Here is a 288,358-nt window from a genome sequence, read left to right as displayed (position 1 = left end):
TGAATTCACCTCCTGAACCCCAGAATGGAGTCTTCTTGTCCTTTCCAGTAACCTCCAGTGCCAACCCCCCTCTTTGTAGGGTGAGCTCCTGTTTCCTCCCCCTCAGTGCCCTTGACAGCTGTTCCACCTCCAAACCACAGCTCAAGTTCTCAGAACCCTCTTCTCCACCCCCACCCAGGTTGGGCAGGGAGGCGGCTCTAGCAGGGGGGTCAGGAGGGATTCTGGCAGCAGTGAAGTGGGTTGCGGGGAGGTTGAGATCTTGCCCCAAGTCATCCCAGACACTAATGCTAAGCCACAGGATGGCAGCATCTAGTGTCAGTGGAGTCCAAGCACTATTTCAACCCCACAGTTTTGGATGAACTTCCCACAAGGGGAGGTGAAGAGCACCCCCAGCAACACACACACACACACACAGACACACACACACACACACACACACACACACACACCAACCACTCCTGGTGGTGGGAGGGGAACAGGAGAAAGGACAAAAGAAGTAAGAGATGAAGAGAAAGGAAGGAGGGATGGAGGAAAAGGTAAAACGAAAAGGACAAACCCTAATGTCCCCAGTGATTCTACGGGACAAAATCCCAGGGAGGGAATAAAATTCTGCCACCTTAAACTAGTGTTTTCCATGCCTAGAATTCAGCTGGCACCAGGTGGATCAGACTGAACAGGTTACAAACCTCTCCGAGGCTCTTACCTTCTCAACAGGGACGTCTGTTTTCTAGTAAAATCAGTAAAAGGAAAGGAGAAAACTCGAAAGAGGTTCCTCCTCGCACTCACCTACGTGAACCCTAATACTCTCTAAGTCCTCAAAGGGAGACCTCGAGAAGGAGACTTGCTGAAGCTAAGCCACACGGGTCTCTGAGGTTTCCCTGGCCCTGCGCCCCTGTCCTGCCTGGCTGATGTCAGCATCTCTCTGTGAGGTCACCACCTCCCTAACACCTTTGACCAATAGGCTGAGGTCGTGCAAAAGGCCTTTGTGATGTCACTGCCACACCCACCCATCCCCTGAAGTGCTAATGTCCTGCTGCTGGCCTGACACTTTGAAGGTTTGAGCTACTCTCTGTGGATCACCCCACTCAATGCCTTTTCATTCTAGGAAGCAAGCCGGCTAGACAGTACAACATCAGAGGCTGCTCCCAATGCTACACTCAGTGTTTCCAAAATTAGTAGACTTTATGGCCAGAAGAGACCTTTAGAGCATCTCATCTAACCCCCTGCATATCATAGGCTTCCTGTATAGTACAATAGTTACTTTTTGGGCACACACATTCCAGAAAGGCATCTAGTCTTCATTCAATGACATCAAGAGATGGAGAATCCACCACTTTCCCTTTTAGTGAGTGCCAGGGGGCTCCATTTCCCCTTCCACTAGCTCCCCATTTACAGTGAGCCGGAGCAGTACCTGCAGCAGGGAGCGGGAGTTGCTGATGGCCTCAGAGGCACAGCCCCTGCAGTGTCTCAGGCACCTGGCGCAAGTGCCGGATGATGCTGAGCTGGTGCATCACTTTGGCCGTGACGTCCTCCTGCTGCAAGGGAACGAGAACCTGTCAGAAACTCAAACGCCCCGAGGAATCAGGGGGAATTAAGGGCACCTGGAACCAGCAGTATTTCCACCCAGCACCTGCCCACCACTGAGGGATGAATTCACCTCCTGAACCCCAGAATGGAGTCTTCTTGTCGTTTCTAGTAACCTCCAGTGCCAAACCCGCTCCTTGTAGGGTGAGCTCCTGCTACCTCCCCCTCAGTGCCCTTGACAGCTGTTCCACCTCCAAACCACAGCTCAAGTTCTCAGAACCCTCTTCTTCACCCCCACCCAGGTTGGGCAGGGAGGCGGCTCTAGCAGGGGGGGCAGGAGGGATTCTGGCAGCAGTGAAGTGGGTTGCGCGGAGGTTGAGATCTTGCCCCAAGCCATCCCAGACACTAATGCTAAGCCACAAGATGGCAGCATCTAGTGTCAGTGGAGTCCAAGCACTATTTCAACCCCACAGTTTTGGATGAACTTCCCACAAGGGGAGGTGAAGAGCACCCCCACCAACACACACACACACACACACACACACACACCACTCCTGGTGGTGTGAGGGGAACAGGAGAAAGGACAAAAGAAGTAAGAGATGAAGAGAAAGGAAGGAGGGATGGAGGAAAAGGTAAAACGAAAAGGACAAACCCTAATGTCCCCAGTGATTCCACGGGACAAAATCCCAGGTGGGCTATAAAATTCTGCCACCTTGAACTAGTGTTTTCCATGCCTAGAATTCAGCTGGCACCAGGTGGATCAGACTGAACAGGTTACAAACCTCTCCGAGGCTCTTACCTTCTCAACAGGGACGTCTGTTTTCTAGTAAAATCAGTAAAAGGAAAGGAGAAAACTCGAAAGAGGTTCCTCCTCGCACTCACCTACGTGAACCCTAATACTCTCTCAAAGAGAGACCTCGAGAAGGAGAATTGCTGAAGCTAAGCCACAGGGCTCTACGACGTTTTCCTGGCTCTGCGCCCCTATCCTGCCTGGCTCATGTCAGCATCTCTCTCTGAGGTCACCACCTCCCCACCACCTTTGACCAATAGGCTGAGGTCCTGCAAAAGGCCTTTGTGATGTCACTGCCACACACACCCATCCCCTGAAGTGCTAATGTCCTGCTGCTGGCCTGACACTTTGAAGGTTTGAGCTACTCTCTGTGGATCACCCCACTCAATGCCTGTTCATTCTAGGAAGCAAGCCGGCTAGACAGTACAACATCAGAGGCTGCTCCCAATGCTACACTCAGTGTTTCCAAAATTAGTAGACTTTATGGCCAGAAGAGACCTTTAGAGCATCTCATCTAACCCCCTGCATATCATAGGCTTCCTGTATAGTACAATAGTTACTTTTTGGGCACACACATTCCAGAAAGGCATCTAGTCTTCATTCAATGACATCAAGAGATGGAGAATCCACCACTTTCCCTTTTAGTGAGTGCCAGGGGGCTCCATTTCCCCTTCCACTAGCTCCCCATTTACAGTGAGCCAGAGCAGTACCTGCAGCAGGGAGCGGGAGTTGCTGATGGCCTCAGAGGCACAGCCCCGGCAGTGTCTCAGGCACCTAGCGCAAGTGCCGGATGATGCGGAGCTGGTGCATCACTTTGGCCGTGACGTCTTCCTGCTGCAAGGGAACGAAAACCTGTCAGAGACTCAAACGCCCCGAGGAATCAGGGGGAATTAAGGGCACCTAGAACCAGCAGTATTTCCACCCAGGACCTGCCCACCACTGAGGGATGAATTCACCTCCTGAACCCCAGAATGGAGTCTTCTTGTCCTTTCCAGTAACCTCCAGTGCCAATCCCCCTCCTTGTAGGGTGAGTTCCTGCTACCACCACCTCAGTGCCCTTGAAAGCTGTTCCACCACCAAACCAGAGCTCAAGTTCTCAGAACCCTCTTCTCCACCCCCACCCAGGTTGGGCAGGGAGGCGGCTCTAGCAGGGGGGGCAGGAGGGATTCTGGCAGCAGTGAAGTGGGTTGCGCGGAGGTTGAGATCTTGCCCCAAGTCATCCCAGACACTAATGCTAAGCCACAGGATGGCAGCATCTAGTGTCAGTGGAGTCCAAGCACTATTTCAACCCCACAGTTTTGGATGAACTTCCCACAAGGGGAGGTGAAGAGCACCCCCAGCAACACACACACACACACACACACACCACTCCTGGTGGTGGGAGGGCAACAGGAGAAAGGACAAAAGAAGTAAGAGATGAAGAGAAAGGAAGGAGGGATGGAGGAAAAGGTAAAACGAAAAGGACAAACCCTAATGTCCCCAGTGATTCCACGGGACAAAATCCCAGGTGGGCTATAAAATTCTGCCACCTTGAACTAGTGTTTTCCATGCCTAGAATTCAGCTGGCACCAGGTAGATCAGACTGAACAGGTTACAAACCTCTCCTAGGCTCTTATCTTCTCAACAGGGACATCTGTTTTCTAGTAAAATCAGTAAAAGGAAAGGAGAAAACTCGAAAGAGGCTCCTGCTCGCACTCACCTACGTGAACCCTAATACTCTCTCAGTCCTCAAAGAGAGACCTCGAGAAGGAGACTTGCTGAAGCAAAGCCACAGGGGTCTCTGAGGTTTCCCTGGCCCTGCGCCCCTGTCCTGCCTGGCTGATGTCAGCATCTCTCTGTGAGGTCACCACCTCCCTAACACCTTTGACCAATAGGCTGAGGTCCTGCAAAAGGCCTTTGTGATGTCACTGCCACACCCACCCATCCCCTGAAGTGCTAATGTCCTGCTGCTGGCCTGACACTTTGAAGGTTTGAGCTACTCTCTGTGGATCACCCCACTCAATGCCTGTTCATTCTAGGAAGCAAGCCGGCTAGACAGTACAACATCAGAGGCTGCTCCCAATGCTACACTCAGTGTTTCCAAAATTAGTAGACTTTATGGCCAGAAGAGACCTTTAGAGCATCTCATCTAACCTCCTGCATATCATAGGCTTCCTGTATAGTACAATAGTTACTTTTTGGGCACACACATTCCAGAAAGGCATCTAGTCTTCATTCAATGACATCAAGAGATGGAGAATCCATCACTTTCCCTTTTAGTGAGTGCCAGGGGGCTCCATTTCCCCTTCCACTAGCTCCCCATTTACAGTGAGCCGGAGCAGTACCTGCAGCAGGGAGCGGGAGTTGCTGATGGCCTCAGAGGCACAGCCCCTGCAGTGTCTCAGGCACCTGGCGCAAGTGCCGGATGATGCGGAGCTGGTGCATCACTTTGGCCGTGACGTCCTCCTGCTGCAAGGGAATGAGAACCTGTCAGAGACTCAAACGCCCCGAGGAATCAGGGGGAATTAAGGGCACCTGGAAACAGCAGTATTTCCACCCAGCACCTGCCCACCACTGAGGGATGAATTCACCTCCTGAACCCCAGAATGGAGTCTTCTTGTCCTTTCTAGTAACCTCCAGTGCCAACCCCCCTCTTTGTAGGGTGAGCTCCTGCTACCTCCCCCTCAGTGCCCTTGACAGCTGTTCCACCTCCAAACCACAGCTCAAGTTCTCAGAACCCTCTTCTCCACCCCCACCCAGGTTGGGCAGGGAGGCGGCTCTAGCAGGGGGGGCAGGAGGGATTCTGGCAGCAGTGAAGTGGGTTGCGCGGAGGTTGAGATCTTGCCCCAAGTCATCCCAGACACTAATGCTAAGCCACAGGATGGCAGCATCTAGTGTCAGTGGAGTCCAAGCACTATTTCAACCCCACAGTTTTGGATTAACTTCCCACAAGGGGAGGTGAAGAGCACCCCCAGCAAGACACACACACACACACACACACACACACACACACACACACACACACACACACACACACACACACACACACCACTCCCGGTGGTGGGCGGGGAACAGGAGAAAGGACAAAAGAAGTAAGAGATGAAGAGAAAGGAAGGAGGGATGGAGGAAAAGGTAAAACGAAAAGGACAAACCCTAATGTCCCCAGTGATTCCACGGGACAAAGTCCCAGGTGGGCTATAAAATTCTGCCACCTTGAACTAGTGTTTTCCATGCCTAGAATTCAGCTGGCACCAGGTGGATCACACTGAACAGGTTACAAACCTCTCCGAGGCTCTTACCTTCTCAACAGGGACGTCTGTTTTCTAGTAAAATCAGTAAAAGGAAAGGAGAAAACTCGAAAGAGGTTCCTCCTCGCACTCACCTACGTGAACCCTAATACTCTCTCAGTCCTCAAAGAGAGACCTCGAGAAGGAGAATTGCTGAAGCTAAGCCACAGGGGTCTACGAGGTTTTCCTGGCTCTGCGCCCCTATCCTGCCTGGCTCATGTCAGCATCTCTCTGTGAGGTCACCACCTCCCTAACACCTTTGACCAATAGGCTGAGGTCCTGCAAAAGGCCTTTGTGATGTCACTGCCACACCCACCCATCCCCTGAAGTGCTAATGTCCTGCTGCTGGCCTGACACTTTGAAGGTTTGAGCTACTCTCTGTGGATCACCCCACTCAATGCCTGTTCATTCTAGGAAGCAAGCCGGCTAGACAGTACAACATCAGAGGCTGCTCCCAATGCTACACTCAGTGTTTCCAAAATTAGAAGACTTTATGGCCAGAAGAGACCTTTAGAGCATCTCATCTAACCCCCTGCATATCATAGGCTTCCTGTATAGTACAATAGTTACTTTTTGGGCACACACATTCCAGAAAGGCATCTAGTCTTCATTCAATGACATCAAGAGATGGAGAATCCACCACTTTCCCTTTTAGTGAGTGCCAGGGGGCTCCATTTCCCCTTCCACTAGCTCCCCATTTACAGTGAGCCGGAGCAGTACCTGCAGCAGGGAGCGGGAGTTGCTGATGGCCTCAGAGGCACAGCCCCGGCAGTGTCTCAGGCACCTGGCGCAAGTGCCGGATGATGCGGAGCTGGTGCATCACTTTGGCCGTGACGTCCTCCTGCTGCAAGGGAACGAGAACCTGTCAGAGACTCAAACGCCCCGAGGAATCAGGGGGAATTAAGGACACCTGGAACCAGCAGTATTTTCACCCAGGACCTGCCCACCACTGAGGGATGAATTCACCTCCTGAACCCCAGAATGGAGTCTTCTTTTCCTTTCTAGTAACCTCCAGTGCCAACCCCCCTCCTTGTAGGGTGAGCGCCTGCTACCTCCCCCTCAGTGCCCTTGACAGCTGTTCCACCTCCAAACCACAGCTCAAGTTCTCAGAATTCTCTTCTCCATCCCCACCCAGGTTGGGCAGGGAGGCGGCTCTAGCAGGGGGGGCAGGAGGGATTCTGGCAGCAGTGAAGTGGGTTGCGGGGAGGTTGAGATCTTGCCCCAAGTCATCCCAGACACTAATGCTAAGCCACAGGATGGCAGCATCTAGTGTCAGTGGAATCCAAGCACTATTTCAACCCCACAGTTTTGGATGAACTTCCCACAAGGGGAGGTGAAGAGCACCCCAAGCAACACACACACACACACACACACACACACACACACACACACACACACACACACACACACACACACACACACCACTCCTGGTGGTGGGAGGGGAATAGGAGAAAGGGCAAAAGAAGTAAGAGATGAAGAGAAAGGAAGGAGGGATGGAGGAAAAGGTAAAACGAAAAGGACAAACCCTAATGCCCCCAGTGATTCCACGGGACAAAATCCCAGGTGGGCTATAAAATTCTGCCACCTTGAACTAGTGTTTTCCATGCCTAGAATTCAGCTGGCACCAGGTGGATCAGACTGAACAGGTTACAAACCTCTCCGAGGCTCTTACCTTCTCAACAGGGACGTCTGTTTTCTAGTAAAATCAGTAAAAGGAAAGGAGAAAACTCGAAAGAGGTTCCTCCTCGCACTCACCTACGTGAACCCTAACACTCTCTCAAAGAGAGACCTCGAGAAGGAGACTTGCTGAAGCTAAGCCACAGGGGTCTACGAGGTTTTCCTGGCTCTGCGCCCCTATCCTGCCTGGCTGATGTCAGCATCTCTCTGTGAGGTCACCACCTCCCTAACACCTTTGACCAATAGGCTGAGGTCCTGCAAAAGGCCTTTGTGATGTCACTGCCACACACACCCATCCCCTGAAGTGCTAATGTCCTGCTGCTGGCCTGACACTTTGACGGTTTGAGCTACTCTCTGTGGATCACCCCACTCAATGCCTGTTCATTCTAGGAAGCAAGCCAGCTAGACAGTACAACATCAGAGGCTGCTCCCAATGCTACACTCAGTGTTTCCAAAATTAGTAGACTTTATGGCCAGAAGAGACCTTTAGAGCATCTCATCTAACCCCCTGCATATCATAGGCTTCCTGTATAGTACAATAGTTACTTTTGGGGCACACACATTCCAGAAAGGCATCTAGTCTTCATTCAATGACATCAAGAGATGGAGAATCCACCACTTTCCCTTTTAGTGAGTGCCAGGGGGCTCCATTTCCCCTTCCACTAGCTCCCCATTTACAGTGAGCCAGAGCAGTACCTGCAGCAGGGAGCGGTAGTTGCTGATGGCCTCAGAGGCACAGCCCCTGCAATGTCTCAGGCACCTGGCGCAAGTGCCGGATGATGCGGAGCTGGTGCATCACTTTGGCCGTGACGTCCTCCTGCTGCAAGGGAACGAGAACCTGTCAGAGACTCAAATGCCCCGAGGAATCAGGGGGAATTAAGGGCACCTGGAACCAGCAGTATTTCCACCCAGCACCTGCCCACAACTGAGGGATGAATTCACCTCCTGAACCCCAGAATGGAGTCTTCTTTTCCTTTCTAGTAACCTCCAGTGCCAACCCCGCTCCTTGTAGGGTGAGCTCCTCCTACCTCCCCCTCAGTGCCCTTGACAGCTGTTCCACCTCCAAACCACAGCTCAAGTTCTCAGAACCCTCTTCTCCACCCCCACCCAGGTTGGGCAGGGAGGCGGCTCTAGCAGGGGGGGCAGGAGGGATTCTGGCAGCAGTGAAGTGGGTTGCGCGGAGGTTGAGATCTTGCCCCAAGTCATCCCAGACACTAATGCTAAGCCACAGGATGGCAGCATCTAGTGTCAGTGGAGTCCAAGCACTATTTCAACCCCACAGTTTTGGATGAACTTCCCACAAGGGGAGGTGAAGAGCACCCCCAGCAACACACACACACACACACACACACCACTCCTGGTGGTGGGAGGGGAATAGGAGAAAGGGCAAAAGAAGTAAGAGATGAAGAGAAAGGAAGGAGGGATGGAGGAAAAGATCAAACGAAAAGGACAAACCCTAATGCCCCCAGTGATTCCACGGGACAAAATCCCAGGTGGGCTATAAAATTCTGCCACCTTGAACTAGTGTTTTCCATGCCTAGAATTCAGCTGGCACCAGGTGGATCAGACTGAACAGGTTACAAACCTCTCCGAGGCTCTTACCTTCTCAACAGGGACGTCTGTTTTCTAGTAAAATCAGTAAAAGGAAAGGAGAAAACTCGAAAGAGGTTCCTCCTCGCACTCACCTACGTGAACCCTAATACTCTCTCAAAGAGAGACCTCGAGAAGGAGACTTGCTGAAGCTAAGCCACAGGGGTCTACGAGGTTTTCCTGGCTCTGCGCCCCTATCATGCCTGGCTCATGTCAGCATCTCTCTGTGAGGTCACCACCTCCCTAATACCTTTGACGAATAGGCTGAGGTCCTGCAAAAGGCCTTTGTGATGTCACTGCCACACACACCCATCCCCTGAAGTGCTAATGTCCTGCTGCTGGCCTGACACTTTGACGGTTTGAGCTACTCTCTGTGGATCACCCCACTCAATGCCTGTTCATTCTAGGAAGCAAGCCGGCTAGACAGTACAACATCAGAGGCTGCTCCCAATGCTACACTCAGTGTTTCCAAAATTAGTAGACTTTATGGCCAGAAGAGACCTTTAGACCATCTCATCTAACCCCCTGCATATCATAGGCTTCCTGTATAGTACAATAGTTACTTTTTGGAAAACACATTGCAGAAAGGCATCTAGTCTTCATTCAATGACATCAAGAGATGGAGAATCCACCACTTTCCCTTTTAGTGAGTGCCAGGGGGCTCCATTTCCCCTTCCACTAGCTCCCCATTTACAGTGAGCCGGAGCAGTACCTGCAGCAGGGAGCGGGAGTTGCTGATGGCCTCAGAGGCACAGCCCCTGCAGTGTCTCAGGCACCTGGCGCAAGTGCCGGATGATGCGGAGCTGGTGCATCACTTTGGCCGTGACGTCCTCCTGCTGCAAGGGAACGAGGACCTGTCAGAGACTCAAACGCCCTGAGGAATCAGGGGGAATTAAGGGCACCTGGAACCAGCAGTATTTCCACCCAGCACCTGCCCACCACTGAGGGATGAATTCACCTCCTGAACCCCAGAATGGAGTCTTCTTGTCCTTTCCAGTAACCTCCAGTGCCAACCCCCCTCCTTGGAGGGTGAGCTCCTGCTACCTCCCCCTCAGTGCCCTTGACAGCTGTTCCACCTCCAAACCACAGCTCAAGTTCTCAGAACCCTCTTCTCCACCCCCACCCAGGTTGGGCAGGGAGGCGGCTCTAGCAGGGGGGGCAGGAGGGATTCTGGCAGCAGTGAAGTGGGTTGCGGGGAGGTTGAGATCTTGCCCCACGTCATCCCAGACACTAATGCTAAGCCACAGGATGGCAGCATCTAGTGTCAGTGGAATCCAAGCACTATTTCAACCCCACAGTTTTGGATGAACTTCCCACAAGGGGAGGTGAAGAGCACCCCAAACAACACACACACACACACACACACACACACACACACCACTCCTGGTGGTGGGAGGGGAATAGGAGAAAGGACAAAAGAAGTAAGAGATGAAGAGAAAGGAAGGAGGGATGGAGGAAAAGGTAATACGAAAAGGACAAACCCTAATGTCCCCAGTGATTCCACGGGACAAAATCCCAGGTGGGCTATAAAATTCTGCCACCTTGAACTAGTGTTTTCCATGCCTAGAATTCAGCTGGCACCAGGTGGATCAGACTGAACAGGTTACAAACCTCTCCGAGGCTCTTACCTTCTCAACAGGGACGTCTGTTTTCTAGTAAAATCAGTAAAAGGAAAGGAGAAAACTCGAAAGAGGTTCCTCCTCGCACTCACCTACGTGAACCCTAATACTCTCTCAGTCCTCAAACAGAGACCTCGAGAAGGAGAATTGCTGAAGCTAAGCCACAGGGGTCTACGAGGTTTTCCTGGCTCTGCGCCCCTATCCTACCTGGCTCATGTCAGCATCTCTCTCTGAGGTCACCACCTCCCGACCACCTTTGACCAATAGGCTGAGGTCCTGCAAAAGGCCTTTGTGATGTCACTGCCACACACACACATCCCCTGAAGTGCTAATGTCCTGCTGCTGGCCTGACACTTTGAAGGTTTGAGCTACTCTCTGTGGATCACCCCACTCAATGCCTGTTCATTCTAGGAAGCAAGCCGCCTAGACAGTAAAACATCAGAGGCTGCTCCCAATGCTACACTCAGTGTTTCCAAAATTAGTAGACTTTATGGCCAGAAGAGACCTTTAGGGCATCTCATATAACCCCCTGCATATCATAGGCTTCCTGTATAGTACAATAGTTACTTTTTGGAAAACACATTGCAGAAAGGCATCTAGTCTTCATTCAATGACATCAAGAGATGGAGAATCCACCACTTTCCCTTTTAGTGAGTGCCAGGGGGCTCCATTTCCCCTTCCACTAGCTCCCCATTTACAGTGAGCCAGAGCAGTACCTGCAGCAGGGAGCGGGAGTTGCTGATGGCCTCAGAGGCACAGCCCCTGCAGTGTCTCAGGCACCTGGCGCAAGTGCCGGATGATGCGGTGCTGGTGCATCACTTTGGCCGTGACGTCCTCCTGCTGCAAGGGAACGAGAACCTGTCAGAGACTCAAACGCCCCGAGGAATCAGGGGGAATTAAGGGCACCTGGAACCAGCAGTATTTCCACCCAGCACCTGCCCACCACTGAGGGATGAATTCACCTCCTGAACCCCAGAATGGAGTCTTCTTGTCCTTTCTAGTAACCTCCAGTGCCAACCCCCCTCCTTGTAGGGTGAGCTCCTGCTACCTCCCCCTCAGTGCCCTTGACAGCTGTTCCACCTCCAAACCACAGCTCAAGTTCTCAGAACCCTCTTCTCCACCCCCACCCAGGTTGGGCAGGGAGGCGGCTCTAGCAGGGGGGGCAGGAGGGATTCTGGCAGCAGTGAAGTGGGTTGCGGGGAGGTTGAGATCTTGCCCCAAGTCATCCCAGACACTAATGCTAAGCCACAGGATGGCAGCATCTAGTGTCAGTGGAGTCCAAGCACTATTTCAACCCCACAGTTTTGGATGAACTTCCCACAAGGGGAGGTGAAGAGCACCCCCAGCAACACACACACACACACACACACACACACACACACACACACACACACACCACTCCTGGTGGTGGGAGGGGAATAGGAGAAAGGACAAAAGAAGTAAGAGATGAAGAGAAAGGAAGGAGGGATGGAGGAAAAGGTAAAACGAAAAGGACAAACCCTAATGTCCCCAGTGATTCCACGGGACAAAATCCCAGGTGGGCTATAAAATTCTGCCACCTTGAACTAGTGTTTTCCATGCCTAGAATTCAGCTGGCACCAGGTGGATCAGACTGAACAGGTTACAAACCTCTCCGAGGCTCTTACCTTCTCAACAGGGACGTCTGTTTTCTAGTAAAATCAGTAAAAGGAAAGGAGAAAACTCGAAAGAGGTTCCTCCTCGCACTCACCTACGTGAACCCTAATAGTCTCTCAGTCCTCAAAGAGAGACCTCGAGAAGGAGACTTGCTGAAGCTAAGCCACAGGGGTCTACGAGGTTTTCCTGGCTCTGCGCCCCTATCCTGCCTGGCTGATGTCAGCATCTCTCTGTGAGGTCACCACCTCCCTAACACCTTTGACCAATAGGCTGAGGTCCTGCAAAAGGCCTTTGTGATGTCACTGCCACACACACCCATCCCCTGAAGTGCTAATGTCCTGCTGCTGGCCTGACACTTTGACGGTTTGAGCTACTCTCTGTGGATCACCCCACTCAATGCCTGTTCATTCTAGGAAGCAAGCCGGCTAGACAGTACAACATCAGAGGCTGCTCCCAATGCTACACTCAGTGTTTCCAAAATTAGTAGACTTTATGGCCAGAAGAGACCTTTAGAGCATCTCATCTAACCCCCTGCATATCATAGGCTTCCTGTATAGTACAATAGTTACTTTTTGGGCACACACATTCCAGAAAGGCATCTAGTCTTCATTCAATGACATCAAGAGATGGAGAATCCACCACTTTCCCTTTTAGTGAGTGCCAGGGGGCTCCATTTCCCCTTCCACTAGCTCCCCATTTACAGTGAGCCAGAGCAGTACCTGCAGCAGGGAGCGGGAGTTGCTGATGGCCTCAGAGGCACAGCCCCTGCAGTGTCTCAGGCACCTGGCGCAAGTGCCGGATGATGCGGAGCTGGTGCATCACTTTGGCCGTGACGTCCTCCTGCTGCAAGGGAACGAGAACCTGTCAGAGACTCAAACGCCCCGAGGAATCAGGGGGAATTAAGGGCACCTGGAACCAGCAGTATTTCCACCCAGCACCTGCCCACCACTGAGGGATGAATTCACCTCCTGAACCCCAGAATGGAGTCTTCTTTTCCTTTCTAGTAACCTCCAGTGCCAACCCCCCTCCTTGGAGGGTGAGCTCCTGCTACCTCCCCCTCAGTGCCCTTGACAGCTGTTCCACCTCCAAACCACAGCTCAAGTTCTCAGAACCCTCTTCTCCACCCCCACCCAGGTTGGGCAGGGAGGCGGCTCTAGCAGGGGGGGCAGGAGGGATTCTGGCAGCAGTGAAGTGGGTTCCGCGGAGGTTGAGATCTTGCCCCAAGTCATCCCAGACACTAATGCTAAGCCACAGGATGGCAGCATCTAGTGTCAGTGGAGTCCAAGCACTATTTCAACCCCACAGTTTTGGATGAACTTCCCACAAGGGGAGGTGAAGAGCACCCCCAGCAACACACACACACACACATACACCACTCCTGGTGGTGGGAGGGGAATAGGAGAAAGGGCAAAAGAAGTAAGAGATGAAGAGAAAGGAAGGAGGGATGGAGGAAAAGATAAAACGAAAAGGACAAACCCTAATGCCCCCAGTGATTCCACGGGACAAAATCCCAGGTGGGCTATAAAATTCTGCCACCTTGAACTAGTGTTTTCCATGCCTAGAATTCAGCTGGCACCAGGTGGATCAGACTGAACAGGTTACAAACCTCTCCGAGGCTCTTACCTTCTCAACAGGGACATCTGTTTTCTAGTAAAATCAGTAAAAGGAAAGGAGAAAACTCGAAAGAGGTTCCTCCTCGCACTCACCTACGTGAACCCTAATACTCTCTCAGTCCTCAAACAGAGACCTCGAGAAGGAGAATTGCTGAAGCTAAGCCACAGGGGTCTACGAGGTTTCCCTGGCCCTGCGCCCCTGTCCTGCCTGGCTGATGTCAGCATCTCTCTGTGAGGTCACCACCTCCCTAATACCTTTGACCAATAGGCTGAGGTCCTGCAAAAGGCCTTTGTGATGTCACTGCCACACACACCCATCCCCTGAAGTGCTAATGTCCTGCTGCTGGCCTGACACTTTGACGGTTTGAGCTACTCTCTGTGGATCACCCCACTCAATGCCTGTTCATTCTAGGAAGCAAGCCGGCTAGACAGTACAACATCAGAGGCTGCTCCCAATGCTACACTCAGTGTTTCCAAAATTAGTAGACTTTATGGCCAGAAGAGACCTTTAGAGCATCTCATCTAACCCCCTGCATATCATAGGCTTCCTGTATAGTACAATAGTTACTTTTTGGGCACACACATTCCAGAAAGGCATCTAGTCTTCATTCAATGACATCAAGAGATGGAGAATCCACCACTTTCCCTTTTAGTGAGTGCCAGGGGGCTCCATTTCCCCTTCCACTAGCTCCCCATTTACAGTGAGCCGGAGCAGTACCTGCAGCAGGGAGCGGGAGTTGCTGATGGCCTCAGAGGCACAGCCCCTGCAGTGTCTCAGGCACCTGGCGCAAGTGCCGGATGATGCGGAGCTGGTGCATCACTTTGGCCGTGACGTCCTCCTGCTGCAAGGGAACGAGGACCTGTCAGAGACTCAAACGCCCTGAGGAATCAGGGGGAATTAAGGGCACCTGGAACCAGCAGTATTTCCACCCAGCACCTGCCCACCACTGAGGGATGAATTCACCTCCTGAACCCCAGAATGGAGTCTTCTTGTCCTTTCCAGTAACCTCCAGTGCCAACCCCCCTCCTTGGAGGGTGAGCTCCTGCTACCTCCCCCTCAGTGCCCTTGACAGCTGTTCCACCTCCAAACCACAGCTCAAGTTCTCAGAACCCTCTTCTCCACCCCCACCCAGGTTGGGCAGGGAGGCGGCTCTAGAAGGGGGGGCAGGAGGGATTCTGGCAGCAGTGAAGTGGGTTGCGGGGAGGTTGAGATCTTGCCCCAAGTCATCCCAGACACTAATGCTAAGCCACAGGTTGGCAGCATCTAGTGTCAGTGGAATCCAAGCACTATTTCAACCCCACAGTTTTGGTTGAACTTCCCACAAGGGGAGGTGAAGAGCACCCCAAGCAACACACACACACACACACACACACACACACACACACACACCACTCCTGGTGGTGGGAGGGGAATAGGAGAAAGGACAAAAGAAGTAAGAGATGAAGAGAAAGGAAGGAGGGATGGAGGAAAAGGTAATACGAAAAGGACAAACCCTAATGTCCCCAGTGATTCCACGGGACAAAATCCCAGGTGGGCTATAAAATTCTGCCACCTTGAACTAGTGTTTTCCATGCCTAGAATTCAGCTGTCACCAGGTGGATCAGACTGAACAGGTTACAAACCTCTCCGAGGCTCTTACCTTCTCAACAGGGACGTCTGTTTTCTAGTAAAATCAGTAAAAGGAAAGGAGAAAACTCGAAAGAGGTTCCTCCTCGCACTCACCTACGTGAACCCTAATACTCTCTCAGTCCTCAAACAGAGACCTCGAGAAGGAGAATTGCTGAAGCTAAGCCACAGGGGTCTACGAGGTTTTCCTGGCTCTGCGCCCCTATCCTGCCTGGCTCATGTCAGCATCTCTCTCTGAGGTCACCACCTCCCGACCACCTTTGACCAATAGGCTGAGGTCCTGCAAAAGGCCTTTGTGATGTCACTGCCACACACACACATCCCCTGAAGTGCTAATGTCCTGCTGCTGGCCTGACACTTTGAAGGTTTGAGCTACTCTCTGTGGATCACCCCACTCAATGCCTGTTCATTCTAGGAAGCAAGCCGGCTAGACAGTACAACATCAGAGGCTGCTCCCAATGCTACACTCAGTGTTTCCAAAATTAGTAGACTTTATGGCCAGAAGAGACCTTTAGAGCATCTCATCTAACCCCCTGCATATCATAGGCTTCCTGTATAGTACAATAGTTACTTTTTGGAAAACACATTGCAGAAAGGCATCTAGTCTTCATTCAATGACATCAAGAGATGGAGAATCCACCACTTTCCCTTTTAGTGAGTGCCAGGGGGCTCCATTTCCCCTTCCACTAGCTCCCCATTTACAGTGAGCCAGAGCAGTACCTGCAGCAGGGAGCGGGAGTTGCTGATGGCCTCAGAGGCACAGCCCCTGCAGTGTCTCAGGCACCTGGCGCAAGTGCCGGATGATGCGGAGCTGGTGCATCACTTTGGCCGTGACGTCCTCCTGCTGCAAGGGAACGAGAACCTGTCAGAGACTCAAACGCCCCGAGGAATCAGGGGGAATTAAGGGCACCTGGAACCAGCAGTATTTCCACCCAGCACCTGCCCACCACTGAGGGATGAATTCACCTCCTGAACCCCAGAATGGAGTCTTCTTGTCCTTTCTAGTAACCTCCAGTGCCAACCCCCCTCCTTGTAGGGTGAGCTCCTGCTACCTCCCCCTCAGTGCCCTTGACAGCTGTTCGACCTCCAAACCACAGCTCAAGTTCTCAGAACCCTCTTCTCCACCCCCACCCAGGTTGGGCAGGGAGGCGGCTCTAGCAGGGGGGGCAGGAGGGATTCTGGCAGCAGTGAAGTGGGTTGCGGGGAGGTTGAGATCTTGCCCCAAGTCATCCCAGACACTAATGCTAAGCCACAGGATGGCAGCATCTAGTGTCAGTGGAGTCCAAGCACTATTTCAACCCCACAGTTTTGGATGAACTTCCCACAAGGGGAGGTGAAGAGCACCCCCAGCAACACACACACACACACACACACACACACACACACACACACACACCACTCCTGGTGGTGGGAGGGGAATAGGAGAAAGGGCAAAAGAAGTAAGAGATGAAGAGAAAGGAAGGAGGGATGGAGGAAAAGGTAAAACGAAAAGGACAAACCCTAATGCCCCCAGTGATTCCACGGGACAAAATCCCAGGTGGGCTATAAAATTCTGCCACCTTGAACTAGTGTTTTCCATGCCTAGAATTCAGCTGGCACCAGGTGGATCAGACTGAACAGGTTACAAACCTCTCCGAGGCTCTTACCTTCTCAACAGGGACGTCTGTTTTCTAGTAAAATCAGTAAAAGGAAAGGAGAAAACTCGAAAGAGGTTCCTCCTCGCACTCACCTACGTGAACCCTAATACTCTCTCAAAGAGAGACCTCGAGAAGGAGACTTACTGAAGCTAAGCCACAGGGGTCTACGAGGTTTTCCTGGCTCTGCGCCCCTATCCTGCCTGGCTCATGTCAGCATCTCTCTGTGAGGTCACCAGCTCCCTAACACCTTTGACCAATAGGCTGAGGTCCTGCAAAAGGCCTTTGTGATGTCACTGCCACACACACCCATCCCCTGAAGTGCTAATGTCCTGCTGCTGGCCTGACACTTTGACGGTTTGAGCTACTCTCTGTGGATCACCCCACTCAATGCCTGTTCATTCTAGGAAGCAAGCCGGCTAGACAGTACAACATCAGAGGCTGCTCTCAATGCTACACTCAGTGTTTCCAAAAGTAGTAGACTTTATGGCCAGAAGAGACCTTTAGAGCATCTCATCTAACCCCCTGCATATCATAGGCTTCCTGTATAGTACAATAGTTACTTTTTGGGCACACACATTCCAGAAAGGCATCTAGTCTTCATTCAATGACATCAAGAGATGGAGAATCCACCACTTTCCCTTTTAGTGAGTGCCAGGGGGCTCCATTTCCCCTTCCACTAGCTCCCCATTTACAGTGAGCCGGAGCAGTACCTGCAGCAGGGAGCGGGAGTTGCTGATGGCCTCAGAGGCACAGCCCCTGCAGTGTCTCAGGCACCTGGCGCAAGTGCCGGATGATGCGGAGCTGGTGCATCACTTTGGCCGTGACGTCCTCCTGCTGCAAGGGAACGAGGACCTGTCAGAGACTCAATCGCCCTGAGGAATCAGGGGGAATTAAGGGCACCTGGAACCAGCAGTATTTCCACCCAGCACCTGCCCACCACTGAGGGATGAATTCACCTCCTGAACCCCAGAATGGAGTCTTCTTGTCCTTTCCAGTAACCTCCAGTGCCAACCCCCCTCCTTGGAGGGTGAGCTCCTGCTACCTCCCCCTCAGTGCCCTTGACAGCTGTTCCACCTCCAAACCACAGCTCAAGTTCTCAGAACCCTCTTCTCCACCCCCAACCAGGTTGGGCAGGGAGGCGGCTCTAGCAGCGGGGGCAGGAGGGATTCTGGCAGCAGTGAAGTGGGTTGCGGGGAGGTTGAGATCTTGCCCCAAGTCATCCCAGACACTAATGCTAAGCCAGAGGATGGCAGCATCTAGTGTCAGTGGAATCCAAGCACTATTTCAACCCCACAGTTTTGGATGAACTTCCCACAAGGGGAGGTGAAGAGCACCCCCAGCAACACACACACACACACACACACACACCACTCCTGGTGGTGGGAGGGGAATAGGAGAAAGGACAAAAGAAGTAAGAGATGAAGAGAAAGGAAGGAGGGATGGAGGAAAAGGTAAAACGAAAAGGACAAACCCTAATGCCCCCAGTGATTCCACGGGACAAAATCCCAGGTGGGCTATAAAATTCTGCCACCTTGAACTAGTGTTTTCCATGCCTAGAATTCAGCTGGCACCAGGTGGATCAGACTGAACAGGTTACAAACCTCTCCGAGGCTCTTACCTTCTCAACAGGGACGTCTGTTTTCTAGTAAAATCAGTAAAAGGAAAGGAGAAAACTCGAAAGAGGTTCCTCCTCGCACTCAACTACGTGAACCCTAATACTCTCTCAGTCCTCAAACAGAGACGTCGAGAAGGAGAATTGCTGAAGCTAAGCCACAGGGGTCTACGAGTTTTTCCTGGCTCTGCGCCCCTATCCTGCCTGGCTCATGTCAGCATCTCTCTCTGAGGTCACCACCTCCCCACCACCTTTGACCAATAGGCTGAGGTCCTGCAAAAGGCCTTTGTGATGTCACTGCCACACACACACATCCCCTGAAGTGCTAATGTCCTGCTGCTGGCCTGACACTTTGAAGGTTTGAGCTACTCTCTGTTGATCACCCCACTCAATGCCTGTTCATTCTAGGAAGCAAGCCGGCTAGACAGTAAAACATCAGAGGCTGCTCCCAATGCTACACTCAGTGTTTCCAAAATTAGTAGACTTTATGGCCAGAAGAGACCTTTAGACCATCTCATCTAACCCCCTGCATATCATAGGCTTCCTGTATAGTACAATAGTTACTTTTTGGGCACACACATTCCAGAAAGGCATCTAGTCTTCATTCAATGACATCAAGAGATGGAGAATCCACCACTTTCCCTTTTAGTGAGTGCCAGGGGGCTCCATTTCCCCTTCCACTAGCTCCCCATTTACAGTGAGCCAGAGCAGTACCTGCAGCAGGGAGCGGGAGTTGCTGATGGCCTCAGAGGCACAGCCCCTGCAGTGTCTCAGGCACCTGGCGCAAGTGCCGGATGATGCGGAGCTGGTGCATCACTTTGGCCATGACGTCCTCCTGCTGAAAGGGAACGAGAACCTGTCAGAGACTCAAACGCCCCGAGGAATCAGGGGGAATTAAGGGCACCTGGAACCAGCAGTATTTCCACCCAGCACCTGCCCACCACTGAGGGATGAATTCACCTCCTGAACCCCAGAATGGAGTCTTCTTGTCCTTTCCAGTAACCTCCAGTGCCAACCCCCCTCTTTGGAGGGTGAGCTCCTGCTACCTGCCCCTCAGTGCCCTTGACAGCTGTTCCACCTCCAAACCACAGCTCAAGTTCTCAGAACCCTCTTCTCCACCCCCACCCAGGTTGGGCAGGGAGGCGGCTCTAGCAGGGGGGGCAGGAGGGATTCTGGCAGCAGTGAAGTGGGTTGCGGGGAGGTTGAGATCTTGCCCCAAGTCATCCCAGACACTGATGCTAAGCCACAGGATGGCAGCATCTAGTGTCAGTGGAATCCAAGCACTATTTCAACCCCACAGTTTTGGATGAACTTCCCACAAGGGGAGGTGAAGAGCACCCCCAGCAACACACACACACACACACACCACTCCTGGTGGTGGGAGGGGAATAGGAGAAAGGGCAAAAGAAGTAAGAGATGAAGAGAAAGGAAGGAGGGATGGAGGAAAAGGTAAAACGAAAAGGACAAACCCTAATGCCCCCAGTGATTCCACGGGACAAAATCCCAGGTGGGCTATAAAATTCTGCCACCTTGAACTAGTGTTTTCCATGCCTAGAATTCAGCTGGCACCAGGTGGATCAGACTGAACAGGTTACAAACCTCTCCGAGGCTCTTACCTTCTCAACAGGGACGTCTGTTTTCTAGTAAAATCAGTAAAAGGAAAGGAGAAAACTCGAAAGAGGTTCCTCCTCGCACTCACCTACGTGAACCCTAATACTCTCTCAGTCCTCAAACAGAGACGTCGAGAAGGAGAATTGCTGAAGCTAAGCCACAGGGGTCTACGAGGTTTTCCTGGCTCTGCGCCCCTATCCTGCCTGGCTCATGTCAGCATCTCTCTCTGAGGTCACCACCTCCCCACCACCTTTGACCAATAGGCTGAGGTCCTGCAAAAGGCCTTTGTGATGTCACTGCCACACACACACATCCCCTGAAGTGCTAATGTCCTGCTGCTGGCCTGACACTTTGAAGGTTTGAGCTACTCTCTGTGGATCACCCCACTCAATGCCTGTTCATTCTAGGAAGCAAGCCGGCTAGACAGTACAACATCAGAGGCTGCTCCCAATGCTACACTCAGTGTTTCCAAAATTAGTAGACTTTATGGCCAGAAGAGACCTTTAGACCATCTCATCTAACCCCCTGCATATCATAGGCTTCCTGTATAGTACAATAGTTACTTTTTGGGCACACACATTCCAGAAAGGCATCTAGTCTTCATTCAATGACATCAAGAGATGGAGAATCCACCACTTTCCCTTTTAGTGAGTGCCAGGGGGCTCCATTTCCCCTTCCACTAGCTCCCCATTTACAGTGAGCCAGAGCAGTACCTGCAGCAGGGAGCGGGAGTTGCTGATGGCCTCAGAGGCACAGCCCCTGCAGTGTCTCAGGCACCTGGCGCAAGTGCCGGATGATGCGGAGCTGGTGCATCACTTTGGCCATGACGTCCTCCTGCTGCAAGGGAACGAGAACCTGTCAGAGACTCAAACGCCCCGAGGAATCAGGGGGAATTAAGGGCACCTGGAACCAGCAGTATTTCCACCCAGCACCTGCCCACCACTGAGGGATGAATTCACCTCCTGAACCCCAGAATGGAGTCTTCTTGTCCTTTCCAGTAACCTCCAGTGCCAACCCCCCTCTTTGGAGGGTGAGCTCCTGCTACCTGCCCCTCAGTGCCCTTGACAGCTGTTCCACCTCCAAACCACAGCTCAAGTTCTCAGAACCCTCTTCTCCACCCCCACCCAGGTTGGGCAGGGAGGCGGCTCTAGCAGGGGGGGCAGGAGGGATTCTGGCAGCAGTGAAGTGGGTTGCGGGGAGGTTGAGATCTTGCCCCAAGTCATCCCAGACACTGATGCTAAGCCACAGGATGGCAGCATCTAGTGTCAGTGGAATCCAAGCACTATTTCAACCCCACAGTTTTGGATGAACTTCCCACAAGGGGAGGTGAAGAGCACCCCCAGCAACACACACACACACACACACCACTCCTGGTGGTGGGAGGGGAATAGGAGAAAGGGCAAAAGAAGTAAGAGATGAAGAGAAAGGAAGGAGGGATGGAGGAAAAGGTAAAACGAAAAGGACAAACCCTAATGCCCCCAGTGATTCCACGGGACAAAATCCCAGGTGGGCTATAAAATTCTGCCACCTTGAACTAGTGTTTTCCATGCCTAGAATTCAGCTGGCACCAGGTGGATCAGACTGAACAGGTTACAAACCTCTCCGAGGCTCTTACCTTCTCAACAGGGACGTCTGTTTTCTAGTAAAATCAGTAAAAGGAAAGGAGAAAACTCGAAAGAGGTTCCTCCTCGCACTCACCTACGTGAACCCTAATACTCTCTCAGTCCTCAAACAGAGACGTCGAGAAGGAGAATTGCTGAAGCTAAGCCACAGGGGTCTACGAGGTTTTCCTGGCTCTGCGCCCCTATCCTGCCTGGCTCATGTCAGCATCTCTCTCTGAGGTCACCACCTCCCCACCACCTTTGACCAATAGGCTGAGGTCCTGCAAAAGGCCTTTGTGATGTCACTGCCACACACACACATCCCCTGAAGTGCTAATGTCCTGCTGCTGGCCTGACACTTTGAAGGTTTGAGCTACTCTCTGTGGATCACCCCACTCAATGCCTGTTCATTCTAGGAAGCAAGCCGGCTAGACAGTACAACATCAGAGGCTGCTCCCAATGCTACACTCAGTGTTTCCAAAATTAGTAGACTTTATGGCCAGAAGAGACCTTTAGACCATCTCATCTAACCCCCTGCATATCATAGGCTTCCTGTATAGTACAATAGTTACTTTTTGGGCACACACATTCCAGAAAGGCATCTAGTCTTCATTCAATGACATCAAGAGATGGAGAATCCACCACTTTCCCTTTTAGTGAGTGCCAGGGGGCTCCATTTCCCCTTCCACTAGCTCCCCATTTACAGTGAGCCAGAGCAGTACCTGCAGCAGGGAGCGGGAGTTGCTGATGGCCTCAGAGGCACAGCCCCTGCAGTGTCTCAGGCACCTGGCGCAAGTGCCGGATGATGCGGAGCTGGTGCATCACTTTGGCCATGACGTCCTCCTGCTGCAAGGGAACGAGAACCTGTCAGAGACTCAAACGCCCCGAGGAATCAGGGGGAATTAAGGGCACCTGGAACCAGCAGTATTTCCACCCAGCACCTGCCCACCACTGAGGGATGAATTCACCTCCTGAACCCCAGAATGGAGTTTTCTTGTCCTTTCCAGTAACCTCCAGTGCCAACCCCCCTCTTTGGAGGGTGAGCTCCTGCTACCTGCCCCTCAGTGCCCTTGACAGCTGTTCCACCTCCAAACCACAGCTCAAGTTCTCAGAACCCTCTTCTCCACCCCCACCCAGGTTGGGCAGGGAGGCGGCTCTAGCAGGGGGGGCAGGAGGGATTCTGGCAGCAGTGAAGTGGGTTGCGGGGAGGTTGAGATCTTGCCCCAAGTCATCCCAGACACTGATGCTAAGCCACAGGATGGCAGCATCTAGTGTCAGTGGAGTCCAAGCACTATTTCAACCCCACAGTTTTGGATGAACTTCCCACAAGGGGAGGTGAAGAGCACCCCCAGCAACACACACACACACACACACACACACACGCACACACACACACACACACACCACTCCTGGTGGTGGGAGGGGAATAGGAGAAAGGACAAAAGAAGTAAGAGATGAAGAGAAAGGAAGGAGGGATGGAGGAAAAGGTAAAACGAAAAGGACAAACCCTAATGCCCCCAGTGATTCCACGGGACAAAATCCCAGGTGGGCTATAAAATTCTGCCACCTTGAACTAGTGTTTTCCATGCCTAGAATTCAGCTGGCACCAGGTGGATCAGACTGAACAGGTTACAAACCTCTCCGAGGCTCTTACCTTCTCAACAGGGACGTCTGTTTTCTAGTAAAATCAGTAAAAGGAAAGGAGAAAACTCGAAAGAGGTTCCTCCTCGCACTCAACTACGTGAACCCTAATACTCTCTCAGTCCTCAAACAGAGACGTCGAGAAGGAGAATTGCTGAAGCTAAGCCACAGGGGTCTACGAGGTTTTCCTGGCTCTGCGCCCCTATCCTGCCTGGCTCATGTCAGCATCTCTCTCTGAGGTCACCACCTCCCCACCACCTTTGACCAATAGGCTGAGGTCCTGCAAAAGGCCTTTGTGATGTCACTGCCACACACACACATCCCCTGAAGTGCTAATGTCCTGCTGCTGGCCTGACACTTTGAAGGTTTGAGCTACTCTCTGTTGATCACCCCACTCAATGCCTGTTCATTCTAGGAAGCAAGCCGGCTAGACAGTAAAACATCAGAGGCTGCTCCCAATGCTACACTCAGTGTTTCCAAAATTAGTAGACTTTATGGCCAGAAGAGACCTTTAGACCATCTCATCTAACCCCCTGCATATCATAGGCTTCCTGTATAGTACAATAGTTACTTTTTGGGCACACACATTCCAGAAAGGCATCTAGTCTTCATTCAATGACATCAAGAGATGGAGAATCCACCACTTTCCCTTTTAGTGAGTGCCAGGGGGCTCCATTTCCCCTTCCACTAGCTCCCCATTTACAGTGAGCCAGAGCAGTACCTGCAGCAGGGAGCGGGAGTTGCTGATGGCCTCAGAGGCACAGCCCCTGCAGTGTCTCAGGCACCTGGCGCAAGTGCCGGATGATGCGGAGCTGGTGCATCACTTTGGCCGTGACGTCCTCCTGCTGCAAGGGAACGAGGACCTGTCAGAGACTCAAACGCCCTGAGGAATCAGGGGGAATTAAGGGCACCTGGAACCAGCAGTATTTCCACCCAGCACCTGCCCACCACTGAGGGATGAATTCACCTCCTGAACCCCAGAATGGAGTCTTCTTGTCCTTTCCAGTAACCTCCAGTGCCAACCCCCCTCCTTGGAGGGTGAGCTCCTGCTACCTCCCTCTCAGTGCCCTTGACAGCTGTTCCACCTCCAAACCACAGCTCAAGTTCTCAGAACCCTCTTCTCCACCCCCACCCAGGTTGGGCAGGGAGGCGGCTCTAGCAGGGGGGGCAGGAGGGATTCTGGCAGCAGTGAAGTGGGTTCCGCGGAGGTTGAGATCTTGCCCCAAGTCATCCCAGACACTGATGCTAAGCCACAGGATGGCAGCATCTAGTGTCAGTGGAATCCAAGCACTATTTCAACCCCACAGTTTTGGATGAACTTCCCACAAGGGGAGGTGAAGAGCACCCCCAGCAACACACACACACACACACACCACTCCTGGTGGTGGGAGGGGAATAGGAGAAAGGGCAAAAGAAGTAAGAGATGAAGAGAAAGGAAGGAGGGATGGAGGAAAAGGTAAAACGAAAAGGACAAACCCTAATGCCCCCAGTGATTCCACGGGACAAAATCCCAGGTGGGCTATAAAATTCTGCCACCTTGAACTAGTGTTTTCCATGCCTAGAATTCAGCTGGCACCAGGTGGATCAGACTGAACAGGTTACAAACCTCTCCGAGGCTCTTACCTTCTCAACAGGGACGTCTGTTTTCTAGTAAAATCAGTAAAAGGAAAGGAGAAAACTCGAAAGAGGTTCCTCCTCGCACTCACCTACGTGAACCCTAATACTCTCTCAGTCCTCAAACAGAGACGTCGAGAAGGAGAATTGCTGAAGCTAAGCCACAGGGGTCTACGAGGTTTTCCTGGCTCTGCGCCCCTATCCTGCCTGGCTCATGTCAGCATCTCTCTCTGAGGTCACCACCTCCCCACCACCTTTGACCAATAGGCTGAGGTCCTGCAAAAGGCCTTTGTGATGTCACTGCCACACACACACATCCCCTGAAGTGCTAATGTCCTGCTGCTGGCCTGACACTTTGAAGGTTTGAGCTACTCTCTGTGGATCACCCCACTCAATGCCTGTTCATTCTAGGAAGCAAGCCGGCTAGACAGTACAACATCAGAGGCTGCTCCCAATGCTACACTCAGTGTTTCCAAAATTAGTAGACTTTATGGCCAGAAGAGACCTTTAGACCATCTCATCTAACCCCCTGCATATCATAGGCTTCCTGTATAGTACAATAGTTACTTTTTGGAAAACACATTCCAGAAAGGCATCTAGTCTTCATTCAATGACATCAAGAGATGGAGAATCCACCACTTTCCCTTTTAGTGAGTGCCAGGGGGCTCCATTTCCCCTTCCACTAGCTCCCCATTTACAGTGAGCCGGAGCAGTACCTGCAGCAGGGAGCGGGAGTTGCTGATGGCCTCAGAGGCACAGCCCCTGCAGTGTCTCAGGCACCTGGCGCAAGTGCCGGATGATGCGGAGCTGGTGCATCACTTTGGCCGTGACGTCCTCCTGCTGCAAGGGAACGAGAACCTGTCAGAAACTCAAACGCCCTGAGGAATCGGGGAATTAAGGGCACCTGGAACCAGCAGTATTTCCACCCAGCACCTGCCCACCACTGAGGGATGAATTCACCTCCTGAACCCCAGAATGGAGTCTTCTTGTCCTTTCCAGTAATCTCCAGTGCCAACCCCCCTCCTTGGAGGGTGAGCTCCTGCTACCTCCCCCTCAGTGCCCTTGACAGCTGTTCCACCTCCAAACCACAGCTCAAGTTCTCAGAACCCTCTTCTCCACCCCCACCCAGGTTGGGCAGGGAGGCGGCTCTAGCAGGGGGGGCAGGAGGGATTCTGGCAGCAGTGAAGTGGGTTGCGGGGAGGTTGAGATCTTGCCCCAAGTCATCCCAGACACTAATGCTAAGCCACAGGATGGCAGCATCTAGTGTCAGTGGAGTCCAAGCACTATTTCAACCCCACAGTTTTGGATGAACTTCCCACAAGGGGAGGTGAAGAGCACCCCCAGCAACACACACACACACACACACACACACACGCACACACACACACACACACACCACTCCTGGTGGTGGGAGGGGAATAGGAGAAAGGACAAAAGAAGTAAGAGATGAAGAGAAAGGAAGGAGGGATGGAGGAAAAGGTAAAACGAAAAGGACAAACCCTAATGTCCCCAGTGATTCCACGGGACAAAATCCCAGGTGGGCTATAAAATTCTGCCACCTTGAACTAGTGTTTTCCATGCCTAGAATTCAGCTGGCACCAGGTGGATCAGACTGAACAGGTTACAAACCTCTCCGAGGCTCTTACCTTCTCAACAGGGACGTCTGTTATCTAGTAAAATCAGTAAAAGGAAAGGAGAAAACTCGAAAGAGGTTCCTCCTCGCACTCACCTACGTGAACCCTAATACTCTCTCAGTCCTCAAACAGAGACGTCGAGAAGGAGAATTGCTGAAGCTAAGCCACAGGGGTCTACGAGGTTTTCCTGGCTCTGCGCCCCTATCCTGCCTGGCTCATGTCAGCATCTCTCTCTGAGGTCACCACCTCCCCACCACCTTTGACCAATAGGCTGAGGTCCTGCAAAAGGCCTTTGTGATGTCACTGCCACACACACACATCCCCTGAAGTGCAAATGTCCTGCTGCTGGCCTGACACTTTGAAGGTTTGAGCTACTCTCTGTGGATCACCCCACTCAATGCCTGTTCATTCTAGGAAGCAAGCCGGCTAGACAGTAAAACATCAGAGGCTGCTCCCAATGCTACACTCAGTGTTTCCAAAATTAGTAGACTTTATGGCCAGAAGAGACCTTTAGACCATCTCATCTAACCCCCTGCATATCATAGGCTTCCTGTATAGTACAATAGTTACTTTTTGGAAAACACATTCCAGAAAGGCATCTAGTCTTCATTCAATGACATCAAGAGATGGAGAATCCACCACTTTCCCTTTTAGTGAGTGCCAGGGGGCTCCATTTCCCCTTCCACTAGCTCCCCATTTACAGTGAGCCGGAGCAGTACCTGCAGCAGGGAGCGGGAGTTGCTGATGGCCTCAGAGGCACAGCCCCTGCAGTGTCTCAGGCACCTGGCGCAAGTGCCGGATGATGCGGAGCTGGTGCATCACTTTGGCCGTGACGTCCTCCTGCTGCAAGGGAACGAGAACCTGTCAGAGACTCAAACGCCCTGAGGAATCAGGGGGAATTAAGGGCACCTGGAACCAGCAGTATTTCCACCCAGCACCTGCCCACCACTGAGGGATGAATTCACCTCCTGAACCCCAGAATGGAGTCTTCTTGTCCTTTCCAGTAACCTCCAGTGCCAACCCCCCTCCTTGGAGGGTGAGCTCCTGCTACCTCCCCCTCAGTGCCCTTGACAGCTGTTCCACCTCCAAACCACAGCTCAAGTTCTCAGAACCCTCTTCTCCACCCCTACCCAGGTTGGGCAGGGAGGCGGCTCTAGCAGGGGGGGCAGGAGGGATTCTGGCAGCAGTGAAGTGGGTTGCGGGGAGGTTGAGATCTTGCCCCAAGTCATCCCAGACACTAATGCTAAGCCACAGGATGGCAGCATCTAGTGTCAGTGGAGTCCAAGCACTATTTCAACCCCACAGTTTTGGATGAACTTCCCACAAGGGGAGGTGAAGAGCACCCCCAGCAACACACACACACACACACACACACACACACACCACTCCTGGTGGTGGGAGGGGAATAGGAGAAAGGACAAAAGAAGTAAGAGATGAAGAGAAAGGAAGGAGGGATGGAGGAAAAGGTAAAACGAAAAGGACAAACCCTAATGCCCCCAGTGATTCCACGGGACAAAATCCCAGGTGGGCTATAAAATTCTGCCACCTTGAACTAGTGTTTTCCATGACTAGAATTCAGCTGGCACCAGGTGGATCAGACTGAACAGGTTACAAACCTCTCCGAGGCTCTTACCTTCTCAACAGGGACGTCTGTTTTCTAGTAAAATCAGTAAAAGGAAAGGAGAAAACTCGAAAGAGGTTCCTCCTCGCACTCACCTACGTGAACCCTAATACTCTCTCAGTCCTCAAACAGAGACGTCGAGAAGGAGAATTGCTGAAGCTAAGCCACAGGGGTCTACGAGGTTTTCCTGGCTCTGCGCCCCTATCCTGCCTGGCTCATGTCAGCATCTCTCTCTGAGGTCACCACCTCCCCACCACCTTTGACCAATAGGCTGAGGTCCTGCAAAAGGCCTTTGTGATGTCACTGCCACACACACACATCCCCTGAAGTGCTAATGTCCTGCTGCTGGCCTGACACTTTGAAGGTTTGAGCTACTCTCTGTGGATCACCCCACTCAATGCCTGTTCATTCTAGGAAGCAAGCCGGCTAGACAGTAAAACATCAGAGGCTGCTCCCAATGCTACACTCAGTGTTTCCAAAATTAGTAGACTTTATGGCCAGAAGAGACCTTTAGACCATCTCATCTAACCCCCTGCATATCATAGGCTTCCTGTATAGTACAATAGTTACTTTTTGGAAAACACATTCCAGAAAGGCATCTAGTCTTCATTCAATGACATCAAGAGATGGAGAATCCACCACTTTCCCTTTTAGTGAGTGCCAGGGGGCTCCATTTCCCCTTCCACTAGCTCCCCATTTACAGTGAGCCGGAGCAGTACCTGCAGCAGGGAGCGGGAGTTGCTGATGGCCTCAGAGGCACAGCCCCTGCAGTGTCTCAGGCACCTGGCGCAAGTGCCGGATGATGCGGAGCTGGTGCATCACTTTGGCCGTGACGTCCTCCTGCTGCAAGGGAACGAGAACCTGTCAGAGACTCAAACGCCCTGAGGAATCAGGGGGAATTAAGGGCACCTGGAACCAGCAGTATTTCCACCCAGCACCTGCCCACCACTGAGGGATGAATTCACCTCCTGAACCCCAGAATGGAGTCTTCTTGTCCTTTCCAGTAACCTCCAGTGCCAACCCCCCTCCTTGGAGGGTGAGCTCCTGCTACCTCCCCCTCAGTGCCCTTGACAGCTGTTCCACCTCCAAACCACAGCTCAAGTTCTCAGAACCCTCTTCTCCACCCCCACCCAGGTTGGGCAGGGAGGCGGCTCTAGCAGGGGGGGCAGGAGGGATTCTGGCAGCAGTGAAGTGGGTTGCGGGGAGGTTGAGATCTTGCCCCAAGTCATCCCAGACACTAATGCTAAGCCACAGGATGGCAGCATCTAGTGTCAGTGGAGTCCAAGCACTATTTCAACCCCACGGTTTTGGATGAACTTCCCACAAGGGGAGGTGAAGAGCACCCCCAGCAACACACACACACACACACACACACACACACACCACTCCTGGTGGTGGGAGGGGAACAGGAGAAAGGACAAAAGAAGTAAGAGATGAAGAGAAAGGAAGGAGGGATGGAGGAAAAGGTAAAACGAAAAGGACAAACCCTAATGTCCCCAGTGATTCCACGGGACAAAATCCCAGGTGGGCTCTAAAATTCTGCCACCTTGAACTAGTGTTTTCCATGCCTAGAATTCAGCTGGCACCAGGTGGATCAGACTGAACAGGTTACAAACCTCTCCGAGGCTCTTACCTTCTCAACAGGGACGTCTGTTTTCTAGTAAAATCAGTAAAAGGAAAGGAGAAACCTCGAAAGAGGCTCCTGCTCGCACTCACCTATGTGAACCCTAATACTCTCTCAGTCCTCAAAGAGAGACGTTGAGAAGGAGACTTGCTGAGCAAAGCCACAGGGGTCTCTGAGTTTTCCCTGGCTCTGCGCCCCTGTCCTGCCGGGCTGATGTCAGCATCTCTCTGTGAGGTCACCACTTCCCTAACACCTTTGACCAATAGGCTGAGGTCCTGCAAAAGGCCTTTGTGATGTCACTGCCACACCCACCCATCCCCTGAAGTGCTAATGTCCTGCTGCTGGCCTGACACTTTGAAGGTTTGAGCTACTCTCTGTGGATCACCCCACTCAATGCCTGTTCATTCTAGGAAGCAAGCCTGCTAGACAGTACAACATCAGAGGCTGCTCCCAATGCTACACTCAGTGTTTCCAAAATTAGTAGACTTTATGGCCAGAAGAGACCTTTAGACCATCTCATCTAACCCCCTGCATATCATAGGCTTCCTGTATAGTACAATAGTTACTTTTTGGGCACACACATTCCAGAAAGGCATCTAGTCTTCATTCAATGACATCAAGAGATGGAGAATCCACCACTTTCCCTTTTAGTGAGTGCCAGGGGGCTCCATTTCCCCTTCCACTAGCTCCCCATTTACAGTGAGCCGGAGCAGTACCTGCAGCAGGGAGCGGGAGTTGCTGATGGCCTCAGAGGCACAGCCCCTGCAGTGTCTCAGGCACCTGGCGCAAGTGCCGGATGATGCGGAGCTGGTGCATCACTTTGGCCGTGACGGCCTCCTGCTGCAAGGGAACGAGAACCTGTCAGAGACTCAGGCTTTGTCTACACTACGAGAGTACTTCGATTTTAGTTAATTCGACTATGTGGAATCGATATTACTAAGTCGAACGTGTGTGTCCACACTAAGGACAGTAATTCGACTTTGTGAGACTTTGTGAGTCCACACTAACGGGGCAAGCGTCGACATTGGAAGCGGTGCACTGTGGGCAGCTATCCCACAGTTCCCGCAGTCCCCCCTGCCCATTGGAATTCTGGGTCGAGCCCCAAATGCCTTCTGGGTAAAAAAATGTGTCGAGGGTGCTTTTGGGCGCCTGTCGTCATCCGTCCGTCACTCAAGCCCTCCCTCCCTCCCTCCCTCCCTGAAAGCGCCGGCGGGAAATCAGTTCGCGCGCTTTTCTGATTACTGACAGCGCGGACGCCACAGCAGTGCGAGCATGGATCCCTCTGCGACCATCGCTGCAGTTGTGGCAGTTCTCAACGCCTCGCATCTTCTCCTCCACCTGTACCAGAGGCAGCTGCAGATCAATCATGAGAGGAGGCTACGGCACTACCGTGACGGCATGAAGTCGGACACTAGCTCCGACCTCTCTGAGAACATGAGACCCAGCGCCCAGGACATCTCGCTGTCACTGGGTCTTGTTGATACTGTTGAACGGCGATTCTGGGCCCGTGAAACCAGCACGGAATGGTGGGACCGCATAGTGCTGTAGGTCTGGGATGAATCCCAGTGGCTGCGCAACTTTCGCATGCGGAAGGGGACTTTCCTCGAACTGTGTGAGTTGCTGTCCCCTTCCCTGAAGCGAAAGGACACCCGGATGCGGGCAGCCCTGACTGTCCAGAAGCGAGTGGCCATAGCCCTCTGGAAGCTCGCAACGCCAGACAGCTACCGGTCCGTCGCTAACCAGTTTGGCGTGGGCAAGTCTACCGTGGGGGTTGCTGTTATGCAAGTAGCCAGGGCAATCGTCAAGCTACTGCTATCTAAGGTAGTGACCCTGGGAAACGTGGAGCTCATCAGAGATGGCTTTGCCGAGATGGGATTCCCAAACTGCGGTGGGGCTATAGATGGGACTCACATCCCTATCCTGGCACCGGACCACCAGGCTAGCCAGTACATCAACCGGAAGGGCTACTTTTCCATGGTGCTGCAAGCACTGGTGGACCATCGGGGACGTTTTACCAATATCTACGTTGGATGGCCTGGCAAGGTTCATGACGCTAGGGTGTTCAGGAACTCTGGTCTGTGTAGACGGCTGCAGGACGGTCTTTACTTCCCGGACCACAAAGTAACTGTTGGGGATGTGGAGATGCCTACAGTCATCCTCGGGGACCCCGCATACCCGCTAATGCCCTGGCTCATGAAGCCCTACACTGGCGCACTGGACTCAGGGAAAGAACTATTCAACTACCGGCTCAGCAAGTGCAGAATGGTGGTGGAGTGTGCTTTTGGCCGTCTCAAGGGGAGATGGAGAAGCCTACTCACTCGCTGTGATCTCAGCGAGACCAATATCCCCATTGTGATAGCTGCTTGCTGTGTGCTCCACAATTTGTGTGAGAGCAAGGGGGAGACCTATATGTCAGGGTGGGAGGTTGAGGCAAATAGCCTGGCTTCTGATTACGTCCAGCCAGACAGCAGGGCGATTAGAAGATCACAGCGGGACGCGCTGTGCATCAGGGAGGCTTTGAAAGCCAGGTTCCTGACTGAACAGGGTCTCCAGTGACTTTTTACTTTGTGGACACAGATGCTGAACCTGCCCCCGTTTCTTTACCCAGTTACTGTTGACTATCCTTCCAAGTTACATACCCCCTTCCCCACCTTCCCAACAAATAAAATCTTTTCTGTTCCGTTAATGCACAAGGTTCTCTTTTTTACTGTTTTCGCGGGAATGTTTTAAACCGGGGACGCAGACTGTGGCGGGGGGGCGGGCTTAGTGTTTTGATGCAAATGATGCTTCTAAAGTCCGGGAATGACAGGCTCCGCAGTGCTGGACTGGTTGTTTCAACGCAGCCTGCCAGCAGTCCTGGGCGGGACTGGATCTATGTGTCGGCCAAGTGACTTTCTGGCAGGGGGCGGAGGGTAACAGATCCCCTGCTGCGTGGCTCTGTGATCCAGGATAAGGACCGCGGCATAGGATCTCTAACTGCCCTCCCCCGACACAAAGTCACAGATCAACCCCCTCGCACCCCAGAACAAGAAAACCGCCTCCCAGACTGACCAGGGTAACTGGTGACTGTGCTGTGTATGTGTCCTGATGCTGGACCTGCCCCCGCCTCTGTAGCCTGCTACAGGTGACTGTCCTGTCCAAGTAACAAACCCCTTCCCCCCCTTCAGACAGAATCCCCTCCAAAAGACACTCTCGGAAACAGTACTTAACAGAAACAGATGTTTTATTGTGAACCGCACATGAAAAGGGGGGGGGGGGGAGGAAACTTGGACATGGGCTAGTGTGAGATGGGTAGGAAAGGACTTTTCAAACTTTGGAACGAGAGCCTTCCATTGCTGCAGCAGTGTGCAGTGGCCGACTGACAGTTTTAACGGACCTTGCCGCCCCTCCTTCTTTGTACTTTTGGTGAGGGGGGTGTGGGACTTGGTGGCGGGGGAGGGCGGTTAGAGATAGACAGCAGCAGTGCTCTGTCCTCCTGCCTCCGGTCTTGCAGAACATCCACTAGGCGCCGGAGCGTCTCCGTTTGATCCCTCATTAGTCCAAGCAGGGTTTGAGTAGCCTGCTGGTCCTCCTGGCGCCACCTCTCCTCCCGTTCCATGACTGCTCTGTGCATTTGTGACAAGTTCTCCCTCCACTGTGTCGTCTGGGCTGCCTGCTCTCGTGAGCACTCCATAAGTTCATAAAACATGTCTTCACGCGTTTTTCTCTTCCTTCTTCTAATCTGCGCTAGCCTCTGGGAGTGTGATGCCAGGCTGGGTTGGGAGACAGTCGCAGATGTGTCTGTGGGAATGGGAAAAAGGGAGTAAATTCCTGAGACAGATACATGAAGTTGCTAACAAAGAGCATAGTCTTTCTCTGTGAACAACACCATGCACTGCACCTTTCACATGCGCACTCAGGACAAGGTCGAATTTTCGGCCCTCGCCTTATGTGTCTGGGGTCCTGCAGTTGCGATCAGAGAAGCGTTGCAGGACACCTCTACTTCTGCTGCAGGAAAACATGGTAAGCCGTAGACTTGTGGCAGCTTAAACATGTAATAGTAGCACTGGGCTCCTTTCGCACTGAATGCAAGGCCACTCTCTGCTGGCAGCAATCAGGGAAGCATGAGCTCTGCCCCTGTCCCACCACCTCGCGGCTGTCCCCGGGAAAGATCCCTGTATGCTGCCCCTCTGCCGCCTCCACAGCGTGGCTGTAAAGCAGTCCCAATACTAACATTCCCCTTCCTAATTTAAAGCAGGGCGTCATGTGTGACATAACCCTCATGAGGATCTCGGAGACCGAGAGGGGAAGGATGCTGCGTGAAAGCATGCAGAGGCCTGGGCCGTATGCCGCCATGCTGTGCCGCGCACTGATCCCCGACTACCTGATGGACTCATGGCGTGGGAACGTGTGTTACCACGGGGGACCAAAGAAGATCGCCCTGCCATTGAACCTCGTGCGCATGCTGGAGCGGTACCTGCAGGAGAGCTATGCCGAGCTATCCCAGGAGGACTGTCTGTCCATTCCCGGGCACATTGACCGCCTTTTCCTTTAAGTTCAGCATAACGGACTACAGAGTGGAGCGTCCTGTGGTGGACTAATCATGAATATCCGGACAGTACTTGATTTTCTATATATAGTTAGTAGTAAATAGTTCACTAAGCCAACCAAATCATGAACAACAAATTACTAATATAGTTAATATTCCTGTTTTGTTATAAATAAAAGTTTCTATGTTTAAATGAGTGACTGAAAAGCCCATTCTTCACAATATAAATATTCCACTTATGTTAAAATGAAATGTTTAGATGTTTAAAGTACTCACTGCTTGATCCTTCCCCTGATTCGGTGTCCGGGGTAAGGTCTGTGGACGGTTGGTAGGGGATCTCAGTAAGGGTGATGAAGAGCTCCTGGCTGTCGTTGAAATCAGCGGTGCAAGCGCTGTCGACTGCCTCGTCCTCCTCATCTCCTTCCTCATCTTCCCCGTCACCTAACATTTCCGAGGAGGAACCGGCCGTGGACAATATCCCATCCTCGGAGTCCACGGTCAGTGGTGGGGTAGTGGTGGCGGCCGCACCTAGGATGGAATGCAGTGCCTCGTAGAAACGTGATGTGTGGGGCTGTGATCCGGAGCGTCGGTTTGCCTCTTTGGTTTTTTGGTAGCCTTGTCTCAGCTCCTTGATTTTCACGCGGCACTGCGTTGCATCCCGGCTGTATCCTCTCTCTGCCGTGGCTTTCGAGATCTTCTCGTAGATCTTTGCATTCCTTCTTTTGGAGCGCAGCTCTGAAAGCACGGACTCATCGCCCCACACAGCGATGAGATCCAAGACTACCCGATCAGTCCATGCTGGGGCCCTCTTTCTATTAGATTGCACTTCCAACTCTGCTGGAGAGCTCTGCATCGTTGCCAGTGCTGCTGAGCTCTCCACGCTGTCCAAACAGAAAATGAGATTCAAACTGGCCAGACAGGAAAAGGAATTCAAATTTTCCCGGGGCTTTTCCTGTGTGGCTGGTCAGAGCATCCGAGCTCGAAGTGCTGTCCAGAGCGTCAACAGAGTGGTGCACTGTGGGATAGCTCCCGGAGCTATTACCGTCGATTTCCATCCACACCTAGCCTAATTCGATATTGCCATTTCGAATTTAGCGCTACTCCTCTCGTTTTCGAGGATTACAGAAGTCGAATTTAAAAGAGCTCTATTTCGAACTAAGTAGCTTCCTGGTGTGGACGGGTGCAGGGTTAATTCGATGTAACGGCGCTAAATTCGATATAAGCTCCTAGTGTAGACCAGGCCTTAAACGCACCGAGGAATCAGGGGGAATTAAGGGCACCTGGAACCAGCAGTATTTCCACCCAGCACCTGCCCACCACTGAGGGATGAATTCACCTCCTGAACCCCAGAATGGAGTCTTCTTCTCCTTTCTAGTAACCTCCAGTGCCAACCCCCCTCCTTGTAGGGTGAGCGCCTGCTACCTCCCCCTCAGTGCCCTTGACAGCTGTTCCACCTCCAAACCACAGCTCAAGTTCTCAGAACCCTCTTCTCCACCCCCACCCAGGTTGGGCAGGGAGGCGGCTCTAGCAGGGGGGGCAGGAGGGATTCTGGCAGCAGTGAAGTGGGTTGCGGGGAGGTTGAGATCTTGCCCCAAGTCATCCCAGACACTAATGCTAAGCCACAGGATGGCAGCATCTAGTGTCAGTGGAGTCCAAGCACTATTTCAACCCCACGGTTTTGTATGAACTTCGACAAGGGGAGGTGAAGAGCACCCCCAGCAACACACACACACACACACACACACACACACACACACACACACACACACACCACTCCTGGTGGTGGGAGGGGAACAGGAGAAAGGACAAAAGAAGTAAGAGATGAAGAGAAAGGAAGGAGGGACGGAGGAAAAGGAAAAACGGAAAGGACAAACCTTAATGTCCCCAGTGATTCTACGGGACAAAATCCCAGGGAGGGAATAAAATTCTGCCACCTTAAACTAGTGTTTTCCATGCACCGAATTCAGCTGGCACCAGATGAATCAGACTGAGCAGGTTCCAAAACGTCTTGGAGGCTCTTACCTTCTAAACAGGGACGTCTGTTTACTAGTAAAATCAGTAAAAGGAAAGGAGAAAACTCGAAAGAGGTTCCTCCTCGCACTCACCTACGTGCACCCTAATATTCTCTCAAAGAGAGACCTCGAGAAGGAGAATTGCTGAAGCTAAGCCACAGGGGTCTACGAGGTTTTCCTGGCTCTGCGCCCCTATCATGCCTGGCTCATGTCAGCATCTCTCTGTGAGATGGATGAACTTTTGACCACCACCTTTGACCAATAGGCTGAGGTCCTGCAAAAGGCCTTTCTGATGTCACTGCCACACCCACCCATCCCCTGAAGTGCTAATGTCCTGCTGCTGGCCTGACACTTTGAAGGTTTGAGCTACTCCCTGTGGATCACCCCACTCAATGCCTGTTCATTCTAGGAAGCAAGCCGGCTAGACAGTACAACATCAGAGGCTGCTCCCAATGCTACACTCAGTGTTTCCAAAATTAGTAGACTTTATGGCCAGAAGAGACCTTTAAAGCATCTCATCTAACCCCCTGCATATCATAGGCTTCCTGTATAGTACAATAGTTACTTTTTGGGCACACACATTCCAGAAAGGCATCTAGTCTTCATTCAATGACATCAAGAGATGGAGAATCCACCACTTTCCCTTTTAGTGAGTGCCAGGGGGCTCCATTTCCCCTTCCACTAGCTCCCCATTTACAGTGAGCCGGAGCAGTACCTGCAGCAGGGAGCGGGAGTTGCTGATGGCCTCAGAGGCACAGCCCCTGCAGTGTCTCAGGCACCTTTCTCAAGTGCCAGATGATGCGGAGCTGCTGCATCACTTTGACTGTGACGTCCTCCTGCTGCAAGGGAACGAGAACATGTCAGAGACTCAAACGCCCCGAGGAATCAGGGGGAATTAAGGGCACCTGGAACCAGCAGTATTTCCACCCAGCACCTGCCCACCACTGAGGGATGAATTCACCTCCTGAACCCCAGAATGGAGTCTTCTTGTCCTTTCTAGTAACCTCCAGTGCCAACCCCACCCTTTGTAGGGTGAGCTCCTGCTACCTCCCCCTCAGTGCCCTTGACAGCTGTTCCACCTCCAAACCACAGCTCAAGTTCTCAGAACCCTCTTCTCCACCCCCACCCAGGTTGGGCAGGGAGGCGGCTCTAGCAGGGGGGGCAGGAGGGATTCTGGCAGCAGTGAAGTGGGTTCTGCGGAGGTTGAGATCTTGCCCCAAGTCATCCCAGACACTAATGCTAAGCCACAGGATGGCAGCATCTAGTGTCAGTGGAGTCCAAGCACTATTTCAACCCCACAGTTTTGGATGAACTTCCCACAAGGGGAGGTGAAGAGCACCCCCAGCAACACACACACACACACACACACAAACCACTCCTGGTGGTGGGAGGGGAAAAGGAGAAAGGACAAAAGAAGTAAGAGATGAAGAGAAAGGAAGGAGGGATGGAGGAAAAGGTAAAATGAAAAGGACAAACCTTAATGTCCCCAGTGATTCTACGGGACAAAATCCCAGGGAGAGAATAAAATTCTGCCACCTTAAACTAGTGTTTTCCATGCCTAGAATTCAGCTGGCACCAGATGGATCAGACTGAGCAGGTTCCAAAACCTCTTGGAGGCTCTTACCTTCTCAACAGGGACGTCTGTTTTCTAGTAAAATCAGTAAAAGGAAAGAAGAAAACTAGAAAGAGGCTCCTGCTCGCACTCACATAAGTGAACCCTAATACTCTCTCAGTCCTCAAAGAGAGACCTCGAGAAGGAGACTTGCTGAAGCAAACCCACAGGGGTCTCTGAGGTTTCCCTGGCCCTGCGCCCCTGTCCTGCCTGGCTGATGTCAGCATCTCTCTGTGAGGTCACTACCTCCCTAACTCCTTTGACCAATAGGCTGAGGTCCTGCAAAAGGCCTTTGTGATGTCACTGCCACACACACACATCCCCTGAAGTGCTAATGTCCTGCTGCTGGCCTGACACTTTGAAGGTTTGAGCTACTCTCTGTGGATCACCCCACTCAATGCCTGTTCATTCTAGGAAGCAAGCCGGCTAGACAGTAAAACATCAGAGGCTGCTCCCAATGCTACACTCAGTGTTTCCAAAATTAGTAGACTTTATGGCCAGAAGAGACCTTTAGACCATCTCATCTAACCCCCTGCATATCATAGGCTTCCTGTATAGTACAATAGTTACTTTTTGGGCACACACATTCCAGAAAGGCATCTAGTCTTCATTCAATGACATCAAGAGATGGAGAATCCACCACTTTCCCTTTTAGTGAGTGCCAGGGGGCTCCATTTCCCCTTCCACTAGCTCCCCATTTACAGTGAGCCGGAGCAGTACCTGCAGCAGGGAGCGGGAGTTGCTGATGGCCTCAGAGGCACAGCCCCTGCAGTGTCTCAGGCACCTGGCGCAAGTCCCGGATGATGCGGAGCTGGTGCATCACTTTGGCCGTGACGTCCTCCTGCTGCAAGGGAACGAGAACCTGTCAGAGACTCAAACGCACCGAGGAATCAGGGGGAATTAAGGGCACCTGGAACCAGCAGTATTTCCACCCAGCACCTGCCCACCACTGAGGGATGAATTCACCTCCTGAACCCCAGAATGGAGTCTTCTTGTCCTTTCTAGTAACCTCCAGTGCCAACCCCGCTCCTGGTAGAGTAAGCTCTTGCTACCTGCCCGTCAGTGCCCTTGACAGCTGTTCCACCTCCAAACCACAGCTCAAGTTCTCAGAACCCTCTTCTCCACCCCCACCCAGGTTGGGCAGGGAGGCGGCTCTAGCAGGGGGAGCAGGAGGGATTCTGGCACCAGTGAAGTGGGTTGCGGGGAGGTTGAGAACTTGCCCCAAGTCATCCAAGACACTAATGCTAAGCCACAGGATGGCAGCATCTAGTGTCAGTGGAGTCCAAGCACTATTTCAACCCCACAGTTTTGGATGAACTTCCCACAAGGGGAGGTGAAGAGCACCCCCAGCAACACACACCACTCCTGGTGTTGGGAGGGGAATAGGAGAAAGGACAAAAGAAGTAAGAGATGAAGAGAAAGGAAGGAGGGATGGAGGAAAAGGTAAAACGAAAAGGACAAACCCTAATGTCCCCAGTGATTCCACGGGACAAAATCCCAGGTGGGCTATAAAATTCTGCCACCTTAAACAAGTGTTTTCCATGCCTAGAATTCATCTGGCACCAGGTGGATCAGACTGAACAGGTTACAAACCTCTCCGAGGCTCTTACCTTCTCAACAGGGACATCTGTTTTCTAGTAAAATCAGTAAAAAGAAAGGAGAAAACTCGAAAGAGGTTCCTCCTTGCACTCACCTATGTGAACCCTAATACTCTCTCAGTCCTCAAAGGGAGACCTCGAGAGGGAAACTTGCTGAAGCTAAGCCACACGGGTCTCTGAGGTTTCCGTGGCCCTGCGCCCCTGTCCTGCCTGGCTGATGTCAGCATCTCTCTGTGAGGTCACCACCTCCCTAACACCTTTGACCAATAGGCTGAGGTCCTGCAAAAGGGCTTTCTGATGTCACTGCCACACCCACCCATCCCCTGAAGTGCTAATGTCCTGCTGCTGGCCTGACACTTTGAAGGTTTGAGCTACTCTCTGTGGATCACCCCACTCAATGCCTGTTCATTCTAGGAAGCAAGCCGGCTAGACAGTACAACATCAGAGGCTGCTCCCAATGCTACACTCAGTGTTTCCAAAATTAGTAGACTTTATGGCCAGAAGAGACCTTTAGAGCATCTCATCTAACCCCCTGCATATCATAGGCTTCCTGTATAGTACAATAGTTACTTTTTGGGCACACACATTCCAGAAAGGCATCTAGTCTTCATTCAATGACATCAAGAGATGGAGAATCCACCACTTTCCCTTTTAGTGAGTGCCAGGGGGCTCCATTTCCCCTTCCACTAGCTCCCCATTAACAGTGCGCCGGAGCAGTACCTGCAGCAGGGAGCGGGAGTTGCTGATGGCCTCAGAGGCACAGCCCCTGCAGTGTCTCAGGCACCTGGCGCAAGTGCCGGATGATGCGGAGCTGGTGCATCACTTTGGCCGTGACGTCCTCCTGCTGCAAGGGAACGAGAACCTGTCAGAGACTCAAACGCCCCGAGGAATCAGGGGGAATTAAGGACACCTGGAACCAGCAGTATTTCCACCCAGGACCTGCCCACCACTGAGGGATGAATTCACCTCCTGAACCCCAGAATGGAGTCTTCTTGTCCTTTCCAGTAACCTCCAGTGCCAACCCCCCTCCTTGGAGGGTGAGCGCCTGCTACCTCCCCCTCAGTGCCCTTGACAGCTGTTCCACCTCCAAACCACAGCTCAAGTTCTCAGAATTCTCTTCTCCACCCCCACCCAGGTTGGGCAGGGAGGCGGCTCTAGCAGGGGGGGGGCAGGAGGGATTCTGGCAGCAGTGAAGTGGGTTGCGGGGAGGTTGAGATCTTGCCCCAAGTCATCCCAGACACTAATGCTAAGCCACAGGATGGCAGCATCTAGTGTCAGTGGAGTCCAAGCACTATTTCAACCCCACAGTTTTGGATGAACTTCCCACAAGGGGAGGTGAAGAGCACCCCCAGCAACACACACACACACACACACACCACTCCTGGTGGTGGGAGGGGAACAGGAGAAAGGACAAAAGAAGTAAGAGATGAAGAGAAAGGAAGGAGGGATGGAGGAAAAGGTAAAACAAAAAGGACAAACCCTAATGTCCCCAGTGATTCCACGGGACAAAATCCCAGGTGGGCTATAAAATTCTGCCACCTTGAACTAGTGTTTTCCATGCCTAGAATTCAGCTGGCATCAGGTGGATCAGACTGAACAGGTTACAAACCTCTCCGAGGCTCTTACCTTCTCAACAGGGACGTCTGTTTTCTAGTAAAATCAGTAAAAGGAAAGGAGAAAACTCGAAAGAGGCTCCTGCTCGCACTCACCTACGTGAACCCTAATACTCTCTCAAAGAGAGACCTCGAGAAGGAGACTTGCTGAAGCAAAGCCACAGGGGTCTCTGAGGTTTCCCTGGCCCTGCGCCCCTGTCCTGCGTGGCTGATGTCAGCATCTCTCTGTGAGGTCACCACCTCCCTAACACCTTTGACCAATATGTAAGGGGACTGTTGCCCCCTTACTAACATTCAGTGGGGGTGTTTTGATTGGCTTGCTCCCAGTACTAAAAGGGGAAGGGTCGATGGCAAATCAGGAGCCTGAGACTGACAGTCCCCAGGAACAATGGGGAAAGGCCAATGCTCCAGATCAGCCTAATTGACAGGGCGGGCAGGCTAATCAGAGGGTCAGGAGGCCAGGGAGGTCCCGTCCTCCGTGTGAGCTGGAATTGCCTGGATCAGACTGAGTGGGGCCGAGCTAAGGAGAAAGCAGGGGCCCAAGCTGAGCTGGAGAGCAGAACCGTGCCAGATCCAGAGGGGCCAGAGCCGCAGCCACAGAGCCAGAGACGCGGCCCAGGGAGAGCAGATCCTGTGCTGGGAGCAGAGACGCAGCCACAGAGCCAGAGACGCAGCCCAGGGAGAGCAGATCGTGTGCTGGGAGCAGAGCCGCAGCCACAGAGCCAGAGATGCAGCCCAGGGAGAGCAGATCCTGTGCTGGGAGCAGAGCTGCAGCCACAGAGCCAGGTGTGGTAAGCAAGTGGGGCCAGCCAAGAGGGGACCTTGGGCAAAGGGCCCAGCACAGAAAGACACCCCCAGACAAGGGCCCTTGCAGGCCAGACCGGGAGGGGGACCTTAACCTGACAATGTGGCTGACGCTGGGAAGAAGGGTCCCACCACTCAAAGCCCGGAGGTGTGTGGCCACCACCATTGCAAGTGTCCAACCCGCAGCATACCTGCAGCACAGCCGGGGCCTGAGACGGAAATCTGGGACCTACAAGGAACAGACTGTGAAGTGCCCTGATGTCCAGAGACACTGTTTGTGATGTTCCCTGCCACAGAGCGGGGTGATGTGTTTTCCTTTAACCTTTCCCATTTTCCCTTATTCTTTTCTTTAAATTAATTGTTAATTAAACAACTTGTATTTGTTTTAAATTGTATGAAATAATCAGTGGGTCAGGGAGGTGGCCAGTGCAAAGAGAGTACTCCGGAGTGGGGACACTCTAGCCCCTGTCCTAGGTGACCACAGCAGGGTTGGGGGTTGAGCCCCCCAGGAATCCTGGGCCCAGCCTTGTTGGGGTTACAAGGACTCTGCCAGACAGGAGAGTGGAAGGGGAGCCCTCAAGGGCAGGGAGGCCTCTGGGTAAAGGGAGTGGGAGCGAGGACTCAGATCCTTTCGCTAGCCCACTTCACCGGGGTAGTGCAGAAGCCAGGAAAGTTCCCCACAATAGCGGGACCATTCCCCCGCTTACATAATTGGCGTCACGAACAGGATCCTATCCACAGGGTCCACCCCATTGGTTTACTGGTTGAATTCTAGTTGCACGGTCCAGGCCTGATTGAGCATCCTACCATGGCTGGAATTGAAGAACTACGGGCCCAGTTTGCTGAACTGCAGCGCAGATTATCAGACCAAGCTGAGGCATTACAGCAAGCTAGAACAGAACAGAGAGAAGCCTTATCACTGGCTAAGGCAGTGATAGACCAACAGGCAGCAGAAGCTAAGAAACCCCCTACTATTTATGTCCCACGGGAGCGGAAGGTCACAGAGTTTGGTGGCTTCCCGACAAGACCAGGAGACATTACGGTAGAGGAGTGGGTCAAGTCTGTGAAGGCAGCTCTGCGTGTGCTAAGAGTACCTGAAGAAGATCATGTAGACTTCATAGAGGAACACCTCAAGGGCCAGGCCAAGGCCACAGTAAAGTTCATGGCAGGGGCGGACAAAAAAAATGTGGAAAAGGTATTTGAACTCCTCCTAGAAGTGTATGGGGACAAGGTACCTATTGGAACCCGACTAAAGGAGTTCTTTGAGAGAAAGCAGGAGCCCGGTGAAACTATCCGGGCATATGCATATGACCTCCAGGAGAAAATGAGCAGAGTGGAGCGGCGAGACCCTCAGCGAGTTCCAGACCCAGATATGGTTCTGAAAGAGCAGTTAGTGCTGGGGCTCCAGGATGATTCCCTCCGCCGTGAAATGAAAAGGAGGTTTAAGGAAGAGCCCAGTAAGAAGTTCCATGAACTCATGCAGGCTGCTATTATGTGGTCAGAAGAAGAGGAAGTTCCTGTGGCAGAGACAGCCAAGCCTAACCCCCATACACGAAGTGGGGGCCTAGTGAATGCAGCTGCTGGGGAAAAGGCCCTGCCCCAAACAGAGCTAACATTGGAAAGCTTAAGTGAAGCTGTCCAAAAACTGGCAGTCCAACAGGGGGAGATACTGAAAGTAATGACCGAGTTGATGAAAGAAAAAAATCCCATTAGTATGCCAAAGTATCCAAGGGCACCGGGATCCCGAAGAGCCCCACTGAAGGACGATCTGGGAAGATACATTTGTTACACTTGTGAAAGGCCAGGACATACTAGCCGAGAATGTCCACTGAGAAGGAGAACAGAGTCCCAGGCACTCGAAACCAATGGGGCACCAGAAGCAAGTGGTCCATCTACAGTAGAAGGCCAAGCAGTGGCAGAAGGATTCCTAGGCCTGTCCTTCATAGAAAATCCCTCTGCATACAGTGTTGAGAGGAACGTGGGCAGTGCCAGCATATCTAGCGACTTCTGTAAGCGAGCATTTGGAGACTGTCTAACTGCTGAAGTATGTATAGCAGGGGTGAAGACCAGATATTTGTTAGATACTGGCTCAGAAGTCACCACCATTACTGAGTCGCATTTTCAAAAATATCTGAAGGACAAGGACCTGACCATGCACAGCACACGGTTTGTACGTCTAACAGCTGTTAATGGACTGGCAATCCCAGTGGTGGGGTGCCTTGAAGCAGACATAGAGTATATGGGCCAGACACTGCCAGGAAAATGCATCTTCATCCTGAAAGACAAAGCCTCAAAAGGGAGCCATATAGGAGAAGGAGTCCCAGGGATTCTAGGGATGAACATCATTAGTGAGCTGAAGGAGCTACTCTTACCAGGAAAAGGGACCAGGAGGATAAACTGTCACGAGCACTCTACGAAGAATGCTGTGCTGAGTAAAGTACTGGCTCGAGCGGAGAGGCAGAGTCTTTCCCTGGGCCCCACAAGGCATATGGGAAATGTTAAAGTGGGCAGAAAACGGAAGACCATTATTCCTCCTTGGAGAGGGAAGATCCTTGATGAACACAGCTGTGTACCAGGAAATGAGCTGCAGGTGACGAGGGAGAAGGGAGGACGAGTTACCTTTCTTCAAGAAAGATGTGATGGGAGACTGCCAGTTCCAGTTCAAGCAGCACGCCAAGGGCTGATTCCTGCACATGTGGCTAACATAAGGGCGTTGCCAGAAAAGCATCAAGAAGTCTTTTCTAAGGATGAGGTGACCAATTATGATGACCAGGTCAAAGGTCACCATGACAGGCTGAAGACAGCCTGGGAAGTTGCTCTCAGTACAACTAAAGACATAGCCCAAAGTAGGAAAAGGACATATGATAGCAAGTCCAGTGGGGCTCTCATCAGACCTGGTGACTGTGTACCAGTTTGTAGCCATAGACGCCGGAGATGTAATAAAATACAGGACAAATGGAAGCCAAATCCCCACACTGTGGTCACCCACAACAATCCCGAACTGCCAGTGTACGCTAACCAGCCTGAACGAGGAGGTCCTGAGAGAGTAGTACATAGGGACCAGTTGAAACATTGCACTCTTAGTCCAGACAGGGACCATAGGAGGCGTAGATCAGTACACCCCGAGGAGGCTGAAACCAATTGGGAAATGGTTCTAGTCCCACAAACCGAATACAGAGGAGGACAGAGTGGGGCAAACCCAAACCCTAACGAGAATGGCCAGATCCTTCAAAATGACCCAGTATTACCTGAGGATAGGGAAATAGAAAATATGGGTAACGAACCACCAGTCTTAAAAAGGTCGCAGAGGGCTAATAAGGGTGTACTTCCTGTTAGACTTAAAGATAATTATGTTATTGGTTCTATGTAGTGTTTTAATAAATATTGTTACGTATGGTATTAAGAAGCAGATGTGGAATGTTAAATATGTTAAATGTTCTTTTGATAATTGTTAAAGGGTTGTTGATATAAAATGATGTGGGTATATGTTGTTACTATGGGGCCCGGATGTACCGGTGTGAATATTGTGGATGTGGCAGTATTTTAGCAAGGGGGAATGTAAGGGGACTGTTGCCCCCTTACTAACATTCAGTGGGGGTGTTTTGATGGGCTTGCTCCCAGTACTAAAAGGGGAAGGGTCGATGGCAAATCAGGAGCCTGAGACTGACAGTCCCCAGGAACAATGGGGAGAGGCCAATGCTCCAGATCAGCCTGATTGACAGGGCAGGCAGGCTAATCAGAGGGTCAGGAGGCCAGGGAGGTCCCGTCCTCCGTGTGAGCTGGAATTGCCTGGATCAGACTGAGTGGGGCCGAGCTAAGGAGAAAGCAGGGGCCCAAGCTGAGCTGGAGAGCAGAACCGTGCCAGATCCAGAGGGGCCAGAGCCGCAGCCACAGAGCCAGAGACGCGGCCCAGGGAGAGCAGATCCTGTGCTGGGAGCAGAGACGCAGCCACAGAGCCAGAGATGCAGCCCAGGGAGAGCAGATCCTGTGCTGGGAGCAGAGCTGCAGCCACAGAGCCAGGTGTGGTGAGCAAGTGGGGCCAGCCAAGAGGGGACCTTGGGCAAAGGGCCCAGCACAGAAAGACACCCCCAGACAAGGGCCCTTGCAGGCCAGACCGGGAGGGGGACCTTAACCTGACGGGGGGCTGACGCTGGGAAGAAGGGTCCCACCACTCAAAGCCCGGAGGTGTGTGGCCACCACCATTGCAAGTGTCCAACCCGCAGCATACCTGCAGCACAGCCAGGGCCTGAGACGGAAATCTGGGACCTACAAGGAACAGACTGTGAAGTGCCCTGATGTCCAGAGACACTGTTTGTGATGTTCCCTGCCACAAAGCAGGGTGATGTGTTTTCCTTTAACCTTTCCCATTTTCCCTTATTCTTTTCTTTAAATTAATTGTTAATTAAACAACTTGTATTTGTTTTAAATTGTATGAAATAATCAGTGGGTCAGGGAGGTGGCCAGTGCAAAGAGAGTACTCCGGAGTGGGGACACCCTAGCCCCTGTCCTAGGTGACCACAGCAGGGTGGGGGGTTGAGCCCCCCAGGAATCCTGGGCCCAGCCTTGTTGGGGTTACAAGGACTCTGCCAGACAGGAGAGTGGAAGGGGAGCCCTCAAGGGCAGGGAGGCCTCTGGGTAAAGGGAGTGGGAGCGAGGACTCAGATCCTTTCGCTAGCCCACTTCACCGGGGTAGTGCAGAAGCCAGGAAAGTTCCCCACAATAGCGGGACCATTCCCCCGCTTACAAATAGGCTGAGGTCCTGCAAAAGGCCTTTGTGATGTCACTGCCACACCCACCCATCCCCTGAAGTGCTAATGTCCTGCTGCTGGCCTGACACTTTGCAGGTTTGAGCTACTCTCTGTGGATCACCCCACTCAATGCCTGTTCATTCTAGGAAGCAAGCCGGCTAGACAGTAAAACATCAGAGGCTGCTCCCAATGCTACACTCAGTGTTTCCAAAATTAGTAGACTTTATGGGCAGAAGAGACCTTTAGAGCATCTCATCTAACCCCCTGCATATCATAGGCTTCCTGTATAGTACAATAGTTACTTTTTGGGCACACACATTCCAGAAAGGCATCTAGTCTTCATTCAATGACATCAAGAGATGGGGAATCCACCACTTTCCCTTTTAGTGAGTGCCAGGGGGCTCCATTTCCCCTTCCACTAGCTCCCCATTTACAGTGAGCCGGAGCAGTACCTGCAGCAGGGAGCGGGAGTTGCTGATGGCCTCAGAGGCACAGCCCCTGCAGTGTCTCAGGCACCTGGCGCAAGTGCCGGATGATGCGGAGCTGGTGCATCACTTTGGCCGTGACGTCCTCCTGCTGCAAGGGAACGAGAACCTGTCAGAGACTCAAACGCACCGAGGAATCGGGGGAATTAAGGGCACCTGGAACCAGCAGTATTTCCACCCAGCACCTGCCCACCACTGAGGGATGAATTCACCTCCTGAACCCCAGAATGGAGTCTTCTTGTCCTTTCTAGTAACCTCCAGTGCCAACCCCGCTCCTGGTAGAGTAAGCTCTTGCTACCTGCCCGTCAGTGCCCTTGACAGCTGTTCCACCTCCAAACCACAGCTCAAGTTCTCAGAACCCTCTTCTCCACCCCCACCCAGGTTGGGCAGGGAGGCGGCTCTAGCAGGGGGAGCAGGAGGGATTCTGGCACCAGTGAAGTGGGTTGCGGGGAGGTTGAGAACTTGCCCCAAGTCATCCAAGACACTAATGCTAAGCCACAGGATGGCAGCATCTAGTGTCAGTGGAGTCCAAGCACTATTTCAACCCCACAGTTTTGGATGAACTTCCCACAAGGGGAGGTGAAGAGCACCCCCAGCAACACACACCACTCCTGGTGTTGGGAGGGGAATAGGAGAAAGGACAAAAGAAGTAAGAGATGAAGAGAAAGGAAGGAGGGATGGAGGAAAAGGTAAAACGAAAAAGACAAACCCTAATGTCCCCAGTGATTCCACGGGACAAAATCCCAGGTGGGCTATAAAATTCTGCCACCTTGAACAAGTGTTTTCCATGCCTAGAATTCATCTGGCACCAGGTGGATCAGACTGAACAGGTTACAAACCTCTCCGAGGCTCTTACCTTCTCAACAGGGACATCTGTTTTCTAGTAAAATCAGTAAAAGGAAAGGAGAAAACTCGAAAGAGGTTCCTCCTTGCACTCACCTATGTGAACCCTAATACTCTCTCAGTCCTCAAAGGGAGACCTCGAGAGGGAAACTTGCTGAAGCTAAGCCACACGGGTCTCTGAGGTTTCCGTGGCCCTGCGCCCCTGTCCTGCCTGGCTGATGTCAGCATCTCTCTGTGAGGTCACCACCTCCCTAACACCTTTGACCAATAAATAGGCTGAGGTCCTGCAAAAGGCCTTTGTGATGTCACTGCCACACCCACCCATCCCCTGAAGTGCTAATGTCCTGCTGCTGGCCTGACACTTTGAAGGTTTGAGCTACTCTCCGTGGATCACCCCACTCAATGCCTGTTCATTCTAGGAAGCAAGCCGGCTAGACAGTACAACATCAGAGGCTGCTCCCAATGCTACACTCAGTTTTAACAAAATGAGTAAACTTTATGGCCAGAAGAGACCTTTAGAGCATCTCATCTAACCCCCTGCATATCATAGGCTTCCTGTATAGTACAATAGTTACTTTTTGGGCACACACTTTCCAGAAAGGCATCTAGTCTTCATTCAATGACATCAAGAGATGGAGAATCCACCACTTTCCCTTTTAGTGAGTGCCAGGGGGCTCCATTTCCCCTTCCACTAGCTCCCCATTTACAGTGAGCCGGAGCAGTACCTGCAGCAGGGAGCGGGAGTTGCTGATGGCCTCAGAGGCACAGCCCCTGCAGTGTCTCAGGCACCTGGCGCAAGTGCCGGATGATGCGGAGCTGGTGCATCACTTTGGCCGTGACGTCCTCCTGCTGCAAGGGAACGAGAACCTGTCAGAGACTCAAACGCCCTGAGGAATCAGGGGGAATTAAGGGCACCTGGAACCAGCAGTATTTCCACCCAGCACCTGCCCACCACTGAGGGATGAATTCACCTCCTGAACCCCAGAATGGAGTCTTCTTGTCCTTTCTAGTAACCTCCAGTGCCAACCCCGCTCCTTGTAGGGTGAGCTCCTGCTACCTCCCCCTCAGTGCCCTTGACAGCTGTTCCACCTCCAAACCACAGCTCAAGTTCTCAGAACCCTCTTCTCCACCCCCACCCAGGTTGGGCAGGGAGGCGTCTCTAGCAGGGGGGGCAGGAGGGATTCTGGCAGCAGTGAAGTGGGTTGCGGCGAGATTGAGATCTTGCCCCAAGTCATCCCAGACACTAATGCTAAGCCACAGGATGGCAGCATCTAGTGTCAGTGGAGTCCAAGCACTATTTCAACCCCACAGTTTTGGATGAACTTCCCACAAGGGGAGGTGAAGAGCACCCCCAGCAACACACACACACACACACACACACACACACACACACACACACGCACACACACACCACTCCTGGTGGTGGGAGGGGAACAGGAGAAAGGACAAAAGAAGTAAGAGATGAAGAGAAAGGAAGGAGGGATGGAGGAAAAGGTAAAACAAAAAGGACAAACTCTAATGTCCCCAGTGATTCCACGGGACAAAATCCCAGGTGGGCTATAAAATTCTGCCACCTTAAACTAGTGTTTTCCATGCCTAGAATTCAGCTGGCACCAGATGAATCAGACTGAGCAGGTTCCAAAACCTCTTGGAGGCTCTTACCTTCTAAACAGGGATGTCTGTTTACTAGTAAAATCAGTAAAAGGAAAGGAGAAATCTTGAAAGAGGTTCCTCCTCGCACTCACCTACGTGAACCCTAATACTCTCTCAAAGAGAGACCTCGAGAAGGATAATTGCTGAAGCTAAGCCACAGGGGTCTACGAGGTTTTCCTGGCTCTGCGCCCCTATCCTGCCTGGCTCATGTCAGCATCTCTCTGTGAGGTCACCACCTCCCCACCACCTTTGACCAACAGGCTGAGGTCCTGCAAAAGGCCTTTGTGATGTCACTGCCACACCCACCCATCCCCTGAAGTGCTAATGTCCTGCTGCTGGCCTGACACTTTGAAGGTTTGAGCTACTCTCCGTGGATCACCCCACTCAATGCCTGTTCATTCTAGGAAGCAAGCCGGCTAGACAGTAAAACATCAGAGGCTGCTCCCAACGCTACACTCAGTTTTAACAAAATGAGTAGACTTTATGGCCAGAAGAGACCTTTAGAGCATCTCATCTAACCCCCTGCATATCATGGGCTTCCTGTATAGCACAACAGTTACTTTTTTGGAAAACACATTCCAGAAAGGCATCTAGTCTTCATTCAATGACATCAAGAGATGGAGAATCCACCACTTTCCCTTTTAGTGAGTGCCAGGGGGCTCCATTTCCCCTTCCACTAGCTCCCCATTTACAGTGAGCCAGAGCAGTACCTGCAGCAGGGAGCGGGAGTTGCTGATGGCCTCAGAGGCACAGCCCCGGCAGTGTCTCAGGCACCTGGCGCAAGTGCCGGATGATGCGGAGCTGGTGCATCACTTTGGCCGTGACGTCCTCCTGCTGCAAGGGAACGAGAACCTGTCAGAGACTCAAACACCCCGAGGAATCAGGGGGAATTAAGGGCACCTGGAACCAGCAGTATTTCCACCCAGCACCTGCCCACCACTGAGGGATGAATTCACCTCCTGAACCCCAGAATGGAGTCTTCTTGTCCTTTCTAGTAACCTCCAGTGCCAACCCCCCTCCTTGTAGGGTGAGCTCCTGCTACCACCCCCTCAGTGCCCTTGACAGCTGTTCCACCTCCAAACCACAGCTCAAGTTCTCAGAACCCTCTTCTCCACCCCCACCCAGGTTGGGCAGGGAGGCGGCTCTAGCAGGGGGGCCAGGAGGGATTCTGGCAGCAGTGAAGTGGGTTGCGCGGAGGTTGAGATCTTGCCCCAAGTCATCCCAGACACTAATGCTAAGCCACAGGATGGCAGCATCTAGTGTCAGTGGAGTCGAAACACTATTTCAACCCCACAGTTTTGGATGAACGTCCCACAAGGGGAGGTGAAGAGTACCCCCAGCAACACACACACACACACACACACACACACACACACACACACACACACACACACACACACACACACACACACACACACACACACACACCACTCCTGGTGGTGGGAGGGCAACAGGAGAAAGGACAAAAGAAGTAAGAGATGAAGAGAAAGGAAGGAGGGATGGAGGAAAAGGTAAAACGAAAAGGACAAACCCTAATGTCCCCAGTGATTCCACGGGACAAAATCCCAGGTGGGCTATAAAATTCTGCCACCTTGAACTAGTGTTTTCCATGCCTAGAATTCAGCTGGCACCAGGTGGATCAGACTGAACAGGTTACAAACCTCTCCGAGGCTCTTACCTTCTCAACAGGGACGTCTGTTTTCTAGTGAAATCAGTAAAAGGAAAGGAGAAAACTCGAAAGAGGCTCCTGCTCGCACTCACCTACGTGAACCCTAATACTCTCTCAGTCTTCAAAGAGAGACCTCGAGAAGGAGACTTGCTGAAGCAAAGCCACAGGGGTCTCTGAGGTTTCCCTGGCCCTGCGCCCCTGTCCTGCCTGGCTGTTGTCAGCATTTCTCTGTGAGGTCACCACCTCCCTAACACCTTTGACCAATAGGCTGAGGTCCTGCAAAAGGCCTTTGTGATGTCACTGCCACACACACACATCCCCTGAAGTGCTAATGTCCTGCTGCTGGCCTGACACTTTGAAGGTTTGAGCTACTCTCTGTGGATCACCCCACTCAATGCCTGTTCATTCCAGGAAGCAAGCCGGCTAGACAGTACAACATCAGAGGCTGCTCCCAATGCTACACTCAGTGTTTCCAAAATTAGTAGACTTTATGGCCAGAAGAGACCTTTAGAGCATCTCATCTAACCCCCTGCATATCATAGGCTTCCTGTATAGTACAATAGTTACTTTTTGGGCACACACATTCCAGAAAGGCATCTAGTCTTCATTCAATGACATCAAGAGATGGAGAATCCACCACTTTCCCTTTTAGTGAGTGCCAGGGGGCTCCATTTCCCCTTCCACTAGCTCCCCATTTACAGTGAGCCGGAGCAGTACCTGCAGCAGGGAGCGGGAGTTGCTGATGGCCTCAGAGGCACAGCCCCTGCAGTGTCTCAGGCACCTGGCGCAAGTGCCGGATGATGCGGAGCTGGTGCATCACTTTGGCCGTGACGTCCTCCTGCTGCAAGGGAACGAGAACCTGTCAGAGACTCAAACGCCCCGAGGAATCAGGGGGAATTAAGGGCACCTGGAACCAGCAGTCTTTCCACCCAGCACCTGCCCACCACTGAGGGATGAATTCACCTCCTGAACCCCAGAATGAAGTCTTCTTGTCCTTTCTAGTAACCTCCAGTGCCAGCCCCGCTCCTTGTAGGGTGAGCTCCTGCTACCTCCCCCTCAGTGCCCTTGACAGCTGTTCCACCTCCAAACCACAGCTCAAGTTCTCAGAACCCTCTTCTCCACCCCCACCCAAGTTGGGCAGGGAGGCGGCTCTAGCAGGGGGGGCAGGAGGGATTCTGGCAGCAGTGAAGTGGGTTGCGGGGAGGTTGAGATCTTGCCCCAAGTCATCCCAGACACTAATGCTAAGCCACAGGATGGCAGCATCTAGTGTCAGTGGAGTCCAAGCACTATTTCAACCCCACAGTTTTGGATGAACTTCCCACAAGGGGAGGTGAAGAGCACCCCCAGCAACACACACACACACACACACACACACACACCACTCCTGGTGGTGGGAGGGGAATAGGAGAAAGGACAAAATAAGTAAGAGTTGAAGAGAAAGGAAGGAGGGATGGAGGAAAAGGTAAAACAAAAAGGACAAACTCTAATGTCCCCAGTGATTCCACGGGACAAAATCCCAGGTGGGTTATAAAATTCTGCCACCTTGAACTAGTGCTTTCCATGCCTAGAATTCAGCTGGCACCAGGTGGATCAGACTGAACAGGTTACAAACCTCTCCGAGGCTCTTACCTTCTCAACAGGGACGTCTGTTTTCTAGTAAAATCAGTAAAAGGAAAGGAGAAAACTCGAAAGAGGTTCCTCCTCGCACTCACCTACGTGAACCCTAATACTCTCTCAGTCCTCAAACAGAGACCTCGAGAAGGAGAATTGCTGAAGCTAAGCCACAGGGGTCTACGAGGTTTTCCTGGCTCTGCGCCCCTATCCTGCCTGGCTCATGTCAGCATCTCTCTCTGAGGTCACCACCTCCCCACCACCTTTGACCAATAGGCTGAGGTCCTGCAAAAGGCCTTTGTGATGTCACTGCCACACACACACATCCCCTGAAGTGCTAATGTCCTGCTGCTGGCCTGACACTTTGAAGGTTTGAGCTACTCTCCGTGGATCACCCCACTCAATGCCTGTTCATTCTAGGAAGCAAGCCGGCTAGACAGTACAACATCAGAGGCTGCTCCCAATGCTACACTCAGTGTTTCCAAAATTAGTAGACTTTATGGCCAGAAGAGACCTTTAGAGCATCTCATCTAACCCCCTGCATATCATAGGCTTCCTGTATAGTACAATAGTTACTTTTTGGGCACACACATTCCAGAAAGGCATCTAGTCTTCATTCAATGACATCAAGAGATGGAGAATCCACCACTTTCCCTTTTAGTGAGTGCCAGGGGGCTCCATTTCCCCTTCCACTAGCTCCCCATTTACAGTGAGCCAGAGCAGTACCTGCAGCAGGGAGCGGGAGTTGCTGATGGCCTCAGAGGCACAGCCCCGGCAGTGTCTCAGGCACCTGGCGCAAGTGCCGGATGATGCGGAGCTGGTGCATCACTTTGGCCGTGACGTCTTCCTGCTGCAAGGGAACGAAAACCTGTCAGAGACTCAAACGCCCCGAGGAATCAGGGGGAATTAAGGGCACCTGGAACCAGCAGTATTTCCACCCAGCACCTGCCCACCACTGAGGGATGAATTCACCTCCTGAACCCCAGAATGGAGTCTTCTTGTCCTTTCCAGTAACCTCCAGTGCCAACCCCCCTCCTTGTAGGGTGAGTTCCTGCTACCACCCCCTCAGTGCCCTTGACAGCTGTTCCACCACCAAACCAGAGCTCAAGTTCTCAGAACCCTCTTCTCCACCCCCACCCAGGTTGGGCAGGGAGGCGGCTCTAGCAGGGGGGCCAGGAGGGATTCTGGCAGCAGTGAAGTGGGTTGCGCGGAGGTTGAGATCTTGCCCCAAGTCATCCCAGACACTAATGCTAAGCCACAAGATGGCAGCATCTAGTGTCAGTGGAGTCGAAACACTATTTCAACCCCACAGTTTTGGATGAACTTCCCACAAGGGGAGGTGAAGAGCACCCCCAGCAACACACACACACACACACACACACACACACACACACACACACACACACACACACACACACACACACACACACACACACACACACACACACACACCACTCCTGGTGGTGGGAGGGCAACAGGAGAAAGGACAAAAGAAGTAAGAGATGAAGAGAAAGGAAGGAGGGATGGAGGAAAAGGTAAAACGAAAAGGACAAACCCTAATGTCCCCAGTGATTCCACGGGACAAAATCCCAGGTGGGCTATAAAATTCTGCCACCTTGAACTAGTGTTTTCCATGCCTAGAATTCAGCTGGCACCAGGTGGATCAGACTGAACAGGTTACAAACCTCTCCGAGGCTCTTACCTTCTCAACAGGGACGTCTGTTTTCTAGTAAAATCAGTAAAAGGAAAGGAGAAAACTCGAAAGAGGCTCCTGCTCGCACTCACCTACGTAAACCCTAATACTCTCTCAGTCTTCAAAGAGAGACCTCGAGAAGGAGACTTGCTGAAGCAAAGCCACAGGGGTCTCTGAGGTTTCCCTGGCCCTGCGCCCCTGTCCTGCCTGGCTGTTGTCAGCATCTCTCTGTGAGGTCACCACCTCCCTAACACCTTTGACCAATAGGCTGAGGTCCTGCAAAAGGCCTTTGTGATGTCACTGCCACACACACACATCCCCTGAAGTGCTAATGTCCTGCTGCTGGCCTGACACTTTGAAGGTTTGAGCTACTCTCTGTGGATCACCCCACTCAATGCCTGTTCATTCCAGGAAGCAAGCCGGCTAGACAGTACAACATCAGAGGCTGCTCCCAATGCTACACTCAGTGTTTCCAAAATTAGTAGACTTTATGGCCAGAAGAGACCTTTAGAGCATCTCATCTAACCCCCTGCATATCATAGGCTTCCTGTATAGTACAATAGTTACTTTTTGGGCACACACATTCCAGAAAGGCATCTAGTCTTCATTCAATGACATCAAGAGATGGAGAATCCACCACTTTCCCTTTTAGTGAGTGCCAGGGGGCTCCATTTCCCCTTCCACTAGCTCCCCATTTACAGTGAGCCGGAGCAGTACCTGCAGCAGGGAGCGGGAATTGCTGATGGCCTCAGAGGCACAGCCCCTGCAGTGTCTCAGGCACCTGGCGCAAGTGCCGGATGATGCGGAGCTGGTGCATCACTTTGGCCGTGACGTCCTCCTGCTGCAAGGGAACAAGAACCTGTCAGAGACTCAAACGCCCCGAGGAATCAGGGGGAATTAAGGGCACCTGGAACCAGCAGTATTTCCACCCAGCACCTGCCCACCACTGAGGGATGAATTCACCTCCTGAACCCCAGAATGAAGTCTTCTTGTCCTTTCTAGTAACCTCCAGTGCCAGCCCCGCTCCTTGTAGGGTGAGCTCCTGCTACCTCCCCCTCAGTGCCCTTGACAGCTGTTCCACCTCCAAACCACAGCTCAAGTTCTCAGAACCCTCTTCTCCACCCCCACCCAGGTTGGGCAGGGAGGCGGCTCTAGCAGGGGGGGCAGGAGGGATTCTGGCAGCAGTGAAGTGGGTTGCGGGGAGGTTGAGATCTTGCCCCAAGTCATCCCAGACACTAATGCTAAGCCACAGGATGGCAGCATCTAGTGTCAGTGGAGTCCAAGCACTATTTCAACCCCACAGTTTTGGATGAACTTCCCACAAGGGGAGGTGAAGAGCACCCCCAGCAACACACACACACACACACCACTCCTGGTGGTGGGAGGGGAATAGGAGAAAGGACAAAAGAAGTAAGAGATGAAGAGAAAGGAAGGAGGGATGGAGGAAAAGGTAAAACAAAAAGGACAAACTCTAAGGTCCCCAGTGATTCCACGGGACAAAATCCCAGGTGGGCTATAAAATTCTGCCACCTTGAACTAGTGTTTTCCATGCCTAGAATTCAGCTGGCACCAGGTGGATCAGACTGAACAGGTTACAAACCTCTCCGAGGCTCTTACCTTCTCAACAGGGACGTCTGTTTTCTAGTAAAATCAGTAAAAGGAAAGGAGAAAACTCGAAAGAGGTTCCTCCTCGCACTCACCTACGTGAACCCTAATACTCTCTCAGTCCTCAAACAGAGACCTCGAGAAGGAGAATTGCTGAAGCTAAGCCACAGGGGTCTACGAGGTTTTCCTGGCTCTGCGCCCCTATCCTGCCTGGCTCATGTCAGCATCTCTCTCTGAGGTCACCACCTCCCCACCACCTTTGACCAATAGGCTGAGGTCCTGCAAAAGGCCTTTGTGATGTCACTGCCACACACACACATCCCCTGAAGTGCTAATGTCCTGCTGCTGGCCTGACACTTTGAAGGTTTGAGCTACTCTCCGTGGATCACCCCACTCAATGCCTGTTCATTCTAGGAAGCAAGCCGGCTAGACAGTACAACATCAGAGGCTGCTCCCAATGCTACACTCAGTGTTTCCAAAATTAGTAGACTTTATGGCCAGAAGAGACCTTTAGAGCATCTCATCTAACCCCCTGCATATCATAGGCTTCCTGTATAGTACAATAGTTACTTTTTGGGCACACACATTCCAGAAAGGCATCTAGTCTTCAATCAATGACATCAAGAGATGGAGAATCCACCAATTTCCCTTTTAGTGAGTGCCAGGGGGCTCCATTTCCCCTTCCACTAGCTCCCCATTTACAGTGAGCCAGAGCAGTACCTGCAGCAGGGAGCGGGAGTTGCTGATGGCCTCAGAGGCACAGCCCCGGCAGTGTCTCAGGCACCTGGCGCAAGTGCCGGATGATGCGGAGCTGGTGCATCACTTTGGCCGTGACGTCTTCCTGCTGCAAGGGAACGAAAACCTGTCAGAGACTCAAACGCCCCGAGGAATCCGGGGGAATTAAGGGCACCTGGAACCAGCAGTATTTCCACCCAGCACCTGCCCACCACTGAGGGATGAATTCACCTCCTGAACCCCAGAATGGAGTCTTCTTGTCCTTTCCAGTAACCTCCAGTGCCAACCCCCCTCCTTGTAGGGTGAGTTCCTGCTACCACCCCCTCAGTGCCCTTGACAGCTGTTCCACCACCAAACCAGAGCTCAAGTTCTCAGAACCCTCTTCTCCACCCCCACCCAGGTTGGGCAGGGAGGCGGCTCTAGCAGGGGGGCCAGGAGGGATTCTGGCAGCAGTGAAGTGGGTTGCGCGGAGGTTGAGATCTTGCCCCAAGTCATCCCAGACACTAATGCTAAGCCACAGGATGGCAGCATCTAGTGTCAGTGGAGTCGAAACACTATTTCAACCCCACAGTTTTGGATGAACTTCCCACAAGGGGAGGTGAAGAGCACCCCCAGCAACACACACACACACACACACACACACACACACACACACACACACACACACACACACACACACACACACACCCCACTCCTGGTGGTGGGAGGGCAACAGGAGAAAGGACAAAAGAAGTAAGAGATGAAGAGAAAGGAAGGAGGGATGGAGGAAAAGGTAAAACGAAAAGGACAAACCCTAATGTCCCCAGTGATTCCACGGGACAAAATCCCAGGTGGGCTATAAAATTCTGCCACCTTGAACTAGTGTTTTCCATGCCTAGAATTCAGCTGGCACCAGGTGGATCAGACTGAACAGGTTACAAACCTCTCCGAGGCTCTTACCTTCTCAACAGGGACGTCTGTTTTCTAGTAAAATCAGTAAAAGGAAAGGAGAAAACTCGAAAGAGGCTCCTGCTCGCACTCACCTACGTGAACCCTAATACTCTCTCAGTCTTCAAAGAGAGACCTCGAGAAGGAGACTTGCTGAAGCAAAGCCACAGGGGTCTCTGAGGTTTCCCTGGCCCTGCGCCCCTGTCCTGCCTGGCTGTTGTCAGCATCTCTCTGTGAGGTCACCACCTCCCTAACACCTTTGACCAATAGGCTGAGGTCCTGCAAAAGGCCTTTGTGATGTCACTGCCACACACACACATCCCCTGAAGTGCTAATGTCCTGCTGCTGGCCTGACACTTTTAAGGTTTGAGCTACTCTCTGTGGATCACCCCACTCAATGCCTGTTCATTCCAGGAAGCAAGCCGGCTAGACAGTACAACATCAGAGGCTGCTCCCAATGCTACACTCAGTGTTTCCAAAATTAGTAGACTTTATGGCCAGAAGAGACCTTTAGAGCATCTCATCTAACCCCCTGCATATCATAGGCTTCCTGTATAGTACAATAGTTACTTTTTGGGCACACACATTCCAGAAAGGCATCTAGTCTTCATTCAATGACATCAAGAGATGGAGAATCCACCACTTTCCCTTTTAGTGAGTGCCAGGGGGCTCCATTTCCCCTTCCACTAGCTCCCCATTTACAGTGAGCCGGAGCAGTACCTGCAGCAGGGAGCGGGAGTTGCTGATGGCCTCAGAGGCACAGCCCCTGCAGTGTCTCAGGCACCTGGCGCAAGTGCCGGATGATGCGGAGCTGGTGCATCACTTTGGCCGTGACGTCCTCCTGCTGCAAGGGAACAAGAACCTGTCAGAGACTCAAACGCCCCGAGGAATCAGGGGGAATTAAGGGCACCTGGAACCAGCAGTCTTTCCACCCAGCACCTGCCCACCACTGAGGGATGAATTCACCTCCTTAAGCCCAGAATGAAGTCTTCTTGTCCTTTCTAGTAACCTCCAGTGCCAGCCCCGCTCCTTGTAGGGTGTGCTCCTGCTACCTCCCCCTCAGTGCCCTTGACAGCTGTTCCACCTCCAAACCACAGCTCAAGTTCTCAGAACCCTCTTCTCCACCCCCACCCAAGTTGGGCAGGGAGGCGGCTCTAGCAGGGGGGGCAGGAGGGATTCTGGCAGCAGTGAAGTGGGTTGCGGGGAGGTTGAGATCTTGCCCCAAGTCATCCCAGACACTAATGCTAAGCCACAGGATGGCAGCATCTAGTGTCAGTGGAGTCCAAGCACTATTTCAACCCCACAGTTTTGCATGAACTTCCCACAAGGGGAGGTGAAGAGCACCCCCAGCAACACACACACACACACACACACACACCACTCCTTTTGGTGGGAGGGGAATAGGAGAAAGGACAAAAGAAGTAAGAGATGAAGAGAAAGGAAGGAGGGATGGAGGAAAAGGTAAAACAAAAAGGACAAACTCTAATGTCCCCAGTGATTCCACGGGACAAAATCCCAGGTGGGCTATAAAATTCTGCCACCTTGAACTAGTGTTTTCCATGCCTAGAATTCAGCTGGCACCAGGTGGATCAGACTGAACAGGTTACAAACCTCTCCGAGGCTCTTACCTTCTCAACAGGGACGTCTGTTTTCTAGTAAAATCAGTAAAAGGAAAGGAGAAAACTCGAAAGAGGTTCCTCCTCGCACTCACCTACGTGAACCCTAATACTCTCTCAGTCCTCAAACAGAGACCTCGAGAAGGAGAATTGCTGAAGCTAAGCCACAGGGGTCTACGAGGTTTTCCTGGCTCTGCGCCCCTATCCTGCCTGGCTCATGTCAGCATCTCTCTCTGAGGTCACCACCTCCCCACCACCTTTGACCAATAGGCTGAGGTCCTGCAAAAGGCCTTTGTGATGTCACTGCCACACACACACATCCCCTGAAGTGCTAATGTCCTGCTGCTGGCCTGACACTTTGAAGGTTTGAGCTACTCTCCGTGGATCACCCCACTCAATGCCTGTTCATTCTAGGAAGCAAGCCGGCTAGACAGTACAACATCAGAGGCTGCTCCCAATGCTACACTCAGTGTTTCCAAAATTAGTAGACTTTATGGCCAGAAGAGACCTTTAGAGCATCTCATCTAACCCCCTGCATATCATAGGCTTCCTGTATAGTACAATAGTTACTTTTTGGGCACACACATTCCAGAAAGGCATCTAGTCTTCATTCAATGACATCAAGAGATGGAGAATCCACCACTTTCCCTTTTAGTGAGTGCCAGGGGGCTCCATTTCCCCTTCCACTAGCTCCCCATTTACAGTGAGCCAGAGCAGTACCTGCAGCAGGGAGCGGGAGTTGCTGATGGCCTCAGAGGCACAGCCCCGGCAGTGTCTCAGGCACCTGGCGCAAGTGCCGGATGATGCGGAGCTGGTGCATCACTTTGGCCGTGACGTCTTCCTGCTGCAAGGGAACGAAAACCTGTCAGAGACTCAAACGCCCCGAGGAATCAGGGGGAATTAAGGGCACCTGGAACCAGCAGTATTTCCACCCAGCACCTGCCCACCACTGAGGGATGAATTCACCTCCTGAACCCCAGAATGCAGTCTTCTTGTCCTTTCCAGTAACCTCCAGTGCCAACCCCGCTCCTTGTAGGGTGAGTTCCTGCTACCACCCCCTCAGTGCCCTTGACAGCTGTTCCACCACCAAACCAGAGCTCAAGTTCTCAGAACCCTCTTCTCCACCCCCACCCAGGTTGGGCAGGGAGGCGGCTCTAGCAGGGGGGCCAGGAGGGATTCTGGCAGCAGTGAAGTGGGTTGCGCGGAGGTTGAGATCTTGCCCCAAGTCATCCCAGACACTAATGCTAAGCCACAGGATGGCAGCATCTAGTGTCAGTGGAGTCGAAACACTATTTCAACCCCACAGTTTTGGATGAACTTCCCACAAGGGGAGGTGAAGAGCACCCCCAGCAACACACGCACACACACACACACACACACACACACACCACTCCTGGTGGTGGGAGGGCAACAGGAGAAAGGACAAAAGAAGTAAGAGATGAAGAGAAAGGAAGGAGGGATGGAGGAAAAGGTAAAACGAAAAGGACAAACCCTAATGTCCCCAGTGATTCCGCGGGACAAAATCCCAGGTGGGCTATAAAATTCTGCCACCTTGAACTAGTGTTTTCCATGCCTAGAATTCAGCTGGCACCAGGTGGATCAGACTGAACAGGTTACAAACCTCTCCGAGGCTCTTACCTTCTCAACAGGGACGTCTGTTTTCTAGTAAAATCAGTAAAAGGAAAGGAGAAAACTCGAAAGAGGCTCCTGCTCGCACTCACCTACGTGAACCCTAATACTCTCTCAGTCTTCAAAGAGAGACCTCGAGAAGGAGACTTGCTGAAGCAAAGCCACAGGGGTCTCTGAGGTTTCCCTGGCCCTGCGCCCCTGTCCTGCCTGGCTGTTGTCAGCATCTCTCTGTGAGGTCACCACCTCCCTAACACCTTTGACCAATAGGCTGAGGTCCTGCAAAAGGCCTTTGTGATGTCACTGCCACACACACACATCCCCTGAAGTGCTAATGTCCTGCTGCTGGCCTGACACTTTGAAGGTTTGAGCTACTCTCTGTGGATCACCCCACTCAATGCCTGTTCATTCCAGGAAGCAAGCCGGCTAGACAGTACAACATCAGAGGCTGCTCCCAATGCTACACTCAGTGTTTCCAAAATTAGTAGACTTTATGGCCAGAAGAGACCTTTAGAGCATCTCATCTAACCCCCTGCATATCATAGGCTTCCTGTATAGTACAATAGTTACTTTTTGGGCACACACATTCCAGAAAGGCATCTAGTCTTCATTCAATGACATCAAGAGATGGAGAATCCACCACTTTCCCTTTTAGTGAGTGCCAGGGGGCTCCATTTCCCCTTCCACTAGCTCCCCATTTACAGTGAGCCGGAGCAGTACCTGCAGCAGGGAGCGGGAGTTGCTGATGGCCTCAGAGGCACAGCCCCTGCAGTGTCTCAGGCACCTGGCGCAAGTGCCGGATGATGCGGAGCTGGTGCATCACTTTGGCCGTGACGTCCTCCTGCTGCAAGGGAACAAGAACCTGTCAGAGACTCAAACGCCCCGAGGAATCAGGGGGAATTAAGGGCACCTGGAACCAGCAGTATTTCCACCCAGCACCTGCCCACCACTGAGGGATGAATTCACCTCCTGAACCCCAGAATGAAGTCTTCTTGTCCTTTCTAGTAACCTCCAGTGCCAGCCCCGCTCCTTGTAGGGTGAGCTCCTGCTACCTCCCCCTCAGTGCCCTTGACAGCTGTTCCACCTCCAAACCACAGCTCAAGTTCTCAGAACCCTCTTCTCCACCCCCACCCAAGTTGGGCAGGGAGGCGGCTCTAGCAGGGGGGGCAGGAGGGATTCTGGCAGCAGTGAAGTGGGTTGCGGGGAGGTTGAGATCTTGCCCCAAGTCATCCCAGACACTAATGCTAAGCCACAGGATGGCAGCATCTAGTGTCAGTGGAGTCCAAGCACTATTTCAACCCCACAGTTTTGGATGAACTTCCCACAAGGGGAGGTGAAGAGCACCCCCAGCAACACACACACACACACACACACACACACACCACTCCTGGTGGTGGGAGGGGAATAGGAGAAAGGACAAAAGAAGTAAGAGATGAAGAGAAAGGAAGGAGGGATGGAGGAAAAGGTAAAACAAAAAGGACAAACTCTAATGTCCCCAGTGATTCCACGGGACAAAATCCCAGGTGGGCTATAAAATTCTGCCACCTTGAACTAGTGTTTTCCATGCCTAGAATTCAGCTGGCACCAGGTGGATCAGACTGAACAGGTTACAAACCTCTCCGAGGCTCTTACCTTCTCAACAGGGACGTCTGTTTTCTAGTAAAATCAGTAAAAGGAAAGGAGAAAACTCGAAAGAGGTTCCTCCTCGCACTCACCTACGTGAACCCTAATACTCTCTCAGTCCTCAAACAGAGACCTCGAGAAGGAGAATTGCTGAAGCTAAGCCACAGGGGTCTACGAGGTTTTCCTGGCTCTGCGCCCCTATCCTGCCTGGCTCATGTCAGCATCTCTCTCTGAGGTCACCACCTCCCCACCACCTTTGACCAATAGGCTGAGGTCCTGCAAAAGGCCTTTGTGATGTCACTGCCACACACACACATCCCCTGAAGTGCTAATGTCCTGCTGCTGGCCTGACACTTTGAAGGTTTGAGCTACTCTCCGTGGATCACCCCACTCAATGCCTGTTCATTCTAGGAAGCAAGCCGGCTAGACAGTACAACATCAGAGGCTGCTCCCAATGCTACACTCAGTGTTTCCAAAATTAGTAGACTTTATGGCCAGAAGAGACCTTTAGAGCATCTCATCTAACCCCCTGCATATCATAGGCTTCCTGTATAGTACAATAGTTACTTTTTGGGCACACACATTCCAGAAAGGCATCTAGTCTTCAATCAATGACATCAAGAGATGGAGAATCCACCACTTTCCCTTTTAGTGAGTGCCAGGGGGCTCCATTTCCCCTTCCACTAGCTCCCCATTTACAGTGAGCCAGAGCAGTACCTGCAGCAGGGAGCGGGAGTTGCTGATGGCCTCAGAGGCACAGCCCCGGCAGTGTCTCAGGCACCTGGCGCAAGTGCCGGATGATGCGGAGCTGGTGCATCACTTTGGCCGTGACGTCTTCCTGCTGCAAGGGAACGAAAACCTGTCAGAGACTCAAACGCCCCGAGGAATCAGGGGGAATTAAGGGCACCTGGAACCAGCAGTATTTCCACCCAGCACCTGCCCACCACTGAGGGATGAATTCACCTCCTGAACCCCAGAATGGAGTCTTCTTGTCCTTTCCAGTAACCTCCAGTGCCAACCCCCCTCCTTGTAGGGTGAGTTCCTGCTACCACCCCCTCAGTGCCCTTGACAGCTGTTCCACCACCAAACCAGAGCTCAAGTTCTCAGAACCCTCTTCTCCACCCCCACCCAGGTTGGGCAGGGAGGCGGCTCTAGCAGGGGGGCCAGGAGGGATTCTGGCAGCAGTGAAGTGGGTTGCGCGGAGGTTGAGATCTTGCCCCAAGTCATCCCAGACACTAATGCTAAGCCACAGGATGGCAGCATCTAGTGTCAGTGGAGTCGAAACACTATTTCAACCCCACAGTTTTGGATGAACTTCCCACAAGGGGAGGTGAAGAGCACCCCCAGCAACACACGCACACACACACACACACACACACACACACACACACACACACACACACACACACACCACTCCTGGTGGTGGGAGGGCAACAGGAGAAAGGACAAAAGAAGTAAGAGATGAAGAGAAAGGAAGGAGGGATGGAGGAAAAGGTAAAATGAAAAGGACAAACCCTAATGTCCCCAGTGATTCCACGGGACAAAATCCCAGGTGGGCTATAAAATTCTGCCACCTTGAACTAGTGTTTTCCATGCCTAGAATTCAGCTGGCACCAGGTGGATCAGACTGAACAGGTTACAAACCTCTCCGAGGCTCTTACCTTCTCAACAGGGACGTCTGTTTTCTAGTAAAATCAGTAAAAGGAAAGGAGAAAACTCGAAAGAGGCTCCTGCTCGCACTCACCTACGTGAACCCTAATACTCTCTCAGTCTTCAAAGAGAGACCTCGAGAAGGAGACTTGCTGAAGCAAAGCCACAGGGGTCTCTGAGGTTTCCCTGGCCCTGCGCCCCTGTCCTGCCTGGCTGTTGTCAGCATCTCTCTGTGAGGTCACCACCTCCCTAACACCTTTGACCAATAGGCTGAGGTCCTGCAAAAGGCCTTTGTGATGTCACTGCCACACACACACATCCCCTGAAGTGCTAATGTCCTGCTGCTGGACTGACACTTTGAAGGTTTGAGCTACTCTCTGTGGATCACCCCACTCAATGCCTGTTCATTCCAGGAAGCAAGCTGGCTAGACAGTACAACATCAGAGGCTGCTCCCAATGCTACACTCAGTGTTTCCAAAATTAGTAGACTTTATGGCCAGAAGAGACCTTTAGAGCATCTCATCTAACCCCCTGCATATCATAGGCTTCCTGTATAGTACAATAGTTACTTTTTGGGCACACACATTCCAGAAAGGCATCTAGTCTTCGTTCAATGACATCAAGAGATGGAGAATCCACCACTTTCCCTTTTAGTGAGTGCCAGGGGGCTCCATTTCCCCTTCCACTAGCTCCCCATTTACAGTGAGCCGGAGCAGTACCTGCAGCAGGGAGCGGGAGTTGCTGATGGCCTCAGAGGCACAGCCCCTGCAGTGTCTCAGGCACCTGGCGCAAGTGCCGGATGATGCGGAGCTGGTGCATCACTTTGGCCGTGACGTCCTCCTGCTGCAAGGGAACAAGAACCTGTCAGAGACTCAAACGCCCCGAGGAATCAGGGGGAATTAAGGGCACCTGGAACCAGCAGTATTTCCACCCAGCACCTGCCCACCACTGAGGGATGAATTCACCTCCTGAACCCCAGAATGAAGTCTTCTTGTCCTTTCTAGTAACCTCCAGTGCCAGCCCCGCTCCTTGTAGGGTGAGCTCCTGCTACCTCCCCCTCAGTGCCCTTGACAGCTGTTCCACCTCCAAACCACAGCTCAAGTTCTCAGAACCCTCTTCTCCACCCCCACCCAAGTTGGGCAGGGAGGCGGCTCTAGCAGGGGGGGCAGGAGGGATTCTGGCAGCAGTGAAGTGGGTTGCGGGGAGGTTGAGATCTTGCCCCAAGTCATCCCAGACACTAATGCTAAGCCACAGGATGGCAGCATCTAGTGTCAGTGGAGTCCAAGCACTATTTCAACCCCACAGTTTTGGATGAACTTCCCACAAGGGGAGGTGAAGAGCACCCCCAGCAACACACACACACACACACACACACCACTCCTGGTGGTGGGAGGGGAATAGGAGAAAGGACAAAAGAAGTAAGAGATGAAGAGAAAGGAAGGAGGGATGGAGGAAAAGGTAAAACAAAAAGGACAAACTCTAAGGTCCCCAGTGATTCCACGGGAGAAAATCCCAGGTGGGTTATAAAATTCTGCCACCTTGAACTAGTGTTTTCCATGCCTAGAATTCAGCTGGCACCAGGTGGATCAGACTGAACAGGTTACAAACCTCTCCGAGGCTCTTACCTTCTCAACAGGGACGTCTGTTTTCTAGTAAAATCAGTAAAAGGAAAGGAGAAAACTCGAAAGAGGTTCCTCCTCGCACTCACCTACGTGAACCCTAATACTCTCTCAGTCCTCAAACAGAGACCTCGAGAAGGAGAATTGCTGAAGCTAAGCCACAGGGGTCTACGAGGTTTTCCTGGCTCTGCGCCCCTATCCTGCCTGGCTCATGTCAGCATCTCTCTCTGAGGTCACCACCTCCCCACCACCTTTGACCAATAGGCTGAGGTCCTGCAAAAGGCCTTTGTGATGTCACTGCCACACACACACATCCCCTGAAGTGCTAATGTCCTGCTGCTGGCCTGACACTTTGAAGGTTTGAGCTACTCTCCGTGGATCACCCCACTCAATGCCTGTTCATTCTAGGAAGCAAGCCGGCTAGACAGTACAACATCAGAGGCTGCTCCCAATGCTACACTCAGTGTTTCCAAAATTAGTAGACTTTATGGCCAGAAGAGACCTTTAGAGCATCTCATCTAACCCCCTGCATATCATAGGCTTCCTGTATAGTACAATAGTTACTTTTTGGGCACACACATTCCAGAAAGGCATCTAGTCTTCATTCAATGACATCAAGAGATGGAGAATCCACCACTTTCCCTTTTAGTGAGTGCCAGGGGGCTCCATTTCCCCTTCCACTAGCTCCCCATTTACAGTGAGCCAGAGCAGTACCTGCAGCAGGGAGCGGGAGTTGCTGATGGCCTCAGAGGCACAGCCCCGGCAGTGTCTCAGGCACCTGGCGCAAGTGCCGGATGATGCGGAGCTGGTGCATCACTTTGGCCGTGATGTCTTCCTGCTGCAAGGGAACGAAAACCTGTCAGAGACTCAAACGCCCCGAGGAATCAGGGGGAATTAAGGGCACCTGGAACCAGCAGTATTTCCACCCAGCACCTGCCCACCACTGAGGGATGAATTCACCTCCTGAACCCCAGAATGGAGTCTTCTTGTCCTTTCTAGTAACCTCCAGTGCCAACCCCCCTCCTTGTAGGGTGAGTTCCTGCTACCACACCCTCAGTGCCCTTGACAGCTGTTCCACCACCAAACCAGAGCTCAAGTTCTCAGAACCCTCTTCTCCACCCCCACCCAGGTTGGGCAGGGAGGCGGCTCTAGCAGGGGGGCCAGGAGGGATTCTGGCAGCAGTGAAGTGGGTTGCGGGGAGGTTGAGATCTTGCCCCAAGTCATCCCAGACACTAATGCTAAGCCACAGGATGGCAGCATCTAGTGTCAGTGGAGTCGAAACACTATTTCAACCCCACAGTTTTGGATGAACTTCCCACAAGGGGAGGTGAAGAGCACCCCCAGCAACACACACACACACACACACACACACACACACACACACACACACACACACACACACACACACACACACACACACACACACACACACACACCACTCCTGGTGGTGGGAGGGCAACAGGAGAAAGGACAAAAGAAGTAAGAGATGAAGAGAAAGGAAGGAGGGATGGAGGAAAAGGTAAAATGAAAAGGACAAACCCTAATGTCCCCAGTGATTCCACGGGACAAAATCCCAGGTGGGCTATAAAATTCTGCCACCTTGAACTAGTGTTTTCCATGCCTAGAATTCAGCTGGCACCAGGTGGATCAGACTGAACAGGTTACAAACCTCTCCGAGGCTCTTACCTTCTCAACAGGGACGTCTGTTTTCTAGTAAAATCAGTAAAAGGAAAGGAGAAAACTCGAAAGAGGCTCCTGCTCGCACTCACCTACGTGAACCCTAATACTCTCTCAGTCTTCAAAGAGAGACCTCGAGAAGGAGACTTGCTGAAGCAAAGCCACAGGGGTCTCTGAGGTTTCCCTGGCCCTGCGCCCCTGTCCTGCCTGGCTGTTGTCAGCATCTCTCTGTGAGGTCACCACCTCCCTAACACCTTTGACCAATAGGCTGAGGTCCTGCAAAAGGCCTTTGTGATGTCACTGCCACACACACACATCCCCTGAAGTGCTAATGTCCTGCTGCTGGCCTGACACTTTGAAGGTTTGAGCTACTCTCTGTGGATCACCCCACTCAATGCCTGTTCATTCCAGGAAGCAAGCCGGCTAGACAGTACAACATCAGAGGCTGCTCCCAATGCTACACTCAGTGTTTCCAAAATTAGTAGACTTTATGGCCAGAAGAGACCTTTAGAGCATCTCATCTAACCCCCTGCATATCATAGGCTTCCTGTATAGTACAATAGTTACTTTTTGGGCACACACATTCCAGAAAGGCATCTAGTCTTCATTCAATGACATCAAGAGATGGAGAATCCACCACTTTCCCTTTTAGTGAGTGCCAGGGGGCTCCATTTCCCCTTCCACTAGCTCCCCATTTACAGTGAGCCGGAGCAGTACCTGCAGCAGGGAGCGGGAGTTGCTGATGGCCTCAGAGGCACAGCCCCTGCAGTGTCTCAGGCACCTGGCGCAAGTGCCGGATGATGCGGAGCTGGTGCATCACTTTGGCCGTGACGTCCTCCTGCTGCAAGGGAACAAGAACCTGTCAGAGACTCAAACGCCCCGAGGAATCAGGGGGAATTAAGGGCACCTGGAACCAGCAGTATTTCCACCCAGCACCTGCCCACCACTGAGGGATGAATTCACCTCCTGAACCCCAGAATGAAGTCTTCTTGTCCTTTCTAGTAACCTCCAGTGCCAGCCCCGCTCCTTGTAGGGTGAGCTCCTGCTACCTCCCCCTCAGTGCCCTTGACAGCTGTTCCACCTCCAAACCACAGCTCAAGTTCTCAGAACCCTCTTCTCCACCCCCACCCAAGTTGGGCAGGGAGGCGGCTCTAGCAGGGGGGGCAGGAGGGATTCTGGCAGCAGTGAAGTGGGTTGCGGGGAGGTTGAGATCTTGCCCCAAGTCATCCCAGACACTAATGCTAAGCCACAGGATGGCAGCATCTAGTGTCAGTGGAGTCCAAGCACTATTTCAACCCCACAGTTTTGGATGAACTTCCCACAAGGGGAGGTGAAGAGCACCCCCAGCAACACACACACACACACATACCACTCCTGGTGGTGGGAGGGGAATAGGAGAAAGGACAAAAGAAGTAAGAGATGAAGAGAAAGGAAGGAGGGATGGAGGAAAAGGTAAAACAAAAAGGACAAACTCTAATGTCCCCAGTGATTCCACGGGACAAAATCCCAGGTGGGCTATAAAATTCTGCCACCTTGAACTAGTGTTTTCCATGCCTAGAATTCAGCTGGCACCAGGTGGATCAGACTGAACAGGTTACAAACCTCTCCGAGGCTCTTACCTTCTCAACAGGGACGTCTGTTTTCTAGTAAAATCAGTAAAAGGAAAGGAGAAAACTCGAAAGAGGTTCCTCCTCGCACTCACCTACGTGAACCCTAATACTCTCTCAGTCCTCAAACAGAGACCTCGAGAAGGAGAATTGCTGAAGCTAAGCCACAGGGGTCTACGAGGTTTTCCTGGCTCTGCGCCCCTATCCTGCCTGGCTCATGTCAGCATCTCTCTCTGAGGTCACCACCTCCCCACCACCTTTGACCAATAGGCTGAGGTCCTGCAAAAGGCCTTTGTGATGTCACTGCCACACACACACATCCCCTGAAGTGCTAATGTCCTGCTGCTGGCCTGACACTTTGAAGGTTTGAGCTACTCTCCGTGGATCACCCCACTCAATGCCTGTTCATTCTAGGAAGCAAGCCGGCTAGACAGTACAACATCAGAGGCTGCTCCCAATGCTACACTCAGTGTTTCCAAAATTAGTAGACTTTATGGCCAGAAGAGACCTTTAGAGCATCTCATCTAACCCCCTGCATATCATAGGCTTCCTGTATAGTACAATAGTTACTTTTTGGGCACACACATTCCAGAAAGGCATCTAGTCTTCATTCAATGACATCAAGAGATGGAGAATCCACCACTTTCCCTTTTAGTGAGTGCCAGGGGGCTCCATTTCCCCTTCCACTAGCTCCCCATTTACAGTGAGCCAGAGCAGTACCTGCAGCAGGGAGCGGGAGTTGCTGATGGCCTCAGAGGCACAGCCCCGGCAGTGTCTCAGGCACCTGGCGCAAGTGCCGGATGATGCGGAGCTGGTGCATCACTTTGGCCGTGACGTCTTCCTGCTGCAAGGGAACGAAAACCTGTCAGAGACTCAAACGCCCCAAGGAATCAGGGGGAATTAAGGGCACCTGGAACCAGCAGTATTTCCACCCAGCACCTGCCCACCACTGAGGGATGAATTCACCTCCTGAACCCCAGAATGCAGTCTTCTTGTCCTTTCCAGTAACCTCCAGTGCCAACCCCGCTCCTTGTAGGGTGAGTTCCTGCTACCACCCCCTCAGTGCCCTTGACAGCTGTTCCACCACCAAACCAGAGCTCAAGTTCTCAGAACCCTCTTCTCCACCCCCACCCAGGTTGGGCAGGGAGGCGGCTCTAGCAGGGGGGCCAGGAGGGATTCTGGCAGCAGTGAAGTGGGTTGCGCGGAGGTTGAGATCTTGCCCCAAGTCATCCCAGACACTAATGCTAAGCCACAGGATGGCAGCATCTAGTGTCAGTGGAGTCGAAACACTATTTCAACCCCACAGTTTTGGATGAACTTCCCACAAGGGGAGGTGAAGAGCACCCCCAGCAACACACGCACACACACACACACACACACACACACACACACACACACACACACACACACACACACACACACACACACACACACCACTCCTGGCGGTGGGAGGGGAATAGGAGAAAGGACAAAAGAAGTAAGAGATGAAGAGAAAGGAAGGAGGGATGGAGGAAAAGGTAAAACAAAAAGGACAAACCCTAATGTCCCCAGTGATTCCACGGGACAAAATCCCAGGTGGGCTATAAAATTCTGCCACCTTGAACTAGTGTTTTCCATGCCTAGAATTCAGCTGGCACCAGGTGGATCAGACTGAACAGGTTACAAACCTCTCCGAGGCTCTTACCTTCTCAACAGGGACGTCTGTTTTCTAGTAAAATCAGTAAAAGGAAAGGAGAAAACTCGAAAGAGGCTCCTGCTCGCACTCACCTACGTGAACCCTAATACTCTCTCAGTCTTCAAAGAGAGACCTCGAGAAGGAGACTTGCTGAAGCAAAGCCACAGGGGTCTCTGAGGTTTCCCTGGCCCTGCGCCCCTGTCCTGCCTGGCTGTTGTCAGCATCTCTCTGTGAGGTCACCACCTCCCTAACACCTTTGACCAATAGGCTGAGGTCCTGCAAAAGGCCTTTGTGATGTCACTGCCACACACACACATCCCCTGAAGTGCTAATGTCCTGCTGCTGGCCTGACACTTTGAAGGTTTGAGCTACTCTCTGTGGATCACCCCACTCAATGCCTGTTCATTCCAGGAAGCAAGCCGGCTAGACAGTACAACATCAGAGGCTGCTCCCAATGCTACACTCAGTGTTTCCAAAATTAGTAGACTTTATGGCCAGAAGAGACCTTTAGAGCATCTCATCTAACCCCCTGCATATCATAGGCTTCCTGTATAGTACAATAGTTACTTTTTGGGCACACACATTCCAGAAAGGCATCTAGTCTTCATTCAATGACATCAAGAGATGGAGAATCCACCACTTTCCCTTTTAGTGAGTGCCAGGGGGCTCCATTTCCCCTTCCACTAGCTCCCCATTTACAGTGAGCCGGAGCAGTACCTGCAGCAGGGAGCGGGAGTTGCTGATGGCCTCAGAGGCACAGCCCCTGCAGTGTCTCAGGCACCTGGCGCAAGTGCCGGATGATGCGGAGCTGGTGCATCACTTTGGCCGTGACGTCCTCCTGCTGCAAGGGAACAAGAACCTGTCAGAGACTCAAACGCCCCGAGGAATCAGGGGGAATTAAGGGCACCTGGAACCAGCAGTATTTCCACCCAGCACCTGCCCACCACTGAGGGATGAATTCACCTCCTGAACCCCAGAATGAAGTCTTCTTGTCCTTTCTAGTAACCTCCAGTGCCAGCCCCGCTCCTTGTAGGGTGAGCTCCTGCTACCTCCCCCTCAGTGCCCTTGACAGCTGTTCCACCTCCAAACCACAGCTCAAGTTCTCAGAACCCTCTTCTCCACCCCCACCCAAGTTGGGCAGGGAGGCGGCTCTAGCAGGGGGGGCAGGAGGGATTCTGGCAGCAGTGAAGTGGGTTGCGGGGAGGTTGAGATCTTGCCCCAAGTCATCCCAGACACTAATGCTAAGCCACAGGATGGCAGCATCTAGTGTCAGTGGAGTCCAAGCACTATTTCAACCCCACAGTTTTGGATGAACTTCCCACAAGGGGAGGTGAAGAGCACCCCCAGCAACACACACACACACACACACACACCACTCCTGGTGGTGGGAGGGGAATAGGAGAAAGGACAAAAGAAGTAAGAGATGAAGAGAAAGGAAGGAGGGATGGAGGAAAAGGTAAAACAAAAAGGACAAACTCTAAGGTCCCCAGTGATTCCACGGGAGAAAATCCCAGGTGGGCTATAAAATTCTGCCACCTTGAACTAGTGTTTTCCATGCCTAGAATTCAGCTGGCACCAGGTGGATCAGACTGAACAGGTTACAAACCTCTCCGAGGCTCTTACCTTCTCAACAGGGACGTCTGTTTTCTAGTAAAATCAGTAAAAGGAAAGGAGAAAACTCGAAAGAGGTTCCTCCTCGCACTCACCTACGTGAACCCTAATACTCTCTCAGTCCTCAAACAGAGACCTCGAGAAGGAGAATTGCTGAAGCTAAGCCACAGGGGTCTACGAGGTTTTCCTGGCTCTGCGCCCCTATCCTGCCTGGCTCATGTCAGCATCTCTCTCTGAGGTCACCACCTCCCCACCACCTTTGACCAATAGGCTGAGGTCCTGCAAAAGGCCTTTGTGATGTCACTGCCACACACACACATCCCCTGAAGTGCTAATGTCCTGCTGCTGGCCTGACACTTTGAAGGTTTGAGCTACTCTCCGTGGATCACCCCACTCAATGCCTGTTCATTCTAGGAAGCAAGCCGGCTAGACAGTACAACATCAGAGGCTGCTCCCAATGCTACACTCAGTGTTTCCAAAATTAGTAGACTTTATGGCCAGAAGAGACCTTTAGAGCATCTCATCTAACCCCCTGCATATCATAGGCTTCCTGTATAGTACAATAGTTACTTTTTGGGCACACACATTCCAGAAAGGCATCTAGTCTTCATTCAATGACATCAAGAGATGGAGAATCCACCACTTTCCCTTTTAGTGAGTGCCAGGGGGCTCCATTTCCCCTTCCACTAGCTCCCCATTTACAGTGAGCCAGAGCAGTACCTGCAGCAGGGAGCGGGAGTTGCTGATGGCCTCAGAGGCACAGCCCCGGCAGTGTCTCAGGCACCTGGCGCAAGTGCCGGATGATGCGGAGCTGGTGCATCACTTTGGCCGTGATGTCTTCCTGCTGCAAGGGAACGAAAACCTGTCAGAGACTCAAACGCCCCGAGGAATCAGGGGGAATTAAGGGCACCTGGAACCAGCAGTATTTCCACCCAGCACCTGCCCACCACTGAGGGATGAATTCACCTCCTGAACCCCAGAATGGAGTCTTCTTGTCCTTTCCAGTAACCTCCAGTGCCAACCCCCCTCCTTGTAGGGTGAGTTCCTGCTACCACACCCTCAGTGCCCTTGACAGCTGTTCCACCACCAAACCAGAGCTCAAGTTCTCAGAACCCTCTTCTCCACCCCCACCCAGGTTGGGCAGGGAGGCGGCTCTAGCAGGGGGGCCAGGAGGGATTCTGGCAGCAGTGAAGTGGGTTGCGGGGAGGTTGAGATCTTGCCCCAAGTCATCCCAGACACTAATGCTAAGCCACAGGATGGCAGCATCTAGTGTCAGTGGAGTCGAAACACTATTTCAACCCCACAGTTTTGGATGAACTTCCCACAAGGGGAGGTGAAGAGCACCCCCAGCAACACACACACACACACACACACACACACACACACACACACACACACACACACACACACACACACACCACTCCTGGTGGTGGGAGGGCAACAGGAGAAAGGACAAAAGAAGTAAGAGATGAAGAGAAAGGAAGGAGGGATGGAGGAAAAGGTAAAATGAAAAGGACAAACCCTAATGTCCCCAGTGATTCCACGGGACAAAATCCCAGGTGGGCTATAAAATTCTGCCACCTTGAACTAGTGTTTTCCATGCCTAGAATTCAGCTGGCACCAGGTGGATCAGACTGAACAGGTTACAAACCTCTCCGAGGCTCTTACCTTCTCAACAGGGACGTCTGTTTTCTAGTAAAATCAGTAAAAGGAAAGGAGAAAACTCGAAAGAGGCTCCTGCTCGCACTCACCTACGTGAACCCTAATACTCTCTCAGTCTTCAAAGAGAGACCTCGAGAAGGAGACTTGCTGAAGCAAAGCCACAGGGGTCTCTGAGGTTTCCCTGGCCCTGCGCCCCTGTCCTGCCTGGCTGTTGTCAGCATCTCTCTGTGAGGTCACCACCTCCCTAACACCTTTGACCAATAGGCTGAGGTCCTGCAAAAGGCCTTTGTGATGTCACTGCCACACACACACATCCCCTGAAGTGCTAATGTCCTGCTGCTGGCCTGACACTTTGAAGGTTTGAGCTACTCTCTGTGGATCACCCCACTCAATGCCTGTTCATTCCAGGAAGCAAGCCGGCTAGACAGTACAACATCAGAGGCTGCTCCCAATGCTACACTCAGTGTTTCCAAAATTAGTAGACTTTATGGCCAGAAGAGACCTTTAGAGCATCTCATCTAACCCCCTGCATATCATAGGCTTCCTGTATAGTACAATAGTTACTTTTTGGGCACACACATTCCAGAAAGGCATCTAGTCTTCATTCAATGACATCAAGAGATGGAGAATCCACCACTTTCCCTTTTAGTGAGTGCCAGGGGGCTCCATTTCCCCTTCCACTAGCTCCCCATTTACAGTGAGCCGGAGCAGTACCTGCAGCAGGGAGCGGGAGTTGCTGATGGCCTCAGAGGCACAGCCCCTGCAGTGTCTCAGGCACCTGGCGCAAGTGCCGGATGATGCGGAGCTGGTGCATCACTTTGGCCGTGACGTCCTCCTGCTGCAAGGGAACAAGAACCTGTCAGAGACTCAAACGCCCCGAGGAATCAGGGGGAATTAAGGGCACCTGGAACCAGCAGTATTTCCACCCAGCACCTGCCCACCACTGAGGGATGAATTCACCTCCTGAACCCCAGAATGAAGTCTTCTTGTCCTTTCTAGTAACCTCCAGTGCCAGCCCCGCTCCTTGTAGGGTGAGCTCCTGCTACCTCCCCCTCAGTGCCCTTGACAGCTGTTCCACCTCCAAACCACAGCTCAAGTTCTCAGAACCCTCTTCTCCACCCCCACCCAAGTTGGGCAGGGAGGCGGCTCTAGCAGGGGGGGCAGGAGGGATTCTGGCAGCAGTGAAGTGGGTTGCGGGGAGGTTGAGATCTTGCCCCAAGTCATCCCAGACACTAATGCTAAGCCACAGGATGGCAGCATCTAGTGTCAGTGGAGTCCAAGCACTATTTCAACCCCACAGTTTTGGATGAACTTCCCACAAGGGGAGGTGAAGAGCACCCCCAGCAACACACACAAACACACACACACACACACACACACACACACACACACACACACACACACACACACACAAACCACTCCTGGTGGTGGGAGGGGAAAAGGAGAAAGGACAAAAGAAGTAAGAGATGAAGAGAAAGGAAGGAGGGATGGAGGAAAAGGTAAAATGAAAAGGACAAACCTTAATGTCCCCAGTGATTCTACGGGACAAAATCCCAGGGAGAGAATAAAATTCTGCCACCTTAAACTAGTGTTTTCCATGCCTAGAATTCAGCTGGCACCAGGTGGATCAGACTGAACAGGTTCCAAAACCTCTTCGAGGCTCTTACCTTCTCAACAGGGACGTCTGTTTTCTAGTAAAATCAGTAAAAGGAAAGGAGAAAACTCGAAAGAGGCTCCTGCTCGCACTCACCTACGTGAACCCTAATACTCTCTCAAAGAGAGACCTCGAGAAGGAGACTTGCTGAAGCAAAGCCACAGGGGTCTCTGAGGTTTCCCTGGCCCTGCGCCCCTGTCCTGCCTGGCTGATGTCAGCATCTCTCTGTGAGGTCACCACCTCCCTAACACCTTTGACCAATATGTAAGGGGACTGTTGCCCCCTTACTAACATTCAGTGGGGGTGTTCTGATTGGCTTGCTCCCAGTACTAAAAAGGGAAGGGTCGATTGCAAATCAGGAGCCTGAGACTGACAGTCCCCAGGAACAATGGGGAAAGGCCAATGCTCCAGATCAGCCTAATTGACAGGGCGGGCAGGCTAATCAGAGGGTCAGGAGGCCAGGGAGGTCCCGTCCTCCGTGTGAGCTGGAATTGCCTGGATCAGACTGAGTGGGGCCGAGCTAAGGAGAAAGCAGGGGCCCAAGCTGAGCTGGAGAGCAGAACCGTGCCAGATCCAGAGGGGCCAGAGCCGCAGCCACAGAGCCAGAGACGCGGCCCAGGGAGAGCAGATCCTGTGCTGGGAGCAGAGACGCAGCCACAGAGCCAGAGACGCAGCCCAGGGAGAGCAGATCGTGTGATGGGAGCAGAGCCGCAGCCACAGAGCCAGAGATGCAGCCCAGGGAGAGCAGATCCTGTGCTGGGAGCAGAGCTGCAGCCACAGAGCCAGGTGTGGTAAGCAAGTGGGGCCAGCCAAGAGGGGACCTTGGGCAAAGGGCCCAGCACAGAAAGACACCCCCAGACAAGGGCCCTTGCAGGCCAGACCGGGAGGGGGACCTTAACCTGACAATGTGGCTGACGCTGGGAAGAAGGGTCCCACCACTCAAAGCCCGGAGGTGTGTGGCCACCACCATTGCAAGTGTCCAACCCGCAGCATACCTGCAGCACAGCCGGGGCCTGAGACGGAAATCTGGGACCTACAAGGAACAGACTGTGAAGTGCCCTGATGTCCAGAGACACTGTTTGTGATGTTCCCTGCCACAGAGCGGGGTGATGTGTTTTCCTTTAACCTTTCCCATTTTCCCTTATTCTTTTCTTTAAATTAATTGTTAATTAAACAACTTGTATTTGTTTTAAATTGTATGAAATAATCAGTGGGTCAGGGAGGTGGCCAGTGCAAAGAGAGTACTCCGGAGTGGGGACACTCTAGCCCCTGTCCTAGGTGACCACAGCAGGGTTGGGGGTTGAGCCCCCCAGGAATCCTGGGCCCAGCCTTGTTGGGGTTACAAGGACTCTGCCAGACAGGAGAGTGGAAGGGGAGCCCTCAAGGGCAGGGAGGCCTCTGGGTAAAGGGAGTGGGAGCGAGGACTCAGATCCTTTCGCTAGCCCACTTCACCGGGGTAGTGCAGAAGCCAGGAAAGTTCCCCACAATAGCGGGACCATTCCCCCGCTTACATAATTGGCGTCACGAACAGGATCCTATCCACAGGGTCCACCCCATTGGTTTACTGGTTGAATTCTAGTTGCACGGTCCAGGCCTGATTGAGCATCCTACCATGGCTGGAATTGAAGAACTACGGGCCCAGTTTGCTGAACTTCAGCGCAGATTATCAGACCAAGCTGAGGCATTACAGCAAGCTAGAACAGAACAGAGAGAAGCCTTATCACTGGCTAAGGCAGTGATAGACCAACAGGCAGCAGAAGCTAAGAAACCCCCTACTATTTATGTCCCACGGGAGCGGAAGGTCACAGAGTTTGGTGGCTTCCCGACAAGACCAGGAGACATTACGGTAGAGGAGTGGGTCAAGTCTGTGAAGGCAGCTCTGCGTGTGCTAAGAGTACCTGAAGAAGATCATGTAGACTTCATAGAGGAACACCTCAAGGGCCAGGCCAAGGCCACAGTAAAGTTCATGGCAGGGGCGGACAAAAAAAATGTGGAAAAGGTATTTGAACTCCTCCTAGAAGTGTATGGGGACAAGGTACCTATTGGAACCCGACTAAAGGAGTTCTTTGAGAGAAAGCAGGAGCCCGGTGAAACTATCCGGGCATATGCATATGACCTCCAGGAGAAAATGAGCAGAGTGGAGCGGCGAGACCCTCAGCGAGTTCAAGACCCAGATATGGTTCTGAAAGAGCAGTTAGTGCTGGGGCTCCAGGATGATTCCCTCCGCCGTGAAATGAAAAGGAGGTTTAAGGAAGAGCCCAGTAAGAAGTTCCATGAACTCATGCAGGCTGCTATTATGTGGTCAGAAGAAGAGGAAGTTCCTGTGGCAGAGACAGCCAAGCCTAACCCCCATACACGAAGTGGGGGCCTAGTGAATGCAGCTGCTGGGGAAAAGGCCCTGCCCCAAACAGAGCTAACATTGGAAAGCTTAAGTGAAGCTGTCCAAAAACTGGCGGTCCAACAGGGGGAGATACTGAAAGTAATGACCGAGTTGATGAAAGAAAAAAATCCCATTAGTATGCCAAAGTATCCAAGGGCACCGGGATCCCGAAGAGCCCCACTGAAGGACGAGCTGGGAAGATACATTTGTTACACTTGTGAAAGGCCAGGACATACTAGCCGAGAATGTCCACTGAGACGGAGAACAGAGTCCCAGGCACTCGAAACCAATGGGGCACCAGAAGCAAGTGGTCCATCTACAGTAGAAGGCCAAGCAGTGGCAGAAGGATTCCTAGGCCTGTCCTTCATAGAAAATCCCTCTGCATACAGTGTTGAGAGGAACGTGGGCAGTGCCAGCATATCTAGCGACTTCTGTAAGCGAGCATTTGGAGACTGTCTAACTGCTGAAGTATGTATAGCAGGGGTGAAGACCAGATATTTGTTAGATACTGGCTCAGAAGTCACCACCATTACTGAGTCGCATTTTCAAAAATATCTGAAGGACAAGGACCTGACCATGCACAGCACACGGTTTGTACGTCTAACAGCTGTTAATGGACTGGCAATCCCAGTGGTGGGGTGCCTTGAAGCAGACATAGAGTATATGGGCCAGACACTGCCAGGAAAATGCATCTTCATCCTGAAAGACAAAGCCTCAAAAGGGAGCCATATAGGAGAAGGAGTCCCAGGGATTCTAGGGATGAACATCATTAGTGAGCTGAAGGAGCTACTCTTACCAGGAAAAGGGACCAGGAGGATAAACTGTCACGAGCACTCTACGAAGAATGCTGTGCTGAGTAAAGTACTGGCTCGAGCGGAGAGGCAGAGTCTTTCCCTGGGCCCCACAAGGCATATGGGAAATGTTAAAGTGGGCAGAAAACGGAAGACCATTATTCCTCCTTGGAGAGGGAAGATCCTTGATGAACACAGCTGTGTACCAGGAAATGAGCTGCAGGTGACGAGGGAGAAGGGAGGACGAGTTACCTTTCTTCAAGAAAGATGTGATGGGAGACTGCCAGTTCCAGTTCAAGCAGCACGCCAAGGGCTGATTCCTGCACATGTGGCTAACATAAGGGCGTTGCCAGAAAAGCATCAAGAAGTCTTTTCTAAGGATGAGGTGACCAATTATGATGACCAGGTCAAAGGTCACCATGACAGGCTGAAGACAGCCTGGGAAGTTGCTCTCAGTACAACTAAAGACATAGCCCAAAGTAGGAAAAGGACTTATGATAGCAAGTCCAGTGGGGCTCTCATCAGACCTGGTGACTGTGTACCAGTTTGTAGCCATAGACGCCGGAGATGTAATAAAATACAGGACAAATGGAAGCCAAATCCCCACACTGTGGTCACCCACAACAATCCCGAACTGCCAGTGTACGCTAACCAGCCTGAACGAGGAGGTCCTGAGAGAGTAGTACATAGGGACCAGTTGAAACATTGCACTCTTAGTCCAGACAGGGACCATAGGAGGCGTAGATCAGTACACCCCGAGGAGGCTGAAACCAATTGGGAAATGGTTCTAGTCCCACAAACCGAATACTGAGGGGGACAGAGTGGGGCAAACCCAAACCCTAACGAGAATGGCCAGATCCTTCAAAATGACCCAGTATTACCTGAGGATAGGGAAATAGAAAATATGGGTAACGAACCACCAGTCTTAAAAAGGTCGCAGAGGGCTAATAAGGGTGTACTTCCTGTTAGACTTAAAGATAATTATGTTATTGGTTCTATGTAGTGTTTTAATAAATATTGTTATGTATGGTATTAAGAAGTAGATGTGGAATGTTAAATATGATAAATGTTCCTTTGATAATTGTTAATGGGTTGTTGATATAAAATGATGTGGGTATATGTTGTTACTATGGGGCCCGGATGTACCGGTGTGAATATTGTGGATGTGGCAGTATTTTAGCAAGGGGGAATGTAAGGGGACTGTTGCCCCCTTACTAACATTCAGTGGGGGTGTTTTGATGGGCTTGCTCCCAGTACTAAAAGGGGAAGGGTCGATGGCAAATCAGGAGCCTGAGACTGACAGTCCCCAGGAACAATGGGGAGAGGCCAATGCTCCAGATCAGCCTGATTGACAGGGCAGGCAGGCTAATCAGAGGGTCAGGAGGCCAGGGAGGTCCCGTCCTCCGTGTGAGCTGGAATTGCCTGGATCAGACTGAGTGGGGCCGAGCTAAGGAGAAAGCAGGGGCCCAAGCTGAGCTGGAGAGCAGAACCGTGCCAGATCCAGAGGGGCCAGAGCCGCAGCCACAGAGCCAGAGACACGGCCCAGGGAGAGCAGATCCTGTGCTGGGAGCAGAGACGCAGCCACAGAGCCAGAGATGCAGCCCAGGGAGAGCAAATCCTGTGCTGGGAGCAGAGCTGCAGCCACAGAGCCAGGTGTGGTGAGCAAGTGGGGCCAGCCAAGAGGGGACCTTGGGCAAAGGGCCCAGCACAGAAAGACACCCCCAGACAAGGGCCCTTGCAGGCCAGCCCGGGAGGGGGACCTTAACCTGACGGGGGGCTGACGCTGGGAAGAAGGGTCCCACCACTCAAAGCCCGGAGGTGTGTGGCCACCACCATTGCAAGTGTCCAACCCGCAGCATACCTGCAGCACAGCCAGGGCCTGAGACGGAAATCTGGGACCTACAAGGAACAGACTGTGAAGTGCCCTGATGTCCAGAGACACTGTTTGTGATGTTCCCTGCCACAAAGCAGGGTGATGTGTTTTCCTTTAACCTTTCCCATTTTCCCTTATTCTTTTCTTTAAATTAATTGTTAATTAAACAACTTGTATTTGTTTTAAATTGTATGAAATAATCAGTGGGTCAGGGAGGTGGCCAGTGCAAAGAGAGTACTCCGGAGTGGGGACACCCTAGCCCCTGTCCTAGGTGACCACAGCAGGGTGGGGGGTTGAGCCCCCCAGGAATCCTGGGCCCAGCCTTGTTGGGGTTACAAGGACTCTGCCAGACAGGAGAGTGGAAGGGGAGCCCTCAAGGGCAGGGAGGCCTCTGGGTAAAGGGAGTGGGAGCGAGGACTCAGATCCTTTCGCTAGCCCACTTCACCGGGGTAGTGCAGAAGCCAGGAAAGTTCCCCAAAATAGCGGGACCATTCCCCCGCTTACAAATAGGCTGAGGTCCTGCAAAAGGGCTTTGTGATGTCACTGCCACACCCACCCATCCCCTGAAGTGCTAATGTCCTGCTGCTGGCCTGACACTTTGAAGGTTTGAGCTACTCTCTGTGGATCACCCCACTCAATGCCTGTTCATTCTAGGAAGCAAGCCGGCTAGACAGTACAACATCAGAGGCTGCTCCCAATGCTACACTCAGTGTTTCCAAAATTAGTAGACTTTATGGCCAGAAGAGACCTTTAGAGCATCTCATCTAACCCCCTGCATATCATAGGCTTCCTGTATAGTACAATAGTTACTTTTTGGGCACACACATTCCAGAAAGGCATCTAGTCTTCATTCAATGACATCAAGAGATGGAGAATCCACCACTTTCCCTTTTAGTGAGTGCCAGGGGGCTCCATTTCCCCTTCCACTAGCTCCCCATTTACAGTGAGCCAGAGCAGTACCTGCAGCAGGGAGCGGGAGTTGCTGATGGCCTCAGAGGCACAGCCCCTGCAGTGTCTCAGGCACCTGGCGCAAGTGCCGGATGATGCGGAGCTGGTGCATCACTTTGGCCGTGACGTCCTCCTGCTGCAAGGGAACGAGAACCTGTCAGAGACTCAAACGCCCCGAGGAATCAGGGGGAATTAAGGGCACCTGGAACCAGCAGTATTTCCACCCAGCACCTGCCCACCACTGAGGGATGAATTCACCTCCTGAACCCCAGAATGGAGTCTTCTTCTCCTTTCTAGTAACCTCCAGTGCCAACCCCCCTCCTTGTAGGGTGAGCGCCTGCTACCTCCCCCTCAGTGCCCTTGACAGCTGTTCCACCTCCAAACCACAGCTCAAGTTCTCAGAACCCTCTTCTCCACCCCCACCCAGGTTGGGCAGGGAGGCGGCTCTAGCAGGGGGGGCAGGAGGGATTCTGGTAGCAGTGAAGTGGGTTGCGGGGAGGTTGAGAACTTGCCCCAAGTCATCCAAGACACTAATGCTAAGCCACAGGATGGCAGCATCTAGTGTCAGTGGAGTCCAAGCACTATTTCAACCCCACAGTTTTGGATGAACTTCCCACAAGGGGAGGTGAAGAGCACCCCCAGCAACACACACACACACACACACTCACACCACTCCTGGTGGTGGGAGGGGAATAGGAGAAAGGACAAAAGAAGTAAGAGATGAAGAGAAAGGAAGGAGGGATGGAGGAAAAGGTAAAACGAAAAGGACAAACCCTAATGTCCCCAGTGATTCCACGGGACAAAATCCCAGGTGGGCTATAAAATTCTGCCACCTTGAACAAGTGTTTTCCATGCCTAGAATTCAGCTGGCACCAGGTGGATCAGACTGAACAGGTTACAAACCTCTCCGAGGCTCTTACCTTCTCAACAGGGACGGCTGTTTTCTAGTAAAATCAGTAAAAAGAAAGGAGAAAACTCGAAAGAGGTTCCTCCTTGCACTCACCTATGTGAACCCTAATACTCTCTCAGTCCTCAAAGGGAGACCTCGAGAGGGAGACTTGCTGAAGCTAAGCCACACGGATCTCTGAGGTTTCCGTGGCCCTGCGCCCCTGTCCTGCCTGGCTGATGTCAGCATCTCTCTGTGAGGTCACCACCTCCCTAACACCTTTGACCAATAGGCTGAGGTCCTGCAAAAGGCCTTTGTGATGTCACTGCCACACCCACCCATCCCCTGAAGTGCTAATGTCCTGCTGCTGGCCTGACACTTTGAAGGTTTGAGCTACTCTCTGTGGATCACCCCACTCAATGCCTGTTCATTCTAGGAAGCAAGCCGGCTAGACAGTACAACATCAGAGGCTGCTCCCAATGCTACACTCAGTGTTTCCAAAATTAGTAGACTTTATGGCCAGAAGAGACCTTTAGAGCATCTCATCTAACCCCCTGCATATCATAGGCTTCCTGTATAGTACAATAGTTACTTTTTGGGCACACACATTCCAGAAAGGCATCTAGTCTTCATTCAATGACATCAAGAGATGGAGAATCCACCACTTTCCCTTTTAGTGAGTGCCAGGGGGCTCCATTTCCCCTTCCACTAGCTCCCCATTTACAGTGAGCCGGAGCAGTACCTGCAGCAGGGAGCGGGAGTTGCTGATGGCCTCAGAGGCACAGCTCCTGCAGTGTCTCAGGCACCTTTTGCAAGTGCCAGATGATGCGGAGCTGCTGCATCACTTTGACTGTGACGTCCTCCTGCTGCAAGGGAACGAGAACATGTCAGAGACTCAAACGCCCCGAGGAATCAGGGGGAATTAAGGGCACCTGGAACCAGCAGTATTTCCACCCAGCACCTGCCGACCACTGAGGGATGAATTCACCTCCTGAACCCCAGAATGGAGTCTTCTTGTCCTTTCTAGTAACCTCCAGTGCCAACCCCACTCTTTGTAGGGTGAGCTCCTGCTACCTCCCCCTCAGTGCCCTTGACAGCTGTTCCACCTCCAAACCACAGCTCAAGTTCTCAGAACCCTCTTCTCCACCCCCACCCAGGTTGGGCAGGGAGGCGGCTCTAGCAGGGGGGGCAGGAGGGATTCTGGCAGCAGTGAAGTGGGTTCCGCGGAGGTTGAGATCTTGCCCCAAATCATCCCAGACACTAATGCTAAGCCACAGGATGGCAGCATCTAGTGTCAGTGGAGTCCAAGCACTATTTCAAGCCCACAGTTTTGGATGAACTTCCCACAAGGGGAGGTGAAGAGCACCCCCAGCAACACACACACACAAACCACTCCTGGTGGTGGGAGGGGAATAGGAGAAAGGACAAAAGAAGTAAGAGATGAAGAGAAAGGAAGGAGGGATGGAGGAAAAGCTAAAACGAAAAGGACAAACCCTAATGTCCCCAGTGATTCCACGGGACAAAATCCCAGGTGGGCTATAAAATTCTGCCACCTTGAACTAGTGTTTTCCATGCCTAGAATTCAGCTGGCACCAGATGGATCAGACTGAGCAGGTTCCAAAACCTCTTGGAGGCTCTTACCTTCTAAACAGGGAAGTCTGTTTTCTAGTAAAATCAGTAAAAGGAAAGGAGAAAACTCAAAAGAGGCTCCTACTCGCACTCACCTACGTGAACCCTAATACTCTCTCAGTCCTCAAAGAGAGACCTCGAGAAGGAGACTTGCTGAAGCAAAGCCACAGGGGTCTCTGAGGTTTCCCTGGCCCTGCGCCCCTGTCCTGCCTGGCTCATGTCAGCATCTCTCTGTGAGGTCAGAGAGATGCTGACATGACACCTTTGACCAATAGGCTGAGGTCCTGCAAAAGGCCTTTGTGATGTCACTGCCACACCCACCCATCCCCTGAAGTGCTAATGTCCTGCTGCTGGCCTGACACTTTGAAGGTTTGAGCTACTCTCTGTGGATCACCCCACTCAATGCCTGTTCATTCCAGGAAGCAAGCCGGCTAGACAGTACAACATCAGAGGCTGCTCCCAATGCTACACTCAGTGTTTCCAAAATTAGTAGACTTTATGGCTAGAAGAGACCTTTAGAGCATCTCATCTAACCCCCTGCATATCATAGGCTTCCTGTATAGTACAATAGTTACTTTTTGGGCACACACATTCCAGAAAGGCATCTAGTCTTCATTCAATGACATCAAGAGATGGAGAATCCACCACTTTTCCTTTTAGTGAGTGCCAGGGGGCTCCATTTCCCCTTCCACTAGCTCCCCATTTACAGTGAGCCAGAGCAGTACCTGCAGCAGGGAGCGGGAGTTGCTGATGGCCTCAGAGGCACAGCCCCTGCAGTGTCACAGGCACCTGGCGCAAGTGCCGGATGATGCGGAGCTGGTGCATCACTTTGGCCGTGACGTCCTCCTGCTGCAAGGGAACGAGAACCTGTCAGAGACTCAAACGCCCCGAGGAATCAGGGGGAATTAAGGACACCTGGAACCAGCAGTATTTCCACCCAGGACCTGCCCACCACTGAGGGATGAATTCACCTCCTGAACCCCAGAATGGAGTCCTCTTGTCCTTTCTAGTAACCTCCAGTGCCAACCCCGCTCCTTGTAGGGTAAGCTCCTGCTACCTGCCCGTCAGTGCCCTTGACAGCTGTTCCACCTCCAAACCACAGCTCAAGTTCTCAGAATTCTCTTCTCCACCCCCACCCAGGTTGGGCAGGGAGGCGGCTCTAGCAGGGGGGGGCAGGAGGGATTCTGGCAGCAGTGAAGTGGGTTGCGGGGAGGTTGAGATCTTGCCCCAAGTCATCCCAGACACTAATGCTAAGCCACAGGATGGCAGCATCTAGTGTCAGTGGAGTCCAAGCACTATTTCAACCCCACAGTTTTGGATGAACTTCCCACAAGGGGAGGTGAAGAGCACCCCCAGCAACACACACACACACACACACCACTCCTGGTGGTGGGAGGGGAACAGGAGAAAGGACAAAAGAAGTAAGAGATGAAGAGAAAGGAAGGAGGGATGGAGGAAAAGGTAAAACAAAAAGGACAAACCCTAATGTCCCCAGTGATTCCACGGGACAAAATCCCAGGTGGGCTATAAAATTCTGCCACCTTGAACTAGTGTTTTCCATGCCTAGAATTCAGCTGGCATCAGGTGGATCAGACTGAACAGGTTACAAACCTCTCCGAAGCTCTTACCTTCTCAACAGGGACATCTGTTTTCTAGTAAAATCAATAAAAGGAAAGGAGAAAACTCGAAAGAGGCTCCTGCTCGCACTCACATACGTGCACCCTAATACTCTCTCAGTCCTCAAAGAGAGACCTCGAGAAGGAGACTTGCTGAAGCAAAGCCACAGGGGTCTCTGAGGTTTCCCTGGCCCTGCGCCCCTGTCCTGCCTGGCTGATGTCAGCATTTCTCTGTGAGGTCACCACCTCCCTAACACCTTTGACCAATAGGCTGAGGTCCTGCAAAAGGCCTTTGTGATGTCACTGCCACACCCACCCATCCCCTGAAGTGCTAATGTCCTGCTGCTGGCCTGACACTTTGAAGGTTTGAGCTACTCTCTGTGGATCACCCCACTCAATGCCTGTTCATTCTAGGAAGCAAGCCGGCTAAACAGTACAACATCAGAGGCTGCTCCCAATGCTACACTCAGTGTTTCCAAAATTAGTAGACTTTATGGCCAGAAGAGACCTTTAGAGCATCTCATCTAACCCCCTGCATATCATAGGCTTCCAGTATAGTACAATAGTTACTTTTTGGGCACACACATTCCAGAAAGGCATCTAGTCTTCATTCAATGACATCAAGAGATGGAGAATCCACCACTTTCCCTTTTAGTGAGTGCCAGGGGGCTCCATTTCCCCTTCCACTAGCTCCCCATTTACAGTGAGCCAGAGCAGTACCTGCAGCAGGGAGCGGGAGTTGCTGATGGCCTCAGAGGCACAGCCCCTGCAGTGCCTCAGGCACCTGGCGCAAGTGCCGGATGATGCGGAGCTGGTGCATCACTTTGGCCGTGACGTCCTCCTGCTGCAAGGGAACGAGAACCTGTCAGAGACTCAAACGCCCCGAGGAATCAGGGGGAATTAAGGGCACCTGGAACCAGCAGTATTTCCACCCAGCACCTGCCCACCACTGAGGGATGAATTCACCTCCTGAACCCCAGAATGGAGTCTTCTTGTCCTTTCCAGTAACCTCCAGTGCCAACCCCACTCCTTGTAGGGTGAGTTCCTGCTACCACCCCGTCAGTGCCCTTGACAGCTGTTCCACCTCCAAACCAGAGCTCAAGTTCTCAGAACCCTCTTCTCCACCCCCACCCAGGTTGGGCAGGGAGGCGGCTCTAGCAGGGGGGGCAGGAGGGATTCTGGCAGCAGTGAAGTGGGTTGCGGGGAGGTTGAGATCTTGCCCCAAGTCATCCCAGACACTAATGCTAAGCCACAGGATGGCAGCATCTAGTGTCAGTGGAGTCCAAGCACTATTTCAACCCCACAGTTTTGGATGAACTTCCCACAAGGGGAGGTGAAGAGCACCCCCACCAACACACACACACATACCACTCCTGGTGGTGGGAGGGGAACAGGAGAAAGGACAAAAGAAGTAAGAGATGAAGAGAAAGGAAGGAGGGATGGAGGAAAAGGTAAAAGGGAAAGGACAAACCCTAATGCCCCCAGTGATTCTACGGGACAAAAACCCATGGAGGGAATAAAATTCTGCCACCTTAAACTAGTGTTTTCCATGCCTAGAATTCAGCTGGCACCAGGTGGATCAGACTGTACAGGTTACAAACCTCTCCGAGGCTCTTACCTTCTCAACAGGGACGTCTGTTTTCTAGTAAAATCAGTAAAAGGAAAGGAGAAAACTCGAAAGAGGCTCCTGCTCGCACTCACCTACGTGAACCCTAATACTCTCTCAGTCCTCAAAGAGAGACCTCGAGAAGGAGACTTGCTGAAGCAAAGCCACAGGGGTCTCTGAGGTTTCCCTGGCCCTGCGCCCCTGTCCTGCCTGGCTGTTGTCAGCATCTCTCTGTGAGGTCACCACCTCCCTAACACCTTTGACCAATAGGCTGAGGTCCTGCAAAAGGCCTTTGTGATGTCACTGCCACACCCACCCATCCCCTGAAGTGCTAATGTCCTGCTGCTGGCCTGACACTTTGAAGGTTTGAGCTACTCTCTGTGGATCACCCCACTCAATGCCTGTTCATTCCAGGAAGCAAGCCGGCTAGACAGTACAACATCAGAGGCTGCTCCCAATGCTACACTCAGTGTTTCCAAAATTAGTAGACTTTATGGCCAGAAGAGACCTTTAGAGCATCTCATCTAACCCCCTGCATATCATAGGCTTCCTGTATAGTACAATAGTTACTTTTTGGGCACACACATTCCAGAAAGGCATCTAGTCTTCATTCAATGACATCAAGAGATGGAGAATCCACCACTTTCCCTTTTAGTGAGTGCCAGGGGGCTCCATTTCCCCTTCCACTAGCTCCCCATTTACAGTGAGCCAGAGCAGTACCTGCAGCAGGGAGCGGGAGTTGCTGATGGCCTCAGAGGCACAGCCCCGGCAGTGTCTCAGGCACCTGGCGCAAGTGCCGGATGATGCGGAGCTGGTGCATCACTTTGGCCGTGACGTCTTCCTGCTGCAAGGGAACGAAAACCTGTCAGAGACTCAAATGCCCCGAGGAATCAGGGGGAATTAAGGGCACCTGGAACCAGCAGTATTTCCACCCAGCACCTGCCCACCACTGAGGGATGAATTCACCTCCTGAACCCCAGAATGGAGTCTTCTTGTCCTTTCCAGTAACCTCCAGTGCCAACCCCCCTCCTTGTAGGGTGAGTTCCTGCTACCACCCCCTCAGTGCCCTTGACAGCTGTTCCACCACCAAACCAGAGCTCAAGTTCTCAGAACCCTCTTCTCCACCCCCACCCAGGTTGGGCAGGGAGGCGGCTCTAGCAGGGGGAGCAGGAGGGATTCTGGCAGCAGTGAAGTGGGTTGCGGGGAGGTTGAGATCTTGCCCCAAGTCATCCCAGACACTAATGCTAAGCCACAGGATGGCAGCATCTAGTGTCAGTGGAGTCCAAGCACTATTTCAACCCCACAGTTTTGGATGAACTTCCCACAAGGGGAGGTGAAGAGCACCCCCAGCAACACACACACACACACACACACACACACACACACACACACACACACACACACACACACACACACACACACACCACTCCTGGTGGTGGGAGGGGAACAGGAGAAAGGACAAAAGAAGTAAGAGATGAAGAGAAAGGAAGGAGGGATGGAGGAAAAGGTAAAACGAAAAGGACAAACCCTAATGTCCCCAGTGATTCTACGGGACAAAATCCCAGGGAGGGAATAAAATTCTGCCACCTTAAACTAGTGTTTTCCATGCACAGAATTCAGCTGGCACCAGATGAATCAGACTGAGCAGGTTCCAAAACCTCTTGGAGGCTCTTACCTTCTAAACAGGGACGTCTGTTTACTAGTAAAATCAGTAAAAGGAAAGGAGAAAACTCGAAAGAGGTTCCTCCTCGCACTCACCTACGTGCACCCTAATATTCTCTCAAAGAGAGACCTCGAGAAGGAGAATTGCTGAAGCTAAGCCACAGGGGTCTACGAGGTTTTCCTGGCTCTGCGCCCCTATCATGCCTGGCTCATGTCAGCATCTCTCTGTGAGGTCACCACCTCCCCACCACCTTTGACCAATAGGCTGAGGTCCTGCAAAAGGCCTTTGTGATGTCACTGCCACACCCACCCATCCCCTGAAGTGCTAATGTCCTGCTGCTGGCCTGACACTTTGAAGGTTTGAGCTACTCCCTGTGGATCACCCCACTCAATGCCTGTTCATTCTAGGAAGCAAGCCGGCTAGACAGTACAACATCAGAGGCTGCTCCCAATGCTACACTCAGTGTTTCCAAAATTAGTAGACTTTATGGCCAGAAGAGACCTTTAGAGCATCTCATCTAACCCCCTGCATATCATAGGCTTCCTGTACAGTACAATAGTTACTTTTTGGGCACACACATTCCAGAAAGGCATCTAGTCTTCATTCAATGACATCAAGAGATGGAGAATCCACCACTTTCCCTTTTAGTGAGTGCCAGGGGGCTCCATTTCCCCTTCCACTAGCTCTCCATTTACAGTGAGCCGGAGCAGTACCTGCAGCAGGGAGCGGGAGTTGCTGATGGCCTCAGAGGCACAGCCCCTGCAGTGTCTCAGGCACCTTTCGCAAGTGCCAGATGATGCGGAGCTGCTGCATCACTTTGACTGTGACGTCCTCCTGCTGCAAGGGAACGAGAACATGTCAGAGACTCAAACGCCCCGAGGAATCAGGGGGAATTAAGGGCACCTGGAACCAGCAGTATTTCCACCCAGCACCTGCCGACCACTAAGGGATGAATTCACCTCCTGAACCCCAGAATGGAGTCTTCTTGTCCTTTCTAGTAACCTCCAGTGCCAACCCCACTCTTTGTAGGGTGAGCTCCTGCTACCTCCCCCTCAGTGCCCTTGACAGCTGTTCCACCTCCAAACCACAGCTCAAGTTCTCAGAACCCTCTTCTCCACCCCCACCCAGGTTGGGCAGGGAGGCGGCTCTAGCAGGGGGGGCAGGAGGGATTCTGGCAGCAGTGAAGTGGGTTCCGCGGAGGTTGAGATCTTGCCCCAAGTCATCCCAGACACTAATGCTAAGCCACAGGATGGCAGCATCTAGTGTCAGTGGAGTCCAAGCACTATTTCAACCCCACAGTTTTGGATGAACTTCCCACAAGGGGAGGTGAAGAGCACCCCCAGCAACACACACACACACACACACACACACACACACAAACCACTCCTGGTGGTGGGAGGGGAATAGGAGAAAGGACAAAAGAAGTAAGAGATGAAGAGAAAGGAAGGAGGGATGGAGGAAAAGGTAAAACGAAAAGGACAAACCCTAATGTCCCCAGTGATTCCACGGGACAAAATCCCAGGTGGGCTATAAAATTCTGCCACCTTGAACTAGTGTTTTCCATGCCTAGAATTCAGCTGGCACCAGGTGGATCAGACTGAACAGGTTACAAACCCCTCCGAGGCTCTTACCTTCTCAACAGGGACGTCTGTTTTCTAGTAAAATCAGTAAAAGGAAAGGAGAAAACTCGAAAGAGGCTCCTGCTCGCACTCTCCTACGTGAACCCTAATACTCTCTCAGTCCTCAAACAGAGACCTTGAGAAGGAGACTTGCTGAGCAAAGCCACAGGGGTCTCTGAGGTTTCCCTGGCTCTGCGCCCCTGTCCTGCCGGGCTGATGTCAGCATCTCTCTGTGAGGTCACCACTTCCCTAACACCTTTGACCAATAGGCTGAGGTCCTGCAAAAGGCCTTTGTGATGTCACTGCCACACCCACCCATCCCCTGAAGTGCTAATGTCCTGCTGCTGGCCTGACACTTTGAAGGTTTGAGCTACTCTCTGTGGATCACCCCACTCAATGCCTGTTCATTCTAGGAAGCAAGCCGGCTAGACAGTACAACATCAGAGGCTGCTCCCAATGCTACACTCAGTGTTTCCAAAATTAGTAGACTTTATGGCCAGAAGAGACCTTTAGAGCATCTCATCTAACCCCCTGCATATCATAGGCTTCCTGTATAGTACAATAGTTACTTTTTGGGCACACCCATTCCAGAAAGGCATCTAGTCTTCATTCAATGACATCAAGAGATGGAGAATCCACCACTTTCCCTTTTAGTGAGTGCCAGGGGGCTCCATTTCCCCTTCCACTAGCTCCCCATTTACAGTGAGCCAGAGCAGTACCTGCAGCAGGGAGCGGGAGTTGCTGATGGCCTCAGAGGCACAGCCCCTGCAGTGTCTCAGGCACCTGGCGCAAGTGCCGGATGATGCGGAGCTGGTGCATCACTTTGGCCGTGACGTCCTCCTGCTGCAAGGGAACGAGAACCTGTCAGAGACTCAAACGCCCCGAGGAATCAGGGGGAATTAAGGACACCTGGAACCAGCAGTATTTCCACCCAGGACCTGCCCACCACTGAGGGATGAATTCACCTCCTGAACCCCAGAATGGAGTCTTCTTTTCCTTTCTAGTAACCTCCAGTGCCAACCCCCCTCCTTGTAGGGTGAGCGCCTGCTACCTCCCCCTCAGTGCCCTTGACAGCTGTTCCACCTCCAAACCACAGCTCAAGTTCTCAGAACCCTCTTCTCCACCCCCACCCAGGTTGGGCAGGGAGGCGGCTCTAGCAGGGGGGGCAGGAGGGATTCTGGCAGCAGTGAAGTGGGTTCTGCGGAGGTTGAGATCTTGCCCCAAGTCATCCCAGACACTAATGCTAAGCCACAGGATGGCAGCATCTAGTGTCAGTGGAGTCCAAGCACTATTTCAACCCCACAGTTTTGGATGAACTTCCCACAAGGGGAGGTGAAGAGCACCCCCAGCAACACACACACACACACACACACACACACACACACACACACACACACACACACACACACACACACACACACACACACACACACACACACACACACACACACCACTCCTGGTGGTGGGAGGGGAACAGGAGAAAGGACAAAAGAAGTAAGAGATGAAGAGAAAGGAAGGAGGGATGGAGGAAAAGGTAAAACGAAAAGGACAAACCCTAATGTCCCCAGTGATTCTACGGGACAAAATCCCAGGGAGGGAATAAAATTCTGCCACCTTAAACTAGTGTTTTCCATGCACAGAATTCAGCTGGCACCAGATGAATCAGACTGAGCAGGTTCCAAAACCTCTTGGAGGCTCTTACCTTCTAAACAGGGACGTCTGTTTACTAGTAAAATCAGTAAAAGGAAAGGAGAAAACTCGAAAGAGGTTCCTCCTCGCACTCACCTACGTGCACCCTAATATTCTCTCAAAGAGAGACCTCGAGAAGGAGAATTGCTGAAGCTAAGCCACAGGGGTCTACGAGGTTTTCCTGGCTCTGCGCCCCTATCATGCCTGGCTCATGTCAGCATCTCTCTGTGAGGTCACCACCTCCCCACCACCTTTGACCAATAGGCTGAGGTCCTGCAAAAGGCCTTTGTGATGTCACTGCCACACCCACCCATCCCCTGAAGTGCTAATGTCCTGCTGCTGGCCTGACACTTTGAAGGTTTGAGCTACTCCCTGTGGATCACCCCACTCAATGCCTGTTCATTCTAGGAAGCAAGCCGGCTAGACAGTACAACATCAGAGGCTGCTCCCAATGCTACACTCAGTGTTTCCAAAATTAGTAGACTTTATGGCCAGAAGAGACCTTTAGAGCATCTCATCTAACCCCCTGCATATCATAGGCTTCCTGTATAGTACAATAGTTACTTTTTGGGCACACACATTCCAGAAAGGCATCTAGTCTTCATTCAATGACATCAAGAGATGGAGAATCCACCACTTTCCCTTTTAGTGAGTGCCAGGGGGCTCCATTTCCCCTTCCACTAGCTCCCCATTTACAGTGAGCCGGAGCAGTACCTGCAGCAGGGAGCGGGAGTTGCTGATGGCCTCAGAGGCACAGCCCCTGCAGTGTCTCAGGCACCTTTCGCAAGTGCCAGATGATGCGGAGCTGCTGCATCACTTTGACTGTGACGTCCTCCTGCTGCAAGGGAACGAGAACATGTCAGAGACTCAAACGCCCCGAGGAATCAGGGGGAATTAAGGGCACCTGGAACCAGCAGTATTTCCACCCAGCACCTGCCCACCACTGAGGGATGAATTCACCTCCTGAACCCCAGAATGGAGTCTTCTTGTCCTTTCTAGTAACGTCCAGTGCCAACCCCACTCTTTGTAGGGTGAGCTCCTGCTACCTCCCCCTCAGTGCCCTTGACAGCTGTTCCACCTCCAAACCACAGCTCAAGTTCTCAGAACCCTCTTCTCCACCCCCACCCAGGTTGGGCAGGGAGGCGGCTCTAGCAGGGGGGGCAGGAGGGATTCTGGCAGCAGTGAAGTGGGTTCCGCGGAGGTTGAGATCTTGCCCCAAGTCATCCCAGACACTAATGCTAAGCCACAGGATGGCAGCATCTAGTGTCAGTGGAGTCCAAGCACTATTTCAACCCCACAGTTTTGGATGAACTTCCCACAAGGGGAGGTGAAGAGCACCCCCAGCAACACACACACACACACACACACACACACACACAAACCACTCCTGGTGGTGGGAGGGGAATAGGAGAAAGGACAAAAGAAGTAAGAGATGAAGAGAAAGGAAGGAGGGATGGAGGAAAAGGTAAAACGAAAAGGACAAACCCTAATGTCCCCAGTGATTCCACGGGACAAAATCCCAGGTGGGCTATAAAATTCTGCCACCTTGAACTAGTGTTTTCCATGCCTAGAATTCAGCTGGCACCAGGTGGATCAGACTGAACAGGTTACAAACCCCTCCGAGGCTCTTACCTTCTCAACAGGGACGTCTGTTTTCTAGTAAAATCAGTAAAAGGAAAGGAGAAAACTCGAAAGAGGCTCCTGCTCGCACTCTCCTACGTGAACCCTAATACTCTCTCAGTCCTCAAACAGAGACCTTGAGAAGGAGACTTGCTGAGCAAAGCCACAGGGGTCTCTGAGGTTTCCCTGGCTCTGCGCCCCTGTCCTGCCGGGCTGATGTCAGCATCTCTCTGTGAGGTCACCACTTCCCTAACACCTTTGACCAATAGGCTGAGGTCCTGCAAAAGGCCTTTGTGATGTCACTGCCACACCCACCCATCCCCTGAAGTGCTAATGTCCTGCTGCTGGCCTGACACTTTGAAGGTTTGAGCTACTCTCTGTGGATCACCCCACTCAATGCCTGTTCATTCTAGGAAGCAAGCCGGCTAGACAGTACAACATCAGAGGCTGCTCCCAATGCTACACTCAGTGTTTCCAAAATTAGTAGACTTTATGGCCAGAAGAGACCTTTAGAGCATCTCATCTAACCCCCTGCATATCATAGGCTTCCTGTATAGTACAATAGTTACTTTTTGGGCACACCCATTCCAGAAAGGCATCTAGTCTTCATTCAATGACATCAAGAGATGGAGAATCCACCACTTTCCCTTTTAGTGAGTGCCAGGGGGCTCCATTTCCCCTTCCACTAGCTCCCCATTTACAGTGAGCCAGAGCAGTACCTGCAGCAGGGAGCGGGAGTTGCTGATGGCCTCAGAGGCACAGCCCCTGCAGTGTCTCAGGCACCTGGCGCAAGTGCCGGATGATGCGGAGCTGGTGCATCACTTTGGCCGTGACGTCCTCCTGCTGCAAGGGAACGAGAACCTGTCAGAGACTCAAACGCCCCGAGGAATCAGGGGGAATTAAGGACACCTGGAACCAGCAGTATTTCCACCCAGGACCTGCCCACCACTGAGGGATGAATTCACCTCCTGAACCCCAGAATGGAGTCTTCTTTTCCTTTCTAGTAACCTCCAGTGCCAACCCCCCTCCTTGTAGGGTGAGCGCCTGCTACCTCCCCCTCAGTGCCCTTGACAGCTGTTCCACCTCCAAACCACAGCTCAAGTTCTCAGAACCCTCTTCTCCACCCCCACCCAGGTTGGGCAGGGAGGCGGCTCTAGCAGGGGGGGCAGGAGGGATTCTGGCAGCAGTGAAGTGGGTTCTGCGGAGGTTGAGATCTTGCCCCAAGTCATCCCAGACACTAATGCTAAGCCACAGGATGGCAGCATCTAGTGTCAGTGGAGTCCAAGCACTATTTCAACCCCACAGTTTTGGATGAACTTCCCACAAGGGGAGGTGAAGAGCACCCCCAGCAACACACACACACACACACACACACACACACACACACACACACACACACACACACACACACACACACACACACACACACACACACACACACACACACACACACCACTCCTGGTGGTGGGAGGGGAACAGGAGAAAGGACAAAAGAAGTAAGAGATGAAGAGAAAGGAAGGAGGGATGGAGGAAAAGGTAAAACGAAAAGGACAAACCCTAATGTCCCCAGTGATTCTACGGGACAAAATCCCAGGGAGGGAATAAAATTCTGCCACCTTAAACTAGTGTTTTCCATGCACAGAATTCAGCTGGCACCAGATGAATCAGACTGAGCAGGTTCCAAAACCTCTTGGAGGCTCTTACCTTCTAAACAGGGACGTCTGTTTACTAGTAAAATCAGTAAAAGGAAAGGAGAAAACTCGAAAGAGGTTCCTCCTCGCACTCACCTACGTGCACCCTAATATTCTCTCAAAGAGAGACCTCGAGAAGGAGAATTGCTGAAGCTAAGCCACAGGGGTCTACGAGGTTTTCCTGGCTCTGCGCCCCTATCATGCCTGGCTCATGTCAGCATCTCTCTGTGAGGTCACCACCTCCCCACCACCTTTGACCAATAGGCTGAGGTCCTGCAAAAGGCCTTTGTGATGTCACTGCCACACCCACCCATCCCCTGAAGTGCTAATGTCCTGCTGCTGGCCTGACACTTTGAAGGTTTGAGCTACTCCCTGTGGATCACCCCACTCAATGCCTGTTCATTCTAGGAAGCAAGCCGGCTAGACAGTACAACATCAGAGGCTGCTCCCAATGCTACACTCAGTGTTTCCAAAATTAGTAGACTTTATGGCCAGAAGAGACCTTTAGAGCATCTCATCTAACCCCCTGCATATCATAGGCTTCCTGTATAGTACAATAGTTACTTTTTGGGCACACACATTCCAGAAAGGCATCTAGTCTTCATTCAATGACATCAAGAGATGGAGAATCCACCACTTTCCCTTTTAGTGAGTGCCAGGGGGCTCCATTTCCCCTTCCACTAGCTCCCCATTTACAGTGAGCCGGAGCAGTACCTGCAGCAGGGAGCGGGAGTTGCTGATGGCCTCAGAGGCACAGCCCCTGCAGTGTCTCAGGCACCTTTCGCAAGTGCCAGATGATGCGGAGCTGCTGCATCACTTTGACTGTGACGTCCTCCTGCTGCAAGGGAACGAGAACATGTCAGAGACTCAAACGCCCCGAGGAATCAGGGGGAATTAAGGGCACCTGGAACCAGCAGTATTTCCACCCAGCACCTGCCCACCACTGAGGGATGAATTCACCTCCTGAACCCCAGAATGGAGTCTTCTTGTCCTTTCTAGTAACCTCCAGTGCCAACCCCACTCTTTGTAGGGTGAGCTCCTGCTACCTCCCCCTCAGTGCCCTTGACAGCTGTTCCACCTCCAAACCACAGCTCAAGTTCTCAGAACCCTCTTCTCCACCCCCACCCAGGTTGGGCAGGGAGGCGGCTCTAGCAGGGGGGGCAGGAGGGATTCTGGCAGCAGTGAAGTGGGTTCCGCGGAGGTTGAGATCTTGCCCCAAGTCATCCCAGACACTAATGCTAAGCCACAGGATGGCAGCATCTAGTGTCAGTGGAGTCCAAGCACTATTTCAACCCCACAGTTTTGGATGAACTTCCCACAAGGGGAGGTGAAGAGCACCCCCAGCAACACACACACACACACACACACACACACACACAAACCACTCCTGGTGGTGGGAGGGGAATAGGAGAAAGGACAAAAGAAGTAAGAGATGAAGAGAAAGGAAGGAGGGATGGAGGAAAAGGTAAAACGAAAAGGACAAACCCTAATGTCCCCAGTGATTCCACGGGACAAAATCCCAGGTGGGCTATAAAATTCTGCCACCTTGAACTAGTGTTTTCCATGCCTAGAATTCAGCTGGCACCAGGTGGATCAGACTGAACAGGTTACAAACCTCTCCGAGGCTCTTACCTTCTCAACAGGGACGTCTGTTTTCTAGTAAAATCAGTAAAAGGAAAGGAGAAACCTCGAAAGAGGCTCCTGCTCGCACTCACCTACGTGAACCCTAATACTCTCTCAGTCCTCAAACAGAGACCTTGAGAAGGAGACTTGCTGAGCAAAGCCACAGGGGTCTCTGAGGTTTCCCTGGCTCTGCGCCCCTGTCCTGCCGGGCTGATGTCAGCATCTCTCTGTGAGGTCACCACTTCCCTAACACCTTTGACCAATAGGCTGAGGTCCTGCAAAAGGCCTTTGTGATGTCACTGCCACACCCACCCATCCCCTGAAGTGCTAATGTCCTGCTGCTGGCCTGACACTTTGAAGGTTTGAGCTACTCTCTGTGGATCACCCCACTCAATGCCTGTTCATTCTAGGAAGCAAGCCGGCTAGACAGTACAACATCAGAGGCTGCTCCCAATGCTACACTCAGTGTTTCCAAAATTAGTAGACTTTATGGCCAGAAGAGACCTTTAGAGCATCTCATCTAACCCCCTGCATATCATAGGCTTCCTGTATAGTACAATAGTTACTTTTTGGGCACACACATTCCAGAAAGGCATCTAGTCTTCATTCAATGACATCAAGAGATGGAGAATCCACCACTTTCCCTTTTAGTGAGTGCCAGGGGGCTCCATTTCCCCTTCCACTAGCTCCCCATTTACAGTGAGCCGGAGCAGTACCTGCAGCAGGGAGCGGGAGTTGCTGATGGCCTCAGAGGCACAGCCCCTGCAGTGTCTCAGGCACCTGGCGCAAGTGCCGGATGATGCGGAGCTGGTGCATCACTTTGGCCGTGACGTCCTCCTGCTGCCAGGGAACGAGAACCTGTCAGAGACTCAAATGCCCCGAGGAATCAGGGGGAATTAAGGACACCTGGAACCAGCAGTATTTCCACCCAGGACCTGCCCACCACTGAGGGATGAATTCACCTCCTGAACCCCAGAATGGAGTCTTCTTTTCCTTTCTAGTAACCTCCAGTGCCAACCCCCCTCCTTGTAGGGTGAGCGCCTGCTACCTCCCCCTCAGTGCCCTTGACAGCTGTTCCACCTCCAAACCACAGCTCAAGTTCTCAGAATTCTCTTCTCCATCCCCACCCAGGTTGGGCAGGGAGGCGGCTCTAGCAGGGGGGGGCAGGAGGGATTCTGGCAGCAGTGAAGTGGGTTGCGGGGAGGTTGAGATCTTGCCCCAAGTCATCCCAGACACTAATGCTAAGCCACAGGATGGCAGCATCTAGTGTCAGTGGAGTCCAAGCACTATTTCAACCCCACAGTTTTGGATGAACTTCCCACAAGGGGAGGTGAAGAGCACCCCCAGCAACACACACACACACACACACACCACTCCTGGTGGTGGGAGGGGAACAGGAGAAAGGACAAAAGAAGTAAGAGATGAAGAGAAAGGAAGGAGGGATGGAGGAAAAGGTAAAACGAAAAGGACAAACCCTAATGTCCCCAGTGATTCCACGGGACAAAATCCCAGGTGGGCTATAAAATTCTGCCACCTTGAACTAGTGTTTTCCATGCCTAGAATTCAGCTGGCATCAGGTGGATCAGACTGAACAGGTTACAAACCTCTCCGAGGCTCTTACCTTCTCAACAGGGACGTCTGTTTTCTAGTAAAATCAATAAAAGGAAAGGAGAAAACTCGAAAGAGGCTCCTGCTCGCACTCACCTACGTGAACCCTAATACTCTCTCAAAGAGAGACCTCGAGAAGGAGACTTGCTGAAGCAAAGCCACAGGGGTCTCTGAGGTTTCCCTGGCCCTGCGCCCCTGTCCTGCCTGGCTGATGTCAGCATCTCTCTGTGAGGTCACCACCTCCCTAACACCTTTGACCAATATGTAAGGGGACTGTTGCCCCCTTACTAACATTCAGTGGGGGTGTTTTGATTGGCTTGCTCCCAGTACTGAAAGGGGAAGGGTCGATGGCAAATCAGGAGCCTGAGACTGACAGTCCCCAGGAACAATGGGGAAAGGCCAATGCTCCAGATCAGCCTAATTGACAGGGCGGGCAGGCTAATCAGAGGGTCAGGAGGCCAGGGAGGTCCCGTCCTCCGTGTGAGCTGGAATTGCCTGGATCAGACTGAGTGGGGCCGAGCTAAGGAGAAAGCAGGGGCCCAAGCTGAGCTGGAGAGCAGAACCGTGCCAGATCCAGAGGGGCCAGAGCCGCAGCCACAGAGCCAGAGACGCGGCCCAGGGAGAGCAGATCCTGTGCTGGGAGCAGAGACGCAGCCACAGAGCCAGAGACGCAGCCCAGGGAGAGCAGATCGTGTGCTGGGAGCAGAGCCGCAGCCACAGAGCCAGAGATGCAGCCCAGGGAGAGCAGATCCTGTGCTGGGAGCAGAGCTGCAGCCACAGAGCCAGGTGTGGTAAGCAAGTGGGGCCAGCCAAGAGGGGACCTTGGGCAAAGGGCCCAGCACAGAAAGACACCCCCAGACAAGGGCCCTTGCAGGCCAGACCGGGAGGGGGACCTTAACCTGACAATGTGGCTGACGCTGGGAAGAAGGGTCCCACCACTCAAAGCCCGGAGGTGTGTGGCCACCACCATTGCAAGTGTCCAACCCGCAGCATACCTGCAGCACAGCCGGGGCCTGAGACGGAAATCTGGGACCTACAAGGAACAGACTGTGAAGTGCCCTGATGTCCAGAGACACTGTTTGTGATGTTCCCTGCCACAGAGCGGGGTGATGTGTTTTCCTTTAACCTTTCCCATTTTCCCTTATTCTTTTCTTTAAATTAATTGTTAATTAAACAACTTGTATTTGTTTTAAATTGTATGAAATAATCAGTGGGTCAGGGAGGTGGCCAGTGCAAAGAGAGTACTCCGGAGTGGGGACACTCTAGCCCCTGTCCTAGGTGACCACAGCAGGGTTGGGGGTTGAGCCCCCCAGGAATCCTGGGCCCAGCCTTGTTGGGGTTACAAGGACTCTGCCAGACAGGAGAGTGGAAGGGGAGCCCTCAAGGGCAGGGAGGCCTCTGGGTAAAGGGAGTGGGAGCGAGGACTCAGATCCTTTCGCTAGCCCACTTCACCGGGGTAGTGCAGAAGCCAGGAAAGTTCCCCACAATAGCGGGACCATTCCCCCGCTTACATAATTGGCGTCACGAACAGGATCCTATCCACAGGGTCCACCCCATTGGTTTACTGGTTGAATTCTAGTTGCACGGTCCAGGCCTGATTGAGCATCCTACCATGGCTGGAATTGAAGAACTACGGGCCCAGTTTGCTGAACTGCAGCGCAGATTATCAGACCAAGCTGAGGCATTACAGCAAGCTAGAACAGAACAGAGAGAAGCCTTATCACTGGCTAAGGCAGTGATAGACCAACAGGCAGCAGAAGCTAAGAAACCCCCTACTATTTATGTCCCACGGGAGCGGAAGGTCACAGAGTTTGGTGGCTTCCCGACAAGACCAGGAGACATTATGGTAGAGGAGTGGGTCAAGTCTGTGAAGGCAGCTCTGCGTGTGCTAAGAGTACCTGAAGAAGATCATGTAGACTTCATAGAGGAACACCTCAAGGGCCAGGCCAAGGCCACAGTAAAGTTCATGGCAGGGGCGGACAAAAAAAATGTGGAAAAGGTATTTGAACTCCTCCTAGAAGTGTATGGGGACAAGGTACCTATTGGAACCCGACTAAAGGAGTTCTTTGAGAGAAAGCAGGAGCCCGGTGAAACTATCCGGGCATATGCATATGACCTCCAGGAGAAAATGAGCAGAGTGGAGCGGCGAGACCCTCAGCGAGTTCAAGACCCAGATATGGTTCTGAAAGAGCAGTTAGTGCTGGGGCTCCAGGATGATTCCCTCCGCCGTGAAATGAAAAGGAGGTTTAAGGAAGAGCCCAGTAAGAAGTTCCATGAACTCATGCAGGCTGCTATTATGTGGTCAGAAGAAGAGGAAGTTCCTGTGGCAGAGACAGCCAAGCCTAACCCCCATACACGAAGTGGGGGCCTAGTGAATGCAGCTGCTGGGGAAAAGGCCCTGCCCCAAACAGAGCTAACATTGGAAAGCTTAAGTGAAGCTGTCCAAAAACTGGCGGTCCAACAGGGGGAGATACTGAAAGTAATGACCGAGTTGATGAAAGAAAAAAATCCCATTAGTATGCCAAAGTATCCAAGGGCACCGGGATCCCGAAGAGCCCCACTGAAGGACGAGCTGGGAAGATACATTTGTTACACTTGTGAAAGGCCAGGACATACTAGCCGAGAATGTCCACTGAGAAGGAGAACAGAGTCCCAGGCACTCGAAACCAATGGGGCACCAGGAGCAAGTGATCCATCTACAGTAGAAGGCCAAGCAGTGGCAGAAGGATTCCTAGGCCTGTCCTTCATAGAAAATCCCTCTGCATACAGTGTTGAGAGGAACGTGGGCAGTGCCAGCATATCTAGCGACTTCTGTAAGCGAGCATTTGGAGACTGTCTAACTGCTGAAGTATGTATAGCAGGGGTGAAGACCAGATGTTTGTTAGATACTGGCTCAGAAGTCACCACCATTACTGAGTCGCATTTTCAAAAATATCTGAAGGACAAGGACCTGACCATGCACAGCACACGGTTTGTACGTCTAACAGCTGTTAATGGACTGGCAATCCCAGTGGTGGGGTGCCTTGAAGCAGACATAGAGTATATGGGCCAGACACTGCCAGGAAAATGCATCTTCATCCTGAAAGACAAAGCCTCAAAAGGGAGCCATATAGGAGAAGGAGTCCCAGGGATTCTAGGGATGAACATCATTAGTGAGCTGAAGGAGCTACTCTTACCAGGAAAAGGGACCAGGAGGATAAACTGTCACGAGCACTCTACGAAGAATGCTGTGCTGAGTAAAGTACTGGCTCGAGCGGAGAGGCAGAGTCTTTCCCTGGGCCCCACAAGGCATATGGGAAATGTTAAAGTGGGCAGAAAACGGAAGACCATTATTCCTCCTTGGAGAGGGAAGATCCTTGATGAACACAGCTGTGTACCAGGAAATGAGCTGCAGGTGACGAGGGAGAAGGGAGGACGAGTTACCTTTCTTCAAGAAAGATGTGATGGGAGACTGCCAGTTCCAGTTCAAGCAGCACGCCAAGGGCTGATTCCTGCACATGTGGCTAACATAAGGGCGTTGCCAGAAAAGCATCAAGAAGTCTTTTCTAAGGATGAGGTGACCAATTATGATGACCAGGTCAAAGGTCACCATGACAGGCTGAAGACAGCCTGGGAAGTTGCTCTCAGTACAACTAAAGACATAGCCCAAAGTAGGAAAAGGACTTATGATAGCAAGTCCAGTGGGGCTCTCATCAGACCTGGTGACTGTGTACCAGTTTGTAGCCATAGACGCCGGAGATGTAATAAAATACAGGACAAATGGAAGCCAAATCCCCACACTGTGGTCACCCACAACAATCCCGAACTGCCAGTGTACGCTAACCAGCCTGAACGAGGAGGTCCTGAGAGAGTAGTACATAGGGACCAGTTGAAACATTGCACTCTTAGTCCAGACAGGGACCATAGGAGGCGTAGATCAGTACACCCCGAGGAGGCTGAAACCAATTGGGAAATGGTTCTAGTCCCACAAACCGAATACTGAGGGGGACAGAGTGGGGCAAACCCAAACCCTAACGAGAATGGCCAGATCCTTCAAAATGACCCAGTATTACCTGAGGATAGGGAAATAGAAAATATGGGTAACGAACCACCAGTCTTAAAAAGGTCGCAGAGGGCTAATAAGGGTGTACTTCCTGTTAGACTTAAAGATAATTATGTTATTGGTTCTATGTAGTGTTTTAATAAATATTGTTATGTATGGTATTAAGAAGTAGCTGTGGAATGTTAAATATGTTAAATGTTCTTTTGATAATTGTTAATGGGTTGTTGATATAAAATGATGTGGGTATATGTTGTTACTATGGGGCCCGGATGTACCGGTGTGAATATTGTGGATGTGGCAGTATTTTAGCAAGGGGGTATGTAAGGGGACTGTTGCCCCCTTACTAACATTCAGTGGGGGTGTTTTGATGGGCTTGCTCCCAGTACTAAAAGGGGAAGGGTCGATGGCAAATCAGGAGCCTGAGACTGACAGTCCCCAGGAACAATGGGGAGAGGCCAATGCTCCAGATCAGCCTGATTGACAGGGCAGGCAGGCTAATCAGAGGGTCAGGAGGCCAGGGAGGTCCCGTCCTCCGTGTGAGCTGGAATTGCCTGGATCAGACTGAGTGGGGCCGAGCTAAGGAGAAAGCAGGGGCCCAAGCTGAGCTGGAGAGCAGAACCGTGCCAGATCCAGAGGGGCCAGAGCCGCAGCCACAGAGCCAGAGACGCGGCCCAGGGAGAGCAGATCGTGTGCTGGGAGCAGAGCCGCAGCCACAGAGCCAGAGATGCAGCCCAGGGAGAGCAGATCCTGTGCTGGGAGCAGAGCTGCAGCCACAGAGCCAGGTGTGGTGAGCAAGTGGGGCCAGCCAAGAGGGGACCTTGGGCAAAGGGCCCAGCACAGAAAGACACCCCCAGACAAGGGCCCTTGCAGGCCAGACCGGGAGGGGGACCTTAACCTGACGGGGGGCTGACGCTGGGAAGAAGGGTCACACCACTCAAAGCCTGGAGGTGTGTGGCCACCACCATTGCAAGTGTCCAACCCGCAGCATACCTGCAGCACAGCCAGGGCCTGAGACGGAAATCTGGGACCTACAAGGAACAGACTGTGAAGTGCCCTGATGTCCAGAGACACTGTTTGTGATGTTCCCTGCCACAAAGCAGGGTGATGTGTTTTCCTTTAACCTTTCCCATTTTCCCTTATTCTTTTCTTTAAATTAATTGTTAATTAAACAACTTGTATTTGTTTTAAATTGTATGAAATAATCAGTGGGTCAGGGAGGTGGCCAGTGCAAAGAGAGTACTCCGGAGTGGGGACACTCTAGCCCCTGTCCTAGGTGACCACAGCAGGGTTGGGGGTTGAGCCCCCCAGGAATCCTGGGCCCAGCCTTGTTGGGGTTACAAGGACTCTGCCAGACAGGAGAGTGGAAGGGGAGCCCTCAAGGGCAGGGAGGCCTCTGGGTAAAGGGAGTGGGAGCGAGGACTCAGATCCTTTCGCTAGCCCACTTCACCGGGGTAGTGCAGAAGCCAGGAAAGTTCCCCACAATAGCGGGACCATTCCCCCGCTTACAAATAGGCTGAGGTCCTGCAAAAGGCCTTTGTGATGTCACTGCCACACCCACCCATCCCCTGAAGTGCTAATGTCCTGCTGCTGGCCTGACACTTTGAAGGTTTGAGCTACTCTCTGTGGATCACCCCACTCAATGCCTGTTCATTCTAGGAAGCAAGCCGGCTAGACAGTACAACATCAGAGGCTGCTCCCAATGCTACACTCAGTGTTTCCAAAATTAGTAGACTTTATGGCCAGAAGAGACCTTTAGAGCATCTCATCTAACCCCCTGCATATCATAGGCTTCCTGTATAGTACAATAGTTACTTTTGGGGCACACACATTCCAGAAAGGCATCTAGTCTTCATTCAATGACATCAAGAGATGGAGAATCCACCACTTTCCCTTTTAGTGAGTGCCAGGGGGCTCCATTTCCCCTTCCACTAGCTCCCCATTTACAGTGAGCCGGAGCAGTACCTGCAGCAGGGAGCGGGAGTTGCTGATGGCCTCAGAGGCACAGCCCCTGCAGTGTCTCAGGCACCTGGCGCAAGTGCCGGATGATGCGGAGCTGGTGCATCACTTTGGCCGTGACGTCCTCCTGCTGCAAGGGAACGAGAACCTGTCAGAGACTCAAACGCCCCGAGGAATCAGGGGGAATTAAGGACACCTGGAACCAGCAGTATTTCCACACAGGACCTGCCCACCACTGAGGGATGAATTCACCTCCTGAACCCCAGAATGGAGTCTTCTTGGCCTTTCTAGTAACCTCCAGTGCCAACCCCCCTCCTTGTAGGGTGAGCGCCTGCTACCTCCCCCTCAGTGCCCTTGACAGCTGTTCCACCTCCAAACCACAGCTCAAGTTCTCAGAATTCTCTTCTCCACCCCCACCCAGGTTGGGCAGGGAGGCGGCTCTAGCAGGGGGGGCAGGAGGGATTCTGGCAGCAGTGAAGTGGGTTCCGCGGAGGTTGAGATCTTGCCCCAAATCATCCCAGACACTAATGCTAAGCCACAGGATGGCAGCATCTAGTGTCAGTGGAGTCCAAGCACTATTTCAACCCCACAGTTTTGGATGAACTTCCCACAAGGGGAGGTGAAGAGCACCCCCAGCAACACACACACACACACACACACACCACTCCTGGTGGTGGGAGGGGAACAGGAGAAAGGACAAAAGAAGTAAGAGATGAAGAGAAAGGAAGGAGGGATGGAGGAAAAGGTAAAACGAAAAGGACAAACCCTAATGTCCCCAGTGATTCCACGGGACAAAATCCCAGGTGGGCTATAAAATTCTGCCACCTTGAACTAGTGTTTTCCATGCCTAGAATTCAGCTGGCATCAGGTGGATCAGACTGAACAGGTTACAAACCTCTCCGAGGCTCTTACCTTCTCAACAGGGACGTCTGTTTTCTAGTAAAATCAATAAAAGGAAAGGAGAAAACTCGAAAGAGGCTCCTGCTCGCACTCACCTACGTGAACCCTAATACTCTCTCAAAGAGAGACCTCGAGAAGGAGACTTGCTGAAGCAAAGCCACAGGGGTCTCTGAGGTTTCCCTGGCCCTGCGCCCCTGTCCTGCCTGGCTGATGTCAGCATCTCTCTGTGAGGTCACCACCTCCCTAACACCTTTGACCAATATGTAAGGGGACTGTTGCCCCCTTACTAACATTCAGTGGGGGTGTTTTGATTGGCTTGCTCCCAGTACTGAAAGGGGAAGGGTCGATGGCAAATCAGGAGCCTGAGACTGACAGTCCCCAGGAACAATGGGGAAAGGCCAATGCTCCAGATCAGCCTAATTGACAGGGCGGGCAGGCTAATCAGAGGGTCAGGAGGCCAGGGAGGTCCCGTCCTCCGTGTGAGCTGGAATTGCCTGGATCAGACTGAGTGGGGCCGAGCTAAGGAGAAAGCAGGGGCCCAAGCTGAGCTGGAGAGCAGAACCGTGCCAGATCCAGAGGGGCCAGAGCCGCAGCCACAGAGCCAGAGACGCGGCCCAGGGAGAGCAGATCGTGTGCTGGGAGCAGAGCCGCAGCCACAGAGCCAGAGACGCAGCCCAGGGAGAGCAGATCGTGTGCTGGGAGCAGAGCCGCAGCCACAGAGCCAGAGATGCAGCCCAGGGAGAGCAGATCCTGTGCTGGGAGCAGAGCTGCAGCCACAGAGCCAGGTGTGGTAAGCAAGTGGGGCCAGCCAAGAGGGGACCTTGGGCAAAGGGCCCAGCACAGAAAGACACCCCCAGACAAGGGCCCTTGCAGGCCAGACCGGGAGGGGGACCTTAACCTGACAATGTGGCTGACGCTGGGAAGAAGGGTCCCACCACTCAAAGCCCGGAGGTGTGTGGCCACCACCATTGCAAGTGTCCAACCCGCAGCATACCTGCAGCACAGCCGGGGCCTGAGACGGAAATCTGGGACCTACAAGGAACAGACTGTGAAGTGCCCTGATGTCCAGAGACACTGTTTGTGATGTTCCCTGCCACAGAGCGGGGTGATGTGTTTTCCTTTAACCTTTCCCATTTTCCCTTATTCTTTTCTTTAAATTAATTGTTAATTAAACAACTTGTATTTGTTTTAAATTGTATGAAATAATCAGTGGGTCAGGGAGGTGGCCAGTGCAAAGAGAGTACTCCGGAGTGGGGACACTCTAGCCCCTGTCCTAGGTGACCACAGCAGGGTTGGGGGTTGAGCCCCCCAGGAATCCTGGGCCCAGCCTTGTTGGGGTTACAAGGACTCTGCCAGACAGGAGAGTGGAAGGGGAGCCCTCAAGGGCAGGGAGGCCTCTGGGTAAAGGGAGTGGGAGCGAGGACTCAGATCCTTTCGCTAGCCCACTTCACCGGGGTAGTGCAGAAGCCAGGAAAGTTCCCCACAATAGCGGGACCATTCCCCCGCTTACATAATTGGCGTCACGAACAGGATCCTATCCACAGGGTCCACCCCATTGGTTTACTGGTTGAATTCTAGTTGCACGGTCCAGGCCTGATTGAGCATCCTACCATGGCTGGAATTGAAGAACTACGGGCCCAGTTTGCTGAACTGCAGCGCAGATTATCAGACCAAGCTGAGGCATTACAGCAAGCTAGAACAGAACAGAGAGAAGCCTTATCACTGGCTAAGGCAGTGATAGACCAACAGGCAGCAGAAGCTAAGAAACCCCCTACTATTTATGTCCCACGGGAGCGGAAGGTCACAGAGTTTGGTGGCTTCCCGACAAGACCAGGAGACATTACGGTAGAGGAGTGGGTCAAGTCTGTGAAGGCAGCTCTGCGTGTGCTAAGAGTACCTGAAGAAGATCATGTAGACTTCATAGAGGAACACCTCAAGGGCCAGGCCAAGGCCACAGTAAAGTTCATGGCAGGGGCGGACAAAAAAAATGTGGAAAAGGTATTTGAACTCCTCCTAGAAGTGTATGGGGACAAGGTACCTATTGGAACCCGACTAAAGGAGTTCTTTGAGAGAAAGCAGGAGCCCGGTGAAACTATCCGGGCATATGCATATGACCTCCAGGAGAAAATGAGCAGAGTGGAGCGGCGAGACCCTCAGCGAGTTCAAGACCCAGATATGGTTCTGAAAGAGCAGTTAGTGCTGGGGCTCCAGGATGATTCCCTCCGCCGTGAAATGAAAAGGAGGTTTAAGGAAGAGCCCAGTAAGAAGTTCCATGAACTCATGCAGGCTGCTATTATGTGGTCAGAAGAAGAGGAAGTTCCTGTGGCAGAGACAGCCAAGCCTAACCCCCATACACGAAGTGGGGGCCTAGTGAATGCAGCTGCTGGGGAAAAGGCCCTGCCCCAAACAGAGCTAACATTGGAAAGCTTAAGTGAAGCTGTCCAAAAACTGGCGGTCCAACAGGGGGAGATACTGAAAGTAATGACCGAGTTGATGAAAGAAAAAAATCCCATTAGTATGCCAAAGTATCCAAGGGCACCGGGATCCCGAAGAGCCCCACTGAAGGACGAGCTGGGAAGATACATTTGTTACACTTGTGAAAGGCCAGGACATACTAGCCGAGAATGTCCACTGAGAAGGAGAACAGAGTCCCAGGCACTCGAAACCAATGGGGCACCAGGAGCAAGTGATCCATCTACAGTAGAAGGCCAAGCAGTGGCAGAAGGATTCCTAGGCCTGTCCTTCATAGAAAATCCCTCTGCATAGAGTGTTGAGAGGAACGTGGGCAGTGCCAGCATATCTAGCGACTTCTGTAAGCGAGCATTTGGAGACTGTCTAACTGCTGAAGTATGTATAGCAGGGGTGAAGACCAGATGTTTGTTAGATACTGGCTCAGAAGTCACCACCATTACTGAGTCGCATTTTCAAAAATATCTGAAGGACAAGGACCTGACCATGCACAGCACACGGTTTGTACGTCTAACAGCTGTTAATGGACTGGCAATCCCAGTGGTGGGGTGCCTTGAAGCAGACATAGAGTATATGGGCCAGACACTGCCAGGAAAATGCATCTTCATCCTGAAAGACAAAGCCTCAAAAGGGAGCCATATAGGAGAAGGAGTCCCAGGGATTCTAGGGATGAACATCATTAGTGAGCTGAAGGAGCTACTCTTACCAGGAAAAGGGACCAGGAGGATAAACTGTCACGAGCACTCTACGAAGAATGCTGTGCTGAGTAAAGTACTGGCTCGAGCGGAGAGGCAGAGTCTTTCCCTGGGCCCCACAAGGCATATGGGAAATGTTAAAGTGGGCAGAAAACGGAAGACCATTATTCCTCCTTGGAGAGGGAAGATCCTTGATGAACACAGCTGTGTACCAGGAAATGAGCTGCAGGTGACGAGGGAGAAGGGAGGACGAGTTACCTTTCTTCAAGAAAGATGTGATGGGAGACTGCCAGTTCCAGTTCAAGCAGCACGCCAAGGGCTGATTCCTGCACATGTGGCTAACATAAGGGCGTTGCCAGAAAAGCATCAAGAAGTCTTTTCTAAGGATGAGGTGACCAATTATGATGACCAGGTCAAAGGTCACCATGACAGGCTGAAGACAGCCTGGGAAGTTGCTCTCAGTACAACTAAAGACATAGCCCAAAGTAGGAAAAGGACTTATGATAGCAAGTCCAGTGGGGCTCTCATCAGACCTGGTGACTGTGTACCAGTTTGTAGCCATAGACGCCGGAGATGTAATAAAATACAGGACAAATGGAAGCCAAATCCCCACACTGTGGTCACCCACAACAATCCCGAACTGCCAGTGTACGCTAACCAGCCTGAACGAGGAGGTCCTGAGAGAGTAGTACATAGGGACCAGTTGAAACATTGCACTCTTAGTCCAGACAGGGACCATAGGAGGCGTAGATCAGTACACCCCGAGGAGGCTGAAACCAATTGGGAAATGGTTCTAGTCCCACAAACCGAATACTGAGGGGGACAGAGTGGGGCAAACCCAAACCCTAACGAGAATGGCCAGATCCTTCAAAATGACCCAGTATTACCTGAGGATAGGGAAATAGAAAATATGGGTAACGAACCACCAGTCTTAAAAAGGTCGCAGAGGGCTAATAAGGGTGTACTTCCTGTTAGACTTAAAGATAATTATGTTATTGGTTCTATGTAGTGTTTTAATAAATATTGTTATGTATGGTATTAAGAAGTAGATGTGGAATGTTAAATATGTTAAATGTTCTTTTGATAATTGTTAATGGGTTGTTGATATAAAATGATGTGGGTATATGTTGTTACTATGGGGCCCGGATGTACCGGTGTGAATATTGTGGATGTGGCAGTATTTTAGCAAGGGGGTATGTAAGGGGACTGTTGCCCCCTTACTAACATTCAGTGGGGGTGTTTTGATGGGCTTGCTCCCAGTACTAAAAGGGGAAGGGTCGATGGCAAATCAGGAGCCTGAGACTGACAGTCCCCAGGAACAATGGGGAGAGGCCAATGCTCCAGATCAGCCTGATTGACAGGGCAGGCAGGCTAATCAGAGGGTCAGGAGGCCAGGGAGGTCCCGTCCTCCGTGTGAGCTGGAATTGCCTGGATCAGACTGAGTGGGGCCGAGCTAAGGAGAAAGCAGGGGCCCAAGCTGAGCTGGAGAGCAGAACCGTGCCAGATCCAGAGGGGCCAGAGCCGCAGCCACAGAGCCAGAGACGCGGCCCAGGGAGAGCAGATCGTGTGCTGGGAGCAGAGCCGCAGCCACAGAGCCAGAGATGCAGCCCAGGGAGAGCAGATCCTGTGCTGGGAGCAGAGCTGCAGCCACAGAGCCAGGTGTGGTGAGCAAGTGGTCCAGCCAAGAGGGGACCTTGGGCAAAGGGCCCAGCACAGAAAGACACCCCCAGACAAGGGCCCTTGCAGGCCAGACCGGGAGGGGGACCTTAACCTGACGGGGGGCTGACGCTGGGAAGAAGGGTCACACCACTCAAAGCCTGGAGGTGTGTGGCCACCACCATTGCAAGTGTCCAACCCGCAGCATACCTGCAGCACAGCCAGGGCCTGAGACGGAAATCTGGGACCTACAAGGAACAGACTGTGAAGTGCCCTGATGTCCAGAGACACTGTTTGTGATGTTCCCTGCCACAAAGCAGGGTGATGTGTTTTCCTTTAACCTTTCCCATTTTCCCTTATTCTTTTCTTTAAATTAATTGTTAATTAAACAACTTGTATTTGTTTTAAATTGTATGAAATAATCAGTGGGTCAGGGAGGTGGCCAGTGCAAAGAGAGTACTCCGGAGTGGGGACACTCTAGCCCCTGTCCTAGGTGACCACAGCAGGGTTGGGGGTTGAGCCCCCCAGGAATCCTGGGCCCAGCCTTGTTGGGGTTACAAGGACTCTGCCAGACAGGAGAGTGGAAGGGGAGCCCTCAAGGGCAGGGAGGCCTCTGGGTAAAGGGAGTGGAAGCGAGGACTCAGATCCTTTCGCTAGCCCACTTCACCGGGGTAGTGCAGAAGCCAGGAAAGTTCCCCACAATAGCGGGACCATTCCCCCGCTTACAAATAGGCTGAGGTCCTGCAAAAGGCCTTTGTGATGTCACTGCCACACCCACCCATCCCCTGAAGTGCTAATGTCCTGCTGCTGGCCTGACACTTTGAAGGTTTGAGCTACTCTCTGTGGATCACCCCACTCAATGCCTGTTCATTCTAGGAAGCAAGCCGGCTAGACAGTACAACATCAGAGGCTGCTCCCAATGCTACACTCAGTGTTTCCAAAATTAGTAGACTTTATGGCCAGAAGAGACCTTTAGAGCATCTCATCTAACCCCCTGCATATCATAGGCTTCCTGTATAGTACAATAGTTACTTTTGGGGCACACACATTCCAGAAAGGCATCTAGTCTTCATTCAATGACATCAAGAGATGGAGAATCCACCACTTTCCCTTTTAGTGAGTGCCAGGGGGCTCCATTTCCCCTTCCACTAGCTCCCCATTTACAGTGAGCCGGAGCAGTACCTGCAGCAGGGAGCGGGAGTTGCTGATGGCCTCAGAGGCACAGCCCCTGCAGTGTCTCAGGCACCTGGCGCAAGTGCCGGATGATGCGGAGCTGGTGCATCACTTTGGCCGTGACGTCCTCCTGCTGCAAGGGAACGAGAACCTGTCAGAGACTCAAACGCCCCGAGGAATCAGGGGGAATTAAGGACACCTGGAACCAGCAGTATTTCCACACAGGACCTGCCCACCACTGAGGGATGAATTCACCTCCTGAACCCCAGAATGGAGTCTTCTTGGCCTTTCTAGTAACCTCCAGTGCCAACCCCCCTCCTTGTAGGGTGAGCGCCTGCTACCTCCCCCTCAGTGCCCTTGACAGCTGTTCCACCTCCAAACCACAGCTCAAGTTCTCAGAATTCTCTTCTCCATCCCCACCCAGGTTGGGCAGGGAGGCGGCTCTAGCAGGGGGGGGCAGGAGGGATTCTGGCAGCAGTGAAGTGGGTTGCGGGGAGGTTGAGATCTTGCCCCAAGTCATCCCAGACACTAATGCTAAGCCACAGGATGGCAGCATCTAGTGTCAGTGGAGTCCAAGCACTATTTCAACCCCACAGTTTTGGATGAACTTCCCACAAGGGGAGGTGAAGAGCACCCCCAGCAACACACACACACACACACACACACCACTCCTGGTGGTGGGAGGGGAACAGGAGAAAGGACAAAAGAAGTAAGAGATGAAGAGAAAGGAAGGAGGGATGGAGGAAAAGGTAAAACGAAAAGGACAAACCCTAATGTCCCCAGTGATTCCACGGGACAAAATCCCAGGTGGGCTATAAAATTCTGCCACCTTGAACTAGTGTTTTCCATGCCTAGAATTCAGCTGGCATCAGGTGGATCAGACTGAACAGGTTACAAACCTCTCCGAGGCTCTTACCTTCTCAACAGGGACGTCTGTTTTCTAGTAAAATCAATAAAAGGAAAGGAGAAAACTCGAAAGAGGCTCCTGCTCGCACTCACCTACGTGAACCCTAATACTCTCTCAAAGAGAGACCTCGAGAAGGAGACTTGCTGAAGCAAAGCCACAGGGGTCTCTGAGGTTTCCCTGGCCCTGCGCCCCTGTCCTGCCTGGCTGATGTCAGCATCTCTCTGTGAGGTCACCACCTCCCTAACACCTTTGACCAATATGTAAGGGGACTGTTGCCCCCTTACTAACATTCAGTGGGGGTGTTTTGATTGGCTTGCTCCCAGTACTGAAAGGGGAAGGGTCGATGGCAAATCAGGAGCCTGAGACTGACAGTCCCCAGGAACAATGGGGAAAGGCCAATGCTCCAGATCAGCCTAATTGACAGGGCGGGCAGGCTAATCAGAGGGTCAGGAGGCCAGGGAGGTCCCGTCCTCCGTGTGAGCTGGAATTGCCTGGATCAGACTGAGTGGGGCCGAGCTAAGGAGAAAGCAGGGGCCCAAGCTGAGCTGGAGAGCAGAACCGTGCCAGATCCAGAGGGGCCAGAGCCGCAGCCACAGAGCCAGAGACGCGGCCCAGGGAGAGCAGATCCTGTGCTGGGAGCAGAGACGCAGCCACAGAGCCAGAGACGCAGCCCAGGGAGAGCAGATCGTGTGCTGGGAGCAGAGCCGCAGCCACAGAGCCAGAGATGCAGCCCAGGGAGAGCAGATCCTGTGCTGGGAGCAGAGCTGCAGCCACAGAGCCAGGTGTGGTAAGCAAGTGGGGCCAGCCAAGAGGGGACCTTGGGCAAAGGGCCCAGCACAGAAAGACACCCCCAGACAAGGGCCCTTGCAGGCCAGACCGGGAGGGGGACCTTAACCTGACAATGTGGCTGACGCTGGGAAGAAGGGTCCCACCACTCAAAGCCCGGAGGTGTGTGGCCACCACCATTGCAAGTGTCCAACCCGCAGCATACCTGCAGCACAGCCGGGGCCTGAGACGGAAATCTGGGACCTACAAGGAACAGACTGTGAAGTGCCCTGATGTCCAGAGACACTGTTTGTGATGTTCCCTGCCACAGAGCGGGGTGATGTGTTTTCCTTTAACCTTTCCCATTTTCCCTTATTCTTTTCTTTAAATTAATTGTTAATTAAACAACTTGTATTTGTTTTAAATTGTATGAAATAATCAGTGGGTCAGGGAGGTGGCCAGTGCAAAGAGAGTACTCCGGAGTGGGGACACTCTAGCCCCTGTCCTAGGTGACCACAGCAGGGTTGGGGGTTGAGCCCCCCAGGAATCCTGGGCCCAGCCTTGTTGGGGTTACAAGGACTCTGCCAGACAGGAGAGTGGAAGGGGAGCCCTCAAGGGCAGGGAGGCCTCTGGGTAAAGGGAGTGGGAGCGAGGACTCAGATCCTTTCGCTAGCCCACTTCACCGGGGTAGTGCAGAAGCCAGGAAAGTTCCCCACAATAGCGGGACCATTCCCCCGCTTACATAATTGGCGTCACGAACAGGATCCTATCCACAGGGTCCACCCCATTGGTTTACTGGTTGAATTCTAGTTGCACGGTCCAGGCCTGATTGAGCATCCTACCATGGCTGGAATTGAAGAACTACGGGCCCAGTTTGCTGAACTGCAGCGCAGATTATCAGACCAAGCTGAGGCATTACAGCAAGCTAGAACAGAACAGAGAGAAGCCTTATCACTGGCTAAGGCAGTGATAGACCAACAGGCAGCAGAAGCTAAGAAACCCCCTACTATTTATGTCCCACGGGAGCGGAAGGTCACAGAGTTTGGTGGCTTCCCGACAAGACCAGGAGACATTACGGTAGAGGAGTGGGTCAAGTCTGTGAAGGCAGCTCTGCGTGTGCTAAGAGTACCTGAAGAAGATCATGTAGACTTCATAGAGGAACACCTCAAGGGCCAGGCCAAGGCCACAGTAAAGTTCATGGCAGGGGCGGACAAAAAAAATGTGGAAAAGGTATTTGAACTCCTCCTAGAAGTGTATGGGGACAAGGTACCTATTGGAACCCGACTAAAGGAGTTCTTTGAGAGAAAGCAGGAGCCCGGTGAAACTATCCGGGCATATGCATATGACCTCCAGGAGAAAATGAGCAGAGTGGAGCGGCGAGACCCTCAGCGAGTTCAAGACCCAGATATGGTTCTGAAAGAGCAGTTAGTGCTGGGGCTCCAGGATGATTCCCTCCGCCGTGAAATGAAAAGGAGGTTTAAGGAAGAGCCCAGTAAGAAGTTCCATGAACTCATGCAGGCTGCTATTATGTGGTCAGAAGAAGAGGAAGTTCCTGTGGCAGAGACAGCCAAGCCTAACCCCCATACACGAAGTGGGGGCCTAGTGAATGCAGCTGCTGGGGAAAAGGCCCTGCCCCAAACAGAGCTAACATTGGAAAGCTTAAGTGAAGCTGTCCAAAAACTGGCGGTCCAACAGGGGGAGATACTGAAAGTAATGACCGAGTTGATGAAAGAAAAAAATCCCATTAGTATGCCAAAGTATCCAAGGGCACCGGGATCCCGAAGAGCCCCACTGAAGGACGAGCTGGGAAGATACATTTGTTACACTTGTGAAAGGCCAGGACATACTAGCCGAGAATGTCCACTGAGAAGGAGAACAGAGTCCCAGGCACTCGAAACCAATGGGGCACCAGAAGCAAGTGGTCCATCTACAGTAGAAGGCCAAGCAGTGGCAGAAGGATTCCTAGGCCTGTCCTTCATAGAAAATCCCTCTGCATACAGTGTTGAGAGGAACGTGGGCAGTGCCAGCATATCTAGCGACTTCTGTAAGCGAGCATTTGGAGACTGTCTAACTGCTGAAGTATGTATAGCAGGGGTGAAGACCAGATGTTTGTTAGATACTGGCTCAGAAGTCACCACCATTACTGAGTCGCATTTTCAAAAATATCTGAAGGACAAGGACCTGACCATGCACAGCACACGGTTTGTACGTCTAACAGCTGTTAATGGACTGGCAATCCCAGTGGTGGGGTGCCTTGAAGCAGACATAGAGTATATGGGCCAGACACTGCCAGGAAAATGCATCTTCATCCTGAAAGACAAAGCCTCAAAAGGGAGCCATATAGGAGAAGGAGTCCCAGGGATTCTAGGGATGAACATCATTAGTGAGCTGAAGGAGCTACTCTTACCAGGAAAAGGGACCAGGAGGATAAACTGTCACGAGCACTCTACGAAGAATGCTGTGCTGAGTAAAGTACTGGCTCGAGCGGAGAGGCAGAGTCTTTCCCTGGGCCCCACAAGGCATATGGGAAATGTTAAAGTGGGCAGAAAACGGAAGACCATTATTCCTCCTTGGAGAGGGAAGATCCTTGATGAACACAGCTGTGTACCAGGAAATGAGCTGCAGGTGACGAGGGAGAAGGGAGGACGAGTTACCTTTCTTCAAGAAAGATGTGATGGGAGACTGCCAGTTCCAGTTCAAGCAGCACGCCAAGGGCTGATTCCTGCACATGTGGCTAACATAAGGGCGTTGCCAGAAAAGCATCAAGAAGTCTTTTCTAAGGATGAGGTGACCAATTATGATGACCAGGTCAAAGGTCACCATGACAGGCTGAAGACAGCCTGGGAAGTTGCTCTCAGTACAACTAAAGACATAGCCCAAAGTAGGAAAAGGACTTATGATAGCAAGTCCAGTGGGGCTCTCATCAGACCTGGTGACTGTGTACCAGTTTGTAGCCATAGACGCCGGAGATGTAATAAAATACAGGACAAATGGAAGCCAAATCCCCACACTGTGGTCACCCACAACAATCCCGAACTGCCAGTGTACGCTAACCAGCCTGAACGAGGAGGTCCTGAGAGAGTAGTACATAGGGACCAGTTGAAACATTGCACTCTTAGTCCAGACAGGGACCATAGGAGGCGTAGATCAGTACACCCCGAGGAGGCTGAAACCAATTGGGAAATGGTTCTAGTCCCACAAACCGAATACTGAGGGGGACAGAGTGGGGCAAACCCAAACCCTAACGAGAATGGCCAGATCCTTCAAAATGACCCAGTATTACCTGAGGATAGGGAAATAGAAAATATGGGTAACGAACCACCAGTCTTAAAAAGGTCGCAGAGGGCTAATAAGGGTGTACTTCCTGTTAGACTTAAAGATAATTATGTTATTGGTTCTATGTAGTGTTTTAATAAATATTGTTATGTATGGTATTAAGAAGTAGATGTGGAATGTTAAATATGTTAAATGTTCTTTTGATAATTGTTAATGGGTTGTTGATATAAAATGATGTGGGTATATGTTGTTACTATGGGGCCCGGATGTACCGGTGTGAATATTGTGGATGTGGCAGTATTTTAGCAAGGGGGTATGTAAGGGGACTGTTGCCCCCTTACTAACATTCAGTGGGGGTGTTTTGATGGGCTTGCTCCCAGTACTAAAAGGGGAAGGGTCGATGGCAAATCAGGAGCCTGAGACTGACAGTCCCCAGGAACAATGGGGAGAGGCCAATGCTCCAGATCAGCCTGATTGACAGGGCAGGCAGGCTAATCAGAGGGTCAGGAGGCCAGGGAGGTCCCGTCCTCCGTGTGAGCTGGAATTGCCTGGATCAGACTGAGTGGGGCCGAGCTAAGGAGAAAGCAGGGGCCCAAGCTGAGCTGGAGAGCAGAACCGTGCCAGATCCAGAGGGGCCAGAGCCGCAGCCACAGAGCCAGAGACGCGGCCCAGGGAGAGCAGATCGTGTGCTGGGAGCAGAGCCGCAGCCACAGAGCCAGAGATGCAGCCCAGGGAGAGCAGATCCTGTGCTGGGAGCAGAGCTGCAGCCACAGAGCCAGGTGTGGTGAGCAAGTGGGGCCAGCCAAGAGGGGACCTTGGGCAAAGGGCCCAGCACAGAAAGACACCCCCAGACAAGGGCCCTTGCAGGCCAGACCGGGAGGGGGACCTTAACCTGACGGGGGGCTGACGCTGGGAAGAAGGGTCACACCACTCAAAGCCTGGAGGTGTGTGGCCACCACCATTGCAAGTGTCCAACCCGCAGCATACCTGCAGCACAGCCAGGGCCTGAGACGGAAATCTGGGACCTACAAGGAACAGACTGTGAAGTGCCCTGATGTCCAGAGACACTGTTTGTGATGTTCCCTGCCACAAAGCAGGGTGATGTGTTTTCCTTTAACCTTTCCCATTTTCCCTTATTCTTTTCTTTAAATTAATTGTTAATTAAACAACTTGTATTTGTTTTAAATTGTATGAAATAATCAGTGGGTCAGGGAGGTGGCCAGTGCAAAGAGAGTACTCCGGAGTGGGGACACTCTAGCCCCTGTCCTAGGTGACCACAGCAGGGTTGGGGGTTGAGCCCCCCAGGAATCCTGGGCCCAGCCTTGTTGGGGATACAAGGACTCTGCCAGACAGGAGAGTGGAAGGGGAGCCCTCAAGGGCAGGGAGGCCTCTGGGTAAAGGGAGTGGGAGCGAGGACTCAGATCCTTTCGCTAGCCCACTTCACCGGGGTAGTGCAGAAGCCAGGAAAGTTCCCCACAATAGCGGGACCATTCCCCCGCTTACAAATAGGCTGAGGTCCTGCAAAAGGCCTTTGTGATGTCACTGCCACACCCACCCATCCCCTGAAGTGCTAATGTCCTGCTGCTGGCCTGACACTTTGAAGGTTTGAGCTACTCTCTGTGGATCACCCCACTCAATGCCTGTTCATTCTAGGAAGCAAGCCGGCTAGACAGTACAACATCAGAGGCTGCTCCCAATGCTACACTCAGTGTTTCCAAAATTAGTAGACTTTATGGCCAGAAGAGACCTTTAGAGCATCTCATCTAACCCCCTGCATATCATAGGCTTCCTGTATAGTACAATAGTTACTTTTGGGGCACACACATTCCAGAAAGGCATCTAGTCTTCATTCAATGACATCAAGAGATGGAGAATCCACCACTTTCCCTTTTAGTGAGTGCCAGGGGGCTCCATTTCCCCTTCCACTAGCTCCCCATTTACAGTGAGCCGGAGCAGTACCTGCAGCAGGGAGCGGGAGTTGCTGATGGCCTCAGAGGCACAGCCCCTGCAGTGTCTCAGGCACCTGGCGCAAGTGCTGGATGATGCGGAGCTGGTGCATCACTTTGGCCGTGACGTCCTCCTGCTGCAAGGGAACGAGAACCTGTCAGAGACTCAAACGCCCCGAGGAATCAGGGGGAATTAAGGACACCTGGAACCAGCAGTATTTCCACACAGGACCTGCCCACCACTGAGGGATGAATTCACCTCCTGAACCCCAGAATGGAGTCTTCTTGGCCTTTCTAGTAACCTCCAGTGCCAACCCCCCTCCTTGTAGGGTGAGCGCCTGCTACCTCCCCCTCAGTGCCCTTGACAGCTGTTCCACCTCCAAACCACAGCTCAAGTTCTCAGAATTCTCTTCTCCATCCCCACCCAGGTTGGGCAGGGAGGCGGCTCTAGCAGGGGGGGGCAGGAGGGATTCTGGCAGCAGTGAAGTGGGTTGCGGGGAGGTTGAGATCTTGCCCCAAGTCATCCCAGACACTAATGCTAAGCCACAGGATGGCAGCATCTAGTGTCAGTGGAGTCCAAGCACTATTTCAACCCCACAGTTTTGGATGAACTTCCCACAAGGGGAGGTGAAGAGCACCCCCAGCAACACACACACACACACACACACACCACTCCTGGTGGTGGGAGGGGAACAGGAGAAAGGACAAAAGAAGTAAGAGATGAAGAGAAAGGAAGGAGGGATGGAGGAAAAGGTAAAACGAAAAGGACAAACCCTAATGTCCCCAGTGATTCCACGGGACAAAATCCCAGGTGGGCTATAAAATTCTGCCACCTTGAACTAGTGTTTTCCATGCCTAGAATTCAGCTGGCATCAGGTGGATCAGACTGAACAGGTTACAAACCTCTCCGAGGCTCTTACCTTCTCAACAGGGACGTCTGTTTTCTAGTAAAATCAATAAAAGGAAAGGAGAAAACTCGAAAGAGGCTCCTGCTCGCACTCACCTACGTGAACCCTAATACTCTCTCAAAGAGAGACCTCGAGAAGGAGACTTGCTGAAGCAAAGCCACAGGGGTCTCTGAGGTTTCCCTGGCCCTGCGCCCCTGTCCTGCCTGGCTGATGTCAGCATCTCTCTGTGAGGTCACCACCTCCCTAACACCTTTGACCAATATGTAAGGGGACTGTTGCCCCCTTACTAACATTCAGTGGGGGTGTTTTGATTGGCTTGCTCCCAGTACTGAAAGGGGAAGGGTCGATGGCAAATCAGGAGCCTGAGACTGACAGTCCCCAGGAACAATGGGGAAAGGCCAATGCTCCAGATCAGCCTAATTGACAGGGCGGGCAGGCTAATCAGAGGGTCAGGAGGCCAGGGAGGTCCCGTCCTCCGTGTGAGCTGGAATTGCCTGGATCAGACTGAGTGGGGCCGAGCTAAGGAGAAAGCAGGGGCCCAAGCTGAGCTGGAGAGCAGAACCGTGCCAGATCCAGAGGGGCCAGAGCCGCAGCCACAGAGCCAGAGACGCGGCCCAGGGAGAGCAGATCCTGTGCTGGGAGCAGAGACGCAGCCACAGAGCCAGAGACGCAGCCCAGGGAGAGCAGATCGTGTGCTGGGAGCAGAGCCGCAGCCACAGAGCCAGAGATGCAGCCCAGGGAGAGCAGATCCTGTGCTGGGAGCAGAGCTGCAGCCACAGAGCCAGGTGTGGTAAGCAAGTGGGGCCAGCCAAGAGGGGACCTTGGGCAAAGGGCCCAGCACAGAAAGACACCCCCAGACAAGGGCCCTTGCAGGCCAGACCGGGAGGGGGACCTTAACCTGACAATGTGGCTGACGCTGGGAAGAAGGGTCCCACCACTCAAAGCCCGGAGGTGTGTGGCCACCACCATTGCAAGTGTCCAACCCGCAGCATACCTGCAGCACAGCCGGGGCCTGAGACGGAAATCTGGGACCTACAAGGAACAGACTGTGAAGTGCCCTGATGTCCAGAGACACTGTTTGTGATGTTCCCTGCCACAGAGCGGGGTGATGTGTTTTCCTTTAACCTTTCCCATTTTCCCTTATTCTTTTCTTTAAATTAATTGTTAATTAAACAACTTGTATTTGTTTTAAATTGTATGAAATAATCAGTGGGTCAGGGAGGTGGCCAGTGCAAAGAGAGTACTCCGGAGTGGGGACACTCTAGCCCCTGTCCTAGGTGACCACAGCAGGGTTGGGGGTTGAGCCCCCCAGGAATCCTGGGCCCAGCCTTGTTGGGGTTACAAGGACTCTGCCAGACAGGAGAGTGGAAGGGGAGCCCTCAAGGGCAGGGAGGCCTCTGGGTAAAGGGAGTGGGAGCGAGGACTCAGATCCTTTCGCTAGCCCACTTCACCGGGGTAGTGCAGAAGCCAGGAAAGTTCCCCACAATAGCGGGACCATTCCCCCGCTTACATAATTGGCGTCACGAACAGGATCCTATCCACAGGGTCCACCCCATTGGTTTACTGGTTGAATTCTAGTTGCACGGTCCAGGCCTGATTGAGCATCCTACCATGGCTGGAATTGAAGAACTACGGGCCCAGTTTGCTGAACTGCAGCGCAGATTATCAGACCAAGCTGAGGCATTACAGCAAGCTAGAACAGAACAGAGAGAAGCCTTATCACTGGCTAAGGCAGTGATAGACCAACAGGCAGCAGAAGCTAAGAAACCCCCTACTATTTATGTCCCACGGGAGCGGAAGGTCACAGAGTTTGGTGGCTTCCCGACAAGACCAGGAGACATTACGGTAGAGGAGTGGGTCAAGTCTGTGAAGGCAGCTCTGCGTGTGCTAAGAGTACCTGAAGAAGATCATGTAGACTTCATAGAGGAACACCTCAAGGGCCAGGCCAAGGCCACAGTAAAGTTCATGGCAGGGGCGGACAAAAAAAATGTGGAAAAGGTATTTGAACTCCTCCTAGAAGTGTATGGGGACAAGGTACCTATTGGAACCCGACTAAAGGAGTTCTTTGAGAGAAAGCAGGAGCCCGGTGAAACTATCCGGGCATATGCATATGACCTCCAGGAGAAAATGAGCAGAGTGGAGCGGCGAGACCCTCAGCGAGTTCAAGACCCAGATATGGTTCTGAAAGAGCAGTTAGTGCTGGGGCTCCAGGATGATTCCCTCCGCCGTGAAATGAAAAGGAGGTTTAAGGAAGAGCCCAGTAAGAAGTTCCATGAACTCATGCAGGCTGCTATTATGTGGTCAGAAGAAGAGGAAGTTCCTGTGGCAGAGACAGCCAAGCCTAACCCCCATACACGAAGTGGGGGCCTAGTGAATGCAGCTGCTGGGGAAAGGGCCCTGCCCCAAACAGAGCTAACATTGGAAAGCTTAAGTGAAGCTGTCCAAAAACTGGCGGTCCAACAGGGGGAGATACTGAAAGTAATGACCGAGTTGATGAAAGAAAAAAATCCCATTAGTATGCCAAAGTATCCAAGGGCACCGGGATCCCGAAGAGCCCCACTGAAGGACGAGCTGGGAAGATACATTTGTTACACTTGTGAAAGGCCAGGACATACTAGCCGAGAATGTCCACTGAGAAGGAGAACAGAGTCCCAGGCACTCGAAACCAATGGGGCACCAGAAGCAAGTGGTCCATCTACAGTAGAAGGCCAAGCAGTGGCAGAAGGATTCCTAGGCCTGTCCTTCATAGAAAATCCCTCTGCATACAGTGTTGAGAGGAACGTGGGCAGTGCCAGCATATCTAGCGACTTCTGTAAGCGAGCATTTGGAGACTGTCTAACTGCTGAAGTATGTATAGCAGGGGTGAAGACCAGATATTTGTTAGATACTGGCTCAGAAGTCACCACCATTACTGAGTCGCATTTTCAAAAATATCTGAAGGACAAGGACCTGACCATGCACAGCACACGGTTTGTACGTCTAACAGCTGTTAATGGACTGGCAATCCCAGTGGTGGGGTGCCTTGAAGCAGACATAGAGTATATGGGCCAGACACTGCCAGGAAAATGCATCTTCATCCTGAAAGACAAAGCCTCAAAAGGGAGCCATATAGGAGAAGGAGTCCCAGGGATTCTAGGGATGAACATCATTAGTGAGCTGAAGGAGCTACTCTTACCAGGAAAAGGGACCAGGAGGATAAACTGTCACGAGCACTCTACGAAGAATGCTGTGCTGAGTAAAGTACTGGCTCGAGCGGAGAGGCAGAGTCTTTCCCTGGGCCCCACAAGGCATATGGGAAATGTTAAAGTGGGCAGAAAACGGAAGACCATTATTCCTCCTTGGAGAGGGAAGATCCTTGACGAACACAGCTGTGTACCAGGAAATGAGCTGCAGGTGATGAGGGAGAAGGGAGGACGAGTTACCTTTCTTCAAGAAAGATGTGATGGGAGACTGCCAGTTCCAGTTCAAGCAGCACGCCAAGGGCTGATTCCTGCACATGTGGCTAACATAAGGGCGTTGCCAGAAAAGCATCAAGAAGTCTTTTCTAAGGATGAGGTGACCAATTATGATGACCAGGTCAAAGGTCACCATGACAGGCTGAGGTCCTGCAAAAGGCCTTTGTGATGTCACTGCCACACCCACCCATCCCCTGAAGTGCTAATGTCCTGCTGCTGGCCTGACACTTTGAAGGTTTGAGCTACTCTCTGTGGATCACCCCACTCAATGCCTGTTCATTCTAGGAAGCAAGCCGGCTAGACAGTACAACATCAGAGGCTGCTCCCAATGCTACACTCAGTGTTTCCAAAATTAGTAGACTTTATGGCCAGAAAATAGAGCATCTCATCTAACCCCCTGCATATCATAGGCTTCCTGTATAGTACAATAGTTACTTTTCGGGCACACACATTCCAGAAAGGCATCTAGTCTTCATTCAATGACATCAAGAGATGGAGAATCCACCACTTTCCCTTTTAGTGAGTGCCAGGGGGCTCCATTTCCCCTTCCACTAGCTCCCCATTTACAGTGAGCCGGAGCAGTACCTGCAGCAGGGAGCGGGTGTTGCTGATGGCCTCAGAGGCACAGCCCCCGCAGTGTCTCAGGCACCTGGCGCAAGTGCCGGATGATGCGGAGCTGGTGCATCATTTTGGCCGTGACGTCCTCCTGCTGCAAGGGAACGAGAACCTGTCAGAGACTCAAACGCCCCGAGGAATCAGGAGGAATTAAGCGCACCTGGAACCAGCAGTATTTCCACCCAGGACCTGCCCACCACTGAGGGATGAATTCACCTCCTGAACCCCAGAATGGAGTCTTCTTGTCCTTTCCAGTAACCTCCAGTGCCAACCCCGCTCCTTGTAGGGTGAGTTCCTGCTACCACCCCCTCAGTGCCCTTGACAGCTGTTCCACCTCCAAACCACAGCTCAAGTTCTCAGAACCCTCTTCTCCACCCCCACCCAGGTTGGGCAGGGAGGCGGCTCTAGCAGGGGGGGCAGGAGGGATTCTGGCAGCAGTGAAGTGGGTTGCACGGAGGTTGAGATCTTGCCCCAAGTCATCCCAGACACTAATGCTAAGCCACAGGATGGCAGCATCTAGTATCAGTGGAGTCCAAGCACTATTTCAACCCCACAGTTTTGGATGAACTTCCCACAAGGGGGGGGTGAAGAGCACCCCCAGCAACACACACACACACACACACCACTCCTGGTGGTGGGAGGGGAATAGGAGAAAGGACAAAAGAAGTAAGAGATGAAGAGAAAGGAAGGAGGGATGGAGGAAAAGTTAAAACGAAAAGGACAAACCCTAATGTCCCCAGTGATTCCACGGGACAAAATCCCAGGTGGGCTATAAAATTCTGCCACCTTGAACTAGTGTTTTCCATGCCTAGAATTCAGCTGGCACCAGATGGATCAGACTGAACAGGTTACAAACCTCTCCGAGGCTCTTACCTTCTCAACAGGCATGTCTGTTTTCTAGTAAAATCAGTAAAAGGAAAGGAGAAAACTCGAAAGAGGTTCCTCCTCGCACTCACCTACGTGAACCCTAATACTCTCTCAAAGGGAGACCTCGAGAAGGAGACTTGCTGAAGCTAAGCCACAGGGGTCTCTGAGGTTTCCCTGCCCCTGCGCCCCTGTCCTGGCTGGCTGATGTCATGATCTCTCTGTGAGGTCACCACCTCCCTAACACCTTTGACCAATAGGCTGAGGTCCTGCAAAAGGCCTTTGTGATGTCACTGCCACACCCACCCATCCCCTGAAGTGCTAATGTCCTGCTGCTGGCCTGACACTTTGAAGGTTTGAGCTACTCTCTGTGGATCACCCCACTCAATGCCTGTTCATTCTAGGAAGCAAGCCGGCTAGACAGTACAACATCAGAGGCTGCTCCCAATGCTACACTCAGTGTTTCCAAAATTAGTAGACTTTATGGCCAGAAGAGACCTTTAGAGCATCTCATCTAACCCCCTGCATATCATAGGCTTCCTGTATAGTACAATAGTTACTTTTTGGGCACACACATTCCAGAAAGGCATCTAGTCTTCATTCAATGACATCAAGAGATGGAGAATCCACCACTTTCCCTTTTAGTGAGTGCCAGGGGGCTCCATTTCCCCTTCCACTAGCTCCCCATTTACAGTGAGCCGGAGCAGTACCTGCAGCAGGGAGCGGGAGTTGCTGATGGCCTCAGAGGCACAGCCCCTGCAGTGTCTCAGGCACCTGGCGCAAGTGCCGGATGATGCGGAGCTGGTGCATCACTTTGGCCGTGACGTCCTCCTGCTGCAAGGGAACGAGAACCTGTCAGAGACTCAAACGCCCCGAGGAATCAGGGGGAATTAAGGGCACCTGGAACCAGCAGTATTTCCACCCAGCACCTGCCCACCACTGAGGGATGAATTCACCTCCTCAACCCCAGAATGGAGTCTTCTTGTCCTTTCTAGTAACCTCCAGTGCCAACCCCCCTCCTTGTAGGGTGAGCTCCTGCTACCTCCCCCTCAGTGCCCTTGACAGCTGTTCCACCTCCAAACCACAGCTCAAGTTCTCAGAACCCTCTTCTTCACCCCCACCCAGGTTGGGCAGGGAGGCGGCTCTAGCAGGGGGGGTAGGAGGGATTCTGGCAGCAGTGAAGTGGGTTGCGGGGAGGTTGAGATCTTGCCCCAAGTCATCCCAGACACTAATGCTAAGCCACAGGATGGCAGCATCTAGTGTCAGTGGAGTCCAAGCACTATTTCAACCCCACAGTTTTGGATGAACTTCCCACAAGGGGGGGTGAAGAGCACCCCCAGCAACACACACACACACACACACCACTCCTGGTGGTGGGAGGGGAATAGGAGAAAGGACAAAAGAAGTAAGAGATGAAGAGAAAGGAAGGAGGGATGGAGGAAAAGTTAAAACGAAAAGGACAAACCCTAATGTCCCCAGTGATTCCACGGGACAAAATCCCAGGTGGGCTATAAAATTCTGCCACCTTGAACTAGTGTTTTCCATGCCTAGAATTCAGCTGGCACCAGATGGATCAGACTGAACAGGTTACAAACCTCTCCGAGGCTCTTACCTTCTCAACAGGGACGTCTGTTTTCTAGTAAAATCAGTAAAAGGAAAGGAGAAAACTCGAAAGAGGTTCCTCCTCGCACTCACCTACGTGAACCCTAATACTCTCTCAAAGGGAGACCTCGAGAAGGAGACTTGCTGATGCTAAGCCACAGGGGTCTCTGAGGTTTCCCTGCCCCTGCGCCCCTGTCCTGGCTGGCTGATGTCATGATCTCTCTGTGAGTTCACCACCTCCCTAACACCTTTGACCAATAGGCTGAGGTCCTGCAAAAGGCCTTTGTGATGTCACTGCCACACCCACCCATCCCCTGAAGTGCTAATGTCCTGCTGCTGGCCTGACACTTTGAAGGTTTGAGCTACTCTCTGTGGATCACCCCACTCAATGCCTGTTCATTCTAGGAAGCAAGCCGGCTAGACAGTACAACATCAGAGGCTGCTCCCAATGCTACACTCAGTGTTTCCAAAATTAGTAGACTTTATGGCCAGAAGAGACCTTTAGAGCATCTCATCTAACCCCCTGCATATCATAGGCTTCCTGTATAGTACAATAGTTACTTTTGGGGCACACACATTCCAGAAAGGCATCTAGTCTTCATTCAATGACATCAAGAGATGGAGAATCCACCACTTTCCCTTTTAGTGAGTGCCAGGGGGCTCCATTTCCCCTTCCACTAGCTCCCCATTTACAGTGAGCCAGAGCAGTACCTGCAGCAGGGAGCGGGAGTTGCTGATGGCCTCAGAGGCACAGCCCCTGCAGTGTCTCAGGCACCTGGCGCAAGTGCCGGATGATGCGGAGCTGGTGCATCACTTTGGCCGTGACGTCCTCCTGCTGCAAGGGAACGAGAACCTGTCAGAGACTCAAACGCCCCGAGGAATCAGGGGGAATTAAGGGCACCTGGAACCAGCAGTATTTCCACCCAGCACCTGCCCACCACTGAGGGATGAATTCACCTCCTGAACCCCAGAATGGAGTCTTCTTGTCCTTTCTAGTAACCTCCAGTGCCAACCCCGCTCCTTGTAGGGTGAGCTCCTGCTACCTCCCCCACAGTGCCCTTGACAGCTGTTCCACCTCCAAACCACAGCTCAAGTTCTCAGAACCCTCTTCTCCACCCCCACCCAGGTTGGGCAGGGAGGCGGCTCTAGCAGGGGGGGCAGGAGGGATTCTGGCAGCAGTGAAGTGGGTTGCGGGGAGGTTGAGATATTGCCCCAAGTCATCCCAGACACTAATGCTAAGCCACAGGATGGCAGCATCTAGTGTCAGTGGAGCCTATCTGAACCCCCAAACTCCATCTTGTGAACTCTCACCTACTTCTGTGTTTACTGCTTTACATGTTCTGTAGTAGGCTGAAGCAGAAATGTATTGGTCAGCGTTTCTAGCAGATGGCTGCAGTTTCATTCACACTAGCAGAAATAATAGAGAGAAGGAGCAGGGGTAGTTAGTTTGCAGATGTCTAATTCAAGGTCGCAGAGACTGGGAAAGTTTTCTCACAAGCTTATGTAGAGCTTATTGTAACAGTTGTCTGGAAGGGAGGGGTGGGGGAATAGCTAGACCAAGGCTTACACAGAAACAGTTTGGGGTATAAAAGGTAAAAGTTATTTGTATTTGTTGCACTGGATTTGAGACATGCTGGTCTCCTAGTGCCATTTCAGAGCTCTGAAATAAACTTGGCTTGCTTTCTCCCCTCGGTGTCTTTATTGGTGCTAAGCACACCGGGCCACGGACCTTTGATGTCCGCTCGAGCCCCTTGAGCGGCCAACAGTTTTGGCGTCCCTGGGTGGGCTCGAGGCTGAAATTTAGCCTTGCCCGGATCCCTCTTGGTGGCCGACGGATTACGACGACGACCGACGCCCAGAGCGCTCACCGGTGACTTCAGCGGGGGCCTCGGCAGAGACGTGGTTTGCTCGACCCCGGAGGGCACAACGGTGCAACGCACACAGACAGTGGAGAAGCAGCTGCGGGCGACGGTGGGGAACCGGTCCCGTGGATAGGGCGACGGTGCAGAACCGGACCCTTGGATAAGGTAGGAACAGTCCAGTGGGGACTTTATCTGTCTTGACCTGGGGACGCCCAGTGTCTGCCTGTTGTGACTTGGGGACGCCCAGAGTCTCCCTCAGTATGGGGCAGGGACAGAGTACAGCCGGCAGGGTACAGTGTACACCCTTAGAATGCATTCTGGTGAACTGGAAAGTGTTTGGATCTGATCAGTTGATTAAAAGTTAATTGAAAAGGTTCTGTACAGTTGATTGGCCTCAGTACCAGCTGGAGTGCCAAGAAAGGTGGCCACCGGAAGGATCACTTAATTACAATACGATCCTTCAGTTGCTTTTGTTTTGTCAGAGAACAGGTAAATGGAATGAACATCTCTATGCGTATACGTTTATGGTGTTAAGAAATAGGACTGATATTTTGCTCAAGTGCCATTTGACTCCGACAGGCTCGGTAGTATTGGCTGCTAAACCCCAGAAGCCTCCCACTGTTGTAATGCCAGAATCGGTGTCCCCTTCAGCTCCTCCACCCCCACAGGCTTCAGAGAGTACCCCCCCCCCCCCGTGGGATTGTATCCGTTGATTACTGAGAGTGTGGTAGCCCGTCCAGGAACACAAGAAATCTTTGAAGGATGTCTAGCTAGCCATAAGCCTGACTGGGATGACTGCAATATACTTATGAGAACCCTGTTGTCTGAAGTGGAGCGGATTCAGGTTATAGCCAAGGCTAAGAAGGAAGACAGAGAGGGCATTTAAGATCTTGAAAAGGAAGCTAATGGAAGCTCCAGCCCTGGGCTTGCCCGATATATCTAAGCCGTTCCAACTGTATGTGCATGAACGAAAAGGGGTAGCTTTGGGAATGCTTACCCAGCTATTAGGTGCCTGGAAACGTCCTGTGGCATACTTTTCTAAACAACTGGATCAAGTTTCAAAGGGATGGCCAGCCTGTTTGAGGGCGGTTGCAGCTACTGCTCTAGTGCTTGGGGAAGCTGAGAAACTGACACTGGGAGGAAGTGTGCAAGTGTATGTTCCCCATATGGTCCGAGCCTTGCTGGACACTAAGGGTGGTCTTTGGCTCACACAGGCTCGGGTTGCTCGGTACCAGGCGAAGCTGTTAGAGAATCCTGAAGTCACCCTACAGATCTGTCCCTCCCTTAATCCAGCTACACTGCTACCAGAGACAGAAAAGCAGGAACATGACTGTTTAGAAATCATAGATGTTCAGTATTCTAGCCGCCCAGATCTAAAAGATCAGCCACTCCCAAATGCTGACTTGGAATGGTATACAGATGGAAGTAGTACTGTTGTGGATGGGCAAAGGAGGGCTGGTTATGCTATTGTGTCTCTTCATGATACCGTGGAAGCTGAGAGTTTACCGGCAGGAACGTCTGCCCAGCTTGCTGAACTAGTGGCCCTGACCCATGCCCTCAAGCTGGCAAAAGACAAACGGGTTAATATCTTTACTGATTCAAAGTATGCTTTTGGGGTATTGCATGCTCACGCTGCTTTGTGGAAGCAAAGGGGAATGCTAACAGCCCAAGGCTCTCCGGTCAAGCATGGGTCTCAAATTCTCCGGCTTTTAGAAGCAGTACAACTCCCCTCAGCAGTAGCAGTGGTGCATTGCAAAGCCCATCAAAGGGAAGATCAAGATGTAACCAGGGGCAATGCCAGAGCAGACAGGGAAGCTAAGCGAGCTGCTACCCTGAAATCACCAACAGAGGAGAATGCCCAAATGCATGCCCTCATCCCATCAGTGGGTGAACTTGCAGCCCCTCAGTACTCCCAAGAGGACAGAAACCTGGCTGACAGTCTCAGTCTCCAGGAAAAGGAGGGATGGCTTTATTCCACAGAGGGAAAAATCCTCCTGCCCAAGGGCCTGATTCGACCAGTGTTGCAGAAACTGCATCAAACCACACACGCAGGCAGAGAGGCTCTTACTCAGCTTATGAATAAATATTTTCTAACCTCTGGACTTAAACCCCTAGCATCACAGGTACAAGCTGAATGTTTAATCTGCCAAAAGAATAACCCACGACCAGGAGTAGCAGTGCCACCAGCCACCCTGGAACCTACCCCAGGCCCAGGATTGGTGTGGCAAATAGACTTTACTGAGTTTCCCAGGACCCAAGGGTACAGGTACCTTCTTGTCTTAGTGGATCGATTCAGCGGATGGCCTGAAGCCTTCCCATGTCGCAACAACACTGCCAAAACAGTGGCTCTTAAGTTTGTCAAGGAAATCATTCCTCGCTTCGGCCTCCCCCAGTGGATGGAATCTGATAATGGAACACACTTCACATCTCAAGTGGTTCAAAAGATATCAAGTGCTCTGCAAATCCCTTGGAAACTCCACACACCCTGGCGACCACAAGCCAGTGGAGTAGTGGAACGCACAAATCAGACGCTCAAGCGACACCTCTCAAAGGTCTGTCAGGAGGCCTCTCTTAAGTGGCCTGATGCCTTGCCCCTTGTGTTACTTCGCATTCATGCTCTCCCTAAGGGTAGGATAGGGCTTAGTCCCTTCGAGATTATGTTTGGAAGGGCATGGCCTATGAATGGTACCCCAGTTCTGACAGGGGAATGGGAAGTGGGGTATGGTTTCTTGTCTCAGTACATGTGCCCTCTGTCTGCTGTTCTTTCTTTTCTTCACAGGTACATCAAAGATTCACAGCCTCTTCTGCTGGATACCTCGGGTCCACTCCCTGCAGCCTGGTGACTCCGTTCTCATGCGGACCTGGAAGGACGAGCCCCTCCAAGAGAAGTGGAAGGGACCTCACACCGTCCTGCTTGTCACCCATACAGCGGCAAAGGTCGAAGGACACAAGAACTGGATTCATCACTCCCGACTGAAAGCAGTGCCCGCTCCTGAACAGTGGACTGTCCAGCCTGCGGAGAAGACTGCTAACGACGATTTGGGACTTAAGCTGCTATTCAAAAAACAGTAAGGGTCGCTGGGAATGCGTTGTGATCTTTCTGAACAGTCACAGCATACTCCCCGCGAGAACCCTGAGCATTGGTTTTATTTTCTCACAGAAGGCGGACCTGGCCTATGTATTTGGTCTTGTTATTTTTTGACTTGTTTAGTGTCAATAATTCTTCTTGTCTTTTGGGCATTTAGGTTGTTGTAAACACAATATGGGTTCAGGTTTAGGGTCTCACTGTTCCTTTACTGAATGCCACCGGTTGGCAAACCGGAGCTGCATTCTTTACCCTTTCCCCACAAGCCACCCTACGGGACTCACAAGGTAACAATGGAAAGGCTAGTTATGGTGAAGCCTTCTGGGTTTGTGGTACTAGTGCCTACAAATGGCTTCCTCATGGTTGGCATGGTAGCTGTTACAAAGGCTATCTTGCTCCTCCCCTCCGCATTCTACCCAAGGCTCCCTCAGGTTGTCCCAGGTACTATCGGTCCTTGAGAGCTACCTTAGAACCCATCAGTGAAGGAGACAGGTTTGGGATGATAGCCCTCCCTTCCTATGGGGTGGGACGACTAGCCCAACTTTACAGAAGACTGTCTAAATTTCTCACCCAGTTTGCCAATGATACACTAGCCATAGAGAAAAGCATAAGTTCTGAGCTGTACCCGCTTCGACTGCTGGCTTTGCAGAACCGTCAGGCCCTAGATTATGTGTTAGCCTCACGAGGCGGGGTCTGTGCCCTTATTGGAGAAGAGTGTTGTACCTATGTCCCAGAGTTTTCACAGGACATTAACAAGCACATCTTGTCAGCAGAACGGGCCTTTAACCAGTGGAAGGCCCAGGAAGGGGAACCCACTATTTTGGATTCCCTTTGGGATTGGATACCTGGTTTAGGGGAACTAGGGGATATAGGGGGAAGCATTGTTCGCATCTTGCTCACAGGTGTGGTGATATGTTTTGTTCTTGTTCTTTTGCTCATTTGCTGTAAAGTGCTCATAGGTCAGATTTGTACCTCCCCCTCCCCAGAAGTTCCCTTATACCCTTTTATTGATAATCCTGATTGCATGGAGCTTAATCGCATTTTGTCTTTAGAGTATGAGAAAACTCTGACAAAGGTTTGCTGAGTGTTCTCAAAGGAGGGATTGTTGGGGTCCACTAGGCATAGCTACCAGGTAACTCGGGAGAGCGGAAGACCAAAGTGTCGATGAAACTCTCTTGCTCTGGGCCTATCTGAACCCCCAAACTCCATCTTGTGAACTCTCACCTACTTCTGTGTTTACTGCTTTACATGTTCTGTAGTAGGCTGAAGCAGAAATGTATTGGTGAGCGTTTCTAGCAGATGGCTGCAGTTTCATTCACACTAGCAGAAATAATAGAGATAAGGAGCAGGGGTAGTTAGTTTGCAGATGTCTAATTCAAGGTCGCAGAGACTGGGAAAGTTTTCTCACAAGCTTATGCAGAGCTTATGGTAACAGTTGTCTAGAAGGGAGGGGTGGGGGAATAGCCAGACAAAGGCTTACACAGAAACAGTTTGGGGTATAAAAGGTAAAAGTTATTTGTATTTGTTGCACTGGATTTGAGACATGCTGGTCTCCTAGTGCCATTTCAGAGCTCTGAAATAAACTTGGCTTGCGTTCTCCCCTCGGTGTCTTTATTGGTGCTAAGCACACCGGGCCACGGACCTTTGATGTCCGCTCGAGCCCCTTGAGCGGCCAACACACCCATCCCCTGAAGTGCTAATGTCCTGCTGCTGGCCTGACACTTTGAAGGTTTGAGCTACTCTCTGTGGATCACCCCACTCAATGCCTGTTCATTCTAGGAAGCAAGCCGGCTAGACAGTACAACATCAGAGGCTGCTCCCAATGCTACACTCAGTGTTTCCAAAATTAGTAGACTTTATGGCCAGAAGAGACCTTTAGAGCATCTCATCTAACCCCCTGCATATCATAGGCTTCCTGTATAGTACAATAGTTACTTTTTGGGCACACACATTCCAGAAAGGCATCTAGTCTTCATTCAATGACATCAAGAGATGGAGAATCCACCACTTTCCCTTTTAGTGAGTGCCAGGGGGCTCCATTTCCCCTTCCACTAGCTCCCCATTTACAGTGAGCCAGAGCAGTACCTGCAGCAGGGAGCGGGAGTTGCTGATGGCCTCAGAGGCACAGCCCCTGCAGTGTCTCAGGCACCTGGCGCAAGTGCCGGATGATGCGGAGCTGGTGCATCACTCTGGCCGTGACGTCCTCCTGCTGCAAGGGAACGAGAACCTGTCAGAGACTCAAACGCCCCGAGGAATCAGGGGGAATTAAGGGCACCTGGAACCAGCAGTATTTCCCCCCAGCACCTGCCCACCACTGAGGGATGAATTCACCTCCTGAACCCCAGAATGGAGTCTTCTTCTCCTTTCTACTAACCTCCAGGTCCAACCCCCCTCCTTGTAGGGTGAGCGCCTGCTACCTCCCCCTCAGTGCCCTTGACAGCTGTTCCACCTCCAAACCACAGCTCAAGTTCTCAGAACCCTCTTCTCCACCCCCACCCAGGTTGGGCAGGGAGGCGGCTCTAGCAGGGGGGGCAGGAGGGATTCTGGCAGCAGTGAAGTGGTTTGTGCGGAGGTTGAGATCTTGCCCCAAGTCATCCCAGACACTAATGCTAAGCCACAGGATGGCAGCATCTAGTGTCAGTGGAGTCCAAAGACTATTTTAACCCCACAGTTTTGGATGAACTTCCCACAAGGGGAGGTGAAGAGCACCCCCAGCAACACACACACACACACACACACAAACACACACACCACTCCTGGTGGTGGGAGGGGAACAGGAGAAAGGACAAAAGAAGTAAGAGATGAAGAGAAAGGAAGGAGGGATGGAGGAAAAGGTAAAACGAAAAGGACAAACCCTAATGTCCCCAGTGATTCCACGGGACAAAATCCCAGGTGGGCTATAAAATTCTGCCACCTTGAACTAGTGTTTTCCATGCCTAGAATTCAGCTGGCACCAGGTGGATCAGACTGAACAGGTTACAAACCTCTCCGAGGCTCTTCCCTTCTCAACAGGGACGTCTGTTTTCTAGTAAAATCAGTAAAAGGAAAGGAGAAAACTCGAAAGAGGCTCCTGCTCGCACTCACCTACGTGAACCCTAATACTCTCTCAGTCCTCAAAGAGAGACCTCGAGAAGGAGACTTGCTGAAGCAAAGCCACAGGGGTCTCTGAGGTTTCCCTGGCCCTGCGCCCCTGTCCTGCCTGGCTGTTGTCAGCATCTCTCTGTGAGGTCACCACCTCCCTAACACCTTTGACCAATAGGCTGAGGTCCTGCAAAAGGCCTTTGTGATGTCACTGCCACACCCACCCATCCCCTGAAGTGCTAATGTCCTGCTGCTGGCCTGACACTTTGAAGGTTTGAGCTACTCTCTGTGGATCACCCCACTCAATGCCTGTTCATTCCAGGAAGCAAGCCGGCTAGACAGTACAACATCAGAGGCTGCTCCCAATGCTACACTCAATGTTTCCAAAATTAGTAGACTTTATGGCCAGAAGAGACCTTTAGAGCATCTCATCTAACCCCCTGCATATCATAGGCTTCCTGTATAGTACAATAGTTACTTTTTCTCAGAACCCTCTTCTCCACCCCCACCCAGGTTGGGCAGGGAGTCGGCTCTAGCAGGGGGGGCAGGAGGGATTCTGGCAGCAGTGAAGTGGGTTGCGGGGAGGTTGAGATCTCGCCCCAAGTCATCCCAGACACTAATGCTAAGCCACAGGATGGCAGCATCTAGTGTCAGTGGAGTCCAAGCACTATTTCAACCCCACAGTTTTGGATGAACTTCCCACAAGGGGAGGTGAAGAGAACCCCCAGCAACACACACACACACACACACACCACTCCTGGTGGTGGGAGGGGAACAGGAGAAAGGACAAAAGAAGTAAGAGATGAAGAGAAAGGAAGGAGGGATGGAGGAAAAGGTAAAACAAAAAGGACAAACTCTAATGTCCCCAGTGATTCCACGGGACAAAATCCCAGGTGGGCTATAAAATTCTGCCACTTTAAACTATTGTTTTCCATGCCTAGAATTCAGCTGGCACCAGGTGGATCAGACTGAACAGGTTACAAACCTCTCCGAGGCTCTTACCTTCTCAACAGGGACGTCTGTTTTCTAGTTAAATCAGTAAAAGGAAAGGAGAAAACTCGAAAGAGGTTCCTCCTCGCACTCACCTACGTGAACCCTAATAGTCTCTCAGTCCTCAAAGAGAGACCTCGAGAAGGAGAATTGCTGAAGCTAAGCCACAGGGCTCTACGACGTTTTCCTGGCTCTGCGCCCCTATCCTGCCTGGCTCATGTCAGCATCTCTCTCTGAGGTCACCACCTCCCCACCACATTTGACCAATAGGCTGAGGTCCTGCAAAAGGCCTTTGTGATGTCACTGCCACACCCACCCATCCCCTGAAGTGCTAATGTCCTGCTGCTGGCCTGACACTTTGAAGGTTTGAGCTACTCTCTGTGGATCACCCCACTCAATGCCTGTTCATTCTAGGAAGCAAGCCGGCTAGACAGTACAACATCAGAGGCTGCTCCCAATGCTACACTCAGTGTTTCCAAAATTAGTAGACTTTATGGCCAGAAGAGACCTTTAGAGCATCTCATCTAACCCCCTGCATATCATAGGCTTCCTGTATAGTACAATAGTTACTTTTTGGGCACACACATTCCAGAAAGGCATCTAGTCTTCATTCAATGACATCAAGACATGGAGAATCCACCACTTTCCCTTTTAGTGAGTGCCAGGGGGCTCCATTTCCCCTTCCACTAGCTCCCCATTTACAGTGAGCCGGAGCAGTACCTGCAGCAGGGAGCGGGAGTTGCTGATGGCCTCAGAGGCACAGCCCCTGCAGTGTCTCAGGCACCTGGCGCAAGTGCCGGATGATGCGGAGCTGGTGCATCACTTTGGCCGTGACGTCCTCCTGCTGCAAGGGAACGAGAACCTGTCAGAGACTCAAACGCCCCGAGGAATCAGGAGGAATTAAGGGCACCTGGAACCAGCAGTATTTCCACCCAGCACCTGCCCACCACTGAGGGATGAATTCACCTCCTCAACCCCAGAATGGAGTCTTCTTGTCCTTTCTAGTAACCTCCAGTGCCAACCCCCTTCTTTGTAGGGTGAGCTCCTGCTACCTCCCCCTCAGTGCCCTTGACAGCTGTTCCACCTCCAAACCAAAGCTCAAGTTCTCAGAACCCTCTTCTCCACCCCCACCCAGGTTGGGCAGGGAGGCGGCTCTAGCAGGGGGGGCAGGAGGGATTCTGGCAGCAGTGAAGTGGGTTGCGCGGAGGTTGAGATCTTGCCCCAAGTCATCCCAGACACTAATGCTAAGCCACAGGATGGCAGCATCTAGTGTCAGTGGAGTCCAAGCACTATTTCAACCCCACAGTTTTGGATGAACTTCCCACAAGGGGAGGTGAAGAGCACCCCCAGCAACACACACACACACACACACACACACACACACACACACACCACTCCTGGTGGTGGGAGGGCAACAGGAGAAAGGACAAAAGAAGTAAGAGATGAAGAGAAAGGAAGGAGGGATGGAGGAAAAGGTAAAACGAAAAGGACAAACTCTAATATCCCCAGTGATTCCACGGGACAAAATCCCAGGTGGGCTATAAAATTCTGCCACCTTGAACTAGTGTTTTCCATGCCTAGAATTCAGCTGGCACCAGGTGGATCAGACTGAACAGGTTACAAACCTCTCCGAGGCTCTTACCTTCTCAACAGGGACGTCTGTTTTCTAGTAAAATCAGTAAAAGGAAAGGAGAAAACTCGAAAGAGGTTCCTCCTCGCACTCACCTACGTGAACCCTAATAGTCTCTCAGTCCTCAAAGAGAGACCTCGAGAAGGAGAATTGCTGAAGCTAAGCCACAGGGCTCTACGACGTTTTCCTGGCTCTGCGCCCCTATCCTGCCTGGCTCATGTCAGCATCTCTCTCTGAGGTCACCACCTCCCCACCACCTTTGACCAATAGGCTGAGGTCCTGCAAAAGGCCTTTGTGATGTCACTGCCACACCCACCCATCCCCTGAAGTGCTAATGTCCTGCTGCTGGCCTGACACTTTGAAGGTTTGAGCTACTCTCTGTGGATCACCCCACTCAATGCCTGTTCATTCTAGGAAGCAAGCCGGCTAGACAGTACAACATCAGAGGCTGCTCCCAATGCTACACTCAGTGTTTCCAAAATTAGTAGACTTTATGGCCAGAAGAGACCTTTAGAGCATCTCATCTAACCCCCTGCATATCATAGGCTTCCTGTATAGTACAATAGTTACTTTTTGGGCACACACATTCCAGAAAGGCATCTAGTCTTCATTCAATGACATCAAGAGATGGAGAATCCACCACTTTCCCTTTTAGTGAGTGCCAGGGGGCTCCATTTCCCCTTCCACTAGCTCCCCATTTACAGTGAGCCAGAGCAGTACCTGCAGCAGGGAGCGGGAGTTGCTGATGGCCTCAGAGGCACAGCCCCGGCAGTGTCTCAGGCACCTGGCGCAAGTGCCGGATGATGCGGAGCTGGTGCATCACTTTGGCCGTGACGTCTTCCTGCTGCAAGGGAACGAAAACCTGTCAGAGACTCAAACGCCCCGAGGAATCAGGGGGAATTAAGGGCACCTGGAACCAGCAGTATTTCCACCCAGCACCTGCCCACCACTGAGGGATGAATTCACCTCCTGAACCCCAGAATGGAGTCTTCTTGTCCTTTCCAGTAACCTCCAGTGCCAACCCCCCTCCTTGTAGGGTGAGTTCCTGCTACCACCCCCTCAGTGCCCTTGACAGCTGTTCCACCACCAAACCAGAGCTCAAGTTCTCAGAACCCTCTTCTCCACCCCCACCCAGGTTGGGCAGGGAGGCGGCTCTAGCAGGGGGGGCAGGAGGGATTCTGGCAGCAGTGAAGTGGGTTGCGGGGAGGTTGAGATCTTGCCCCAAGTCATCCCAGACACTAATGCTAAGCCACAGGATGGCAGCATCTAGTGTCAGTGGAGTCCAAGCACTATTTCAACCCCACAGTTTTGGATGAACTTCCCACAAGGGGAGGTGAAGAGCACCCCCACCAACACACACACACACACCACTCCTGGTGGTGGGAGGGAACAAGAGAAAGGACAAAAGAAGTAAGAGATGAAGAGAAAGGAAGGAGGGATGGAGGAAAAGGTAAAAGGGAAAGGACAAACCCTAATGTCCCCAGTGATTCTACGGGACAAAAACCCATGGAGGGAATAAAATTCTGCCACCTTAAACTAGTGTTTTCCATGCCTAGAATTCAGCTGGCACCAGGTGGATCAGACTGAACAGGTTACAAACCTCTCCGAGGCTCTTACCTTCTCAACAGGGACGTCTGTTTTCTAGTAAAATCAGTAAAAGGAAAGGAGAAAACTCGAAAGAGGCTCCTGCTCGCACTCACATACGTGCACCCTAATACTCTCTCAGTCCTCAAAGAGAGACCTCGAGAAGGAGACTTGCTGAAGCAAAGCCACAGGGGTCTCTGAGGTTTCCCTGGCCCTGCGCCCCTGTCCTGCCTGGCTGATGTCAGCATTTCTCTGTGAGGTCACCACCTCCCTAACACATTTGACCAATAGGCTGAGGTCCTGCAAAAGGCCTTTGTGATGTCACTGCCACACCCACCCATCCCCTGAAGTGCTAATGTCCTGCTGCTGGCCTGACACTTTGAAGGTTTGAGCTACTCTCTGTGGATCACCCCACTCAATGCCTGTTCATTCTAGGAAGCAAGCCGGCTAGACAGTACAACATCAGAGGCTGCTCCCAATGCTACACTCAGTGTTTCCAAAATTAGTAGACTTTATGGCCAGAAGAGACCTTTAGAGCATCTCATCTAACCCCCTGCATATCATAGGCTTCCTGTATAGTACAATAGTTACTTTTTGGGCACACACATTCCAGAAAGGCATCTAGTCTTCATTCAATGACATCAAGAGATGGAGAATCCACCACTTTCCCTTTTAGTGAGTGCCAGGGGACTCCATTTCCCCTTCCACTAGCTCCCCATTTACAGTGAGCCAGAGCAGTACCTGCAGCAGGGAGCGGGACTTGCTGATGGCCTCAGAGGCACAGCCCCTGCAGTGTCTCAGGCACCTGGCGCAAGTGCCGGATGATGCGGAGCTGGTGCATCACTTTGGTCGTGACGTCCTCCTGCTGCAAGGGAACGAGAACCTGTCAGAGACTCAAACGCCCCGAGGAATCAGGGGGAATTAAGGGCACCTGGAACCAGCAGTATTTCCACCCAGCACCTGCCCACCACTGAGGGATGAATTCACCTCCTGAACCCCAGAATGGAGTCTTCTTGTCCTTTCCAGTAACCTCCAGTGCCAACCCCACTCCTTGTAGGGTGAGTTCCTGCTACCACCCCGTCAGTGCCCTTGACAGCTGTTCCACCTCCAAACCACAGCTCAAGTTCTCAGAACCCTCTTCTCCACCCCCACCCAGGTTGGGCAGGGAGGCGGCTCTAGCAGGGGGGGCAGGAGGGATTCTGGCAGCAGTGAAGTGGGTTGCGGGGAGGTTGAGAACTTGCCCCAAGTCATCCAAGACACTAATGCTAATCCACAGGATGGCAGCATCTAGTGTCAGTGGAGTCCAAGCACTATTTCAACCCCACAGTTTTGGATGAACTTCCCACAAGGGGAGGTGAAGAGCACCCCCAGCAACACACACACACACACACACATACACACACACACACACACACACACGCACACACACACACACACACACACACACACACACCACTCCTGGTGGTGGGAGGGGAACAGGAGAAAGGACAAACGAAGTAAGAGATGAAGAGAAAGGAAGGAGGGATGGAGGAAAAGGTAAAACGAAAAGGACAAACCCTAATGTCCCCAGTGATTCTACGGGACAAAATCCCAGGGAGGGAATAAAATTCTGCCACCTTAAACTAGTGTTTTCCATGCACAGAATTCAGCTGGCACCAGATGAATCAGACTGAGCAGGTTCCAAAACCTCTTGGAGGCTCTTACCTTCTAAACAGGGACGTCTGTTTACTAGTAAAATCAGTAAAAGGAAAGGAGAAAACTCGAAAGAGGTTCCTCCTCGCACTCACCTACGTGCACCCTAATATTCTCTCAAAGAGAGACCTCGAGAAGGAGAATTGCTGAAGCTAAGCCACAGGGGTCTACGAGGTTTTCCTGGCTCTGCGCCCCTATCCTGCCTGGCTCATGTCAGCATCTCTCTCTGAGGTCACCACCTCCCCACCACCTTTGACCAATAGGCTGAGGTCCTGCAAAAGGCCTTTGTGATGTCACTGCCACACACACCCATCCCCTGAAGTGCTAATGTCCTGCTGCTGGCCTGACACTTTGAAGGTTTGAGCTACTCCCTGTGGATCACCCCACTCAATGCCTGTTCATTCTAGGAAGCAAGCCGGCTAGACAGTACAACATCAGAGGCTGCTCCCAATGCTACACTCAGTGTTTCCAAAATTAGTAGACTTTATGGCCAGAAGAGACCTTTAGAGCATCTCATCTAACCCCCTGCATATCATAGGCTTCCTGTATAGTACAATAGTTACTTTTTGGGCACACACATTCCAGAAAGGCATCTAGTCTTCATTCAATGACATCAAGAGATGGAGAATCCACCACTTTCCCTTTTAGTGAGTGCCAGGGGACTCCATTTCCCCTTCCACTAGCTCCCCATTTACAGTGAGCCAGAGCAGTACCTGCAGCAGGGAGCGGGACTTGCTGATGGCCTCAGAGGCACAGCCCCTGCAGTGTCTCAGGCACCTGGCGCAAGTGCCGGATGATGCGGAGCTGGTGCATCACTTTGGTCGTGACGTCCTCCTGCTGCAAGGGAACGAGAACCTGTCAGAGACTCAAACGCCCCGAGGAATCAGGGGGAATTAAGGGCACCTGGAACCAGCAGTATTTCCACCCAGCACCTGCCCACCACTGAGGGATGAATTCACCTCCTGAACCCCAGAATGGAGTCTTCTTGTCCTTTCCAGTAACCTCCAGTGCCAACCCCACTCCTTGTAGGGTGAGTTCCTGCTACCACCCCGTCAGTGCCCTTGACAGCTGTTCCACCTCCAAACCACAGCTCAAGTTCTCAGAACCCTCTTCTCCACCCCCACCCAGGTTGGGCAGGGAGGCGGCTCTAGCAGGGGGGGCAGGAGGGATTCTGGCAGCAGTGAAGTGGGTTGCGGGGAGGTTGAGAACTTGCCCCAAGTCATCCAAGACACTAATGCTAAGCCACAGGATGGCAGCATCTAGTGTCAGTGGAGTCCAAGCACTATTTCAACCCCACAGTTTTGGATGAACTTCCCACAAGGGGAGGTGAAGAGCACCGCCAGCAACACACACACACACACACACACACACACACACACACAAACCACTCCTGGTGGTGGGAGGGGAATAGGAGAAAGGACAAAAGAAGTAAGAGATGAAGAGAAAGGAAGGAGGGATGGAGGAAAAGGTAAAACGAAAAGGACAAACCCTAATGTCCCCAGTGATTCCACGGGACAAAATCCCAGGTGGGCTATAAAATTCTGCCACCTTGAACAAGTGTTTTCCATGCCTAGAATTCAGCTGGCACCAGGTGGATCAGACTGAACAGGTTACAAACCTCTCCGAGGCTCTTACCTTCTCAACAGGGACGGCTGTTTTCTAGTAAAATCAGTAAAAAGAAAGGAGAAAACTCAATAGAGGTTCCTCCTTGCACTCACCTATGTGAACCCTAATACTCTCTCAGTCCTCAAAGGGAGACCTCGAGAGGGAGACTTGCTGAAGCTAAGCCACACGGATCTCTGAGGTTTCCGTGGCCCTGCGCCCCTGTCCTGCCTGGCTGATGTCAGCATCTCTCTGTGAGGTCACCACCTCCCCACCACCTTTGACCAATAGGCTGAGGTCCTGCAAAAGGCCTTTGTGATGTCACTGCCACACCCACCCATCCCCTGAAGTGCTAATGTCCTGCTGCTGGCCTGACACTTTGAAGGTTTGAGCTACTCTCTGTGGATCACCCCACTCAATGCCTGTTCATTCTAGGAAGCAAGCCGGCTAGACAGTACAACATCAGAGGCTGCTCCCAATGCTACACTCAGTGTTTCCAAAATTAGTAGATTTATGGCCAGAAGAGACCTTTAGAGCATCTCATCTAACCTCCTGCATATCATAGGCTTCCTGTATAGTACAATAGTTACTTTTTGGGCACACACATTCCAGAAAGGCATCTAGTCTTCATTCAATGACATCAAGAGATGGAGAATCCACCACTTTCCCTTTTAGTGAGTGCCAGGGGGCTCCATTTCCCCTTCCACTAGCTCCCCATTTACAGTGAGCCGGAGCAGTACCTGCAGCAGGGAGCGGGAGTTGCTGATGGCCTCAGAGGCACAGCCCCTGCAGTGTCTCAGGCACCTGGCGCAAGTGCCGGATGATGCGGAGCTGGTGCATCACTTTGGCCATGACGTCCTCCTGCTGCAAGGGAAGGAGAACCTGTCAGAGACTCAAACGCCCCGAGGAATCAGGGGGAATTAAGGGCACCTGGAACCAGCAGTATTTCCACCCAGCACCTGCCCACCACTGAGGGATGAATTCACCTCCTGAACCCCAGAATGGAGTCTTCTTGTCCTTTCTAGTAACCTCCAGTGCCAACCCCCCTCTTTGTAGGGTGAGCTCCTGCTGCCTCCCCCTCAGTGCCCTTGACAGCTGTTCCACCTCCAAACCACAGCTCAAGTTCTCAGAACCCTCTTCTCCACCCCCACCCAGGTTGGGCAGGGAGGCGGCTCTAGCAGGGGGGGCAGGAGGGATTCTGGCAGCAGTGAAGTGGGTTGCGCGGAGGTTGAGATCTTGCCCCAAGTCATCCCAGACACTAATGCTAAGCCACAGGATGGCAGCATCTAGTGTCAGTGGAGTCCAAGCACTATTTCAACCCCACAGTTTTGGATGAACTTCCCACAAGGGGAGGTGAAGAGCACCCCCAGCAACACACACACACACACACACACACACACAGACACACACACACACACACAGACACACACACACACACAGACACACACACACACACACACCACTCCTGGTGGTGGGAGGGGAACAGGAGAAAGGACAAAAGAAGTAAGAGATGAAGAGAAAGGAAGGAGGGATGGAGGAAAAGGTAAAACGAAAAGGACAAACCCTAATGTCCCCAGTGATTCCACGGGACAAAATCCCAGGTGGGCTATAAAATTCTGCCACCTTGAACTAGTGTTTTCCATGCCTAGAATTCAGCTGGCACCAGGTGGATCAGACTGAACAGGTTACAAACCTCTCCGAGGCTCTTACCTTCTCAACAGGGACGTCTGTTTTCTAGTAAAATCAGTAAAAGGAAAGGAGAAAACTCGAAAGAGGCTCCTGCTCGCACTCACCTACGTGAACCCTAATACTCTCTCAGTCTTCAAAGAGAGACCTCGAGAAGGAGACTTGCTGAAGCAAAGCCACAGGGGTCTCTGAGGTTTCCCTGGCCCTGCGCCCCTGTCCTGCCTGGCTGTTGTCAGCATCTCTCTGTGAGGTCACCACCTCCCTAACACCTTTGACCAATAGGCTGAGGTCCTGCAAAAGGCCTTTGTGATGTCACTGCCACACACACACATCCCCTGAAGTGCTAATGTCCTGCTGCTGGCCTGACACTTTGAAGGTTTGAGCTACTCTCTGTGGATCACCCCACTCAATGCCTGTTCATTCCAGGAAGCAAGCCGGCTAGACAGTACAACATCAGAGGCTGCTCCCAATGCTACACTCAGTGTTTCCAAAATTAGTAGACTTTATGGCCAGTAGAGACCTTTAGAGCATCTCATCTAACCCCCTGCATATCATAGGCTTCCTGTATAGTACAATAGTTACTTTTTGGGCACACACATTCCAGAAAGGCATCTAGTCTTCATTCAATGACATCAAGAGATGGAGAATCCACCACTTTCCCTTTTAGTGAGTGCCAGGGGGCTCCATTTCCCCTTCCACTAGCTCCCCATTTACAGTGAGCCGGAGCAGTACCTGCAGCAGGGAGCGGGAGTTGCTGATGGCCTCAGAGGCACAGCCCCTGCAGTGTCTCAGGCACCTGGCGCAAGTGCCGGATGATGCGGAGCTGGTGCATCACTTTGGCCGTGACGTCCTCCTGCTGCAAGGGAACAAGAACCTGTCAGAGACTCAAACGCCCCGAGGAATCAGGGGGAATTAAGGGCACCTGGAACCAGCAGTATTTCCACCCAGCACCTGCCCACCACTGAGGGATGAATTCACCTCCTGAACCCCAGAATGAAGTCTTCTTGTCCTTTCTAGTAACCTCCAGTGCCAGCCCCGCTCCTTGTAGGGTGTGCTCCTGCTACCTACCCCTCAGTGCCCTTGACAGCTGTTCCACCTCCAAACCAGAGATCAAGTTCTCAGAACCCTCTTCTCCACCCCCACCCAAGTTGGGCAGGGAGGCGGCTCTAGCAGGGGGGGCAGGAGGGATTCTGGCAGCAGTGAAGTGGGTTGCGGGGAGGTTGAGATCTTGCCCCAAGTCATCCCAGACACTAATGCTAAGCCACAGGATGGCAGCATCTAGTGTCAGTGGAGTCCAAGCACTATTTCAACCCCACAGTTTTGGATGAACTTCCCACAAGGGGAGGTGAAGAGCACCCCCAGCAACACACACACACACACACACACACACACCACTCCTGGTGGTGGGAGGGGAATAGGAGAAAGGACAAAAGAAGTAAGAGATGAAGAGAAAGGAAGGAGGGATGGAGGAAAAGGTAAAACAAAAAGGACAAACTCTAATGTCCCCAGTGATTCCACGGGACAAAATCCCAGGTGGGCTATAAAATTCTGCCACCTTGAACTAGTGTTTTCCATGCCTAGAATTCAGCTGGCACCAGGTGGATCAGACTGAACAGGTTACAAACCTCTCCGAGGCTCTTACCTTCTCAACAGGGACGTCTGTTTTCTAGTAAAATCAGTAAAAGGAAAGGAGAAAACTCGAAAGAGGTTCCTCCTCGCACTCACCTACGTGAACCCTAATACTCTCTCAGTCCTCAAACAGAGACCTCGAGAAGGAGAATTGCTGAAGCTAAGCCACAGGGGTCTACGAGGTTTTCCTGGCTCTGCGCCCCTATCCTGCCTGGCTCATGTCAGCATCTCTCTCTGAGGTCACCACCTCCCCACCACCTTTGACCAATAGGCTGAGGTCCTGCAAAAGGCCTTTGTGATGTCACTGCCACACACACACATCCCCTGAAGTGCTAATGTCCTGCTGCTGGCCTGACACTTTGAAGGTTTGAGCTACTCTCCGTGGATCACCCCACTCAATGCCTGTTCATTCTAGGAAGCAAGCCGGCTAGACAGTACAACATCAGAAGCTGCTCCCAATGCTACACTCAGTGTTTCCAAAATTAGTAGACTTTATGGCCAGAAGAGACCTTTAGAGCATCTCATCTAACCCCCTGCATATCATAGGCTTCCTGTATAGTACAATAGTTACTTTTTGGGCACACACATTCCAGAAAGGCATCTAGTCTTCATTCAATGACATCAAGAGATGGAGAATCCACCACTTTCCCTTTTAGTGAGTGCCAGGGGGCTCCATTTCCCCTTCCACTAGCTCCCCATTTACAGTGAGCCAGAGCAGTACCTGCAGCAGGGAGCGGGAGTTGCTGATGGCCTCAGAGGCACAGCCCCGGCAGTGTCTCAGGCACCTGGCGCAAGTGCCGGATGATGCGGAGCTGGTGCATCACTTTGGCCGTGACGTCTTCCTGCTGCAAGGGAACGAAAACCTGTCAGAGACTCAAACGCCCCGAGGAATCAGGGGGAATTAAGGGCACCTGGAACCAGCAGTATTTCCACCCAGCACCTGCCCACCACTGAGGGATGAATTCACCTCCTGAACCCCAGAATGCAGTCTTCTTGTCCTTTCCAGTAACCTCCAGTGCCAACCCCGCTCCTTGTAGGGTGAGTTCCTGCTACCACCCCCTCAGTGCCCTTGACAGCTGTTCCACCACCAAACCAGAGCTCAAGTTCTCAGAACCCTCTTCTCCACCCCGACCCAGGTTGGGCAGGGAGGCGGCTCTAGCAGGGGGGCCAGGAGGGATTCTGGCAGCAGTGAAGTGGGTTGCGCGGAGGTTGAGATCTTGCCCCAAGTCATCCCAGACACTAATGCTAAGCCACAGGATGGCAGCATCTAGTGTCAGTGGAGTCGAAACACTATTTCAACCCCACAGTTTTGGATGAACTTCCCACAAGGGGAGGTGAAGAGCACCCCCAGCAACACACGCACACACACACACACACACACACACACACACACACACACCACTCCTGGTGGTGGGAGGGCAACAGGAGAAAGGACAAAAGAAGTAAGAGATGAAGAGAAAGGAAGGAGGGATGGAGGAAAAGGTAAAACGAAAAGGACAAACCCTAATGTCCCCAGTGATTCCACGGGACAAAATCCCAGGTGGGCTATAAAATTCTGCCACCTTGAACTAGTGTTTTCCATGCCTAGAATTCAGCTGGCACCAGGTGGATCAGACTGAACAGGTTACAAACCTCTCCGAGGCTCTTACCTTCTCAACAGGGACGTCTGTTTTCTAGTAAAATCAGTAAAAGGAAAGGAGAAAACTCGAAAGAGGCTCCTGCTCGCACTCACCTACGTGAACCCTAATACTCTCTCAGTCTTCAAAGAGAGACCTCGAGAAGGAGACTTGCTGAAGCAAAGCCACAGGGGTCTCTGAGGTTTCCCTGGCCCTGCGCCCCTGTCCTGCCTGGCTGTTGTCAGCATCTCTCTGTGAGGTCACCACCTCCCTAACACCTTTGACCAATAGGCTGAGGTCCTGCAAAAGGCCTTTGTGATGTCACTGCCACACACACACATCCCCTGAAGTGCTAATGTCCTGCTGCTGGCCTGACACTTTGAAGGTTTGAGCTACTCTCTGTGGATCACCCCACTCAATGCCTGTTCATTCCAGGAAGCAAGCCGGCTAGACAGTACAACATCAGAGGCTGCTCCCAATGCTACACTCAGTGTTTCCAAAATTAGTAGACTTTATGGCCAGAAGAGACCTTTAGAGCATCTCATCTAACCCCCTGCATATCATAGGCTTCCTGTATAGTACAATAGTTACTTTTTGGGCACACACATTCCAGAAAGGCATCTAGTCTTCATTCAATGACATCAAGAGATGGAGAATCCACCACTTTCCCTTTTAGTGAGTGCCAGGGGGCTCCATTTCCCCTTCCACTAGCTCCCCATTTACAGTGAGCCGGAGCAGTACCTGCAGCAGTGAGCGGGAGTTGCTGATGGCCTCAGAGGCACAGCCCCGGCAGTGTCTCAGGCACCTGGCGCAAGTGCCGGATGATGCGGAGCTGGTGCATCACTTTGGCCGTGACGTCTTCCTGCTGCAAGGGAACGAAAACCTGTCAGAGACTCAAACGCCCCGAGGAATCAGGGGGAATTAAGGGCACCTGGAACCAGCAGTATTTCCACCCAGCACCTGCCCACCACTGAGGGATGAATTCACCTCCTGAACCCCAGAATGCAGTCTTCTTGTCCTTTCCAGTAACCTCCAGTGCCAACCCCGCTCCTTGTAGGGTGAGCTCCTGCTACCTCCCCCTCAGTGCCCTTGACAGCTGTTCCACCTCCAAACCACAGCTCAAGTTCTCAGAACCCTCTTCTCCACCCCCACCCAAGTTGGGCAGGGAGGCGGCTCTAGCAGGGGGGGCAGGAGGGATTCTGGCAGCAGTGAAGTGGGTTGCGGGGAGGTTGAGATCTTGCCCCAAGTCATCCCAGACACTAATGCTAAGCCACAGGATGGCAGCATCTAGTGTCAGTGGAGTCCAAGCACTATTTCAACCCCACAGTTTTGGATGAACTTCCCACAAGGGGAGGTGAAGAGCACCCCCAGCAACACACACACACACACACACACCACTCCTGGTGGTGGGAGGGGAATAGGAGAAAGGACAAAAGAAGTAAGAGATGAAGAGAAAGGAAGGAGGGATGGAGGAAAAGGTAAAACAAAAAGGACAAACTCTAATGTCCCCAGTGATTCCACGGGACAAAATCCCAGGTGGGCTATAAAATTCTGCCACCTTGAACTAGTGTTTTCCATGCCTAGAATTCAGCTGGCACCAGGTGGATCAGACTGAACAGGTTACAAACCTCTCCGAGGCTCTTACCTTCTCAACAGGGACGTCTGTTTTCTAGTAAAATCAGTAAAAGGAAAGGAGAAAACTCGAAAGAGGTTCCTCCTCGCACTCACCTACGTGAACCCTAATACTCTCTCAGTCCTCAAACAGAGACCTCGAGAAGGAGAATTGCTGAAGCTAAGCCACAGGGGTCTACGAGGTTTTCCTGGCTCTGCGCCCCTATCCTGCCTGGCTCATGTCAGCATCTCTCTCTGAGGTCACCACCTCCCCACCACCTTTGACCAATAGGCTGAGGTCCTGCAAAAGGCCTTTGTGATGTCACTGCCACACACACACATCCCCTGAAGTGCTAATGTCCTGCTGCTGGCCTGACACTTTGAAGGTTTGAGCTACTCTCTGTGGATCACCCCACTCAATGCCTGTTCATTCCAGGAAGCAAGCCGGCTAGACAGTACAACATCAGAGGCTGCTCCCAATGCTACACTCAGTGTTTCCAAAATTAGTAGACTTTATGGCCAGTAGAGACCTTTAGAGCATCTCATCTAACCCCCTGCATATCATAGGCTTCCTGTATAGTACAATAGTTACTTTTTGGGCACACACATTCCAGAAAGGCATCTAGTCTTCATTCAATGACATCAAGAGATGGAGAATCCACCACTTTCCCTTTTAGTGAGTGCCAGGGGGCTCCATTTCCCCTTCCACTAGCTCCCCATTTACAGTGAGCCGGAGCAGTACCTGCAGCAGGGAGCGGGAGTTGCTGATGGCCTCAGAGGCACAGCCCCTGCAGTGTCTCAGGCACCTGGCGCAAGTGCCGGATGATGCGGAGCTGGTGCATCACTTTGGCCGTGACGTCCTCCTGCTGCAAGGGAACAAGAACCTGCCAGAGACTCAAACGCCCCGAGGAATCAGGGGGAATTAAGGGCACCTGGAACCAGCAGTATTTCCACCCAGCACCTGCCCACCACTGAGGGATGAATTCACCTCCTGAACCCCAGAATGAAGTCTTCTTGTCCTTTCTAGTAACCTCCAGTGCCAGCCCCGCTCCTTGTAGGGTGTGCTCCTGCTACCTACCCCTCAGTGCCCTTGACAGCTGTTCCACCTCCAAACCACAGCTCAAGTTCTCAGAACCCTCTTCTCCACCCCCACCCAAGTTGGGCAGGGAGGCGGCTCTAGCAGGGGGGGCAGGAGGGATTCTGGCAGCAGTGAAGTGGGTTGCGGGGAGGTTGAGATCTTGCCCCAAGTCATCCCAGACACTAATGCTAAGCCACAGGATGGCAGCATCTAGTGTCAGTGGAGTCCAAGCACTATTTCAACCCCACAGTTTTGGATGAACTTCCCACAAGGGGAGGTGAAGAGCACCCCCAGCAACACACACACACACACACACACACACCACTCCTGGTGGTGGGAGGGGAATAGGAGAAAGGACAAAAGAAGTAAGAGATGAAGAGAAAGGAAGGAGGGATGGAGGAAAAGGTAAAACAAAAAGGACAAACTCTAATGTCCCCAGTGATTCCACGGGACAAAATCCCAGGTGGGCTATAAAATTCTGCCACCTTGAACTAGTGTTTTCCATGCCTAGAATTCAGCTGGCACCAGGTGGATCAGACTGAACAGGTTACAAACCTCTCCGAGGCTCTTACCTTCTCAACAGGGACGTCTGTTTTCTAGTAAAATCAGTAAAAGGAAAGGAGAAAACTCGAAAGAGGTTCCTCCTCGCACTCACCTACGTGAACCCTAATACTCTCTCAGTCCTCAAACAGAGACCTCGAGAAGGAGAATTGCTGAAGCTAAGCCACAGGGGTCTACGAGGTTTTCCTGGCTCTGCGCCCCTATCCTGCCTGGCTCATGTCAGCATCTCTCTCTGAGGTCACCACCTCCCCACCACCTTTGACCAATAGGCTGAGGTCCTGCAAAAGGCCTTTGTGATGTCACTGCCACACACACACATCCCCTGAAGTGCTAATGTCCTGCTGCTGGCCTGACACTTTGAAGGTTTGAGCTACTCTCCGTGGATCACCCCACTCAATGCCTGTTCATTCTAGGAAGCAAGCCGGCTAGACAGTACAACATCAGAGGCTGCTCCCAATGCTACACTTAGTGTTTCCAAAATTAGTAGACTTTATGGCCAGAAGAGACCTTTAGAGCATCTCATCTAACCCCCTGCATATCATAGGCTTCCTGTATAGTACAATAGTTACTTTTTGGGCACACACATTCCAGAAAGGCATCTAGTCTTCATTCAATGACATCAAGAGATGGAGAATCCACCACTTTCCCTTTTAGTGAGTGCCAGGGGGCTCCATTTCCCCTTCCACTAGCTCCCCATTTACAGTGAGCCAGAGCAGTACCTGCAGCAGGGAGCGGGAGTTGCTGATGGCCTCAGAGGCACAGCCCCGGCAGTGTCTCAGGCACCTGGCGCAAGTGCCGGATGATGCGGAGCTGGTGCATCACTTTGGCCGTGACGTCTTCCTGCTGCAAGGGAACGAAAACCTGTCAGAGACTCAAACGCCCCGAGGAATCAGGGGGAATTAAGGGCACCTGGAACCAGCAGTATTTCCACCCAGCACCTGCCCACCACTGAGGGATGAATTCACCTCCTGAACCCCAGAATGCAGTCTTCTTGTCCTTTCCAGTAACCTCCAGTGCCAACCCCGCTCCTTGTAGGGTGAGTTCCTGCTACCACCCCCTCAGTGCCCTTGACAGCTGTTCCACCACCAAACCAGAGCTCAAGTTCTCAGAACCCTCTTCTCCACCCCGACCCAGGTTGGGCAGGGAGGCGGCTCTAGCAGGGGGGCCAGGAGGGATTCTGGCAGCAGTGAAGTGGGTTGCGCGGAGGTTGAGATCTTGCCCCAAGTCATCCCAGACACTAATGCTAAGCCACAGGATGGCAGCATCTAGTGTCAGTGGAGTCGAAACACTATTTCAACCCCACAGTTTTGGATGAACTTCCCACAAGGGGAGGTGAAGAGCACCCCCAGCAACACACGCACACACACACACACACACACACACACACACACACCACTCCTGGTGGTGGGAGGGCAACAGGAGAAAGGACAAAAGAAGTAAGAGATGAAGAGAAAGGAAGGAGGGATGGAGGAAAAGGTAAAACGAAAAGGACAAACCCTAATGTCCCCAGTGATTCCACGGGACAAAATCCCAGGTGGGCTATAAAATTCTGCCACCTTGAACTACTGTTTTCCATGCCTAGAATTCAGCTGGCACCAGGTGGATCAGACTGAACAGGTTACAAACCTCTCCGAGGCTCTTACCTTCTCAACAGGGACGTCTGTTTTCTAGTAAAATCAGTAAAAGGAAAGGAGAAAACTCGAAAGAGGCTCCTGCTCGCACTCACCTACGTGAACCCTAATACTCTCTCAGTCTTCAAAGAGAGACCTCGAGAAGGAGACTTGCTGAAGCAAAGCCACAGGGGTCTCTGAGGTTTCCCTGGCCCTGCGCCCCTGTCCTGCCTGGCTGTTGTCAGCATCTCTCTGTGAGGTCACCACCTCCCTAACACCTTTGACCAATAGGCTGAGGTCCTGCAAAAGGCCTTTGTGATGTCACTGCCACACACACACATCCCCTGAAGTGCTAATGTCCTGCTGCTGGCCTGACACTTTGAAGGTTTGAGCTACTCTCTGTGGATCACCCCACTCAATGCCTGTTCATTCCAGGAAGCAAGCCGGCTAGACAGTACAACATCAGAGGCTGCTCCCAATGCTACACTCAGTGTTTCCAAAATTAGTAGACTTTATGGCCAGAAGAGACCTTTAGAGCATCTCATCTAACCCCCTGCATATCATAGGCTTCCTGTATAGTACAATAGTTACTTTTTGGGCACACACATTCCAGAAAGGCATCTAGTCTTCATTCAATGACATCAAGAGATGGAGAATCCACCACTTTCCCTTTTAGTGAGTGCCAGGGGGCTCCATTTCCCCTTCCACTAGCTCCCCATTTACAGTGAGCCGGAGCAGTACCTGCAGCAGTGAGCGGGAGTTGCTGATGGCCTCAGAGGCACAGCCCCGGCAGTGTCTCAGGCACCTGGCGCAAGTGCCGGATGATGCGGAGCTGGTGCATCACTTTGGCCGTGACGTCTTCCTGCTGCAAGGGAACGAAAACCTGTCAGAGACTCAAACGCCCCGAGGAATCAGGGGGAATTAAGGGCACCTGGAACCAGCAGTATTTCCACCCAGCACCTGCCCACCACTGAGGGATGAATTCACCTCCTGAACCCCAGAATGCAGTCTTCTTGTCCTTTCCAGTAACCTCCAGTGCCAACCCCGCTCCTTGTAGGGTGAGCTCCTGCTACCTCCCCCTCAGTGCCCTTGACAGCTGTTCCACCTCCAAACCACAGCTCAAGTTCTCAGAACCCTCTTCTCCACCCCCACCCAAGTTGGGCAGGGAGGCGGCTCTAGCAGGGGGGGCAGGAGGGATTCTGGCAGCAGTGAAGTGGGTTCCGCGGAGGTTGAGATCTTGCCCCAAGTCATCCCAGACACTAATGCTAAGCCACAGGATGGCAGCATCTAGTGTCAGTGGAGTCCAAGCACTATTTCAACCCCACAGTTTTGGATGAACTTCCCACAAGGGGAGGTGAAGAGCACCCCCAGCAACACACACACACACACACACACCACTCCTGGTGGTGGGAGGGGAATAGGAGAAAGGACAAAAGAAGTAAGAGATGAAGAGAAAGGAAGGAGGGATGGAGGAAAAGGTAAAACAAAAAGGACAAACTCTAATGTCCCCAGTGATTCCACGGGACAAAATCCCAGGTGGGCTATAAAATTCTGCCACCTTGAACTAGTGTTTTCCATGCCTAGAATTCAGCTGGCACCAGGTGGATCAGACTGAACAGGTTACAAACCTCTCCGAGGCTCTTACCTTCTCAACAGGGACGTCTGTTTTCTAGTAAAATCAGTAAAAGGAAAGGAGAAAACTCGAAAGAGGTTCCTCCTCGCACTCACCTACGTGAACCCTAATACTCTCTCAGTCCTCAAACAGAGACCTCGAGAAGGAGAATTGCTGAAGCTAAGCCACAGGGGTCTACGAGGTTTTCCTGGCTCTGCGCCCCTATCCTGCCTGGCTCATGTCAGCATCTCTCTCTGAGGTCACCACCTCCCCACCACCTTTGACCAATAGGCTGAGGTCCTGCAAAAGGCCTTTGTGATGTCACTGCCACACACACACATCCCCTGAAGTGCTAATGTCCTGCTGCTGGCCTGACACTTTGAAGGTTTGAGCTACTCTCCGTGGATCACCCCACTCAATGCCTGTTCATTCTAGGAAGCAAGCCGGCTAGACAGTACAACATCAGAGGCTGCTCCCAATGCTACACTCAGTGTTTCCAAAATTAGTAGACTTTATGGCCAGAAGAGACCTTTAGAGCATCTCATCTAACCCCCTGCATATCATAGGCTTCCTGTATAGTACAATAGTTACTTTTTGGGCACACACATTCCAGAAAGGCATCTAGTCTTCATTCAATGACATCAAGAGATGGAGAATCCACCACTTTCCCTTTTAGTGAGTGCCAGGGGGCTCCATTTCCCCTTCCACTAGCTCCCCATTTACAGTGAGCCAGAGCAGTACCTGCAGCAGGGAGCGGGAGTTGCTGATGGCCTCAGAGGCACAGCCCCGGCAGTGTCTCAGGCACCTGGCGCAAGTGCCGGATGATGCGGAGCTGGTGCATCACTTTGGCCGTGACGTCTTCCTGCTGCAAGGGAACGAAAACCTGTCAGAGACTCAAACGCCCCAAGGAATCAGGGGGAATTAAGGGCACCTGGAACCAGCAGTATTTCCACCCAGCACCTGCCCAACACTGAGGGATGAATTCACCTCCTGAACCCCAGAATGCAGTCTTCTTGTCCTTTCTAGTAACCTCCAGTGCCAACCCCGCTCCTTGTAGGGTGAGTTCCTGCTACCAAACCCTCAGTGCCCTTGACAGCTGTTCCACCACCAAACCAGAGCTCAAGTTCTCAGAACCCTCTTCTCCACCCCCACCCAGGTTGGGCAGGGAGGCGGCTCTAGCAGGGGGGCCAGGAGGGATTCTGGCAGCAGTGAAGTGGGTTGCGCGGAGGTTGAGATCTTGCCCCAAGTCATCCCAGACACTAATGCTAAGCCACAGGATGGCAGCATCTAGTGTCAGTGGAGTCGAAACACTATTTCAACCCCACAGTTTTGGATGAACTTCCCACAAGGGGAGGTGAAGAGCACCCCCAGCAACACACGCACACACACACACACACACACACACACACACACACACACACACACACACACACACACACACACACACACCACTCCTGGTGGTGGGAGGGGAATAGGAGAAAGGACAAAAGAAGTAAGAGATGAAGAGAAAGGAAGGAGGGATGGAGGAAAAGGTAAAACAAAAAGGACAAACTCTAATGTCCCCAGTGATTCCACGGGACAAAATCCCAGGTGGGCTATAAAATTCTGCCACCTTGAACTAGTGTTTTCCATGCCTAGAATTCAGCTGGCACCAGGTGGATCAGACTGAACAGGTTACAAACCTCTCCGAGGCTCTTACCTTCTCAACAGGGACGTCTGTTTTCTAGTAAAATCAGTAAAAGGAAAGGAGAAAACTCGAAAGAGGTTCCTCCTCGCACTCACCTACGTGAACCCTAATACTCTCTCAGTCCTCAAACAGAGACCTCGAGGAGGAGAATTGCTGAAGCTAAGCCACAGGGGTCTACGAGGTTTTCCTGGCTCTGCGCCCCTATCCTGCCTGGCTCATGTCAGCATCTCTCTCTGAGGTCACCACCTCCCCACCACCTTTGACCAATAGGCTGAGGTCCTGCAAAAGGCCTTTGTGATGTCACTGCCACACACACACATCCCCTGAAGTGCTAATGTCCTGCTGCTGGCCTGACACTTTGAAGGTTTGAGCTACTCTCTGTGGATCACCCCACTCAATGCCTGTTCATTCCAGGAAGCAAGCCGGCTAGACAGTACAACATCAGAGGCTGCTCCCAATGCTACACTCAGTGTTTCCAAAATTAGTAGACTTTATGGCCAGAAGAGACCTTTAGAGCATCTCATCTAACCCCCTGCATATCATAGGCTTCCTGTATAGTACAATAGTTACTTTTTGGGCACACACATTCCAGAAAGGCATCTAGTCTTCATTCAATGACATCAAGAGATGGAGAATCCACCACTTTCCCTTTTAGTGAGTGCCAGGGGGCTCCATTTCCCCTTCCACTAGCTCCCCATTTACAGTGAGCCGGAGCAGTACCTGCAGCAGGGAGCGGGAGTTGCTGATGGCCTCAGAGGCACAGCCCCTGCAGTGTCTCAGGCACCTGGCGCAAGTGCCGGATGATGCGGAGCTGGTGCATCACTTTGGCCGTGACGTCCTCCTGCTGCAAGGGAACAAGAACCTGTCAGAGACTCAAACGCCCCGAGGAATCAGGGGGAATTAAGGGCACCTGGAACCAGCAGTATTTCCACCCAGCACCTGCCCACCACTGAGGGATGAATTCACCTCCTGAACCCCAGAATTAAGTCTTCTTGTCCTTTCTAGTAACCTCCAGTGCCAGCCCCGCTCCTTGTAGGGTGAGCTCCTGCTACCTCCCCCTCAGTGCCCTTGACAGCTGTTCCACCTCCAAACCACAGCTCAAGTTCTCAGAACCCTCTTCTCCACCCCCACCCAAGTTGGGCAGGGAGGCGGCTCTAGCAGGGGGGGCAGGAGGGATTCTGGCAGCAGTGAAGTGGGTTGCGGGGAGGTTGAGATCTTGCCCCAAGTCATCCCAGACACTAATGCTAAGCCACAGGATGGCAGCATCTAGTGTCAGTGGAGTCCAAGCACTATTTCAACCCCACAGTTTTGGATGAACTTCCCACAAGGGGAGGTGAAGAGCACCCCCAGCAACACACACACACACACACACACACACACACACACACACACACACACACACACACACACACACCACTGCTGGTGGTGGGAGGGCAACAGGAGAAAGGACAAAAGAAGTAAGAGATGAAGAGAAAGGAAGGAGGGATGGAGGAAAAGGTAAAACGAAAAGGACAAACCCTAATGTCCCCAGTGATTCCACGGGACAAAATCCCAGGTGGGCTATAAAATTCTGCCACCTTGAACTAGTGTTTTCCATGCCTAGAATTCAGCTGGCACCAGGTGGATCAGACTGAACAGGTTACAAACCTCTCCGAGGCTCTTACCTTGTCAACAGGGACGTCTGTTTTCTAGTAAAATCAGTAAAAGGAAAGGAGAAAACTCGAAAGAGGCTCCTGCTCGCACTCACCTACGTGAACCCTAATACTCTCTCAGTCTTCAAAGAGAGACCTCGAGAAGGAGACTTGCTGAAGCAAAGCCACAGGGGTCTCTGAGGTTTCCCTGGCCCTGCGCCCCTGTCCTGCCTGGCTGTTGTCAGCATCTCTCTGTGAGGTCACCACCTCCCTAACACCTTTGACCAATAGGCTGAGGTCCTGCAAAAGGCCTTTGTGATGTCACTGCCACACACACACATCCCCTGAAGTGCTAATGTCCTGCTGCTGGCCTGACACTTTGAAGGTTTGAGCTACTCTCTGTGGATCACCCCACTCAATGCCTGTTCATTCCAGGAAGCAAGCCGGCTAGACAGTACAACATCAGAGGCTGCTCCCAATGCTACACTCAGTGTTTCCAAAATTAGTAGACTTTATGGCCAGAAGAGACCTTTAGAGCATCTCATCTAACCCCCTGCATATCATAGGCTTCCTGTATAGTACAATAGTTACTTTTTGGGCACACACATTCCAGAAAGGCATCTAGTCTTCATTCAATGACATCAAGAGATGGAGAATCCACCACTTTCCCTTTTAGTGAGTGCCAGGGGGCTCCATTTCCCCTTCCACTAGCTCCCCATTTACAGTGAGCCGGAGCAGTACCTGCAGCAGGGAGCGGGAGTTGCTGATGGCCTCAGAGGCACAGCCCCTGCAGTGTCTCAGGCACCTGGCGCAAGTGCCGGATGATGCGGAGCTGGTGCATCACTTTGGCCGTGACGTCCTCCTGCTGCAAGGGAACAAGAACCTGTCAGAGACTCAAACGCCCCGAGGAATCAGGGGGAATTAAGGGCACCTGGAACCAGCAGTATTTCCACCCAGCACCTGCCCACCACTGAGGGATGAATTCACCTCCTGAACCCCAGAATGAAGTCTTCTTGTCCTTTCTAGTAACCTCCAGTGCCAGCCCCGCTCCTTGTAGGGTGAGCTCCTGCTACCTCCCCCTCAGTGCCCTTGACAGCTGTTCCACCTCCAAACCACAGCTCAAGTTCTCAGAACCCTCTTCTCCACCCCCACCCAAGTTGGGCAGGGAGGCGGCTCTAGCAGGGGGGGCAGGAGGGATTCTGGCAGCAGTGAAGTGGGTTGCGGGGAGGTTGAGATCTTGCCCCAAGTCATCCCAGACACTAATGCTAAGCCACAGGATGGCAGCATCTAGTGTCAGTGGAGTCCAAGCACTATTTCAACCCCACAGTTTTGGATGAACTTCCCACAAGGGGAGGTGAAGAGCACCCCCAGCAACACACACACACACACACACACACACACACACACACACACACACACACACACACACACACACACACACCACTCCTGGTGGTGGGAGGGCAACAGGAGAAAGGACAAAAGAAGTAAGAGATGAAGAGAAAGGAAGGAGGGATGGAGGAAAAGGTAAAACGAAAAGGACAAACCCTAATGTCCCCAGTGATTCCACGGGACAAAATCCCAGGTGGGCTATAAAATTCTGCCACCTTGAACTAGTGTTTTCCATGCCTAGAATTCAGCTGGCACCAGGTGGATCAGACTGAACAGGTTACAAACCTCTCCGAGGCTCTTACCTTCTCAACAGGGACGTCTGTTTTCTAGTAAAATCAGTAAAAGGAAAGGAGAAAACTCGAAAGAGGCTCCTGCTCGCACTCACCTACGTGAACCCTAATACTCTCTCAGTCTTCAAAGAGAGACCTCGAGAAGGAGACTTGCTGAAGCAAAGCCACAGGGGTCTCTGAGGTTTCCCTGGCCCTGCGCCCCTGTCCTGCCTGGCTGTTGTCAGCATCTCTCTGTGAGGTCACCACCTCCCTAACACCTTTGACCAATAGGCTGAGGTCCTGCAAAAGGCCTTTGTGATGTCACTGCCACACACACACATCCCCTGAAGTGCTAATGTCCTGCTGCTGGCCTGACACTTTGAAGGTTTGAGCTACTCTCTGTGGATCACCCCACTCAATGCCTGTTCATTCCAGGAAGCAAGCCGGCTAGACAGTACAACATCAGAGGCTGCTCCCAATGCTACACTCAGTGTTTCCAAAATTAGTAGACTTTATGGCCAGAAGAGACCTTTAGAGCATCTCATCTAACCCCCTGCATATCATAGGCTTCCTGTATAGTACAATAGTTACTTTTTGGGCACACACATTCCAGAAAGGCATCTAGTCTTCATTCAATGACATCAAGAGATGGAGAATCCACCACTTTCCCTTTTAGTGAGTGCCAGGGGGCTCCATTTCCCCTTCCACTAGCTCCCCATTTACAGTGAGCCGGAGCAGTACCTGCAGCAGGGAGCGGGAGTTGCTGATGGCCTCAGAAGCACAGCCCCTGCAGTGTCTCAGGCACCTGGCGCAAGTGCCGGATGATGCGGAGCTGGTGCATCACTTTGGCCGTGACGTCCTCCTGCTGCAAGGGAACAAGAACCTGTCAGAGACTCAAACGCCCCGAGGAATCAGGGGGAATTAAAGGCACCTGGAACCAGCAGTATTTCCACCCAGCACCTGCCCAACACTGAGGGATGAATTCACCTCCTGAACCCCAGAATGAAGTCTTCTTGTCCTTTCTAGTAACCTCCAGTGCCAGCCCCGCTCCTTGTAGGGTGTGCTCCTGCTACCTCCCCCTCAGTGCCCTTGACAGCTGTTCCACCTCCAAACCACAGCTCAAGTTCTCAGAACCCTCTTCTCCACCCCCACCCAAGTTGGGCAGGGAGGCGGCTCTAGCAGGGGGGGCAGGAGGGATTCTGGCAGCAGTGAAGTGGGTTGCGGGGAGGTTGAGATCTTGCCCCAAGTCATCCCAGACACTAATGCTAAGCCACAGGATGGCAGCATCTAGTGTCAGTGGAGTCCAAGCACTATTTCAACCCCACAGTTTTGGATGAACTTCCCACAAGGGGAGGTGAAGAGCACCCCCAGCAACACACACACACACACACACACACCACTCCTGGTGGTGGGAGGGGAATAGGAGAAAGGACAAAAGAAGTAAGAGATGAAGAGAAAGGAAGGAGGGATGGAGGAAAAGGTAAAACAAAAAGGACAAACTCTAATGTCCCCAGTGATTCCACGGGACAAAATCCCAGGTGGGCTATAAAATTCTGCCACCTTGAACTAGTGTTTTCCATGCCTAGAATTCAGCTGGCACCAGGTGGATCAGACTGAACAGGTTACAAACCTCTCCGAGGCTCTTACCTTCTCAACAGGGACGTCTGTTTTCTAGTAAAATCAGTAAAAGGAAAGGAGAAAACTCGAAAGAGGTTCCTCCTCGCACTCACCTACGTGAACCCTAATACTCTCTCAGTCCTCAAACAGAGACCTCGAGAAGGAGAATTGCTGAAGCTAAGCCACAGGGGTCTACGAGGTTTTCCTGGCTCTGCGCCCCTATCCTGCCTGGCTCATGTCAGCATCTCTCTCTGAGGTCACCACCTCCCCACCACCTTTGACCAATAGGCTGAGGTCCTGCAAAAGGCCTTTGTGATGTCACTGCCACACACACACATCCCCTGAAGTGCTAATGTCCTGCTGCTGGCCTGACACTTTGAAGGTTTGAGCTACTCTCCGTGGATCACCCCACTCAATGCCTGTTCATTCTAGGAAGCAAGCCGGCTAGACAGTACAACATCAGAGGCTGCTCCCAATGCTACACTCAGTGTTTCCAAAATTAGTAGACTTTATGGCCAGAAGAGACCTTTAGAGCATCTCATCTAACCCCCTGCATATCATAGGCTTCCTGTATAGTACAATAGTTACTTTTTGGGCACACACATTCCAGAAAGGCATCTAGTCTTCATTCAATGACATCAAGAGATGGAGAATCCACCACTTTCCCTTTTAGTGAGTGCCAGGGGGCTCCATTTCCCCTTCCACTAGCTCCCCATTTACAGTGAGCCAGAGCAGTACGTGCAGCAGGGAGCGGGAGTTGCTGATGGCCTCAGAGGCACAGCCCCGGCAGTGTCTCAGGCACCTGGCGCAAGTGCCGGATGATGCGGAGCTGGTGCATCACTTTGGCCGTGACGTCTTCCTGCTGCAAGGGAACGAAAACCTGTCAGAGACTCAAACGCCCCAAGGAATCAGGGGGAATTAAGGGCACCTGGAACCAGCAGTATTTCCACCCAGCACCTGCCCACCACTGAGGGATGAATTCACCTCCTGAACCCCAGAATGCAGTCTTCTTGTCCTTTCCAGTAACCTCCAGTGCCAACCCCGCTCCTTGTAGGGTGAGTTCCTGCTACCAAACCCTCAGTGCCCTTGACAGCTGTTCCACCACCAAACCAGAGCTCAAGTTCTCAGAACCCTCTTCTCCACCCCCACCCAGGTTGGGCAGGGAGGCGGCTCTAGCAGGGGGGCCAGGAGGGATTCTGGCAGCAGTGAAGTGGGTTGCGCGGAGGTTGAGATCTTGCCCCAAGTCATCCCAGACACTAATGCTAAGCCACAGGATGGCAGCATCTAGTGTCAGTGGAGTCGAAACACTATTTCAACCCCACAGTTTTGGATGAACTTCCCACAAGGGGAGGTGAAGAGCACCCCCAGAAACACACGCACACACACACACACACACACACACCACTCCTGGTGGTGGGAGGGGAATAGGAGAAAGGACAAAAGAAGTAAGAGATGAAGAGAAAGGAAGGAGGGATGGAGGAAAAGGTAAAACAAAAAGGACAAACTCTAATGTCCCCAGTGATTCCACGGGACAAAATCCCAGGTGGGCTATAAAATTCTGCCACCTTGAACTAGTGTTTTCCATGCCTAGAATTCAGCTGGCACCAGGTGGATCAGACTGAACAGGTTACAAACCTCTCCGAGGCTCTTACCTTCTCAACAGGGACGTCTGTTTTCCAGTAAAATCAGTAAAAGGAAAGGAGAAAACTCGAAAGAGGTTCCTCCTCGCACTCACCTACGTGAACCCTAATACTCTCTCAGTCCTCAAACAGAGACCTCGAGAAGGAGAATTGCTGAAGCTAAGCCACAGGGGTCTACGAGGTTTTCATGGCTCTGCGCCCCTATCCTGCCTGGCTCATGTCAGCATCTCTCTCTGAGGTCACCACCTCCCCACCACCTTTGACCAATAGGCTGAGGTCCTGCAAAAGGCCTTTGTGATGTCACTGCCACAAACACACATCCCCTGAAGTGCTAATGTCCTGCTGCTGGCCTGACACTTTGAAGGTTTGAGCTACTCTCTGTGGATCACCCCACTCAATGCCTGTTCATTCCAGGAAGCAAGCCGGCTAGACAGTACAACATCAGAGGCTGCTCCCAATGCTACACTCAGTGTTTCCAAAATTAGTAGACTTTATGGCCAGAAGAGACCTTTAGAGCATCTCATCTAACCCCCTGCATATCATAGGCTTCCTGTATAGTACAATAGTTACTTTTGGGGCACACACATTCCAGAAAGGCATCTAGTCTTCATTCAATGACATCAAGAGATGGAGAATCCACCACTTTCCCTTTTAGTGAGTGCCAGGGGGCTCCATTTCCCCTTCCACTAGCTCCCCATTTACAGTGAGCCGGAGCAGTACCTGCAGCAGGGAGCGGGAGTTGCTGATGGCCTCAGAGGCACAGCCCCTGCAGTGTCTCAGGCACCTGGCGCAAGTGCCGGATGATGCGGAGCTGGTGCATCACTTTGGCCGTGACGTCCTCCTGCTGCAAGGGAACAAGAACCTGTCAGAGACTCAAACGCCCCGAGGAATCAGGGGGAATTAAGGGCACCTGGAACCAGCAGTATTTCCACCCAGCACCTGCCCACCACTGAGGGATGAATTCACCTCCTGAACCCCAGAATTAAGTCTTCTTGTCCTTTCTAGTAACCTCCAGTGCCAGCCCCGCTCCTTGTAGGGTGAGCTCCTGCTACCTCCCCCTCAGTGCCCTTGACAGCTGTTCCACCTCCAAACCACAGCTCAAGTTCTCAGAACCCTCTTCTCCACCCCCACCCAAGTTGGGCAGGGAGGCGGCTCTAGCAGGGGGGGCAGGAGGGATTCTGGCAGCAGTGAAGTGGGTTGCGGGGAGGTTGAGATCTTGCCCCAAGTCATCCCAGACACTAATGCTAAGCCACAGGATGGCAGCATCTAGTGTCAGTGGAGTCCAAGCACTATTTCAACCCCACAGTTTTGGATGAACTTCCCACAAGGGGAGGTGAAGAGCACCCCCAGCAACACACACACACACACACACACACACACACACACACACACACACACACACACACACACACACACACACACACACCACTGCTGGTGGTGGGAGGGCAACAGGAGAAAGGACAAAAGAAGTAAGAGATGAAGAGAAAGGAAGGAGGGATGGAGGAAAAGGTAAAACGAAAAGGACAAACCCTAATGTCCCCAGTGATTCCACGGGACAAAATCCCAGGTGGGCTATAAAATTCTGCCACCTTGAACTAGTGTTTTCCATGCCTAGAATTCAGCTGGCACCAGGTGGATCAGACTGAACAGGTTACAAACCTCTCCGAGGCTCTTACCTTCTCAACAGGGACGTCTGTTTTCTAGTAAAATCAGTAAAAGGAAAGGAGAAAACTCGAAAGAGGCTCCTGCTCGCACTCACCTACGTGAACCCTAATACTCTCTCAGTCTTCAAAGAGAGACCTCGAGAAGGAGACTTGCTGAAGCAAAGCCACAGGGGTCTCTGAGGTTTCCCTGGCCCTGCGCCCCTGTCCTGCCTGGCTGTTGTCAGCATCTCTCTGTGAGGTCACCACCTCCCTAACACCTTTGACCAATAGGCTGAGGTCCTGCAAAAGGCCTTTGTGATGTCACTGCCACACACACACATCCCCTGAAGTGCTAATGTCCTGCTGCTGGCCTGACACTTTGAAGGTTTGAGCTACTCTCTGTGGATCACCCCACTCAATGCCTGTTCATTCCAGGAAGCAAGCCGGCTAGACAGTACAACATCAGAGGCTGCTCCCAATGCTACACTCAGTGTTTCCAAAATTAGTAGACTTTATGGCCAGAAGAGACCTTTAGAGCATCTCATCTAACCCCCTGCATATCATAGGCTTCCTGTATAGTACAATAGTTACTTTTTGGGCACACACATTCCAGAAAGGCATCTAGTCTTCATTCAATGACATCAAGAGATGGAGAATCCACCACTTTCCCTTTTAGTGAGTGCCAGGGGGCTCCATTTCCCCTTCCACTAGCTCCCCATTTACAGTGAGCCGGAGCAGTACCTGCAGCAGGGAGCGGGAGTTGCTGATGGCCTCAGAGGCACAGCCCCTGCAGTGTCTCAGGCACCTGGCGCAAGTGCCGGATGATGCGGAGCTGGTGCATCACTTTGGCCGTGACGTCCTCCTGCTGCAAGGGAACAAGAACCTGTCAGAGACTCAAACGCCCCGAGGAATCAGGGGGAATTAAGGGCACCTGGAACCAGCAGTATTTCCACCCAGCACCTGCCCACCACTGAGGGATGAATTCACCTCCTGAACCCCAGAATTAAGTCTTCTTGTCCTTTCTAGTAACCTCCAGTGCCAGCCCCGCTCCTTGTAGGGTGAGCTCCTGCTACCTCCCCCTCAGTGCCCTTGACAGCTGTTCCACCTCCAAACCACAGCTCAAGTTCTCAGAACCCTCTTCTCCACCCCCACCCAAGTTGGGCAGGGAGGCGGCTCTAGCAGGGGGGGCAGGAGGGATTCTGGCAGCAGTGAAGTGGGTTGCGGGGAGGTTGAGATCTTGCCCCAAGTCATCCCAGACACTAATGCTAAGCCACAGGATGGCAGCATCTAGTGTCAGTGGAGTCCAAGCACTATTTCAACCCCACAGTTTTGGATGAACTTCCCACAAGGGGAGGTGAAGAGCACCCCCAGCAACACACACACACACACACACACACACACACACACACACACACACACACACACACACACACACACACACACACACACACACACACACACACACACACACACACACACACACACCACTCCTGGTGGTGGGAGGGCAACAGGAGAAAGGACAAAAGAAGTAAGAGATGAAGAGAAAGGAAGGAGGGATGGAGGAAAAGGTAAAACGAAAAGGACAAACCCTAATGTCCCCAGTGATTCCACGGGACAAAATCCCAGGTGGGCTATAAAATTCTGCCACCTTGAACTAGTGTTTTCCATGCCTAGAATTCAGCTGGCACCAGGTGGATCAGACTGAACAGGTTACAAACCTCTCCGAGGCTCTTACCTTCTCAACAGGGACGTCTGTTTTCTAGTAAAATCAGTAAAAGGAAAGGAGAAAACTCGAAAGAGGCTCCTGCTCGCACTCACATACGTGCACCCTAATACTCTCTCAGTCCTCAAAGAGAGACCTCGAGAAGGAGACTTGCTGAAGCAAAGCCACAGGGGTCTCTGAGGTTTCCCTGGCCCTGCGCCCCTGTCCTGCCTGGCTGATGTCAGCATTTCTCTGTGAGGTCACCACCTCCCTAACACCTTTGACCAATAGGCTGAGGTCCTGCAAAAGGCCTTTGTGATGTCACTGCCACACCCACCCATCCCCTGAAGTGCTAATGTCCTGCTGCTGGCCTGACACTTTGAAGGTTTGAGCTACTCTCTGTGGATCACCCCACTCAATGCCTGTTCATTCTAGGAAGCAAGCCGGCTAGACAGTACAACATCAGAGGCTGCTCCCAATGCTACACTCAGTGTTTCCAAAATTAGTAGACTTTATGGCCAGAAGAGACCTTTAGAGCATCTCATCTAACCCCCTGCATATCATAGGCTTCCTGTATAGTACAATAGTTACTTTTTGGGCACACACATTCCAGAAAGGCATCTAGTCTTCATTCAATGACATCAAGAGATGGAGAATCCACCACTTTCCCTTTTAGTGAGTGCCAGGGGGCTCCATTTCCCCTTCCACTAGCTCCCCATTTACAGTGAGCCAGAGCAGTACCTGCAGCAGGGAGCGGGAGTTGCTGATGGCCTCAGAGGCACAGCCCCTGCAGTGTCTAAGGCACCTGGCGCAAGTGCCGGATTATGCGGAGCTGGTGCATCACTTTGGCCGTGACGTCCTCCTGCTGCAAGGGAACGAGAACCTGTCAGAGACTCAAACGCCCCGAGGAATCAGGGGGAATTAAGGGCACCTGGAACCAGCAGTATTTCCACCCAGCACCTGCCCACCACTGAGGGATGAATTCACCTCCTGAACCCCAGAATGGAGTCTTCTTGTCCTTTCCAGTAACCTCCAGTGCCAACCCCCCTCCTTGTAGGGTGAGTTCCTGCTACCACCCCCTCAGTGCCCTTGACAGCTGTTCCACCACCAAACCACAGCTCAAGTTCTCAGAACCCTCTTCTCCACCCCCACCCAGGTTGGGCAGGGAGGCGGCTCTGGCAGGGGGGGCAGGAGGGATTCTGGCAGCAGTGAAGTGGGTTGCGCGGAGGTTGAGATCTTGCCCCAAGTCATCCCAGACACTAATGCTAATCCACAGGATGGCAGCATCTAGTGTCAGTGGAGTCCAAGCACTATTTCAACCCCACAGTTTTGGATGAACTTCCCACAAGGGGAGGTGAAGAGCACCCCCAGCAACACACACACACACACACACACACACCACTCCTGGTGGTGGGAGGGGAATAGGAGAAAGGACAAAAGAAGTAAGAGATGAAGAGAAAGGAAGGAGGGATGGAGGAAAAGGTAAAACAAAAAGGACAAACTCTAATGTCCCCAGTGATTCCACGGGACAAAATCCCAGGTGGGCTATAAAATTCTGCCACCTTGAACTAGTGTTTTCCATGCCTAGAATTCAGCTGGCACCAGGTGGATCAGACTGAACAGGTTACAAACCTCTCCGAGGCTCTTACCTTCTCAACAGGGACGTCTGTTTTCTAGTAAAATCAGTAAAAGGAAAGGAGAAAACTCGAAAGAGGCTCCTGCTCGCACTCACATACGTGCACCCTAATACTCTCTCAGTCCTCAAAGAGAGACCTCGAGAAGGAGACTTGCTGAAGCAAAGCCACAGGGGTCTCTGAGGTTTCCCTGGCCCTGCGCCCCTGTCCTGCCTGGCTGATGTCAGCATTTCTCTGTGAGGTCACCACCTCCCTAACACCTTTGACCAATAGGCTGAGGTCCTGCAAAAGGCCTTTGTGATGTCACTGCCACACCCACCCATCCCCTGAAGTGCTAATGTCCTGCTGCTGGCCTGACACTTTGAAGGTTTGAGCTACTCTCTGTGGATCACCCCACTCAATGCCTGTTCATTCTAGGAAGCAAGCCGGCTAGACAGTACAACATCAGAGGCTGCTCCCAATGCTACACTCAGTGTTTCCAAAATTAGTAGACTTTATGGCCAGAAGAGACCTTTAGAGCATCTCATCTAACCCCCTGCATATCATAGGCTTCCTGTATAGTACAATAGTTACTTTTTGGGCACACACATTCCAGAAAGGCATCTAGTCTTCATTCAATGACATCAAGAGATGGAGAATCCACCACTTTCCCTTTTAGTGAGTGCCAGGGGGCTCCATTTCCCCTTCCACTAGCTCCCCATTTACAGTGAGCCAGAGCAGTACCTGCAGCAGGGAGCGGGAGTTGCTGATGGCCTCAGAGGCACAGCCCCTGCAGTGTCTCAGGCACCTGGCGCAAGTGCCGGATGATGCGGAGCTGGTGCATCACTTTGGCCGTGACGTCCTCCTGCTGCAAGGGAACAAGAACCTGTCAGAGACTCAAACGCCCCGAGGAATCAGGGGGAATTAAGGGCACCTGGAACCAGCAGTATTTCCACCCAGCACCTGCCCACCACTGAGGGATGAATTCACCTCCTGAACCCCAGAATGGAGTCTTCTTGTCCTTTCCTGTAACCTCCAGTGCCAACCCCCCTCTTTGTAGGGTGAGCTCCTGTTTCCTCCCCCTCAGTGCCCTTGACAGCTGTTCCACCTCCAAACCACAGCTCAAGTTCTCAGAACCCTCTTCTCCACCCCCACCCAGGTTGGGCAGGGAGGCGGCTCTAGCAGGGGGGGCAGGAGGGATTCTGGCAGCAGTGAAGTGGGTTGCGGGGAGGTTGAGATCTTGCCCCAAGTCATCCCAGACACTAATGCTAAGCCACAGGATGGCAGCATCTAGTGTCAGTGGAGTCCAAGCACTATTTCAACCCCACAGTTTTGGATGAACTTCCCACAAGGGGAGGTGAAGAGCACCCCCAGTAACACACACACACACACACACACACCACTCCTGGTGGTGGGAGGGGAATAGGAGAAAGGACAAAAGAAGTAAGAGATGAAGAGAAAGGAAGGAGGGATGGAGGAAAAGGTAAAACAAAAAGGACAAACTCTAATGTCCCCAGTGATTCCACGGGACAAAATCCCAGGTGGGCTATAAAATTCTGCCACCTTGAACTAGTGTTTTCCATGCCTAGAATTCAGCTGGCACCAGGTGGATCAGACTGAACAGGTTACAAACCTCTCCGAGGCTCTTACCTTCTCAACAGGGACGTCTGTTTTCTAGTAAAATCAGTAAAAGGAAAGGAGAAAACTCGAAAGAGGTTCCTCCTCGCACTCACCTACGTGAACCCTAATACTCTCTCAGTCCTCAAAGAGAGACCTCGAGAAGGAGAATTGCTGAAGCTAAGCCACAGGGCTCTACGACGTTTTCCTGGCTCTGCGCCCCTATCCTGCCTGGCTCATGTCAGCATCTCTCTCTGAGGTCACCACCTCCCCACCACCTTTGACCAATAGGCTGAGGTCCTGCAAAAGGCCTTTGTGATGTCACTGCCACACACACCCATCCCCTGAAGTGCTAATGTCCTGCTGCTGGCCTGACACTTTGAAGGTTTGAGCTACTCTCTGTGGATCACCCCACTCAATGCCTGTTCATTCTAGGAAGCAAGCCGGCTAGACAGTAAAACATCAGAGGCTGCTCCCAATGCTACACTCAGTGTTTCCAAAATTAGTAGACTTTATGGCCAGAAGAGACCTTTAGAGCATCTCATCTAACCCCCTGCATATCATAGGCTTCCTGTATAGTACAATAGTTACTTTTTGGGCACACACATTCCAGAAAGGCATCTAGTCTTCATTCAATGACATCAAGAGATGGAGAATCCACCACTTTCCCTTTTAGTGAGTGCCAGGGGGCTCCATTTCCCCTTCCACTAGCTCCCCATTTACAGTGAGCCAGAGCAGTACCTGCAGCAGGGAGCGGGAGTTGCTGATGGCCTCAGAGGCACAGCCCCGGCAGTGTCTCAGGCACCTGGCGCAAGTGCCGGATGATGCGGAGCTGGTGCATCACTTTGGCCGTGACGTCTTCCTGCTGCAAGGGAACGAAAACCTGTCAGAGACTCAAACGCCCCGAGGAATCAGGGGGAATTAAGGGCACCTGGAACCAGCAGTATTTCCACCCATCACCTGCCCACCACTGAGGGATGAATTCACCTCCTGAACCCCAGAATGGAGTCTTCTTGTTCTTTCCAGTAACCTCCAGTGCCAACCCCACTCCTTGTAGGGTGAGTTCCTGCTACCACCCCGTCAGTGCCCTTGACAGCTGTTCCACCTCCAAACCACAGCTCAAGTTCTCAGAACCCTCTTCTCCACCCCCACTCAGGTTGGGCAGGGAGGCGGCTCTAGCAGGGGGGGCAGGAGGGATTCTGGCAGCAGTGAAGTGGGTTGCGCGGAGGTTGAGATCTTGCCCCAAGCCATCCCAGACACTAATGCTAAGCCAGAAGATGGCAGCATCTAGTGTCAGTGGAGTCCAAGCACTATTTCAACCCCACAGTTTTGGATGAACTTCCCACAAGCGGAGGTGAAGAGCACCCCCAGCAACACACACACACACACACACACACACACACACACACACACACACACACACACACACACACACACACACACCACTCCTGGTGGTGGGAGGGGAATAGGAGAAAGGACAAAAGAAGTAAGAGATGAAGAGAAAGGAAGGAGGGATGGAGGAAAAGGTAATACGAAAAGGACAAACCCTAATGTCCCCAGTGATTCCACGGGACAAAATCCCAGGTGGGCTATAAAATTCTGCCACCTTGAACTAGTGTTTTCCATGCCTAGAATTCAGCTGGCACCAGGTGGATCAGACTGAACAGGTTACAAACCTCTCCGAGGCTCTTACCTTCTCAACAGGGACGTCTGTTTTCTAGTAAAATCAGTAAAAGGAAAGGAGAAAACTCGAAAGAGGTTCCTCCTCGCACTCACCTACGTGAACCCTAATACTCTCTCAGTCCTCAAACAGAGACCTCGAGAAGGAGAATTGCTGAAGCTAAGCCACAGTGGTCTACGAGGTTTTCCTGGCTCTGCGCCCCTATCCTGCCTGGCTCATGTCAGCATCTCTCTCTGAGGTCACCACCTCCCGACCACCTTTGACCAATAGGCTGAGGTCCTGCAAAAGGCCTTTGTGATGTCACTGCCACACACACACATCCCCTGAAGTGCAAATGTCCTGCTGCTGGCCTGACACTTTGAAGGTTTGAGCTACTCTCTGTGGATCACCCCACTCAATGCCTGTTCATTCTAGGAAGCAAGCCGGCTAGACAGTAAAACATCAGAGGCTGCTCCCAATGCTACACTCAGTGTTTCCAAAATTAGTAGACTTTATGGCCAGAAGAGACCTTTAGACCATCTCATCTAACCCCCTGCATATCATAGGCTTCCTGTATAGTACAATAGTTACTTTTTGGAAAACACATTCCAGAAAGGCATCTAGTCTTCATTCAATGACATCAAGAGATGGAGAATCCACCACTTTCCCTTTTAGTGAGTGCCAGGGGGCTCCATTTCCCCTTCCACTAGCTCCCCATTTACAGTGAGCCAGAGCAGTAGCTGCAGCAGGGAGCGGGAGTTGCTGATGGCCTCAGAGGCACAGCCCCTGCAATGTCTCAGGCACCTGGCGCAAGTGCCGGATGATGCGGAGCTGGTGCATCACTTTGTCCGTGACGTCCTCCTGCTGCAAGGGAACGAGAACCTGTCAGAGACTCAAACGCCCCGAGGAATCAGGGGGAATTAAGGGCACCTGGAACCAGCAGTATTTCCACCCAGCACCTGCCCACAACTGAGGGATGAATTCACCTCCTGAACCCCAGAATGGAGTCTTCTTGTCCTTTCTAGTAACCTCCAGTGCCAACCCCCCTCCTTGTAGGGTGAGCTCCTGCTACCTCCCCCTCAGTGCCCTTGACAGCTGTTCCACCTCCAAACCACAGCTCAAGTTCTCAGAACCCTCTTCTCCACCCCCACCCAGGTTGGGCAGGGAGGCGGCTCTAGCAGGGCGGGCAGGAGGGATTATGGCTGCAGTTAAGTGGGTTGAGGGGAGGTTGAGATCTTGCCCCAAGTCATCCCAGACACTAATGCTAAGCCACAGGATGGCAGCATCTAGTGTCAGTGGAGTCCAAGCACTATTTCAACCCCACAGTTTTGGATAAACTTCCCACAAGGGGAGGTGAAGAGCACCCCCAGCAACACACACACACACACACACACACACACACCACTCCTGGTGGTGGGATGGGAATAGGAGAAAGGGCAAAAGAAGTAAGAGATGAAGAGAAAGGAAGGAGGGATGGAGGAAAAGGTAAAACGAAAAGGACAAACCCTAATGCCCCCAGTGATTCCACGGGACAAAATCCCATGTGGGCTATAAAATTCTGCCACCTTGAACTAGTGTTTTCCATGCCTAGAATTCAGCTGGCACCAGGTGGATCAGACTGAACAGGTTACAAACCTCTCCGAGGCTCTTACCTTCTCAACAGGGACATCTGTTTTCTAGTAAAATCAGTAAAAGGAAAGGAGAAAACTCGAAAGAGGTTCCTCCTCGCACTCACCTACGTGAACCCTAATACTCTCTCAAAGAGTGACCTCGAGAAGGAGACTTGCTGAAGCTAAGCCACAGGGGTCTACGAGGTTTTCCTGGCTCTGCGCCCCTATCCTGCCTGGCTGATGTCAGCATCTCTCTGTGAGGTCACCAGCTCCCTAACACCTTTGACCAATAGGCTGAGGTCCTGCAAAAGGCCTTTGTGATGTCACTGCCACACACACACATCCCCTGAAGTGCTAATGTCCTGCTGCTGGCCTGACACTTTGACGGTTTGAGCTACTCTCTGTGGATCACCCCACTCAATGCCTGTTCATTCTAGGAAGCAAGCCGGCTAGACAGTACAACATCAGAGGCTGCTCCCAATGCTACACTCAGTGTTTCCAAAAGTAGTAGACTTTATGGCCAGAAGAGACCTTTAGAGCATCTCATCTAACCCCCTGCATATCATAGGCTTCCTGTATAGAACAATAGTTACTTTTTGGGCACACACATTCCAGAAAGGCATCTAGTCTTCATTCAATGACATCAAGAGATGGAGAATCCACAACTTTCCCTTTTAGTGAGTGCCAGGGGGCTCCATTTCCCCTTCCACTAGCTCCCCATTTACAGTGAGCCGGAGCAGGACAAGCAGCAGGGAGCGGGAGTTGCTGATGGCCTCAGAGGCACAGCCCCTGCACTGTCTCAGGCACCTGGCGCAAGTGCCGGATGATGCGGAGCTGGTGCATCACTTTGGCCGTGACGTCCTCCTGCTGCAAGGGAACGAAAACCTGTCAGAGACTCAAACGCCCTGAGGAATCAGGGGGAATTAAGGGCACCTGGAACCAGCAGTATTTCCACCCAGCACCTGCCCACCACTGAGGGATGAATTCACCTCCTGAACCCCAGAATGGAGTCTTCTTGTCCTTTCCAGTAACCTCCAGTGCCAACCCCCCTCCTTGGAGGGTGAGCTCCTGCTACCTCCCCCTCAGTGCCCTTGACAGCTGTTCCACCTCCAAACCACAGCTCAAGTTCTCAGAACCCTCTTCTCCACCCCCACCCAGGTTGGGCAGGGAGGCGGCTCTAGCAGCGGGGGCAGGAGGGATTCTGGCAGCAGTGAAGTGGGTTGCGGGGAGGTTGAGATCTTGCCCCAAGTCATCCCAGACACTAATGCTAAGCCACAGGATGGCAGCATCTAGTGTCAGTGGAGTCCAAGCACTATTTCAACCCCACAGTTTTGGATGAACTTCCCACAAGGGGAGGTGAAGAGCACCCCCAGCAACACACACACACACACACACACACACACACCACTCCTGGTGGTGGGAGGGGAATAGGAGAAAGGACAAAAGAAGTAAGAGATGAAGAGAAAGGAAGGAGGGATGGAGGAAAAGGTAAAACGAAAAGGACAAACCCTAATGTCCCCAGTGATTCCACGGGACAAAATCCCAGGTGGGCTATAAAATTCTGCCACCTTGAACTAGTGTTTTCCATGCCTAGAATTCAGCTGGCACCAGGTGGATCAGACTGAACAGGTTACAAACCTCTCCGAGGCTCTTACCTTCTCAACAGGGACGTCTGTTTTCTAGTAAAATCAGTAAAAGGAAAGGAGAAAACTCGAAAGAGGTTCCTCCTCGCACTCACCTACGTGAACCCTAATACTCTCTCAGTCCTCAAACAGAGACGTCGAGAAGGAGAATTGCTGAAGCTAAGCCACAGGGGTCTACGAGGTTTTCCTGGCTCTGCGCCCCTATCCTGCCTGGCTCATGTCAGCATCTCTCTCTGAGGTCACCACCTCCCCACCACCTTTGACCAATAGGCTGAGGTCCTGCAAAAGGCCTTTGTGATGTCACTGCCACACACACACATCCCCTGAAGTGCAAATGTCCTGCTGCTGGCCTGACACTTTGAAGGTTTGAGCTACTCTCTGTGGATCACCCCACTCAATGCCTGTTCATTCTAGGAAGCAAGCCGGCTAGACAGTAAAACATCAGAGGCTGCTCCCAATGCTACACTCAGTGTTTCCAAAATTAGTAGACTTTATGGCCAGAAGAGACCTTTAGACCATCTCATCTAACCCCCTGCATATCATAGGCTTCCTGTATAGTACAATAGTTACTTTTTGGAAAACACATTCCAGAAAGGCATCTAGTCTTCATTCAATGACATCAAGAGATGGAGAATCCACCACTTTCCCTTTTAGTGAGTGCCAGGGGGCTCCATTTCCCCTTCCACTAGCTCCCCATTTACAGTGAGCCGGAGCAGTACCTGCAGCAGGGAGCGGGAGTTGCTGATGGCCTCAGAGGCACAGCCCCTGCAGTGTCTCAGGCACCTGGCGCAAGTGCCGGATGATGCGGAGCTGGTGCATCACTTTGGCCGTGACGTCCTCCTGCTGCAAGGGAACGAGAACCTGTCAGAGACTCAAACGCCCTGAGGAATCAGGGGGAATTAAGGGCACCTGGAACCAGCAGTATTTCCACCCAGCACCTGCCCACCACTGAGGGATGAATTCACCTCCTGAACCCCAGAATGGAGTCTTCTTGTCCTTTCCAGTAACCTCCAGTGCCAACCCCCCTCCTTGGAGGGTGAGCTCCTGCTACCTCCCCCTCAGTGCCCTTGACAGCTGTTCCACCTCCAAACCACAGCTCAAGTTCTCAGAACCCTCTTCTCCACCCCTACCCAGGTTGGGCAGGGAGGCGGCTCTAGCAGGGGGGGCAGGAGGGATTCTGGCAGCAGTGAAGTGGGTTGCGGGGAGGTTGAGATCTTGCCCCAAGTCATCCCAGACACTAATGCTAAGCCACAGGATGGCAGCATCTAGTGTCAGTGGAGTCCAAGCACTATTTCAACCCCACAGTTTTGGATGAACTTCCCACAAGGGGAGGTGAAGAGCACCCCCAGCAACACACACACACACACACACACACACACTCACACACACACACCACTCCTGGTGGTGGGAGGGGAATAGGAGAAAGGACAAAAGAAGTAAGAGATGAAGAGAAAGGAAGGAGGGATGGAGGAAAAGGTAAAACGAAAAGGACAAACCCTAATGTCCCCAGTGATTCCACGGGACAAAATCCCAGGTGGGCTATAAAATTCTGCCACCTTGAACTAGTGTTTTCCATGCCTAGAATTCAGCTGGCACCAGGTGGATCAGACTGAACAGGTTACAAACCTCTCCGAGGCTCTTACCTTCTCAACAGGGACGTCTGTTTTCTAGTAAAATCAGTAAAAGGAAAGGAGAAAACTCGAAAGAGGTTCCTCCTCGCACTCACCTACGTGAACCCTAATACTCTCTCAGTCCTCAAAGAGAGACCTCGAGAAGGAGAATTGCTGAAGCTAAGCCACAGGGCTCTACGACGTTTTCCTGGCTCTGCGCCCCTATCCTGCCTGGCTCATGTCAGCATCTCTCTGTGAGGTCACCACCTCCCCACCACCTTTGACCAATAGGCTGAGGTCCTGCAAAAGGCCTTTGTGATGTCACTGCCACACACACCCATCCCCTGAAGTGCTAATGTCCTGCTGCTGGCCTGACACTTTGACGGTTTGAGCTACTCTCTGTGGATCACCCCACTCAATGCCTGTTCATTCTAGGAAGCAAGCCGGCTAGACAGTACAACATCAGAGGCTGCTCCCAATGCTACACTCAGGGTTTCCAAAATTAGTAGACTTTATGGCCAGAAGAGACCTTTAGAGCATCTCATCTAACCCCCTGCATATCATAGGCTTCCTGTATAGTACAATAGTTACTTTTTGGGCACACACATTCCAGAAAGGCATCTAGTCTTCATTCAATGACATCAAGAGATGGAGAATCCACCACTTTCCCTTTTAGTGAGTGCCAGGGGGCTCCATTTCCCCTTCCACTAGCTCCCCATTTACAGTGAGCCAGAGCAGTACCTGCAGCAGGGAGCGGGAGTTGCTGATGGCCTCAGAGGCACAGCCCCTGCAGTGTCTCAGGCACCTGGCGCAAGTGCCGGATGATGCGGAGCTGGTGCATCACTTTGGCCGTGACGTCCTCCTGCTGCAAGGGAACGAGAACCTGTCAGAGACTCAAACGCCCTGAGGAATCAGGGGGAATTAAGGGCACCTGGAACCAGCAGTATTTCCACCCAGCACCTGCCCACCACTGAGGGATGAATTCACCTCCTGAACCCCAGAATGGAGTCTTCTTGTCCTTTCTAGTAACCTCCAGTGCCAACCCCGCTCCTTGTAGGGTGAGCGCCTGCTACCTCCCCCTCAGTGCCCTTGACAGCTGTTCCACCTCCAAACCACAGCTCAAGTTCTCAGAACCCTCTTCTCCACCCCCACCCAGGTTGGGCAGGGAGGCGGCTCTAGCAGAGGGGGCAGGAGGGATTCTGGCAGCAGTGAAGTGGGTTGCGGGGACGTTGAGATCTTGCCTCAAGTCATCCCAGACACTAATGCTAAGCCACAGGATGGCAGCATCTAGTGTCAGTGGAGTCCAAGCACTATTTCAACCCCACAGTTTTGGATGAACTTCGCACAAGGGGAGGTGAAGAGCACCCCCAGCAACACACACACACACACACCACTCCTGGTGGTGGGAGGGGAATAGGAGAAAGGACAAAAGAAGTAAGAGATGAAGAGAAAGGAAGGAGGGATGGAGGAAAAGGTAAAACGAAAAGGACAAACCCTAATGTCCCCAGTGATTCCACGGGACAAAATCCCAGGTGGGCTATAAAATTCTGCCACCTAGAACTAGTGTTTTACATGCCTAGAATTCAGCTGGCACCAGGTGGATCAGACTGAACAGGTTACAAACCTCTCCGAGGCTCTTACCTTCTCAACAGGGACGTCTGTTTTCTAGTAAAATCAGTAAAAGGAAAGGAGAAAACTCGAAAGAGGTTCCTCCTCGCACTCACCTACGTGAACCCTAATACTCTCTCAAAGAGAGACCTCGAGAAGGAGACTTGCTGAAGCTAAGCCACAGGGGTCTCTGAGGTTTCCCTGGCCCTGCACCCCTGTCCTGCCTGGCTGATGTCAGCATCTCTCTGTGAGGTCACCACCTCCCTAACACCTTTGACCAATAGGCTGAGGTCCTGCAAAAGGCCTTTGTGATGTCACTGCCACACCCACCCAGCCCCTGAAGTGCTAATGTCCTGCTGCTGGCCTGACACTTTGAAGGTTTCAGCTACTTACTCTCTATGGATCACCCCACTCAATGCCTGTTCATTCTAGGAAGCAAGCCGGCTAGACAGTAAAACATCAGAGGCTGCTCCCAATGCTACACTCAGTGTTTCCAAAATTAGTAGACTTTATGGCCAGAAGAGACCTTTAGAGCATCTCATCTAACCCCCTGCATATCATAGGCTTCCTGTACAGTACAATAGTTACTTTTTGGAAAACACATTCCAGAAAGGCATCTAGTCTTCATTCAATGACATCAAGAGATGGAGAATCCACCACTTTCCCTTTTAGTGAGTGCCAGGGGGCTCCATTTCCCCTTCCACTAGCTCACCATTTACAGTGAGCCGGAGCAGTACCTGCAGCAGGGAGCGGGAGTTGCTGATGGCCTCAGAGGCACAGCCCCTGCAGTGTCTCAGGCACCTGGCGCAAGTGCCGGATGATGCGGAGCTGGTGCATCACTTTGGCCGTGACGTCCTCCTGCTGCAAGGGAATGAGAACCTGTCAGAGACTCAAACGCCCCGAGGAATCAGGGGGAATTAAGCGCACCTGGAACCAGCAGTATTTCCACCCAGCACCTGCCCACCACTGAGGGATGAATTCACCTCCTGAACCCCAGAATGGAGTCTTCTTGTCCTTTCTAGTAACCTCCAGTGCCAACCCCCCTCCTTGTAGGCTGAGCTCCTGCTACCTCGCCCTCAGTGCCCTTGACAGCTGTTCCACCTCCAAACCACAGCTCAAGTTCTCAGAACCCTCTTCTCCACCCCCACCCAGGTTGGGCAGGGAGGCGGCTCTAGCAGGGGGGGCAGGAGGGATTCTGGCAGCAGTGAAGTGGGTTGCGGGGAGGTTGAGATCTTGCCCCAAGTCATCCCAGACACTAATGCTAAGCCACAGGATGGCAGCATCTAGTGTCAGTGGAGTCCAAGCACTATTTCAACCCCACAGTTTTGGATGAACTTCCCACAAGGGGAGGTGAAGAGCACCCCCACCAACACACACACACATACCACTCCTGGTGGTGGGAGGGGAACAGGAGAAAGGACAAAAGAAGTAAGAGATGAAGAGAAAGGAAGGAGGGATGGAGGAAAAGGTAAAACGAAAAGGACAAACCCTAATGTCCCCAGTGATTCCACGGGACAAAATCCCAGGTGGGCTATAAAATTCTGCCACCTTGAACTAGTGTTTTCCATGCCTAGAATTCAGCTGGCACCAGGTGGATCAGACTGAACAGGTTACAAACCTCTCCGAGGCTCTTACCTTCTCAACAGGGACGTCTGTTTTCTAGTAAAATCAGTAAAAGGAAAGGAGAAAACTCGAAAGAGGCTCCTGCTCGCACTCACCTACGTGAACCCTAATACTCTCTCAGTCCTCAAAGAGAGACGTCGAGAAGGAGACTTGCTGAAGCAAAGCCACAGGGGTCTCTGAGGTTTCCCTGGCCCTGCGCCCCTGTCCTGCCTGGCTGTTGTCAGCATCTCTCTGTGAGGTCACCACCTCCCTAACACCTTTGACCAATAGGCTGAGGTCCTGCAAAAGGCCTTTGTGATTTCACTGCCACACCCACCCATCCCCTGAAGTGCTAATGTCCTGCTGCTGGCCTGACACTTTGAAGGTTTGAGCTACTCTCTGTGGATCACCCCACTCAATGCCTGTTCATTCCAGGAAGCAAGCCGGCTAGACAGTACAACATCAGAGGCTGCTCCCAATGCTACACTCAGTGTTTCCAAAATTAGTAGACTTTATGGCCAGAAGAGACCTTTAGAGCATCTCATCTAACCCCCTGCATATCATAGGCTTCCTGTATAGTACAATAGTTACTTTTTGGGCACACACATTCCAGAAAGGCATCTAGTCTTCATTCAATGGCATCAAGAGATGGAGAATCCACCACTTTCCCTTTTAGTGAGTGCCAGGGGGCTCCATTTCCCCTTCCACTAGCTCCCCATTTACAGTGAGCCGGAGCAGTACCTGCAGCAGGGAGCGGGAGTTGCTGATGGCCTCAGAGGCACAGCCCCTGCAGTGTCTCAGGCACCTGGCGCAAGTGCCGGATGATGCGGAGCTGGTGCATCACTTTGGCCGTGACGTCCTCCTGCTGCAAGGGAACAAGAACCTGTCAGAGACTCAAACGCCCCGAGGAATCAGGGGGAATTAAGGGCACCTGGAACCAGCAGTATTTCCACCCAGCACCTGCCCACCACTGAGGGATGAATTCACCTCCTGAACCCCAGAATGGAGTCTTCTTGTCCTTTCTAGTAACCTCCAGTGCCAACCCCCCTCTTTGTAGGGTGAGCTCCTGTTTCCTCCCCATCACTGCCCTTGACAGCTGTTCCACCTCCAAACCACAGCTCAAGTTCTCAGAACCCTCTTCTCCACCCCCACCCAGGTTGGGCAGGGAGGCGGCTCTAGCAGGGGGGGCAGGAGGGATTCTGGCAGCAGTGAAGTGGGTTGCGGGGAGGTTGAGATCTTGCCCCAAGTCATCCCAGACACTAATGCTAAGCCACAGGATCGCAGCATCTAGTGTCAGTGGAGTCCAAGCACTATTTCAACCCCACAGTTTTGGATGAACTTCCCACAAGGGGAGGTGAAGAGCACCCCCAGCAACACACACACACACACACACACACACACACCATTCCTGGTGGTGGGAGGGGAATAGGAGAAAGGACAAAAGAAGTAAGAGATGAAGAGAAAGGAAGGAGGGATGGAGGAAAAGGTAAAACGAAAAGGACAAACTCTAATGTCCCCAGTGATTCCACGGGACAAAATCCCAGGTGGGCTATAAAATTCTGCCACCTTGAACTAGTGTTTTCCATGCGTAGAATTCAGCTGGCACCAGGTGGATCAGACTGAACAGGTTACAAACCTCTCCGAGGCTCTTACCTTCTCAACAGGGACATCTGTTTTCTAGTAAAATCAGTAAAAGGAAAGGAGAAAACTCGAAAGAGGTTCCTCCTCGCACTCACCTACGTGAACCCTAATAGTCTCTCAGTCCTCAAAGAGAGACCTCGAGAAGGAGAATTGCTGAAGCTAAGCCACAGGGCTCTACGACGTTTTCCTGGCTCTGCGCCCCTATCCTGCCTGGCTCATGTCAGCATCTCTCTCTGAGGTCACCACCTCCCCACCACCTTTGACCAATAGGCTGAGGTCCTGCAAAAGGCCTTTGTGATGTCACTGCCACACCCACCCATCCCCTGAAGTGCTAATGTCCTGCTGCTGGCCTGACACTTTGAAGGTTTGAGCTACTCTCTGTGGATCACCCCACTCAATGCCTGTTCATTCTAGGAAGCAAGCCGGCTAGACAGTACAACATCAGAGGCTGCTCCCAATGCTACACTCAGTGTTTCCAAAATTAGTAGACTTTATGGCCAGAAGAGACCTTTAGAGCATCTCATCTAACCCCCTGCATATCATAGGCTTCCTGTATAGTACAATAGTTACTTTTTGGGCACACACATTCCAGAAAGGCATCTAGTCTTCATTCAATGACATCAAGAGATGGAGAATCCACCACTTTCCCTTTAAGTGAGTGCCAGGGGGCTCCATTTCCCCTTCCACTAGCTCCCCATTTACAGTGAGCCAGAGCAGTACCTGCAGCAGGGAGCGGGAGTTGCTGATGGCCTCAGAGGCACAGCCCCGGCAGTGTCTCAGGCACCTGGCGCAAGTGCCGGATGATGCGGAGCTGGTGCATCACTTTGGCCGTGACGTCTTCCTGCTGCAAGGGAACGAAAACCTGTCAGAGACTCAAACGCCCCGAGGAATCAGGGGGAATTAAGGGCACCTGGAACCAGCAGTATTTCCACCCAGCACCTGCCCACCACTGAGGGATGAATTCACCTCCTGAACCCCAGAATGGAGTCTTCTTGTCCTTTCCAGTAACCTCCAGTGCCAACCCCCCTCCTTGTAGGGTGAGTTCCTGCTACCACCCTCTCAGTGCCCTTGACAGCTGTTCCACCACCAAACCAGAGCTCAAGTTCTCAGAACCCTCTTCTCCACCCCCACCCAGGTTGGGCAGGGAGGCGGCTCTAGCAGGGGGGGCAGGAGGGATTCTGGCAGCAGTGAAGTGGGTTGCGGGGAGGTTGAGATCTTGCCCCAAGTCATCCCAGACACTAATGCTAAGCCACAGGATGGCAGCATCTAGTGTCAGTGGAGTCCAAGCACTATTTCAACCCCACAGTTTTGGATGAACTTCCCACAAGGGGAGGTGAAGAGCACCCCCACCAACACACACACACACAGACACACACACACAAACCACTCCTGGTGGTGGGAGGGGAATAGGAGAAAGGACAAAAGAAGTAAGAGATGAAGAGAAAGGAAGGAGGGATGGAGGAAAAGGTAAAACGAAAAGGACAAACCCTAATGTCCCCAGTGATTCCACGGGACAAAATCCCAGGTGGGCTATAAAATTCTGCCACCTTGAACTAGTGTTTTCCATGCCTAGAATTCAGCTGGCACCAGGTGGATCAGACTGAACAGGTTACAAACCTCTCCGAGGCTCTTACCTTCTCAACAGGGAAGTCTGTTTTCTAGTAAAATCAGTAAAAGGAAAGGAGAAAACTGGAAAGAGGTTCCTCCTCGCACTCACCTACGTGAACCCTAATACTCTCTCAAAGAGAGACCTCGAGAAGGAGACTTGCTGAAGCTAAGCCACAGGGGTCTACAAGGTTTTCCTGGCTCTGCGCCCCTATCATGCCTGGCTCATGTCAGCATCTCTCTGTGAGGTCACCACTTCCCCACCACCTTTGACCAATAGGCTGAGGTCCTGCAAAAGGCCTTTGTAATGTCACTGCCACACCCACCCATCCCCTGAAGTGCTAATGTCCTGCTGCTGGCCTGACACTTTGAAGGTTTGAGCTACTCTCTGTGGATCACCCCACTCAATGCCTGTTCATTCTAGGAAGCAAGCCTGCTAGACAGTACAACATCAGAGGCTGCTCCCAATGCTACACTCAGTGTTTCCAAAATTAGTAGACTTTATGGCCAGAAGAGACCTTTAGAGCATCTCATCTAACCCCCTGCATATCATAGGCTTCCTGTATAGTACAATAGTAACTTTTTGGGCACACACATTCCAGAAAGGCATCTAGTCTTCATTCAATGACATCAAGAGATGGAGAATCCACCACTTTCCATTTTAGTGAGTGCCAGGGGGCTCCATTTCCCCTTCCACTAGCTCCCCATTTACAGTGAGCCGGAGCAGTACCTGCAGCAGGGAGCGGGAGTTGCTGATGGCCTCAGAGGCACAGCCCCTGCAGTGTCTCAGGCACCTGGCGCAAGTGCCGGATGATGCGGAGCTGGTGCATCACTTTGGCCGTGACGTCCTCCTGCTGCAAGGGAACGAGAACCTGTCAGAGACTCAAACGCCCCGAGGAATCAGGGGGAATTAAGGGCACCTGGAACCAGCAGTATTTCCACCCAGCACCTGCCCACCACTGAGGGATGAATTCACCTCCTGAACCCCAGAATGGAGTCTTCTTGTCCTTTCTAGTAACCTCCAGTGCCAACCCCCCTCTTTGTAGGGTGAGCTCCTGTTTCCTCCCCCTCAGTGCCCTTGACAGCTGTTCCACCTCCAAACCACAGTTTAAGTTCTCAGAACCCTCTTCTCCACCCCCACCCAGGTTGGGCAGGGAGGCAGCTCTAGCAGGGGGGGCAGGAGGGATTCTGGCTGCAGTGAAGTGGGTTGCGGGGAGGTTGAGATCTTTCCCCAAGTCATCCCAGACACTAATGCTAAGCCACAGGATGGCAGCATCTAGTGTCAGTGGAGTCCAAGCACTATTTCAACCCCACGGTTTTGGATGAACTTCCCACAAGGGGAGGTGAAGAGCACCCCCAGCAACACACACACACACACACACACACACACACACCACTCCTGGTGGTGGGAGGGGAACAGGAGAAAGGACAAAAGAAGTAAGAGATGAAGAGAAAGGAAGGAGGGATGGAGGAAAAGGTAAAACGAAAAGGACAAACCCTAATGTCCCCAGTGATTCCACGGGACAAAATCCCAGGTGGGCTCTAAAATTCTGCCACCTTGAACTAGTGTTTTCCATGCCTAGAATTCAGCTGGCACCAGGTGGATCAGACTGAACAGGTTACAAACCTCTCCGAGGCTCTTACCTTCTCAACAGGGACGTCTGTTTTCTAGTAAAATCAGTAAAAGGAAAGGAGAAACCTCGAAAGAGGCTCCTGCTCGCACTCACCTATGTGAACCCTAATACTCTCTCAGTCCTCAAAGAGAGACGTTGAGAAGGAGACTTGCTGAGCAAAGCCACAGGGGTCTCTGAGTTTTCCCTGGCTCTGCGCCCCTGTCCTGCCGGGCTGATGTCAGCATCTCTCTGTGAGGTCACCACTTCCCTAACACCTTTGACCAATAGGCTGAGGTCCTGCAAAAGGCCTTTGTGATGTCACTGCCACACCCACCCATCCCCTGAAGTGCTAATGTCCTGCTGCTGGCCTGACACTTTGAAGGTTTGAGCTACTCTCTGTGGATCACCCCACTCAATGCCTGTTCATTCTAGGAAGCAAGCCTGCTAGACAGTACAACATCAGAGGCTGCTCCCAATGCTACACTCAGTGTTTCCAAAATTAGTAGACTTTATGGCCAGAAGAGACCTTTAGAGCATCTCATCTAACCCCCTGCATATCATAGGCTTCCTGTATAGTACAATAGTTACTTTTTGGGCACACACATTCCAGAAAGGCATCTAGTCTTCATTCAATGACATCAAGAGATGGAGAATCCACCACTTTCCCTTTTAGTGAGTGCCAGGGGGCTCCATTTCCCCTTCCACTAGCTCCCCATTTACAGTGAGCCGGAGCAGTACCTGCAGCAGGGAGCGGGAGTTGCTGATGGCCTCAGAGGCACAGCCCCTGCAGTGTCTCAGGCACCTGGCGCAAGTGCCGGATGATGCGGAGCTGGTGCATCACTTTGGCCGTGACGGCCTCCTGCTGCAAGGGAACGAGAACCTGTCAGAGACTCAGGCTTTGTCTACACTACGAGAGTACTTCGATTTTAGTTAATTCGACTATGTGGAATCGATATTACTAAGTCGAACGTGTGTGTCCACACTAAGGACAGTAATTCGACTTTGTGAGACTTTGTGAGTCCACACTAACGGGGCAAGCGTCGACATTGGAAGCGGTGCACTGTGGGCAGCTATCCCACAGTTCCCGCAGTCCCCCCTGCCCATTGGAATTCTGGGTCGAGCCCCAAATGCCTTCTGGGTAAAAAAATGTGTCGAGGGTGCTTTTGGGCGCCTGTCGTCATCCGTCCGTCACTCAAGCCCTCCCTCCCTCCCTCCCTCCCTGAAAGCGCCGGCGGGAAATCAGTTCGCGCGCTTTTCTGATTACTGACAGCGCGGACGCCACAGCAGTGCGAGCATGGATCCCTCTGCGACCATCGCTGCAGTTGTGGCAGTTCTCAACGCCTCGCATCTTCTCCTCCACCTGTACCAGAGGCAGCTGCAGATCAATCATGAGAGGAGGCTACGGCACTACCGTGACGGCATGAAGTCGGACACTAGCTCCGACCTCTCTGAGAACATGAGACCCAGCGCCCAGGACATCTCGCTGTCACTGGGTCTTGTTGATACTGTTGAACGGCGATTCTGGGCCCGTGAAACCAGCACGGAATGGTGGGACCGCATAGTGCTGTAGGTCTGGGATGAATCCCAGTGGCTGCGCAACTTTCGCATGCGGAAGGGGACTTTCCTCGAACTGTGTGAGTTGCTGTCCCCTTCCCTGAAGCGAAAGGACACCCGGATGCGGGCAGCCCTGACTGTCCAGAAGCGAGTGGCCATAGCCCTCTGGAAGCTCGCAACGCCAGACAGCTACCGGTCCGTCGCTAACCAGTTTGGCGTGGGCAAGTCTACCGTGGGGGTTGCTGTTATGCAAGTAGCCAGGGCAATCGTCAAGCTACTGCTATCTAAGGTAGTGACCCTGGGAAACGTGGAGCTCATCAGAGATGGCTTTGCCGAGATGGGATTCCCAAACTGCGGTGGGGCTATAGATGGGACTCACATCCCTATCCTGGCACCGGACCACCAGGCTAGCCAGTACATCAACCGGAAGGGCTACTTTTCCATGGTGCTGCAAGCACTGGTGGACCATCGGGGACGTTTTACCAATATCTACGTTGGATGGCCTGGCAAGGTTCATGACGCTAGGGTGTTCAGGAACTCTGGTCTGTGTAGACGGCTGCAGGACGGTCTTTACTTCCCGGACCACAAAGTAACTGTTGGGGATGTGGAGATGCCTACAGTCATCCTCGGGGACCCCGCATACCCGCTAATGCCCTGGCTCATGAAGCCCTACACTGGCGCACTGGACTCAGGGAAAGAACTATTCAACTACCGGCTCAGCAAGTGCAGAATGGTGGTGGAGTGTGCTTTTGGCCGTCTCAAGGGGAGATGGAGAAGCCTACTCACTCGCTGTGATCTCAGCGAGACCAATATCCCCATTGTGATAGCTGCTTGCTGTGTGCTCCACAATTTGTGTGAGAGCAAGGGGGAGACCTATATGTCAGGGTGGGAGGTTGAGGCAAATAGCCTGGCTTCTGATTACGTCCAGCCAGACAGCAGGGCGATTAGAAGATCACAGCGGGACGCGCTGTGCATCAGGGAGGCTTTGAAAGCCAGGTTCCTGACTGAACAGGGTCTCCAGTGACTTTTTACTTTGTGGACACAGATGCTGAACCTGCCCCCGTTTCTTTACCCAGTTACTGTTGACTATCCTTCCAAGTTACATACCCCCTTCCCCACCTTCCCAACAAATAAAATCTTTTCTGTTCCGTTAATGCACAAGGTTCTCTTTTTTACTGTTTTCGCGGGAATGTTTTAAACCGGGGACGCAGACTGTGGCGGGGGGGCGGGCTTAGTGTTTTGATGCAAATGATGCTTCTAAAGTCCGGGAATGACAGGCTCCGCAGTGCTGGACTGGTTGTTTCAACGCAGCCTGCCAGCAGTCCTGGGCGGGACTGGATCTATGTGTCGGCCAAGTGACTTTCTGGCAGGGGGCGGAGGGTAACAGATCCCCTGCTGCGTGGCTCTGTGATCCAGGATAAGGACCGCGGCATAGGATCTCTAACTGCCCTCCCCCGACACAAAGTCACAGATCAACCCCCTCGCACCCCAGAACAAGAAAACCGCCTCCCAGACTGACCAGGGTAACTGGTGACTGTGCTGTGTATGTGTCCTGATGCTGGACCTGCCCCCGCCTCTGTAGCCTGCTACAGGTGACTGTCCTGTCCAAGTAACAAACCCCTTCCCCCCCTTCAGACAGAATCCCCTCCAAAAGACACTCTCGGAAACAGTACTTAACAGAAACAGATGTTTTATTGTGAACCGCACATGAAAAGGGGGGGGTGGAGGAAACTTGGACATGGGCTAGTGTGAGATGGGTAGGAAAGGACTTTTCAAACTTTGGAACGAGAGCCTTCCATTGCTGCAGCAGTGTGCAGTGGCCGACTGACAGTTTTAACGGACCTTGCCGCCCCTCCTTCTTTGTACTTTTGGTGAGGGGGGTGTGGGACTTGGTGGCGGGGGAGGGCGGTTAGAGATAGACAGCAGCAGTGCTCTGTCCTCCTGCCTCCGGTCTTGCAGAACATCCACTAGGCGCCGGAGCGTCTCCGTTTGATCCCTCATTAGTCCAAGCAGGGTTTGAGTAGCCTGCTGGTCCTCCTGGCGCCACCTCTCCTCCCGTTCCATGACTGCTCTGTGCATTTGTGACAAGTTCTCCCTCCACTGTGTCGTCTGGGCTGCCTGCTCTCGTGAGCACTCCATAAGTTCATAAAACATGTCTTCACGCGTTTTTCTCTTCCTTCTTCTAATCTGCGCTAGCCTCTGGGAGTGTGATGCCAGGCTGGGTTGGGAGACAGTCGCAGATGTGTCTGTGGGAATGGGAAAAAGGGAGTAAATTCCTGAGACAGATACATGAAGTTGCTAACAAAGAGCATAGTCTTTCTCTGTGAACAACACCATGCACTGCACCTTTCACATGCGCACTCAGGACAAGGTCGAATTTTCGGCCCTCGCCTTATGTGTCTGGGGTCCTGCAGTTGCGATCAGAGAAGCGTTGCAGGACACCTCTACTTCTGCTGCAGGAAAACATGGTAAGCCGTAGACTTGTGGCAGCTTAAACATGTAATAGTAGCACTGGGCTCCTTTCGCACTGAATGCAAGGCCACTCTCTGCTGGCAGCAATCAGGGAAGCATGAGCTCTGCCCCTGTCCCACCACCTCGCGGCTGTCCCCGGGAAAGATCCCTGTATGCTGCCCCTCTGCCGCCTCCACAGCGTGGCTGTAAAGCAGTCCCAATACTAACATTCCCCTTCCTAATTTAAAGCAGGGCGTCATGTGTGACATAACCCTCATGAGGATCTCGGAGACCGAGAGGGGAAGGATGCTGCGTGAAAGCATGCAGAGGCCTGGGCCGTATGCCGCCATGCTGTGCCGCGCACTGATCCCCGACTACCTGATGGACTCATGGCGTGGGAACGTGTGTTACCACGGGGGACCAAAGAAGATCGCCCTGCCATTGAACCTCGTGCGCATGCTGGAGCGGTACCTGCAGGAGAGCTATGCCGAGCTATCCCAGGAGGACTGTCTGTCCATTCCCGGGCACATTGACCGCCTTTTCCTTTAAGTTCAGCATAACGGACTACAGAGTGGAGCGTCCTGTGGTGGACTAATCATGAATATCCGGACAGTACTTGATTTTCTATATATAGTTAGTAGTAAATAGTTCACTAAGCCAACCAAATCATGAACAACAAATTACTAATATAGTTAATATTCCTGTTTTGTTATAAATAAAAGTTTCTATGTTTAAATGAGTGACTGAAAAGCCCATTCTTCACAATATAAATATTCCACTTATGTTAAAATGAAATGTTTAGATGTTTAAAGCACTCACTGCTTGATCCTTCCCCTGATTCGGTGTCCAGGGTAAGGTCTGTGGACGGTTGGTAGGGGATCTCGGTAAGGGTGATGAAGAGCTCCTGGCTGTCGTTGAAATCAGCGGTGCAAGCGCTGTCGACTGCCTCGTCCTCCTCATCTCCTTCCTCATCTTCCCCGTCACCTAACATTTCCGAGGAGGAACCGGCCGTGGACAATATCCCATCCTCGGAGTCCACGGTCAGTGGTGGGGTAGTGGTGGCGGCCGCACCTAGGATGGAATGCAGTGCCTCGTAGAAACGTGATGTGTGGGGCTGTGATCCGGAGCGTCGGTTTGCCTCTTTGGTTTTTTGGTAGCCTTGTCTCAGCTCCTTGATTTTCACGCGGCACTGCGTTGCATCCCGGCTGTATCCTCTCTCTGCCATGGCTTTCGAGATCTTCTCGTAGATCTTTGCATTCCTTCTTTTGGAGCGCAGCTCTGAAAGCACGGACTCATCGCCCCACACAGCGATGAGATCCAAGACTACCCGATCAGTCCATGCTGGGGCCCTCTTTCTATTAGATTGCACGGCCAACTCTGCTGGAGAGCTCTGCATCGTTGCCAGTGCTGCTGAGCTCTCCACGCTGTCCAAACAGAAAATGAGATTCAAACTGGCCAGACAGGAAAAGGAATTCAAATTTTCCCGGGGCTTTTCCTGTGTGGCTGGTCAGAGCATCCGAGCTCGAAGTGCTGTCCAGAGCGTCAACAGAGTGGTGCACTGTGGGATAGCTCCCAGAGCTATTACCGTCGATTTCCATCCACACCTAGCCTAATTCGATATTGCCATTTCGAATTTAGCGCTACTCCTCTCGTTTTCGAGGATTACAGAAGTCGAATTTAAAAGAGCTCTATTTCGAACTAAGTAGCTTCCTGGTGTGGACGGGTGCAGGGTTAATTCGATGTAACGGCGCTAAATTCGATATAAGCTCCTAGTGTAGACCAGGCCTTAAACGCACCGAGGAATCAGTGGAGTCCAAGCACTATTTCAACAACACGGTTTTGTATGAACTTCGACAAGGGGAGGTGAAGAGCACCCCCAGCAACACACACACACACACACACACACACAAACCACAGGGGTCTCTGAGGTTTCCCTGGCCCTGCGCCCCTGTCCTGCCTGGCTGATGTCAGCATCTCTCTGTGAGGTCACCACCTCCCTAACACCTTTGACCAATATGTAAGGGGACTGTTGGCCCCTTACTAACATTCAGTGGGGGTGTTTTGATTGGCTTGCTCCCAGTACTAAAAGGGGAAGGGTCGATGGCAAATCAGGAGCCTGAGACTGACAGTCCCTAGGAACAATGGGGAAAGGCCAATGCTCCAGATCAGCCTAATTGACAGGGCGGGCAGGCTAATCAGAGGGTCAGGAAGCCAGGGAGGTCCCGTCCTCCGTGTGAGCTGGAATTGCCTGGATCAGACTGAGTGGGGCCGAGCTAAGGAGAAAGCAGGGGCCCAAGCTGAGCTGGAGAGCAGAACCGTGCCAGATCCAGAGGGGCCAGAGCCGCAGCCACAGAGCCAGAGACGCGGCCCAGGGAGAGCAGATCCTGTGCTGGGAGCAGAGACGCAGCCACAGAGCCAGAGACGCAGCCCAGGGAGAGCAGATCGTGTGCTGGGAGCAGAGCCGCAGCCACAGAGCCAGAGATGCAGCACAGGGAGAGCAGATCCTGTGCTGGGAGCAGAGCTGCAGCCACAGAGCCAGGTGTGGTAAGCAAGTGGGGCCAGCCAAGAGGGGACCTTGGGCAAAGGGCCCAGCACAGAAAGACACCCCCAGACAAGGGCCCTTGCAGGCCAGACCGGGAGGGGGACCTTAACCTGACGGGGGGCTGACGCTGGGAAGAAGGGTCCCACCACTCAAAGCCCGGAGGTGTGTGGCCACCACCATTGCAAGTGTCCAACCCGCAGCATACCTGCAGCACAGCCGGGGCCTGAGACGGAAATCTGGGACCTACAAGGAACAGACTGTGAAGTGCCCTGATGTCCAGAGAGACTGTTTGTGATGTTCCCTGCCACAGAGCGGGGTGATGTGTTTTCCTTTAACCTTTCCCATTTTCCCTTATTCTTTTCTTTAAATTAATTGTTAATTAAACAACTTGTATTTGTTTTAAATTGTATGAAATAATCAGTGGGTCAGGGAGGTGGCCAGTGCAAAGAGAGTACTCCGGAGTGGGGACACTCTAGCCCCTGTCCTAAGTGACCACAGCAGGGTGAGGGGTTGAGCCCCCCAGGAATCCTGGGCCCAGCCTTGTTGGGGTTACAAGGACTCTGCCAGACAGGAGAGTGGAAGGGGAGCCCTCAAGGGCAGGGAGGCCTCTGGGTAAAGGGAGTGGGAGCGAGGACTCAGATCCTTTCGCTAGCCCACTTCACCGGGGTAGTGCAGAAGCCAGGAAAGTTCCCCACAATAGCGGGACCATTCCCCCGCTTACATAATTGGCGTCACGAACAGGATCCTATCCACAGGGTCCACCCCATTGGTTTACTGGTTGAATTCTAGTTGCACGGTCCAGGCCTGATTGAGCATCCTACCATGGCTGGAATTGAAGAACTACGGGCCCAGTTTGCTGAACTGCAGCGCAGATTATCAGACCAAGCTGAGGCATTACAGCAAGCTAGAACAGAACAGAGAGAAGCCTTATCACTGGCTAAGGCAGTGATAGACCAACAGGCAGCAGAAGCTAAGAAACCCCCTACTATTTATGTCCCACGGGAGCGGAAGGTCACAGAGTTTGGTGGCTTCCCGACAAGACCAGGAGACATTACGGTAGAGGAGTGGGTCAAGTCTGTGAAGGCAGCTCTGCGTGTGCTAAGAGTACCTGAAGAAGATCATGTAGACTTCATAGAGGAACACCTCAAGGGCCAGGCCAAGGCCACAGTAAAGTTCATGGCAGGGGCGGACAAAAAAAATGTGGAAAAGGTATTTGAACTCCTCCTAGAAGTGTATGGGGACAAGGTACCTATTGGAACCCGACTAAAGGAGTTCTTTGAGAGAAAGCAGGAGCCCGGTGAAACTATCCGGGCATATGCATATGACCTCCAGGAGAAAATGAGCAGAGTGGAGCGGCGAGACCCTCAGCGAGTTCCAGACCCAGATATGGTTCTGAAAGAGCAGTTAGTGCTGGGGCTCCAGGATGATTCCCTCCGCCGTGAAATGAAAAGGAGGTTTAAGGAAGAGCCCAGTAAGAAGTTCCATGAACTCATGCAGGCTGCTATTATGTGGTCAGAAGAAGAGGAAGTTCCTGTGGCAGAGACAGCCAAGCCTAACCCCCATACACGAAGTGGGGGCCTAGTGAATGCAGCTGCTGGGGAAAAGGCCCTGCCCCAAACAGAGCTAACATTGGAAAGCTTAAGTGAAGCTGTCCAAAAACTGGCAGTCCAACAGGGGGAGATACTGAAAGTAATGACCGAGTTGATGAAAGAAAAAAATCCCATTAGTATGCCAAAGTATCCAAGGGCACCGGGATCCCGAAGAGCCCCACTGAAGGACGAGCTGGGAAGATACATTTGTTACACTTGTGAAAGGCCAGGACATACTAGCCGAGAATGTCCACTGAGAAGGAGAACAGAGTCCCAGGCACTCGAAACCAATGGGGCACCAGAAGCAAGTGGTCCATCTACAGTAGAAGGCCAAGCAGTGGCAGAAGGATTCCTAGGCCTGTCCTTCATAGAAAATCCCTCTGCATACAGTGTTGAGAGGAACGTGGGCAGTGCCAGCATATCTAGCGACTTCTGTAAGCGAGCATTTGGAGACTGTCTAACTGCTGAAGTATGTATAGCAGGGGTGAAGACCAGATATTTGTTAGATACTGGCTCAGAAGTCACCACCATTACTGAGTCGCATTTTCAAAAATATCTGAAGGACAAGGACCTGACCATGCACAGCACACGGTTTGTACGTCTAACAGCTGTTAATGGACTGGCAATCCCAGTGGTGGGGTGCCTTGAAGCAGACATAGAGTATATGGGCCAGACACTGCCAGGAAAATGCATCTTCATCCTGAAAGACAAAGCCTCAAAAGGGAGCCATATAGGAGAAGGAGTCCCAGGGATTCTAGGGATGAACATCATTAGTGAGCTGAAGGAGCTACTCTTACCAGGAAAAGGGACCAGGAGGATAAACTGTCACGAGCACTCTACGAAGAATGCTGTGCTGAGTAAAGTACTGGCTCGAGCGGAGAGGCAGAGTCTTTCCCTGGGCCCCACAAGGCATATGGGAAATGTTAAAGTGGGCAGAAAACGGAAGACCATTATTCCTCCTTGGAGAGGGAAGATCCTTGATGAACACAGCTGTGTACCAGGAAATGAGCTGCAGGTGACGAGGGAGAAGGGAGGACGAGTTACCTTTCTTCAAGAAAGATGTGATGGGAGACTGCCAGTTCCAGTTCAAGCAGCACGCCAAGGGCTGATTCCTGCACATGTGGCTAACATAAGGGCGTTGCCAGAAAAGCATCAAGAAGTCTTTTCTAAGGATGAGGTGACCAATTATGATGACCAGGTCAAAGGTCACCATGACAGGCTGAAGACAGCCTGGGAAGTTGCTCTCAGTACAACTAAAGACATAGCCCAAAGTAGGAAAAGGACATATGATAGCAAGTCCAGTGGGGCTCTCATCAGACCTGGTGACTGTGTACCAGTTTGTAGCCATAGACGCCGGAGATGTAATAAAATACAGGACAAATGGAAGCCAAATCCCCACACTGTGGTCACCCACAACAATCCCGAACTGCCAGTGTACGCTAACCAGCCTGAACGAGGAGGTCCTGAGAGAGTAGTACATAGGGACCAGTTGAAACATTGCACTCTTAGTCCAGACAGGGACCATAGGAGGCGTAGATCAGTACACCCCGAGGAGGCTGAAACCAATTGGGAAATGGTTCTAGTCCCACAAACCGAATACAGAGGAGGACAGAGTGGGGCAAACCCAAACCCTAACGAGAATGGCCAGATCCTTCAAAATGACCCAGTATTACCTGAGGATAGGGAAATAGAAAATATGGGTAACGAACCACCAGTCTTAAAAAGGTCGCAGAGGGCTAATAAGGGTGTACTTCCTGTTAGACTTAAAGATAATTATGTTATTGGTTCTATGTAGTGTTTTAATAAATATTGTTACGTATGGTATTAAGAAGCAGATGTGGAATGTTAAATATGTTAAATGTTCTTTTGATAATTGTTAATGGGTTGTTGATATAAAATGATGTGGGTATATGTTGTTACTATGGGGCCCGGATGTACCGGTGTGAATATTGTGGATGTGGCAGTATTTTAGCAAGGGGGAATGTAAGGGGACTGTTGCCCCCTTACTAACATTCAGTGGGGGTGTTTTGATGGGCTTGCTCCCAGTACTAAAAGGGGAAGGGTCGATGGCAAATCAGGAGCCTGAGACTGACAGTCCCCAGGAACAATGGGGAGAGGCCAATGCTCCAGATCAGCCTGATTGACAGGGCAGGCAGGCTAATCAGAGGGTCAGGAGGCCAGGGAGGTCCCGTCCTCCGTGTGAGCTGGAATTGCCTGGATCAGACTGAGTGGGGCCGAGCTAAGGAGAAAGCAGGGGCCCAAGCTGAGCTGGAGAGCAGAACCGTGCCAGATCCAGAGGGGCCAGAGCCGCAGCCACAGAGCCAGAGACGCGGCCCAGGGAGAGCAGATCGTGTGCTGGGAGCAGAGACGCAGCCACAGAGCCAGAGATGCAGCCCAGGGAGAGCAGATCCTGTGCTGGGAGCAGAGCTGCAGCCACAGAGCCAGGTGTGGTGAGCAAGTGGGGCCAGCCAAGAGGGGACCTTGGGCAAAGGGCCCAGCACAGAAAGACACCCCCAGACAAGGGCCCTTGCAGGCCAGACCGGGAGGGGGACCTTAACCTGACGGGGGGCTGACGCTGGGAAGAAGGGTCCCACCACTCAAAGCCCGGAGGTGTGTGGCCACCACCATTGCAAGTGTCCAACCCGCAGCATACCTGCAGCACAGCCAGGGCCTGAGACGGAAATCTGGGACCTACAAGGAACAGACTGTGAAGTGCCCTGATGTCCAGAGACACTGTTTGTGATGTTCCCTGCCACAAAGCAGGGTGATGTGTTTTCCTTTAACCTTTCCCATTTTCCCTTATTCTTTTCTTTAAATTAATTGTTAATTAAACAACTTGTATTTGTTTTAAATTGTATGAAATAATCAGTGGGTCAGGGAGGTGGCCAGTGCAAAGAGAGTACTCCGGAGTGGGGACACCCTAGCCCCTGTCCTAGGTGACCACAGCAGGGTGGGGGGTTGAGCCCCCCAGGAATCCTGGGCCCAGCCTTGTTGGGGTTACAAGGACTCTGCCAGACAGGAGAGTGGAAGGGGAGCCCTCAAGGGCAGGGAGGCCTCTGGGTAAAGGGAGTGGGAGCGAGGACTCAGATCCTTTCGCTAGCCCACTTCACCGGGGTAGTGCAGAAGCCAGGAAAGTTCCCCACAATAGCGGGACCATTCCCCCGCTTACAAATAGGCTGAGGTCCTGCAAAAGGCCTTTGTGATGTCACTGCCACACCCACCCATCCCCTGAAGTGCTAATGTCCTGCTGCTGGCCTGACACTTTGAAGGTTTGAGCTACTCTCTGTGGATCACCCCACTCAATGCCTGTTCATTCTAGGAATCAAGCCGGCTAGACAGTACAACATCAGAGGCTGCTCCCAATGCTACACTCAGTGTTTCCAAAATTAGTAGACTTTATGGGCAGAAGAGACCTTTAGAGCATCTCATCTAACCCCCTGCATATCATAGGCTTCCTGTATAGTACAATAGTTACTTTTTGGGCACACACATTCCAGAAAGGCATCTAGTCTTCATTCAATGACATCAAGAGATGGAGAATCCACCACTTTCCCTTTTAGTGAGTGCCAGGGGGCTCCATTTCCCCTTCCACTAGCTCCCCATTTACAGTGAGCCGGAGCAGTACCTGCAGCAGGGAGCGAGAGTTGCTGATGGCCTCAGAGGCACAGCCCCTGCAGTGTCTCAGGCACCTGGCGCAAGTGCCGGATGATGCGGAGCTGGTGCATCACTTTGGCCGTGACGTCCTCCTGCTGCAAGGGAACGAGAACCTGTCAGAGACTCAAACGCCCCGAGGAATCAGGGGGAATTAAGGACACCTGGAACCAGCAGTATTTCCATCCAGGACCTGCCCACCACTGAGGGATGAATTCACCTCCTGAACCCCAGAATGGAGTCTTCTTGTCCTTTCCAGTAACCTCCAGTGCCAACCCCCCTCCTTGGAGGGTGAGCGCCTGCTACCTCCCCCTCAGTGCCCTTGACAGCTGTTCCACCTCCAAACCACAGCTCAAGTTCTCAGAATTCTCTTCTCCACCCCCACCCAGGTTGGGCAGGGAGGCGGCTCTAGCAGGGGGGGGCAGGAGGGATTCTGGCAGCAGTGAAGTGGGTTGCGGGGAGGTTGAGATCTTGCCCCAAGTCCTCCCAGACACTAATGCTAAGCCACAGGATGGCAGCATCTAGTGTCAGTGGAGTCCAAGCACTATTTCAACCCCACAGTTTTGGATGAACTTCCCACAAGGGGAGGTGAAGAGCACCCCCAGCAACACACACACACACACACACACACACACACACACACACACACACACACACACACACACACACACACACACACACACACCACTCCTGGTGGTGGGAGGGCAACAGGAGAAAGGACAAAAGAAGTAAGAGATGAAGAGAAAGGAAGGAGGGATGGAGGAAAAGGTAAAACGAAAAGGACAAACCCTAATGTCCCCAGTGATTCCACGGGACAAAATCCCAGGTGGGCTATAAAATTCTGCCACCTTGAACTAGTGTTTTCCATGCCTAGAATTCAGCTGGCACCAGGTGGATCAGACTGAACAGGTTACAAACCTCTCCGAGGCTCTTACCTTCTCAACAGGGACGTCTGTTTTCTAGTAAAATCAGTAAAAGGAAAGGAGAAAACTCGAAAGAGGTTCCTCCTCGCACTCACCTACGTGAACCCTAATAGTCTCTCAGTCCTCAAAGAGAGACCTCGAGAAGGAGAATTGCTGAAGCTAAGCCACAGGGCTCTACGACGTTTTCCTGGCTCTGCGCCCCTATCCTGCCTGGCTCATGTCAGCATCTCTCTCTGAGGTCACCACCTCCCCACCACCTTTGACCAATAGGCTGAGGTCCTGCAAAAGGCCTTTGTGATGTCACTGCCACACACACCCATCCCCTGAAGTGCTAATGTCCTGCTGCTGGCCTGACACTTTGAAGGTTTGAGCTACTCTCTGTGGATCACCCCACTCAATGCCTGTTCATTCTAGGAAGCAAGCCGGCTAGACAGTACAACATCAGAGGCTGCTCCCAATGCTACACTCAGTGTTTCCAAAATTAGTAGACTTTGTGGCCAGAAGAGACCTTTAGAGCATCTCATCTAACCCCCTGCATATCATAGGCTTCCTGTATAGTACAATAGTTACTTTTTGGGCACACACATTCCAGAAAGGCATCCAGTCTTCATTCAATGACATCAAGAGATGGAGAATCCACCACTTTCCCTTTTAGTGAGTGCCAGGAGGCTCCATTTCCCCTTCCACTAGCTCCCCATTTACAGTGAGCCAGAGCAGTACCTGCAGCAGGGAGCGGGAGTTGCTGATGGCCTCAGAGGCACAGCCCCGGCAGTGTCTCAGGCACCTGGCGCAAGTGCCGGATGATGCGGAGCTGGTGCATCACTTTGGCCGTGACCTCTTCCTGCTGCAAGGGAACGAAAACCTGTCAGAGACTCAAACGCCCCGAGGAATCAGGGGGAATTAAGGGCACCTGGAACCAGCAGTATTTCCACCCAGCACCTGCCCACCACTGAGGGATGAATTCACCTCCTGAACCCCAGAATGGAGTCTTCTTGTCCTTTCCAGTAACCTCCAGTGCCAACCCCCCTCCTTCTAGGGTGAGTTCCTGCTACCACCCCCTCAGTGCCCTTGAAAGCTGTTCCACCACCAAACCAGAGCTCAAGTTCTCAGAACCCTCTTCTCCACCCCCACCCAGGTTGGGCAGGGAGGCGGCTCTAGCAGGGGGGGCAGGAGGGATTCTGGCAGCAGTGAAGTGGGTTCCGCGGAGGTTGAGATCTTGCCCCAAGTCATCCCAGACACTAATGCTAAGCCACAGGATGGCAGCATCTAGTGTCAGTGGAGTCCAAGCACTATTTCAACCCCACAGTTTTGGATGAACTTCCCACAAGGGGAGGTGAAGAGCACACCCAGCAACACACACACAAACACACACACACCACTCCTGGTGGTGGGAGGGCAACAGGAGAAAGGACAAAAGAAGTAAGAGATGAAGAGAAAGGAAGGAGGGATGGAGGAAAAGGTAAAACGAAAAGGACAAACCCTAATGTCCCCAGTGATTCCACGGGACAAAATCCCAGGTGGGCTATAAAATTCTGCCACCTTGAACTAGTGTTTTCCATGCCTAGAATTCAGCTGGCACCAGGTGGATCAGACTGAACAGGTTACAAACCTCTCCGAGGCTCTTACCTTCTCAAAAGGGACGTCTGTTTTCTAGTAAAATCAGTAAAAGGAAAGGAGAAAACTCGAAAGAGGCTCCTGCTCGCACTCACCTACGTGAACCCTAATACTCTCTCAGTCCTCAAAGAGAGACCTCGAGAAGGAGACTTGCTGAAGCAAAGCCACAGGGGTCTCTGAGGTTTCCCTGGCCCTGCGCCCCTGTCCTGCCTGGCTGATGTCAGCATCTCTCTGTGAGGTCACCACCTCCCTAACACCTTTGACCAATATGTAAGGGGACTGTTGCCCCCTTACTAACATTCAGTGGGGGTGTTTTGATTGGCTTGCTCCCAGTACTAAAAGGGGAAGGGTCGATTGCAAATCAGGAGCCTGAGACTGACAGTCCCCAGGAACAATGGGGAAAGGCCAATGCTCCAGATCAGTCTAATTGACAGGGCGGGCAGGCTAATCAGAGGGTCAGGAGGCCAGGGAGGTCCCGTCCTCCGTGTGAGCTGGAATTGCCTGGATCAGACTGAGTGGGGCCGAGCTAAGGAGAAAGCAGGGGCCCAAGCTGAGCTGGAGAGCAGAACCGTGCCAGATCCAGAGGGGCCAGAGCCGCAGCCACAGAGCCAGAGACGCGGCCCAGGGAGAGCAGATCCTGTGCTGGGAGCAGAGACGCAGCCACAGAGCCAGAGACGCAGCCCAGGGAGAGCAGATCGTGTGCTGGGAGCAGAGCCGCAGCCACAGAGCCAGAGATGCAGCCCAGGGAGAGCAGATCCTGTGCTGGGAGCAGAGCTGCAGCCACAGAGCCAGGTGTGGTGAGCAAGTGGGGCCAGCCAAGAGGGGACCTTGGGCAAAGGGCCCAGCACAGAAAGACACCCCCAGACAAGGGCCCTTGCAGGCCAGACCGGGAGGGGGACCTTAACCTGACGGGGGGCTGACGCTGGGAAGAAGGGTCCCACCACTCAAAGCCCGGAGGTGTGTGGCCACCACCATTGCAAGTGTCCAACCCGCAGCATACCTGCAGCACAGCCAGGGCCTGAGACGGAAATCTGGGACCTACAAGGAACAGACTGTGAAGTGCCCTGATGTCCAGAGACACTGTTTGTGATGTTCCCTGCCACAGAGCGGGGTGATGTGTTTTCCTTTAACCTTTCCCATTTTCCCTTATTCTTTTCTTTAAATTAATTGTTAATTAAACAACTTGTATTTGTTTTAAATTGTATGAAATAATCAGTGGGTCAGGGAGGTGGCCAGTGCAAAGAGAGTACTCCGGAGTGGGGACACCCTAGCCCCTGTCCTAGGTGACCACAGCAGGGTTGGGGGTTGAGCCCCCCAGGAATCCTGGGCCCAGCCTTGTTGGGGTTACAAGGACTCTGCCAGACAGGAGAGTGGAAGGGGAGCCCTCAAGGGCAGGGAGGCCTCTGGGTAAAGGGAGTGGGAGCGAGGACTCAGATCCTTTCGCTAGCCCACTTCACCGGGGTAGTGCAGAAGCCAGGAAAGTTCCCCACAATAGCGGGACCATTCCCCCGCTTACATAATTGGCGTCACGAACAGGATCCTATCCACAGGGTCCACCCCATTGGTTTACTGGTTGAATTCTAGTTGCACGGTCCAGGCCTGATTGAGCATCCTACCATGGCTGGAATTGAAGAACTACGGGCCCAGTTTGCTGAACTGCAGCGCAGATTATCAGACCAAGCTGAGGCATTACAGCAAGCTAGAACAGAACAGAGAGAAGCCTTATCACTGGCTAAGGCAGTGATAGACCAACAGGCAGCAGAAGCTAAGAAACCCCCTACTATTTATGTCCCACGGGAGCGGAAGGTCACAGAGTTTGGTGGCTTCCCGACAAGACCAGGAGACATTACGGTAGAGGAGTGGGTCAAGTCTGTGAAGGCAGCTCTGCGTGTGCTAAGAGTACCTGAAGAAGATCATGTAGACTTCATAGAGGAACACCTCAAGGGCCAGGCCAAGGCCACAGTAAAGTTCATGGCTGGGGCGGACAAAAAAAATGTGGAAAAGGTATTTGAACTCCTCCTAGAAGTGTATGGGGACAAGGTACCTATTGGAACCCGACTAAAGGAGTTCTTTGAGAGAAAGCAGGAGCCCGGTGAAACTATCCGGGCATATGCATATGACCTCCAGGAGAAAATGAGCAGAGTGGAGCGGCGAGACCCTCAGCGAGTTCCAGACCCAGATATGGTTCTGAAAGAGCAGTTAGTGCTGGGGCTCCAGGATGATTCCCTCCACCGTGAAATGAAAAGGAGGTTTAAGGAAGAGCCCAGTAAGAAGTTCCATGAACTCATGCAGGCTGCTATTATGTGGTCAGAAGAAGAGGAAGTTCCTGTGGCAGAGACAGCCAAGCCTAACCCCCATACACGAAGTGGGGGGCCTAGTGAATGCAGCTGCTGGGGAAAAGGCCCTGCCCCAAACAGAGCTAACATTGGAAAGCTTAAGTGAAGCTGTCCAAAAACTGGCGGTCCAACAGGGGGAGATACTGAAAGTAATGACCGAGTTGATGAAAGAAAAAAATCCCATTAGTATGCCAAAGTATCCAAGGGCACCGGGATCCCGAAGAGCCCCACTGAAGGACGAGCTGGGAAGATACATTTGTTACACTTGTGAAAGGCCAGGACATACTAGCCGAGAATGTCCACTGAGAAGGAGAACAGAGTCCCAGGCACTCGAAACCAATGGGCCACCAGGAGCAAGTGGTCCATCTACAGTAGAAGGCCAAGCAGTGGCAGAAGGATTCCTAGGCCTGTCCTTCATAGAAAATCCCTCTGCATACAGTGTTGAGAGGAACGTGGGCAGTGCCAGCATATCTAGCGACTTCTGTAAGCGAGCATTTGGAGACTGTCTAACTGCTGAAGTATGTATAGCAGGGGTGAAAGACCAGATGTTTGTTAGATACTGGCTCAGAAGTCACCACCATTACTGAGTCGCATTTTCAAAAATATCTGAAGGACAAGGACCTGACCATGCACAGCACACAGTTTGTACGTCTAACAGCTGTTAATGGACTGGCAATCCCAGTGGTGGGGTGCCTTGAAGCAGACATAGAGTATATGGGCCAGACACTGCCAGGAAAATGCATCTTCATCCTGAAAGACAAAGCCTCAAAAGGGAGCCATATAGGAGAAGGAGTCCCAGGGATTCTAGGGATGAACATCATTAGTGAGCTGAAGGAGCTACTCTTACCAGGAAAAGGGACCAGGAGGATAAACTGTCACGAGCACTCTACGAAGAATGCTGTGCTGAGTAAAGTACTGGCTCGAGCGGAGAGGCAGAGTCTTTCCCTGGGCCCCACAAGGCATATGGGGCATAATGGAAAACGGAAGACCATTATTCCTCTTTGGAGAGGGAAGATCCTTGACGAACACAGCTGTGTACCAGGAAATGAGCTGCAGGTGACGAGGGAGAAGGGAGGACGAGTTACCTTTCTTCAAGAAAGATGTGATGGGAGACTGCCAGTTCCAGTTCAAGCGGCACGCCAAGGGCTGATTCCTGCACATGTGGCTAACATAAGGGCGTTGCCAGAAAAGCATCAAGAAGTCTTTTCTAAGGATGAGGTGACCAATTATGATGACCAGGTCAAAGGTCACCATGACAGGCTGAAGACAGCCTGGAAAGTTGCTCTCAGTACAACTAAAGACATAGCCCAAAGTAGGAAAAGGACTTATGATAGCAAGTCCAGTGGGGCTCTCATCAGATCTGGTGACTGTGTACCAGTTTGTAGCCATAGACGCCGGAGAGGTAATAAAATACAGGACAAATGGAAGCCAAATCCCCACACTGTGGTCACCCACAACAATCCCGAACTGCCAGTGTACGCTAACCAGCCTGAACGAGGAGGTCCTGAGAGAGTAGTACATAGGGACCAGTTGAAACATTGCACTCTTAGTCCAGACAGGGACCATAGGAGGCGTAGATCAGTACACCCCGAGGAGGCTGAAACCAATTGGGAAATGGTTCTAGTCCCACAAACCGAATACAGAGGGGGACAGAGTGGGGCAAACCCAAACCCTAACGAGAATGGCCAGATCCTTCAAACTGACCCAGTATTACCTGAGGATAGGGAAATAGAAAATATGGGTAACGAACCACCAGTCTTAAAAAGGTCGCAGAGGGCTAATAAGGGTGTACTTCCTGTTAGACTTAAAGATAATTATGTTATTGGTTCTATGTAGTGTTTTAATAAATATTGTTACGTATGGTATTAAGTAGTAGCTGTGGAATGTTAAATATGTTAAATGTTCTTTTGATAATTGTTAATGGGTTGTTGATATAAAATGATGTGGGTATATGTTGTTACTATGGGGCCCGGATGTACCGGTGTGAATATTGTGGATGTGGCAGTATTTTAGCAAGGGGGAATGTAAGGGGACTGTTGCCCCCTTACTAACATTCAGTGGGGGTGTTTTGATTGGCTTGCTCCCAGTACTAAAAGGGGAAGGGTCGATGGCAAATCAGGAGCCTGAGACTGACAGTCCCCAGGAACAATGGGGAGAGGCCAATGCTCCAGATCAGCCTGATTGACAGGGCGGGCAGGCTAATCAGAGGGTCAGGAGGCCAGGGAGGTCCCGTCCTCCGTGTGAGCTGGAATTGCCTGGATCAGACTGAGTGGGGCCGAGCTAAGGAGAAAGCAGGGGCCCAAGCTGAGCTGGAGAGCAGAACCGTGCCAGATCCAGAGGGGCCAGAGCCGCAGCCACAGAGCCAGAGACGCGGCCCAGGGAGAGCAGATCCTGTGCTGGGAGCAGAGACGCAGCCACAGAGCCAGAGACGCAGCCCAGGGAGAGCAGATCCTGTGCTGGGAGCAGAGCCGCAGCCACAGAGCCAGAGATGCAGCCCAGGGAGAGCAGATCCTGTGCTGGGAGCAGAGCTGCAGCCACAGAGCCAGGTGTGGTGAGCAAGTGGGGCCAGCCAAGAGGGGACCTTGGGCAAAGGGCCCAGCACAGAAAGACACCCCCAGACAAGGGCCCTTGCAGGCCAGACCGGGAGGGGGACCTTAACCTGACGGGGGGCTGACGCTGGGAAGAAGGGTCCCACCACTCAAAGCCCAGAGGTGTGTGGCCACCACCATTGCAAGTGTCCAACCCGCAGCATACCTGCAGCACAGCCAGGGCCTGAGACGGAAATCTGGGACCTACAAGGAACAGACTGTGAAGTGCCCTGATGTCCAGAGACACTGTTTGTGATGTTCCCTGCCACAAAGCAGGGTGATGTGTTTTCCTTTAACCTTTCCCATTTCCCCTTATTCTTTTCTTTAAATTAATTGTTAATTAAACAACTTGTATTTGTTTTAAATTGTATGAAATAATCAGTGGGTCAGGGAGGTGGCCAGTGCAAAGAGAGTACTCCGGAGTGGGGACACCCTAGCCCCTGTCCTAGGTGACCACAGCAGGGTGGGGGGTTGAGCCCCCCAGGAATCCTGGGCCCAGCCTTGTTGGGGTTACAAGGACTCTGCCAGACAGGAGAGTGGAAGGGGAGCCCTCAAGGGCAGGGAGGCCTCTGGGTAAAGGGAGTGGGAGCGAGGACTCAGATCCTTTCGCTAGCCCACTTCACCGGGGTAGTGCAGAAGCCAGGAAAGTTCCCCACAATAGCGGGACCATTCCCCCGCTTACAAATAGGCTGAGGTCCTGCAAAAGGCCTTTGTGATGTCACTGCCACACCCACCCATCCCCTGAAGTGCTAATGTCCTGCTGCTGGCCTGACACTTTGAAGGTTTGAGCTACTCTCTGTGGATCACCCCACTCAATGCCTGTTCATTCTAGGAAGCAAGCCGGTTAGACAGTACAACATCAGAGGCTGCTCCCAATGCTACACTCAGTCTTTCCAAAATTAGTAGACTTTATGGCCAGAAGAGACCTTTAGAGCATCTCATCTAACCCCCTGCATATCATAGGCTTCCTGTATAGTACAATAGTTACTTTTTGGGCACACACATTCCAGAAAGGCATCTAGTCTTCATTCAATGACATCAAGAGATGGAGAATCCACCACTTTCCCTTTTAGTGAGTGCCAGGGGGCTCCATTTCCCCTTCCACTAGCTCCCCATTTACAGTGAGCCGGAGCAGTACCTGCAGCAGGGAGCGGGAGTTGCTGATGGCCTCAGAGGCACAGCCCCTGCAGTGTCTCAGGCACCTGGCGCAAGTGCCGGATGATGCGGAGCTGGTGCATCACTTTGGCCGTGACGTCCTCCTGCTGCAAGGGAACGAGAACCTGTCAGAGACTCAAACGCCCCGAGGAATCAGGGGGAATTAAGGGCACCTGGAACCAGCAGTATTTCCACCCAGCACCTGCCCACCACTGAGGGATGAATTCACCTCCTGAACCCCAGAATGGAGTCTTCTTGTCCTTTCTAGTAACCTCCAGTGTCAACCCCCCTCTTTATAGGGTGAGCTCTTGCTACCTCCCCTTCAGTGCCCTTGACAGCTGTTCCACCTCCAAACCACAGCTCAAGTTCTCAGAACCCTCTTCTCCACCCCCACCCAGGTTGGGCAGGGAGGCGGCTCTAGCAGGGGGGGCAGGAGGGATTCTGGCAGCAGTGAAGTGGGTTGCGGGGAGGTTGAGATCTTGCCCCAAGTCATCCCAGACACTAATGCTAAGCCACAGGATGGCAGCATCTAGTGTCAGTGGAGTCCAAGCACTATTTCAACCCCACAGTTTTGGATGAACTTCCCACAAGGGGAGGTGAAGAGCACCCCCAGCAACACACACACACACACACACACACACACACACACACACACACCACTCCTGGTGGTGGGAGGGGAACAGGAGAAAGGACAAAAGAAGTAAGAGATGAAGAGAAAGGAAGGAGGGATGGAGGAAAAGGTAAAACGAAAAGGACAAACCCTAATGTCCCCAGTGATTCTACGGGATAAAATCCCAGGGAGGGAATAAAATTGTGCCACCTTAAACTAGTGTTTTCCATGCCTAGAATTCAGCTGGCACCAGATGAATCAGAGTGAGAAGGTTCCAAAACCTCTTGGAGGCTCTTACCTTCTAAACAGGGACGTCTGATTACTAGTAAAATCAGTAAAAGGAAAGGAGAAAACTCGAAAGAGGTTCCTCCTCGCACTCACCTACGTGAACCCTAATACTCACTCAAAGAGAGACCTCGAGAAGGAGAATTGCTGAAGCTAAGCCACAGGGGTCTACGAGGTTTTCCTGGCTCTGCGCCCCTATACTGCCTGGCTCATGTCAGCATCTCTCTGTGAGGTCACCACCTCCCCACCACCTTTGACCAATAGGCTGAGGTCCTGCAAAAGGCCTTTGTGATGTCACTGCCACACCCACCCATCCCCTGAAGTGCTAATGTCCTGCTGCTGGCCTGACACTTTGAAGGTTTGAGCTACTCCCTGTGGATCATCCCACTCAATGCCTGTTCATTCTAGGAAGCAAGCCAGCTAGACAGTAAAACATCAGAGGCTGCTCCCAACGCTACACTCAGTTTTAACAAAATGAGTAGACTTTATGGCCAGAAGAGACCTTTAGAGCATCTCATCTAACCCCCTGCATATCATGGGCTTCCTGTATAGCACAACAGTTACTTTTTTGGAAAACACAATCCAGAAAGGCATCTAGTCTTCATTCAATGACATCAAGAGATGGAGAATCCACCACTTTCCCTTTTAGTGAGTGCCAGGGGGCTCCATTTCCCCTTCCACTAGCTCCCCATTTACAGTGAGCCAGAGCAGTACCTGCAGCAGGGAGCGGGAGTTGCTGATGGCCTCAGAGGCACAGCCCCGGCAGTGTCTCAGGCACCTGGCGCAAGTGCCGGATGATGCAGAGCTGGTGCATCACTTTGGCCGTGACGTCCTCCTGCTGCAAGGGAACGAGAACCTGTCAGAGACTCAAATGCCCCGAGGAATCAGGGGGAATTAAGGGCACCTGGAAACAGCAGTATTTCCAAACAGCACCTGCCCACCACTGAGGGATGAATTCACCTCCTGAACCCCAGAATGGAGTCTTCTTGTCCTTTCTAGTAACCTCCAGTGCCAACCCCCTTCCTTGTAGGGTGAGCTCCTGCTACCACCCCCTCAGTGCCCTTGACAGCTGTTCCACCACCAAACCAGAGATCAAGTTCTCAGAACCCTCTTCTCCACCCCCACCCAGGTTGGGCAGGGAGGCGGCTCTAGCAGGGGGGCCAGGAGGGATTCTGGCAGCAGTGAAGTGGGTTGCGGGGAGGTTGAGATCTTGCCCCAAGTCATCCCAGACACTAATGCTAAGCCACAGGATGGCAGCATCTAGTGTCAGTGGAGTCGAAACACTATTTCAACCCCACAGTTTTGGATGAACTTCCCACAAGGGGAGGTGAAGAGCACCCCCACCAACACACACACACATACCACTCCTGGTGGTGGGAGGGGAACAGGAGAAAGGACAAAAGAAGTAAGAGATGAAGAGAAAGGAAGGAGGGATGGAGGAAAAGGTAAAAGGGAAAGGACAAACCCTAATGCCCCCAGTGATTCTACGGGACAAAAACCCATGGAGGGAATAAAATTCTGCCACCTTAAACTAGTGTTTTCCATGCCTAGAATTCAGCTGGCACCAGGTGGATCAGACTGAACAGGTTACAAACCTCTCCGAGGCTCTTACCTTCTCAACAGGGACGTCTGTTTTCTAGTAAAATTAGTAAAAGGAAAGGACAAAACTCGAAAGAGGCTCCTGCTCGCACTCACATACGTGCACCCTAATACTCTCTCAGTCCTCAAAGAGAGACCTCGAGAAGGAGACTTGCTGAAGCTAAGCCACACGGGTCTCTGAAGTTTCCCTGGCCCTGCGCCCCTGTCCTGCCTGGCTGATGTCAGCATCTCTCTGTGAGGTCACCACCTCCCTAACACCTTTGACCAATAGGCTGAGGTCCTGCAAAAGGCCTTTGTGATGTCACTGCCACACCCACCCATCCCCTGAAGTGCTAATGTCCTGCTGCTGGCCTGACACTTTGAAGGTTTGAGCTACTCTCTGTGGATCACCCCACTCAATGCCTGTTCATTCTAGGAAGCAAGCCGGCTAGACAGTACAACATCAGAGGCTGCTCCCAATACTACACTCAGTGTTTCCAAAATTAGTAGACTTTATGGCCAGAAGAGACCTTTAGAGCATCTCATCTAAACCCCTGCATATCATAGGCTTCCTGTATAGTACAATAGTTACTTTTTGGGCACACACATTCCAGAAAGGCATCTAGTCTTCATTCAATGACATCAAGAGATGGAGAATCCACCACTTTCCCTTTTAGTGAGTGCCAGGGGGCTCCATTTCCCCTTCCTCTAGCTCCCCATTTACAGTGAGCCAGAGCAGTACCTGCAGCAGGGAGCGGGAGTTGCTGATGGCCTCAGAGGCACAGCCCCTGCAGTGTCTCAGGCACCTGGCGCAAGTGCCGGATGATGCGGAGCTGGTGCATCACTTTGGCCGTGACGTCCTCCTGCTGCAAGGGAACGAGAACCTGTCAGAGACTCAAACGCCCCGAGGAATCAGGGGGAATTAAGGGCACCTGGAACCAGCAGTATTTCCACCCAGCACCTGCCCACCACTGAAGGATGAATTCACCTCCTGAACCCCAGAATGGAGTCTTCTTGTCCTTTCTAGTAACATCCAGTTCCAACCCCCCCTCCTTGTAGGGTGAGCTCCTGCTACCTCCCCCTCAGTGCCCTTGACAGCTGTTCCACCTCCAAACCACAGCTCAAGTTCTCAGAACCCTCTTCTCCACCCCCACCCAGGTTGGGCAGGGAGGCGGCTCTAGCAGGGGGGGGGGGGCAGGAGGGATTCTGGCAGCAGTGAAGTGGGTTGCGGGGAGGTTGAGATCTTGCCCCAAGTCATCCCAGACACTAATGCTAAGCCACAGGATGGCAGCATCTAGTGTCAGTGGAGTCCAAGCACTATTTCAACCCCACAGTTTTGGATGAACTTCCCACAAGGGGAGGTGAAGAGCACCCCCAGCAACACACACACACACACACGCACGCACGCACGCACCACTCCTGGTGGTGGGAGGGGAACAGGAGAAAGGACAAAAGAAGTAAGAGATGAAGAGAAAGGAAGGAGGGATGGAGGAAAAGGTAAAAGAAAAAGGACAAACCCTAATGTCCCCAGTGATTCCACGGGACAAAATCCCAGGTGGGCTATAAAATTCTGCCACCTTGAACTAACATAAGAACATAAGAACATAAGAAAGGCCGTACTGGGTCAGACCAAAGGTCCATCTAGCCAGTATCTGTCTACCGACAGTGGCCAATGCCAGGTGCCCCAGAGGGAGTGAACCTAACAGGCAATGATCAAGTGATCTCTCTCCTGCCATCCATCTCCATCCTCTGACGAACAGAGGCTAGGGACACCATTCTTACCCATCCTGGCTAATAGCCATTTATGGACTTAGCCACCATGAATTTATCCAGTCCCCTTTTAAACATTGTCATAGTCCTAGCCTTCACAACCTCCTCAGGTAAGGAGTTCCACACGTTGACTGTGCGCTGCGTGAAGAAGAACTTCCTTTTATTTGTTTTAAACCTGCTGCCTATTAATTTCTTTTGGTGACCCCTAGTTCTTGTATTATGGGAATAAGTAAATAACTTTTCCTTATCCACTTTCTCAACATCACTCATGATTTTATATACCTCTATCATGTCCCCCCTTAGTCTTCTCTTTTCCAAACTGAAGAGTCCTAGCCTCTTTAATCTTTCCTCATATGGGACCCTCTCTAAACCCTTAATCATTTTAGTTGCTCTTTTCTGAACCTTTTCTAGTGCTAGAATATCTTTTTTGAGGTGAGGAGACCACATCTGTACACAGTATTCGAGATGTGGGCGAACCATGGATTTCTATAAGGGCAATAATATATTCTCAGTCTTATTCTCTATCCCCTTTTTAATGATTCCTAACATCCTGTTTGCTTTTTTGACCGCCTCTGCACACTGCGTGGACATCTTTAGAGAACTATCCACGATGACGCCAAGATCTTTTTCCTGACTCGTTGTAGCTAAATTAGCCCCCATCATGTTGTATGTATAGTTGGGGTTATTTTTTCCAATGTGCATTACTTTACATTTATCCACATTAAATTTCATTTGCCATTTTGTTGCCCAATCACTTAGTTTTGTGAGATCTTTTTGAAGTTCTTCACAATCTGCTTTGGTCTTAACTATCTTGAGTAGTTTAGTATCATCTGCAAACTTTGCCACCTCACTGTTTACCCCTTTCTCCAGATCATTTATGAATAAATTGAATAGGATAGGTCCTAGGACTGACCCTTGGGGAACACCACTAGTTACCCCTCTCCATTCTGAGAATTTACCATTAATTCCTACCCTTTGTTCCCTGTCCTTTAACCAGTTCTCAATCCATGAAAGGACCTTCCCTTTTATCCCATGACAGCTTAATTTACGTAAGAGCCTTTGGTGAGGGACCTTGTCAAAGGCTTTCTGGAAATCTAAGTACACTATGTCCACCGGATCCCCCTTGTCCACATGTTTGTTGACCCCTTCAAAGAACTCTAATAGATTAGTAAGACACGATTTCCCTTTACAGAAACCATGTTGACTATTGCTCAAGAGTTTATGTTTTTCTATGTGTCTGACAATTTTGTTCTTTACTATTGTTTCAACTAATTTGCCCGGTACCGACGTTAGACTTACCGGTCTGTAATTGCCGGGATCACCCCTAGAGCCCTTTTTAAATATTGGCGTTACATTAGCTAACTTCCAGTCATTGGGTACCGAAGCCGATTTAAAGGACAGGTTACAAACCTTAGTTAATAGTTCCGCAACTTCACATTTGAGTTCTTTCAGAACTCTTGGGTGAATGCCATCTGGTCCCGGTGACTTGTTAATGTTGAGTTTATCAATTAATTCCAAAACCTCCTCTAGTGATACTTCAATCTGTGACAGTTCCTCAGATTTGTCACCTACAAAAGCCAGCTCAGGTTTGGGAATCTCCCTAACATCCTCAGCCGTGAAGACTGAAGCAAAGAATCCATTTAGTTTCTCCGCAATGACTTTATCATCTTTAAGCGCTCCTTTTGTATTTTCATCGTCAAGGGGCCCCACTGGTTGTTTAGCAGGCTTCCTGCTTCTGATGTACTTAAAAAACATTTTGTTATTACCTTTGGAGTTTTTGGCTAGCCGTTCTTCAAACTCCTCTTTGGCTTTTCTTATTACACTCTTGCACTTAAGTTGGCAGTGTTTGTGCTCCTTTCTATTTGCCTCACTAGGATTTGACTTCCACTTTTTAAAGGAAGTCTTTTAATCTCTCACTGCTTCTTTTACTAGTGTTTTCCATGCCTAGAATTCAGCTGGCATCAGGTGGATCAGACTGAACAGGTTACAAACCACTCCGAGGCTCTTACCTTCTCAACAGGGACGTCTGTTTTCTAGTAAAATCAATAAAAGGAAAGGAGAAAACTCGAAAGAGGCTCCTGCTCGCACTCACCTACGTGAACCCTAATACTCTCTCAAAGAGAGACCTCGAGAAGGAGACTTGCTGAAGCAAAACCACAGGGGTCTCTGAGGTTTCCCTGGCCCTGCGCCCCTGTCCTGCCTGGCTGATGTCAGCATCTCTCTGTGAGGTCACCACCTCCCTAACACCTTTGACCAATATGTAAGGGGACTGTTGCCCCCTTACTAACATTCAGTGGGGGTGTTTTGATTGGCTTGCTCCCAGTACTAAAAGGGGAAGGGTCGATGGCAAATCAGGAGCCTGAGACTGACAGTCCCCAGGAACAATGGGGAAAGGCCAATGCTCCATATCAGCCTAATTGACAGGGCGGGCAGGCTAATCAGAGGGTCAGGAGGCCAGGGAGGTCCCGTCCTCCGTGTGAGCTGGAATTGCCTGGATCAGACTGAGTGGGGCCGAGCTAAGGAGAAAGCAGGGGCCCAAGCTGAGCTGGAGAGCAGAACCGTGCCAGATCCAGAGGGGCCAGAGCCGCAGCCACAGAGCCAGAGACGCGGCCCAGGGAGAGCAGATCCTGTGCTGGGAGCAGAGCCGCAGCCACAGAGCCAGAGACGCAGCCCAGGGAGAGCAGATCGTGTGCTGGGAGCAGAGCCGCAGCCACAGAGCCAGAGATGCAGCCCAGGGAGAGCAGATCCTGTGCTGGGAGCAGAGCTGCAGCCACAGAGCCAGGTGTGGTAAGCAAGTGGGGCCAGCCAAGAGGGGACCTTGGGCAAAGGGCCCAGCACAGAAAGACACCCCCAGACAAGGGCCCTTGCAGGCCAGACCGGGAGGGGGACCTTAACCTGACAATGTGGCTGACGCTGGGAAGAAGGGTCCCACCACTCAAAGCCCGGAGGTGTGTGGCCACCACCATTGCAAGTGTCCAACCCGCAGCATACCTGCAGCACAGCCGGGGCCTGAGACGGAAATCTGGGACCTACAAGGAACAGACTGTGAAGTGCCCTGATGTCCAGAGACACTGTTTGTGATGTTCCCTGCCACAGAGCGGGGTGATGTGTTTTCCTTTAACCTTTCCCATTTTCCCTTATTCTTTTCTTTAAATTAATTGTTAATTAAACAACTTGTATTTGTTTTAAATTGTATGAAATAATCAGTGGGTCAGGGAGGTGGCCAGTGCAAAGAGAGTACTCCGGAGTGGGGACACCCTAGCCCCTGTCCTAGGTGACCACAGCAGGGTTGGGGGTTGAGCCCCCCAGGAATCCTGGGCCCAGCCTTGTTGGGGTTACAAGGACTCTGCCAGACAGGAGAGTGGAAGGGGAGCCCTCAAGGGCAGGGAGGCCTCTGGGTAAAGGGAGTGGGAGCGAGGACTCAGATCCTTTCGCTAGCCCACTTCACCGGGGTAGTGCAGAAGCCAGGAAAGTTCCCCACAATAGCGGGACCATTCCCCCGCTTACATAATTGGCGTCACGAACAGGATCCTATCCACAGGGTCCACCCCATTGGTTTACTGGTTGAATTCTAGTTGCACGGTCCAGGCCTGATTGAGCATCCTACCATGGCTGGAATTGAAGAACTACGGGCCCAGTTTGCTGAACTGCAGCGCAGATTATCAGACCAAGCTGAGGCATTACAGCAAGCTAGAACAGAACAGAGAGAAGCCTTATCACTGGCTAAGGCAGTGATAGACCAACAGGCAGCAGAAGCTAAGTAACCCCCTACTATTTATGTCCCACGGGAGCGGAAGGTCACAGAGTTTGGTGGCTTCCCGACAAGACCAGGAGACATTACGGTAGAGGAGTGGGTCAAGTCTGTGAAGGCAGCTCTGCGTGTGCTAAGAGTACCTGAAGAAGATCATGTAGACTTCATAGAGGAACACCTCAAGGGCCAGGCCAAGGCCACAGTAAAGTTCATGGCTGGGGCGGACAAAAAAAATGTGGAAAAGGTATTTGAACTCCTCCTAGAAGTGTATGGGGACAAGGTACCTATTGGAACCCGACTAAAGGAGTTCTTTGAGAGAAAGCAGGAGCCCGGTGAAACTATCCGGGCATATGCATATGACCTCCAGGAGAAAATGAGCAGAGTGGAGCGGCGAGACCCTCAGCGAGTTCCAGACCCAGATATGGTTCTGAAAGAGCAGTTAGTGCTGGGGCTCCAGGATGATTCCCTCCGCCGTGAAATGAAAAGGAGGTTTAAGGAAGAGCCCAGTAAGAAGTTCCATGAACTCATGCAGGCTGCTATTATGTGGTCAGAAGAAGAGGAAGTTCCTGTGGCAGAGACAGCCAAGCCTAACCCCCATACACGAAGTGGGGGCCTAGTGAATGCAGCTGCTGGGGAAAAGGCCCTGCCCCAAACAGAGCTAACATTGGAAAGCTTAAGTGAAGCTGTCCAAAAACTGGCGGTCCAACAGGGGGAGATACTGAAAGTAATGACCGAGTTGATGAAAGAAAAAAATCCCATTAGTATGCCAAAGTATCCAAGGGCACCGGGATCCCGAAGAGCCCCACTGAAGGACGAGCTGGGAAGATACATTTGTTACACTTGTGAAAGGCCAGGACATACTAGCCGAGAATGTCCACTGAGAAGGAGAACAGAGTCCCAGGCACTCAAAACCAATGGGGCACCAGGAGCAAGTGGTCCATCTACAGTAGAAGGCCAAGCAGTGGCAGAAGGATTCCTAGGCCTGTCCTTCATAGAAAATCCCTCTGCATACAGTGTTGAGAGGAACGTGGGCAGTGCCAGCATATCTAGCGACTTCTGTAAGCGAGCATTTGGAGACTGTCTAACTGCTGAAGTATGTATAGCAGGGGTGAAGACCAGATATTTGTTAGATACTGGCTCAGAAGTCACCACCATTACTGAGTCGCATTTTCAAAAATATCTGAAGGACAAGGACCTGACCATGCACAGCACACGGTTTGTACGTCTAACAGCTGTTAATGGACTGGCAATCCCAGTGGTGGGGTGCCTTGAAGCAGACATAGAGTATATGGGCCAGACACTGCCAGGAAAATGCATCTTCATCCTGAAAGACAAAGCCTCAAAAGGGAGCCATATAGGAGAAGGAGTCCCAGGGATTCTAGGGATGAACATCATTAGTGAGCTGAAGGAGCTACTCTTACCAGGAAAAGGGACCAGGAGGATAAACTGTCACGAGCACTCTACGAAGAATGCTGTGCTGAGTAAAGTACTGGCTCGAGCGGAGAGGCAGAGTCTTTCCCTGGGCCCCACAAGGCATATGGGAAATGTTAAAGTGGGCAGAAAACGGAAGACCATTATTCCTCCTTGGAGAGGGAAGATCCTTGATGAACACAGCTGTGTACCAGGAAATGAGCTGCAGGTGACGAGGGAGAAGGGAGGACGAGTTACCTTTCTTCAAGAAAGATGTGATGGGAGACTGCCAGTTCTAGTTCAAGCAGCACGCCAAGGGCTGATTCCTGCACATGTGGCTAACATAAGGGCGTTGCCAGAAAAGCATCAAGAAGTCTTTTCTAAGGATGAGGTGACCAATTATGATGACCAGGTCAAAGGTCACCATGACAGGCTGAAGACAGCCTGGGAAGTTGCTCTCAGTACAACTAAAGACATAGCCCAAAGTAGGAAAAGGACATATGATAGCAAGTCCAGTGGGGCTCTCATCAGACCTGGTGACTGTGTACCAGTTTGTAGCCATAGACGCCGGAGATGTAATAAAATACAGGACAAATGGAAGCCAAATCCCCACACTGTGGTCACCCACAACAATCCCGAACTGCCAGTGTACGCTAACCAGCCTGAACGAGGAGGTCCTGAGAGAGTAGTACATAGGGACCAGTTGAAACATTGCACTCTTAGTCCAGACAGGGACCATAGGAGGCGTAGATCAGTACACCCCGAGGAGGCTGAAACCAATTGGGAAATGGTTCTAGTCCCACAAACCGAATACAGAGGAGGACAGAGTGGGGCAAACCCAAACCCTAACGAGAATGGCCAGATCCTTCAAAATGACCCAGTATTACCTGAGGATAGGGAAATAGAAAATATGGGTAACGAACCACCAGTCTTAAAAAGGTCGCAGAGGGCTAATAAGGGTGTACTTCCTGTTAGACTTAAAGATAATTATGTTATTGGTTCTATGTAGTGTTTTAATAAATATTGTTATGTATGGTATTAAGAAGTAGATGTGGAATGTTAAATATGTTAAATGTTCTTTTGATAATTGTTAATGGGTTGTTGATATAAAATGATGTGGGTATATGTTGTTACTATGGGGCCCGGATGTACCGGTGTGAATATTGTGGATGTGGCAGTATTTTAGCAAGGGGGAATGTAAGGGGACTGTTGCCCCCTTACTAACATTCAGTGGGGGTGTTTTGATGGGCTTGCTCCCAGTACTAAAAGGGGAAGGGTCGATGGCAAATCAGGAGCCTGAGACTGACAGTCCCCAGGAACAATGGGGAGAGGCCAATGCTCCAGATCAGCCTGATTGACAGGGCAGGCAGGCTAATCAGAGGGTCAGGAGGCCAGGGAGGTCCCGTCCTCCGTGTGAGCTGGAATTGCCTGGATCAGACTGAGTGGGGCCGAGCTAAGGAGAAAGCAGGGGCCCAAGCTGAGCTGGAGAGCAGAACCGTGCCAGATCCAGAGGGGCCAGAGCCGCAGCCACAGAGCCAGAGACGCGGCCCAGGGAGAGCAGATCCTGTGCTGGGAGCAGAGACGCAGCCACAGAGCCAGAGATGCAGCCCAGGGAGAGCAGATCCTGTGCTGGGAGCAGAGCTGCAGCCACAGAGCCAGGTGTGGTGAGCAAGTGGGGCCAGCCAAGAGGGGACCTTGGGCAAAGGGCCCAGCACAGAAAGACACCCCCAGACAAGGGCCCTTGCAGGCCAGACCGGGAGGGGGACCTTAACCTGACGGGGGGCTGACGCTGGGAAGAAGGGTCCCACCACTCAAAGCCCGGAGGTGTGTGGCCACCACCATTGCAAGTGTCCAACCCGCAGCATACCTGCAGCACAGCCAGGGCCTGAGACGGAAATCTGGGACCTACAAGGAACAGACTGTGAAGTGCCCTGATGTCCAGAGACACTGTTTGTGATGTTCCCTGCCACAAAGCAGGGTGATGTGTTTTCCTTTAACCTTTCCCATTTTCCCTTATTCTTTTCTTTAAATTAATTGTTAATTAAACAACTTGTATTTGTTTTAAATTGTATGAAATAATCAGTGGGTCAGGGAGGTGGCCAGTGCAAAGAGAGTACTCCGGAGTGGGGACACCCTAGCCCCTGTCCTAGGTGACCACAGCAGGGTGGGGGGTTGAGCCCCCCAGGAATCCTGGGCCCAGCCTTGTTGGGGTTACAAGGACTCTGCCAGACAGGAGAGTGGAAGGGGAGCCCTCAAGGGCAGGGAGGCCTCTGGGTAAAGGGAGTGGGAGCGAGGACTCAGATCCTTTCGCTAGCCCACTTCACCGGGGTAGTGCAGAAGCCAGGAAAGTTCCCCACAATAGCGGGACCATTCCCCCGCTTACAAATAGGCTGAGGTCCTGCAAAAGGCCTTTGTGATGTCACTGCCACACCCACCCATCCCCTGAAGTGCTAATGTCCTGCTGCTGGCCTGACACTTTGAAGGTTTGAGCTACTCTCTGTGGATCACCCCACTCAATGCCTGTTCATTCTAGGAAGCAAGCCGGCTAGACAGTACAACATCAGAGGCTGCTCCCAATGCTACACTCAGTGTTTCCAAAATTAGTAGACTTTATGGCCAGAAGAGACCTTTAGAGCATCTCATCTAACCCCCTGCATATCATAGGCTTCCTGTATAGTACAATAGTTACTTTTTGGGCACACACATTCCAGAAAGGCATCTAGTCTTCATTCAATGACATCAAGAGATGGAGAATCCACCACTTTCCCTTTTAGTGAGTGCCAGGGGGCTCCATTTCCCCTTCCACTAGCTCCCCATTTACAGTGAGCCGGAGCAGTACCTGCAGCAGGGAGCGGGAGTTGCTGATGGCCTCAGAGGCACAGCCCCTGCAGTGTCTCAGGCACCTGGCGCAAGTGCCGGATGATGCGGAGCTGGTGCATCACTTTGGCCGTGACGTCCTCCTGCTGCAAGGGAACGAGAACCTGTCAGAGACTCAAACGCCCCGAGGAATCAGGGGGAATTAAGGACACCTGGAACCAGCAGTATTTCCACCCAGGACCTGCCCACCACTGAGGGATGAATTCACCTCCTGAACCCCAGAATGGAGTCTTCTTGTCCTTTCCAGTAACCTCCAGTGCCAACCCCGCTCCTTGTAGGGTGAGCGCCTGCTACCTCCCCCTCAGTGCCCTTGACAGCTGTTCCACCTCCAAACCACAGCTCAAGTTCTCAGAATTCTCTTCTCCATCCCCACCCAGGTTGGGCAGGGAGGCGGCTCTAGCAGGGGGGGGCAGGAGGGATTCTGGCAGCAGTGAAGTGGGTTGCGGGGAGGTTGAGATCTTGCCCCAAGTCATCCCAGACACTAATGCTAAGCCACAGGATGGCAGCATCTAGTGTCAGTGGAGTCCAAGCACTATTTCAACCCCACAGTTTTGGATGAACTTCCCACAAGGGGAGGTGAAGAGCACCCCCAGCAACACACACACACACACACACACCACTCCTGGTGGTGGGAGGGGAACAGGAGAAAGGACAAAAGAAGTAAGAGATGAAGAGAAAGGAAGGAGGGATGGAGGAAAAGGTAAAACAAAAAGGACAAACCCTAATGTCCCCAGTGATTCCACGGGACAAAATCCCAGGTGGGCTATAAAATTCTGCCACCTTGAACTAGTGTTTTCCATGCCTAGAATTCAGCTGGCATCAGGTGGATCAGACTGAACAGGTTACAAACCTCTCCGAGGCTCTTACCTTCTCAACAGGGACGTCTGTTTTCTAGTAAAATCAATAAAAGGAAAGGAGAAAACTCGAAAGAGGCTCCTGCTCGCACTCACCTACGTGAACCCTAATACTCTCTCAAAGAGAGACCTCGAGAAGGAGACTTGCTGAAGCAAAGCCACAGGGGTCTCTGAGGTTTCCCTGGCTCTGCGCCCCTGTCCTGCCTGGCTGATGTCAGCATCTCTCTGTGAGGTCACCACCTCCCTAACACCTTTGACCAATATGTAAGGGGACTGTTGGCCCCTTACTAACATTCAGTGGGGGTGTTTTGATTGGCTTGCTCCCAGTACTAAAAGGGGAAGGGTCGATGGCAAATCAGGAGCCTGAGACTGACAGTCCCCAGGAACAATGGGGAAAGGCCAATGCTCCAGATCAGCCTAATTGACAGGGCGGGCAGGCTAATCAGAGGGTCAGGAAGCCAGGGAGGTCCCGTCCTCCGTGTGAGCTGGAATTGCCTGGATCAGACTGAGTGGGACCGAGCTAAGGAGAAAGCAGGGGCCCAAGCTGAGCTGGAGAGCAGAACCGTGCCAGATCCAGAGGGGCCAGAGCCGCAGCCACAGAGCCAGAGACGCGGCCCAGGGAGAGCAGATCCTGTGCTGGGAGCAGAGACGCAGCCACAGAGCCAGAGACGCAGCCCAGGGAGAGCAGATCGTGTGCTGGGAGCAGAGCCGCAGCCACAGAGCCAGAGATGCAGCCCAGGGAGAGCAGATCCTGTGCTGGGAGCAGAGCTGCAGCCACAGAGCCAGGTGTGGTAAGCAAGTGGGGCCAGCCAAGAGGGGACCTTGGGCAAAGGGCCCAGCACAGAAAGACACCCCCAGACAAGGGCCCTTGCAGGCCAGACCGGGAGGGGGACCTTAACCTGACAATGTGGCTGACGCTGGGAAGAAGGGTCCCACCACTCAAAGCCCGGAGGTGTGTGGCCACCACCATTGCAAGTGTCCAACCCGCAGCATACCTGCAGCACAGCCGGGGCCTGAGACGGAAATCTGGGACCTACAAGGAACAGACTGTGAAGTGCCCTGATGTCCAGAGACACTGTTTGTGATGTTCCCTGCCACAGAGCGGGGTGATGTGTTTTCCTTTAACCTTTCCCATTTTCCCTTATTCTTTTCTTTAAATTAATTGTTAATTAAACAACTTGTATTTGTTTTAAATTGTATGAAATAATCAGTGGGTCAGGGAGTTGGCCAGTGCAAAGAGAGTACTCCGGAGTGGGGACACTCTAGCCCCTGTCCTAAGTGACCACAGCAGGGTTGGGGGTTGAGCCCCCCAGGAATCCTGGGCCCAGCCTTGTTGGGGTTACAAGGACTCTGCCAGACAGGAGAGTGGAAGGGGAGCCCTCAAGGGCAGGGAGGCCTCTGGGTAAAGGGAGTGGGAGCGAGGACTCAGATCCTTTCGCTAGCCCACTTCACCGGGGTAGTGCAGAAGCCAGGAAAGTTCCCCACAATAGCGGGACCATTCCCCCGCTTACATAATTGGCGTCACGAACAGGATCCTATCCACAGGGTCCACCCCATTGGTTTACTGGTTGAATTCTAGTTGCACGGTCCAGGCCTGATTGAGCATCCTACCATGGCTGGAATTGAAGAACTACGGGCCCAGTTTGCTGAACTGCAGCGCAGATTATCAGACCAAGCTGAGGCATTACAGCAAGCTAGAACAGAACAGAGAGAAGCCTTATCACTGGCTAAGGCAGTGATAGACCAACAGGCAGCAGAAGCTAAGAAACCCCCTACTATTTATGTCCCACGGGAGCGGAAGGTCACAGAGTTTGGTGGCTTCCCGACAAGACCAGGAGACATTACGGTAGAGGAGTGGGTCAAGTCTGTGAAGGCAGCTCTGCGTGTGCTAAGAGTACCTGAAGAAGATCATGTAGACTTCATAGAGGAACACCTCAAGGGCCAGGCCAAGGCCACAGTAAAGTTCATGGCTGGGGCGGACAAAAAAAATGTGGAAAAGGTATTTGAACTCCTCCTAGAAGTGTATGGGGACAAGGTACCTATTGGAACCCGACTAAAGGAGTTCTTTGAGAGAAAGCAGGAGCCCGGTGAAACTATCCGGGCATATGCATATGACCTCCAGGAGAAAATGAGCAGAGTGGAGCGGCGAGACCCTCAGCGAGTTCCAGACCCAGATATGGTTCTGAAAGAGCAGTTAGTGCTGGGGCTCCAGGATGATTCCCTCCACCGTGAAATGAAAAGGAGGTTTAAGGAAGAGCCCAGTAAGAAGTTCCATGAACTCATGCAGGCTGCTATTATGTGGTCAGAAGAAGAGGAAGTTCCTGTGGCAGAGACAGCCAAGCCTAACCCCCATACACGAAGTGGGGGGCCTAGTGAATGCAGCTGCTGGGGAAAAGGCCCTGCCCCAAACAGAGCTAACATTGGAAAGCTTAAGTGAAGCTGTCCAAAAACTGGCGGTCCAACAGGGGGAGATACTGAAAGTAATGACCGAGTTGATGAAAGAAAAAAATCCCATTAGTATGCCAAAGTATCCAAGGGCACCGGGATCCCGAAGAGCCCCACTGAAGGACGAGCTGGGAAGATACATTTGTTACACTTGTGAAAGGCCAGGACATACTAGCCGAGAATGTCCACTGAGAAGGAGAACAGAGTCCCAGGCACTCGAAACCAATGGGCCACCAGGAGCAAGTGGTCCATCTACAGTAGAAGGCCAAGCAGTGGCAGAAGGATTCCTAGGCCTGTCCTTCATAGAAAATCCCTCTGCATACAGTGTTGAGAGGAACGTGGGCAGTGCCAGCATATCTAGCGACTTCTGTAAGCGAGCATTTGGAGACTGTCTAACTGCTGAAGTATGTATAGCAGGGGTGAAAGACCAGATGTTTGTTAGATACTGGCTCAGAAGTCACCACCATTACTGAGTCGCATTTTCAAAAATATCTGAAGGACAAGGACCTGACCATGCACAGCACATAGTTTGTACGTCTAACAGCTGTTAATGGACTGGCAATCCCAGTGGTGGGGTGCCTTGAAGCAGACATAGAGTATATGGGCCAGACACTGCCAGGAAAATGCATCTTCATCCTGAAAGACAAAGCCTCAAAAGGGAGCCATATAGGAGAAGGAGTCCCAGGGATTCTAGGGATGAACATCATTAGTGAGCTGAAGGAGCTACTCTTACCAGGAAAAGGGACCAGGAGGATAAACTGTCACGAGCACTCTACGAAGAATGCTGTGCTGAGTAAAGTACTGGCTCGAGCGGAGAGGCAGAGTCTTTCCCTGGGCCCCACAAGGCATATGGGGCATAATGGAAAACGGAAGACCATTATTCCTCTTTGGAGAGGGAAGATCCTTGACGAACACAGCTGTGTACCAGGAAATGAGCTGCAGGTGACGAGGGAGAAGGGAGGACGAGTTACCTTTCTTCAAGAAAGATGTGATGGGAGACTGCCAGTTCCAGTTCAAGCAGCACGCCAAGGGCTGATTCCTGCACATGTGGCTAACATAAGGGCGTTGCCAGAAAAGCATCAAGAAGTCTTTTCTAAGGATGAGGTGACCAATTATGATGACCAGGTCAAAGGTCACCATGACAGGCTGAAGACAGCCTGGGAAGTTGCTCTCAGTACAACTAAAGACATAGCCCAAAGTAGGAAAAGGACATATGATAGCAAGTCCAGTGGGGCTCTCATCAGACCTGGTGACTGTGTACCAGTTTGTAGCCATAGACGCCGGAGATGTAATAAAATACAGGACAAATGGAAGCCAAATCCCCACACTGTGGTCACCCACAACAATCCCGAACTGCCAGTGTACGCTAACCAGCCTGAACGAGGAGGTCCTGAGAGAGTAGTACATAGGGACCAGTTGAAACATTGCACTCTTAGTCCAGACAGGGACCATAGGAGGCGTAGATCAGTACACCCCGAGGAGGCTGAAACCAATTGGGAAATGGTTCTAGTCCCACAAACCGAATACAGAGGAGGACAGAGTGGGGCAAACCCAAACCCTAACGAGAATGGCCAGATCCTTCAAAATGACCCAGTATTACCTGAGGATAGGGAAATAGAAAATATGGGTAACGAACCACCAGTCTTAAAAAGGTCGCAGAGGGCTAATAAGGGTGTACTTCCTGTTAGACTTAAAGATAATTATGTTATTGGTTCTATGTAGTGTTTTAATAAATATTGTTATGTATGGTATTAAGAAGTAGATGTGGAATGTTAAATATGTTAAATGTTCTTTTGATAATTGTTAATGGGTTGTTGATATAAAATGATGTGGGTATATGTTGTTACTATGGGGCCCGGATGTACCGGTGTGAATATTGTGGATGTGGCAGTATTTTAGCAAGGGGGAATGTAAGGGGACTGTTGCCCCCTTACTAACATTCAGTGGGGGTGTTTTGATGGGCTTGCTCCCAGTACTAAAAGGGGAAGGGTCGATGGCAAATCAGGAGCCTGAGACTGACAGTCCCCAGGAACAATGGGGAGAGGCCAATGCTCCAGATCAGCCTGATTGACAGGGCAGGCAGGCTAATCAGAGGGTCAGGAGGCCAGGGAGGTCCCGTCCTCCGTGTGAGCTGGAATTGCCTGGATCAGACTGAGTGGGGCCGAGCTAAGGAGAAAGCAGGGGCCCAAGCTGAGCTGGAGAGCAGAACCGTGCCAGATCCAGAGGGGCCAGAGCCGCAGCCACAGAGCCAGAGACGCGGCCCAGGGAGAGCAGATCCTGTGCTGGGAGCAGAGACGCAGCCACAGAGCCAGAGATGCAGCCCAGGGAGAGCAGATCCTGTGCTGGGAGCAGAGCTGCAGCCACAGAGCCAGGTGTGGTGAGCAAGTGGGGCCAGCCAAGAGGGGACCTTGGGCAAAGGGCCCAGCACAGAAAGACACCCCCAGACAAGGGCCCTTGCAGGCCAGACCGGGAGGGGGACCTTAACCTGACGGGGGGCTGACGCTGGGAAGAAGGGTCCCACCACTCAAAGCCCGGAGGTGTGTGGCCACCACCATTGCAAGTGTCCAACCCGCAGCATACCTGCAGCACAGCCAGGGCCTGAGACGGAAATCTGGGATCTACAAGGAACAGACTGTGAAGTGCCCTGATGTCCAGAGACACTGTTTGTGATGTTCCCTGCCACAAAGCAGGGTGATGTGTTTTCCTTTAACCTTTCCCATTTTCCCTTATTCTTTTCTTTAAATTAATTGTTAATTAAACAACTTGTATTTGTTTTAAATTGTATGAAATAATCAGTGGGTCAGGGAGGTGGCCAGTGCAAAGAGAGTACTCCGGAGTGGGGACACCCTAGCCCCTGTCCTAGGTGACCACAGCAGGGTGGGGGGTTGAGCCCCCCAGGAATCCTGGGCCCAGCCTTGTTGGGGTTACAAGGACTCTGCCAGACAGGAGAGTGGAAGGGGAGCCCTCAAGGGCAGGGAGGCCTCTGGGTAAAGGGAGTGGGAGCGAGGACTCAGATCCTTTCGCTAGCCCACTTCACCGGGGTAGTGCAGAAGCCAGGAAAGTTCCCCACAATAGCGGGACCATTCCCCCGCTTACAAATAGGCTGAGGTCCTGCAAAAGGCCTTTGTGATGTCACTGCCACACCCACCCATCCCCTGAAGTGCTAATGTCCTGCTGCTGGCCTGACACTTTGAAGGTTTGAGCTACTCTCTGTGGATCACCCCACTCAATGCCTGTTCATTCTAGGAAGCAAGCCGGCTAGACAGTACAACATCAGAGGCTGCTCCCAATGCTACACTCAGTGTTTCCAAAATTAGTAGACTTTATGGCCAGAAGAGACCTTTAGAGCATCTCATCTAACCCCCTGCATATCATAGGCTTCCTGTATAGTACAATAGTTACTTTTTGGGCACACACATTCCAGAAAGGCATCTAGTCTTCATTCAATGACATCAAGAGATGGAGAATCCACCACTTTCCCTTTTAGTGAGTGCCAGGGGGCTCCATTTCCCCTTCCACTAGCTCCCCATTTACAGTGAGCCGGAGCAGTACCTGCAGCAGGGAGCGGGAGTTGCTGATGGCCTCAGAGGCACAGCCCCTGCAGTGTCTCAGGCACCTGGCGCAAGTGCCGGATGATGCGGAGCTGGTGCATCACTTTGGCCGTGACGTCCTCCTGCTGCAAGGGAACGAGAACCTGTCAGAGACTCAAACGCCCCGAGGAATCAGGGGGAATTAAGGACACCTGGAACCAGCAGTATTTCCACCCAGGACCTGCCCACCACTGAGGGATGAATTCACCTCCTGAACCCCAGAATGGAGTCTTCTTGTCCTTTCCAGTAACCTCCAGTGCCAACCCCGCTCCTTGTAGGGTGAGCGCCTGCTACCTCCCCCTCAGTGCCCTTGACAGCTGTTCCACCTCCAAACCACAGCTCAAGTTCTCAGAATTCTCTTCTCCATCCCCACCCAGGTTGGGCAGGGAGGCGGCTCTAGCAGGGGGGGGCAGGAGGGATTCTGGCAGCAGTGAAGTGGGTTGCGGGGAGGTTGAGATCTTGCCCCAAGTCATCCCAGACACTAATGCTAAGCCACAGGATGGCAGCATCTAGTGTCAGTGGAGTCCAAGCACTATTTCAACCCCACAGTTTTGGATGAACTTCCCACAAGGGGAGGTGAAGAGCACCCCCAGCAACACACACACACACCACTCCTGGTGGTGGGAGGGGAACAGGAGAAAGGACAAAAGAAGTAAGAGATGAAGAGAAAGGAAGGAGGGATGGAGGAAAAGGTAAAACAAAAAGGACAAACCCTAATGTCCCCAGTGATTCCACGGGACAAAATCCCAGGTGGGCTATAAAATTCTGCCACCTTGAACTAGTGTTTTCCATGCCTAGAATTCAGCTGGCATCAGGTGGATCAGACTGAACAGGTTACAAACCTCTCCGAGGCTCTTACCTTCTCAACAGGGACGTCTGTTTTCTAGTAAAATCAATAAAAGGAAAGGAGAAAACTCGAAAGAGGCTCCTGCTCGCACTCACCTACGTGAACCCTAATACTCTCTCAAAGAGAGACCTCGAGAAGGAGACTTGCTGAAGCAAAGCCACAGGGGTCTCTGAGGTTTCCCTGGCCCTGCGCCCCTGTCCTGCCTGGCTGATGTCAGCATCTCTCTGTGAGGTCACCACCTCCCTAACACCTTTGACCAATATGTAAGGGGACTGTTGGCCCCTTACTAACATTCAGTGGGGGTGTTTTGATTGGCTTGCTCCCAGTACTAAAAGGGGAAGGGTCGATGGCAAATCAGGAGCCTGAGACTGACAGTCCCCAGGAACAATGGGGAAAGGCCAATGCTCCAGATCAGCCTAATTGACAGGGCGGGCAGGCTAATCAGAGGGTCAGGAAGCCAGGGAGGTCCCGTCCTCCGTGTGAGCTGGAATTGCCTGGATCAGACTGAGTGGGACCGAGCTAAGGAGAAAGCAGGGGCCCAAGCTGAGCTGGAGAGCAGAACCGTGCCAGATCCAGAGGGGCCAGAGCCGCAGCCACAGAGCCAGAGACGCGGCCCAGGGAGAGCAGATCCTGTGCTGGGAGCAGAGACGCAGCCACAGAGCCAGAGACGCAGCCCAGGGAGAGCAGATCGTGTGCTGGGAGCAGAGCCGCAGCCACAGAGCCAGAGATGCAGCCCAGGGAGAGCAGATCCTGTGCTGGGAGCAGAGCTGCAGCCACAGAGCCAGGTGTGGTAAGCAAGTGGGGCCAGCCAAGAGGGGACCTTGGGCAAAGGGCCCAGCACAGAAAGACACCCCCAGACAAGGGCCCTTGCAGGCCAGACCGGGAGGGGGACCTTAACCTGACAATGTGGCTGACGCTGGGAAGAAGGGTCCCACCACTCAAAGCCCGGAGGTGTGTGGCCACCACCATTGCAAGTGTCCAACCCGCAGCATACCTGCAGCACAGCCGGGGCCTGAGACGGAAATCTGGGACCTACAAGGAACAGACTGTGAAGTGCCCTGATGTCCAGAGACACTGTTTGTGATGTTCCCTGCCACAGAGCGGGGTGATGTGTTTTCCTTTAACCTTTCCCATTTTCCCTTATTCTTTTCTTTAAATTAATTGTTAATTAAACAACTTGTATTTGTTTTAAATTGTATGAAATAATCAGTGGGTCAGGGAGTTGGCCAGTGCAAAGAGAGTACTCCGGAGTGGGGACACTCTAGCCCCTGTCCTAAGTGACCACAGCAGGGTTGGGGGTTGAGCCCCCCAGGAATCCTGGGCCCAGCCTTGTTGGGGTTACAAGGACTCTGCCAGACAGGAGAGTGGAAGGGGAGCCCTCAAGGGCAGGGAGGCCTCTGGGTAAAGGGAGTGGGAGCGAGGACTCAGATCCTTTCGCTAGCCCACTTCACCGGGGTAGTGCAGAAGCCAGGAAAGTTCCCCACAATAGCGGGACCATTCCCCCGCTTACATAATTGGCGTCACGAACAGGATCCTATCCACAGGGTCCACCCCATTGGTTTACTGGTTGAATTCTAGTTGCACGGTCCAGGCCTGATTGAGCATCCTACCATGGCTGGAATTGAAGAACTACGGGCCCAGTTTGCTGAACTGCAGCGCAGATTATCAGACCAAGCTGAGGCATTACAGCAAGCTAGAACAGAACAGAGAGAAGCCTTATCACTGGCTAAGGCAGTGATAGACCAACAGGCAGCAGAAGCTAAGAAACCCCCTACTATTTATGTCCCACGGGAGCGGAAGGTCACAGAGTTTGGTGGCTTCCCGACAAGACCAGGAGACATTACGGTAGAGGAGTGGGTCAAGTCTGTGAAGGCAGCTCTGCGTGTGCTAAGAGTACCTGAAGAAGATCATGTAGACTTCATAGAGGAACACCTCAAGGGCCAGGCCAAGGCCACAGTAAAGTTCATGGCTGAGGCGGACAAAAAAAATGTGGAAAAGGTATTTGAACTCCTCCTAGAAGTGTATGGGGACAAGGTACCTATTGGAACCCGACTAAAGGAGTTCTTTGAGAGAAAGCAGGAGCCCGGTGAAACTATCCGGGCATATGCATATGACCTCCAGGAGAAAATGAGCAGAGTGGAGCGGCGAGACCCTCAGCGAGTTCCAGACCCAGATATGGTTCTGAAAGAGCAGTTAGTGCTGGGGCTCCAGGATGATTCCCTCCACCGTGAAATGAAAAGGAGGTTTAAGGAAGAGCCCAGTAAGAAGTTCCATGAACTCATGCAGGCTGCTATTATGTGGTCAGAAGAAGAGGAAGTTCCTGTGGCAGAGACAGCCAAGCCTAACCCCCATACACGAAGTGGGGGGCCTAGTGAATGCAGCTGCTGGGGAAAAGGCCCTGCCCCAAACAGAGCTAACATTGGAAAGCTTAAGTGAAGCTGTCCAAAAACTGGCGGTCCAACAGGGGGAGATACTGAAAGTAATGACCGAGTTGATGAAAGAAAAAAATCCCATTAGTATGCCAAAGTATCCAAGGGCACCGGGATCCCGAAGAGCCCCACTGAAGGACGAGCTGGGAAGATACATTTGTTACACTTGTGAAAGGCCAGGACATACTAGCCGAGAATGTCCACTGAGAAGGAGAACAGAGTCCCAGGCACTCGAAACCAATGGGCCACCAGGAGCAAGTGGTCCATCTACAGTAGAAGGCCAAGCAGTGGCAGAAGGATTCCTAGGCCTGTCCTTCATAGAAAATCCCTCTGCATACAGTGTTGAGAGGAACGTGGGCAGTGCCAGCATATCTAGCGACTTCTGTAAGCGAGCATTTGGAGACTGTCTAACTGCTGAAGTATGTATAGCAGGGGTGAAAGACCAGATGTTTGTTAGATACTGGCTCAGAAGTCACCACCATTACTGAGTCGCATTTTCAAAAATATCTGAAGGACAAGGACCTGACCATGCACAGCACACAGTTTGTACGTCTAACAGCTGTTAATGGACTGGCAATCCCAGTGGTGGGGTGCCTTGAAGCAGACATAGAGTATATGGGCCAGACACTGCCAGGAAAATGCATCTTCATCCTGAAAGACAAAGCCTCAAAAGGGAGCCATATAGGAGAAGGAGTCCCAGGGATTCTAGGGATGAACATCATTAGTGAGCTGAAGGAGCTACTCTTACCAGGAAAAGGGACCAGGAGGATAAACTGTCACGAGCACTCTACGAAGAATGCTGTGCTGAGTAAAGTACTGGCTCGAGCGGAGAGGCAGAGTCTTTCCCTGGGCCCCACAAGGCATATGGGGCATAATGGAAAACGGAAGACCATTATTCCTCCTTGGAGAGGGAAGATCCTTGACGAACACAGCTGTGTACCAGGAAATGAGCTGCAGGTGACGAGGGAGAAGGGAGGACGAGTTACCTTTCTTCAAGAAAGATGTGATGGGAGACTGCCAGTTCCAGTTCAAGCGGCACGCCAAGGGCTGATTCCTGCACATGTGGCTAACATAAGGGCGTTGCCAGAAAAGCATCAAGAAGTCTTTTCTAAGGATGAGGTGACCAATTATGATGACCAGGTCAAAGGTCACCATGACAGGCTGAAGACAGCCTGGAAAGTTGCTCTCAGTACAACTAAAGACATAGCCCAAAGTAGGAAAAGGACTTATGATAGCAAGTCCAGTGGGGCTCTCATCAGATCTGGTGACTGTGTACCAGTTTGTAGCCATAGACGCCGGAGATGTAATAAAATACAGGACAAATGGAAGCCAAATCCCCACACTGTGGTCACCCACAACAATCCCGAACTGCCAGTGTACGCTAACCAGCCTGAACGAGGAGGTCCTGAGAGAGTAGTACATAGGGACCAGTTGAAACATTGCACTCTTAGTCCAGACAGGGACCATAGGAGGCGTAGATCAGTACACCCCGAGGAGGCTGAAACCAATTGGGAAATGGTTCTAGTCCCACAAACCGAATACAGAGGGGGACAGAGTGGGGCAAACCGAAACCCTAACGAGAATGGCCAGATCCTTCAAACTGACCCAGTATTACCTGAGGATAGGGAAATAGAAAATATGGGTAACGAACCACCAGTCTTAAAAAGGTCGCAGAGGGCTAATAAGGGTGTACTTCCTGTTAGACTTAAAGATAATTATGTTATTGGTTCTATGTAGTGTTTTAATAAATATTGTTACGTATGGTATTAAGAAGTAGCTGTGGAATGTTAAATATGTTAAATGTTCTTTTGATAATTGTTAATGGGTTGTTGATATAAAATGATGTGGGTATATGTTGTTACTATGGGGCCCGGATGTACCGGTGTGAATATTGTGGATGTGGCAGTATTTTAGCAAGGGGGAATGTAAGGGGACTGTTGCCCCCTTACTAACATTCAGTGGGGGTGTTTTGATTGGCTTGCTCCCAGTACTAAAAGGGGAAGGGTCGATGGCAAATCAGGAGCCTGAGACTGACAGTCCCCAGGAACAATGGGGAGAGGCCAATGCTCCAGATCAGCCTGATTGACAGAGCGGGCAGGCTAATCAGAGGGTCAGGAGGCCAGGGAGGTCCCGTCCTCCGTGTGAGCTGGAATTGCCTGGATCAGACTGAGTGGGGCCGAGCTAAGGAGAAAGCAGGGGCCCAAGCTGAGCTGGAGAGCAGAACCGTGCTAGATCCAGAGGGGCCAGAGCCGCAGCCACAGAGCCAGAGACGCGGCCCAGGGAGAGCAGATCCTGTGCTGGGAGCAGAGCCGCAGCCACAGAGCCAGAGACGCAGCCCAGGGAGAGCAGATCCTGTGCTGGGAGCAGAGCTGCAGCCACAGAGCCAGGTGTGGTGAGCAAGTGGGGCCAGCCAAGAGGGGACCTTGGGCAAAGGGCCCAGCACAGAAAGACACCCCCAGACAAGGGCCCTTGCAGGCCAGACCGGGAGGGGGACCTTAACCTGACGGGGGGCTGACGTTGGGAAGAAGGGTCCCACCACTCAAAGCCCGGAGGTGTGTGGCCACCACCATTGCAAGTGTCCAACCCGCAGCATACCTGCAGCACAGCCAGGGCCTGAGACGGAAATCTGGGACCTACAAGGAACAGACTGTGAAGTGCCCTGATGTCCAGAGACACTGTTTGTGATGTTCCCTGCCACAAAGCAGGGTGATGTGTTTTCCTTTAACCTTTCCCATTTTCCCTTATTCTTTTCTTTAAATTAATTGTTAATTAAACAACTTGTATTTGTTTTAAATTGTATGAAATAATCAGTGGGTCAGGGAGGTGGCCAGTGCAAAGAGAGTACTCCGGAGTGGGGACACCCTAGCCCCTGTCCTAGGTGACCACAGCAGGGTGGGGGGTTGAGCCCCCCAGGAATCCTGGGCCCAGCCTTGTTGGGGTTACAAGGACTCTGCCAGACAGGAGAGTGGAAGGGGAGCCCTCAAGGGCAGGGAGGCCTCTGGGTAAAGGGAGTGGGAGCGAGGACTCAGATCCTTTCGCTAGCCCACTTCACCGGGGTAGTGCAGAAGCCAGGAAAGTTCCCCACAATAGCGGGACCATTCCCCCGCTTACAAATAGGCTGAGGTCCTGCAAAAGGCCTTTGTGATGTCACTGCCACACCCACCCATCCCCTGAAGTGCTAATGTCCTGCTGCTGGCCTGATACTTTGAAGGTTTGAGCTACTCTCTGTGGATCACCCCACTCAATGCCTGTTCATTCTAGGAAGCAAGCCGGCTAGACAGTACAACATCAGAGGCTGCTCCCAATGCTACACTCAGTGTTTCCAAAATTAGTAGACTTTATGGGCAGAAGAGACCTTTAGAGCATCTCATCTAACCCCCTGCATATCATAGGCTTCCTGTATAGTACAATAGTTACTTTTTGGGCACACACATTCCAGAAAGGCATCTAGTCTTCATTCAATGACATCAAGAGATGGAGAATCCACCACTTTCCCTTTTAGTGAGTGCCAGGGGGCTCCATTTCCACTTCCACTAGCTCCCCATTTACAGTGAGCCGGAGCCGGAGCAGTACCTGCAGCAGGGAGCGGGAGTTGCTGATGGCCTCAGAGGCACAGCCCCTGCAGTGTCTCAGGCACCTGGCGCAAGTGCCGGATGATGCGGAGCTGGTGCATCACTTTGGCCGTGACGTCCTCCTGCTGCAAGGGAACGAGAACCTGTCAGAGACTCAAACGCCCTGGTTAAGGGCACCTGGAACCAGCAGTATTTCCACCCAGCACCTGCCCACCACTGAGGGATGAATTCACCTCCTGAACCCCAGAATGGACTCTTCTTGTCCTTTCCAGTAACCTCCAGTGCCAACCCCCCTCCTTGGAGGGTGAGCTCCTGCTACCTCCCCATCACTGCCCTTGACAGCTGTTCCACCTCCAAACCACAGCTCAAGTTCTCAGAACCCTCTTCTCCACCCCGACCCAGGTTGGGCAGGGAGGCGGCTCTAGCAGGGGGGGCAGGAGGGATTCTGGCAGCAGTGAAGTGGGTTGCGGGGAGGTTGAGATCTTGCCCCAAGTCATCCCAGACACTAATGCTAAGCCACAGGATGGCAGCATCTAGTGTCAGTGGAGTCCAAGCACTATTTCAACCCCACAGTTTTGGATGAACTTCCCACAAGGGGAGGTGAAGAGCACCCCCAGCAACACACACACACACGCGCACACACACACACACACACACACACACACACACACACACACACACACACACACACACACACACACACACACACACACACACCCTGGTGGTGGGAGGGGAATAGGAGAAAGGACAAAAGAAGTAAGAGATGAAGAGAACGAAAAGGACAAACCCCAGTGCCCCCCAGTGATTCCACGGGACAAAATCCCAGGTGGGCTATAAAATTCTGCCACCTTGAACTAGTGTTTTCCATGCCTAGAATTCAGCTGGCACCAGGTGGATCAGACTGAACAGGTTACAAACCTCTCTGAGGCTCTTACCTTCTCAACAGGGACGTCTGTTTTCTAGTAAAATCAGTAAAAGGAAAGGAGAAAACTCGAAAGAGGTTCCTCCTCGCACTCACCTACGTGAACCCTAATACTCTCTCAAAGAGAGACCTCGAGAAGGAGACTTGCTGAAGCTAAGCCACAGGGGTCTACAAGGTTTTCCTGGCTCTGCGCCCCTATCATGCCTGGCTCATGTCACCATCTCTCTGTGAGGTCACCACCTCCCCACCACCTTTGACCAATAGGCTGAGGTCCTGCAAAAGGCCTTTGTAATGTCACTGCCACACCCACCCATCCCCTGAAGTGCTAATGTCCTGCTGCTGGCCTGACACTTTGAAGGTTTGAGCTACTCTCTGTGGATCACCCCACTCAATGCCTGTTCATTCTAGGAAGCAAGCCGGCTAGACAGTAAAACATCAGAGGCTGCTCCCAACGCTACACTCAGTTTTAACAAAATGAGTAGACTTTATGGCCAGAAGAGACCTTTAGAGCATCTCATCTAACCCCCTGCATATCATGGGCTTCCTGTATAGCACAACAGTTACTTTTTTGGAAAACACATTCCAGAAAAGCATCTAGTCTTCATTCAATGACATCAAGAGATGGAGAATCCACCACTTTCCCTTTTAGTGAGTGCCAGGGGGCTCCATTTCCCCTTCCACTAGCTCCCCATTTACAGTGAGCCGGAGCAGTACCTGCAGCAGGGAGCGGGAGTTGCTGATGGCCTCAGAGGCACAGCCCCTGCAGTGTCTCAGGCACCTGGCGCAAGTGCCGGATGATGCGGAGCTGGTGCATCACTTTGGCCGTGACGTCCTCCTGCTGCAAGGGAACAAGAACCTGTCAGAGACTCAAACGCCCCGAGGAATCAGGGGGAATTAAGGGCACCTGGAACCAGCAGTATTTCCACCCAGCACCTGCCCACCACTGAGGGATGAATTCACCTCCTGAACCCCAGAATGGAGTCTTCTTGTCCTTTCCAGTAACCTCCAGTGCCAACCCCCCTCCTTGGAGGGTGAGCTCCTGCTACCTCCCCCTCAGTGCCCTTGACAGCTGTTCCACCTCCAAACCACAGCTCAAGTTCTCAGAACCCTCTTCTCCACCCCCACCCAGGTTGGGCAGGGAGGCGGCTCTAGCAGGGGGGGCAGGAGGGATTCTGGCAGCAGTGAAGTGGGTTCCGCGGACGTTGAGATCTTGCCCCAAGTCATCCCAGACACTAATGCTAAGCCACAGGATGGCAGCATCTAGTGTCAGTGGAGTCCAAGCACTATTTCAACCCCACAGTTTTGGATGAACTTCCCACAAGGGGAGGTGAAGAGCACCCCCAGCAACACACACACACACACACACACACACACACCACTCCTGGTGGTGGGAGGGGAATAGGAGAAAGGGCAAAAGAAGTAAGAGATGAAGAGAAAGGAAGGAGGGATGGAGGAAAAGGTAAAACGAAAAGGACAAACCCTAATGCCCCCAGTGATTCCACGGGACAAAATCCCAGGTGGGCTATAAAATTCTGCCACCTTGAACTAGTGTTTTCCATGCCTAGAATTCAGCTGGCACCAGGTGGATCAGACTGAACAGGTTACAAACCTCTCCGAGGCTCTTACCTTCTCAACAGGGACGTCTGTTTTCTAGTAAAATCAGTAAAAGGAAAGGAGAAAACTCGAAAGAGGTTCCTCCTCGCACTCACCTACGTGAACCCTAATACTCTCTCAAAGAGAGACCTCGAGAAGGAGACTTGCTGAAGCTAAGCCACAGGGGTCTACAAGGTTTTCCTGGCTCTGCGCCCCTATCATGCCTGGCTCATGTCAGCATCTCTCTGTGAGGTCACCACCTCCCCACCACCTTTGACCAATAGGCTGAGGTCCTGCAAAAGGCCTTTGTGATGTCACTGCCACACCCACCCATCCCCTGAAGTGCTAATGTCCTGCTGCTGGCCTGACACTTTGAAGGTTTGAGCTACTCTCTGTGGATCACCCCACTCAATGCCTGTTCATTCTAGGAAGCAAGCCGGCTAGACAGTACAACATCAGAGGCTGCTCCCAATACTACACTCAGTGTTTCCAAAATTAGTAGACTTTATGGCCAGAAGAGACCTTTAGAGCATCTCATCTAAACCCCTGCATATCATAGGCTTCCTGTATAGTACAATAGTTACTTTTTGGGCACACACATTCCAGAAAGGCATCTAGTCTTCATTCAATGACATCAAGAGATGGAGAATCCACCACTTTCCCTTTTAGTGAGTGCCAGGGGGCTCCATTTCCCCTTCCTCTAGCTCCCCATTTACAGTGAGCCAGAGCAGTACCTGCAGCAGGGAGCGGGAGTTGCTGATGGCCTCAGAGGCACAGCCCCTGCAGTGTCTCAGGCACCTGGCGCAAGTGCCGGATGATGCGGAGCTGGTGCATCACTTTGGCCGTGACGTCCTCCTGCTGCAAGGGAACGAGAACCTGTCAGAGACTCAAACGCCCCGAGGCATCAGGGGGAATTAAGGACACCTGGAACCAGCAGTATTTCCACCCAGGACTTGCCCACCACTGAGGGATGAATTCACCTCCTGAACCCCAGAATGGAGTCTTCTTTTCCTTTCTAGTAACCTCCAGTGCCAACCCCCCTCCTTGTAGGGTGAGCGCCTGCTACCTCCCCCTCAGTGCCCTTGACAGCTGTTCCACCTCCAAACCACAGCTCAAGTTCTCAGAATTCTCTTCTCCATCCCCACCCAGGTTGGGCAGGGAGGCGGCTCTAGCGGGGGGGGCAGGAGGGATTCTGGCAGCAGTGAAGTGGGTTGCGGGGAGGTTGAGATCTTGCCCCAAGTCATCCCAGACACTAATGCTAAGCCACAGGATGGCAGCATCTAGTGTCAGTGGAGTCCAAGCACTATTTCAACCCCACAGTTTTGGATGAACTTCCCACAAGGGGAGGTGAAGAGCACCCCCAGCAAAACACACACACACACACACACACACACACACACACACACACACACCACTCCTGGTGGTGGGAGGGGAACAGGAGAAAGGAAAAAAGAAGTAAGAGATGAAGAGAAAGGAAGGAGGGATGGAGGAAAAGGTAAAAGGGAAAGGACAAACCCTAATGTCCCCAGTGATTCTACGGGACAAAAACCCATGGAGGGAATAAAATTCTGCCACCTTAAACTAGTGTTTTCCATGCCTAGAATTCAGCTGGCACCAGGTGGATCAGACTGAACAGGTTACAAACCTCTCCGAGGCTCTTACCTTCTCAACAGGGACGTCTGTTTTCTAGTAAAATCAGTAAAAGGAAAGGAGAAAACTCGAAAGAGGTTCCTCCTCGCACTCACCTACGTGAACCCTAATACTCTCTCAAAGAGAGACCTCGAGAAGGAGAATTGCTGAAGCTAAGCCACAGGGCTCTACGACGTTTTCCTGGCTCTGCGCCCCTATCCTGCCTGGCTCATGTCAGCATCTCTCTCTGAGGTCACCACCTCCCCACCACCTTTGACCAATAGGCTGAGGTCCTGCAAAAGGCCTTTGTGATGTCACTGCCACACACACCCATCCCCTGAAGTGCTAATTTCCTGCTGCTGGCCTGACACTTTGAAGGTTTGAGCTACTCTCTGTGGATCACCCCACTCAATGCCTGTTCATTCTAGGAAGCAAGCCGGCTAGACAGTACAACATCAGAGGCTGCTCCCAATGCTACACTCAGTGTTTCCAAAATTAGTAGACTTTATGGCCAGAAGAGACCTTTAGAGCATCTCACCTAACCCCCTGCATATCATAGGCTTCCTGTATAGTACAATAGTTACTTTTTGGGCACACACATTCCAGAAAGGCATCTAGTCTTCATTCAATGACATCAAGAGATGGAGAATCCACCACTTTCCCTTTTAGTGAGTGCCAGGGGGCTCCATTTCCCCTTCCACTAGCTCCCCATTTACAGTGAGCCAGAGCAGTACCTGCAGCAGGGAGCGGGAGTTGCTGATGGCCTCAGAGGCACAGCCCCGGCAGTGTCTCAGGCACCTGGCGCAAGTGCCGGATGATGCGGAGCTGGTGCATCACTTTGGCCGTGACGTCTTCCTGCTGCAAGGGAACGAAAACCTGTCAGAGACTCAAACGCCCCGAGGAATCAGGGGGAATTAAGGGCACCTGGAACCAGCAGTATTTCCACCCAGCACCTGCCCACCACTGAGGGATGAATTCACCTCCTCAACCCCAGAATGGAGTCTTCTTGTCCTTTCTAGTAACCTCCAGTGCCAACCCCCCTCTTTGTAGGGTGAGCTCCTGTTTCCTCCCCCTCAGTGCCCTTGACAGCTGTTCCACCTCCAAACCACAGCTCAAGTTCTCAGAACCCTCTTCTCCACCCCCACCCAGGTTGGGCAGGGAGGCGGCTCTAGCAGGGGGGGCAGGAGGGATTCTGGCAGCAGTGAAGTGGGTTCCGCGGAGGTTGAGATCTTGCCCCAAGTCATCCCAGACACTAATGCTAAGCCACAGGATGGCAGCATCTAGTGTCAGTGGAGTCCAAGCACTATTTCAACCCCACAGTTTTGGATGAACTTCCCACAAGGGGAGGTGAAGAGCCCCCCCCCCAACACACACACACACACACACCACTCCTGGTGGTGGGAGGGGAATAGGAGAAAGGACAAAAGAAGTAAGAGATGAAGAGAAAGGAAGGAGGGATGGAGGAAAAGGTAAAACAAAAAGGACAAACTCTAATGTCCCCAGTGATTCCACGGGACAAAATCCCAGGTGGGCTATAAAATTCTGCCACCTTGAACTAGTGTTTTCCATGCCTAGAATTCAGCTGGCACCAGGTGGATCAGACTGAACAGGTTACAAACCTCTCCGAGGCTCTTACCTTCTCAACAGGGACGTCTGTTTTCTAGTAAAATCAGTAAAAGGAAAGGAGAAAACTCGAAAGAGGTTCCTCCTCGCACTCACCTACGTGAACCCTAATAGTCTCTCAGTCCTCAAAGAGAGACCTCGAGAAGGAGAATTGCTGAAGCTAAGCCACAGGGCTCTACGACGTTTTCCTGGCTCTGCGCCCCTATCCTGCCTGGCTCATGTCAGCATCTCTCTCTGAGGTCTCCACCTCCCCACCACCTTTGACCAATAGGCTGAGGTCCTGCAAAAGGCCTTTGTGATGTCACTGCCACACCCACCCATCCCCTGAAGTGCTAATGTCCTGCTGCTGGCCTGACACTTTGAAGGTTTGAGCTACTCTCTGTGGATCACCCCACTCAATGCCTGTTCATTCTAGGAAGCAAGCCGGCTAGACAGTACAACATCAGAGGCTGCTCCCAATGCTACACTCAGTGTTTCCAAAATTAGTAGACTTTATGGCCAGAAGAGACCTTTAGAGCATCTCATCTAACCCCCTGCATATCATAGGCTTCCTGTATAGTACAATAGTTACTTTTTGGGCACACACATTCCAGAAAGGCATCTAGTCTTCATTCAATGACATCAAGACATGGAGAATCCACCACTTTCCCTTTTAGTGAGTGCCAGGGGGCTCCATTTCCCCTTCCACTAGCTCCCCATTTACAGTGAGCCGGAGCAGTACCTGCAGCAGGGAGCGGGAGTTGCTGATGGCCTCAGAGGCACAGCCCCTGCAGTGTCTCAGGCACCTGGCGCAAGTGCCGGATGATGCGGAGCTGGTGCATCACTTTGGCCGTGACGTCCTCCTGCTACAAGGGAACGAGAACCTGTCAGAGACTCAAACGCCCCGAGGAATCAGGGGGAATTAAGGGCACCTGGAACCAGCAGTATTTCCACCCAGCACCTGCCCACCACTGAGGGATGAATTCACCTCCTCAACCCCAGAATGGAGTCTTCTTGTCCTTTCTAGTAACCTCCAGTGCCAACCCCCTTCTTTGTAGGGTGAGCTCCTGCTTCCTCCCCCTCAGTGCCCTTGACAGCTGTTCCACTTCCAAACCAGAGCTCAAGTTCTCAGAACCCTCTTCTCCACCCCCACCCAGGTTGGGCAGGGAGGCGGCTCTAGCAGGGGGGGCAGGAGGGATTCTGGCAGCAGTGAAGTGAGTTGCGCGGAGGTTGAGATCTTGCCCCAAGTCATCCCAGACACTAATGCTAAGCCACAGGATGGCAGCATCTAGTGTCAGTGGAGTCCAAGCACTATTTCAACCCCACAGTTTTGGATGAACTTCCCACAAGGGGAGGTGAAGAGCACCCCCAGCAACACACACACACACACACACACACACACACCACTCCTGGTGGTGGGAGGGGAACAGGAGAAAGGACAAAAGAAGTAAGAGATGAAGAGAAAGGAAGGAGGGATGGAGGAAAAGGTAAAACGAAAAGGACAAACCCTAATGTCCCCAGTGATTCCACGGGACAAAATCCCAGGTGGGCTATAAAATTCTGCCACCTTGAACTAGTGTTTTCCATGCCTAGAATTCAGCTGGCACCAGGTGGATCAGACTGAACAGGTTACAAACTTCTCCGAGGCTCTTACCTTCTCAACAGGGACGTCTGTTTTCTAGTAAAATCAGTAAAAGGAAAGGAGAAAACTCGAAAGAGGCTCCTGCTCGCACTCACCTACGTGAACCCTAATACTCTCTCAAAGAGAGACCTCGAGAAGGAGACTTGCTGAAGCAAAGCCACAGGGGTCTCTGAGGTTTCCCTGGCCCTGCGCCCCTGTCCTGCCTGGCTGATGTCAGCATTTCTCTGTGAGGTCACCACCTCCCTAACACCTTTGACCAATAGGCTGAGGTCCTGCAAAAGGCCTTTGTGATGTCACTGCCACACCCACCCATCCCCTGAAGTGCTAATGTCCTGCTGCTGGCCTGACATTTTGAAGGTTTGAGCTACTCTCTGTGGATCACCCCACTCAATGCCTGTTCATTCTAGGAAGCAAGCCGGCTAGACAGTACAACATCAGAGGCTGCTCCCAATGCTACACTCAGTGTTTCCAAAATTAGTAGACTTTATGGCCAGAAGAGACCTTTAGAGCATCTCATCTAACCCCCCGCATATCATAGGCTTCCTGTATAGTACAATAGTTACTTTTTGGGCACACACATTCCAGAAAGGCATCTAGTCTTCATTCAATGACATCAAGAGATGGAGAATCCACCACTTTCCCTTTTAGTGAGTGCCAGGGGGCTCCATTTCCCCTTCCACTAGCTCCCCATTTACAGTGAGCCAGAGCAGTACCTGCAGCAGGGAGCGGGACTTGCTGATGGCCTCAGAGGCACAGCCCCTGCAGTGTCTCAGGCACCTGGCGCAAGTGCCGGATGATGCGGAGCTGGTGCATCACTTTGGCCGTGACATCCTCCTGCTGCAAGGGAACGAGAACCTGTCAGAGACTCAAACGCTCCGAGGAATCAGGGGGAATTAAGGGCACCTGGAACCAGCAGTATTTCCACCCAGCACCTGCCCACCACTGAGGGATGAATTCACCTCCTGAACCCCAGAATGGAGTCTTCTTGTCCTTTCCAGTAACCTCCAGTGCCAACCCCACTCCTTGTAGGGTGAGTTCCTGCTACCACCCCGTCAGTGCCCTTGACAGCTGTTCCACCTCCAAACCACAGCTCAAGTTCTCAGAACCCTCTTCTCCACCCCCACCCAGGTTGGGCAGGGAGGCGGCTCTAGCAGGGGGGGCAGGAGGGATTCTGGCAGCAGTGAAGTGGGTTGCGGGGAGGTTGAGAACTTGCCCCAAGTCATCCAAGACACTAATGCTAATCCACAGGATGGCAGCATCTAGTGTCAGTGGAGTCCAAGCACTATTTCAACCCCACAGTTTTGGATGAACTTCCCACAAGGGGAGGTGAAGAGCACCCCCAGCAACACACACACACACACACACACACACCACTCCTGGCGGTGGGAGGGGAATAGGAGAAAGGACAAAAGAAGTAAGAGATGAAGAGAAAGGAAGGAGGGATGGAGGAAAAGGTAAAACAAAAAGGACAAACCCTAATGTCCCCAGTGATTCCACGGGACAAAATCCCAGGTGGGCTATAAAATTCTGCCACCTTGAACAAGTGTTTTCCATGCCTAGAATTCAGCTGGCACCAGGTGGATCAGACTGAACAGGTTACAAACCTCTCCGAGGCTCTTACCTTCTCAACAGGGACGGCTGTTTTCTAGTAAAATCAGTAAAAAGAAAGGAGAAAACTCAAAAGAGGTTCCTCCTTGCACTCACCTATGTGAACCCTAATACTCTCTCAGTCCTCAAAGGGAGACCTCGAGAGGGAGACTTGCTGAAGCTAAGCCACACGGATCTCTGAGGTTTCCGTGGCCCTGCGCCCCTGTCCTGCCTGGCTGATGTCAGCATCTCTCTGTGAGGTCACCACCTCCCTAACACCTTTGACCAATAGGCTGAGGTCCTGCAAAAGGCCTTTGTGATGTCACTGCCACACCCACCCATCCCCTGAAGTGCTAATGTCCTGCTGCTGGCCTGACACTTTGAAGGTTTGAGCTACTCTCTGTGGATCACCCCACTCAATGCCTGTCCATTCTAGGAAGCAAGCCGGCTAGACAGTACAACATCAGAGGCTGCTCCCAATGCTACACTCAGTGTTTCCAAAATTAGTAGACTTTATGGCCAGAAGAGACCTTTAGAGCATCTCATCTAACCCCCTGCATATCATAGGCTTCCTATATAGTACAATAGTTACTTTTTGGGCACACACATTCCAGAAAGGCATCTAGTCTTCATTCAATGACATCAAGAGATGGAGAATCCACCACTTTCCCTTTTAGTGAGTGCCAGGGGGCTCCATTTCCCCTTCCACTAGCTCCCCATTTACAGTGAGCCGGAGCAGTACCTGCAGCAGGGAGCGGGAGTTGCTGATGGCCTCAGAGGCACAGCCCCTGCAGTGTCTCAGGCACCTGGCGCAAGTGCCGGATGATGCGGAGCTGGTGCATCACTTTGGCCGTGACGTCCTCCTGCTGCAAGGGAACGAGAACCTGTCAGAGACTCAAACGCCCCGAGGAATCAGGGGGAATTAAGGACACCTGGAACCAGCAGTATTTCCACCCAGGACCTGCCCACCACTGAGGGATGAATTCACCTCCTGAACCCCAGAATGGAGTCTTCTTTTCCTTTCTAGTAACCTCCAGTGCCAACCCCCCTCCTTGTAGGGTGAGCGCCTGCTACCTCCCCCTCAGTGCCCTTGACAGCTGTTCCACCTCCAAACCACAGCTCAAGTTCTCAGAATTCTCTTCTCCATCCCCACCCAGGTTGGGCAGGGAGGCAGCTCTAGCAGGGGGGGGCAGGAGGGATTCTGGCAGCAGTGAAGTGGGTTGCGGGGAGGTTGAGATCTTGCCCCAAGTCATCCCAGACACTAATGCTAAGCCACAGGATGGCAGCATCTAGTGTCAGTGGAGTCCAAGCACTATTTCAACCCCACAGTTTTGGATGAACTTCCCACAAGGGGAGGTGAAGAGCACCCCCAGCAACACACACACACACACACACACCACTCCTGGTGGTGGGAGGGGAACAGGAGAAAGGACAAAAGAAGTAAGAGATGAAGAGAAAGGAAGGAGGGATGGAGGAAAAGGTAAAACAAAAAGGACAAACCCTAATGTCCCCAGTGATTCCACGGGACAAAATCCCAGGTGGGCTATAAAATTCTGCCACCTTGAACTAGTGTTTTCCATGCCTAGAATTCAGCTGGCATCAGGTGGATCAGACTGAACAGGTTACAAACCTCTCCGAGGCTCTTACCTTCTCAACAGGGACGTCTGTTTTCTAGTAAAATCAATAAAAGGAAAGGAGAAAACTCCAAAGAGGCTCCTGCTCGCACTCACCTACGTGAACCCTAATACTCTCTCAAAGAGAGACCTCGAGAAGGAGACTTGCTGAAGCAAAGCCACAGGGGTCTCTGAGGTTTCCCTGGCCCTGCGCCCCTGTCCTGCCTGGCTGATGTCAGCATTTCTCTGTGAGGTCACCACCTCCCTAACACCTTTGACCAATAGGCTGAGGTCCTGCAAAAGGCCTTTGTGATGTCACTGCCACACCCACCCATCCCCTGAAGTGCTAATGTCCTGCTGCTGGCCTGACACTTTGAAGGTTTGAGCTACTCTCTGTGGATCACCCCACTCAATGCCTGTTCATTCTAGGAAGCAAGCCGGCTAGACAGTACAACATCAGAGGCTGCTCCCAATGCTACACTCAGTGTTTCCAAAATTAGTAGACTTTATGGCCAGAAGAGACCTTTAGAGCATCTCATCTAACCCCCTGCATATCATAGGCTTCCTGTATAGTACAATAGTTACTTTTTGGGCACACACATTCCAGAAAGGCATCTAGTCTTCATTCAATGACATCAAGAGATGGAGAATCCACCACTTTCCCTTTTAGTGAGTGCCAGGGGGCTCCATTTCCCCTTCCACTAGCTCCCCATTTACAGTGAGCCAGAGCAGTACCTGCAGCAGGGAGCGGGACTTGCTGATGGCCTCAGAGGCACAGCCCCTGCAGTGTCTCAGGCACCTGGCGCAAGTGCCGGATGATGCGGAGCTGGTGCATCACTTTGGCCGTGACGTCCTCCTGCTGCAAGGGAACGAGAACCTGTCAGAGACTCAAACGCCCCGAGGAATCAGGGGGAATTAAGGGCACCTGGAACCAGCAGTATTTCCACCCAGCACCTGCCCACCACTGAAGGATGAATTCACCTCCTGAACCCCAGAATGCAGTCTTCTTGTCCTTTCTAGTAACCTCCAGTGCCAACTCCCCCTCCTTGTAGGGTGAGCTCCTGCTACCTCCCCCTCAGTGCCCTTGACAGCTGTTCCACCTCCAAACCACAGCTCAAGTTCTCAGAACCCTCTTCTCCACCCCCACCCAAGTTGGGCAGGGAGGCGGCTCTAGCAGGGGGGGCAGGAGGGATTCTGGCAGCATTGAAGTGGGTTGCGGGGAGGTTGAGATCTTGCCCCAAGTCATCCCAGACACTAATGCTAAGCCACAGGATGGCAGCATCTAGTGTCAGTGGAGTCCAAGCACTATTTCAACCCCACAGTTTTGGATGAACTTCCCACAAGGGGAGGTGAAGAGCACCCCCAGCAACACACACACACACACACACACACACCACTCCTGGTGGTGGGAGGGGAATAGGAGAAAGGACAAAAGAAGTAAGAGATGAAGAGAAAGGAAGGAGGGATGGAGGAAAAGGTAAAACAAAAAGGAAAAACTCTAATGTCCCCAGTGATTCCACGGGACAAAATCCCAGGTGGGCTATAAAATTCTGCCACCTTGAATTACTGTTTTCCATGCCTAGAATTCAGCTGGCACCAGGTGGATCAGACTGAACAGGTTACAAACCTCTCCGAGGCTCTTACCTTCTCAACAGGGACGTCTGTTTTCTAATAAAATCAGTAAAAGGAAAGGAGAAAACTCGAAAGAGGTTCCTCCTCGCACTCACCTACGTGAACCCTAATAGTCTCTCAGTCCTCAAAGAGAGACCTCGAGAAGGAGAATTGCTGAAGCTAAGCCACAGGGCTCTACGAGGTTTTCCTGGCTCTGCGCCCCTATCCTGCCTGGCTCATGTCAGCATCTCTCTCTGAGGTCACCACCTCCCCACCACCTTTGACCAATAGGCTGAGGTCCTGCAAAAGGCCTTTGTGATGTCACTGCCACACACACCCATCCCCTGAAGTGCTAATGTCCTGCTGTTGGCCTGACACTTTGAAGGTTTGAGCTACACTCTGTGGATCACCCCACTCAATGCCTGTTCATTCTAGGAAGCAAGCCGGCTAGACAGTACAACATCAGAGGCTGCTCCCAATGCTACACTCAGTGTTTCCAAAATTAGTAGACTTTATGGCCAGAAGAGACCTTTAGAGCATCTCATCTAACCCCCTGCATATCATAGGCTGCCTGTATAGTACAATAGTTACTTTTTGGGCACACACATTCCAGAAAGGCATCTAGTCTTCATTCAATGACATCAAGAGATGGAGAATCCACCACTTTCCCTTTTAGTGAGTGCCAGGGGGCTCCATTTCCCCTTCCACTAGCTCCCCATTTACAGTGAGCCAGAGCAGTACCTGCAGCAGGGAGCGGGACTTGCTGATGGCCTCAGAGGCACAGCCCCGGCAGTGTCTCAGGCACCTGGCGCAAGTGCCGGATGATGCGGAGCTGGTGCATCACTTTGGCCGTGACGTCTTCCTGCTGCAAGGGAACGAAAACCTGTCAGAGACTCAAACGCCACGAGGAATCAGGGGGAATTAAGGGCACCTGGAACCAGCAGTATTTCCACCCAGCACCTGCCCACCACTGAAGGATGAATTCACCTCCTGAACCCCAGAATGGAGTCTTCTTGTCCTTTCCAGTAACCTCCAGTGCCAACCCCCCTCCTTGTAGGGTGAGTTCCTGCTACCACCCCCTCAGTGCCCTTGAAAGCTGTTCCACCACCAAACCAGAGCTCAAGTTCTCAGAACCCTCTTCTCCACCCCCACCCAGGTTGGGCAGGGAGGCGGCTCTAGCAGGGGGGGCAGGAGGGATTCTGGCAGCAGTGAAGTGGGTTGCGCCGAGGTTGAGATCTTGCCCCAAGTCATCCCAGACACTAATGCTAAGCCACAGGATGGCAGCATCTAGTGTCAGTGGAGTCCAAGCACTATTTCAACCCCACAGTTTTGGATGAACTTCCCACAAGGGGAGGTGAAGAGCACCCCCAGCAACACACACACACACACACACACACCACTCCTGGTGGTGGGAGGGCAACAGGAGAAAGGACAAAAGAAGTAAGAGATGAAGAGAAAGGAAGGAGGGATGGAGGAAAAGGTAAAACGAAAAGGACAAACCCTAATGTCCCCAGTGATTCCACGGGACAAAATCCCAGGTGGGCTATAAAATTCTGCCACCTTGAACTAGTGTTTTCCATGCCTAGAATTCAGCTGGCACCAGGTGGATCAGACTGAACAGGTTACAAACCTCTCCGAGGCTCTTACCTTCTCAACAGGGACGTCTGTTTTCTAGTAAAATCAGTAAAAGGAAAGGAGAAAACTCGAAAGAGGCTCCTGCTCGCACTCACCTACGTGAACCCTAATACTCTCTCAGTCCTCAAAGAGAGACCTCGAGAAGGCGACTTGCTGAAGCAAAGCCACAGGGGTCTCTGAGGTTTCCCTGGCCCTGCGCCCCTGTCCTGCCTGGCTGATGTCAGCATCTCTCTGTGAGGTCACCACCTCCCTAACACCTTTGACCAATAGGCTGAGGTCCTGCAAAAGGCCTTTGTGATGTCACTGCCACACACACCCATCCCCTGAAGTGCTAATGTCCTGCTGCTGGCGTGACACTTTGAAGGTTTGAGCTACTCTCTGTGGATCACCCCACTCAATGCCTGTTCATTCCAGGAAGCAAGCCGGCTAGACAGTACAACATCAGAGGCTGCTCCCAATGCTACACTCAGTGTTTCCAAAATTAGTAGACTTTATGGCCAGAAGAGACCTTTAGAGCATCTCATCTAACCTCCTGCATATCATAGGCTTCCTGTATAGTACAATAGTTACTTTTTGGGCACACACATTCCAGAAAGGCATCTAGTCTTCATTCAATGACATCAAGAGATGGAGAATCCACCACTTTCCCTTTTAGTGAGTGCCAGGGGGCTCCATTTCCCCTTCCACTAGCTCCCCATTTACAGTGAGCCGGAGCAGTACCTGCAGCAGGGAGCGGGAGTTGCTGATGGCCTCAGAGGCACAGCCCCTGCAGTGTCTCAGGCACCTGGCGCAAGTGCCGGATGATGCGGAGCTGGTGCATCACTTTGGCCATGACGTCCTCCTGCTGCAAGGGAATGAGAACCTGTCAGAGACTCAAACGCCCCGAGGAATCAGGGGGAATTAAGGGCACATGGAACCAGCAGTATTTCCACCCAGCACCTGCCCACCACTGAGGGATGAATTCACCTCCTGAACCCCAGAATGGAGTCTTCTTGTCCTTTCTAGTAACCTCCAGTGCCAACCCCCCTCTTTGTAGGGTGAGCTCCTGCTACCTCCCCCTCAGTGCCCTTGACAGCTGTTCCACCTCCAAACCACAGCTCAAGTTCTCAGAACCCTCTTCTCCACCCCCACCAGGGTTGGGCAGGGAGGCGGCTCTAGGAGGGGGGGCAGGAGGGATTCTGGCAGCAGTGAAGTGGGTTGCGCGGAGGTTGAGATCTTGCCCCAAGTCATCCCAGACACTAATGCTAAGCCACAGGATGGCAGCATCTAGTGTCAGTGGAGTCCAAGCACTATTTCAACCCCACAGTTTTGGATGAACTTCCCACAAGGGGAGGTGAAGAGCACCCCCAGCAACACACACACACACACACACACACACACACACCACTCCTGGTGGTGGGCGGGGAACAGGAGAAAGGACAAAAGAAGTAAGAGATGAAGAGAAAGGAAGGAGGGATGGAGGAAAAGGTAAAACGAAAAGGACAAACCCTAATGTCCCCAGTGATTCCACGGGACAAAGTCCCAGGTGGGCTATAAAATTCTGCCACCTTGAACTAGTGTTTTCCATGCCTAGAATTCAGCTGGCACCAGGTGGATCACACTGAACAGGTTACAAACCTCTCCGAGGCTCTTCCCTTCTCAACAGGGACGTCTGTTTTCTAGTAAAATCAGTAAAAGGAAAGGAGAAAACTCGAAAGAGGTTCCTCCTCGCACTCACCTACGTGAACCCTAATACTCTCTCAGTCCTCAAAGAGAGACCTCGAGAAGGAGAATTGCTGAAGCTAAGCCACAGGGCTCTACGACGTTTTCCTGGCTCTGCGCCCCTATCCTGCCTGGCTCATGTCAGCATCTCTCTGTGAGGTCACCACCTCCCTAACACCTTTGACCAATAGGCTGAGTTCCTGCAAAAGGCCTTTGTGATGTCACTGCCACACCCACCCATCCCCTGAAGTGCTAATGTCCTGCTGCTGGCCTGACACTTTGAAGGTTTGAGCTACTCTCTGTGGATCACCCCACTCAATGCCTGTTCATTCTAGGAAGCAAGTCGGCTAGACAGTACAACATCAGAGGCTGCTCCCAATGCTACACTCAGTATTTCCAAAATTAGTAGACTTTATGGCAGGAAGACACCTTTAGAGCATCTCATCTAACCCCCTGCATATCATAGGCTTCCTGTATAGTACAATAGTTACTTTTTGGGCACACACATTCCAGAAAGGCATCTAGTCTTCATTCAATGACATCAAGAGATGGAGAATCCACCACGTTCCATTTTAGTGAGTGCCAGGGGGCTATATTTCCCCTTCCACTAGCTCCCCATTTACAGTGAGCCGGAGCAGTACTTGCAGCAGGGTGCGGGAGTTGCTGATGGCCTCAGAGGCACAGCCCCTGCAGTGTCTCAGGCACCTGGCACAAGTGCCGGATGATGCGGAGCTGGTGCATCACTTTGGCCGTGACGTCCTCCTGCTGCAAGGGAACGAGAACCTGTCAGAGACTCAAACGCCCCGAGGAATCAGGGGGAATTAAGGGCACATGGAACCAGCAGTATTTCCACCCAGCACCTGCCCACCACTGAGGGATGAATTCACCTCCTGAACCCCAGAATGGAGTCTTCTTGTCCTTTCTAGTAACCTCCAGTGCCAACCCCCCTCCTGGTAGGGTGAGCGCCTGCTACCTCCCCCTCAGTGCCCTTGACAGCTGTTCCACCTCCAAACCACAGCTCAAGTTCTCAGAACCCTCTTCTCTACCCCCACCCAAGTTGGGCAGGGAGGAGGCTCTAGCAGGAAGGGGCAGGAGGGATTCTGGCAGCAGTGAAGTGGGTTGCGGGGAGGTTGAGATCTTGCCCCAAGTCATCCCAGACACTAATGCTAAGCCACAGGATGGCAGCATCTAGTGTCAGTGGAGTCCAAGCACTATTTCAACCCCACAGTTTTGGATGAACTTCCCACAAGGGGAGGTGAAGATCACCCCCAGCAACACACACACACACACACACCACTCCTGGTGGTGGGAGGGGAATAGGAGAAAGGACAAAAGAAGTAAGAGATGAAGAGAAAGGAAGGAGGGATGGAGGAAAAGGTAAAACGAAAAGGACAAACCCTAATGTCCCCAGTGATTCCACGGGACAAAATCCCAGGTGGGCTATAAAATTCTGCCACCTTGAACTAGTGTTTTCCATGCCTAGAATTCAGCTGGCACCAGGTGGATCAGACTGAACAGGTTACAAACCTCTCCGAGGCTCTTACCTTCTCAAAAGGGACGTCTGTTTTCTAGTAAAATCAGTAAAAGGAAAGGAGAAAACTCGAAAGAGGCTCCTGCTCGCACTCACCTACGTGAACCCTAATACTCTCTCAAAGAGAGACCTCGAGAAGGAGACTTGCTGAAGCAAAGCCACAGGGGTCTCTGAGGTTTCCCTGGCCCTGCGCCCCTGTCCTGCCTGGCTGATGTCAGCATCTCTCTGTGAGGTCACCACCTCCCTAACACCTTTGACCAATATGTAAGGGGACTGTTGCCCCCTTACTAACATTCAGTGGGGGTGTTTTGATTGGCTTGCTCCCAGTACTAAAAGGGGAAGGGTCGATTGCAAATCAGGAGCCTGAGACTGACAGTCCCCAGGAACAATGGGGAAAGGCCAATGCTCCAGATCAGTCTAATTGACAGGGCGGGCAGGCTAATCAGAGGGTCAGGAGGCCAGGGAGGTCCCGTCCTCCGTGTGAGCTGGAATTGCCTGGATCAGACTGAGTGGGGCCGAGCTAAGGAGAAAGCAGGGGCCCAAGCTGAGCTGGAGAGCAGAACCGTGCCAGATCCAGAGGGGCCAGAGCCGCAGCCACAGAGCCAGAGACGCGGCCCAGGGAGAGCAGATCCTGTGCTGGGAGCAGAGCCGCAGCCACAGAGCCAGAGACGCAGCCCAGGGAGAGCAGATCGTGTGCTGGGAGCAGAGCTGCAGCCACAGAGCCAGGTGTGGTGAGCAAGTGGGGCCAGCCAAGAGGGGACCTTGGGCAAAGGGCCCAGCACAGAAAGACACCCCCAGACAAGGGCCCTTGCAGGCCAGACCGGGAGGGGGACCTTAACCTGACGGGGGGCTGACGCTGGGAAGAAGGGTCCCACCACTCAAAGCCCGGAGGTGTGTGGCCACCACCATTGCAAGTGTCCAACCCGCAGCATACCTGCAGCACAGCCAGGGCCTGAGACGGAAATCTGGGACCTACAAGGAACAGACTGTGAAGTGCCCTGATGTCCAGAGACACTGTTTGTGATGTTCCCTGCCACAAAGCAGGGTGATGTGTTTTCCTTTAACCTTTCCCATTTTCCCTTATTCTTTTCTTTAAATTAATTGTTAATTAAACAACTTGTATTTGTTTTAAATTGTATGAAATAATCAGTGGGTCAGGGAGGTGGCCAGTGCAAAGAGAGTACTCCGGAGTGGGGACACCCTAGCCCCTGTCCTAGGTGACCACAGCAGGGTTGGGGGTTGAGCCCCCCAGGAATCCTGGGCCCAGCCTTGTTGGGGTTACAAGGACTCTGCCAGACAGGAGAGTGGAAGGGGAGCCCTCAAGGGCAGGGAGGCCTCTGGGTAAAGGGAGTGGGAGCGAGGACTCAGATCCTTTCGCTAGCCCACTTCACCGGGGTAGTGCAGAAGCCAGGAAAGTTCCCCACAATAGCGGGACCATTCCCCCGCTTACATAATTGGCGTCACGAACAGGATCCTATCCACAGGGTCCACCCCATTGGTTTACTGGTTGAATTCTAGTTGCACGGTCCAGGCCTGATTGAGCATCCTACCATGACTGGAATTGAAGAACTACGGGCCCAGTTTGCTGAACTGCAGCGCAGATTATCAGACCAAGCTGAGGCATTACAGCAAGCTAGAACAGAACAGAGAGAAGCCTTATCACTGGCTAAGGCAGTGATAGACCAACAGGCAGCAGAAGCTAAGAAACCCCCTACTATTTATGTCCCACGGGAGCGGAAGGTCACAGAGTTTGGTGGCTTCCCGACAAGACCAGGAGACATTACGGTAGAGGAGTGGGTCAAGTCTGTGAAGGCAGCTCTGCGTGTGCTAAGAGTACCTGAAGAAGATCATGTAGACTTCATAGAGGAACACCTCAAGGGCCAGGCCAAGGCCACAGTAAAGTTCATGGCTGGGGCGGACAAAAAAAATGTGGAAAAGGTATTTGAACTCCTCCTAGAAGTGTATGGGGACAAGGTACCTATTGGAACCCGACTAAAGGAGTTCTTTGAGAGAAAGCAGGAGCCCGGTGAAACTATCCGGGCATATGCATATGACCTCCAGGAGAAAATGAGCAGAGTGGAGCGGCGAGACCCTCAGCGAGTTCCAGACCCAGATATGGTTCTGAAAGAGCAGTTAGTGCTGGGGCTCCAGGATGATTCCCTCCGCCGTGAAATGAAAAGGAGGTTTAAGGAAGAGCCCAGTAAGAAGTTCCATGAACTCATGCAGGCTGCTATTATGTGGTCAGAAGAAGAGGAAGTTCCTGTGGCAGAGACAGCCAAGCCTAACCCCCATACACGAAGTGGGGGCCTAGTGAATGCAGCTGCTGGGGAAAAGGCCCTGCCCCAAACAGAGCTAACATTGGAAAGCTTAAGTGAAGCTGTCCAAAAACTGGCGGTCCAACAGGGGGAGATACTGAAAGTAATGACCGAGTTGATGAAAGAAAAAAATCCCATTAGTATGCCAAAGTATCCAAGGGCACCGGGATCCCGAAGAGCCCCACTGAAGGACGAGCTGGGAAGATACATTTGTTACACTTGTGAAAGGCCAGGACATACTAGCCGAGAATGTCCACTGAGAAGGAGAACAGAGTCCCAGGCACTCAAAACCAATGGGCCACCAGGAGCAAGTGGTCCATCTACAGTAGAAGGCCAAGCAGTGGCAGAAGGATTCCTAGGCCTGTCCTTCATAGAAAATCCCTCTGCATACAGTGTTGAGAGGAACGTGGGCAGTGCCAGCATATCTAGCGACTTCTGTAAGCGAGCATTTGGAGACTGTCTAACTGCTGAAGTATGTATAGCAGGGGTGAAAGACCAGATGTTTGTTAGATACTGGCTCAGAAGTCACCACCATTACTGAGTCGCATTTTCAAAAATATCTGAAGGACAAGGACCTGACCATGCACAGCACACAGTTTGTACGTCTAACAGCTGTTAATGGACTGGCAATCCCAGTGGTGGGGTGCCTTGAAGCAGACATAGAGTATATGGGCCAGACACTGCCAGGAAAATGCATCTTCATCCTGAAAGACAAAGCCTCAAAAGGGAGCCATATAGGAGAAGGAGTCCCAGGGATTCTAGGGATGAACATCATTAGTGAGCTGAAGGAGCTACTCTTACCAGGAAAAGGGACCAGGAGGATAAACTGTCACGAGCACTCTACGAAGAATGCTGTGCTGAGTAAAGTACTGGCTCGAGCGGAGAGGCAGAGTCTTTCCCTGGGCCCCACAAGGCATATGGGGCATAATGGAAAACGGAAGACCATTATTCCTCCTTGGAGAGGGAAGATCCTTGACGAACACAGCTGTGTACCAGGAAATGAGCTGCAGGTGACGAGGGAGAAGGGAGGACGAGTTACCTTTCTTCAAGAAAGATGTGATGGGAGACTGCCAGTTCCAGTTCAAGCGGCACGCCAAGGGCTGATTCCTGCACATGTGGCTAACATATGGGCGTTGCCAGAAAAGCATCAAGAAGTCTTTTCTAAGGATGAGGTGACCAATTATGATGACCAGGTCAAAGGTCACCATGACAGGCTGAAGACAGCCTGGAAAGTTGCTCTCAGTACAACTAAAGACATAGCCCAAAGTAGGAAAAGGACTTATGATAGCAAGTCCAGTGGGGCTCTCATCAGATCTGGTGACTGTGTACCAGTTTGTAGCCATAGACGCCGGAGATGTAATAAAATACAGGACAAATGGAAGCCAAATCCCCACACTGTGGTCACCCACAACAATCCCGAACTGCCAGTGTACGCTAACCAGCCTGAACGAGGAGGTCCTGAGAGAGTAGTACATAGGGACCAGTTGAAACATTGCACTCTTAGTCCAGACAGGGACCATAGGAGGCGTAGATCAGTACACCCCGAGGAGGCTGAAACCAATTGGGAAATGGTTCTAGTCCCACAAACCGAATACAGAGGGGGACAGAGTGGGGCAAACCCAAACCCTAACGAGAATGGCCAGATCCTTCAAACTGACCCAGTATTACCTGAGGATAGGGAAATAGAAAATATGGGTAACGAACCACCAGTCTTAAAAAGGTCGCAGAGGGCTAATAAGGGTGTACTTCCTGTTAGACTTAAAGATAATTATGTTATTGGTTCTATGTAGTGTTTTAATAAATATTGTTACGTATGGTATTAAGAAGTAGCTGTGGAATGTTAAATATGTTAAATGTTCTTTTGATAATTGTTAATGGGTTGTTGATATAAAATGATGTGGGTATATGTTGTTACTATGGGGCCCGGATGTACCGGTGTGAATATTGTGGATGTGGCAGTATTTTAGCAAGGGGGAATGTAAGGGGACTGTTGCCCCCTTACTAACATTCAGTGGGGGTGTTTTGATTGGCTTGCTCCCAGTACTAAAAGGGGAAGGGTCGATGGCAAATCAGGAGCCTGAGACTGACAGTCCCCAGGAACAATGGGGAGAGGCCAATGCTCCAGATCAGCCTGATTGACAGAGCGGGCAGGCTAATCAGAGGGTCAGGAGGCCAGGGAGGTCCCGTCCTCCGTGTGAGCTGGAATTGCCTGGATCAGACTGAGTGGGGCCGAGCTAAGGAGAAAGCAGGGGCCCAAGCTGAGCTGGAGAGCAGAACCGTGCCAGATCCAGAGGGGCCAGAGCCGCAGCCACAGAGCCAGAGACGCGGCCCAGGGAGAGCAGATCCTGTGCTGGGAGCAGAGACGCAGCCACAGAGCCAGAGACGCAGCCCAGGGAGAGCAGATCCTGTGCTGGGAGCAGAGCTGCAGCCACAGAGCCAGGTGTGGTGAGCAAGTGGGGCCAGCCAAGAGGGGACCTTGGGCAAAGGGCCCAGCACAGAAAGACACCCCCAGACAAGGGCCCTTGCAGGCCAGACCGGGAGGGGGACCTTAACCTGACGGGGGGCTGACGCTGGGAAGAAGGGTCCCACCACTCAAAGCCCGGAGGTGTGTGGCCACCACCATTGCAAGTGTCCAACCCGCAGCATACCTGCAGCACAGCCAGGGCCTGAGACGGAAATCTGGGACCTACAAGGAACAGACTGTGAAGTGCCCTGATGTCCAGAGACACTGTTTGTGATGTTCCCTGCCACAAAGCAGGGTGATGTGTTTTCCTTTAACCTTTCCCATTTTCCTTTATTCTTTTCTTTAAATTAATTGTTAATTAAACAACTTGTATTTGTTTTAAATTGTATGAAATAATCAGTGGGTCAGGGAGGTGGCCAGTGCAAAGAGAGTACTCCGGAGTGGGGACACCCTAGCCCCTGTCCTAGGTGACCACAGCAGGGTTGGGGGTTGAGCCCCCCAGGAATCCTGGGCCCAGCCTTGTTGGGGTTACAAGGACTCTGCCAGACAGGAGAGTGGAAGGGGAGCCCTCAAGGGCAGGGAGGCCTCTGGGTAAAGGGAGTGGGAGCGAGGACTCAGATCCTTTCGCTAGCCCACTTCACCGGGGTAGTGCAGAAGCCAGGAAAGTTCCCCACAATAGCGGGACCATTCCCCCGCTTACAAATAGGCTGAGGTCCTGCAAAAGGCCTTTGTGATGTCACTGCCACACCCACCCATCCCCTGAAGTGCTAATGTCCTGCTGCTGGCCTGACACTTTGAAGGTTTGAGCTACTCTCTGTGGATCACCCCACTCAATGCCTGTTCATTCTAGGAAGCAAGCCGGCTAGACAGTACAACATCAGAGGCTGCTCCCAATGCTACACTCAGTGTTTCCAAAATTAGTAGACTTTATGGCCAGAAGAGACCTTTAGAGCATCTCATCTAACCCCCTGCATATCATAGGCTTCCTGTATAGTACAATAGTTACTTTTTGGGCACACACATTCCAGAAAGGCATCTAGTCTTCATTCAATGACATCAAGAGATGGAGAATCCACCACTTTCCCTTTTAGTGAGTGCCAGGGGGCTCCATTTCCCCTTCCACTAGCTCCCCATTTACAGTGAGCCAGAGCAGTACCTGCAGCAGGGAGCGGGAGTTGCTGATGGCCTCAGAGGCACAGCCCCTGCAGTGTCTCAGGCACCTGGCGCAAGTTCCGGATGATGCAGAGCTGGTGCATCACTTTGGCCGTGACGTGCTCCTGCTGCAAGGGAACGAGAACCTGTCAGAGACTCAAACGCCCCGAGGAATCAGGGGGAATTAAGGACACCTGGAACCAGCAGTATTTCCACCCAGGACCTGCCCACCACTGAGGGATGAATTCACCTCCTGAACCCCAGAATGGAGTCTTCTTGTCCTTTCCAGTAACCTCAAGTGCCAACCCCCCTCCTTGTAGGGTGAGCGCCTGCTACCTCCCCCTCAGTGCCCTTGACAGCTGTTCCACCTCCAAACCACAGCTCAAGTTCTCAGAACCCTCTTCTCCACCCCCACCCAGGTTGGGCAGGGAGGCGGCTCTAGCAGGGGGGGCAGGAGGGATTCTGGCAGCAGTGAAGTGGGTTGCGGGGAGGTTGAGATCTTGCCCCAAGTCATCCCAGACACTAATGCTAAGCCACAGGATGGCAGCATCTAGTGTCAGTGGAGTCCAAGCACTATTTCAACCCCACAGTTTTGGATGAACTTCCCACAGGGGGAGGTGAAGAGCACCCCCAGCAACACACACACACACACACACACACACACACATACACCACTCCTGGTGGTGGGAGGGGAACAGGAGAAAGGACAAAAGAAGTAAGAGATGAAGAGAAAGGAAGGAGGGATGGAGGAAAAGGTAAAACGAAAAGGACAAACCCTAATGTCCCCAGTGATTCCACGGGACAAAATCCCAGGTGGGCTATAAAATTCTGCCACCTTGAACTAGTGTTTTCCATGCCTAGAATTCAGCAGGCATCAGGTGGATCAGACTGAACAGGTTACAAACCTCTCCGAGGCTCTTACCTTCTCAACAGGGACGTCTGTTTTCTAGTAAAATCAGTAAAAGGAAAGGAGAAAACTCGAAAGAGGTTCCTCCTCGCACTCACCTACGTGAACCCTAATAGTCTCTCAGTCCTCAAAGAGAGACCTCGAGAAGGAGAATTGCTGAAGCTAAGCCACAGGGCTCTACGACGTTTTCCTGGCTCTGCGCCCCTATCCTGCCTGGCTCATGTCAGCATCTCTCTCTGAGGTCACCACCTCCCCACCACCTTTGACCAATAGGCTGAGGTCCTGCAAAAGGCCTTTGTGATGTCACTGCCACACACACCCATCCCCTGAAGTGCTAATTTCCTGCTGCTGGCCTGACACTTTGAAGGTTTGAGCTACTCTCTGTGGATCACCCCACTCAATGCCTGTTCATTCTAGGAAGCAAGCCGGCTAGACAGTACAACATCAGAGGCTGCTCCCAATGCTACACTCAGTGTTTCCAAAATTAGTAGACTTTATGGCCAGAAGAGACCTTTAGAGCATCTCACCTAACCCCCTGCATATCATAGGCTTCCTGTATAGTACAATAGTTACTTTTTGGGCACACACATTCCAGAAAGGCATCTAGTCTTCATTCAATGACATCAAGAGATGGAGAATCCACCACTTTCCCTTTTAGTGAGTGCCAGGGGGCTCCATTTCCCCTTCCACTAGCTCCCCATTTACAGTGAGCCAGAGCAGTACCTGCAGCAGGGAGCAGGAGTTGCTGATGGCCTCAGAGGCACAGCCCCGGCAGTGTCTCAGGCACCTGGCGCAAGTGCCGGATGATGCGGAGCTGGTGCATCACTTAGGCCGTGACGTCTTCCTGCTGCAAGGGAACGAAAACCTGTCAGAGACTCAAACGCCCCGAGGAATCAGGGGGAATTAAGGGCACCTGGAACCAGCAGTATTTCCACCCAGCACCTGCCCACCACTGAGGGATGAATTCACCTCCTGAACCCCAGAATGGAGTCTTCTTGTCCTTTCTAGTAACCTCCAGTGCCAACCCCCCTCTTTGTAGGGTGAGCTCCTGTTTCCTCCCCCTCAGTGCCCTTGACAGCTGTTCCACCTCCAAACAACAGCTCAAGTTCTCAGAACCCTCTTCTCCACCCCCACCCAGGTTGGGCAGGGAGGCGGCTCTAGCAGGGGGGGCAGGAGGGATTCTGGCAGCAGTGAAGTGGGTTCCGCGGAGGTTGAGATCTTGCCCCAAGTCATCCCAGACACTAATGCTAAGCCACAGGATGGCAGCATCTAGTGTCAGTGGAGTCCAAGCACTATTTCAACCCCACAGTTTTGGATGAACTTCCCACAAGGGGAGGTGAAGAGCCCCCCCCCCAACACACACACACACACACACACACACACCACTCCTGGTGGTGGGAGGGGAATAGGAGAAAGGACAAAAGAAGTAAGAGATGAAGAGAAAGGAAGGAGGGATGGAGGAAAAGGTAAAACAAAAAGGACAAACTCTAATGTCCCCAGTGATTCCACGGGACAAAATCCCGGGTGGGCTATAAAATTCTGCCACCTTGAACTAGTGTTTTCCATGCCTAGAATTCAGCTGGCACCAGGTGGATCAGACTGAACAGGTTACAAACCTCTCCGAGGCTCTTACCTTCTCAACAGGGACGTCTGTTTTCTAGTAAAATCAGTAAAAGGAAAGGAGAAAACTCGAAAGAGGTTCCTCCTCGCACTCACCTACGTGAACCCTAATAGTCTCTCAGTCCTCAAAGAGAGACCTCGAGAAGGAGAATTGCTGAAGCTAAGCCACAGGGCTCTACGACGTTTTCCTGGCTCTGCGCCCCTATCCTGCCTGGCTCATGTCAGCATCTCTCTCTGAGGTCTCCACCTCCCCACCACCTTTGACCAATAGGCTGAGGTCCTGCAAAAGGCCTTTGTGATGTCACTGCCACACCCACCCATCCCCTGAAGTGCTAATGTCCTGCTGCTGGCCTGACACTTTGAAGGTTTGAGCTACTCTCTGTGGATCACCCCACTCAATGCCTGTCCATTCTAGGAAGCAAGCCGGCTAGACAGTACAACATCAGAGGCTGCTCCCAATGCTACACTCAGTGTTTCCAAAATTAGTAGACTTTATGGCCAGAAGAGACCTTTAGAGCATCTCATCTAACCCCCTGCATATCATAGGCTTCCTATATAGTACAATAGTTACTTTTTGGGCACACACATTCCAGAAAGGCATCTAGTCTTCATTCAATGACATCAAGAGATGGAGAATCCACCACTTTCCCTTTTAGTGAGTGCCAGGGGGCTCCATTTCCCCTTCCACTAGCTCCCCATTTACAGTGAGCCGGAGCAGTACCTGCAGCAGGGAGCGGGAGTTGCTGATGGCCTCAGAGGCACAGCCCCTGCAGTGTCTCAGGCACCTGGCGCAAGTGCCGGATGATGCGGAGCTGGTGCATCACTTTGGCCGTGACGTCCTCCTGCTGCAAGGGAACGAGAACCTGTCAGAGACTCAAACGCCCCGAGGAATCAGGGGGAATTAAGGACACCTGGAACCAGCAGTATTTCCACCCAGGACCTGCCCACCACTGAGGGATGAATTCACCTCCTGAACCCCAGAATGGAGTCTTCTTTTCCTTTCTAGTAACCTCCAGTGCCAACCCCCCTCCTTGTAGGGTGAGCGCCTGCTACCTCCCCCTCAGTGCCCTTGACAGCTGTTCCACCTCCAAACCACAGCTCAAGTTCTCAGAATTCTCTTCTCCATCCCCACCCAGGTTGGGCAGGGAGGCAGCTCTAGCAGGGGGGGGCAGGAGGGATTCTGGCAGCAGTGAAGTGGGTTGCGGGGAGGTTGAGATCTTGCCCCAAGTCATCCCAGACACTAATGCTAAGCCACAGGATGGCAGCATCTAGTGTCAGTGGAGTCCAAGCACTATTTCAACCCCACAGTTTTGGATGAACTTCCCACAAGGGGAGGTGAAGAGCACCCCCAGCAACACACACACACACACACACACCACTCCGGGTGGTGGGAGGGGAACAGGAGAAAGGACAAAAGAAGTAAGAGATGAAGAGAAAGGAAGGAGGGATGGAGGAAAAGGTAAAACAAAAAGGACAAACCCTAATGTCCCCAGTGATTCCACGGGACAAAATCCCAGGTGGGCTATAAAATTCTGCCACCTTGAACTAGTGTTTTCCATGCCTAGAATTCAGCTGGCATCAGGTGGATCAGACTGAACAGGTTACAAACCTCTCCGAGGCTCTTACCTTCTCAACAGGGACGTCTGTTTTCTAGTAAAATCAATAAAAGGAAAGGAGAAAACTCCAAAGAGGCTCCTGCTCGCACTCACCTACGTGAACCCTAATACTCTCTCAAAGAGAGACCTCGAGAAGGAGACTTGCTGAAGCAAAGCCACAGGGGTCTCTGAGGTTTCCCTGGCCCTGCGCCCCTGTCCTGCCGGGCTGATGTCAGCATTTCTCTGTGAGGTCACCACCTCCCTAACACCTTTGACCAATAGGCTGAGGTCCTGCAAAAGGCCTTTGTGATGTCACTGCCACACCCACCCATCCCCTGAAGTGCTAATGTCCTGCTGCTGGCCTGACACTTTGAAGGTTTGAGCTACTCTCTGTGGATCACCCCACTCAATGCCTGTTCATGCTAGGAAGCAAGCCGGCTAGACAGTACAACATCAGAGGCTGCTCCCAATGCTACACTCAGTGTTTCCAAAATTAGTAGACTTTATGGCCAGAAGAGACCTTTAGAGCATCTCATCTAACCCCCTGCATATCATAGGCTTCCTGTATAGTACAATAGTTACTTTTTGGGCACACACATTCCAGAAAGGCATCTAGTCTTCATTCAATGACATCAAGAGATGGAGAATCCACCACTTTCCCTTTTAGTGAGTGCCAGGGGGCTCCATTTCCCCTTCCACTAGCTCCCCATTTACAGTGAGCCGGAGCAGTACCTGCAGCAGGGAGCGGGAGTTGCTGATGGCCTCAGAGGCACAGCCCCTGCAGTGTCTCAGGCACCTGGCGCAAGTGCCGGATGATGCGGAGCTGGTGCATCACTTTGGCCATGACGTCCTCCTGCTGCAAGGGAATGAGAACCTGTCAGAGACTCAAACGCCCCGAGGAATCAGGGGGAATTAAGGGCACATGGAACCAGCAGTATTTCCACCCAGCACCTGCCCACCACTGAGGGATGAATTCACCTCCTGAACCCCAGAATGGAGTCTTCTTGTCCTTTCTAGTAACCTCCAGTGCCAACCCCCCTCTTTGTAGGGTGAGCTCCTGCTACCTCCCCCTCAGTGCCCTTGACAGCTGTTCCACCTCCAAACCAGAGCTCAAGTTCTCAGAACCCTCTTCTCCACCCCCACCCAGGTTGGGCAGGGAGGCGGCTCTAGCAGGGGGGGCAGGAGGGATTCTGGCAGCAGTGAAGTGGGTTGCGCGGAGGTTGAGATCTTGCCCCAAGTCATCCCAGACACTAATGCTAAGCCACAGGATGGCAGCATCTAGTGTCAGTGGAGTCCAAGCACTATTTCAACCCCACAGTTTTGGATGAACTTCCCACAAGGGGAGGTGAAGAGCACCCCCACCAACACACACACACACACACACACACACACACACCACTCCTGGTGGTGGGCGGGGAACAGGAGAAAGGACAAAAGAAGTAAGAGATGAAGAGAAAGGAAGGAGGGATGGAGGAAAAGGTAAAACGAAAAGGACAAACCCTAATGTCCCCAGTGATTCCACGGGACAAAGTCCCAGGTGGGCTATAAAATTCTGCCACCTTGAACTAGTGTTTTCCATGCCTAGAATTCAGCTGGCACCAGGTGGATCACACTGAACAGGTTACAAACCTCTCCGAGGCTCTTCCCTTCTCAACAGGGACGTCTGTTTTCTAGTAAAATCAGTAAAAGGAAAGGAGAAAACTCGAAAGAGGTTCCTCCTCGCACTCACCTACGTGAACCCTAATACTCTCTCAGTCCTCAAAGAGAGACCTCGAGAAGGAGACTTGCTGAAGCAAAGCCACAGGGGTCTCTGAGGTTTCCCTGGCCCTGCGCCCCTGTCCTGCCTGGCTGTTGTCAGCATCTCTCTGTGAGGTCACCACCTCCCTAACACCTTTGACCAATAGGCTGAGGTCCTGCAAAAGGCCTTTGTGATGTCACTGCCACACCCACCCATCCCCTGAAGTGCTAATGTCCTGCTGCTGGCCTGACACTTTGAAGGTTTGAGCTACTCTCTGTGGATCACCCCACTCAATGCCTGTTCATTCCAGGAAGCAGGCCGGCTAGACAGTACAACATCAGAGGCTGCTCCCAATGCTACACTCAGTGTTTCCAAAATTAGTAGACTTTATGGCCAGAAGAGACCTTTAGAGCATCTCATCTAACCTCCTGCATATCATAGGCTTCCTGTATAGTACAATAGTTACTTTTTGGGCACACACATTCCAGAAAGGCATCTAGTCTTCATTCAATGACATCAAGAGATGGAGAATCCACCACTTTCCCTTTTAGTGAGTGCCAGGGGGCTCCATTTCCCCTTCCACTAGCTCCCCATTTACAGTGAGCCAGAGCAGTACCTGCAGCAGGGAGCGGGAGTTGCTGATGGCATCAGAGGCACAGCCCCTGCAGTGTCTCAGGCACCTGGCGCAAGTGCCGGATGATGCGGAGCTGGTGCATCACTTTGGCCGTGACGTCCTCCTGCTGCAAGGGAACGAGAACCTGTCAGAGACTCAAACGCCCCGAGGAATCAGGGGGAATTAAGGGCACCTGGAACCAGCAGTATTTCCACCCAGCACCTGCCCACCACTGCAGGATGAATTCACCTCCTGAACCCCAGAATGGAGTCTTCTTGTCCTTTCTACTAACCTCCAGTTCCAACCCCCCCTCCTTGTAGGGTGAGCTCCTGCTAACTCCCCCTCAGTGCCCTTGACAGCTGTTCCACCTCCAAACCACAGCTCAAGTTCTCAGAACCCTCTTCTCCACCCCCACCCAAGTTGGGCAGGGAGGAGGCTCTAGCAGGAAGGGGCAGGAGGGATTCTGGCAGCAGTGAAGTGGGTTGCGGGGAGGTTGAGATCTTGCCCCAAGTCATCCCAGACACTAATGCTAAGCCACAGGATGGCAGCATCTAGTGTCAGTGGAGTCCAAGCACTATTTCAACCCCACAGTTTTGGATGAACTTCCCACAAGGGGAGGTGAAGAGCACCCCCACCAACACACACACACACACACACCACTCCTGGTGGTGGGAGGGGAATAGGAGAAAGGACAAAAGAAGTAAGAGATGAAGAGAAAGGAAGGAGGGATGGAGGAAAAGGTAAAACGAAAAGGACAAACCCTAATGTCCCCAGTGATTCCACGGGACAAAGTCCCAGGTGGGCTATAAAATTCTGCCACCTTGAACTAGTGTTTTCCATGCCTAGAATTCAGCTGGCACCAGGTGGATCAGACTGAACAGGTTACAAACCTCTCCGAGGCTCTTACCTTCTCAAAAGGGACGTCTGTTTTCTAGTAAAATCAGTAAAAGGAAAGGAGAAAACTCGAAAGAGGCTCCTGCTCGCACTCACCTACGTGAACCCTAATACTCTCTCAAAGAGAGACCTCGAGAAGGAGACTTGCTGAAGCAAAGCCACAGGGGTCTCTGAGGTTTCCCTGGCCCTGCGCCCCTGTCCTGCCTGGCTGATGTCAGCATCTCTCTGTGAGGTCACCACCTCCCTAACAACTTTGACCAATATGTAAGGGGACTGTTGCCCCCTTACTAACATTCAGTGGGGGTGTTTTGATTGGCTTGCTCCCAGTACTAAAAGGGGAAGGGTCGATTGCAAATCAGGAGCCTGAGACTGACAGTCCCCAGGAACAATGGGGAGAGGCCAATGCTCCAGATCAGCCTGATTGACAGGGCGGGCAGGCTAATCAGAGGGTCAGGAGGCCAGGGAGGTCCCGTCCTCCGTGTGAGCTGGAATTGCCTGGATCAGACTGAGTGGGGCCGAGCTAAGGAGAAAGCAGGGGCCCAAGCTGAGCTGGAGAGCAGAACCGTGCCAGATCCAGAGGGGCCAGAGCCGCAGCCACAGAGCCAGAGACGCGGCCCAGGGAGAGCAGATCCTGTGCTGGGAGCAGAGCCGCAGCCACAGAGCCAGAGCCGCAGCCCAGGGAGAGCAGATCGTGTGCTGGGAGCAGAGCCGCAGCCACAGAGCCAGAGATGCAGCCCAGGGAGAGCAGATCCTGTGCTGGGAGCAGAGCTGCAGCCACAGAGCCAGGTGTGGTGAGCAAGTGGGGCCAGCCAAGAGGGGACCTTGGGCAAAGGGCCCAGCACAGAAAGACACCCCCAGACAAGGGCCCTTGCAGGCCAGACCGGGAGGGGGACCTTAACCTGACGGGGGGCTGACGCTGGGAAGAAGGGTCCCACCACTCAAAGCCCGGAGGTGTGTGGCCACCACCATTGCAAGTGTCCAACCCGCAGCATACCTGCAGCACAGCCAGGGCCTGAGACGGAAATCTGGGACCTACAAGGAACAGACTGTGAAGTGCCCTGATGTCCAGAGACACTGTTTGTGATGTTCCCTGCCACAAAGCAGGGTGATGTGTTTTCCTTTAACCTTTCCCATTTTCCCTTATTCTTTTCTTTAAATTAATTGTTAATTAAACAACTTGTATTTGTTTTAAATTGTATGAAATAATCAGTGGGTCAGGGAGGTGGCCAGTGCAAAGAGAGTACTCCGGAGTGGGGACACCCTAGCCCCTGTCCTAGGTGACCACAGCAGGGTTGGGGGTTGAGCCCCCCAGGACTCCTGGGCCCAGCCTTGTTGGGGTTACAAGGACTCTGCCAGACAGGAGAGTGGAAGGGGAGCCCTCAAGGGCAGGGAGGCCTCTGGGTAAAGGGAGTGGGAGCGAGGACTCAGATCCTTTCGCTAGCCCACTTCACCGGGGTAGTGCAGAAGCCAGGAAAGTTCCCCACAATAGCGGGACCATTCCCCCGCTTACATAATTGGCGTCACGAACAGGATCCTATCCACAGGGTCCACCCCATTGGTTTACTGGTTGAATTCTAGTTGCACGGTCCAGGCCTGATTGAGCATCCTACCATGGCTGGAATTGAAGAACTACGGGCCCAGTTTGCTGAACTGCAGCGCAGATTATCAGACCAAGCTGAGGCATTACAGCAAGCTAGAACAGAACAGAGAGAAGCCTTATCACTGGCTAAGGCAGTGATAGACCAACAGGCAGCAGAAGCTAAGAAACCCCCTACTATTTATGTCCCACGGGAGCGGAAGGTCACAGAGTTTGGTGGCTTCCCGACAAGACCAGGAGACATTACGGTAGAGGAGTGGGTCAAGTCTGTGAAGGCAGCTCTGCGTGTGCTAAGAGTACCTGAAGAAGATCATGTAGACTTCATAGAGGAACACCTCAAGGGCCAGGCCAAGGCCACAGTAAAGTTCATGGCTGGGGCGGACAAAAAAAATGTGGAAAAGGTATTTGAACTCCTCCTAGAAGTGTATGGGGACAAGGTACCTATTGGAACCCGACTAAAGGAGTTCTTTGAGAGAAAGCAGGAGCCCGGTGAAACTATCCGGGCATATGCATATGACCTCCAGGAGAAAATGAGCAGAGTGGAGCGGCGAGACCCTCAGCGAGTTCCAGACCCAGATATGGTTCTGAAAGAGCAGTTAGTGCTGGGGCTCCAGGATGATTCCCTCCGCCGTGAAATGAAAAGGAGGTTTAAGGAAGAGCCCAGTAAGAAGTTCCATGAACTCATGCAGGCTGCTATTATGTGGTCAGAAGAAGAGGAAGTTCCTGTGGCAGAGACAGCCAAGCCTAACCCCCATACACGAAGTGGGGGCCTAGTGAATGCAGCTGCTGGGGAAAAGGCCCTGCCCCAAACAGAGCTAACATTGGAAAGCTTAAGTGAAGCTGTCCAAAAACTGGCGGTCCAACAGGGGGAGATACTGAAAGTAATGACCGAGTTGATGAAAGAAAAAAATCCCATTAGTATGCCAAAGTATCCAAGGGCACCGGGATCCCGAAGAGCCCCACTGAAGGACGAGCTGGGAAGATACATTTGTTACACTTGTGAAAGGCCAGGACATACTAGCCGAGAATGTCCACTGAGAAGGAGAACAGAGTCCCAGGCACTCGAAACCAATGGGCCACCAGGAGCAAGTGGTCCATCTACAGTAGAAGGCCAAGCAGTGGCAGAAGGATTCCTAGGCCTGTCCTTCATAGAAAATCCCTCTGCATACAGTGTTGAGAGGAACGTGGGCAGTGCCAGCATATCTAGCGACTTCTGTAAGCGAGCATTTGGAGACTGTCTAACTGCTGAAGTATGTATAGCAGGGGTGAAAGACCAGATGTTTGTTAGATACTGGCTCAGAAGTCACCACCATTACTGAGTCGCATTTTCAAAAATATCTGAAGGACAAGGACCTGACCATGCACAGCACACAGTTTGTACGTCTAACAGCTGTTAATGGACTGGCAATCCCAGTGGTGGGGTGCCTTGAAGCAGACATAGAGTATATGGGCCAGACACTGCCAGGAAAATGCATCTTCATCCTGAAAGACAAAGCCTCAAAAGGGAGCCATATAGGAGAAGGAGTCCCAGGGATTCTAGGGATGAACATCATTAGTGAGCTGAAGGAGCTACTCTTACCAGGAAAAGGGACCAGGAGGATAAACTGTCACGAGCACTCTACGAAGAATGCTGTGCTGAGTAAAGTACTGGCTCGAGCGGAGAGGCAGAGTCTTTCCCTGGGCCCCACAAGGCATATGGGGCATAATGGAAAACGGAAGACCATTATTCCTCCTTGGAGAGGGAAGATCCTTGACGAACACAGCTGTGTACCAGGAAATGAGCTGCAGGTGACGAGGGAGAAGGGAGGACGAGTTACCTTTCTTCAAGAAAGATGTGATGGGAGACTGCCAGTTCCAGTTCAAGCGGCACGCCAAGGGCTGATTCCTGCACATGTGGCTAACATATGGGCGTTGCCAGAAAAGCATCAAGAAGTCTTTTCTAAGGATGAGGTGACCAATTATGATGACCAGGTCAAAGGTCACCATGACAGGCTGAAGACAGCCTGGAAAGTTGCTCTCAGTACAACTAAAGACATAGCCCAAAGTAGGAAAAGGACTTATGATAGCAAGTCCAGTGGGGCTCTCATCAGATCTGGTGACTGTGTACCAGTTTGTAGCCATAGACGCCGGAGATGTAATAAAATACAGGACAAATGGAAGCCAAATCCCCACACTGTGGTCACCCACAACAATCCCGAACTGCCAGTGTACGCTAACCAGCCTGAACGAGGAGGTCCTGAGAGAGTAGTACATAGGGACCAGTTGAAACATTGCACTCTTAGTCCAGACAGGGACCATAGGAGGCGTAGATCAGTACACCCCGAGGAGGCTGAAACCAATTGGGAAATGGTTCTAGTCCCACAAACCGAATACAGAGGGGGACAGAGTGGGGCAAACCCAAACCCTAACGAGAATGGCCAGATCCTTCAAACTGACCCAGTATTACCTGAGGATAGGGAAATAGAAAATATGGGTAACGAACCACCAGTCTTAAAAAGGTCGCAGAGGGCTAATAAGGGTGTACTTCCTGTTAGACTTAAAGATAATTATGTTATTGGTTCTATGTAGTGTTTTAATAAATATTGTTACGTATGGTATTAAGAAGTAGCTGTGGAATGTTAAATATGTTAAATGTTCTTTTGATAATTGTTAATGGGTTGTTGATATAAAATGATGTGGGTATATGTTGTTACTATGGGGCCCGGATGTACCGGTGTGAATATTGTGGATGTGGCAGTATTTTAGCAAGGGGGAATGTAAGGGGACTGTTGCCCCCTTACTAACATTCAGTGGGGGTGTTTTGACACAGCCCCTGCAGTGTCTCAGGCACCTGGCGCAAGTGCCGGATGATGCGGAGCTGGTGCATCACTTTGGCCGTGACGTCCTCCTGCTGCAAGGGAACGAGAACCTGTCAGAGACTCAAACGCCCTGGTTAAGGGCACCTGGAACCAGCAGTATTTCCACCCAGCACCTGCCCACCACTGAGGGATGAATTCACCTCCTGAACCCCAGAATGGACTCTTCTTGTCCTTTCCAGTAACCTCCAGTGCCAACCCCCCTCCTTGGAGGGTGAGCTCCTGCTACCTCCCCCTCAGTGCACTTGACAGCTGTTCCACCTCCAAACCACAGCTCAAGTTCTCAGAACCCTCTTCTCCACCCCGACCCAGGTTGGGCAGGGAGGCGGCTCTAGCAGGGGGGGCAGGAGGGATTCTGGCAGCAGTGAAGTGGGTTGCGGGGAGGTTGAGATCTTGCCCCAAGTCATCCCAGACACTAATGCTAAGCCACAGGATGGCAGCATCTAGTGTCAGTGGAGTCCAAGCACTATTTCAACCCCACAGTTTTGGATGAACTTCCAACAAGGGGAGGTGAAGAGCACCCCCAGCAACACACACACACACACACACACACACACACACACACACACACACACACACACACACACACACACACACACACACACACACACCACTCCTGGTGGTGGGAGGGGAATAGGAGAAAGGACAAAAGAAGTAAGAGATGAAGAGAAAGGAAGGAGGGATGGAGGAAAAGGTAAAACGAAAAGGACAAACCCCAGTGCCCCCCAGTGATTCCACGGGACAAAATCCCAGGTGGGCTATAAAATTCTGCCACCTTGAACTAGTGTTTTCCATGCCTAGAATTCAGCTGGCACCAGGTGGATCAGACTGAACAGGTTACAAACCTCTCTGAGGCTCTTACCTTCTCAACAGGGACGTCTGTTTTCTAGTAAAATCAGTAAAAGGAAAGGAGAAAACTCGAAAGAGGTTCCTCCTCGCACTCACCTACGTGAACCCTAATACTCTCTCAAAGAGAGACCTCGAGAAGGAGACTTGCTGAAGCTAAGCCACAGGGGTCTACAAGGTTTTCCTGGCTCTGCGCCCCTATCATGCCTGGCTCATGTCACCATCTCTCTGTGAGGTCACCACCTCCCCACCACCTTTGACCAATAGGCTGAGGTCCTGCAAAAGGCCTTTGTAATGTCACTGCCACACCCACCCATCCCCTGAAGTGCTAATGTCCTGCTGCTGGCCTGACACTTTGAAGGTTTGAGCTACTCTCTGTGGATCACCCCACTCAATGCCTGTTCATTCTAGGAAGCAAGCCGGCTAGACAGTACAACATCAGAGGCTGCTCCCAATGCTACACTCAGTGTTTCCAAAATTAGTAGACTTTATGGCCAGAAGAGACCTTTAGAGCATCTCATCTAACCCCCTGCATATCATAGGCTTCCTGTATAGTACAATAGTTACTTTTTGGGCACACACATTCCAGAAAGGCATCTAGTCTTCATTCAATGACATCAAGAGATGGAGAATCCACCACTTTCCCTTTTAGTGAGTGCCAGGGGGCTCCATTTCCCCTTCCACTAGCTCCCCATTTACAGTGAGCCAGAGCAGTACCTGCAGCAGGGAGCGGGAGTTGCTGATGGCCTCAGAGGCACAGCCCCTGCAGTGTCTCAGGCACCTGGCGCAAGTGCCGGATGATGCGGAGCTGGTGCATCACTTTGGCCGTGACGTCCTCCTGCTGCAAGGGAACGAGAACCTGTCAGAGACTCAAACGCCCCGAGGAATCAGGGGGAATTAAGGGCACCTGGAACCAGCAGTATTTCCACCCAGCACCTGCGCACCACTGAAGGATGAATTCACCTCCTGAACCCCAGAATGCAGTCTTATTGTCCTTTCTAGTAACCTCCAGTGCCAACTCCCCCTCCTTGTAGGGTGAGCTCCTGCTACCTCCCCCTCAGTGCCCTTGACAGCTGTTCCACCTCCAAACCACAGCTCAAGTTCTCAGAACCCTCTTCTCCACCCCCACCCAAGTTGGGCAGGGAGGCGGCTCTAGCAGGGGGGGCAGGAGGGATTCTGGCAGCATTGAAGTGGGTTGCGGGGAGGTTGAGATCTTGCCCCAAGTCATCCCAGACACTAATGCTAAGCCACAGGATGGCAGCATCTAGTGTCAGTGGAGTCCAAGCACTATTTCAACCCCACAGTTTTGGATGAACTTCCCACAAGGGGAGGTGAAGAGCACCCCCAGCAACACACACACACACACACACACACACACCACTCCTGGTGGTGGGAGGGGAATAGGAGAAAGGACAAAAGAAGTAAGAGATGAAGAGAAAGGAAGGAGGGATGGAGGAAAAGGTAAAACAAAAAGGAAAAACTCTAATGTCCCCAGTGATTCCACGGGACAAAATCCCAGGTGGGCTATAAAATTCTGCCACCTTGAATTACTGTTTTCCATGCCTAGAATTCAGCTGGCACCAGGTGGATCAGACTGAACAGGTTACAAACCTCTCCGAGGCTCTTACCTTCTCAACAGGGACGTCTGTTTTCTAGTAAAATCAGTAAAAGGAAAGGAGAAAACTCGAAAGAGGTTCCTCCTCGCACTCACCTACGTGAACCCTAATAGTCTCTCAGTCCTCAAAGAGAGACCTCGAGAAGGAGAATTGCTGAAGCTAAGCCACAGGGCTCTACGACGTTTTCCTGGCTCTGCGCCCCTATCCTGCCTGGCTCATGTCAGCATCTCTCTCTGAGGTCACCACCTCCCCACCACCTTTGACCAATAGGCTGAGGTCCTGCAAAAGGCCTTTGTGATGTCACTGCCACACACACCCATCCCCTGAAGTGCTGATGTCCTGCTGCTGGCCTGACACTTTGAAGGTTTGAGCTACACTCTGTGGATCACCCCACTCAATGCCTGTTCATTCTAGGAAGCAAGCCGGCTAGACAGTACAACATCAGAGGCTGCTCCCAATGCTACACTCAGTGTTTCCAAAATTAGTAGACTTTATGGCCAGAAGAGACCTTTAGAGCATCTCATCTAACCCCCTGCATATCATAGGCTTCCTGTATAGTACAATAGTTACTTTTTGGGCACACACATTCCAGAAAGGCATCTAGTCTTCATTCAATGACATCAAGAGATGGAGAATCCACCACTTTCCCTTTTAGTGAGTGCCAGGGGGCTCCATTTCCCCTTCCACTAGCTCCCCATTTACAGTGAGCCAGAGCAGTACCTGCAGCAGGGAGCGGGACTTGCTGATGGCCTCAGAGGCACAGCCCCGGCAGTGTCTCAGGCACCTGGCGCAAGTGCCGGATGATGCGGAGCTGGTGCATCACTTTGGCCGTGACGTCTTCCTGCTGCAAGGGAACGAAAACCTGTCAGAGACTCAAACGCCACGAGGAATCAGGGGGAATTAAGGGCACCTGGAACTAGCAGTATTTCCACCCAGCACCTGCCCACCACTGAAGGATGAATTCACCTCCTGAACCCCAGAATGGAGTCTTCTTGTCCTTTCCAGTAACCTCCAGTGCCAACCCCCCTCCTTGTAGGGTGAGTTCCTGCTACCACCCCCTCAGTGCCCTTGAAAGCTGTTCCACCACCAAACCAGAGCTCAAGTTCTCAGAACCCTCTTCTCCACCCCCACCCAGGTTGGGCAGGGAGGCGGCTCTAGCAGGGGGGGCAGGAGGGATTCTGGCAGCAGTGAAGTGGGTTGCGCCGAGGTTGAGATCTTGCCCCAAGTCATCCCAGACACTAATGCTAAGCCACAGGATGGCAGCATCTAGTGTCAGTGGAGTCCAAGCACTATTTCAACCCCACAGTTTTGGATGAACTTCCCACAAGGGGAGGTGAAGAGCACCCCCAGCAACACACACACACACACACACACACCACTCCTGGTGGTGGGAGGGCAACAGGAGAAAGGACAAAAGAAGTAAGAGATGAAGAGAAAGGAAGGAGGGATGGAGGAAAAGGTAAAACGAAAAGGACAAACCCTAATGTCCCCAGTGATTCCACGGGACAAAATCCCAGGTGGGCTATAAAATTCTGCCACCTTGAACTAGTGTTTTCCATGCCTAGAATTCAGCTGGCACCAGGTGGATCAGACTGAACAGGTTACAAACCTCTCCGAGGCTCTTACCTTCTCAACAGGGACGTCTGTTTTCTAGTAAAATCAGTAAAAGGAAAGGAGAAAACTCGAAAGAGGCTCCTGCTCGCACTCACCTACGTGAACCCTAATACTCTCTCAGTCCTCAAAGAGAGACCTCGAGAAGGCGACTTGCTGAAGCAAAGCCACAGGGGTCTCTGAGGTTTCCCTGGCCCTGCGCCCCTGTCCTGCCTGGCTGATGTCAGCATCTCTCTGTGAGGTCACCACCTCCCTAACACCTTTGACCAATAGGCTGAGGTCCTGCAAAAGGCCTTTGTGATGTCACTGCCACACACACCCATCCCCTGAAGTGCTAATGTCCTGCTGCTGGCGTGACACTTTGAAGGTTTGAGCTACTCTCTGTGGATCACCCCACTCAATGCCTGTTCATTCCAGGAAGCAAGCCGGCTAGACAGTACAACATCAGAGGCTGCTCCCAATGCTACACTCAGTGTTTCCAAAATTAGTAGACTTTATGGCCAGAAGAGACCTTTAGAGCATCTCATCTAACCTCCTGCATATCATAGGCTTCCTGTATAGTACAATAGTTACTTTTTGGGCACACACATTCCAGAAAGGCATCTAGTCTTCATTCAATGACATCAAGAGATGGAGAATCCACCACTTTCCCTTTTAGTGAGTGCCAGGGGGCTCCATTTCCCCTTCCACTAGCTCCCCATTTACAGTGAGCCGGAGCAGTACCTGCAGCAGGGAGCGGGAGTTGCTGATGGCCTCAGAGGCACAGCCCCTGCAGTGTCTCAGGCACCTGGCGCAAGTGCCGGATGATGCGGAGCTGGTGCATCACTTTGGCCATGACGTCCTCCTGCTGCAAGGGAATGAGAACCTGTCAGAGACTCAAACGCCCCGAGGAATCAGGGGGAATTAAGGGCACATGGAACCAGCAGTATTTCCACCCAGCACCTGCCCACCACTGAGGGATGAATTCACCTCCTGAACCCCAGAATGGAGTCTTCTTGTCCTTTCTAGTAACCTCCAGTGCCAACCCCCCTCTTTGTAGGGTGAGCTCCTGCTACCTCCCCCTCAGTGCCCTTGACAGCTGTTCCACCTCCAAACCACAGCTCAAGTTCTCAGAACCCTCTTCTCCACCCCCACCCAGGTTGGGCAGGGAGGCGGCTCTAGCAGGGGGGGCAGGAGGGATTCTGGCAGCAGGGAAGTGGGTTGCGCGGAGGTTGAGATCTTGCCCCAAGTCATCCCAGACACTAATGCTAAGCCACAGGATGGCAGCATCTAGTGTCAGTGGAGTCCAAGCACTATTTCATCCCCACAGTTTTGGATGAACTTCCCACAAGGGGAGGTGAAGAGCACCCCCAGCAACACACACACACACACACACACACACACCACTCCTGGTGGTGGGAGGGAAATAGGAGAAAGGGCAAAAGAAGTAAGAGATGAAGAGAAAGGAAGGAGGGATGGAGGAAAAGGTAAAACGAAAAGGACAAACCCTAATGTCCCCAGTGATTCTACGGGACAAAATCCCAGGGAGGGAATAAAATTCTGCCACCTTAAACTAGTGTTTTCCATGCACAGAATTCAGCTGGCACCAGATGAATCAGACTGAGCAGGTTCCAAAACCTCTTGGAGGCTCTTACCTTCTCAACAGGGACGTCTGTTTTCTAGTAAAATCAGTAAAAGGAAAGGAGAAAACTCGAAAGAGGTTCCTCCTCGCACTCACCTACGTGAACCCTAATACTCTCTCAAAGAGAGACCTCGAGAAGGAGACTTGCTGAAGCTAAGCCACAGGGGTCTACAAGGTTTTCCTGGCTCTGCGCCCCTATCCTGCCTGGCTCATGTCAGCATCTCTCTGTGAGGTCACCACCTCCCTAACACCTTTGACCAATAGGCTGAGTTCCTGCAAAAGGCCTTTGTGATGTCACTGCCACACCCACCCATCCCCTGAAGTGCTAATGTCCTGCTGCTGGCCTGACACTTTGAAGGTTTGAGCTACTCTCTGTGGATCACCCCACTCAATGCCTGTTCATTCTAGGAAGCAAGCCGGCTAGACAGTACAACATCAGAGGCTGCTCCCAATGCTACACTCAGTATTTCCAAAATTAGTAGACTTTATGGCAGGAAGACACCTTTAGAGCATCTCATCTAACCCCCTGCATATCATAGGCTTCCTGTATAGTACAATAGTTACTTTTTGGGCACACACATTCCAGAAAGGCATCTAGTCTTCATTCAATGACATCAAGAGATGGAGAATCCACCACTTTCCATTTTAGTGAGTGCCAGGGGGCTATATTTCCCCTTCCACTAGCTCCCCATTTACAGTGAGCCGGAGCAGTACCTGCAGCAGGGTGCGGGAGTTGCTGATGGCCTCAGAGGCACAGCCCCTGCAGTGTCTCAGGCACCTGGCACAAGTGCCGGATGATGCGGAGCTGGTGCATCACTTTGGCCGTGACGTCCTCCTGCTGCAAGGGAACGAGAACCTGTCAGAGACTCAAACGCCCCGAGGAATCAGGGGGAATTAAGGGCACATGGAACCAGCAGTATTTCCACCCAGCACCTGCCCACCACTGAGGGATGAATTCACCTCCTGAACCCCAGAATGGAGTCTTCTTGTCCTTTCTAGTAACCTCCAGTGCCAACCCCGCTCCTGGTAGGGTGAGCGCCTGCTACCTCCCCCTCAGTGCCCTTGACAGCTGTTCCACCTCCAAACCACAGCTCAAGTTCTCAGAACCCTCTTCTCCACCCCCACCCAAGTTGGGCAGGGAGGAGGCTCTAGCAGGAAGGGGCAGGAGGGATTCTGGCAGCAGTGAAGTGGGTTGCGGGGAGGTTGAGATCTTGCCCCAAGTCATCCCAGACACTAATGCTAAGCCACAGGATGGCAGCATCTAGTGTCAGTGGAGTCCAAGCACTATTTCAACCCCACAGTTTTGGATGAACTTCCCACAAGGGGAGGTGAAGATCACCCCCAGCAACACACACACACACAAACACACCACTCCTGGTGGTGGGAGGGGAATAGGAGAAAGGACAAAAGAAGTAAGAGATGAAGAGAAAGGAAGGAGGGATGGAGGAAAAGGTAAAACGAAAAGGACAAACCCTAATGTCCCCAGTGATTCCACGGGACAAAATCCCAGGTGGGCTATAAAATTCTGCCACCTTGAACTAGTGTTTTCCATGCCTAGAATTCAGCTGGCACCAGGTGGATCAGACTGAACAGGTTACAAACCTCTCCGAGGCTCTTACCTTCTCAAAAGGGACGTCTGTTTTCTAGTAAAATCAGTAAAAGGAAAGGAGAAAACTCGAAAGAGGCTCCTGCTCGCACTCACCTACGTGAACCCTAATACTCTCTCAAAGAGAGACCTCGAGAAGGAGACTTGCTGAAGCAAAGCCACAGGGGTCTCTGAGGTTTCCCTGGCCCTGCGCCCCTGTCCTGCCTGGCTGATGTCAGCATCTCTCTGTGAGGTCACCACCTCCCTAACACCTTTGACCAATATGTAAGGGGACTGTTGCCCCCTTACTAACATTCAGTGGGGGTGTTTTGATTGGCTTGCTCCCAGTACTAAAAGGGGAAGGGTCGATTGCAAATCAGGAGCCTGAGACTGACAGTCCCCAGGAACAATGGGGAAAGGCCAATGCTCCAGATCAGTCTAATTGACAGGGCGGGCAGGCTAATCAGAGGGTCAGGAGGCCAGGGAGGTCCCGTCCTCCGTGTGAGCTGGAATTGCCTGGATCAGACTGAGTGGGGCCGAGCTAAGGAGAAAGCAGGGGCCCAAGCTGAGCTGGAGAGCAGAACCGTGCCAGATCCAGAGGGGCCAGAGCCGCAGCCACAGAGCCAGAGACGCGGCCCAGGGAGAGCAGATCCTGTGCTGGGAGCAGAGCCGCAGCCACAGAGCCAGAGACGCAGCCCAGGGAGAGCAGATCGTGTGCTGGGAGCAGAGCCGCAGCCACAGAGCCAGAGATGCAGCCCAGGGAGAGCAGATCCTGTGCTGGGAGCAGAGCTGCAGCCACAGAGCCAGGTGTGGTGAGCAAGTGGGGCCAGCCAAGAGGGGACCTTGGGCAAAGGGCCCAGCACAGAAAGACACCCCCAGACAAGGGCCCTTGCAGGCCAGACCGGGAGGGGGACCTTAACCTGACGGGGGGCTGACGCTGGGAAGAAGGGTCCCACCACTCAAAGCCCGGAGGTGTGTGGCCACCACCATTGCAAGTGTCCAACCCGCAGCATACCTGCAGCACAGCCAGGGCCTGAGACGGAAATCTGGGACCTACAAGGAACAGACTGTGAAGTGCCCTGATGTCCAGAGACACTGTTTGTGATGTTCCCTGCCACAGAGCGGGGTGATGTGTTTTCCTTTAACCTTTCCCATTTTCCCTTATTCTTTTCTTTAAATTAATTGTTAATTAAACAACTTGTATTTGTTTTAAATTGTATGAAATAATCAGTGGGTCAGGGAGGTGGCCAGTGCAAAGAGAGTACTCCGGAGTGGGGACACCCTAGCCCCTGTCCTAGGTGACCACAGCAGGGTGGGGGGTTGAGCCCCCCAGGAATCCTGGGCCCAGCCTTGTTGGGGTTACAAGGACTCTGCCAGACAGGAGAGTGGAAGGGGAGCCCTCAAGGGCAGGGAGGCCTCTGGGTAAAGGGAGTGGGAGCGAGGACTCAGATCCTTTCGCTAGCCCACTTCACCGGGGTAGTGCAGAAGCCAGGAAAGTTCCCCACAATAGCGGGACCATTCCCCCGCTTACATAATTGGCGTCACGAACAGGATCCTATCCACAGGGTCCACCCCATTGGTTTACTGGTTGAATTCTAGTTGCACGGTCCAGGCCTGATTGAGCATCCTACCATGGCTGGAATTGAAGAACTACGGGCCCAGTTTGCTGAACTGCAGCGCAGATTATCAGACCAAGCTGAGGCATTACAGCAAGCTAGAACAGAACAGAGAGAAGCCTTATCACTGGCTAAGGCAGTGATAGACCAACAGGCAGCAGAAGCTAAGAAACCCCCTACTATTTATGTCCCACGGGAGCGGAAGGTCACAGAGTTTGGTGGCTTCCCGACAAGACCAGGAGACATTACGGTAGAGGAGTGGGTCAAGTCTGTGAAGGCAGCTCTGCGTGTGCTAAGAGTACCTGAAGAAGATCATGTAGACTTCATAGAGGAACACCTCAAGGGCCAGGCCAAGGCCACAGTAAAGTTCATGGCTGGGGCGGACAAAAAAAATGTGGAAAAGGTATTTGAACTCCTCCTAGAAGTGTATGGGGACAAGGTACCTATTGGAACCCGACTAAAGGAGTTCTTTGAGAGAAAGCAGGAGCCCGGTGAAACTATCCGGGCATATGCATATGACCTCCAGGAGAAAATGAGCAGAGTGGAGCGGCGAGACCCTCAGCGAGTTCCAGACCCAGATATGGTTCTGAAAGAGCAGTTAGTGCTGGGGCTCCAGGATGATTCCCTCCGCCGTGAAATGAAAAGGAGGTTTAAGGAAGAGCCCAGTAAGAAGTTCCATGAACTCATGCAGGCTGCTATTATGTGGTCAGAAGAAGAGGAAGTTCCTGTGGCAGAGACAGCCAAGCCTAACCCCCATACACGAAGTGGGGGCCTAGTGAATGCAGCTGCTGGGGAAAAGGCCCTGCCCCAAACAGAGCTAACATTGGAAAGCTTAAGTGAAGCTGTCCAAAAACTGGCGGTCCAACAGGGGGAGATACTGAAAGTAATGACCGAGTTGATGAAAGAAAAAAATCCCATTAGTATGCCAAAGTATCCAAGGGCACCGGGATCCCGAAGAGCCCCACTGAAGGACGAGCTGGGAAGATACATTTGTTACACTTGTGAAAGGCCAGGACATACTAGCCGAGAATGTCCACTGAGAAGGAGAACAGAGTCCCAGGCACTCGAAACCAATGGGCCACCAGGAGCAAGTGGTCCATCTACAGTAGAAGGCCAAGCAGTGGCAGAAGGATTCCAAGGCCTGTCCTTCATAGAAAATCCCTCTGCATACAGTGTTGAGAGGAACGTGGGCAGTGCCAGCATATCTAGCGACTTCTGTAAGCGAGCATTTGGAGACTGTCTAACTGCTGAAGTATGTATAGCAGGGGTGAAAGACCAGATGTTTGTTAGATACTGGCTCAGAAGTCATCACCATTACTGAGTCGCATTTTCAAAAATATCTGAAGGACAAGGACCTGACCATGCACAGCACACAGTTTGTACGTCTAACAGCTGTTAATGGACTGGCAATCCCAGTGGTGGGGTGCCTTGAAGCAGACATAGAGTATATGGGCCAGACACTGCCAGGAAAATGCATCTTCATCCTGAAAGACAAAGCCTCAAAAGGGAGCCATATAGGAGAAGGAGTCCCAGGGATTCTAGGGATGAACATCATTAGTGAGCTGAAGGAGCTACTCTTACCAGGAAAAGGGACCAGGAGGATAAACTGTCACGAGCACTCTACGAAGAATGCTGTGCTGAGTAAAGTACTGGCTTGAGCGGAGAGGCAGAGTCTTTCCCTGGGCCCCACAAGGCATATGGGGCATAATGGAAAACGGAAGACCATTATTCCTCCTTGGAGAGGGAAGATCCTTGACGAACACAGCTGTGTACCAGGAAATGAGCTGCAGGTGACGAGGGAGAAGGGAGGACGAGTTACCTTTCTTCAAGAAAGATGTGATGGGAGACTGCCAGTTCCAGTTCAAGCGGCACGCCAAGGGCTGATTCCTGCACATGTGGCTAACATATGGGCGTTGCCAGAAAAGCATCAAGAAGTCTTTTCTAAGGATGAGGTGACCAATTATGATGACCAGGTCAAAGGTCACCATGACAGGCTGAAGACAGCCTGGAAAGTTGCTCTCAGTACAACTAAAGACATAGCCCAAAGTAGGAAAAGGACTTATGATAGCAAGTCCAGTGGGGCTCTCATCAGATCTGGTGACTGTGTACCAGTTTGTAGCCATAGACGCCGGAGATGTAATAAAATACAGGACAAATGGAAGCCAAATCCCCACACTGTGGTCACCCACAACAATCCCGAACTGCCAGTGTACGCTAACCAGCCTGAACGAGGAGGTCCTGAGAGAGTAGTACATAGGGACCAGTTGAAACATTGCACTCTTAGTCCAGATAGGGACCATAGGAGGCGTAGATCAGTACACCCCGAGGAGGCTGAAACCAATTGGGAAATGGTTCTAGTCCCACAAACCGAATACAGAGGGGGACAGAGTGGGGCAAACCCAAACCCTAACGAGAATGGCCAGATCCTTCAAACTGACCCAGTATTACCTGAGGATAGGGAAATAGAAAATATGGGTAACGAACCACCAGTCTTAAAAAGGTCGCAGAGGGCTAATAAGGGTGTACTTCCTGTTAGACTTAAAGATAATTATGTTATTGGTTCTATGTAGTGTTTTAATAAATATTGTTACGTATGGTATTAAGAAGTAGCTGTGGAATGTTAAATATGTTAAATGTTCTTTTGATAATTGTTAATGGGTTGTTGATATAAAATGATGTGGGTATATGTTGTTACTATGGGGCCCGGATGTACCGGTGTGAATATTGTGGATGTGGCAGTATTTTAGCAAGGGGGAATGTAAGGGGACTGTTGCCCCCTTACTAACATTCAGTGGGGGTGTTTTGATTGGCTTGCTCCCAGTACTAAAAGGGGAAGGGTCGATGGCAAATCAGGAGCCTGAGACTGACAGTCCCCAGGAACAATGGGGAGAGGCCAATGCTCCAGATCAGCCTGATTGACAGAGCGGGCAGGCTAATCAGAGGGTCAGGAGGCCAGGGAGGTCCCGTCCTCCGTGTGAGCTGGAATTGCCTGGATCAGACTGAGTGGGGCCGAGCTAAGGAGAAAGCAGGGGCCCAAGCTGAGCTGGAGAGCAGAACCGTGCCAGATCCAGAGGGGCCAGAGCCGCAGCCACAGAGCCAGAGACGCGGCCCAGGGAGAGCAGATCCTGTGCTGGGAGCAGAGACGCAGCCACAGAGCCAGAGACGCAGCCCAGGGAGAGCAGATCCTGTGCTGGGAGCAGAGCTGCAGCCACAGAGCCAGGTGTGGTGAGCAAGTGGGGCCAGCCAAGAGGGGACCTTGGGCAAAGGGCCCAGCACAGAAAGACACCCCCAGACAAGGGCCCTTGCAGGCCAGACCGGGAGGGGGACCTTAACCTGACGGGGGGCTGACGCTGGGAAGAAGGGTCCCACCACTCAAAGCCCGGAGGTGTGTGGCCACCACCATTGCAAGTGTCCAACCCGCAGCATACCTGCAGCACAGCCAGGGCCTGAGACGGAAATCTGGGACCTACAAGGAACAGACTGTGAAGTGCCCTGATGTCCAGAGACACTGTTTGTGATGTTCCCTGCCACAAAGCAGGGTGATGTGTTTTCCTTTAACCTTTCCCATTTTCCCTTATTCTTTTCTTTAAATTAATTGTTAATTAAACAACTTGTATTTGTTTTAAATTGTATGAAATAATCAGTGGGTCAGGGAGGTGGCCAGTGCAAAGAGAGTACTCCGGAGTGGGGACACCCTAGCCCCTGTCCTAGGTGACCACAGCAGGGTTGGGGGTTGAGCCCCCCAGGAATCCTGGGCCCAGCCTTGTTGGGGTTACAAGGACTCTGCCAGACAGGAGAGTGGAAGGGGAGCCCTCAAGGGCAGGGAGGCCTCTGGGTAAAGGGAGTGGGAGCGAGGACTCAGATCCTTTCGCTAGCCCACTTCACCGGGGTAGTGCAGAAGCCAGGAAAGTTCCCCACAATAGCGGGACCATTCCCCCGCTTACAAATAGGCTGAGGTCCTGCAAAAGGCCTTTGTGATGTCACTGCCACACCCACCCATCCCCTGAAGTGCTAATGTCCTGCTGCTGGCCTGATACTTTGAAGGTTTGAGCTACTCTCTGTGGATCACCCCACTCAATGCCTGTTCATTCTAGGAAGCAAGCCGGCTAGACAGTACAACATCAGAGGCTGCTCCCAATGCTACACTCAGTGTTTCCAAAATTAGTAGACTTTATGGCCAGAAGAGACCTTTAGAGCATCTCATCTAACCCCCTGCATATCATAGGCTTCCTGTATAGTACAATAGTTACTTTTTGGGCACACACATTCCAGAAAGGCATCTAGTCTTCATTCAATGACATCAAGAGATGGAGAATCCACCACTTTCCCTTTTAGTGAGTGCCAGGGGGCTCCATTTCCCCTTCCACTAGCTCCCCATTTACAGTGAGCCGGAGCCGGAGCAGTACCTGCAGCAGGGAGCGGGAGTTGCTGATGGCCTCAGAGGCACAGCCCCTGCAGTGTCTCAGGCACCTGGCGCAAGTGCCGGATGATGCGGAGCTGGTGCATCACTTTGGCCGTGACGTCCTCCTGCTGCAAGGGAACGAGAACCTGTCAGAGACTCAAACGCCCTGGTTAAGGGCACCTGGAACCAGCAGTATTTCCACCCAGCACCTGCCCACCACTGAGGGATGAATTCACCTCCTGAACCCCAGAATGGACTCTTCTTGTCCTTTCCAGTAACCTCCAGTGCCAACCCCCCTCCTTGGAGGGTGAGCTCCTGCTACCTCCCCCTCAGTGCCCTTGACAGCTGTTCCACCTCCAAACCACAGCTCAAGTTCTCAGAACCCTCTTATCCACCCCGACCCAGGTTGGGCAGGGAGGCGGCTCTAGCAGGGGGGGCAGGAGGGATTCTGGCAGCAGTGAAGTGGGTTGCGGGGAGGTTGAGATCTTGCCCCAAGTCATCCCAGACACTAATGCTAAGCCACAGGATGGCAGCATCTAGTGTCAGTGGAGTCCAAGCACTATTTCAACCCCACAGTTTTGGATGAACTTCCCACAAGGGGAGGTGAAGAGCACCCCCAGAAACACACACACACACACACACACACACACACCACTCCTGGTGGTGGGAGGGGAATAGGAGAAAGGACAAAAGAAGTAAGAGATGAAGAGAAAGGAAGGAGGGATGGAGGAAAAGGTAAAACGAAAAGGACAAACCCCAGTGCCCCGCAGTGATTCCACGGGACAAAATCCCAGGTGGGCTATAAAATTCTGCCACCTTGAACTAGTGTTTTCCATGCCTAGAATTCAGCTGGCACCAGGTGGATCAGACTGAACAGGTTACAAACCTCTCCGAGGCTCTTACCTTCTCAACAGGGACGTCTGTTTTCTAGTAAAATCAGTAAAAGGAAAGGAGAAAACTCGAAAGAGGTTCCTCCTCGCACTCACCTACGTGAACCCTAATACTCTCTCAAAGAGAGACCTCGAGAAGGAGACTTGCTGAAGCTAAGCCACAGGGGTCTACAAGGTTTTCCTGGCTCTGCGCCCCTATCATGCCTGGCTCATGTCACCATCTCTCTGTGAGGTCACCACCTCCCCACCACCTTTGACCAATAGGCTGAGGTCCTGCAAAAGGCCTTTGTAATGTCACTGCCACACCCACCCATCCCCTGAAGTGCTAATGTCCTGCTGCTGGCCTGACACTTTGAAGGTTTGAGCTACTCTCTGTGGATCACCCCACTCAATGCCTGTTCATTCTAGGAAGCAAGCCGGCTAGACAGTAAAACATCAGAGGCTGCTCCCAACGCTACACTCAGTTTTAACAAAATGAGTACACTTTATGGCCAGAAGAGACCTTTAGAGCATCTCATCTAACCCCCTGCATATCATGGGCTTCCTGTATAGCACAACAGTTACTTTTTTGGAAAACACATTCCAGAAAAGCATCTAGTCTTCATTCAATGACATCAAGAGATGGAGAATCCACCACTTTCCCTTTTAGTGAGTGCCAGGGGGCTCCATTTCCCCTTCCACTAGCTCCCCATTTACAGTGAGCCGGAGCAGTACCTGCAGCAGGGAGCGGGAGTTGCTGATGGCCTCAGAGGCACAGCCCCTGCAGTGTCTCAGGCACCTGGCGCAAGTGCCGGATGATGCGGAGCTGGTGCATCACTTTGGCCGTGACGTCCTCCTGCTGCAAGGGAACGAGAACCTGTCAGAGACTCAAACGCCCCGAGGAATCGGGGAATTAAGGGCACCTGGAACCAGCAGTATTTCCACCCAGCACCTGCCCACCACTGAGGGATGAATTCACCTCCTGAACCCCAGAATGGACTCTTCTTGTCCTTTCCAGTAACCTCCAGTGCCAACCCCCCTCCTTGGAGGGTGAGCTCCTGCTACCTCCCCCTCAGTGCCCTTGACAGCTGTTCCACCTCCAAACCACAGCTCAAGTTCTCAGAACCCTCTTCTCCACCCCCACCCAGGTTGGGCAGGGAGGCGGCTCTAGCAGGGGGGGCAGGAGGGATTCTGGCAGCAGTGAAGTGGGTTCCGCCGAGGTTGAGATCTTGCCCCAAGTCATCCCAGACACTAATGCTAAGCCACAGGATGGCAGCATCTAGTGTCAGTGGAGTCCAAGCACTATTTCAACCCCACAGTTTTGGATGAACTTCCCACAAGGGGAGGTGAAGAGCACCCCCAGCAACACACACACACACACACACACACACACACACACACACACACCACTCCTGGTGGTGGGAGGGAAATAGGAGAAAGGGCAAAAGAAGTAAGAGATGAAGAGAAAGGAAGGAGGGATGGAGGAAAAGGTAAAACGAAAAGGACAAACCCTAATGTCCCCAGTGATTCTACGGGACAAAATCCCAGGGAGGGAATAAAATTCTGCCACCTTAAACTAGTGTTTTCCATGCACAGAATTCAGCTGGCACCAGATGAATCAGACTGAGCAGGTTCCAAAACCTCTTGGAGGCTCTTACCTTCTCAACAGGGACGTCTGTTTTCTAGTAAAATCAGTAAAAGGAAAGGAGAAAACTCGAAAGAGGTTCCTCCTCGCACTCACCTACGTGAACCCTAATACTCTCTCAAAGAGAGACCTCGAGAAGGAGACTTGCTGAAGCTAAGCCACAGGGGTCTACAAGGTTTCCCTGGCCCTGAGCCGATGTCCTGCCTGGCTGATGTCAGCATCTCTCTGTGAGGTCACCACCTCCCTAACACCTTTGACCAATAGTCTGAGGTCCTGCAAAAGGCCTTTGTGATGTCACTGCCACACCCACCCATCCCCTGCAATGCTAATGTCCTGCTGCTGGCGTGACACTTTGAAGGTTTGAGCTACTCTCTGTGGATCACCCCACTCAATGCCTGTTCATTCTAGGAAGCAAGCCGGCTAGACAGTACAACATCAGAGGCTGCTCCCAATGCTACACTCAGTGTTTCCAAAATTAGTAGACTTTATGGCCAGAAGAGACCTTTAGAGCATCTCATCTAACCCCCTGCATATCATAGGCTTCCTGTATAGTACAATAGTTACTTTTTGGGCACACACATTCCAGAAAGGCATCTAGTCTTCATTCAATGACATCAAGAGATGGAGAATCCACCACTTTCCCTTTTAGTGAGTGCCAGGGGGCTCCATTTCCCCTTCCACTAGCTCCCCATTTACAGTGAGCCAGAGCAGTACCTGCAGCAGGGAGCGGGAGTTGCTGATGGCCTCAGAGGCAGAGCCCCTGCAGTGTCTCAGGCACCTGGCACAAGTGCCGGATGATGCGGAGCTGCTGCATCACTTTGGCCGTGACGTCCTCCTGCTGCAAGGGAACGAGAACCTGTCAGAGACTCAAACGCCCCGAGGAATCAGGGGGAATTAAGGGCACCTGGAACCAGCAGTATTTCCACCCAGCACCTGCCCACCACTGAGGGATGAATTCACCTCCTGAACCCCAGAATGGAGTCTTCTTGTCCTTTCCAGTAACCTCCAGTGCCAACCCCCCTCCTTGTAGGGTGAGTTCCTGCTACCACCCCCTCAGTGCCCTTGACAGCTGTTCCACCACCAAACCACAGCTCAAGTTCTCAGAACCCTCTTCTCCACCCCCACCCAGGTTGGGCAGGGAGGCGGCTCTGGCAGGGGGGGCAGGAGGGATTCTGGCAGCAGTGAAGTGGGTTGCGCGGAGGTTGAGATCTTGCCCCAAGTCATCCCAGACACTAATGCTAAGCCACAGGATGGCAGCATCTAGTGTCAGTGGAGTCCAAGCACTATTTCAACCCCACAGTTTTGGATGAACTTCCCACAAGGGGAGGTGAAGAGCACCCCCAGCAACACACACACACACACACACACCCCACTCCTGGTGGTGGGAGGGCAACAGGAGAAAGGACAAAAGAAGTAAGAGATGAAGAGAAAGGAAGGAGGGATGGAGGAAAAGGTAAAACGAAAAGGACAAACCCTAATATCCCCAGTGATTCCACGGGACAAAATCCCAGGTGGGCTATAAAATTCTGCCACCTTGAACTAGTGTTTTCCATGCCTAGAATTCAGCTGGCACCAGGTGGATCAGACTGAACAGGTTACAAACCTCTCCGAGGCTCTTACCTTCTCAACAGGGACGTCTGTTTTCTAGTAAAATCAGTAAAAGGAAAGGAGAAAACTCGAAAGAGGTTCCTCCTCGCACTCACCTACGTGAACCCTAATAGTCTCTCAGTCCTCAAACAGAGACCTCGAGAAGGAGAATTGCTGAAGCTAAGCCACAGGGGTCTACGAGGTTTTCCTGGCTCTGCGCCCCTATCCTGCCTGGCTCATGTCAGCATCTCTCTCTGAGGTCACCACCTCCCCACCACCTTTGACCAATAGGCTGAGGTCCTGCAAAAGGCCTTTGTGATGTCACTGCCACACCCACCCATCCCCTGAAGTGCTAATGTCCTGCTGCTGGCCTGACACGTTGAAGGTTTGAGCTACTCTCTGTGGATCACCCCACTCAATGCCTGTTCATTCTAGGAAGCAAGCCGGCTAGACAGTACAACATCAGAGGCTGCTCCCAATGCTACACTCAGTGTTTCCAAAATTAGTAGACTTTATGGCCAGAAGAGACCTTTAGAGCATCTCATCTAACCCCCTGCATATCATAGGCTTCCTGTATAGTACAATAGTTACTTTTTGGGCACATACATTCCAGAAAGGCATCTAGTCTTTATTCAATGACATCAAGAGATGGAGAATCCACCACTTTCCCTTTTAGTGAGTGCCAGGGGGCTCCATTTCCCCTTCCACTAGCTCCCCATTTACAGTGAGCCGGAGCAGTACCTGCAGCAGGGAGCGGGAGTTGCTGATGGCCTCAGAGGCACAGCCCCTGCAGTGTCTCAGGCACCTGGCGCAAGTGCCGGATGATGCGGAGCTGGTGCATCACTTTGGCCGTGACGTCCTCCTGCTGCAAGGGAACAAGAACCTGTCAGAGACTCAAACGCCCCGAGGAATCAGGGGGAATTAAGGGCACCTGGAACCAGCAGTATTTCCACCCAGCACCTGCCCACCACTGAGGGATGAATTCACCTCCTCAACCCCAGAATGGAGTCTTCTTGTCCTTTATAGTAACCTCCAGTGCCAACCCCCTTCTTTGTAGGGTGAGCTCCTGCTACCTCCCCCTCAGTGCCCTTGACAGCTGTTCCACCTCCAAACCAGAGCTCAAGTTCTCAGAACCCTCTTCTCCACCCCCACCCAGGTTGGGCAGGGAGGCGGCTCTAGCAGGGGGGGCAGGAGGGATTCTGGCAGCAGTGAAGTGGGTTGCGGGGAGGTTGAGATCTTGCCCCAAGTCATCCCAGACACTAATGCTAAGCCACAGGATGGCAGCATCTAGTGTCAGTGGAGTCCAAGCACTATTTCAACCCCACAGTTTTGGATGAACTTCCCACAAGGGGAGGTGAAGAGCACCCCCAGCAACACACACACACACACACACACACACACCACTCCTGGTGGTGGGAGGGCAACAGGAGAAAGGACAAAAGAAGTAAGAGATGAAGAGAAAGGAAGGAGGGATGGAGGAAAAGGTAAAACGAAAAGGACAAACCCTAATGTACCCAGTGATTCCACGGGACAAAATCCCAGGTGGGCTATAAAATTCTGCCACCTTGAACTAGTGTTTTCCATGCCTAGAATTCAGCTGGCACCAGGTGGATCAGACTGAACAGGTTACAAACCTCTCCGAGGCTCTTACCTTCTCAACAGGGACGTCTGTTTTCTAGTAAAATCAGTAAAAGGAAAGGAGAAAACTCGAAAGAGGCTCCTGCTCGCACTCACCTACGTGAACCCTAATACTCTCTCAGTCCTCAAAGAGAGACCTCGAGAAGGAGACTTGCTGAAGCAAAGCCACAGGGGTCTCTGAGGTTTCCCCGGCCCTGCGCCCCTGTCCTGCCTGGCTGTTGTCAGCATCTCTCTGTGAGGTCACCACCTCCCTAACACCTTTGACCAATAGGCTGAGGTCCTGCAAAAGGCCTTTGTGATGTCACTGCCACACCCACCCATCCCCTGAAGTGCTAATGTCCTCCTGCTGGCCTGACACTTTGAAGGTTTGAGCTACTCTCTGTGGATCACCCCACTCAATGCCTGTTCATTCCAGGAAGCAAGCCGGCTAGACAGTACAACATCAGAGGCTGCTCCCAATGCTACACTCAGTGTTTCCAAAATTAGTAGACTTTATGGCCAGAAGAGACCTTTAGAGCATCTCATCTAACCCCCTGCATATCATAGGCTTCCTGTATAGTACAATAGTTACTTTTTGGGCACACACATTCCAGAAAGGCATCTAGTCTTCATTCAATGACATCAAGAGATGGAGAATCCACCACTTTCCCTTTTAGTGAGTGCCAGGGGGCTCCATTTCCCCTTCCACTAGCTCCCCATTTACAGTGAGCCGGAGCAGTACCTGCAGCAGGGAGCGGGAGTTGCTGATGGCCTCAGAGGCACAGCCCCTGCAGTGTCTCAGGCACCTGGCGCAAGTGCCGGATGATGCGGAGCTGGTGCATCACTTTGGCCGTGACGTCCTCCTGCTGCAAGGGAACAAGAACCTGTCAGAGACTCAAACGCCCCGAGGAATCAGGGGGAATTAAGGGCACCTGGAACCAGCAGTATTTCCACCCAGCACCTGCCCACCACTGAGGGATGAATTCACCTCCTGAACCCCAGAATGGAGTCTTCTTGTCCTTTCTAGTAACCTCCAGTGCCAACCCCCCTCTTTGTAGGGTGAGCTCCTGTTTCCTCCCCCTCAGTGCCCTTGACAGCTGTTCCACCTCCAAACCAGAGCTCAAGTTCTCAGAACCCTCTTCTCCACCCCCACCCAGGTTGGGCAGGGAGGCGGCTCTAGCAGGGGGGGCAGGAGGGATTCTGGCAGCAGTGAAGTGGGTTGCGGGGAGGTTGAGATCTTGCCCCAAGTCATCCCAGACACTAATGCTAAGCCACAGGATGGCAGCATCTAGTGTCAGTGGAGTCCAAGCACTATTTCAACCCCACAGTTTTGGATGAACTTCCCACAAGGGGAGGTGAAGAGCACCCCCAGCAACACACACACACACACACACACACCACTCCTGGTGGTGGGAGGGGAATAGGAGAAAGGACAAAAGAAGTAAGAGATGAAGAGAAAGGAAGGAGGGATGGAGGAAAAGGTAAAACGAAAAGGACAAACTCTAATGTCCCCAGTGATTCCATGGGACAAAATCCCAGGTGGGCTATAAAATTCTGCCACCTTGAACTAGTGTTTTCCATGCCTAGAATTCAGCTGGCACCAGGTGGATCAGACTGAACAGGTTACAAACCTCTCCGAGGCTCTTCCCTTCTCAACAGGGACGTCTGTTTTCTAGTAAAATCAGTAAAAGGAAAGGAGAAAACTCGAAAGAGGTTCCTCCTCGCACTCACCTACGTGAACCCTAATAGTCTCTCAGTCCTCAAAGAGAGACCTCGAGAAGGAGAATTGCTGAAGCTAAGCCACAGGGCTCTACGAGGTTTTCCTGGCTCTGCGCCCCTATCCTGCCTGGCTCATGTCAGCATCTCTCTCTGAGGTCACCACCTCCCCACCACCTTTGACCAATAGGCTGAGGTCCTGCAAAAGGCCTTTGTGATGTCACTGCCACACACACCCATCCCCTGAAGTGCTAATGTCCTGCTGCTGGCCTGACACTTTGAAGGTTTGAGCTACTCTCTGTGGATCACCCCACTCAATGCCTGTTCATTCTAGGAAGCAAGCCGGCTAGACAGTACAACATCAGAGGCTGCTCCCAATGCTACACTCAGTGTTTCCAAAATTAGTAGACTTTATGGCCAGAAGAGACCTTTAGGGCATCTCATCTAACCCCCTGCATATCATAGGCTTCCTGTATAGTACAATAGTTACTTTTTGGGCACACACATTCCAGAAAGGCATCTAGTCTTCATTCAATGACATCAAGAGATGGAGAATCCACCACTTTCCCTTTTAGTGAGTGCCAGGGGGCTCCATTTCCCCTTCCACTAGCTCCCCATTTACAGTGAGCCAGAGCAGTACCTGCAGCAGGGAGCGGGAGTTGCTGATGGCCTCAGAGGCACAGCCCCGGCAGTGTCTCAGGCACCTGGCGCAAGTGCCGGATGATGCGGAGCTGGTGCATCACTTTGGCCGTGACGTCTTCCTGCTGCAAGGGAACGAAAACCTGTCAGAGACTCAAACGCCCCGAGGAATCAGGGGGAATTAAGGGCACCTGGAACCAGCAGTATTTCCACCCAGCACCTGCCCACCACTGAGGGATGAATTCACCTCCTGAACCCCAGAATGGAGTCTTCTTGTCCTTTCCAGTAACCTCCAGTGCCAACCCCCCTCCTTGTAGGGTGAGTTCCTGCTACCACCCCCTCAGTGCCCTTGACAGCTGTTCCACCACCAAACCAGAGCTCAAGTTCTCAGAACCCTCTTCTCCACCCCCACCCAGGTTGGGCAGGGAGGCGGCTCTAGCAGGGGGGGCAGGAGGGATTCTGGCAGCAGTGAAGTGGGTTGCGGGGAGGTTGAGATCTTGCCCCAAGTCATCCCAGACACTAATGCTAAGCCACAGGATGGCAGCATCTAGTGTCAGTGGAGTCCAAGCACTATTTCAACCCCACAGTTTTGGATGAACTTCCCACAAGGGGAGGTGAAGAGCACCCCCACCAACACACACACACATACCACTCCTGGTGGTGGGAGGGGAACAGGAGAAAGGACAAAAGAAGTAAGAGATGAAGAGAAAGGAAGGAGGGATGGAGGAAAAGGTAAAAGGGAAAGGACAAACCCTAATGCCCCCAGTGATTCTACGGGACAAAAACCCATGGAGGGAATAAAATTCTGCCACCTTAAACTAGTGTTTTCCATGCCTAGAATTCAGCTGGCACCAGGTGGATCAGACTGAACAGGTTACAAACCTCTCCGAGGCTCTTACCTTCTCAACAGGGACGTCTGTTTTCTAGTAAAATCAGTAAAAGGAAAGGAGAAAACTCGAAAGAGGCTCCTGCTCGCACTCACATACGTGCACCCTAATACTCTCTCAGTCCTCAAAGAGAGACCTCGAGAAGGAGACTTGCTGAAGCAAAGCCACAGGGGTCTCTGAGGTTTCCCTGGCCCTGCGCCCCTGTCCTGCCTGGCTGATGTCAGCATTTCTCTGTGAGGTCACCACCTCCCTAACACCTTTGACCAATAGGCTGAGGTCCTGCAAAAGGCCTTTGTGATGTCACTGCCACACCCACCCATCCCCTGAAGTGCTAATGTCCTGCTGCTGGCCTGACACTTGGAAGGTTTGAGCTACTCTCTGTGGATCACCCCACTCAATGCCTGTTCATTCTAGGAAGCAAGCCGGCTAGACAGTACAACATCAGAGGCTGCTCCCAATGCTACACTCAGTGTTTCCAAAATTAGTAGACTTTATGGCCAGAAGAGACCTTTAGAGCATCTCATCTAACCCCCTGCATATCATAGGCTTCCTGTATAGTACAATAGTTACTTTTTGGGCACACACATTCCAGAAAGGCATCTAGTCTTCATTCAATGACATCAAGAGATGGAGAATCCACCACTTTCCCTTTTAGTGAGTGCCAGGGGGCTCCATTTCCCCTTCCACTAGCTCCCCATTTACAGTGAGCCAGAGCAGTACCTGCAGCAGGGAGCGGGACTTGCTGATGGCCTCAGAGGCACAGCCCCTGCAGTGTCTCAGGCACCTGGCGCAATTGCCGGATGATGCGGAGCTGGTGCATCACTTTGGCCGTGACGTCCTCCTGCTGCAAGGGAACGAGAACCTGTCAGAGACTCAAACGCCCCGAGGAATCAGGGGGAATTAAGGGCACCTGGAACCAGCAGTATTTCCACCCAGCACCTGCCCACCACTGAGGGATGAATTCACCTCCTGAACCCCAGAATGGAGTCTTCTTGTCCTTTCCAGTAACCTCCAGTGCCAACCCCACTCCTTGTAGGGTGAGTTCCTGCTACCACCCCGTCAGTGCCCTTGACAGCTGTTCCACCTCCAAACCAGAGCTCAAGTTCTCAGAACCCTCTTCTCCACCCCCACCCAGGTTGGGCAGGGAGGCGGCTCTAGCAGGGGGGGCAGGAGGGATTCTGGCAGCAGTGAAGTGGGTTGCGGGGAGGTTGAGATCTTGCCCCAAGTCATCCCAGACACTAATGCTAAGCCACAGGATGGCAGCATCTAGTGTCAGTGGAGTCCAAGCACTATTTCAACCCCACAGTTTTGGATGAACTTCCCACAAGGGGAGGTGAAGAGCACCCCCACCAACACACACACACACACATACCACTCCTGGTGGTGGGAGGGGAACAGGAGAAAGGACAAAAGAAGTAAGAGATGAAGAGAAAGGAAGGAGGGATGGAGGAAAAGGTAAAAGGGAAAGGACAAACCCTAATGCCCCCAGTGATTCTACGGGACAAAAACCCATGGAGGGAATAAAATTCTGCCACCTTAAACTAGTGTTTTCCATGCCTAGAATTCAGCTGGCACCAGGTGGATCAGACTGAACAGGTTACAAACCTCTCCGAGGCTCTTACCTTCTCAACAGGGACGTCTGTTTTCTAGTAAAATTAGTAAAAGGAAAGGACAAAACTCGAAAGAGGCTCCTGCTCGCACTCACATACGTGCACCCTAATACTCTCTCAGTCCTCAAAGAGAGACCTCGAGAAGGAGACTTGCTGAAGCTAAGCCACACGGGTCTCTGAAGTTTCCCTGGCCCTGCGCCCCTGTCCTGCCTGGCTGATGTCAGCATCTCTCTGTGAGGTCACCACCTCCCTAACACCTTTGACCAATAGGCTGAGGTCCTGCAAAAGGCCTTTGTGATGTCACTGCCACACCCACCCATCCCCTGAAGTGCTAATGTCCTGATGCTGGCCTGACACTTTGA

Source organism: Emys orbicularis, chromosome 2 (assembly GCF_028017835.1).
Source record: "Emys orbicularis isolate rEmyOrb1 chromosome 2, rEmyOrb1.hap1, whole genome shotgun sequence".
NCBI lineage: Eukaryota > Metazoa > Chordata > Testudines > Emydidae > Emys > Emys orbicularis.
This window is presented reverse-complemented; position numbering follows the sequence as displayed.